Source organism: Centroberyx gerrardi, chromosome 5 (assembly GCF_048128805.1).
Source record: "Centroberyx gerrardi isolate f3 chromosome 5, fCenGer3.hap1.cur.20231027, whole genome shotgun sequence".
NCBI classification, from domain to species: Eukaryota; Metazoa; Chordata; class Actinopteri; order Beryciformes; family Berycidae; genus Centroberyx; species Centroberyx gerrardi.
In genome coordinates, this window is record NC_136001.1 from 17,643,831 (window position 1) to 17,920,091 (window position 276,261).

The 276,261-nt window shown below is 40.3% G+C and overlaps 16 protein-coding genes and 1 long non-coding RNA gene across 21 annotated transcripts in view; 8 read left to right on the forward strand and 9 right to left on the reverse strand.

The window, feature by feature from the left end:
* The window catches only part of LOC139908513 (macrophage-stimulating protein receptor-like), a 12,560-nt gene extending 11,313 nt beyond the window's left edge, over positions 1–1,247 (reverse strand). The window contains exons 1-2 of the mRNA XM_071895237.2: positions 1,227–1,247; positions 1–276 (exon numbers count right to left, since the gene is read on the reverse strand). The exon at positions 1–276 is cut by the window's left edge and continues 1,002 nt beyond it. Of these exons, the coding sequence (XP_071751338.1) occupies positions 1–195 (195 nt within the window). The 5' untranslated portion in view covers positions 196–276; positions 1,227–1,247. The remainder of the gene's footprint in view (positions 277–1,226) is intronic.
* A 3,395-nt stretch (positions 1,248–4,642) lies between these two features.
* Positions 4,643–42,432, forward strand: uba7 (ubiquitin-like modifier activating enzyme 7). The gene is made up of 24 exons (XM_071895190.2): positions 4,643–4,841; positions 4,930–5,098; positions 6,211–6,345; positions 6,567–6,673; positions 6,771–6,861; positions 7,040–7,166; positions 7,413–7,510; positions 7,611–7,760; positions 8,072–8,236; positions 8,419–8,535; positions 8,651–8,731; positions 9,338–9,493; positions 10,317–10,482; positions 11,051–11,247; positions 11,540–11,604; positions 13,417–13,627; positions 16,071–16,145; positions 17,883–18,084; positions 18,186–18,277; positions 21,088–21,180; positions 21,749–21,940; positions 38,620–38,721; positions 39,379–39,470; positions 40,918–42,432. The coding sequence occupies exons 1-24, from the start codon at positions 4,795–4,797 to the stop codon at positions 41,048–41,050; spliced, it is 3,063 nt and encodes a 1,020-aa protein (XP_071751291.2). The 5' UTR covers positions 4,643–4,794; the 3' UTR covers positions 41,051–42,432.
* A 389-nt stretch (positions 42,433–42,821) lies between these two features.
* On the reverse strand, positions 42,822–45,621 carry inka1b (inka box actin regulator 1b). The gene is made up of 3 exons (XM_071895273.2): positions 45,525–45,621; positions 45,340–45,394; positions 42,822–43,930 (listed from the first exon to the last, which is right to left on the reverse strand). Exons 2-3 carry the CDS (start codon positions 45,340–45,342, stop codon positions 42,998–43,000), a joined length of 936 nt encoding a protein of 311 aa, XP_071751374.1. The 5' UTR covers positions 45,343–45,394; positions 45,525–45,621; the 3' UTR covers positions 42,822–42,997.
* Positions 45,622–48,202: 2,581 nt separating this feature from the next.
* gnai2b (guanine nucleotide binding protein (G protein), alpha inhibiting activity polypeptide 2b) lies at positions 48,203–94,748 on the reverse strand. The gene is made up of 9 exons (XM_071895324.2): positions 94,263–94,748; positions 62,424–62,466; positions 60,495–60,636; positions 55,218–55,378; positions 52,635–52,763; positions 50,722–50,851; positions 50,062–50,215; positions 49,332–49,524; positions 48,203–48,659 (listed from the first exon to the last, which is right to left on the reverse strand). Exons 1-8 carry the CDS (start codon positions 94,378–94,380, stop codon positions 49,334–49,336), a joined length of 1,068 nt encoding a protein of 355 aa, XP_071751425.1. The 5' UTR covers positions 94,381–94,748; the 3' UTR covers positions 48,203–48,659; positions 49,332–49,333.
* A 1,798-nt stretch (positions 94,749–96,546) lies between these two features.
* Positions 96,547–124,189, reverse strand: slc38a3b (solute carrier family 38 member 3b). 3 transcript variants are annotated; one of them, XM_071895192.2, is made up of 17 exons: positions 123,982–124,189; positions 112,971–113,125; positions 112,227–112,329; positions 111,990–112,105; positions 108,661–108,734; positions 108,183–108,275; positions 107,300–107,381; positions 104,175–104,257; positions 103,148–103,206; positions 102,607–102,780; positions 102,313–102,392; positions 102,108–102,208; positions 100,696–100,820; positions 100,425–100,569; positions 99,408–99,511; positions 97,848–99,251; positions 96,547–97,784 (listed from the first exon to the last, which is right to left on the reverse strand). In XM_071895192.2, the coding sequence occupies exons 2-16, from the start codon at positions 113,063–113,065 to the stop codon at positions 99,147–99,149; spliced, it is 1,539 nt and encodes a 512-aa protein (XP_071751293.1). In that variant the 5' UTR covers positions 113,066–113,125; positions 123,982–124,189; the 3' UTR covers positions 96,547–97,784; positions 97,848–99,146. The 3 variants fall into 3 exon arrangements, with proteins under 3 accessions (XP_071751293.1, XP_071751294.1, XP_071751296.1); XM_071895193.2 differs by lacking the exon at positions 123,982–124,189 and adding an exon at positions 113,939–114,071; XM_071895195.2 differs by lacking the exons at positions 112,227–112,329; positions 112,971–113,125; positions 123,982–124,189 and having other exon boundaries at positions 108,665–108,734; positions 111,990–112,003.
* Positions 124,190–133,686: 9,497 nt separating this feature from the next.
* Positions 133,687–144,844, reverse strand: rbm5 (RNA binding motif protein 5). The gene is made up of 25 exons (XM_071895205.2): positions 144,718–144,844; positions 144,415–144,459; positions 143,849–144,026; positions 143,575–143,730; positions 143,276–143,345; positions 142,769–142,842; positions 141,919–142,002; positions 141,576–141,636; positions 141,111–141,176; positions 140,830–140,990; positions 140,507–140,604; positions 139,471–139,558; positions 139,317–139,385; positions 138,419–138,485; positions 137,864–137,964; positions 137,590–137,737; positions 136,762–136,853; positions 136,468–136,650; positions 135,735–135,875; positions 135,518–135,604; positions 135,178–135,363; positions 134,976–135,050; positions 134,772–134,872; positions 134,499–134,628; positions 133,687–134,392 (listed from the first exon to the last, which is right to left on the reverse strand). The coding sequence occupies exons 2-25, from the start codon at positions 144,429–144,431 to the stop codon at positions 134,267–134,269; spliced, it is 2,559 nt and encodes an 852-aa protein (XP_071751306.1). The 5' UTR covers positions 144,432–144,459; positions 144,718–144,844; the 3' UTR covers positions 133,687–134,266.
* An 814-nt stretch (positions 144,845–145,658) lies between these two features.
* On the reverse strand, positions 145,659–147,096 carry brk1 (BRICK1 subunit of SCAR/WAVE actin nucleating complex). Its single transcript, XM_071895322.2, has 3 exons — positions 146,936–147,096; positions 146,289–146,371; positions 145,659–146,171 (listed from the first exon to the last, which is right to left on the reverse strand). Exons 1-3 carry the CDS (start codon positions 147,051–147,053, stop codon positions 146,145–146,147), a joined length of 228 nt encoding a protein of 75 aa, XP_071751423.1. The 5' UTR covers positions 147,054–147,096; the 3' UTR covers positions 145,659–146,144.
* Positions 147,097–147,098: 2 nt separating this feature from the next.
* LOC144539337 (uncharacterized) lies at positions 147,099–150,097 on the forward strand. The gene is made up of 3 exons (XR_013504867.1): positions 147,099–147,157; positions 149,375–149,457; positions 149,616–150,097. It is a non-coding gene; the product is annotated as an uncharacterized LOC144539337 (long non-coding RNA).
* Positions 150,098–150,276: 179 nt separating this feature from the next.
* On the reverse strand, positions 150,277–151,865 carry gpx1a (glutathione peroxidase 1a). Its single transcript, XM_071895177.2, has 2 exons — positions 151,511–151,865; positions 150,277–150,995 (listed from the first exon to the last, which is right to left on the reverse strand). The coding sequence occupies exons 1-2, from the start codon at positions 151,733–151,735 to the stop codon at positions 150,645–150,647; spliced, it is 576 nt and encodes a 191-aa protein (XP_071751278.1). The 5' UTR covers positions 151,736–151,865; the 3' UTR covers positions 150,277–150,644.
* A 1,405-nt stretch (positions 151,866–153,270) lies between these two features.
* tex264b (testis expressed 264, ER-phagy receptor b) lies at positions 153,271–190,343 on the forward strand. Its single transcript, XM_071895175.2, has 4 exons — positions 153,271–153,656; positions 160,292–160,513; positions 183,602–183,767; positions 189,758–190,343. Exons 1-4 carry the CDS (start codon positions 153,402–153,404, stop codon positions 190,036–190,038), a joined length of 924 nt encoding a protein of 307 aa, XP_071751276.2. The 5' UTR covers positions 153,271–153,401; the 3' UTR covers positions 190,039–190,343.
* An 11,467-nt stretch (positions 190,344–201,810) lies between these two features.
* On the forward strand, positions 201,811–220,979 carry grm2b (glutamate receptor, metabotropic 2b). The gene is made up of 5 exons (XM_071895197.2): positions 201,811–202,266; positions 214,171–215,008; positions 215,813–216,876; positions 219,322–219,514; positions 220,906–220,979. The coding sequence occupies exons 1-5, from the start codon at positions 201,820–201,822 to the stop codon at positions 220,977–220,979; spliced, it is 2,616 nt and encodes an 871-aa protein (XP_071751298.2). The 5' UTR covers positions 201,811–201,819.
* A 2,562-nt stretch (positions 220,980–223,541) lies between these two features.
* Positions 223,542–229,299, reverse strand: rrp9 (ribosomal RNA processing 9, U3 small nucleolar RNA binding protein). 2 transcript variants are annotated; one of them, XM_071895199.2, is made up of 15 exons: positions 229,116–229,299; positions 228,758–228,852; positions 228,493–228,605; positions 228,303–228,370; positions 228,130–228,171; positions 227,863–227,989; positions 227,601–227,725; positions 227,303–227,395; positions 227,093–227,193; positions 226,869–227,003; positions 225,992–226,054; positions 225,717–225,862; positions 225,350–225,429; positions 225,007–225,080; positions 223,542–223,706 (listed from the first exon to the last, which is right to left on the reverse strand). In XM_071895199.2, exons 1-15 carry the CDS (start codon positions 229,197–229,199, stop codon positions 223,604–223,606), a joined length of 1,449 nt encoding a protein of 482 aa, XP_071751300.2. In that variant the 5' UTR covers positions 229,200–229,299; the 3' UTR covers positions 223,542–223,603. The 2 variants fall into 2 exon arrangements, with proteins under 2 accessions (XP_071751300.2, XP_071751299.2); XM_071895198.2 differs by having other exon boundaries at positions 225,705–225,862.
* A 425-nt stretch (positions 229,300–229,724) lies between these two features.
* Positions 229,725–232,707, forward strand: LOC139908544 (uncharacterized). The gene is made up of 6 exons (XM_071895276.2): positions 229,725–229,848; positions 230,151–230,319; positions 230,449–230,605; positions 230,853–231,028; positions 231,246–231,474; positions 231,602–232,707. Exons 2-6 carry the CDS (start codon positions 230,164–230,166, stop codon positions 231,805–231,807), a joined length of 924 nt encoding a protein of 307 aa, XP_071751377.1. The 5' UTR covers positions 229,725–229,848; positions 230,151–230,163; the 3' UTR covers positions 231,808–232,707.
* A 3,743-nt stretch (positions 232,708–236,450) lies between these two features.
* On the forward strand, positions 236,451–237,731 carry LOC139908568 (putative G-protein coupled receptor). The gene has a single exon (XM_071895319.1). The coding sequence runs from the start codon at positions 236,451–236,453 to the stop codon at positions 237,729–237,731; it is 1,281 nt and encodes a 426-aa protein (XP_071751420.1).
* Positions 237,732–245,324: 7,593 nt separating this feature from the next.
* On the forward strand, positions 245,325–246,356 carry cav4a (caveolin 4a). Its single transcript, XM_071895323.2, has 3 exons — positions 245,325–245,543; positions 245,904–246,091; positions 246,206–246,356. The coding sequence occupies exons 1-3, from the start codon at positions 245,325–245,327 to the stop codon at positions 246,354–246,356; spliced, it is 558 nt and encodes a 185-aa protein (XP_071751424.1).
* A 2,233-nt stretch (positions 246,357–248,589) lies between these two features.
* Positions 248,590–250,448, forward strand: LOC139908491 (caveolin-3-like). Of its 2 annotated transcripts, XM_071895209.2 has the most exons (3): positions 248,590–248,606; positions 248,930–249,020; positions 249,879–250,448. In XM_071895209.2, the coding sequence occupies exons 1-3, from the start codon at positions 248,590–248,592 to the stop codon at positions 250,218–250,220; spliced, it is 450 nt and encodes a 149-aa protein (XP_071751310.1). In that variant the 3' UTR covers positions 250,221–250,448. The 2 variants fall into 2 exon arrangements, with proteins under 2 accessions (XP_071751310.1, XP_071751308.1); XM_071895207.2 differs by lacking the exon at positions 248,590–248,606 and having other exon boundaries at positions 248,910–249,020.
* Positions 250,449–251,039: 591 nt separating this feature from the next.
* On the reverse strand, positions 251,040–257,862 carry oxtrb (oxytocin receptor b). Its single transcript, XM_071895164.2, has 2 exons — positions 256,823–257,862; positions 251,040–252,786 (listed from the first exon to the last, which is right to left on the reverse strand). Exons 1-2 carry the CDS (start codon positions 257,742–257,744, stop codon positions 252,518–252,520), a joined length of 1,191 nt encoding a protein of 396 aa, XP_071751265.2. The 5' UTR covers positions 257,745–257,862; the 3' UTR covers positions 251,040–252,517.
* Between the last annotated feature and the right edge of the window lie 18,399 nt (positions 257,863–276,261).

Consider the following 276,261-nt stretch of genomic DNA (forward strand, 5'->3'; position numbering starts at 1 on the left):
TGCAACATACACCTCTTGCGTTTCCGCGTTCACCTCTATGTTCTGTATAGGTCTTTCTGTTTGGAAGTGGGGGAGGGAGTAATTTACGGTGAAATCCACCCGCCTGCGAGGAGTGGTGGGACATTTGTGCAGTCCTGAGGCAGTGTGTGTTTGTATCCATATGCATACTGTCAGCAAGGTGGCCCACGTGACCATCTCCACGCCACACTCCGCCGTGATTGTGCGCTACCTATAGGATACTTTTCTCAGCCATAACATTGTGGAGACCAGCAGGAGCTCTGTGTGGGAAGACAGAGAAGGAATGTTGAGATATAATGGACTGAGCAGTTACAAATGATTCTCATTTTCAACAAAGAGACTCTGTGCCTTTGAAGTTGACATGTGTACTGTAAACAGTTTAGCTTGTTAAACTGAGAAAAGACAAAGAGAGCATGAGGGACTTAGGAAAGAGAAAAGAAAATAAGTTTATATAGCCACTTTTTTATTTGCTTTCTGAGCCTTATGACAAAGTAGTTGCTGTTTTTTTTATGTAGCACACGCAATTTGATATAGAGCTGATATGAGCTGTCAAGCTGTTAAAGCCAGTGGAAAAATATCAAGATAGTAGAGTCATGATAAAATCTACTATGGGCAAGACACGACATGCTGCATCATGTGGCGCAACTAAGAAATGTACAGGGGCTCCAGAGCCACACACTGAGTAATTACTACACTTAAGCCCCATTTTGTCAAAAAGTAAAAATACCGCAAATATCTAATTAATTTCTAGTCAAAATAACCAATTTTCTTTATCATGGTATGTGCAAATTATCCAGCATGGTGAAGTTTGTACCCTTGCAGTGAATTCCTGTGACCCAAGCATTAAAAATCACTGGGCAATAGGTAACTTTTTCAACAGTTCAAAAGGTTACAAAATGAGAAGAACATGTCTACGCTGCTCTATAAGATGAGAACATTCATGAAGTCAAGAGTGTGAAGGTAATTATTATTGATGATGATTTTTAGTAATATTAGTGGTAATAGTAATAGTACTAGTAGGCTAGTATTACTTTGCAGGACTGTAGGCTAGTAGTAGTAATAGTGGTTGAGTTAGTGCTAAAAGTGCTAAAAGCTGATGAGCTGTCTGTCTCTCTCAGTCATATATACACGTAGACTTTACAAGCTTCCCTTGTTTAATCAACAAGATATCTTTTGTCTCCACCTAAAATTATGTCAAATGACCATACCTTGTTTTTTTTGGGGAAAAAATCGAATATGCTGCTGTGGATTATCTCGTAGTGTCAAAAGTTGAAGTCTGTACAAATCAAATATCCACTGTGAATGTATTCCAGTAGACTGTCCTGGAACAGCGCTCTCACCTGAAGGCTGGCACTGTCTGGTATTCCTCTGGACTGCGTCAAGCTAGCGACATTTCCCAGAATGAAACCGGAGCGAATTTGCCTTCAAAATAAAAGCGCACTGTGACGAGTCCTAGCAGTTCAGAAAAAGCTGTCAAAAGTCTGTGGTCAGGGTCAGGGAATGGGATTCCAGCAGCTCTGATGGGAATTGAGCAGTATACAGGGATGTTTCTGTGTGTACCACCCCCCACCCTCCTTCAAATACCCTATCTTTATATAACTTGGATCTATTGGATACTATACTTACTATGATGTTTATTATGGTTTATATCATAAAGATGCATGTCAGCCTGAGGTGGGTAAACTATAGGCCTATTCCACAAATACAAAAACTAAAACAGTAAGGAGAATGTCCAAAGTTTATATAACTTAAGGGACGTTGCAACACATTCTTAGATAAAAGTTTTTTTTTTTTAAGTTATGACCGGAAATGGTCATATGGTTCATATTGTGGCTGACTTGACGCTGGTGATCCTCCGCGGCTGGTCCCCTCCTGTCATGCCGCGCCCGCAACAAGGAAGTGTGTATGTTACGAAATCTCACCACCTTAAAAATATCCTCATGATTTCCTGGCCAAGAGTCGCACTTGATCACTACTCTTTTCCACCGGTTGTTATTCTCTGAAATGAAATGGAAAAAACGCCCTCAGGCTCAGCATGTTAAATAACCTTGTCTTGTCTGTAGGACTTTTGCCAAAAATGCATTGCTTTCAGATGAGGAAAGAAACTATCCTACTCCTCAAATATACCCCAGCCAAGAAGGTATGAGAGGAATGCAGCCACTCTCTAATCAGACTACCTCCTTTTAAAGTAATAAAATGACCAAGGTGACCTTTAAGATATGGATATAAAAATGTAAGGCTATTCACACAAAGGAAAATGAATGAAATGAAATGACAAATTAACTTTATATTGGCAACCAATCATATCAAACTAGGCTAGTTCACCATCATATGAAGCAAATATGTATTCAAATACAAATTATTATACTATCATTGACATAATGAGGCAATATCGGGCCAAAAGTTAAACATCTACCACTGAATCCAAAGTCCAGCAATCAGGAGCTGTTTGAAAAGTTTGTGTTACCGTATCCTGCTAAAGGTAATGCACTGTAGAGTATCATTCTTCTCACTTCACCAGTTGGCCTAATGCTATAGGACATAGTTAGGTTCTATAGTATCCTGATGTTTTGGTGATTAATTGGTTTCTTATAAAAGCACAAGGCTGCATGACATAAACAAGCCTGTTTTTAGTAGAGTTCTGTTTCACAAGCACTGACTCAGATATCTGTTCGAGGACATGGATATCCAAGAATGGGCTAGAGTAATCAAACAAATTCTGTCAAAACATCAGTGTTAAGGACACTACACTTCACCCACTCTTCATGTTTACATCCATCCCTATCTAGTTCACTGGCTTCCTGGTACAGATGGTCTAAGGCAGTCTCTCACTGTCCTTACAGCAAGGATTTATAACCATATGAGAGAAAACCAGTGCTCAGAGCAGTGTTAGATTTCTGATGAAATAGACACAAATGTGGAGACAACATCTACATGCTGAATAAATACTGTTGGCCTACTATAAATATGTGGAGCATAATCTCTTCCCTGAGTTCAGAGACCAGAACTCTATCAGTTTTGTTCTAAAATGAGATATCCACTAATTGAAAACAGAATGATTGATGGCATGAAAGTTAAACTCACCATTTAATATTGTTCTAGTTCAGCTATCTTGTTCAAGTTAAACTATCTAATGGATATAGCACTTTGAAATGAATCCTTCTTGTAAAATACCATAAGTTATAGATGATATACCAGTAAGTATCACAATGAACAAGAGAGCAAGAAACAGCCAATTTCCTACCTCAAAGAGAACATCAGTGTTTGCTGGTCTGTCACCATAGAGACAAAGTGTCTCAACAGATGATTAATCGATCACTCATTTTGTCTATAAAATGTAAAAAAAAAAAAAAGTTGACAAATGCCCATCACAAGTTACCAGAGCCCAACATGATTCTTAATATTGCTTATTTACCCTGAACAGCAGTCAAAAAACCCCCATAGTATTTATTTTAGAATGATGTGGAATGGAGAAAAGCAAGCAAATGTTAGCATTTGAGAAGCTGTAATCAACAAATGTTTGGTGTTTTTACTTGATTTAATGATTAATCAATTACCAAAATCATAATCTATTATGATTATTACTATTCTGTTGATCAATCCACTAATTGATTAATCAACTAATCATTTCAGCACTAAGAAGAAGAATTAACAGTAACCACAATAAGAGCTTGTGTGGAAATTGTAGAGAGCTTATTATATGTTATTAAGTATGGTTTGAGAGCAATACAGTTCATCATTTGGATGTTTAATCTGTTTTTTTTAGATTCTGTAGTTTTCTGTTCCTCACACACACACCACAATGGGCTTAGTGGTTTGCTGCCTTAAAACTTCCTCTGCTTATGAGGGGAATGATGTCATGATGAATCACTTCTCGTCACTTCCTGAGCATACAGCACTTTCTTTTGGATACATATTCCTTTGATTACATTGTAATATTCATCAGACAAATTATGATGCATGAGTATGTTTCATAATATGAATGTGGTTTTAGCAAGTTCACTGCACCTTTTACACACCTTGGCTTTTAAGAGGCACTCCGTTTTTTTCTTTTATTGTGGTTCAAAGGGCCACTTTTGGTGTATATCACATTATGTTTGGGTGTACCATCAGGGACATGCTAAATTATATTGATACCTAAAACATTAGGACAGTGGTTTCCAAAGTGGAGGCTGTGGACCTCTAGGGCTCCTTGAAGAGGCTCAATGGGGTCTCCAAGTAAAATATGGAATAGCTAAATTTCATTTTATTTCATTTACTGAAATTTACCACAATGAGAGAATGAATAATAATCTATTCTGATCAGAGGTTTCACTCTCCCCACTGTTCTCCCCGCCTACAGTAAAGATCCTGGACTAAATAATGTCTAACATTAAAAATCTCCTTAGATAGGGGTCCCTGGAATAAAATCTTATCCAAAAGGGGTCTGCAGCTAAATGTACAGTAGACCTTCATGGGGTTCCTTGACATGAAACACAAATGGGAAGACTTGCATCAGAGTACAATGAGCAGTCCTGCCTCGCCCTCTAGTGGCCAGTAGGAAAGCTTTCCTGGGACGGTTGCAAAGTATTTGGAGAGAAACGAAAGTGAAAATATTTATTTTACTATTAACGGGTTTGACAGGTTGTCACACAGGGCAGAGTACATTCTGTCAGCTGGACATAATCATAAGTAGGGTGAGATAGGGTTTGATCACAGCTGGACCCTTCAGTTCTCTCACACAGGACAGTGCAGTAGATATTATCAACAGGCATTTATTCACTGTAATTGCACAACATGTCAGAAATCGGTGAAATCGACGAGGGATTTTACTCTCGACAGCTGTAAGTATTATAATAATCATGCATATTACTGAGTGATTAATTTGACTGTAGCCACTGACCACAGGCCTCCTGGTCCTTTTACCTGCAGGTATGTTCTGGGTCATGAGGCGATGCGCCGGATGGGGACAGCCAGCGTCCTCATTGCGGGGATGCGCGGTCTTGGCGTGGAAATAGCCAAGAATGTGATCCTGTCTGGAGTGAAGTCTGTCACTATCCAGGATGAGGGCCTCGCATTGTGGACTGACCTGTGTTCCCAGGTAGCCAACAACGTAACATCGGATATAATAGCATTACTATTATATCTGATGTTAAGTTGTTAAAAAATACACTAATAGTGTATGTTTTATAGTGGTTTTCAGATTTTACTCATAGACGATGTTTCAGTTTCAGTTTCAAGTTTATTTGACATTTACATAAAAATGCATTGGGATTATTTATCTTAGAACGTTAGAATAACTTCCCATTGAGGTAATGAACCTTTAATTTACAGTTAACAGGGTAATAACCCTGTTTTTTTCTTTTAGTTAACAGTGTAATAACCCTGTTACCTAGCCTAATACATTTCACATTGATGTAATAAAAGTTACAAAATAACTAATTCCTGTCAGCGACTAATAAAACCTTATTACATTGCTGAGAGGGCTGAAATTTTCAGTTTTCAAAAATGAAATAAATTAACTGATAATAGGCTACTTGTAGTGAAAGTACAGTAGATGAACTGTATTGCTCTCACACCAAACGCACAACTGTCGACATTCATACATTTGCTTAACAATGATTTACATTACAAAAAATTCAACCTTCCTGTCAATGGAATAAAACCCAAGAGCCTAATGTAATCATTCTATGTTGTGCCTTCGTGTGCAACGGCTTTTCCAATGCGCACTGCTTTGGGGTATTATGGTATGCACTGGTTAGAGCCCCAAGTTACCCTGCACATGGGAAATACAGTGTGCGCTCATACACCAGGCAGTACGGTAGATGTCAAACAGGCATCAACCTCTCTAGATAATACTTTCATAGGCTGCTGCGAGGAACATTCACATACCAGGAAGTAGCTTGGTGATTTCTCAACTGTAGTGGCTGAGTAAAGGCGTGAATCAAATGCTTTGTTCAGCGATTCTCTTAGTTCCAGCAACACTGTGCTACAGCACTTTGAGTGTGTATAAGTCAACATATAGTTTCACTCACTCCAATCATACCCCCCACCCCCCCTACCTGCACTTGTTACATAAATGGGAAATGTATTACATTAACAGGATTATTACACAGTTAGCTGTAAATTGTTAGTACGTTAATGGTTCATTACACTAATGGGAAGTTATTACATGAACATTTCTAACACACAACTCACGCTTTTCCCCTGCAGTTTTTCCTGAGTGAGTCCCATCTTGGGCAGAACCGAGCCACAAGCTCCCTGGCCCAGCTGTCTGCCTTAAACCCCCATGTCCGTGTGTCTGTCCACACTGGACCAGTGGATGAGAACCTGCTGCTACAGTTCCAGGTAGAGACAATATGCTCAGACAGCTAATAGTGCATAACAGTTTGCAGAAGATACCCACCAGGGTTGAGATTACAGAATCCATTTGGCCTTTATCCAAAGTGCCTTACAGTACCAGAAATGGTCATGTGTAATAGAGAAGTGCTTGGTAAAGAATCAAGAGCCAGACAGAAAGCTTGTGGCTTAGATTCATGTGATTGAGATGCTTGACTTTGCTGTGTCAGGTGGTGGTCCTCACAGATTCTTCACTGGATGATCAGAAGTGTTTTGGAGATTACTGCCACTTGCATGGAATCAAGTTGATTGTGGCAGACACCAAAGGACTCTGTGGGTAAGGAGGCGAGGCACACTATCTGAAATTGATCAGATGTTCTTTTTTAACAATGGTGCATTAAGTAAAGAGGCAAAACATTGTGGCTCCTTTGCAGTCAGTTATTCTGTGACTTTGGGGAGGCGTTTGAGGTCTTGGACAGTGATGGGGAGACGCCTGTGTCAGCCATGATAGATTACATCACCAAGGTAAAAACTTCTATTTTGGTCTATGTTATTTGTAAGAGAGACCTTTCTGATTAAAATTGTTGCAGAAATAATAATTCCAAACCAAATCATCTTTGTTCTAACAATCAAATTGTTAAATGTGTAGGGGATAAGGTCACTTGAACATTACCACTAGAACATTTCTATCACGAATCCTTAGGCGAATCCTGGAGTGGTGACTTGTGACCAGGAGCATGGCTTTGAACATGGCTGCAAAGTTTTCTTCTCTGAAGTCCATGGCATGACAGAGCTCAACAGCATTAGTCCTGTGGAGATCAAAGTCATCAGTTAGTAATCAATTTTTAAACTGTTACCTTAAGGCTTTTTTTCCTTCTGTAGATTGAACTCAGAAGAAAGTGACAGGAAAGATGGGAAATAGATACAACATAGTCATGAGTTAGACTCAAAGCCACAAAATATAATTCAACTTTGTCCACTTGTCCAAGGAGCATCCCTAATTTAAGTGGAATAGTTATAATGAGGATGATTCCACTTCTCACTATTTGTGTCTAAATGTTTACTTCTATCACCAGGCCCTTATTCTTTCAGCATTGCTGATACCTCAGGCTTTTCTGAGTATAAACGGGGTGGCATAGCTACTGAGGTTAAACAGCCTTGCATGCTCAACTTTGTAAGTATCAACCTTTTTGTTGTTTTGAGATGAAATATTTTACCTGTTGAAAGACTGTACCCACTGGTGATTAATATAAATACAACATAATACATTATAGAAACCACTGGATGAGGCTTTATTGGACCATCAGCTGCTGGCAATGACTGATTTTGGAAAAACAGCAAGGCATCAGACCCTGCACTTGGCTTTCCAAGCCCTCCACAGCTTTGTGAAGAAAGAACGACGACTTCCTAAGCCCAGGTCTCAGGTCAGTGGAGATACACAAGATGTAATGGTTGATATTCCATTAATATTCCAAAAACACATAGCATAAATTAATTTTGTCAGGTATTGATGTTATTGTATGATCATTTAAGCGATCAATAACAGAGTTGTGTTTCTTTTATGTCTCCCTTCAAATTCACTTTGCTGGTTAATTAATTTTGCCTGTGTTACTCGTGCCTGACGAAGATCTCTGTGAGATTGAAACGTTGCCTTGCCATTAAAATTATTGGGAGCTATCAATACAGTGTGCGGATTCTATCTCTTTCTCTCTATCGGTGATTAATCCCCATACAGTCAGATGCAGAAGTACTGCTTGAGATGGTGAGAGAGCTGAATGCAGCTGCCCAGCTGGAACAGCTGGATGAGGCTGTGGTGCGAAGCCTATCCTACACAGCTCAGGGAGACTTGGCTCCTATCAGTGCTTTCATTGGAGGACTGGCTGCACAGGAAGTTATTAAGGTGAGGTGAAAGGTCAATGCCTGTAAAATTAGTTTCATCTTTCTTTTGATAAAGCATTTTAACACTGCTGTTATAACGTTGTATACTATTACTTGTAACATACTGCCAGTGGTGTGTAGCAGACTGTATTTTGTTTTGTGTGCTTTTTCTTACCCTTTCTTATCCTTCTTATGTCCCTGAAGGCATGCAGTGGAAAATTTATGCCTCTTCAGCAATGGCTGTATTTTGATGCACTGGAGTGCCTCCCTGAAGATGTTGATGAAGAGGAGGACCAACTGACAGAGGAGTCCTTTTCACCAGTAAGTTGCGGCATTTGATTAGGAGATTGCATAATTTAGACTGTAAAAACAGTCCATCAAACAAATATGTGCCATCTTTGGATGGAATTTAACCAGTTTATTGTCTCTGTGGCAGAGAGGCACAAAATACGATGGACAGATTGCTGTGTTTGGGTCGACATTCCAGGAGAGGCTCGGGAGGCAGAAGTATTTCCTGGTGAGGGCAGGTCTGCTATTTGTCCAGCAGGGGGAACACTCTGCATGGGAAAGCAGGAGCTCCATCTGTGTTTTCCTTTGATCTCTGCTAGTGTTGATAACGGCACATGCAGGAAACAGTTGTGATTCAGGTGGCATTTCCTGTCAGCGTTGAGCTCTGGGTGTGCAGAGACCAGTCAGCCGTGCCAAGCCCTTTCCCTGTTTCCTCTGCTAGTGTTATTCTTGCCGTTGTTTGCTTGCTTTAGTTTCTCTCTCTCTCTCTCTCTCTCTCTCCTCTCTCTCTCTCTCTCTCTCTCTCTCTCTCTGTGTGTTTGTGTGCGCGTGTGTGTGTGTGCATGTGTGCATGTCTGTTGTTTCAATTGAAGAAAGTGTATGAAAAGCATCAGAGAGTGAAAGTTGTAATGTGCAAAGCTGGCTCATTATATTTCTGTAAGATACATTATAAACAACAAATTCAGTATCAGTTTCAAATAACAACAAATACAACAAATAATAACTTGCAATTCCCAGCTATTTTAAGAACCTAATTTAGTGGCCTTCACTTGCAATGCATGAACTGGTGCTGTATGTTTTTATGTTAATGCATCCTTTCTTGTCATATTTCTAGGTCGGAGCGGGTGCTATTGGTAGTGAGCTTCTTAAAAACTTTGCCCTCATTGGTCTTGGTGCTGGAGAAGGAGGGCACATCACTGTGACAGACATGGACTCCATAGAAAGATCCAACTTGCACCGCCAGTTCCTGTTCAGGTCTCAAGACATTGGGGTATGCTCGGTGCTTTATTAGATCCACAGTGTATCACCTCCTCCAACATTCATCATATTAAGTCTTTCTCATCCAATTATTATGTCAATATATCAATTGGGAATGTCTTAAGCCCTCTCATCCTTTAGGTAGCTAAGAATCGTACATATGTTTCTAGTTCACTGGTTGTTGCTTGACCTGGTGAAGTGGAAGGGTCAAAGGGCATTGCTAATGGGACAGGTTGGGGGTTCACATATTCTGCCTATCTCAGATTCCACATAGCGACCATGTTCATATTCTGTCTCATGCTTAGTAGACGATTTCCATCTAACATGAGTCTTTCGTTTTGCAGTTGTTTATGTTTGGATTATATCAGACAGTTGATACGCCATGAGTAAACAACTAACAACCTTTGTGAATTAGCTCACTCTTAAGTCATCTAACTCATAACTGAGTGTAGATCTAACTAGCAGTCTGGGTATGTTGACAAAACTCTTCCGTACTGAAATACAGAAGAAAAATGTGCTCACTGTACTGTTATATAACAGAAGAGCAGTGAGCCACTCTAAATATGGTGGCTCTGCAGTAAAAGTAAGGAACAATAAAGACCAAGTATAATTTCCCTTGAATCTGTTTATTACTATTGTATCAAAATCTGAACAACTGGAATGAAGAATACCCTTCCTGTTGCATAAATATTGGATTGTCCTTATCCCATTATCATGTATTTATTCTTGAAATCAATCTTGTCTCCATTCCACATTACTCCATGTCTTTGATTTTGCCTACTTTGTATACATACTTTCCAGACACATTTCCCATTTGTTCACTCATCCATCAACAGAAACAGAAATCTGAAGTTGCAGCAAGGGCAGTCCGAGCGATGAACCCACAGATGAACATCACAGCTCACCAGAACCGCCTGGACCCAGACAGTGAACAAGTGTATAGTTACGGCTTCTTCTTGGGTCTCGATGGAGTGGTTGCAGCCTTAGATAATGTGGAAGCCAGTGAGTATCTCATATACACAACACCAGTGAAAACAATTGCTTTTAGCAATGACATTTTATTTGCACCACAACCACTCATTCATTGCCAGCAGCTCCTGATTGTATCATACTATCACCATTACCAATGTTGCTTTTGTTCTCATCACCACCAATGATTATACCATAGCACTGACTGTGCCTATGTAAGTACAAATAAGTACGTAAAGTCACTTTTTCACCTTTCTTCGTGACAGGATCATGCGGTGCATATATTAGTACAAATGGCAACAGTATCAGTGCAAATGAAGTTCCAGTCCATTAACAGCTAACTAGTGAGAAGCTCAGATGCAATTATGTAACAGATCTTTCATAGATAGTTAAATATATAAATATTCAGTAGGTTGGTGGAATGAAGAATGCATCAGGCAATACCACAATACCACAGTTTGCATAAGTAGTTTATATCTCCTGATGAAGGGTGAATTCTATGATTGCAATTTGAATATCACTGTTTAATCATTATCAACCAGCACCTCAGCATTTTTTCTCATGTTACTGTTAGCCAAATGAAAGATTCTTTGCTGCACAGGAGTCTATCTGGATGGGCGCTGCGTTCAGCACCAGAAGCCCTTGCTGGAGGGAGGGACCCTTGGAAGCAAGGGCCATACTCTGGTGGTGGTGCCTCACCTGACGGAGTCCTATGGACCGGACAAATCAGGCTCTAAAAATGCCATCCCACTGTGCACGCTCAAGAACTTCCCTCACCGCATTGAGCATACTCTGCAGGTGAGGCTTTGGCGAGCAGTGTAACTGTGTTCTCCAGTTTTCTGTTCATCTTGGCAGTAGAGGGACGGGGATGTAAATATAGATTTATTTTATTTTACTTCATTAACCACATATCTTGTTACTAGGCAATACTTTACTTAATGTATGGCTGTGATGAAAATGTAATTAATGTTATAATAACTAATAATCACTACCATTTGGTGGATCCTATTATCCATAGCACTTTGTAATAACATGTATACATATTTAATTGTGTTCGCTTAAGACTAACATAGTATTTCCATTCTTTTAGTGGGCCAGAGACCACTTTGAAGGACTGTTTAAACAAACTCCGGAAAATGTGAATCTCTACATGAGGTAATGTTACATGATACCCTTCTCTTCATATCAATGATATCCTCATGTGACTTAGCCTTTTACTCCGTAAGCGTTGCCTCCAACAAATGTGAGAAACAACATGTGCCAGTCTGCTGTTGTCACACGACGACCGGTCCTTGCTCCCTTTGCAATGCTTCTCCCGTCTCACAAAGCATTCCACCAGCCCCGCAAAAGGTAATGAAGTGGTTAAAGCTCATTATTTCGTTTTTATAAACAGTCAAGCATGCAGTTGGCTCATAGCAGTAAACTGACATAAAAACAGGTAAAGATAAAGTCAGACAGATAAACTCTCTCAGCTAATTAGAGGGACTTCTGGCTCATAAAACAAGCAAATTAGATTACTGCTGAAAAAGTAGTATTTCATGTTAAAGGGCTTCTTCAGTGACATAAATGTAGACTTAACTCAAAGATCTGGAATACTTTACTGGACATATTTAATTCTTATGTTAATATAGTATAATTTATACATTTTTTTTTTTTTGGAACACCTAACACACCTAAAAACACCTAGAAAACACCTAGAAAACACCTAGAAAAACACACAAAAAATTCAGGGAGATTCCAAAACATTGAGCTAACTACAAAGCAATGACCTCATTATAATGTAACAAGATGTCGGTGACAGATGCAAGTTTCCAGGCACAACCTTTGTCTGAGCTTTGAGTCTCGGAGCCCTCCTAATCCAGCCCTGTTTTGAGATGTCTCTTAGACACTCTGTTTGTCTTGGTGAGATTTGATATAATCCCCCTAAATGGCAAAGTGTTTACTCGCTTTCTTGTGTCTTCAGAGAATAGCTACAACCCTAACTAGAGTAGAAATGATGCTTTCCCGTCCACACAACCACCCAAATCTCTCTTACTTGTACAACATTACAATGATGTTTAGGAGTAAGAACATCTATTATGCATTTAGGGATGCTCTGTTAACCAGAGCCCTATCTCCACACTTTCTCCAAAAGCCTAATGGAAGTCATGGAAAGCATGGATGTGAGCTTTTATGTGGCAGATAGACAAGAAAGTCTGGAAAACAAAAATCACAATATATAACAATAAGGTCCTTCATTATTCAAGAGTAAACAATTTCCTTTATTGTCAATGCCATCTCTGTCTTAAGTTTAGTTACCAGTCAAATTTTGTGTCACAGTTGATTGGGTCAGAGTTACAATTTGTTTCGTTATCCTTACACCCAGCCATATACAGAATTATGCTTGTAAATGTTCCTGTACTTTCTGTTTAGCCTCCAAACTCAACACGTCCTTCCCCTTGCTATGAGCCCTCTGCCAAGTTTCAAAGGAAGCCTCCTGACCCACTCACCTTCTCGCCAGCAAGACTACACCCTGACTGACAAAGATCTGTTTTAGTCATTCTCCTCCATGCCTGATAATATCTAAGAGCAACCAAATGTTTAGCCCCTAAAGAATCTCTTCATTTTCTCTGTCCAAGTCATTTGCGAGCAGGGCTGCATTGGTTTTGCACAGTTCAATTGTCAGCCAGTTACCGTTGGAATTTAAAACAAGCCCTGCTCGAACAATAAAAGTCAATCCTTTCATGCTGGAGGTCAAAACTAGGAAGGAGAGAATGTATGATGTTGTTATACCAGGAGACTTTCAGATGATGACTCATCCTGTCCACCCACCTTACATCATTCTTCTTTATGTTATTGTTTTGTTTTCATATTTTTCTTTTTTCTTCGTCTCTCTGCCCAGTCAATAAGCATTATATACATGCCCATTAGGTCCTCTTTAACTAATGGGGAGTCATTAAATGGAATTTGCTGTGCTGCTTCCTGCAGGGACGCAGGGTTTGTAGAGCGGACGCTGGGCCATGGAGAGGCCGAGGCCCTGGACGTCCTGGAGGGGGTGTGGAGCAGCCTGGAGGGCGCAGGAGCTGGAGGGAAGCGTCCAGCATACTGGGAGGACTGTGTGGCGTGGGCACGCTGCAAGTGGGAGACTCTGTATAACAACGATATCCAACAGCTTCTGCACTGTTTCCCTCCTGAACAGGTAACATAACACTGGTGTAAAAATCATCAATCACTTTCTCTGGAATCAAGTAACATAGACCTGTAGTTATATTTATGGACACACGGGGTCACTGTTGTGTATGTAACTTCTTTTTGTTCAGAGATATGTTTTCTTATGTCTATAATATACCAATCAAATAAACACTGTTTTATCACATTAGCAAGCACAGTTAAAAGACTCACTGTTGCATTTTGTCACATTTCTAAGGCTTCATGCAGTAATGCAGCACATCAGTGAAGACCGTTTCCCCAGTCTCACACTGAACCACTATGAGCCTAGATTGAAATTTGAACCACTGAAAGCTATTGCTGATAAATATCTCTGAGGGTTTGTAATCTGGTGAAGCATGCAGACAGAGTGATGTCACATGTCGCTGTCACACCTGGGGGGACGAGGCAGAGATTAGTTTCAACCCAAACAGACCCTCACTAACCCCCAGTCCCAGCCCAGCAACTGGCCCTGTCTAGCATGATTATCCCTGTTAGGGTAATAGAAATTCCTCTGACTGAGACTGATTTCATTCCATTCATGTCTGGTTAAATCTTTATTGTAGGGAGTGTGGCGCTGTGTTAAATGCAGCAGGGTTTTTCCCTCTATGTCTGTGAGGAGAAAGATGACTTTTGGTCAACCCACAAAATGTCACAATAATTTTGTTTAGCCTAACAATCAAAACAGAAAACAAAACCAAAATACTCCATGGCAGTTGCTGTTATAGTTTTTGGTTCCTTCTTTTTTCTTTCTCCTTAGTTCTCTTTCACCTAGTAATCTTTGTGGGAGAGTTTATGGTTTCAGACTGCTCTCTCTTGGAGAGTCACTTTCGACCGCAGACTTTCTGAGGAAGTATGATAAGGCTGCTAAAGGCCAGTTAACGCAAATTGACAGTTAACAGACAAATACCTGACCATGTTACAGACAGACCACCACATGTTTGACATATAGGTGCTGTGCTGGATGTAAGCCTCCCCTTAGACATGAGTGGTATTGCATGTGTATTTTGGCTTTTAAACATAGAACATGTCGGTGACATAGTCAGACAAGGATATTGAGAAACAACATGAAATCTTGTAAGACAGAGAATGTGTTGGTGAACTGGCCATTGATTATTTTATTTTTTGGCGTTTTCTGCTTTATTGAATAGTTTAACAGCGGAGAGAGACAGGAAAGAGGGGTGAGAGAAAAAGAGATGACAAAGGTCCTAGGCCAGATTTGAACCCAGGACATCATTTGTACACGGTGACTCAGTTGGCCATAGCCAGCTGAGTCACCATGATGCCCTAGTCTAGTGATTCTACTGTAAAGAAACTTGCAGTCTGTTGTCTGTTGTGGAGACTCAGACCAGTGTAGGACATGGATGCAGCTAAAATTTAGGGATTAAAGGCCTCATATTGTAGATGCTAGAAATAATCTTTATATACAGTATATCTGTTGTATTTTTCTCCGGGCCCATTTGTAATAAACTGTAAACTGTGTCAGTGGCTCCCTGCCTGGTCATGAAATGACAGAGAATTAAGATAACAGAGGTAAGTGCAGGTACTCTATCCTGGATGGTATTTTTGGGGATTGTAGTACATTTTCTAATCCAAAACATATAGCACTGCTGTGCTGTGCAGCTCATTTAGTTAAATTCAGTCAAACATTGTATGAACTCATAAAGTCAATCTATGACTCACTGACACAAAATTAAAGTCTTGGTTCTCTAGTTCTAGCTTTGGGAGAGTCGTCCATGTTCACAATACTGATTAGACTGCTCTAGGCCATAAGAATAGCATGCAAATTCTTAAATTGACTGGTTTTCCGCTTTAAGGCTGAAGTGTTAAGATATTTTATTCATGGCTTTCTTGACAATGACCCTGTGTTCCACCCCTGAGCCAACAGAAGCCTGATTTTGAAAGGGAGAGTGCTGTAGATGCCCTTTGGCTGCTGTAGAAAGCCTCCCTGTAGTGAAGACTGATGTTGAGACAGACAGACAGACACCGCCAGTGAGGAGACTCCCTCTCTTTCCCAGCATATGGACCATTTGGCAACATCAAAGCTCTCAGCCCCTTTGTTCCTTTATCAGACATACAAATTGTGTAGTCAACACACACCTGATAACAATATTAGCCCTGCTGTCCCGTGGGAATGTTGGAGGCCTCCTCGTATGTCAGATGGCTGTTAAGGGGTATTTCAGTGGATTTATTGACCTGGCGTACTAACTGTATCTGAAATATGATGTAAGATCACTGTGTACTGCCACTACAATCACATTCAGTGTTTATGTTTATAATATAAGAATGGTCACATGTTTTTTTGTGAGGGAAAAAGTCTTTTGTCTAGGACAGATTAGATGGGGAAGTTCCATGTGAGTTTGAATCACGCTTATAGGGCACTTTTCCAGCTGTTGATCATTGTGATGAAGGGGTTTTCTTCTGCTTCTCCTCAGGTGACCAGCTCTGGTCTGCCATTCTGGTCTGGATCCAAGAGATGCCCTCACCCACTGACCTTTGACCCTAACAACGTGAGTTTTACACAACTAGTCTCTGTTCCAATCCGGTTCTCTGTCTGTCCTGTGCAGTGGTAATCCTGGCAAGGACACTAAAACAGTTAAGAGGAATGATTGAAAATGCCCAAATTTTTGGTGACGACTGCTCACATTCTGTCATTATCTAGTCTGATAGTGGCTCCTCCTCACTGTGGCCATATACTGGATTCTTATCTGAGCTGTGAATGCCACTTACATTATGGACAAAGAGAGGCAGATAATTATCTGCCCCCATCACCACCTCCCTGCACACATTCACATCCCCCATACCCAACCACTTTTATACATATACTCACATGGAGTAACAATAGAGCCATTACAGTGACAATGACTGTAACCAAGAGGTTATAATGGTGATAGTAGTGTGAAATTGACAATTCCCAATGGCCCATCACCTCTCAAAAGTTTTGAAGCAATCTCTGCTCTCCTTTCTCCCTCAATCATCTTTTCTATCTTCTCTGCAATTACTCTCTTCACAATTCTTATTTCCTCTCTCATTTTCTGTCTTTTCTTTGCTCTTGAATGATCTTCTTCTTTCCCCCCTCTATTTGTGTAAAGTGTTGTCACCTTGCCTCTCTTTGTCTAAGCTTCCACCTCTTACAGACAATGATAAAATTACAAATGCCAGGAATTTAGCTATCTGTAGGCTCAATGCACCTCAGTAGTTTCCTTCTAGAGCAAATAGTTATCAATTTTTTCATACCAACCACAAATCAGTTCAGCAACTTTTCTGAAACTGTCATGGTGCTCTTATACATTCAATTAGAGAGAGCATCTTTTGAGTTCTGCATGATGAATCAAAACAGATTTAAGTCACTTTAAAGTAACAGACTGCTCACAAAACCTGAGGTTGTTGTTCCATGTTGAATATGTACTCCAAAAAAAAATACTTGGTGAAAAATGGGTTATTTCTGCCCAGCACAGTTGGGTTGCCTAAATGTTTTTTAGACAACTCTCAGGCTAAAGGGCCAACTGAAAATCACATGAAAGTAGCAGGAATTATCCTTCAACTCTGAAATATGGTAGTATATCAGAAAATATTTGAATCACGCATGTCTAGCATTTGCCCTACAGGTTGCCATGTACCCTAGCAGTTTGACTACATTTCAAACGCTTAACACATTATATGTTGAAATTAAATAATAATTTGATATTGGTTGCAGTTAGAAATTCAGTTATCAAACTAAAAGGTCCAGTGTTATACTGGTTGATCTCACTATGGCACCTGTATCGAGAAATATTGGCAAAAGTAATTGAAAAACATTTGTTAACAATTTTAACATGTAATTGATTTGTTTTGGAAATGGAAGACTGGAGGTGGAAAAAGTCCGGATATAAAAAAATACACAGATAACAATAACCCAGCAAACGATTAGAAAGCAACACACTGCTAGTCAAAATTATCTTTTTGGGTAGTACAGATAAAACATGTCTTTCACACAGCACAACTGTGCTGTTTAGATGCTATATGGACCCACTGTTGGGTCAATATTTACCAAGCTTTTTTTTTTTGTCTGTGTGCTCAATGTTGTGTTAACAGTCTTTCTACAGCCTCTGTCTTCTGTATGCATGTGGCAAGAAATACCCTGCAACTTGTGGTGTCATGACAGTGGATTTAATGTCTTTGTTTGTTTTGTTGTGTTTATACAGTAGTTATGTATTTAAGTCCAACCTTGATAGATGAGTGGTCATTATTTATTAATTGTCTTGTAGACTACCCATATGGACTATGTGGTGGCAGCAGCGAATCTGTTTGGGCAAATCTATGGGATCAATGGGACAAGAGACTGTGCTTCTATCAGGCAAGCATTAGAGAGGGTCCAAGTACCTTCTTTCATCCCCAAGTCCTCTGTGAAGATCTATGTCACTGACAAGGAGATGGAGGATGACAAAGAAAAGGGAAGTGACGATGCCAGTGAGTTATTTTAATCGACTGTTACCTCTTCGTTATTCTCTCACTTTCTTCTAGCATGTCTTTTGCCATTTATTTTGACCATTTCTCTGTCTCTGCACCAGGCAAAGCCCGACTGGAGGAGTTGAAAGAAAAGTTGGCCTCACTCTCACTGAATAACTTAGCCATGCAGTTGCACCCCATCGACTTTGAGAAGGTAAGGTAGGAGTGCAGTGATACCTCTACTACACACACTGCAAATGCTATAAGCCACAGACAGAGTGGCGGCTGGGTCTTAGCAGGGAACCACGCTCAAATCTGTGGGTGCCTCAGAATGTTTTTTCTCATCCTCAGTGACCCAAATCTGTGCTGGTCCCCAACAGACTCATGAAACAAAGCTTGCTTGTATTCTGTCATCTCTGTTACAATGTCTTGGGCCTGGAAGGTATATTTTAGAAGTGCTCATCCTGTCTGAAAAAGTAGTGAAAAGAACAGAACAGAAAGTGAACAGTGTGGCTAGGCCTAAAGACTACCATGATTGCTTATCTTGATTTACACAATTTTGACACTGGGAAAATAGTAGTGGCGACCAGCTTCCCAGCCCTCATGGCCCGCAACAGTGATGTGAAATACGGAGGCCGTTGTGCACTCCCTGATTAAGTCTCAAGACCCTCTGTAAACTTCAATATCCAAATTTTGGAAGAGTTAATTGTCAGTCTACTTTATTCAGTTTTAGTCCCTTTGTGTATTGTTTGATTCCTAGTAAAAATGGAGAAGAAAATGGCTTTTCAGAGTGTTTCCAAGCACTGGTTTATTTCTGGTGAGGCCTTCCATTTGGGAGTGACACTAGCACACATTTGGTGAAATGCAATTTTACCCTACAACTAGGGACACTCTGATTACTGCTGTGTGTTTTGCACACTGTCCCTAACCATGACAACCACATCTTTGAAGTGGCACACTCTGAGCCCTGAAGGCAGATGCTCCTCCATAACACCTCCATTGTGCATCCAGTCACTGTCACACACTCTCGCCTCCCACTCTTTCACACCCCCTCTCAACAATTTATCACTCTCTGTCTGGACATTAAATCAGGTTTAGAGCTTTGTTGACATCTTGACATTGTGTGTGTGGCTAAGAGAGGTAGGCAAGTAATGAAAGTACATCCATCCATCCATTTTGTAGCCGATTATCTGGTTCGGGGTTGCATCGGCAACAGAGCAGTCCAGCATTATTTTCCCCAGCATCTTCCTCTAGCTCCTCATGAGGCATCTCCAGGCGCTCCCAGGCCAGCTGGAAGATGTAGTCCCTCAGTCATGCCTGGTAAATCTCCAAAGGGAGGCATGCAGGGGACATCATTACCACCTCAACTGGCTCCTCTCGGTGTGGAGGAGCAGCGGCTCGACACCGAGGATTTCTGAGCTTCTCACTCTGTTACAAAGAGCAAGGCCAGCCACCCTGCAGAGAAACCTCCTTTTGGCCACTTGCATCCGCAATCTCATTCTTTCAGTCACTACACAGTGTACGTGGTCATAGGTGAGAGTTGGAATGAAGATCTTCTGGTAAATAGTGAGCTTTGCTTTGTGGCTCAGCTCTCTCTTGAGCACTACAGTCCGATACAAAGCCAGCATTACTGTAGCCAATGCATCTAACCAGCACAATTCTTTTTACCCTCACTTGTGAATAAAACCCCAAGATAACTGCACTTCTCCACTTGGGGCAACTGCTCACCTCTCACCTGGATGCAACAGGCCACCTTTTGCTGGGAGAGAACCATGGCCTCAGAATTGGGGGTGCTGATCCTCATCCCGGCCTCGTCACACTCATCTGCAAATCACTCCAGAAATCACAGTCCAATGAAGTCAGGACGACATCATCTGCAAACAGCGGAGACGCTACCCTAATGTCCTCGAACCAGACAATATGAAATTATTACTGTTGCAAAACACCTGAAAACAATCACACAATCGTGTTCTATATTTCAAGTCACAGAGCGTCCCCATTTGAAGTTGTTATTGGACTTATGTGATAGTCATGGATTGTCCATCTTGAACACCATATTCGAACACAAGGTAAGTGTACATGGTACCAGAGCACCTTGGGTCAAAGGTTGATTGACTTTGTAATTGTTGTGGAAGTGGCTTCAAGAAGCTGTGGTAGAAGGTGGTTGGTGCTTGTCATGGCAGCAACCCAAGAACCCATTGGTGGACAGAAAAAGACTGAAGAAGGAGGCCCTCTGGGCCTGGTTGGCATGGGGGCTCCTGACTTAGCAGAGAGGTACTGGCAGGCCAGAAAGGCTGCAGCTGCAGTAGATGTACAAGCAAAGGAACATTTTTTTCGGGCAGCCTCAAGGAGGTTCTGGAAAACCATTCGGTGACTGAGGAAGGGATGTAATGAAGGTGTATGAGGTAAGTCAGGTACATATCAAATATCATCTTGGATAAGAATGAGACCCTCAAACTACCAAGCTCCCCCTTCTCTTCATTCTTATTCCTACGTGCCCAGGTCATGCTGCGGATAGATGGAATGTGTGTAGGTGGATTCCACAGGCATCAGGTTGCCAGCATGGAGCTACCTCACAACCCCTGAAGCCAGCCCTGAGTGACAGTCGCCTTGCTAGCCTTTGTAGAGCCGCAGTAGCAGAGGCATGACCTCACTGGCCATGTCGATCACAGCAGAAATCTGATTTTCACTGCATTCTAATGGGGTGAACAAGTCATGTATTAGAGTGATTAAAGTGACACAACAACAAAGGCTTCAAAGCTCAACGCAGGCAAGCTGAGCATCACATCATTGGGCATGTCTCTCATATGGCTGTACACATGGGTCTTGCCTCTCAGTAATTTGTTCAATAATGCAGTTGATCATGAATGTGGAGTTTCAAACCTCTTTGTTTATGAGGCTTACTAACCTTGTAATTGCGTATTCATTTAGTTTTTCATTTGTGATAAGGTGTTACTAGCCTTTGAGCCTTTGTAGCATGTCATCAGAATAACTAATGTATGTTTATCATCCCACCTGGTACAGGATGACGACAATAACTTCCACATGGACTACATTGTTGCTGCTTCTAACCTGAGGGCGGAGAACTACGACATCCCTGCAGCTGATCGGCACCAGGTCAAGATTCTCGTCATGTGCATCATCTAAACAATTATTTGAAAACGGAAAAACATATAGAGGGGAAAAAAACAGAGGTGGGGGGTGGGTGAATTAACAAGAGGGAAAGCAAGAAAATAGCTCAGACCTTCCTCCTCCCTTGGGGTAGTGCTTTTAGTTGGTGCTGCACACACCTGCCCTAAAGCCACAGAAACAGCCTCCTCACCTTTTGTTCCCGAGGCAGAACTAATCACGGCACTTTACCTGTCGCCTGGGAGGTGACACCTGAGCCAGGCCTTGTACCAGGCCCTGCTGCAGACAGGCTCAGCCAAGACAGATGGAGGGTGGGGGGATGGGTGTTGGAAGGGGAGACAAAGGGGGTTCCACTTGTGTACTCATACTGAGATTTTGTACATGTTGCATCTTGTTTGTGGATGACGTTACCCTTACTTCCCATTTAACCCATGTTGTCATACAGATCTTTCACAGACATACAGTACTCAAAAGCACAAACAATATATCTACCATACAAACCCTAGGTAACTTGCACTCCTTTTTAAAAGTTATCTTTCCCCTGTCTCCTTTACAGAGTAAGCGCATCGCTGGGAGGATCATCCCAGCCATAGCTACCACAACAGCCGCAGTGGCAGGCATGATGTGCCTGGAGCTGTATAAGTTAGTGCAGGGTCACAAGAAGATCAGCTCTTACCGCTCAGCCTACATCAACCTGGCTGTCCAGCTCTTTGTCCTGTCCCAGCCGTGCAGGCCCCAGCACTTTACTGTGAGTAACAGCTCTGTGCACCCACAGCCATTTTTAATTACACTCAATGATTGTGTCAAGTTTAGAGGGAAGTTCTATCTAGCAGTCAGTCACACAAGGCACTTTATACAGCCTGACAGACTCTTACTGTATATACATCCGTAACTTAAGCATGTCTACTTTGGGGATAAATCTATTCAGTCTTCTGTAGAATTACATCCTTCCTCTCTGGGGAGCATTAAATCATGAATGAGTGCCCTCAGAGTAAGAGACCACAGCTAAATTGTCAATCCCTTGCATATAAGCCAAGTCTTTAGTCAGCTCAGTATAATCCACAGGGTTTTGCAGCCCAGGTAAGGCAGTGTGTAAATGTACACGTCCACAAACAGACCATGTCTGCAGCTGTGTTTGCACAAATCAAGTGAATTCAATGCACAAAGGCAAATATAATTCAAAGCAAAAAGAAAGAGGCTTGTTCTCTAAAGACAGAGCCCCTTTAGGCCCAAATCTACCCTAGCTTTTGAAGTAATACCAGGTTAATGGTCCACAAACTGTTATACTGGCAAAGCTTTAAAACATAAATGTGAAATGGCTACCAGCCAGATTTGAAAGCCAAACAATTCATGGGGTCATGTTTTGGGTGAAAGCTTGAGAGCGTACCCAGTGCAGTAATGTTGCTACCTCCTTACAGGCCTGACTGCTTGTCCCTTGATAGTTCACCTCTGGAAGGGGTCAGACTTTAGAGCTGCCTTTGCCAGCTCTCTCACTCGGGGCACCGAACCCCTGACAGACAAGGGTCATAGGGGGTCACGTAGTGGGGTAACTATGCCCCCCGGGACGTGAGGGTGCAGCGACAGGGGCTCTGAGACAGTACAGGTCTGGTTTCAGCTATGGTTACAAGCAAAAATGCTGCAGCTGCATAAGAGGGTACTGTGATGATAGAGGCAGCTGTGACTTTGTGCTCAATGCTGAGGCCCCAGGCCGCCTCTCAAAACGGCAGAAGTGCACTCCTCACCCACACAGACCCTGGGATTCTCACAGTCTTCGTAAACCTTTAACAACTATGGGATAACTATGAGAATCATCACAGGAATATGGCAGATCACTTTGTCAATCAAAGCGTTTGCACATACTTCTTCTTTTCATTTATTTCTGCCTTCTCAAAAGCTTCTACAGTTTCCTGGCCTAAACACTTACAACTTTGTCCAAGCAGCATGGAAAGTTTGATACACTCAGTGACTGCAAACAGTCATACTGACAGAGCACCTGACATCATCACAGCCTGAGGATATATAATGTGAATGTTGAATCTTTTGGCCAGAGGGAAGGGGAGACATTAGATTTTCCAAACCCAAACTGTTTCAGTAGGGCTTTACTTTTTGCAGCTTCAGCATTTAAGCTCAACTCTATTGAGCAGAGGAGCCAGAGCAAAGACAGGAGGCCACCAGATGGAAAAGGCTTGGCTGAGGTTCTGGGTGGGCGCTTTGGGGGTGAGGGGAAAAATCTTGGAGGGTTCAATATGGGCACTGATGACTGAGGAACACACACATGTAGTTACAAACACACAGAGAGAGAGAGAGAGAGAGAGAGAGAGAGAGAGAGAGAGAGAGAGAGAGAGAGAGAGAGAGAGAACACAAAGAATGGTTGGGTGCCAAACATATCCAGACATCTGAGTGGGAGATCCTCTAATGTCTCTGCCAAGGAAAATATTACTGTCAACAATCTTCACGATTAAATTACTTTTATCTGTGATCCTTCTAGAAAAGTCAGTCCTTCAACACAAATGGCGAGAGACATAGTCTGTTTCTCAAACATATTCCCCTTCCCCCATACAAATGTTCAAGTATGAGTCTCATTCTAGAAACACATTGCAGAGAGAAAGGAAAACGGAGGGAGGGATCAAATGGCATCAATTATTTCAGTACATATGGTAACTCACAAACTGTATGTTATATAGTACAATGAATTTCTTGAATATCCAAGTTGAAATTCTATATCTGGTATCTAAAATATAACCAGATGGACCCTGCTAGTCCTTTGATTCCACAAGTGCAACATATGCATGTGTGAAAAGTTTGAGACTGAAAAAGCAATCAAGGGTCAAAAGTCAGAGTTTGCTACACCTTCCTGGAGGACGTTGCTGCTGGTATTGATGTTTTGAAGCATGAATGTCTCCCATGCTCCAAAGGTCCCCTGTGTTAGAATGGTCTAGACACTATCATACCAGGGCAGATAGAGGGAAAACATAATGTTAGAGAACTATTGGAGAGGTCCTATTTGTGATCCTTGATGCATCCTTGATTCCTGTGCTTACAGTACGCCTACCACTTTTTCTACTCCACTGGAATTTATACTTTAACATTAGAAGTGCAAAGATAAGTCATTTAAATAGGTAACAAAAATGAGTCCAAAACGATAAAGTAACATTCTATCACAGCAACTGTGAAAGGCCATGATTATTTTTAGTACATGTCTATGAATATGCTCTAATATGCTTATCTGTGCTTGCCAGACTAAATATCCTTGAAGATTAGTGGAGGTTTTATTAAGCTGCTTTTGAAGCGACTGCAGACGTGCAGCTGTTAAATATCACTGTGATCTGACATGCAGTATCAAGGGCTCAGCTTACTTCTGCAGTTAGACTGCTCCCCTCATGAGATCAGTCTCAGTTCATTAATATCAAATAACCAGACTCACGTCTCACTGGTAATACTGGTGGGCCACCCACTGTTAGTCCGAAGTGTAATGTATTTTAACCACATCACACCATTGCCAGGTGGTTGGCATTCATTGTACATCATCATGCCCTGGAAAAGGGCAGGGTGTGTATGAAAGGGCCCTGATGTAACCTTCACTGTCCCAACGCAGAAGATGAAACAAGTACAAATGAGATGATCCTCATGATTAAAGACAAGCCCTGGTGTTTTAGGAAAGGTGTTTCAGATGTTGCTGTGTATCTCTCTGCTATCTTCATACATGGCTGTTTTACTCGCACGCTACATAATACAATCATTCTCCCACTATCCTAACCCTTTTTTTGTCGCTTTAAAACAGCTGTTTTCCAAAATAGGAAGTTCCCCTGGCTTTCCCCTGCTGTTGTTATCCTCTCTATGGAGGCAGAAATATGTAAACAAATGGAAGTTGTCCTTGTCTGCTCAACATTGCAATTCTTAGTATCGCTTTCCTCCCTGTGTTTATGTTTTTCAGTTGGGGGCCAAGGCACAGGTCATAAAAGAAGGCACAACTTTGGCAGGCAGTTAGAGATGACTCTATAACACTGATGAAAATCTCTGAAATGGCTTGTAGAAATGCTAGTACAAAAATGCATATAGGCATTATTTCATATTCATGAAAAGTATGTAGTTATTATCATTGATTCAGGTGTTTATGCCAGTCTTAGAGCTGCAGTTGGAGTCTTCCAGTTTTACAGTAAGAGTATGGTCTAGTTGATTAAATTGGTTAAACTTTTCAACCTATTGAAGTAAGTGCAAAATCCAGCATGACAGACATTTTCAAGATAACAATTACACACCTACATTTGACATGGCCCTGCAATGAAAAACAGAGCTTGTATGCAAGTTTCCATTCAATTAAATAGGATCTTGCAAACAATTTTGCATTTGCTTTCAGATGCGCTGTCTATTGTTGGTTTGGAGGAATAAAACATCAGTCTAGCCTATTACAGTATTGAGGTTGAAATCAGCAGGTTATGATTTGTCAGACTCAAAGATTCCATAATGAATTGTCATTCCATTCCATTAATGACATGCAGTTTGTCCAATTGTTCAACGTGGTGTGCCCACTTTTAGAATAGGTTACATGTGAGTTTCTTAGCAAGACAGTCAAGTCCAAATTAGTAAATTTTTTTTTTTCAGGAAAACAAATATTTTCATTTTGAGCATAGATTAGTTTATATCCTCACTTTGCAAATAAGGGCCACATCTGAACCACAGATGTAAGTAGGCCTGAGGTCCGCTTCACATCATAGATGCAGTATTGTCTTGTTACTGCAATACAATCACACAAGATCTTAAAGGATATTTAGAGGGCAAAAAAGACAATAATGAGTGTTGTGCTAGTGCAACTCCAACTGAGCTACAGCCTCAGTAAAACCACGGACCCCCCCTCCCCATCCCCTTCAGCAGCTTGGCCAATACTCTGCCAGTGTACGCAGTCTAGAGGTGGTCTTTATTAGTCTGCAGTAGGCTGCCATGGACATACTCTCCCTTCCGTGTCTCCTCGCTCATCACCCTTACACACCCTGGTCTTAACTCATTGCCCCTTCACGCTCCCTTGCTGCCCCTCTTCCCACCCTTGCCCTTTCAGTCTCTCATTTTCTCCCTAATTGAATTAGCAGTGTTAGAGGCAGGCTCCTGATCCCAAGGAAGCTACTCCAAGGTCAACGCTCACACTGTTGCTTTGTTAGTTGCCTGCAGAAATGACGGTTATTTCCTGCCTTCACAGGAAGCAATGTATTGAAACCAGATTTCCCAGAGAGCACTATGTGATCTTGCTGTATTTTGTAATCCCTTATGGTCTGGAGAGCACCAGGAACAGACAAGGATTTTGAGTTTATCTGTCCTGGCCTCTGTTTCTAAAAGCTTTTCATTCACAACTCCCTTAGGGAAAAATGTAATCCCTTATTGCCTGAATGTGTATTGAGAAATCAGGAATTAACAAGAATGTTTGCAGCTTGGTTGACTGGTCATTCCATGCAAGATGACTGCAGGTTGTTTTACATGTAGAGGAACATCTGTGGCTACCTGATTCGTGATTTGAGCACTTTTGTAATTGCAGGGCACACATCTGTCACACAAATAACAGGGACTAGGCTGAAAGAGAGAAAGAGAAGAACAAAGGGGGGAGATTTACTTCACATGTGGTAAAATTTGTGCGTCGGCCTCCTTGGGCTGTGCCAGTAAGAAACAGGGTGAACATGATCCAAGGCCCTCAGTACTCCTCGGGAAGCCCAGTATGGAGCTGCATTGTGGAGATTGTAACTCAAGACCCAGACATGAATAGTGCTCACAGGATAATGAGTAATCTGTGATCAACACAGACGGCTTGTGCCTTCTGTTGTTTTTCACTTTTTTGTTGGTGGTGGCATTGTATGGTTGGCCTTACGTTGTTAAGTCATTCGTTGGTCCGGGGTGCATTGTTCCATTATTGCTGTTCTTTAGTTCCCCTTGGTGAGGACTCAGATCATTCTCTTCCCATTTGTTGTCCTTTATCAGGCAATATTACCTCTGCACCCTTCACAGGTTGTTTATTTACTTGGATAAGAGCAGATGATTAAACAAACGTGGTGATGTTAAACACATACAGACTATAACATATAGGAGATAACCGTTGAATATACCACCCCCTTCAAAATAGCTGTATTCCATATGTTTAATAACTTCACAACTCCAATTAGTTTATCCAGTAACATATGTGCTTCGGCCCATAAACCCAGCATGCATGCTGCCCATTCTGCCAAATTATAAAGCCATATGGGGTTTTTGGTTGGCAGCGCTTTTAAATCATCCTCAGTCCATACATCTCCTCGCTGGGCACACACAGTAAACATATGGGCCAGGGTCTTGAAATCAAAAGAGAATGACAGGCTGGCCTAGTGGTTAGAGAGACTGTCTTTCACCCAGAGGGAACAGGGTTCAAGCCCCTGTGTTGGCAAGCATCCGCCCTGCTGGAGTGTCCTTGAGCAAGACACTGAATCCCCCTCCAGCTCCAGGGTTTCTGCTCTGAGCCTGACCTCTGACCTCCCTGGACGGGGGCATGTGGAAATGAAGTTTCCTCACAGGAATCAATAAAGTATGACAATTTCTGAAAGAGCAACAATTACAAACTATTCGGTCCAAGGCAAGCCCAGTTAAAGAACTACTTTGTCAACTGATTTGTTTTTGTTCACTAATTGAATAGCTAATTTAATCAAGAAATCTGCAAAACTGCTTTTTCATCATTGCTGTTCTCCTCCTCAGCCCCTTCTTCCACTTGGTTTTCAGCCCACCATAAGCGCCGCAGACACCACAGAATGAACTATTTTTACAACGTGCATTAATGAATGTGGGAAACAGCTTTTAATCACGTAACAAGAGTTTTCCCATGATTTTACTGTGGTTTTTCATCCAGGAGGAAATAATAAAGTTGGCTTTGTGTGATACTTCCTAATTCAATAAATGCTAGTCTGTTATAGTCTGTTTTTATACTAGTCTGTTTAAATAGCATCAGAGCAGAGCTTTTACTATTAATCTTATATTGGTTTTGACATTGGTTTCGATCAGCTGTGTGCTCTGATAACAAGCTGGTTGTGTTGAGCGTTGTGTGTGTACCTCATCTTGTGTGTGTGTACCTCATCTGGTAGATTCAGTGGAATGTTACATAAACCTCAAAACAGATGAAAACGATTATGTCATTAAGTTGATTTTCATGCAGTCCCATCCTTGAAAACTGGTGCAGCCTCTCAAAACCACAGCTGCTTCAGAAATATAGCTGATCTGTTCTTTCCAATTTGAATCAGTGGAAAAGCATCCACTTCATATTGGGGAACACTGTCTTACATTTAACATCTGTTTTCTGCAAGGGATTTTTTATTGTAAGAAAAAATAGTACTTATTTTTCAGGATTCAGGAAAAATTTGCTGTGTATTTTTTCTTAGACACAGACACACATAGTTGCATAACTGTGGCACCCACTGTGTGACATAGCGCCTGAATCCACATTCATGCCTTGTGGGTGATAATAACATACAACAGCAGTCATGTGTTTTTTTTATGATAAATCAGTGAGCTAAAGGCACAAACATGAAACAGCAGTGATCTGCTTTGTATAATGCCTGACCTCTGTTTCCCTGTTATCGATCAACTCATCCACCCAGCCTGAAGCATCAATGTATGGCTTTCCATCTTTCCGTCTGTCTGTTTCTCTCATCCACTGTTTTTCCCACATTGTCCCCCCTTCCTCTCTTATGACTTTCGGCCTGTTGGACTCTGAGTGGAAGTGCCATGTGGAAGTTATTAGAGATCGCTGTCCTCCTGCCTCATGCTCTCATTAAAGTGCCAGTGCAGGCAGGAGACAGGCAGCAGGTTTCTTATTAGTAACATACATTTCTAGCTTATCCATTGCTGCTTCTGGTTTCTCTGCTGCCCCAGATGTTATGAGCTTACTAAATTACTCATTTACTCTGTAAAGGCATTCTCTCTCTCTGTCTTTCTCTCTCTCTGTCTTTCTTTCTTTCTTGCTTTCTTTCTTTCTCTCTGACTGTATTCACACACATCCACACATAAAGACACAAACACACACTCTGAAACTGTTACCTCATACATATACGCAAAGGGTCCCAGCTTGGCTCACTGTATGTAATAATGTCACAGGTGGTCCGTGACGCCTACAGATAAGACTGACTCATCACAGTATCAGGCATCCTCTGCCTTTTAACAAGCCTGGCAGACAAGCCATGAGGACAGAAGGTGCAGTAGAAAATACAGACTGCAAATGGGATTGCTATGCTGCATATGTGAAATGTGTCTGATTGGGTACTGATTAACCACAAATGCATGTGTTGGTTCTGTAATGGAAATAGAAATAAAATAATGCTCTTAAATGCCACATGAATGCGCTCATAAAGGAAGTGGAAAAGCTTGTGTAGGTCCACTAGCTGTGGTTGCTGGGGGTATTAATGGCTCCTAATGAGTATTTCTTGTGCATTTTATGTGGCGTCTTAGAAAACTGTTTAACCAACTGTTTAAAGTAGTGATGTTGCCTCAATTTCCAGAGAATGAGGCATGGACTTGTGTCTCAATGATTGATTTATGATGTAAAAACAAAAATGTCAAGGGAGACATGAGAAACATGTTATAACGTCCATCTAGAGGCATTCTGTTTTATCCTGATCAACTTGAGAACATGCCTTAGTCTGACCAAGTGTGTTTGTTTCTTGTTTTGACCATGAACAGACATTTTGGGGTCATTAAGCTCAATCACAGCCACTAAAATATTTTTGGGGGGAGGGCAGGGTGCCCTGAGTTTCCTGTATTTATGTAGGAATGTGGTCAAAAATGTTTAATGAAGACACTTCCAAATCAAAATGAGATTTTATTGCGTGGTTAGATTTAAAGTTATAAGTGAATGCATTGTCCAAAAAATTCAGTTAACTTGATTCCGCTCACATTTACAGCTCCAGATGATGCACCATAAATGGACTTGGTCTCAATTGGCACTCGTCCCTAAACAACTTCTTAAATCCATCCACGAAGCAGCTTTGCCCGAAATTATCACTACACAAAAATACAGTGATGAGCTTCTAGATGGGAATTATGTCAGTGGGAAAACAAAGTGGCATTGGAGACAACACACAATACACTTTGGAAATTGTTTCTACTGAGCAAAACAGTTGCAAGACATTATATAATGCAGGAAATCATTTTGTTGCTTTGAGACTTAAACGGATACAAAGACACACAGTAAACACTCACAGAATTCTTGCACAGGTGTGTGTGTCTAGAAAAGAAAATAACATAAAAAAAAAGAAATACCTTGTTCTATTTATTGACGGTGACGTTTCCCTTTGTATATAATTGATTTCTCCTCAGTGTCGTTACAATGTGATTTTCATGATACAATTTCTGTTGTTTTGGGGCGACCTGACCCCGACACAGACTTCAGTGATCCCCCAGGTTCCTTGTTAATAGAGCAGGGAGGCAGGCACCACCTCTCAGGTCAGGAGTTTTCCCAAAGTCGACTTCCTGTGTTGTGTCACCCGGGTCTCAGTGGATTCCCTCATTTCCTGCCTGGTCTGGTTTGGTATGGTGTGGCTTGACCTGCCACAGGGAAGGAATTTAAATAGTAAGATTTAAGATAAGTTGGTTTCAGCTCACCGTAAAACAGCCTTGTGGTCATATTGTTTCTCTTTTTTTCCCCCCCAAAATTCCAACATTTTGTTTTGCATCATCTGCCTCTTTTTACTCCCTCTTTCTTTTCACCATTTTCCTCTCCCTTTCCTTCATGTCTTGTCAACAGTCTTGACGCCTCGAACCCCAAACCCTGGCTGGTGGTTACATGGCTATTTCACTTGCCACTCTGAAGTGGCAACCAGAGCAATCAGACATGGGTGATTAACGTTTCCTCTCCTTACCTCATGGACTCCTGGGTATTTATACCAACACACTGCTCACTGTCGCTCCAACCCAGTCATTTCCTCCTTATTAAAGTAATTGCAATGTTTCAATACAATTCCTTGCTATTGCTATTTCTAAAGCAATGAATATTTCTTCTGGTGTATTTGGGTAGATGCAGTTCAAAATCCAACCCCCCTCCTTGTGCCATGAGACAGCCAACATTGTTAGCTGTCTCATGTTTCTCAGTCTCAGGAATCAATGTACCGACCAATCGGATTATTGTACTGTATTATTTGAGTGTGCGTCCAACATCAGATATGCTTGCAGTGCACAACTATTTACAAGAATTGAACATCATATTGAGCTGCAGATATCAATAACAGTCAGGCTCCGGTGCCAATACATGAATGGGTTACATCATTCCGTCATGCATTACATGATGCATCCAAAGAGTGTGACCTTTGGTTGTTACAGGAGCTGATCAATGCTACAAACTGGGTTGTAGCAACAAAGGCTACTGTGTACAGTTTAAGCTGCTGTTCAGTTGATACCATTGAATGAGGCATTTGCAGAGATTATCTCTTTATTGTGACTGCATTATCATATTGCATTTACAAATAAAATTTAGTGACATTAACGACACTTTTATCCAAAGAGCCTTCCACTACCACATGAACACATTTTTAGCGTGGGTGGCTCCAGTGGGAATCGAACCACAAACTCTTGCAGTATCTGGGTCATGCTCATACCTCATGCTATACAGGATCTCACTTTCTGTGTTATATCAGTGTGTCATTCTATTCTAAAATATGGACTAGCCTCTCAACCATTTTGCATAAATAAAGTGTAACTGCATACATTATAAATGTGGGTGATGAATATAGAGATAACACTGCACCACTGATTATCATAATTAAAGGCCTTTCGTTGTGATCATCAGGGTAAATCACTTTGAAGCATTTTGATGATAATTCATTGCTTTATAACAGTGAGTCTGTCTCAGCCATTTGCTCTGAGTGTCTCTACAGGCTCCAACCTGTCAGTGGCCCATTTGTAAGGGGAGGGTTTTATTGACTCAGTCCTTCTGCCCCAGGTCATTTCAGTCAGGTGGAGTGCTGTTATCTTCTCATTTGAAAGACAATCACTTTGAGATTCTGTTTGCTGTTTTACACGTCAATGGAGGCCTTTCAAAAGGAACGGGCTGCTTTTAGTCTGTGTGTCAAACTCGGCACTGTCTTGAGAAGTGCCTGCTTACGGCTCAGCTGCCACTCCCTCTGTGGTTCCTCCTCTACCCAGAGCCAGTATAATTTAACAATTTATTGTGGATAATCTAAAATCCTGAGCATCTTTACTACCTTTTAATATCTCTCTTGCATTGGCAGTATGTAAGACTAGTATCCCGTCTAGTCCCTTGGGTGCCAGGCCGGCTCATTGATAATTACAGTAGACAGGGTTGAGCAGTTGGAGGTGGAGGGTTTTAGGCCCAGCCATCTGTCTCTTCACAGCAATCTAAAGAATGATGATCAATAGTGATCAGGTAGCAGATGACTTTCCCAATACAGACAAAGGGCGCATTTTACATGACAGTACTGTTGTCCCTGTGTGAAAAGGCCATACAGTCAACAACATTAACAAAAATACACCAGAAGATGTAGGTTTACTGCTTTTTGGGTAATGGATTAAAGGGTAAATCCACTTCACATATGATATTACTATGATCTTGGGTGGTTTAGTCTAGATGTCTCAAATCTAGAAACAAGCGAGCCAAGACGATTGATTTCAGTGAGGCTGAAAATCAAAAAAGACCATTGACAGTGAATGGTGGACAGAATTTTTATACAGGGAGACAGCACCCATGGACATTTCATGGGGATATGGGAATATTGTCTGAATTATTACTCTAAGCACTGAAATTGCTTAATTGAATGTAAAAGTTCTTCAATTCATTTTCTAACAAGCAGTTCCAGTTTTAGTCATGTTCCAATGTCCAGAAGCAATCTGGTGACCTCGCTGACCGTTTACAGCCACGGCCTGTCAGTGATGTCGAGCGGTTATTGGCTGCATCACTGACATATCACCACTGGCTCTGTGCTGTAGGAGTGACGTCAGTGGAGGCTTTTTAATACTGCAATGATATAGTCAATAGGGAAAAGAGGAAATTGATCGTCCACTTATGTTTGCCAGTCAATGCAGTGGTCAGTGGAAAGACGAAAGGTATTTCCTGGATTTTGTGAGAATACTGTGAGAATATTGTTTATCTAAATGTTATCTAAGACTTTATGTAATGTAAATTCTGTTGGAAACACCTGTCCCTTGTAAGTATGGTTTAGTAAAACCATCTGAATCACACAATAGATATACACATATTACAGAATGAAGATAAAGGACCAATACTGATTTTTTTACATATCATTAGTGTAGCATTATATAAGGAACATTGTTTCTTAGACTACTTTCCACCCAGTAAAAAAAAAATCACAAACTAAGTGCTTTAAAAATATTTCTATATTGTATCACCATTTTGCATTCCACCAATACACTTAAAATAACTAGCCATGGTGCTTTGCCTGCATAATAATAACTTTGCAGCTCTGCATGCATTTCAGTACACTGTATGTACAGTAGTCAGCAAAGTCACTGCCATAGGTTAATAGTTAATAAATGCCGCTTGACTTTTAAGCACAGTGTAGGACTAAACTAAGAAATGAGACCTCAGCGAAAAGTTACCAGATGGATTGTCTGCATAAAGAAAAGAGAAGTTGAAGCTGAGGAATTAAGATCAAAATATGATCTAAAAGACCACACAGATCCCGCTCCATCTGCCTCTCTTTGAGGCCCTCCAAAGGAAAAGGGTTGCCTTTGAAGAAACAGCCCTCTAGCCACTGTGGGTTATAAAAATGTTTCCACTGTTGGGATTCTGGCCAGATTATGTAGCTGAGGCAGGAGTGTGAAATCGCCATTTCTTGTAGCATGCTGCAGGGAGGAGGACTTATCAGGGTTTGCCCTCTGATCCCAGCTTCCTGTCTCCCAGAATGCTCCATTGTGTTAAAGGGCAAGATCGCACCCTTGCATCATGATTACACCCCAGCTACAGTGGTCTGGGCAAAATGGCCAGCACGACTGTGCTCCCTGACAGAGAATGAGACTGGGATTCGTTCTACCTCCTTATCAGCCGGGGAGCCAGGTTCACTGGACTCAATGGCTGAACTTCCTCAGGCTTCCCGTACGTTCCCATGCCCTCTCAACGTCCTGTGTGGCCTATGTTCAGTTAACATTTATATCTGCGGTCAGAGGCATCTATTTTTGGGTTCCATTAATCAGTAGGCCTTGTCATCATAAGAGTGTGTTGTTTATCAGGTCCTGTGATGATGAAGAGTTGTTAACAGTCCTGGTAATGCCTCCTAATTCTCTTGAATACAGAAAAAAAATAATAATAATAATGATACATTTTAGTTGTAAAGCACTTTTAATAACATTACAAATCTCTTAACAATAAACAATAAATATCCTTTGGGGGATTGATTAGCTAGGTGACAATAATCTAGAATAAAAATAAATAAATAAATACAACTCCATTATTTGTGTGTATGTGTGGGTGTGTGTGTATCTTTAGACAATAATGGCTGATTTTATGATGGGTTAGTTATTTTTTCCTGGAAGCAACTACTGCCGAAGCTCTGCCTTTTTCAGGAAGAGCAGGAGAGTCTGAGCGCCCGGCTTCCTGTCAGCAGAGAGGAAGCAGCCTGAAGTGCGTATTGGCAGCACATGTCAGCTGTGGGGAACTGCAGCTCTGAGAGACGGCTCGGTAGAGACACCTTTTAATGTTCCACGCACACAAGGCCAGTTCTCATTAGTGGAAACAATGAAAGAAGACGTGGATGTGTTGACCTATTTGAAACTATAATGAAGAATATGGTCTCTTGTTCAAATATGTACAAAACAAAGTTTGTAAATTGACATATATCCAAGAAGTGGCTTGTTAGCACCGTTAGCAATCCTTATGAGTAAAGAAATAGAACTATTTATTATTTGTTTCTAGCTGTAACTTTACAGCTACTTGCTACAGATCGTTTTCCATTAGGATTGCTATTCAGAAGAACCAGGTCCAGATTATCTGAAGTGTCAATGAATAAGACTGAGAGTTTAACAGCCCGGCGACATTGAATTTTCTGGAAGCGTCCCTGCCGGGAATCGAACTCGGGTCTCCCAATTCTGCAATCTAACTCCCTGCGGCACACTTTCACCCACGTGAACAAAAGTGGTGAACAGAGCGGCCGACCAACTGACCGACATTGCGATCCTTAGAGCGCCTGCTGTCACGGGGCTAAAAATATGACAGGTGCAGTGGTGAAGAGAACAGCAGACCAAATTTATAAATGTCATGGTATTTCTTTATTGTTTTGGCAAGCCCAATTGGATTATGTTTTAGGAGAAGTTCAGAGCCCCATTTATAATGCCTACTATCATATGTGGACAGCAGATGAGAGTTTTGGCTGTCCTCCAACAACAGAGTAGACAGAATATAAACTTGTATGTCCGCCACTGCGACTTTATCCCTCTCAGGCCCATGAAGTGGCAGTTTGTCTGATCCTCATCCTTTTAAGTCAAACACAGCTCAGTTCAGCAGGATCCTTTGGTTCTCAGCAACCCTGGTCTTGATTCCCAGTGCTGCTTTATGTCCAAACAGGCCTCTGGATCTCTGGACACCCCAGTGGGACAGTATAGTATTTGACAACAGCACACTCTTGTCCAACATTAAGTAACTAAATAAATAAGGCTTCCTCAAGCCAGAATGGCAGGAGAGACTATCTTGTGTTTCTCTAGTCTAGTTTTAGGCAGCTTCTCATCCATATATTACAGGATTTTACCAGTAACTAGTCTTTTTTGATGCTCAGTGCCAACCTCAGGACATCCTTACCCAATATTAATCACTGGGTACGGATGTCATACATTACTATCCATACAACAACTTGTCCTACTTAGTGCTCTTTGGGTGGTAAAGCAGTGTCCACCTGCAGCACAATGGTCTTACAAATGCAGGGTTTGTTAAAATATTGGTCCCAGAGTGGATAAAGCATAAAAATACTGATTCAAAGATTCTGTGATGGTTTCAACACTGGTAATTTGCTCAGATGTAGCGCTGAGATAAAAAAAAAACAAAAAAAAAACGATTATCTTTTTTCAGAGATAATGGTTTAGCTGGGAGATTTTTGTTTTCTATTATGGAAGTTCCATAACAAAAAGATAGTTGGGGATGTGGGAAACTTCAAAAGCTTTGTAATTGTTTCCAGCAGCCAGCTCGGTTTCCAGCAATCTTATTTTTCTGCCCTGCCAGAGCGGTGAACGGATGACGTCGCTCTGGTCTGCATACAGACTGATGGGGTAGTTGATTGGCTTTAGGTTCCTGCTGGAGTTGTGCGACAGATATGAGAGGGAGAGGAAGGGAGGGGAGAGAGTAAAAATAGCCTGCCTGCCTGGTTTACATTGTGTCAAATCTACATCTACACACAAAAGCCCTAATGAAAAACACTGGCATGGGACCATGGGACCATTCTCTGGAAAAGCTCAAGAAGGCAGTCCATTTTATAGTCTTTTTACTGATGTTTCTATTGCTTCACATAATGCTCTTTTGTGCCATAAGTATTTCAAGCTCGAGTCTTGGTTCTGGTCTGCCAATGAAAGTATGAGCCTGCACTGATAATTCGCTCTGCGCAAACTTAAATGAAGCTAACTTGGCCTTGGAGTAAGACGTGCATCTTGCAGACAAGACGTGCATTGTCTGGGAAACGGGACATGGGACCTAGACACCCAGCAAGGCTTGAGGAGAAGCATGCGAGTGTGTCTCCATAACCCCAAGCCCTATAAGTGGTGGGAGTAGTGTGGGCTAGTCGGACTGTTCCCCTTGGCTGCTGGAGCAGAGATAATTGGACCCAGGTTTAGCAGGAGTTTTGGTATTCACATCTCAGGCCAAGTTTTGATCTGTCACAACCTCCCTCACTCTGGACAGCGGCTGTGCAAGCAAGGCCGTCTAACTAGGTGACATATTTTGACATATCATCTGCATGTAAGGAATCCTGGCCCATTTCTGGTCAGGTGATGCATTCCCCCTAAGACCTACACAGTGGATTATGATGTTATGGTAAACACATGGTGTCATGTGATGCTCTGCAACTGCAATATCTGGCCAACGACAGCAGAAACAGCAGTGTTTATGTTTGCAGAGGTTTTAATGGATCAGTGTGGGGTTTAGGACTCTGCATTCTGTCTTTGTGTTTAGAGATCAGAGGTAGATCCTATAGGAACAGTGATTTAGAGGAAGCTGATCCACTGTGGGGTCACCAGTCCCAAAATCTGATCTTATGAGATCCGAGGAGTCTAAGGCAGTATTGCGGTAGGGTGACAGTGGGCCCAGTGCAGGCAGGAGAAAGAAATGGATTAACTGTTTGTAGAGTTACTATTGTTTTCACAATGAATGTCCATGTTTGTTAAGCTCCTTTTAGATTCACAAGGCCCTCTCATCACTATGTTCTTGATAGGTAAAAAGCACTCAAGCTATTGATGGAAAAACACAAGTCATTGATATCAGCAGAGCCCCCTTTTTGATTGTGTTCCTATTGCAGTCTGGCTGATTTAATGTGCATTAACTATTCATGGAAAACAACATACAAACTGCTGCTTTTGGTTTACTTTAGCATGTTGCAGTCTTGGTCGAAGTCTTATCTCTCTTGAATATTCAGACCATTGATGCATCCATAGCAGTTAAAGGGGATGTGGTAGTAGGGCTACAGACTGGGCATGTTAAAGAACAGCCATACATGTGTTTCCACTCTCATCCCCTGGTCTGAGTCAACTGTTCAAGTCTAACGGTCGGATTTACAGTGTGACTGTATAAAATGGAGGATTCAAACTGCTACAGGAAACGCTGAAGGAAAAATCGCCCCTACAGCTCTCACTAAAAGCTTATAACTGCAGCCATTTGATGTGCAATCTGGCAAGGTGTCTGGAAAAATTCCTACGTTGTTATTTCACAGCCTAGAGCAGCACATTTATATTCGCAGAGTTGCAGGTTTTATTAGCTACACTCTTCAACTTTTCTCAGGTTGTACTTGTATCACCTGCCCCAACAGCACGCTGACACTAGATTGACTTGGCCAGCTAAATTACTTCTGCAGGATGATTGCGCGATAGCTGTCACAAGTAAGGATATTTTTGGAGAGGAATTCAAACGCAGTATGGAAGCAAACTTGAGCAAAGCAAGAGACTCATCCATATATTAGATGCTCCCAGAGGAAGCAGCTTCTTGACCTTGCAGCCTGTGTTTGGGCCTGTACTCCAGCTTTCTAGAGGGCTGCTGATTGGCCTCAGCTGCTCTCTAACACGATCGTGAAAAACAAAACATTCTCTCTCTCTCCCGGTGATCCAATGAACATTTGCTGCCCATCTCTCATAGCAAGTGCCTTCTAGGTACTTTATCTCTCAACACTGTGTGCGTGTGTGTGTGTGTGTGTGTCTGTGTGTGTGTGTGTGTGTGTGTGTTTGTGTGCGTGCGTGCGGATGTGGCGGTGTATGCATTGTGTCTATCGGCAGGTTGCAGGAAAGGAGTACACCCCGTGGGATGACTTCCTGGTTGAAGGCAGACGTGGCGGTCAGCAGGAAATGACCTTGGGAGATCTGCTCCAGTATATGAAGGTGAAGCCTCACTCCCCACTCAGCACGAACACACACACATGCACGCACACATACACACATACAGACTACTCTCAGCTCTGTGGATATGATTGAAGCCAGCACTACTGAGTGCTCATTTTTGGGCATTGTTTGCTGTGCATGAAACCTGTCCTGCTTCCTCCTGTGCACACAATGCCCATTATTTACAATGACTGGCCACTTCACACTTACCATTCACACCTATAGGGCACTACACACTCACACACACCATATACAGTATCCTCTCTAGGACATTGTCTTTATATTTATAGTCCATACAATGCAGGTCAGTTGCAACAGAAATGTCTCAACACATCACTCATAGTCTGTTTTATGCATGGACCTTATCGCCCTGAACAAGAGTTTTTGGCAAATTGGCAAGTGGAGTCATTTGCTCCAGGTTTCTTGTAACCTGGCCAGGATCTACCGGTTTGTTTGTAGAGACACTGCAGAGCTTCCTGAGCTGCTGAGGTTGTTCGAGGCCACAGGTCGTCTTCACACATGAGCTGCCTGAACTGCTGTCTCTGTAGAAACAACCTCTGCATAATGTGTACAGACAATACTCCATCCTCATCTCATTTCATGCTTTGTTATGTTGTGTTATATGGCAGATTTAATGCAATTCTTCTCTTTGTGCAGGACAAATATAGCTTGGAGGTCACCTGTCTCTTTTACGGGACTGCTCTCTTGTACGATGCTGGCTATGATCATAAGGAGAGGCTTAAGCAGAGGTATGCCTGGTCAAACAAAGATATAATTTTCTTGCTTTTTTACAATGTCTGTGTTTGAGAAAACTATTCTGGTGCGAAAACAACTGGGCAAAAAAGGTAAACGTGAGGGCACATTGACACACACGCACGCACACATGCACAAATAAACAATCGTGTTATAAACACACAATAAGCAGCATCCCTTTGTTTATTTAGAGGCTAATGGCAGGATGAGGTGTTTCCTCTGAGTCTGTGAGGAGAGAGCTTGTTGACACATCCACATGCTTCACTGAACACTGGTGATTGAGACTCAGGCTACTCCTCCTCAAGTTTCCTTTTGTTTGTTGAGGACAAGAGCAGAAAGAGTTAAAGTAGTTTTTCGCTCAGCGTCTTAGAGGCCATGCTGTTTGGGCTTGCCCCCTGTTTAATACTGCAGCACATTAAAGCAACATTTCATAACCCCAAGGGTGTTTGAAATGAATCACTTGTCTCGTGCTATGAATTATCCCCATCAGTCAAAGTCAGTAAGAGCATAAATATGGATCCTCAGGGGATGTTTTAGTTTCATGAGGAAGGGCAGAATTGTAAGAATCAGACTAAACTCAACAAGGTTACCCACTAGATTTAAATATGTTTTCTCTCCTGAATCTATGATTATTATTCATTCTTTTCTTTATTCTCGCTGTGAGGCTTTTCATCCCTTATCTCCTTCATGTTCATCTTTAGACTGTTTGTGAGTATGTCTTTCTTGACTGTTTTTTGATGCTCAAGTCTATGAGGAGCTGGTGTTGATGTTCTGGTTAGATGAAGCTATAGGGGGAGAGGATAGCAGGCAGAGGGCTGGCCATGTGGACAGCAGGCCCCACATGACAAATGCCCTCTGCAGTAGTCACATCCTGAGCAGTTGTGCCTTGCCCCAAGCTTCCTGTGTTGGGCCTGTGCAGAGGAACTGGTGGTAAAAACTTTCCAAGAAGAGCAGACATGGACATTTCAGTGCGTTGTACTGTGGCACGGGTAATAACGTCAAACCAGACCGCCGTCTTTATGCTTCTAGTTGATGAAAGGATATTTGGTTCCATTAGCATAAATAACTAGAAGGGCACTCAGAGAGTGCAGACCTCCGCCAAGGTTCGTACTATTATTGCTTGTTCGTGAGTCGGATCCGGATCCGCTCCAAAATTCCTTGGCCCATGCTACACCCTTCCACGAGGTTTCATGAAAATTGGGCCAGTAGTTTTTTCGTAATCCTGCTAACAGACAAACAAACAAACAAACAGACAAACAGACAAACAAACAAACGGCACCAAAAACATAACCTCCTTGGCGGAGGTAATAAGCTTATAAGTTATACTTTTTACTGAGTAAAGTCGATATTGATGCTTTTTCCCATACTTTCCCCCCTTGTTATGTAATAATTGAACATGTGTGCCAAGACAGACAAAGAATGTATTGGTTTGTTTTTTTTCAGTGTGTCTGATGTGGTGAGGTTGGTGACCAAGGCAGAGATTCCTCAACACAAGCAGATGCTGGAAATCTTCCCCTCGTTTGTTGAAGATGAGGACTGTGAGAAAGTCCCACCGATCAGGTACCTGCTGTGGTGATGTCATCAGCAGCAGGTTTCACATGCAACTGCTTCAACCTGACAAAGCCAACCCAACACTCCCGGAACGTCAGATCAATTAAAAAAACAACCCAATTTTGATGTTTTCATTCATGTTTACCAAGCTTGATATTTACATTATCTTCTCCAGCACCAATCTACTGCAGCTATTCCTTTTCTTTCATTCCACAAATATTTTAAAATCATTGTACTGGCATAATGAAATAGGTTTTAACATTTACCGCACTGATAATGTAAAATGAAGAGTTCCATGGCATGATATGTTGTTTAATCATCCACTATCCACTGCTGTGCTGCCAAATGCCTTGTGAGGACCTGTGATCTGCTATCTGCAACCTGTGAGCACCATCCTGGTTCACACAGTCTAGTCTGTTATTCACACCATACCATACCATTCTAGACTAATATGGTGATGTGAATCCTATCCTTGGCAAACCATAATCACTTCAGTATTTTTTTTTTTCGTATCAGTTTTGCCAGATGTGGCAAATGCTGAAGTTGTGTTTGCAAACTTTCCTTTTGATTTGCATATAGGTCGTCTCTGCTTTTGGGAGGTCAGGCTAAGAGGTTGTGGAGATGTGTGCCAAGGCATATGGATTAGACGAGCTGGCGCTGCCGGGGCAGTGCTGGACTGGTTTCATGGTCTAATTCAGGTCAGGCTGAGCATGATGATGAGGGGGTGCAGGGAGAACAGGCAGTTGGCACAGTGGGTACAGTGTTTTGATGATTTGGGGTGCTCTTGCCATCTGGACGCAGCTGTCTTGTCCAAATCCCGCTCCAAACACGCACACACACACGTCCCCCATCCCTCCCTGAAGGATCCATCCAGGCATGAGCTCATTGGGCTGAAGAAGCAGAGTAATCACCATGGCCTCAGTCTGTCCTCAGATGGCTTTCGTATCTGTTCTGCCTCGTTTCTGAGGGACTGTAACTTCACTATGAGTTTCACTTTGGACCCTCGCATTAACATGCTGTCATCTCTTAAATATCCCAGTCCTCCCCCATTTGACTCTTCATGCAGAATCCTCAGTTAACATCTGCACAAGGGTTTTGAAATGATCACTGCTATTACTTATAGATTTCTTTTATAATTACTTCGTGATTGGGCATGTGATTGAATGATGTCATTTGTGATTGAATTCTGTTTGGACAACAATGCAATAAATGTGTTTCTTTCAATGAGGAACCACGTTAAATCTGTGTGTGTACTAATTTTAGACTTCACTTCCCTCTGGGTATAAGAACAGAAGCTGCAAATGGCACAAACTTTGAAATAGTTCCATTTAAGTACATGCTTGACAATGATGACTATACCCAACCTCCCGTTTATATCTATTAGCATACAATATTCAAGTAAAAATTCATTCCATTTCCAGTTTTAATGTTACACAGCTTTAGGGCATTCATTGTGTTTCTGCTATGCAACATACCATTAACAAACCTTGTAAGCGGTATTGGACTGAGATGTTGATGACCATTATTCTTGTATATAATATCCATCACTAACATCTGCACTTTAACAGCTTATAAAAACAGTACTTGTAATGAAGTGTTTTGTCATGTGATCTCACTTGCTAATCACTGTCACTCTCAACAGATGACTGATTGAACTCAAACGATGACACAAAATATTACACTGGTAACTTTGGTAGACATTCCTGTCCCTGCAGCACTACATATCATGAAGGACTTGATTATGAAGCTTGAAATATGAATATACACACAAACAAAATGACAGACAGCCGCTTGAATAATTTGTTTTTTATGGCTTTTATCGCAGTCCAAATTTTGGCAGGAAGACATTCATTAAACACAAAAACTTTTATTGTAACAGCATTAACATTGTGGACACATAAGCCAATTATGTAATTAGAATAGCCGTATATAAATTTGTGAAAAAAAGGTCAGTCCGTAGTTATAGCATCACTCAGATGTATCCAATGATGTCATTGCATATGATGGGTTGTCGGCTGCCCGACTTCATGAGAGCAGTGAACTGGTAGAAGTCAGTGTCCATTTCGTTTAGGCCTGTGTGGGACTGATGAAAGAAAGGCTTCAGAGCCTGGAAACCCACAGGACAGGACATGCGTTTGGGAGCCTCTGCAGCCCTGCTGACCCTGGTGGGATCTGCTGGCCTTGGCCTCACCTCCACACTTTTCGACATCCCTGCCAGTTTCCTGCGCATGTTGACCAAAAGGTCCTTGGCAAGGCGCCGGCCCGCACTGGGCTTCAGTTCTGCTGGCTCTGCAGGACACTCGGGAAGGTCCATCCAGTTCTTTATAAGGTCAGCAAAGCTGTTGTCCCCCAGAACCAGAGGCTGTCTGTTCCTGCTGCGGCTCAGCAGTGATGTTGTCCAGTCCTCTGGGTCACTGGCCTCAAATGAGGTCCAGCGCTCCAGACAAGCGTCTGAGGTGGATTTGGGCCGGATGCGGCCAGAAGGTCCCCTGTTAGTGCGGAGGCAGGCGGAAGAAGAGACCCGCACATTTCTGGTTCTCCTGAGCACCACACCTTCGTCCTGCCAAGAGGCCTCAGAGTAGCCGGAGTCAAAGTCCAGGCTCTTTTCACTGCTGGGGGAGCACTGTGCCAACCGCTCATGCCCTTGCTCCTCTTCCTCCTCCTCCAGGGGGCTGGCCAGGCAGCAGGCAGAGTCATAGGTGCTGGCCTCACTGGCCTCAGAAATGCGTAGACGTGTGAGCCGCTCTTGCTGCATCTTCTGTTGGCAGAGTCGTGTCCTGGCGAAGGAGCGAGAGCACGGTTCACTCAGTGGCCTCGGTCTGCTCATCTGCTTCAGGTCCTGTAGGGATCTCATCATGTAGTGCATATGGTCTCGAAGGCAGTCATTAGAATCCCCCAGACACAGCTACACAATGAGAAAGAGACACAAAGAGTTAGAGATATAGCCAGGCTTTCTGCAAGGTCTATTTTAAAATTGCATTTCTGTCAAAACAACTTACAGTAAAAAACGTATGGTTGACTACTGAAAATAGCAGCAGTTAGGCCCTCTTCCAACACATCCCATCAAGCCCTGTCTGGTTCTATCTGAGGCTTGAACAGTTCCCTATGTTATTTCCAGAACTGGGCCAATAAGATTTTTACCAGCTGAGATCACTCTGCTGTTCGGCCATATAACAAGTCAGGCATTCCTGACAAACCTCAGAGCAGCTTTATGGAGAGGATTCCTTGCAGTATGCTCTATGAAAAGCTCACAGCTCTGAGAACAGGATGCAGATTTAATACAGGGAAACTCTCCTCGCTTCCTAAAGCTAGAGAGGATGTTTGAACAAAGTAGAGCTGAATCTTAGAGGAATGCAGAAGCACATCCTCTCTGGGATTGGCCCATATTATGAACCCGGAAATGACAACACCATTTTGGAATTATACAACGGGAAATCGTGTGTTACTAATTGTGAATCATACCATCATCCAAGCCTGAGATGCAATCCACTTTCTGTATGCTCCATCTTTTTGTACCATTTTTCATCAGCGCTACACAATCTTTGTGAAAATGAAACAATACTAAACCCTTTCCTGTAACAAGTTCCTTAAAAAGTAGACTCTTAAAAAATAAACAACTTTCCCACAATAAAAAAACAGCTCAACATATATTTTACTTTCACCTCTAACACTTTTTCAGTTTCTCCAATTTATTATAGCATGTTAGTTAAGCTCATGCAATGCGTGTCTCTGCCAGCCTTCAGGTTGGAGTAGTAAGGACACCAGTCACAATGCGGTGATGTTATCACAGCTGTGGGTGCTGAACCATTTGGCCCCTAAGGGAGACTTATCTGAGGGACTCCGCAGTCATATGCACCATTCACAATGCCCTGATCTTCTTGGTCTGCTGCACACAACACCAGGGAGATGTGATTCACCCAGTTGTATACATGCATTTGGCCTGCATAGGTCAGTTTAACAAACGGATTAAAGCACTTCCAACAACTTTTACAAAAACTATCAACGACCAGGATTCCAATAACAGTCAAGAAAGGTAGAAAATCAACAAGAACAGAACCACAACTAAGATTACAACAATTGCTCACTGCTTTTGTCTGGCTTCAAAAAAAGCAGCAATAAACGTGCATAACGTGCCTTTCGGTTCAAAACTTTACCTTGTGCGTAAAACCAAAAATACAAAATATTTCTGTTGAGGGTCCTAAGCAATGATTTGCACACTCAATTAGCTGGCCATGGATGTGGTAGGCTCACAGCGCCTTGAACAATACATTTACAAAGATTTTCGATTATATGGAAGTACAAAAAAAGACTTACCATTGCTCCTGAGTGTCTGTGTCTTTGGTGAATTTGAAGATTCGGTTAATATTACCTGCAAATAAAAAAAGAAAGAAATTGGCATCAGGTAAGTGATGGGCTTTATTCGTCCGTTATTACACTTCCTAATATGTAGGCTAATAATAGTAGCTAATAATAATAGCTATAATAATAATGACATTCACCTTTGCATTTGTTTTAACATTAATCCCGAGCAGAACGCTAATTCCAAAGATTCACAACTTTTCAGAGTCGATGTGTCTGCTCAGCCTGCTCTCCTCCCTCTCGGAGCAGCAGCTCATCTGGCCGAGCTGCGGTCTGACAGCCGCTTTGACGAGGCAGAGCTTTTCTCCGCAGCAAATCAGCGCCGCGCATCACCAAATCAACCAATAGAAAGCCGCCTGAAACAAGATACCTCCTAGTTTAATTACAGCGGTTTCTACTGTAACATTGTTGCATTGTACTACTGCGACGCCACATCTGGAGTTTGACGAAGCACTGGCCGTGAGAGGGAATGGACAATTTTTACAACAACTTTAACAATAGTCTAAACAGACATGATTGATGAAGTTGTACCAGACATGTTTTCCAAACATGTTTTTCCATGGTCAAGTCATAATGAACATTTAATATCCAGTCAATATATTGCAGATCACAGACTACATAATAAATAATTGCATTACTCGGAAGACCAAAACTTCTTCATAGTTTAATTTGGCTGGATAAATCAATCATAATGCATGGTTTAAAATGCGACTGCTTTTATTGTTAACTGAGTCTTGTAACAAAGTGTGGACTGCTTTGTAAGAGATGCCTTGCATTGTATTAGCAGATTTACAGCAGTCATACTGGTGTTTACATGTCGCCACCTTGTGGAGCCCTTCAGTCTGAGAGCCAGGACCTCCCATGTCACCACAGTTCATTCTTCAGCCCCTAGTTCACGTCTTTTCACACTTCTTGAGCTATCTGAGCATGGTCTGCTGATCCTTAATGTATTGTTGTGCCAATGCATACAGTCCATTCACAGACATTCTTTTCTTAATGAGCGTTTTGCAATGCAAATATGGTATTGGACTCTTGTAAAGTTGTCATTTCATTTGCAGATGAGCAAACCATTCAAGAGACTCACTTGTGTCTGTGGGTCTGATTTTCACCTGAATTCCACCACTCCACCTCTTTGGGTGCCAATAGCACCCTGCATTTTAATCCATTCAAGTATACAGTATATGCCTGTCACCCATATAGCTTACTTAAAGTTGGAAAAATGTGAACCCCCACCATTTTTTGTGTGTAAGCTGCAGTGAGGAATGAACCACAGCTCTCTATTGGTGCATAGTGAGGTTTTTAGTGCAACGCAAGTGCTGCATCCATCTCTCTCAAACCATTTCCCATAAACTAGTCCACCACTCTCAAAAGATTTAAAAAATAAAGAACTTAAGTATGTGTGTGTACTGGAAGAAATGCTATTCTTTTACATTTATTTAGAGGATAAGTGCACACTTGTAGGAACAGAATGGAGAGGGTTTTGTTCAAAGTGCGAGTAGCAGCAGCATCTTTTGACAAACCACACTGCAGAATAAAAGATCAAGTGACCAAAACTTTATTTACATTTAACAAGTGAATGACTTTAATGCATCTTAATATTTATGAACGACTATCATCTATCTGCCTCATTGTTGTGGTGAGTCTTAAATCACGGGTCGTGTGAACTGAATTGGAGTAGAAATAGCCCTAATTCACACTATGAAGATAGCATGTCTAAAGAACAAGTGTAAACAGATATCAAGGCACAAACATACATAAAAAGACTTGGAATGAAACAACAGAATAGAACAATTCATGTTACGAACAGACATAATCACTTAAAAATCTTGCAGATATCTTTAAAGTGACACATACCATTTTTTGTTTGTTTTGTTTCTTAAGGAATGTTATTCAGTTTGTGAGGAATACAGGCTAATCTATGGACAGTCATGCAGAACAATGCAGTATAGTACAGCTGTGGATATTGGTTCTGTGTAAACATCGTACAAAAAACAATTTTCCCTTAATCCATTGTCATTCTCCATGCTTGTTTGTTTCTTCTAAAAATAAGCTCTGTGCAATCAAAAGTTTCATAAAATGCCAACATTAGTTAACATAAAGGTAATGCATTTTTATAAAAAGTTATTTTTTCTGTTCTCTAACCTCAATTTCATAACCAAAGGGACAAAAAAAAAAACTGAAATTAAAAAAACAAAAAAACAAAATTCAAACCGAATTTGAGAACTCTGAATACAAAAATGAGACTCTCATCAAATGAAATATCTACCATCTAGAGCAGTGGTTCTCAAACTATGGTATGGGGAAATCCAGGGGTCCTTGGCACACTAAGGACGAACAGCAAATTAATTTTGCTGTATTTTCATTTACCAATTGGCATGATGAGAGAATGGGTTATTGTTCTCATAAGTTTTACTTTTTCATCAATTATTTCCCACTTCTAGCCAGTCGGCTAGTATAGCTTTTTTTTTTTACAAATCTAATTTTAAAACAACAATTCTCAGATGAGTGTCACAAATTATTTAGGGATACCAGCAGCACAAGATTCAAGATTTTGCAGTACAAGTGGGTTATGCGAACACATATAACTCCTTCTTTATTATACCGCTTTCAGCGCAACAATTCAGATGACTGTGTAAGATGCAGCTCAGTGAGGTACATTGATTCACTGTCTTTGGGACTGTCCAGGGATCCAGAAATTCTGGCAAAATGTAACAAATGTGTTATCTACAATTGTTTTGGTTGAAATACTGCTTCCTGAGGAACCCAGACTTACTAGTGCCAAGTTGAAAATGGTTACTCTTAACCTTCTCAAGGCCATACAATGGAAATATACAGAACTACCAACAGTTACTCAGTGGTTGAACAACCTTTCCTGTTGCTTGGCCATGGGAAAACTGACATTTGCTAAAAGGAAAAATGGAGATTCTTTTTTAAAAATATGGGGACAGTTTGTTCAATTTCTAGAGAATAATCTATTGATAAGAAGTCTGTTTGCCTAATAGTGAGATACAAATTATTTAAGGGTTCTTGTCCTAACAACTAACTATTTGGAGGCCCTCAGTTTGACAAAGTTTGAGAACCCCTGATCTAGAGCATTAAGAAATACATAAAAAGAACACATTAAACAGAGAACGTGATGGTTGGGGATCAGTGATTGTTCTGCCAGGCTTCCCCTCTAGGAATTCAGTCTGTTATGGTTTTCATTATGAAAAGCAGTAATCATCACATGGCTGTTGCAGTCTCTCATGCAGTCTCTATGTGCATTGGGCATTGTCCTGCATGAGAAGGAAAGACGGGTCTTAGATAACAAACAGAGCAAATACAAATGTATTGACGATAGAGAGCAGGGCTATTGTTCCACGTTTCCAATGTAACAGGGAATAACTTCATGTTTCCTACTTTATCATGCTCAAACTGATCCTCAACCATTATATCACTTAGAAGTTTACACTATACTTGCTAAACACAAAATGGAATGTTAAATGTTGTTAAATGGCATGGAAACAATTAAATAAAGTGTCCTCATTTCAAATATGTTTATTGAATTGTGATGCTTCACATGTTTTTAAGTATGGAAGAAAATAAAGTAAATGGAAAAAAATAAATAAATAAAAAAGGAGAAAAAGAAAAAGGGGAATCTCCATACCAATCACCCTAAAACCCTCACTCTCACCCTTTAATAACGTACCCAATTCTTTCTAGGTGTAATGTGTTGGTTAGTTCATTGAACACATTTTAACAGAGGGTACTTCTTTCTTTTCGACAATTAACCTGTGAGCAATAAAGATTTGTTGAAGCACACTCCCATTCCATCCCATCCCGTCTGATGTACACAACACAATGAGGATTGGATCTGGCTCAACTGTATCTTTCACTCTAGCGGAAAAACAGCTCAATAAAGTTTCCGATTAAGCTTCACACAAGATTTCAACCCACCTCTAGCCTACCTTTAGAAAAGACCACAGTCTTTCAGGTTGTTCTTAATGATGACGTCAGTGACAGCGTCAAAGACAAACTGCACGTTTTTAGTGTCAGTGGCACAGGTGAAGTGGGTGTAGATCTCCTTGGTGTCCTTCTTCTTGTTCAGGTCCTCGAACTTGGTCTGAATGTAACTGGCTGCCTCATCGTACTTGTTCGCTCCTAGGCAGCAAAAGTTTGGAAAGATGAGAAAGTAGTCTGCCATTGGTATTAGGGATGGGACGCATTCGTGAAAGATTAACCCCTAAGCCACAACATAAAAGCATCAGATGTACAATTTATGTCCACTTCTTATACAGCATGGGACTGAGTGGGATATTCCATCTTTTAGGGATGGGTCAATATATATAAAAAAAAAAAAAAATGAATTGCAATATTAGCTACATTTTATTCTGCTTAAGTAATGACAAATGAGACGGCTTGCCCATCACAATTTCACAAGTTCTCAAAATTATATTATTTGCACTTTGTAATGACATTTTTAAGTCGCTGCAAGTCGCTGTTGTGGCTCGAAAATAAACATAATTCTGCGCAGTCATACCTTGTTGTCATTGAACTTTTATTTATTACATCGTATCGTGGTTGTATCAAATCGTATTGTGAGATAAGCATATCGTCCCATCCCTAATAGGTATTATCAAAAATTTTAGGACAGGTGAGTTTTTCCTATGTTGTGACTTGTTAGTCAACCTGTACTACCTGAGTACTCTGGGAAGCAGATGGACAGGGGGCTGCGAGTAATCTTCTCCTCAAACAGATCCTTCTTGTTGAGGAACAGGATGATGGAGGTCTCGGTGAACCACTTGTTGTTGCAGATGGAGTCAAACAGCTTCATGCTCTCATGCATCCGGTTCTAGAGAGAGGAAAGCTTGGTTATGACTTAGGTCTCCACTGAAGGAGAACAATACACAAGAACGGCCACCAGGGGACAATGCTGTTTAATATTTGAAATTTGAAGGATAATAGTGCAGAGGAGGGTCTTTACAGCATCTTTAAACCACATCTCTCCTGGGTCCCGCCTCTACATTCACACAACAGTTCAAGAAATTGGGGTCAAATGGTTCAAGTCACTTGAAAAATTTGCTTTCAGGACATTTCCCTTTCATTGCATAATTATACTCCATTGATTCCACTGTATATGGACCATTTATGCCTAATGAGCCAATTGTACCACCTGGAATGCACTATTATTACAGCCATAATAAGAGTTTGTGCAATGTTTAATGCGTTTTAACAACTTACAATCTAGACCACCTCATGCTTAAAATGTGCAGGAGCAGATTTATGAAAGCAGTTAAGTTATATTTTCCACGCAGTAGCATGTTGACAATGATATACGAGATGGTGGTTCTTCCTCACCATCTCCTCATCCTCAGCCAGCACCAGGTCATATGCACTCAGCGCAACACAAAAGATAATGGCTGTGACTCCTTCAAAACAGTGGATCCACTTCTTCCTCTCCGAGCGCTGGCCACCCACATCAAACATTCTGCAGGGGAGAGGAAGCAAAGGAGAAAGATGGGGTGTGTGTGTGTGTGTGTGTGTGTGTGTGTGTGTGATAGAGGAGAACAAAGGCATTGAAGAAGAAAGATGGTGGAGAAGGAGGGAAGGAGAAAGTGAGGGTGACATTCCATCCCTAGATGTACATTAAGTTTTCATGAGGTTGCTTTGAGAACAAAAGTGGTGAGGAGGAGGTGGAGAGTCATCCATTAGAGGCACCAGGATCTGATAAAAGACTGCAGGGTCAATGCGGGCTACAGGAGGCAGGCAGGTTACTGCCAAAACACTGGCTAATGGGGAATCTGAGGACCATGATTGAAGCTGTCACAGGTGAGCAATACCCTACAGACAGGTGAAGTGATAAAGTTAGAGGTAGCACACAGTACCCCACACTCATGCTTTGAAGACACAGAGGACTAATGTGATGTTTCAGCTAACCCACAGTGTGTGTTTTGGTTGTTGCTCACCAGCTGAGCAGGTGCTAAAGAAGTACCATCTTAATCTAAATGAAGCTTTTGTCAAAAGACGAGACTTTTCTGTATGTAGGTATTGTTTTGTTTTTTTCCCATGGTTGTTATGGCAAGCAGGACAGAATTATAAAAACGTGACTTTCTTCTTATTGATTGTCTCCATGTATTATTCAGGCCAAATATTGAGGCTGTGACAGAAGGTAAATATCAGAGAGTTTATCTGGAAACAGGTCACAGCAGAGCCATGTGACTGCCTTCAGACAGACAGAAGGACAGCTTTATTTGTCAGCCAGATCTGTTCAGCTGGTTAAAGCCTGCAGACCCCCTCACCAAAGCTCAGAGCATTTTATACACTTGCTCTTCCCAGTTAACAGGAGACCTATCAGGTATATGGTGACAGTGATAATCAATCCAAATAGAATACAACTCTAATGCACCACTCTACTGTTTCAGTCCTAAATTCTGTTATCAAAGGTATAAACACTTAAGAGTTCAGGGTTCATGTCAGAGTCAATTGCAGATAGCAGTAAAAAAATAAACCTAGCAGAGTAAAAACACACATCCCAATCTTAAACAGCTGTCTGATAGAATACTAACATGGAACAAAACTACTCCACAGGTGTGTAGATCTATTATAAAATATGGAAATCTATCCCATGACTAAGACAGGAGTTGTATATAATTTGATGGCATGGCTTGGATAGTGGGAGTGAGTAGTCATACACCATTTTCAGCTCTTGGAATAATTGTCATAATCAAGCTTACAGTTTGCTGATACAATTTGGCTTCTAAACTGCTGGGTGGGCCATTTCATGCCAGCAGTGTCAGCTGTAACTTCACCTTTTCCTCTAACATCCAAGTTAGGTTTCTATATAGGTGCTCTCCCAAAACATCACCGGGAAACGTTACATTATATTCTGAGTGTTGGTAAAAACAACTAGACAGGTGATGCTTCTTGTGTTTTTGTGTGTCTTGCGCTCATTATTTGACATAGTTGTTATGGCAAGCAGTCTCTCAACATATACACTGCCAGTCGGCATCAGAGGTCAGTAAACACTTGGGGTCACATTACCATTATCACATGACTGAATGGTCAAATACACTAACAGTTCATACACATTGACCTGCCCCCTGAATGTGGGTGAATCACTCAGCCGTGCCATGAACTCTCACATCGGAAGCAAAATGGCTGATGCACTTTGTTTCAGGGAAAGGGAGACAGAGGGTCTTTGTTGTGTGTGGATTTTCCAAAAATGATACTTGGATAAAATCAGACTTATGGTTGATGCTATGTGCTCTTACTTGAAGTGCAGTTCCTTGAAAGTGAAGTGAGTCTCCACGATGCCAGTAGTCTTGACTCGAGTCCGCAGCACGTCTTGCTGGGTGGGGATGTAGTCTGCCTTGGCTATCCTTTCCAGGTCATTCAGGTAGCTGCAAGAGCAAAAAAAAAAAGGAAAACACATAAGTTGTACATGCACACATACACACTGGCCTGACTCACCATGCAACACAATAAGTGTCTCTTTTGCTGGACCGTAGCAATTTTGGGACGTATCTTCATGTCTGACTTACTGCATGGAGTGAGTCATATACTACTTTTCTGAGTTGCTGCACTGAATAATAGACTGCCAATCTCCACTTGGTGGCTTTTCATCAGACACAATGACTGTACTGAGTAAGGTCTTGTAATAATTAAGTTATGGCAAAACCCGGTACAGCAGTTTTGACTGCAGCATAATATTGTAATGCAGTCAAAACTGCTGTACCAGGTTTTGCCATAACTGAGTAAGGTCTTGTAATAATTAAGTTATGGCAAAACCAGGTACAGCAGTTTTGACTGCAGCATAATATTGTGCCAGTATCTTGACCATAAATGTCTGCTAGTTAGACCACTGAGGCATTGTCCCCAGACCCATTTGTACTATGCACTACCTTCAGTGGGGAGATTTCTATGGCAACATGCATATTCCTTACTGCTTTGCTCCACTTCAGTGGATTTTATGTATGGTACTGGAGTAGGGAAAACAAATGGATAATTTGAACATCCTACTGTGATCTATTTCGGTACAAAATCCCAGGGCAGTGAACAGGCTTAAAGTGAGATCAAGCTTACAACATCATTTGCATCCCAGAAAGTAAGATAGCAGGCCTTAGGTTACATGGTGCCTGTGAGAGCGATGTTGAAAGTACATGCAAAATTGTTCGGATCTGTGAAAGAAAAATTAGACAGGGCCTCTGCAACACAGACATGACAGTTTTGTCAATGATGAAAGCATTCACACAAAGGAAGAAGAAAGTGGGTGGTATTCCTTCTCTCCCGCTATCGATTTCAGCTGCATTTCTTTCACTTTCCCTCCCTTTCTCCTCTCCTCGTTTCCCACTTCCCTTCCCACTTCTCCAACCCTTCCTGCCTTTCCCTGTTCCCTTAAGACAGGCTGTTGGTCAGTAGGGGAGAGTGGAGGTGTCTGCTCCATGCTTGATACATCCTGCTCCACTTACACAAGCATTACATCATCATCCAAGGCCAGCTGGGAGCTTTAGTGGCCCAGCCAGCCTACGCTTCACGAACACAGAACAGACACACAGAGAGAGATGTGTACAGCATTTCAATTACACAGATCTAGCCATTCATGCATGTCACATCAGTACAATGATAATAATTAATGAACAGACAAAACCTGTCAGATTTAGTGAGCTGTTAAAAAAGATAGTGCCAGAAGGAAATCAAATATTTGCATCCATTAAAAACATATCTCTTTTTGGCTCTTTACAGTCTTAATAGAGACCGTTTTAAGTATCATATGATAGGAGCCATTTCAAATGCATGGGCCAGATTTGGACATTTCCACTTAGACAAATGGTATCATAGGTAGACTGAGTAACCGTGAATATATGGCATGACGCAACAGTTGTGACTCAGCTAGGATAACTATTCTATAGCACTGCCACGTAAAACAGTGGGTATCAATATTTTCAGCTTGTTCCACAATCGTCTCTATGAATAGTTCATTCAGGAGTCACCCTGGGGTTTTATTACCACAAATATCAATTCTCATAGTTTATTTAGAAGCATGTGTTCATTGTCCTTGAGAGAAAGCTATTTTTGAGTCTAATGTTTTCATCCCCAAAGACAGAGACTATTCTATGCTCTGCCTATCGGGTTAGAATATCAGAGAATCAAACCCAGAGAGGAAGAAATAATCACTGAGTGGATGTTATTGGACTATATTTCCAGAGTAGACTCTATAGCTCCCTAGAAGTGTAGGACAGGTTTTCCACTGCAGCAGCATGTGAAAAAGGCATGTAGCTGAAAGGGCTGCACCATTAGATCAGTCACAACACAATCCAACAAGTACAGCCTGCCTAGTGGCAACGTTGTCAGGGATATTAAACAGCACTCATTAAAGCTGATATGAGACCGACAGGCAACTAATTGGCGCAACCACCAACCCGAAGTAAACAAATACGAAACTCCCTCTCGCAATCTCAGTTGATACATTTTCTCAGTGCCGTTTTAAATTCTTATTAAAACAATATTTTCAAGAAAGTGTGTGAATTGCTGAACTGTAAGGGACTGCCATCTTATTTTCTAATTTGAATGACAAATAGATGTGCAGGATGGGGAGAAGAGTAGATTTTACGGGTGGCTAAGTGGTTTCTCACTTGGCTACATTTACATTTATAGTGGTGAAACAGAGTGGGGTGTGTGCAGGAGCAGATTGCATATTGATTGATGTGCAGGTAGAGGTGGAAGTGAAGGGAGCGCCTTAACAGTCAGAGACCTGTACATTTCTACAGTGTATGAAAGAATTGAAGGAAAAAAAAACACTATTCAATTCTTATGAAGCATCACAATACAGAATATACACACGCATTCACACTCACTATGCTGCTGAGTCGTTGAGCTGGTACTCTCGCGACCGTGCAAAGCAGCTCTGTATGCCGCTGTCAGCCCACAATCGCCTAATCACATTGGCCAGGTCGTCAGGCAGAATGCCCTGCTCCTCAGCAGCTGCAGACAGGGCAAAGAGCTGGCGGGCGTCATCCTGCAGGGGGCGATAAGGACACAGGACAGGGTTGTGGATAGAAAGTCACAATAAGGGGATTACTGTCAAAACTAATTTTAAAAATAAGTCGAACTTTTTGAAAACCATTTCCTTGGACACGGCATCAATGGGTTGAAGAAAGTAGCCTGCACACCGACAAAAAACAACAGAAGAGGCTCCTCAGATGCGAAAAAAGGTAAAATATTTATTTACATAGTGCCCAACAACAAAGTGGCACAAGTGCAGTGAACGTTTCGGTCTTAAGACCAGAAGACAGACTAAGGTCAGAATGTAAATGGATTTTCTACATGAAAACTCTATATCCGGATGGTCTGAATCAAGAATGATCTCTTGCCTGTTTCTTGTAATATTTTTGTAACCTTTTTGTAACTCTCATGTCCCTTCTTGCAGAGTCCTGTCTGGACATCCCGCAATGTATTTCCATAGTCTCATGCCAAATTACACCTGAAAATTGTCTGTACCCATGCAATTGTATGGACTTCCAATGGCCTCAGCTGCCTTGTTGATGAACTGATTGTTGGCACTCCCTGTTTGCCACTAGTTTTTCTGATTGGCTCACACTGATTTTGGAGGAGTTTATAAATCGGTCAGTGAGTCTTTGTATGGTGCTGAGGATCTTATGACCGAAACATTCACCTGTTGTTTGTTCACTGCACTTTTGCCACGTTTTTGTTGGGCACTATGTAAATAAATATTTTCCCTTTTTTTCGCATCTGAGGAGCCTCTTCTGTATTTCTTGTCAGTGTGCGGGCTGCTTTCTTCAACCCATTGATCATTTGCTTGTCCTGCGCACCTGACTTACATTTTCGGTAAACCTTTTTGTTAAGAGTGCAAACACTAGGTCTACTGTAAAGTTCTGTGTGTGTATTAGAAATAATAATGCAGTTTTGGTGGTTGTGTCTTTTTGGTGGCTGTTGAACTCCAAAAAGCACTCAAAAAGTGAAAACATTCTACCAAAGTGAAATATGGCATATAAAGAGAATGCTTCACTCTCAGGGAAAGAGAAAACTCATTTCCTAACATAACAAACGGAATATACAGAATAAGTGCATAATGTTTGTGATCTACAGTAGAGCTAACAGTAGAGCTCTCAGCCAAGGATGTACTGCATGATCTATAATAAGTGGATGTGACACAGCAAATAGAAACCACCTGCAAGAATGCTCCATAGGCAGTCAAAGATCTTTTTAGCCATTAGTAGCTCTGCTTATTTGGATACATTAAGCTAAATAAATAATAGTTAGTCATAGGAGCTGTGGCTGTGAACTATTGCCAAGGATGCAAAGGTTAAGACAACAGTAATATAATGTTATGATATCACTGACACCTATAATAAGCCGAAGCCAGCCAATCTGGGCTGTGCAAATGTCAGATATGTGAGGCATATTGGTGTTACTCAGGGCAAAGGTGTCTGCCTGTTCAATGGTTTTAGTAATAAATTACGGCAGTGACAGTGGATTTCCTGGTGATTGCTCCCTAGCTTTCTTTCCTCAATTCTCTTTGTTTTCACTGGCATGAATGTTAAAAATTAACAATATTCCCAGGCTTCAATTACAGTGAGTGATGATAAAAGGCATTACAATAAAAAGTAATAATTAATCGCTGCCCTGTATTAGTGTGCATTTGTATTAGTGAGTGTACGTGTGTGTAAATGTGTGTGTGTGTGTGTGTGCGTGTGTGAAAGCGCACGTGTGTCAGTATTTCTTTGGTAGTGGAGTAACAGTAACACTATCTAAAGTGTATGCAACTAGCGATTGTGTATAAGGAAAATCAAAATGATGGGTAGATTCAGTAATTTATAACCAATTAAAAAGAGAAAAACAAATAGATAAACGAGTTAAAACAAAAGTAAGAAATCAGTATAAAGGACACTCAGGTCAGATGTAGTCACTCAGTATCTCCTCTCATTTTGTGACATACTGTATATCTGGCTACAAGAGGGGCTGTTCTCCATCCTTAAAGTGAAGAAATTCTAGCATTCATTTCTCAATTTTATCATGGAAAGACTCTATTACTGTGTATTTTTCACATTTGAGGAGCAAGTGCATCTCTATCTCAACGTCAGACAGTGACCATATACACTCCTCTATGGGTAGCCATGTCTTTTTTATATATTTTTCTATCATTTTTCTATTGCCAATTGGTGGTCACTGAGCCACTTAGTGAGGATCAGTCCATCAGATAACAATTCATTTCTAGTTTTTGTCTCTTCATACCAATGTTTCAAATAGGAGTCTTTTTCTTGTTTTATAATTTGGTTTATTCCAGTGCTACTTTGTTTAGAAGCAGTAGAGGTGTGATTTTGACTGGTGGGCTACACACCAACTTAGGGGACTGTTCTCCGAGTTCAGCTGTTGGGTTACAACTCATTTATATTGGAGTGAGTCTTTGGGGCATCCAGAACCTGAATGCTTTCTTTCCATTTCTCCGTCTTTCTTTTTCTCTCCGGTTGTCTTGCTCCCTCTACCAAACTAAAGTAAACAGCAAATAGCAGATAGGGTAGATGGTTGTGTATGTGCGAGTGTGCAAGTTACATGCATGTACTTAATGAGACACTCTCTCTGTGTGTGCATTTATACTGTGCGAAAATGTGGGCAGGCCAGTACACTAATTGGCATGTGTGGGAGGCTGTGAGAGTATCATTATGTACACAGCCATTTGACAGATCTGTTATAGAGAGACCGGAAAGACTGTGTCTATCCATCCTGCTCTAATGACCACAGCAGAGTCCTCAGTCCTTCTATTACAGCCTCGGTTACAGTACACACACTCCAGCTACACACTAAAATCACATTGACAAGTTCTCAGACTCCACCGCAGGACTGAGTTCACAAACTCTTGGACTTCACTGACAGCTTGTTCAGAGGCTGATAAATGTTCAGCAGACTGGATCTCTGTCTAATGCACTGACTGTTGGTAGTGTTGATGGGGTGTGTGTGTGTGTGTGTGTGTGTGTGTGTGTGTGTGCAGGGGTGTGTTTCTGACTGTATGTCCATGTATATTTGTGTGTGTGTGTATGTGTGTCTGTATGTATCTTTGAGAGTGTTTGATGAACGTGCATGCGCCTATGAGCGTGTGTGTGTGTGTGTGTGTATGAATGTGTTCCAGATTCCAGATGAGATGTAGAAGGAGGCTGGGGATGTATGGTAGACCTAAGTCTCTAGACAAATAGGAGGAGCAAATACTGAAATTATAGAAGACATAAAAATGATAAACGACAATGGTTTAAGAAAACTGAAACAAGCCAAGTCTAGGCCACCTTTGCAGGTGACGGCTCAAAGGGCCTTCGAAACAAGGAATTAATTTGCGGTGCTCCTGACGCTGCAGAAAGCATCTGGCAGAGTAAACGTGCTGTTAAAATGTGTCCTGCCAGCAGTTTTAAATAAATCTGATCCCAAAACAGCACACAGTGGCCTGTCCTTTTCTTCCACACTTCTTTGTTGTTGCTGCTGGCCCTTATGGCTGTAAGTACACTTAGATCCTCTTCTCTTTCTAGAGAAAAGAGAAAGATGAGAAAGATGGGCATAGCTTGCAGTTGCCTGATTGACCAAGAATAGAGAGAAGGCATGAAGGCAGAGATCAGAGATCACATCAAAGCCTTGAGATAATCTTTTTTCACTGGTTTAGTGCATCAGTAAAATGTTTTTTTTTTTAAGGATGATAGTAGTCCAACTAGCTTAGTTTTTTTTCTATCTTGAGTGTAGGAAAGCTGAAAGGGACACAGAGTAGTGGAGACAAAGGAAGGAAAGTTCTGGTGGGATTCAATCCTGGGTGAGCCTGGGTCTTAATGACTGCAGCATGTCTGTGCACAGCTGTAAGATGCTGCTGATAACACCGGCTTTGTTTTGTTGTAGCCAGAGTGAGAGCGTGATCTGTCCACAGATGGCAGATAAACAGAACCTTGATTTATCTGCAATCTCAGACGCTGATGACAAAGCTTTCAGTCTGGTCGGCTCTCTCTCTCGTACATTCACATTTAATAGCTGTTTTACTCAGAGCCTGCCGGCCAGTGACCCTTCAGTGGTTCCATCAATCTCAGTGCTTCACTGAGGGAAGCGCTGAGTTGTGTGTGTGTGTGTGTGTGTGTGTTTGTGTGTGTGTGTGTATGTGTGTGTTGGGGCTGTGGGTGTGGGTGTGGGTGGAGGGGCCATGGAGGGTTTGCGGTTTGTGTGCTTGTGGTGGGTGCATGTGCATGTGTGTTTGTAATTTACAGTCACACTCAAAGTATGCACCCTCTTTTAGTTTTTGTTGTGCTATAAAAACATTTCAAAATACATTTATTTGTTTGTTTGTTTTTTGCCTGAGAACCATGCAAAGTACAAAGAACCATGCTACAATTTAAAATTACATTTTAAAAGTGTTCACGTTGTGTCATTTGAGCTAATTTCTTCATATAATTGCTCAACATTTAACATCATATATTACTCAGACTTTCTCTTTAAGTTGCACTTTTTTTGTGCTTGGCAGCAGTGCTAGGTCTACAAACCAAGACCTAGCACTGCTGCCAAGCACAAAAAAAGTGACTATTGGTTAAAGTCAATGTTGAACTGTCCATGTCTTAATTGACTGTGGTAGTAAGTGTTATGTTTGTTCTTTCAATAATGACAAATTGTGCATAGGTTTATAACCTTTAATAAGAAGGCCACACTAGCTAACTACTTCTCAGCAACAAGTAGCATGCTGTCTGCATCTACTGCAATGCATGCTGGGAACCAAGAGTCTTTTGTTATTAGTACATAACAACATAGCAAGCTTTACAGGCTTTACTGTTTGATTAGTTTAACGCTCATGTACTCATGAAAGTTCCATGGATACTTGAGGCACCCTGCATTTCCGCCAGTCAAATTTATCATTTAAAATCAAAATATCTCCTTTTTTTAAAACTTTTATAGTTAATAGCATTGGATCGATCTGGAACATATCCACAGGGCATGGCAAACAGCGTCTCAGTTTTCCATAGGATGTTTGGAAGTTTGTAATTTGCTTCCACTCACTTTTAGGGTGAAGTTTAGTAGTTGCAAATTAATACAAGTCAAGGGAAACTCTTCAAAGTTATAGTGGTGTGTGTGTGTGTGTGTGTGTGTGTGTGTCTTACCGTTCTGCTAGAGTTGCTGTAGTCTATCTTGAGATTGGCCATAGCTTTAACAATGGCCATAATGGACTGGATGGTATTACTGTAAACCACTGCTCGGTACTGCTTACACTCATCTTCTGAGTAGCCATCTTCATGGATGATCCTGAGAATGGCAAGAAAAAATGCAACATTTCTTAAATAAGAGTGTGTATTAGAGTATGTAATAAAATGGTAATTATTATGGTGACAAATGTTTGCTGCTAACTACTTGTGGAAAATTAAAGCATTCAATCAAATGCAGTTTCAAAGCAATCTGGAATGACTGAATAATAAACGATAAGGTTATTTTAGTAGCATCCTTCAATAAATCAAACATTAGGGTGAATAAAATTATAGCAAATGAAACTGCTTTAAATGAATTAATACATCAACAGGAATGATTTAAGTGGTGTGATTAAGAAACAGAAATTCTTCAAGAACGATATTTGGGTTGGCTGTTGGGAAGGCTAAAAATGTTAAAATTCAAAATGTACTGCTTTTTTGTGTGCGTCTAGCTACTTTAGCTACTTTATCTGCAAAGACGCATGTGTAAGTCTGTATCATGTTTATCGTGTCAGCATGCAGGATGCCATGCAGCAGTGGGTCTGCCATACAGTGGAACTGCCTCAACTCTTCAGCAGCTAGTAGGTCCTAAAAAATCCCTGCTGCTTGCCTCATGTACCGTTAATACTCTAAACCTGAGATTGTAATGCACAGAGAGGCAAACTGTATTTAATGCGTGTTTGTGCACAAATGTGTGTGTTTGTGTGTGTGTGTGTGTGTGTGTGTGTGTGTGTGTGTGTGTGTGTGTTATCTTGTGATGCTAGCATCCAGACTTCATCAGGATGCAGAAGGCAGTACGGAGAGAGCACAAATGAATTCTAAAGCAAAACTGCCTGCTGCTTTTAACAGTGTGTTGATGCAAATGATTATGAACAGAAATAATATTTTAGCAAACACATAGTTTCCTGATTTCATAAGGAAATCAATGATTGTTTTCCTAACTCCTGGTTGCCATTTCATGTTAACACAGGATATCTGCATCTGTAAAGGTAATAGGCAAACGTGCGTGTTTTTGTCTTGCGGCATTGATTTTTCACTACGCCTGTGTTAATAACCTGGCTTTAAAAAGCGCCAGACTGTTCTTGCTCTAAGCTCATAAAAAATGGATTCAATGCCTGGCTAGCCCAGAGGAATGTGAATAATTAAGCCATTTAGGGCCCTGCGACTGTGTGTGTATGTGTGTGTGTGTGTGTGTGTGTGTGTGCACCGATTGGTGCACAGGCATTACAACATCCTCTCTGTTCACAAACTCTTAACACTATTCTTGTGCTATAAGCAGCCAAAGACAATAACAAGCAGGAAAGGCCAGGCTTCCCCCTTGGAACTGCACACAAGGAAAAGGAAGACAGAATTATCTTATCTAGTCATGACATGGTTAATGCAAACTCTACTGAGCTATAACATCTTGCTGGGATTTGATAAGCTTCATGGTTAGTGCCTGATTGTCTGAGCCATACGTGGGAGATAAGATCAGTGAAGTATGGGAAGTTTGACTGGGAACATAGAATCAAACGTCTCCATTAGCTGTGTTTAACCCGGCCAAGGTTAGGCATGGTAGCGTATGGTTCTGTTTGTAGCTCTACTGTTTAGCCGGCTAGCACATCAATGAGCACATCTTCCACACCTGAAACATTTCCTTTCAGCCCGGGACTAAGAGAACAGCAAAACACAGAAAGACACTTGACTGCTTCATTATTCTTCTACCCATAGTTTATTGTGTGAAACAGTGAAAAAACTTTTGTAAAATTAAAGTTCTTCTTAGAATCCATGGCCGTGCCACAGCTAAACCAGAGGGGTCAAGGCATAAGAAAGAAATGAACTAAGATAAAGATTGTTTCTGTGACTTACTTCATCTGCTTTACAATGGTGCTCTTCCCTGACTCCCCGGCACCTGTTGGAAACATAAAAGATCAGTTATATAGGAGGTGAAACTTGACAGTCACTATCGACATTGTCTTTCTTTGCGTGTGCGTGTATTGAGCGGAATAAAGTTGAACTTTGGCTACAGTCGTTTCTCCTTTTTAAAAACACGAGTGACCCGGTGATGACCTGACAATAACATCACATTTTGTCCTCTGGGTTGTCTGGTTTATTTTTGTTTCCATTTGTGCGGACATGATGTACAGAGATGCATGAAGAATTCCCCTCCTCATTCCAAAGTTTATTTTCATTCTGACAGAAGAAGTGTCCAGGGGCAGAGAGATGCACTGGGATTCATGGCCAAGTAGGACATCTCATCCCAATCCATACTATGTATATAATGAGAATTTTTTTTTTAACTATACAAGGAAGACACACAGATAAAAACTAAACTCAAGAAAGCTGCAAGTTCTGTGGATTAGGAATCATCTGTGTGCATTTGTGTGTCGTGTTTTATATGCGGTAGTATGCAGCACTATGTGGTATTATGCAGTATTATGTGGTAGTATGCGGTAGTATGCAGCACTATGTGGTAGTATGCAGTATTATGTGGTAGTATGCGGTAGTATGCAGTAGTATGCAGTCTTATGCGGTGTTTACTTGGACCCTCCTGTTGAAATGAATGAGACCAGGTCCTTTTTGGCGTTACCCCTTGTGCTGTCAGGACCGTGCCACCATGCGACTGTCCCTGAACACACCACCACCTGACCCGGCCCTGCCAGCCAGCATTAGGCCTGCCCCGGTCTGATGGAGCAAGTGGGACCAGCAGCACTCCCCCTCATCCTGTCAACACTCATCATATTCACACACTCATCCAACACTTTTCTGAGAGGGATGAAGGCGGCGCAAGGAGAGGGGTGTAAAAGCAGTGTTTGGGTGTGTGGGTGCATGTGTGGGAAGGAGTGTGTGTGTGTGTGTGTGTGTGTTCGGGTGGGTGGGTAGGTGGGTAGGTGGGTAGGTGGTAGGGGGGGGCGTATTGCTGCTGCATCAGAAATCTTTCATGTCATGTTGTCAGACAGATACAGACACCTAGATTCTCCAGGTAACGTTTTTTTTTTGTTTTTTTGTTTTTCTCCAGGTAATGTTTTTTTTGTTGTTGTTTTTCTCCAGGTAATGTTTTTTTCTCTCCATGACAGTCAGAGAGTATGAGACAACCCAGCAGCGCACACAAAAGAAAACACAAATACATATTCAGCACAAATAACACGATAATGTAGGATTGATTTTCCTTTCTGTTAATAGATACCGGTTCTTTTTTTCCTCTTCTTTTCCCTTTGGTCCTATTTTGCTCCCAACGTACGTCTGTATGATATTTTTTCTTTCTTCCTCAGAGGTAATCGTGAGGAGATTAATTTAGTGTTATGTAACTAGGCTGCTTCTCCTATTCAATCTCTGTCCTGTCTCTAGGAACAGAACATTTTATCATAAGGTTTGAAAAGTATGTTATCCCTCTTCTACTACATTGGGACATCAAAGGTTGCCTTCAGTGAGATAAACATAAATGAACAATAATACAAATATAGCATCGGATTCATTGGGGCTTGTGTTCAAATGTCCTTTCAAAGAATAAAAGGGAGATGAGGGCATCTGGAATATCAATCTCTCTGTGGACATGCAATGCATGAAGGTCACCTTCCTGACTAAAACTCATCCATTAATATTTCAAGCCCACAGGGAGGTGAAAGAAAAAAAAGAACGCATTCTCTCTCTCTCTCTCTCTCTCTCTCTCTCTCTCTCTCTCTCTCTCTCTCTGAGCCTAAACTGGTTTTGGGAAATGGGCAGTAGTGTTGTTGTGGTGCTATAGGGGCTGACTTTTGAACTGCATTTTGATTATATCAGGTCATCTTATCACTGTGACCAGAGGGGAGTAAGCAGGGGAATATAAACATGATTCTATTTGTTCATCTCCAGATTGGACTGAACCATGACCAAAATAAATGGTCAACACACTCTCTCTCTCCTCTCTCTCTCTCTCTCTGTATGTGTGTGTGTGTGTGTGTGTGTGTTTTAGAAATCTAATGGCCAGAAAGTATGGTATTGGTTATGACATGAATTAAATAAGCTGACTAAAATGAGGAATAAGCCGGTATAGAAAATGGATGGATGGCTAAAATGATAGCAGTTGATCTGTCAAATGCATATCCACCCAAAGCCATGAATTCAAATATTTCATGAACCAAGCCAAAAAAAAAGAAAAGAAAAAAAAACCTGTTAAAAAAAATGCAGTCATACCTAACTTAAATAGACACTAAAGATACTGTAGTGAACCAGTAAGACTCACAGAGAAGTGATTATGAGAGAATCATGCATCTACTATGTGGCCCTCTGAACACAAAACATTTACCACCAAAAGAAAGAACTGTTTCATACTGCCTTGCTTACCTAATTATTTATAACGACAAACCAGGCAGGACCTTAACTGATCCCCATGGGACGCCACAAAACAACTATCCGATCGCTCATTCAGGTATACAGCTTGCTGAAAGTCAAAACAAAGCTTAATCATCAGGAGGCAGAGGGCTGTCCTCATTAGGGTGTACACAGTATTGATCGGTTGCCACTGAGCAGGTTATTAACACAGTTCTATGAGCAGATAAAACGACTGGATGCATTAATTGATTTCATTGACTCTGTTCCAAGTCTTCTATCAGCGTGTGGAGTTCAAATATTTACATGAGTGCATCAAAGTTGAATGTCTACCCAGCAGAGCACATCAAAGAATATTGCTGAAAACATTCAGCTTTGCTTGTTGGATACATTTATGGTATATTTTCACTGCACACATGTCTATCTACATGAAGCCCCATGGAGCAGCGATGAGCATTGATCAGTCACGTTACAAAGACCCCTCTGTGTGCTGTGCCAGCAGAGAGGACAGGCTCTTTCTGTTTAGTGTCATTTAGGCCATTACAATAGCCTCTGACACAGACCCAGAATCACTTTCTGGCGATTAGAAGAGGAGGCAGAGCGCTTGTTCAACCCCGTAGTCACTGTCAGGGCCCAGTTAGCGCTCAGTGAGAAACAGAACACACAACAAAGATGACAAAATGATTTGTAGGTTTAGGATCACAAGTGCCCGGGCTGCATCAACAACACCATCTCTCTGAACACAAATCCAATATTCTGACAGGCCCACTCACATCGATGACAACTTGGCCGCAATCTCAGTCACCCGCTGCTGCTGACACAAAGTGCACTTTCATGGACTGATGAGATGCCCTGATCTGTGCAAACACACACGCACACAACACACATACATACACACACACACACATAATCCAGCAGTAGCCAAGGTCAATCATCCCACTCCCACACCGCTCCCCCTCATCCATCTACATGTGAGCCATTCTGAAGGGCTAAAACTGTTTGTTGTGTGTTTCAATGAAATCTGTTGCATACTGGATCTGTGGAAGAGGATGGTATGTCATCAAACAATTAACAGTGATATCTCATAGGTTTGGTGGCATGGTGCGGCACGGTATTGAAGCCGTAATGGAGATGGATGGGTGGGTGGCTTTTTACACTCACTCCCTAATCTCTAAGGTTTCATGCATGCGGGCAAGTTTGAAAAGATGTTATTTCAGAAACATTTTATAGTGTTTTTTGTAACTATCCAATTAGTAATATTCACAAGGTATGAAAAACACAATAATGAGGCATACAATTATAAAATGTTTTGCCTAAGCTTAATGGGAGCGTAATTGAGTGTGGAGGTCTTGTTATTTTGGAAGTAAAACGTTGGCACAAGTTCTGGAAGTGTAGATTTGAAGGAACTGGAAGGAAATCGTCTTCAAAACATTTCCTAGTGTGAAGTGTGAGCACAAAGCCTCAGTGACACCTGACTTCCCATGGACTGTGTTTGATCAGTGTGCTTTAATTACAGAGGAGCCTGGGGTCAGGATAAGTCGCACTAGAGATTGGCTGAGGGACTTGCTGTGTACAACAGGGAGGAGGTAATAACCGCTCTGGTGTAGCTCACAGGGCACAGATTCCCTTTGAAGAAGCCTGCTCAGCTCCACATTAACCCTATATGGTGCAGAGATACTGAGCAGAGAGGAACCAGCCTCCATCCAACACTAACTCAAAAGACCATGGGCCAATTCATCACCGTGTAACGTGGAATGAGATGGACGTTGGAGAGGATAAGGAGGAGAGCTGGAGAAAAGAAAGCAATGTACTTCTATGGCAATCAAAGGAGAAGAGGATGAGGAGGAGGAAGCCAGGGAGTAAAGGTGAGAGTGAGTGACAAATGAGCAGGAGATGGAGGAGGAATGAAGTGGAATGAAGGAAATGGAAAAAGACGGAGCAGTTGGTAAATTCATAACTGGTACTCACCTGCGATTTTGCAGAAGATTTACAGCTATAATCCTAAATTACTAAATAATATTTAAATCCATACCAGAGTACCATACAGTAAGGAGGCATGAAGGATTGATTATAAGTAACATGCTAGTGTTAATGGAATGCACTTGCTTCCATCAAGCAGGAAATAGAGGAGTGATGCAGTGATTATTATAAATTTGCTAGACATGTGAAAACAGGTAATTGAAATTTCTGCATGCCTGTGTGCACACACACACACACACACACTGACACACACATAGCCAAGATACTATTTCATTCAACTGCAGAAATCAGACTGCGTCAGCACTGCAAAACCTATAGAGTCCTATAAGTCCGAGTTCCTTCAAATTCCCTTTGGCAGTTTGATGGTACCTGTAGATGTGAGACCAAATACTCTTGAGTGCCCAGCACAAAGTGGACCTGCTAATCACTAAACTGTAGCCCCAGTTCCTTGGACCACTATGTGAGGACTGCCAACAACAAAACCTGCTCACACAGGCACCGATAACACTGTTACTGTCTTAGACAAGAGTGCAATTTAACCTGCAATTTGATTTCAACATCAATCTACACTTTGAAAATAAGATAGAGGAGCTTACACTTCTGTCCTCTGAGCCCACTGACTTATATAACTGATCTCCACAAAACATACGATGTTATCTTGTCTTGGGAGAGAGAACATAAACAGAAGTGCTGCAAAACATTTGATTCCTATTCCCTTTCTCTACACTCACAGAAACGTATACGTTTTTGCCAGATTATAGAAGGCTATTGGTTTTAATTAAATTGTAAGGAATGTTTACCAATTCATTCCAACACAATCCCAGTTCCTGCATGGATAGTTGTGGCTGGTCTTACAAGCTCATCCCTGAGCAGGCTCATGCAGACCATGGTAAACTAATCTGTGTGGATGGAGAGACACGCTTCCCTTAAGGCTCCAAGATGAGCAAATGTGACAGTTCTCATTGTGCAGTCAGCAGAGACAAAGCTGTCCACTCATCTCCCATAGGCCTAGAGGGAACTATCCAGAAAAGGCCAATTTAAAAAAGCAGCTGTCTCAGAAAAACAAAGCCCATCTTGGCACATTTGACTTATTGGAGAAGTTAGTGAGGGCCTGCACTGGCTGCAGGCAAAACACCCTGTGGAGCTAAAATCTAGTTAGCAAGCAGCTCTGACTCCGTATAAAGAACTCTTCTTTGGTCAACCAACTATTTGCAGTGACTTATTTCAGCTCAAGTGGACAAATAACTCAGTAGAGGATTTCAGGCTGCTCTCTCTCTGTGACAAGTACACACACACACACACACACACACACGCATACACACACATTCTACATTTTCTACATCAGAATAACAAGCACAGCGTCGAGGCCACAAATCCATCCTACCATTTCAACACAGTGTCCCAGCATCCTTAGGAGGCCTATAATCACAAACACTGTGGTCCAAATCTGTCACAAAGCCCACTGCCATGGCATTTGCCAACATCATAAGCCGTCTATTGGCTAAGCGATTGCCATGAGAGAGTGAGTCACCGGCCTGGCTGTGACACGATTCCTCTGCCCCCCCTTCTTCTTCGGTCTCATCCCGGCCGAGCCCGGCTCTGCCTGCTGCCCCCACCATCATCGTCACGACTGCTCGCATCCAACTAGCTTTTACAGCCATTTAAAGGTTAACCTCCCCTGGGCCTTTATGACATTGAGCAGAAAACACAACAATGATGCCATAGCTATTTACAGCCCTGTGCCAGTTCACCGGGGAGGACTGAGTGACACAAGTAGACGTTAATCTGGACACATTTGACGTATACAGAGACCTTCTTTTGCAGGGAAAAACAACCAGTTTTCTCCTGAAATGTCAAATGCCCATTTTTTCTGAAAGCAGTGATAGGTCACGGTTAAGTCAATATGCGCCGAAATGTTCTTCACAGCAAATAAGCCATCAGTCCAGTCAGAGAAAAAAAAGAAGGAATCCAATTTATAGCGTTAAACATTTTTTTGGTTACGCTAGCTCACTGTGTACAACCCTTCTTCCAACAACTCTCCCTCTCTCCATCGCTCTCTATCTCTCTCTCTATGTCCTACAAAGGTATTGGTCTGGCATCGTTGAGCAGGATGCACTCTCCCTTGCCGACCACCATCCATCCAGAGCACCTGACAAAACAGGGATGTCAAGTGCAGGGCGCTCTGTGTTTTAGGAGGCTGAGGCGGGTGCCATGTGCTCACAATGTTGAAGGCTCAAGGTTCGAGGAAAGGCTCATAACCTCAGGCATGTCATCCCCTGTCTAATGCACTATCCAACAAACTCCTCCAAAAATAATAAAAACAAAATATTAGGTGTGCGTGTGCGTGTGTGTGTGTGTCTGTGCAAAATGTATATGTATTATGTATGAGAATGTGTCTGTCTGTGTATATGTGTGTGCATTTGTGTGTCTATGGAGGTGTATGCAGGTGTGTGTGTGTGTGTGTGTGAGAGAGAGAGAGAGAGAGAGAGAGAGATGCATTTCATTGAACGCACTGACTCTTTAGTGCAGTAGATTTTTCCAGCACACTTGGTGCTAGTGCATTGCCCTCTGTGGGGCGTTTGTCCCAAACAGCCTCCTCTGTTTTCACTCAGTCTGAGATCCAGCCTTTCTCTAACCTTCTCTTATTGACCTGCAGATAGCGGCAGTCTTTGAATTATTCCATGCAGCCACTCCACCGCTTAGGATAGATAGGGGGGAAGAAAGGTCAAAATTGTCTTACTTTCATTGTATCAATACATGCTGGTTCTAGTAGGTAACTGTTCAGTCGACAAAGTAGCATCAGCAGCACAGATGTGTTTCAGCCAGCCAGCTGATCGTCCCCTTTCTCACATGCGGAGGGCCGCTGTGGGAGGGGAGTGAGAGCGACGCAGGAATTTTACATGGCTGGGTACAGTACGTTATAGCCTGGAGTGGAAAAGTAGGTCATCAGCCTCACAGGGAGCACTACAGCTTCACTGCTTCGCTCTGGAGAATGGGATGCTCACTGCACTCTCTTGACTGTACAAACCCATGTTAACATTATACTTAAAGGAAATCCAATTGACAGTTAAATCAAAATGTCAAAAATCATAGGTTAGGGCTGAAAATACTATTTGATAGAGCTACCCAGGCACATTAATACCTGTGACCTTGCAGTACCAACACAAATTTCCTGACATGGACGCTAAACATACTCCTTTTACATACTGTGTATTTTACATTCAAAAATAGTTAGGGAATTAATAATTTACTCATGCAAGAGTATCTTACAACCTCTGCTGGAATCATCACCATAAAAAAATCAATACAGCACTACAAGCAGAGAGAACATTATGTGTCAAGACAGTGAAGAGAAAAAGAAAGGAAAAGTGAAATAGGCTAAACAGTCAATGAGCAAACAGCTTTTTATATCTGGCTAACTCATCTCTAACTCAACCGATTCACTGACAAGTTGTAGAGGTGAAAGCAGAGCAGCGAAGCAGAGGAGAGAGAAATTGAGGTGCAGAATTTAGAGAACCAACACAAAGCTTGAGACACATGTAAGAAGACAAGTGAGACATGTAGCACTCTTTGCTGAATTGAATTATGTTTTACAGTTGTGTATTCCACTTAAATTCCGGTGGTACATCCGGTGGTCACCAAGGCAACTTGCATAGTTTTCCAACTGACTGACGGGAGCGTAGGCTGACTGCTGTCTCACTGAGTGGCTTTTTGGATGAGTATTCTTCTTCTTCTTTGACTATGACCACCTCTTAATAATAAGCATATTAATGAAAATAAATAAATCAATAAATAGATAAAATAATAATACTTGGCATTGGTCGGTTTTAGTATAATTTTATATTGTAGTTAATTTCCTATAGTAGCCTATTTCCATACTCCAGGTTAAATTCATTATTTGTTCAAAATGTTACAGCCAACTCTTAATTTCCATTTTCCAAGTTAAATGTGTTCTTCATTCAAAACATTCTAGCCTAATCCAACAGCTTAATAATAATTTTAAAAAAAAAGCAGCAGGCTGAATGACAATAGGAAAACAATATGTAAAATGTAGATACATACGGCAACAACAATGCTGTATTTCAATGGTGATTTTTTAAGTTTAAAAAAGGTTGAAAACATGACAAAGACAATTAAGGTTAAATCATGCTAAAACAAATCACACTCGAAGAAGTGGCCAAGGCTATCATCTCTGGTTATCTTCATGCTGGAAGATCACATTGATGTGGCAGCACCCATGGCAACACTATCACTGTTTCACCATGCTGCTGCAAATACTAAAAAACAGATTTATATTTCTGTTCTACCCAAATCTCACTTGGGATCCATCAATTTCAACCTATTGACTGTGAGATCCCCAACGAACAAGTCCTTCATCTGTCATTATTTTATCATCTCAAACTAATTAAAGTGTTTTATGATTACAGTCTTGGCTTAAGTCAAGGCCACTTTCCTCTTAACTGAGGCAGATTTCTCTCGTCTCCACCCTCCCCTGACACATGCTGTCCTTCATGCTCTTACTGACATTTTAAATGCTGATTCTTTTCATCTTGTCCAGTCTGTTAAGGGGTGCACACATATAAAAGGACACACCCTTTATTTGGTGCTATCTTTTACTGTGGACAATGTTGAACTGATTGAAGTATGTCCAACAATATGACCATTGATTTTAACCTCCAACTGTTTTATCCTTCCTCTTGTCTGTCTGTCCCTGCTCACTGAGGCCTTTCAGTCTTTATCAGACACTGCTACTGAAACTGAAATTCCTCTGCATGATTAGTAAACATCTCGCACAGCCCTTGCTCAGCTATACTGGATGCTGCAGCATTTCAAGTAATAAAATCCAAGCCCAAAGCCTTACCTTGGCTCACTGAGCATATTAAAGCCCTAAACAAAGACTGCAGAAGGGCGGAACGTAAATGAAAGGCCAACAGTCTGCAAATATTTTACACTAAGAAAGATCTAATAGTGAAATACCAGAAAGCAGTTAAAGCTGCAAGAGCAGCATTTGTTCTCTGAGCTCATATCTAAAAACTGTCACAATTCTAGGATACCGTTTAATGTAATCGACTGTGCAATCAAGATTCCCGCTAGCTATGCCATTGAAGCTTCCCTAGAGAAATGTGAGCATATGTTATTCTTTACTAAAAAAAAAAAGGTTGAGAGCATTTAAATCTCATCTCCTGTGCACTACTTATCTGTTTCCTCTGAAAAATACTGCTGTTTTAAACTGTTTTAAACCCATTTCCCTAGTGTTTTTAAAGGAGACTGAATTCTAGTACTTTCCTTTCCAGCTGTTTCAAAAATGCAATAGTTGAACCACTCCTTAAGAAATCCAGCCTTGATCTGATAGTCCCCTGTCACTATAGACCAGTCTCTACACTGTTTGAACACGCTAAACTCTGAACCGTTTTTATAAAAAGTTTGCCAATAAAAAGTTCTTGAGAAAGTAGTTTTAAGCCAACTGATATCATTTCTGGACTTTTTTTTTTACAACTTTTTTGAGAAATTTCAGTCTGGTTTTAGAGCTGTACATAGCACGGAGACTGCCCTTCTTAATGACTGTCTTCTAACAGCGGCTGCAAGAGATTGTTAAATTTTAATCCTAGACTTCAGTGCGTCCTTCAGCACCATTGACCATCCAATTTTAATTGAGCGCCTTAAGCACTGGATAAGTGTCACCGGCCCTACTCTTGTCTGGTCCATACCTTTCCACTAGAAACTTCTCAGTCACCACTGGCAAGTCATCCTCCTCTTCAGCAAACACAATACATGGGGTGCCACAAGGCGCCATTCTTGGTCTAATCCTTTTCTCACTGTACATGCTCCCCCTACGCCATATAATGCCTGAGCAAAATGTTTAATTTCACTGCTACGCCGATGATGCCCAGCTATATCTGCTGTTAAAACCCAATGATCCAACCAGCCTTGACACTCCAAGCAAACTGCCTCCGCAATATCAAGTGCTGAATGTCTCAGAACTTATTACAACTCTATGATATCAAGCCTGAAATAATTTTCTTTGGTCCTCCCAGCTCCAGAGGTATGATTCAGAGCGAAATGAAGTCTGGTAGTCTGTCTGCCAACATTAAATCAGTGGCCAGAAACATGTGGGTGGTTTTTGACAGTAATCTTTTGAGGCTCAGGTTAAGAATGTAGCACAGCCCTGCTTGAGAAATATATAAGAAATTAGAGTGTTTTTATCCTCATCCAACTTGGAGAAGGTCTCTCATGCTTTTATATCATCTTGTTTAGACTACCTCCCTATACACCTCCCGCAGTCGAAAGCCAATCTCTCATCTTCAGCTTGTACAGAACGCAGTGGCTAGAATTGTAACTGGTGCTAAACAAACAGACCATACCACCCCAGTTTTATGGGAAAATGTTAGTTTAGTTTTAGAATTGATTTTGAGATTTTATTAATTATTTTTCATGCTCAGCAGGGTTTGGCACCCAGCTAAATTGCCAACCTTTTAACCCCTACTGAGTGCAGCTTGAGATCCTCTGGGAGACTTCTGACAGTTCCAGTCTAGATTCAAGATTAAAGCCGACTGGGTATTTGCCATCAGATTGTGGAACGACCTGCCTGAGAAATTCAGGCTTGCTAAATCCATATCATCTTTTAAAAGTTCACTAAGACTCATTTCTATAGAGTGGCTTTTGTATAATGATTTATCTTTTAATCATTTTTGTTTCCTTTTTTTTTATTTCATGTGTTATTTTTTCAGTTTTTATGAGAAGCACATTGTAAACTTTGTTTTTAGATAAGTGCTATATAAATAATGTTTACAATAATAATAATAATATTCTTATTATTATTATAATTTGTTATGTACCACACCATGCAAGAACTCAACTGCAGCCTCAATTCAGTTACACCCTCAAAAAGGTTGCGGCATTGGTCAATTTAAAAATGTAAATTAAGTAATTAATTTCCAAAACCTTAACATCAATCAGTTCCCAGTTGGCTTGAGCCAGAGGACGTCAATTCATTAATCCCTCAGGTATGCCAAAGTAAACTAATTTAATTTGCCACCAAAACTTCCAAAACACCAAAACTTGTATTGCATGCTCCAGAAAAAAGTGTAGGATACAAGGATAATTTGAAATGGAAATAGTGGCAGGGATTTCTCCTTGGACAGCATTTTAACACTGACCTAGTCATCAACTAAATCCTTGGCTCAGACACACTGGCAGCTCCAGCGCAGGGAGGTACAAGTTGTGCTCACATCACTGATATTAATGCAGAGGAGCCTGCGCACAAATTCACACACTAGTGCACACACACACACACACACACACACACACACACACACACACACACACACACACACAATACAGTTCTGGTTCAAGTCAAAGAGGCACCAAACCATTTATCTCAAAATCACAAGATGCTCAACTCCAAAATAAGTCATTGATCTGTTTGGAAGGACTTGAAGTAAAAGAGAAATGGATTGGTTTCTCATAGACTTGCTCTAGAATCCCTAACAAACCCCAACAGGAAGCTTTTACCAGTTCTTAAAAAATCTATAAAACTGGCATAACTTTTTGTCCCAAAGGGATCTTATCAGTGATTGATGAAATAGGCCTCTCAAAACCCCAAATAAAGTGGACAGTCTTTAGGTAATAAATCTCCAGGACATTATCGATCAAACTGCACAAGGTTATACTTCACTGGAAACTTTTCTCACCATTGCATTTTGCAGGCAGTGGCACCAACAAAATATAATAATGTGAAGATATTATGCCAAAGATATAATTACTAAAGGTATTACTAAATATTTATGAAATAAAACAGGAAAGTCATTAGCACTAAAGGATGTGCCTCTCCAGTGTGAGTGTGTGTGTGTGTGTGTGTGTGTGTGTGTGTTTTTATGACTGGAAAAGCGATCTTTTCATTTCCATGATTTCCAATTGACACAGGAACCAAGCCAATGGTGGTCTTAGGCGGCACATTTCTCCTTTTGACGTCAAATTACCTGTGATGACACTGATAACTGGGTCTTTTTTTCTCCCTTTGCCATAACGGCCTCAGCCTATGTTTTCACAAATGTAACGAGGAGGGGCTGTGCTGCAGGGTTTATGCTGCGGGCTACTCTGTGTTGCTGCTGTAAAACATGGGGGGGGGGGAGAAACACACTCTGCTGGGCAGGAAACAATGGGGTGCGGAGGGAGGGACGAGAAGGAAAGGTGAGGAAACTAGGAACAACAGGAAGGGCAGGAGGGAGGGAGGGGGGTGCAGGAGTGGAAGGAGAGGTGAGGGAGAAGAGGTGGGGTGTGCGGGGCAGGGGGGGAGAGTCCTGCTGAGACAACATTGATTCACAGCACAGAGACGAGCGAGGAAGCACTCTGGGTTAATTTTCAATTCTGGATTATGTCCACAGGATGGGTGTAGCTGCAGTATTCAATAAAAGGATTAAGGTTCTGGAAGTGAGGAGGATCTCCCAGTTTCAGCCCACTGGGTTTGTGAGTACTGGGTGATGCTAAGCCCACAAATTCATCTTCTCACCACAGGAACTGATTGCAGGCTATGCATGTGGTGGGTTGTCGGAAGTATCAAATATCGAGCGCAACAGACAACAACCACATAGGTAATTTATGAAATCAATATGCACTCAGCCCAGCTAGCATCTCTCTTAATTATACTAATCAAGTGAATGTGTATTGATCACCAACAACAACACTTGACATACAGAGCCTCTTTAAGAGTAACTGAAAAACTGTTATTCTTACACCAGTTCGATATAGAGTAGGAACAAGACAATTTAAGAGAAACATGTTCCTGTTGACTTTGTAGCATCAAAATTACAGTTTCCAGAGTTTTCAAGATCAATGTGCTCTGAGAACCAGTGGGAACAATTAGCACACAAGATTTTCACACAAAATTATAAAATTCTCAAAGATGCATAACAGAGCCTAAATTTTGTCAAATCAAGAGTTTGAGCGCAGATTCAGTTCCATTTAGTCAGCCCCAATTTTAGCCCCAAATTTAATTATTTCAAGAAATCTTATACTGCCACCAGCTTAAATCATCAGATAATTTGCCCTCTACAAATCTTAGATACAAAAAGCAGATCAGAGGCATATCCATATCATCAGAGGGAGAGTCTGCAGTACTGTGTGGCCAGATATGTATATACAATGCAGCAGGTTTGAACACAATCACAGGGCAATACTCTCACTTTATTGTATTTGGTACAGAATACATCAAGACAAGACCATCTCTTTACTGTCAACTATCAAATAAAGGAGAAATGCTAAAAAAAAAAGTTCAAGGATAAGAGCATCATGAAAGAAATCCATGCTTCAAGAGTGGATACTTCAATCCATCCTTTATTTGAGGAGTTTCTGACCGATCTCTCCTTGCTACAGAATATGTCTTCCCTCACATACAAACCTATATCCTGATGACAACCACAGAGAAAGTCCCTCTCTCTTGCAGTATCACCGGCAAGCTGTCCCTAAAAATAGTCCACCTCGTGTGATGTGTCTCATTTCTGCACATCGATGCACTGTGGAGATGCATGCTGTATGTTCATCTAATCACCTATATCAAATCTTGCTTTTCTGTTTCTATCTTACACGCCATTACCGTGCCCAAATGTTTTGAATTTATTGCCTTAAAGATAAATATTGGGTCTAATAACTCCATTGTTGTAATTGGGATTTATAGACCTCCTTCAGCTGATGCTGGGTCTATTGATTATTTGGCAGAGTTACTCTCCCGGTATACCAACTTGGAAATGATAGTCTTGGGAGATTTTAACATTGACTGGTTGACTTTTGCTTCTGATTATTTAAAGGTTTCTTCTAGCCTCAATTTATCTCAATTGATCAATGAACCCACCAGGCCTAATCTGAAGAACCCTTTAAGATCTACACTAATTGATTTAATTTTTTCTAACAGGAGTAACAATATCATTGCAAGTGGTGTTTTCGACTTAGGAATTAGTGATCATTATTGTATGTATTAAGAACATACACTTGAAGAGAACTTCATCACCAATTATAGTTAAGAGAAATGTAAGAAATTTTAATGAACAAGCTTTTGTAAACAATCTCTATGATAGCGACATTAATCTTACATCTGGAATTCCTGATGTTGAATTAGCTTTAGATTTTTTTACAAATACGTTCCTCTCTGTCATAAATAAGCATGCACCTTTTAAAAAGATGAAAAATAGATCTAGTCCATGGTTTTCCCCTGAACTATCAACCTTATTTATGGCAAGAAACAAAGCTTGGTCTCTCGCAAGACGCACTAAAGAGGAATCCCACTGGGCTTCATTTAGAAAGATTAGAAATAAATGCACGTCCCTTGTGAGAAAGGCTAAATCTGATTATTATTTGAACTTGGTCTCCAGCTCTTATTCAAACCCTGCAAAATTTCGGAAAGTGGTAAAATCTAATAATAGCAATTCTGCTGCCTCTCTACCTACTCATGTCAAGTTTGATGATTGCTTAGTACATGATCATAGTGAGATCTGCTCTGCCTTTAATAGACACTTTGCAGCAGCTGGCCACATTTTTGAGGATGAGAATAGGGAATCCCCTTCTACTAATATTGACCATCTTTTCATTAATCATGATTATGTACCTACTACAAATTATGCCTCTCAGTTTATTCTAGATCCATTATTGAGAGAGTTACAGAATATAAATACCTTGGTATTTGGATAGATGACAAATTTACATTCAAATTTCATATAGACAATCTTGTCAACAAATTACGACAGAAAATAGTTTTTTTGTATAGAAATAGAACTAACTATGTTTTGTAGGAAAAGGATTGTTGAAGCTGTTTTTCTCTCTGTCATGGATTATGGTGATGTAATTTGTAGGCATGCCTCTGCCTCTACTCTTAAGCCCTTGGATGCTGTTTACCATTCTGCTCTTAGGTTTATTACTGGTGATGTTTATAGCACTCATCATTGCATCCTGTATGAAAAAGTTGGGTGGTCTTCTCTGTCTGAGAGACGTGATAAGCATATGTATTTATTTATCTACAAGGCCCTTATTGGGAAGCTGCCATCTTATATCACATCTATGCTAGACTGGTCCTTTGGACCACATCACACTCGGTCTAATGACAGGCTTTCATTGCAAGTCCCTAGAGTTTGTACTGAGCTTGGGAGATCTACTTTTTGTTTTTATGCTCCGACTGCCTGGAACTCTCTGCAGAGCACCCTGAAAATTGATACTTTAGTAACCCTTGGTCAATTTAAATCTATGATCACTAACCACTTAACTTCTGTTTGCACCTGTTTTAATTGATTTGTTTTATATCTTGTATCCTGTATCTTTTATTATCTATACATACATACTTGTTTTAATTTATTGTTTTTGTATCTTGTATCTTTTATTAACTGTACTTATATACATGTTTGAATTGATCTTTTATTGTATTTTTATTATTTTATATCTTTTATACTCGACATCATTGTGGGGGGGGCCAGCCCTCAATGATTTTCTCGAGTTTAAATAAAGGTAATATATAATCCAATGACATTCACACTGCTGAAAAGTGCATATAGGATTATATATAGCTTTCTATACAATATGGTGTAAATTCATGGCCCGGTTGCCCACGGAAATCAAGATTGTGCTCATCACAATTAATTAGCCTTTGAATTAAATCTGTCAGGTCCACTATCCCTAACAGTATTGTGGAAAATGTCAGATGTAACTGGTGATTCATTGAATGCAAACAGAAGCTTTCCACATGCTGGTCTGCTGTTCCGGAGCATCACAGGGGGAACTATGGGGACCGGAATAAAGCAAGAACCAACATAACTCACAAACCTGGGAAACTAAGAACTAGATTGGACAACGATGAGCATATAAGCTGGTGTGTGGATAAGAAGAACAGAGGGCACAGGAAGGTAAGGGAGGCTAGGGTGAATGCACAGATGCAGACTGAGGCAGAATGCAAAGCAACATGGACTGGAGCCTGGCATGTGAGATGGATAGGCCTTTCCTCCCCTCTCCTCTGCTCTCCTCTGTACCAGTGCTTCTGGGAAGTGGTTCCTAGCATAACAAATCATCACAGCAGGGAGGTTGCCTGCTAGTCAAACTGCTTACCCTCCCACTTATACATGCAGATATAAACACACATGTACACAGACACATGAAGACTTCAGCAAACAGGTGAGACATCAGGAGTGTTAGGCAGTTGCTGCAGTGTTAGAAGAACCCCATGAAACCATCAAGCATTTGTCAAGGTAGTCATCATGACTTCAAAGTAGGAATCAATTTGCCGATATAGTAATTTCTCGCACCCCTTAAAATGTGATCATTCTAAATAGAGTCGATGCCGCACCTTCAATGAGACCAACACAGCAAAAAGGTTTATCGACTTTATCCTGCCAAATAAATTCACACATTACGCTGCAGCGTCTGATACTGACTAGACAAATTCCAGCATGTGGAACATAAACACATAACCAGCAATAATGAAATGGTCACGGGACGATGAAACATAATTCGATTGATGACTTATGCAGTACGCTTTCAAATGTGCATTAAATTAATTCAACAATCAATAGACACCCATGTCATGTCTGTTTGAATTAACTTAAGTCTGACTCATTCCCTGCAAATAAAATTAAGACTTGATTAAAATGCGGTCCCTGTATAAAGATCACGATGCAACAAGTTGAGTGAGTGAGAATGACTGATGGGTCATTTTAAGAGGGAGGGCTAGTTACTGCATTGTGCTCCAACTCCTCTCCTCTTTGGCAGCCTGAACCCAGCAATTAGGAAACAAAGACATGAGCCAAACTGCAGAAAAAAGCGTGAACAGGAATAAAAACGGAATTGTTAAATATACTTAATACTCTACAGGGCAACACATGATGGGCTAGTTGTAAAGTGCTTCCACTCTAAGCCAAGCTCTGCTTATGAAAGCAGCTATTGCGGCTCAGAAATAGCAAGTTGGGTTGAACAGAATGCATCATCTCATTAGCCTCTACTGAATATTGGTGTAAAGACTCATCCTTATGATAGTGGCATGACTTCAGATTTCTCTGGAGGGCTTTGTTTAAAGGTCAAAACCAGGAAGCCATTTCAAACTGACATTTACAGATGCAGGAGGGGGAAGTACAACATCTGAGAAGATATGACATCAGCACAGTGAAAGCATGGCGTCCCATGTGGTTTCCACACAGCTGTCACATATAACAGCGCAACGGTCAGTGTAGTTCAGTAAACTCACCTTTGTGTACATATGTGTTTCTGTCTATTTGTGCGGTTTGGATGGAGCCTGGCTATACACACCTGACAGTCCATCAGTTGGTTAAATACAACACCATGCGTCATAAAATTCCCACTAGACCATCAAGTGCTCACTGTCTATCATAATCATACCACCTTTCTCATTACTGTTCACCTGATGGCTTCCTATTCTTTCTATTCTCTGAGAAATGGGATGAGTTTCTCTTTCCTTATCTACATGCTGCTATGTGTCGGTCTGACCTGGCAGAGCTGGTAGTGGAATGGGGGCTGGCCTCAGCTCAACTGCACTTCACTGTTAGAGTAGTATGCTGTAACAGCCTCACTTGCACATGCATGCACTGCACTTGTTTCCATGGCTACAGTACCACACTGCCTCACCAAAATACTTCAAACCAAATTAAGGACATCAACACTTTTGCTTAGGCCTATAAAATAAGAAATATAATACTCATAAAACAAAGACTCACTCACCATTACAACAATTACTTTGTTCTCTTCTCCTGCCTCATGTCTAGCTGCATGTAGCATCACCTTTCTGTCTGCTTGATGGGGCTTGAACTTGAACAGTAAAGAGAAAGGACTGTGATTGATGGAGGACAATATTGATAGTATCTCCTTGCTTGCATTTGTCATGGGTCATTTTCATTATGATGAATTTGTATTTGCAGACAGCATTCTTAACATAAAGACAGCCTGTTTGAAATATTGTTGTCAGGAGGACTGTTGTGTTTCACAGAATTTGTTCTGGATTCTCTATTCAGAGCAGCAAGGCCCAGTTAGCTTAAGAATATTGTGTTGCATTTTGAGACACAGAAAACCTCATCCCAAGTAGAACTCAATCTCAGCTACAGGATAAAAACTATGGTCAATGCTGAACAAAGTATAAAGAGAACCAAAGTGGGATTTTCCCATTAACATATAGCTGTGAAATTAGTTGTGATGACTCATTGCGCTGGTAGCAAAACATGATTGTCACATTCACAAATAGCCCTAATGGCCTGCTTCATGCTGTGACTCGGTCCACTTCAAAGTTGACAGGCTTGATTCCCTGTGAAATATAAGATAACCCTACAAGCAGACTGATAAGTTACCCAACAAAAGCATCAAACAAAGGGAATAATGGAATATGCAGAAAACTATGCAGATAAGAGAAGATAGCGCCAATGGCTGCTAATACAAATCGTTTGGTAATGGCAATACAAAAGACAATTTGAAACTTTTTTTAATGAATTTTCTTTCTTTTTATGCAAATCTATTAGGCATGTCTTACAAGACGCAAAGTGTGAGGTTTTGCTCAGCATTTCAAGCATTTTCCATTGCATATCTTTCTCATGCTGTGCAAAATGACAAGAGACAAGGCCATAAATATGAGAGGTGTAGGCCATCACACATGCTGATGAACCTTGCCTGATTGCTTCAGCATCATCAACCTACACAGACAGCATGTGGGCTTTACTGCTAACATCCGGGCACAGCTTGACTGAAACTCTTATCCTAACCAGTAATCTAGAAAGGAGGGCTTCTGTGTGTATTAAATCTTGCCTGAATTACATCCGTTGACATTGGGAATCAATAAACTATTAACTGGATGCTCGAGTTGCTTAGAGGGGAGAACTGAAGCACTCACGTCACTGACTAGTCTCAAGTCTCGCGAAAAAGATAATAAACCACCAACATGTCACAGAATACTAATACATGAACAAACATCAGAAAAAACCTGACAGCCAATAAGATCTATGATATGGACATAATTTAATAATTTACAATACCTTTATCTGCATTCACACCATCTCAAATGATTTGCAGTGTGATGCTGCCTATGCAATAATTCAACATCACTAACTATGAGTTTTCTCCACACAAGTCAGAATCATTGTTACTAATTACTGATATACCCATAGAGCTTTCCTAGACAAGGATGAATTGTAATAGAGGTGGGGAGAGTATAAAAATGTGCTATTGCAAAGGTATATCGGTGTGATGAAGCTTCCGCATCCAGCCACAGAAAAAATACAGCCATAGAGCTCTCGAGCAAAATTAACAGCATTACTCTGCAGGAAAAAGACCAGTCTGGATACCACTGTACTCTACACAGCCAATATGTAGAGAGAGACAGGCAGAAATGATGGGACACATTTTCCTGAACCATGTAAATCCAACCAAGCTGAATCTTTAAAAACCCTCTCTGGTGGAAATTCTACTCAAAACCATAAAAGACGGCACTTCCCTGATGTGAACCAAGAAAATCTATTTCTAACCACCCTACATAAATCCTTTTCTGTCTCACAATTATAGATAAATTAAGCTAAGAATAGTTAATTATCTGGAGGTGAAGTCTTGTTAATGACATTCAGATCTGTTACAGCCCGTCTACCGCAGTGAACAGTTCTGAATTACTGCCAAATTAATGACATTAGTTCAGATTGGGTCCAACCAAATTACGTCTCTCACATGAGCTTGTAATAATACAAATGAGAGTAATCACCATCTCTGCATAGGCTTTTTATTTTTATACTATCTGTGAGTGAAAGAAGCGAAGTGAGAGAGAGAGAGAGAGAGAGAGAGAGAGAGAGAGAGAGAGAGAGAGAGAGAGAGAGAGAAAGACATACAGAGAGGCATCCTAGCTTTCTTTCTCACCTTTGAACTATGCTAGAGACATAGGTATGTGACATATGTGATAGCATCATATCAAGATTTAGGATTTAGATTTCCCAGACATTCATGCATTTTAACCAGCCAGAAATTGGCATTTACAACTAACATGACCTCTGATGTCATCCCTCTTTCACACAGAGTCAATATATTCTGTTGATGAGTCCCATTCTACGGAAGCCGAGAACGGCCGTGCTTGCAATTATTTTTTTTAATGCCGTTTCTTGAGATCACGAGTTAATTATCTCGTTATCTCGAGAAAACAAGCTTTGTTATCTCGAGATAACAAGATAATCAACCCGTTATCACGAGAAAACAAAATGTCGTTTCCTCTTATAATGTTTATCAGAGATCAGGAGTGCCATGCCAGCATGCATAGATGGCATCTTGACAACTGTAGCAAGATAGATATAACATTCAGATCAGTCCTCGTCATTTAAGGAGAAGATGTTATGAATCCTCCCCGACAGTCATGACAGTGATCTTGAAGGCTGAAATCAGGTGTGATCAAGTGAACCAGACACTCATTTTCGAGTTCTCCATAATTATCCAGTGATCTCGAGAAAACAAGTCGTTTTCTCGTGATAAATTATCTCGTTATTTCGAGATAACAAAGCTCGTTTTCTCGAGATAACGAGATAATTAACTCATGATCTCGAGATAACGGCATTAAAAAAAGAATTGCAAGCACAGCCGTTCTCGGCTTCCGTACCATTCAACTAATATCTCATGATATGCATTTAGGAAACATCTTGACAGGCCACACTGAAGGTGCAGTAAGGTGCAATAGAGACTCAAGAAATCTTTTGCGTGCATCACTCTCAGGAAACACAGTGTAACCTAAGGAAAACTATTTAGCTACTAACAGTGAGGCACTCAATGAATGGTTGCAATTTCAGCAGGTCCAACACTACCTACAAACAAAGCACACACTATATATCAGGCTTAGCTTTTTCATGTCTTGCCCAATGTCGATTCACCTTAACTTTCTGTAGTCTTATATGTTTTGGCTTAGGTTTATTTGATTCAGCACTTTGTAAAAGGCAGTTTTAGCCATGCTATACCTTTTTTCTCATTTAGACTGGTTCTAATTTGGTTACATTCAATGCAGTATATTGCAGAATAGTTTGTGGAATTGATATAGTATTAGACTGCATTTGACATATATTAGAGTTCTGCATTGAGTTCTGCTGCATCAGCAGCATTAAGGCTCACATATTAAAAAGTAAAAATTAAGTGGTCAAACTATTTTATAATTAATGAGTTGATGATGGTGTGGCAGGTTGACAACCATGCCAGGGATCAGGTGGGGGCCAAATCTGTGGGCAGCCTTGGACGTTGGAGCAGGAGGCTTTAACCTGAGGCGCTGTATTGGCCAACCCTCATGGCTAATGACCAGAATGCAGTTGAATTTGCATTGCTGAGCAGGCACTTCAAATGGCAAGGCTGCAGAATCCCATTTAAACACTCCACTGGATAGGTTTTTCAACCCTGCAGGGGTTGGCTCCAGTAGATGATGTAATCGCTCCTCCAGAAATGTTAACAGGACAGAGGAGAGGAAAGTGTTGGTAGGGGGTATTCCCAAAGCCCTAGGAACATTCCCATAGAGATATTATCAGAGATGGAGAAAAATGTCCCTTATTTTCTATTATTTGTGAGTTGTGGTGGGAACAGTGGTGCACAGGATAGAAGCTGGACTCAATGTTTTGGTGTCAACATCTAATATACTGTTGCAAATTACCTGTTCAAGGCATACACTGATATTTTGATAAATAAGCTTGTTGATAAACTTAATATTTTGTGAAGAAGATTGATTACAATTTCACCTCTGTGTCCAGTATTTTCTCACTTGGCTTATGTGAGTGATAACACAGTTTATGTCTGAAGAACAAAAGTTTGGACCATCTCAAAAAGTTGAAACTCATGCTGAACTTCTTCTTGCATGACAACTAAATCAAAAAGCATATTTGCCAGAAAGTGCATTATTCAAACAGTAACCAAGGTTTATCTGGGCAAATTTTCAATTAAGCGGAAAGTATTGTGAGATTTCTAAGTTTTTTTGCAAAACAACTTTTTGAGGTCTGCAACAGACCAGTCACTGTAGTAATGGCCAATTAGGGAAAGTCTGAACAGCATTTGAGAGATATTCATGAGGGTAATTGGTCACTTGTGCAGATGTTTGAATAACATTTTACAACTGAGAATATAGTGAGCGATTCATCTTCCTATATAAAGAAAATATTTGCTATTATATTATGACACATCTTGAACAAGGAAGAGTGATTTAGAACCAAAACTGTTGTTCAATCTTCATCACACACACACACACACACACGCACACGCACACACACACACACACACACACACACACACAACTGTAACCTTTCATTCTAATCATTCTCTTCCAAAGTTGTAGAATAATGCTACCCATCTCTTCCTCCATCTCACAAGACAATTAAAATCTGATTCAACCCCAGGTGCCTCAAATGTTCTTGACTGTCATTGACTGTTCAATTAAATAATTAGCTGTGTTTGAGATGAGTCGGATCTGTGCAGTTCTGACCAGCACCTTGCCAAGAGCATTGCATGATGGTCCGACTTGCTCTGGAAACGTGACTGCACAAATCTCATGGGACAGAGGCACTCTGTCAACTGCAGAACTTCATGCATGATGGGAAACAACTTGAGCTGAGTGCTCATTGGCTCATCAAAGTTTTATGTCACCACCCACAATGGAACTTCAGTTTTAATCTAGAATTGTCTGACAGTCTGCGATGTTAACTTTCTTCATCATTATTCCATGATGTTACTCCATCAACTGTCTGACTGATTTTGACAGTACATTTCAGACACATAATGCCTTTTCCATAAACGCTGTCTTAGTCATCCACGTCTCTGTAATGTCAGTAACAAAATAAAATGGATAAAATTGATTGGGAAGTAACGTGATGGTCCCGGTGCTCAACCCCTTTGTATCCATCTATTGAAAAAATGAAGACATACTGCCCCTGAAGGTGTTACTCTCGCCTATTTTCAAGGCAAGCAGAAAAACATGTCAAGAGGGAAATTAGGTCCCTTGAACACTGAAGTCAGGAAACTAGCTAGAAAATTCCTGTTTCACTGTGTTGTTTGCAAGTGCAGGGCCTACTGTTTGTTACATAGCCTATTTTCAGTGCAAAGAAGCATCTTGAAGGCTTAAAGTGAGAGTGTATTGCCTCAAATACATTTATTTTTACATGTGATGACCTAAGATAGAATAACTCTAAGATTTCTCAAATAGTTGCTCTGAGTTTTTTTCTTCCCAAAGTTGCACAGTGCAGCTTTTAATGTTGTTATTTTTGATATGTCAAATGTGCAACTAAAGTTGGAAAACAATAACCAGACTGTTCTATCTAATGGCGAGGACTTCTTTGCATCCTTTTTGCATTTTAGTGCATCTCTGTGAGAATTTAATTCTGATTATGCATACCTTTAACAATCATTAGATATGGGTTCTAGTTGCATTATGGTTTACTTTTAACACTCAAACTCTTTTTTGTAGTGATGGTCCTTGAGCGCCCCATAGAAATCCTGGCCATCCCCCAAACTGTCACAGCATGCCAGGTTTTAATGTCCTCCACTTCTTCAAATTTCAATATCCTCGACTTCTTTGTCAGAAGTCACAAAATGTATCTTTTCAGTCTGAATTGTAAAGAGAATCTTCAATGTGTCCCTTTCATTTAGCCTGGGATTTTGTCTACACCTTTGCATGTATTTATGAATGACTTAGACCCAGAGCAAAGCCTTGTTTCTCCATAACTCTCTGCCTCCACCACTCTCTCATCTCAACCTCCCACCCTTTATCATTCTCAATCCTACAACAAACTGACAAATTTTCTCATTCTAAGTTTACAAAAACCCATTAGGAAGTCAATATGACTTCTTAATGGTTTTTTTATAAACAGAGTTTGTTTATACATACCATGTTCGTTTCAGTACATCAAGCTCCTTTGTCAACTGACTGTGAAGGCCAGTGTGACTAATGTCAAATGGTTAGATGTTGTGAATGAAACAGGTAATATCTCAACTTGGACCCTGTGACACTAACTGTTCCCCCTATGACAGAAGCCAAGACCGGTGGAACGCATGAGACAAGATGAGGAAGGAAAGAGAGCTTTGCAGAAGTTTAAATTATGAATGGGGATGATAATGAAAATATGATTGGAAAATGAAAGATGGGGAAGAGTTTGTCTTCTGCAGCGAATGGGAGAGAAGGCATGAGAATAGACTTTGTAACAGACTCTGTAATAGTGTGTAGGTTTGTGAGCTGGTGGAAGTAGGTCAGTTCATTAAACAGAGCTCTCCTCTCAAAATCACATTACAACTTTGAGTCTGTGCCACTGCTGGACAATCATTACAGAAATCGAAAAGTCAAAAGATTTTGTCACCACATCGCATCTTCTTGTCAGAACTGTTAAGAGATCAACAGAGCATGGGAACTCTATAGGCAACAGTAACTTCATTTCAGTTCAGTGACAGTGAAAGCAGAGTATATTGGGTTTTATCCTAATTCACTCTCTCCCATACAGAGATAATCCATTGCTATAGGGACAAACTATGGAGAAGTTGCACTGAAAAAGCAGAAAAGCAAGCATCACTGCAGAAACTGCAGCCAAAGCAAAATCATTTCAAAATGACAGTCACGCTGCCAGAGGAGAGGTGTTTTTATTGTAGGTGTATGTGATAATTCAAAACACAGTTGAAGCCACAACACTCTTGTAGGAATGGATTAGCATTCAGTAAACTGGCTATAGCATCATTTGAAAATGGACAACTCAAAGAGGTAGAGTCATTTGATAAATTAGATTTGATAGGACAACTTATGATACTACCATTAATATATTTTTACAAATTGAAATGTGGTTGTTTCTTTCCTTCAATGTCCCTGTTTGAAAAACATACACACACAAGTGCATGCATGAAACCCTGTATGCCTTCAGATGATAAATGATGTAAGAAGCATCACTGACTGACTATGTAACCATGATGTTCAACCTTGTGGAGCAGATGAAGAAGGCTGGGCTGAATATCATGGTTATATTCAGTGATTAACCTCAGGTAACGCTGCCTCTTAGGTAATTTGTGATTTGAGAGCTTTAACTAAAGGTGGCTTGGCTCATTGGCACAGTGCACTAAGCAGTAGGTGGATGGCCTATCTTTCAGGCCCTAATGTACTGTATGTGCGTGTGCGTGCAAAAAAAAACACTCATAAAATGATTTACAAAGTGGCCTTGTTGCAACTGTAATGTCTAAGAGCGGCACAGAGGCTCAGTGTTTAGCACAGCAAAAAGGTCCCGGTTTCGGTTCCCCGGCTCTTTGCATGTTCTCCTCGAGTTCGCCTGGGTTTCTTCAGGGTTTCCAGTTTCCTCCCACATTCCAAAAACATGCAAATCAGGTGGATTGGAGAATCTAAATTGCCTATAGGTGTGAATGTGAGCGTGACTGTCTGTCTGTGTTAGTCCTGCGATGGACTAGCAGGAATAAGCAGGTGAAGACAATGAATGAATAAATGTATAATGTCTAATGTAAGATATACATCGATCTGAATGGGATTACTTGTGGAACAAAGATTTTAATTTCTTTCATTCCAAAGATTTAAAAGTCATTTTCTAGATGCGTGAGGCCACTCTAAACTCTGTCGATGAGCTTTTCGAGGGATAATAAGGAGGAAGCCTGAGGGAGGACAAGTCTGCACAGTGATGCTAAGTAACAACCGTCATCAACACATAACCCTGAATATAACTGGTATTCTCACTTCCACAAGCACCAAACTTCACACTCTTATTAGGTGTCATAAGCCGCCTTCCTGCTTCAGGCAATATTTAGAACCAACTTCCCACTATGGCGACCACAGCAGACATATGCACGCTCAGCCTCATATACTGTAAGTGCACATTATCTCATTCACACGCCCAAGTGCGCACACTCACTTATACCTGCACACACACACACCCCCCCAAGGCCTGAAAGATACTGTGGGCCTGCTCCTTAATCCACTGTGACCCCAAACCGAGCCACCTCATTAAACAAAATTCCTTGAATCTCCCCTGATACTCTCTGAGGAGAGGTCACTCTTTCATGCTATGAAAGAAAATCTTTATCGGGGGATTTATTTGACATTGTTCATTTTCGGCACACACACAAAACTCTGAAGTTAGTCTCAGGTATATCATCAGTACAGTAAGCAATTTCTTGTTAGCTCAGCAGAAAATGCATACACATCTATTGAAGACTTAGTGGTATTGACCAGAGACATGACTAACAGTACATAAGTATATTCTTTCAGTTTGTGGTTAGTTGTGAAGTTGTCATCTGTGGATTGACAGTCTCACCCTGGTGAGCCCTTCTCTCTGAGTCACGTCTGGGCACCAAGCTATTATTAGCTGCCGTTATCTGCATTGCTGATTTAACATTTTAAACAGGAAATTAGAAATCTGTAATGGATTACAGCAACTTCCAAAGCAGTAACAGCCTCATTATAACCAGAGATTAAAGGACTCTGTTGGTTTACACTGTTCAAAAAGCCGGTAAACTGGTCTAAAGAAAATGAGTGCATAAATGATTTTGCCTCTTTGGGCATTAACACAAAGGCGCAAATTGGCAGGAAGTCTGGGTCCCCAGAAAAATCAGACATTTTTTAATCACATTTCCTGCAATTTCACACAATATTCTATCACTATGTAGTGCTCTTGAACACAAACTTGTGGACACAATTAAGAATTAATTTAGAGAATCAGTGTATATGTACTTCTGAGTTATGTAATTTACATACATATGTCATTTATACATATGCCATATTCTAAAATGAAATAAAGGTTGAGAAATCATTGCACAAATTAAGACATTTACATTGCTTTTTTTTTTACCACAAGGGCATGCTACTCAAATTAAAATGCAAATTAAAAGTAGAAACTGCAAGAGATTCAATCAGAAAATAAATTAATGTAGCAACATTGTGCTAGTAGTGCAGACAGGATCTGAAACTGTACAAGCTAAACTAGCTAGCAATCTTGTAAAATAATTCATGCTCCTCCCTTTTGGTAACTAGTAAATAAGGCTGTGATGGCTATGATGTCAATCTTGTACCAAATTCACCCTACAGCACACATTGTAACAGCTCTATTTAGTTTGTTTAACTAGCTAATTAGACTTGCAAATTCAAATCATAGGCTCTTCTTACACATCATTACATTTTCAATGCAACCTACATGACCATGGTATTTTATCTGATACCATGACACTGTTCTTTACAGGAAGTTTACAGCCAATCACATAAGCGCATGAAACGGAGGCAGAGCAAAGGAAATAAGGACCAATAGAAATTATTGTTTTGCTCCTAGACAGGTTGGAAGGTGAATGAGTTAACCCATAGTAGAGCAGATGAAACTACTTTGCAAGAAACACATACAGAATTAATATCAAATTTGTGATGGATACAATTTTGACTCATCTGACAAGTGGTAGGGACACGACTCCTCCATCAACTAATACACTAACTAATACACTAGAACCCCTACAGACTGTTCACTAACTCAAAATTGAGTTGTTTGTGATTGGATTGGATTTTATTGATTCCAATGCTAATTCCGATTTAATGAGCAAATACTTATAGAATAGATTGTAATTTACAACAACAAAGAATCCTACTCAAACATCAATTATTTAATGCAAGCAATTGGGCAATATTGATGTTTTGAAACGATTCATCAGTAGATATAGATCTGAAGCACTGATGATCCTCACTTCCTGACTGGTTGCAGCATGGGTTTTTGTTCCTGGTTCGCGCTCTGATAAGCACGTGCCAAGCTGTTAGTGGTTTGCACAGTGAGCTCTCGTATGGCGCAACATGCCGCAATCAAGGTTTTCTGAGAACTGCTGCTGTTTATGAACACTGAAACTGGTAAGAAAAGAGTTTCTGTGGGAAACTGTCCCCTTAACAGAGACCAGCGTCGGCCATTTTGCTAAAATATACACAGTTATATTTAATGTATCAGAGGGCGTGTGAAAGCTCTTTTGCCACTGGCAACAGCTTGGCAAAATGTTCAACAACATGGCCTCTTTGTTCTCCTCCCCATATTTGTTTCCGAGTGTCCGTCCCCAGTCCTCACTGAGACTTAACATGAGCTGTTTGATACATTAACACCTCGAGTATGGACACACAGGGAGCAGTCTGGTCGATATCTCACTGTGTGTTCTGGACTATATAGTTGGCAATGACTCAATTTACTCATTCTGCAAGGAAAAAGGGAACAGGCCTTTAGTTCCCCTGACAACCCGTGATGAGAAACAGCAGACTCGGCCGAATGCTGCAAAGCCATTAAAAAAGTTTGACATACCCCCTTCATGCCTCAGTGGCCACCATCAAGTGATTGGTCTTATTCTTTGCCAGAACAAGTTGGTATCTTCTCACACACAAACAAAACAAATGCAGCCATTATGCTCTAGTCTACAATATCTCCTCAGGTCAACCTTAAAGTAAAAAGTCAACAGAGAGGAGCCTCCTGAGCTCCCTGCAGTTCATCCTTCAGAGTTTCCAGCACCCTCATTAAATGGGCGCTTTGGACTAGCCTGAGGATGTTGTCATATTTTGTCCATTTTAGTGATTATATTATTTGTTGTCCTTCAGTGTTATGCTGGAATTGTTGGTTACATTATTGTGTACAATATCACCATTAGAAATAAATATTAGCGTGGCAGTGCAGAGCTGAAATGATTGTGTGGTGTTATCAAGTGACTTACTGAACATCTCAAGATGATCACAATATTTACAGATTACCATATTGCTTGATCAATTGTAGGAATTTCTAAACCTTAAGCCAACAGAAAAAACCTAGATCCCTGAGGGAAAAACAACAACAAAACAACTTCACCCAACAACACCAAAATTAGTGTTGATGAGATGCTTTATCCCATTTTGTTTAATCAATACATTCTTTTCAAGATCTGTGATTTAATCCCTCTGACACCTTGTAGGATATACTTGTTATGCAAGTGCACCAGGGCGAGTCTGGTGTTAGCTTAATGGAATAACACACACTGAAACTTTGTTAATCCATAGCTCTCTCAAAGGACTGCAGACAAGCTGTCTGTGTTTGTTGTTTGTGCTTTTTGCTCATATGCTCATCATGCCCATTTGTTACACTGGTCAGTTTGGATGTCTGATGTTCAGATAAAAGAGGTTCTATTGTGCATAATAGACATAGAGTTTAATTGTACCACTGAGATGTCAGATCATATTAATAAATCGTGTCTGATGGATTCAGGGTTGAAGAAAACACGCATGCCTGGGGAGAGATATGACCAGACAGATACAGTCTGAGATACGACAGACGGCATCTATCTTGCTATAATGTCACAATGTCATAATTTTAAACAGGGTCGCTTCCCTAGAGATAGCCTACAGATATACACAAAGAAATGAAAAAAATAAATAAATAAACACATTAGCGGTGTGCACACTCATAGACTACCATCCAAAGCATTTATTTTTTGATTGTTGTACACCAAATCTTAATATCTTGAACAACATTTTGTTTATTTGTTATGTTGTTGGACATAACTGTTTTTACATATTTGGCTGGGCTGGTCCCCAATGTCACCAGAAAAGAAAGTAAAATGGTAGGAATTAACTTTGTAATGCTAACAGGCGACTGGGAGCATTGAGGGAGTTAGCTGTATCTGCATGATGTCTCTACAAAATAAAATGTTCATTCATTCTATTTGAGTGTTAAACATGTTACACTATAATAGTTTATGAATAACCTCTGTGTAACTCAACTAAACGCTGAATATTGCTCGCTCCAAGCCCCGCAACTCTGGTGACAGGGTTCTTTTTTCTAGATTTTGTAAAGCAGTCAAAGTGATGTTTTACTGAACTAGCTGCTGTCCCTTTTGCTATGCTAACCCACTGAGCTGTCACTCCTGTCACCAGAGTCTCTTTATATTATAACATACACTGCCATGCCATTACACAGAGGGAGAGAGAGAGAGAGAGAGAGAGAGAGAGAGAGAGAGAGAGAGAGAGAGAGAGAGAGAGAGAGAGAGAGAGAGAGAGACTGATGGTTGAAATGAGAAATCAAACAGGACAAAACCATCAGTCAAGATTGAGAATGCATTGCATATAGGCCAAGGTCTGAAATAGAAAAAATGAGATGCTATCAAACCCACAAGATTACAGCTTTAACCAACAGAGCTTCTTTTTTTTTGCTACTGCAGCCTCACTCAGCACATTACAGGAGAAGGAGAGAGTGTATTTTATGACAAGGCATTTGACATCTATAGTGTAGAGTCAAAATATGAGCTTACAACAATGTTGGCCTTCATAAAACAGACACTGGTTGACTTTCCATCCATATTGTTGGGGACAACAATACACACACACACACACACACACACACACACACACACAAAATCAGCATTCTGAATTTTGCACACCAAATCAGTTTAGTTCAGTTACTTGCACATTTAAATCATAAAAAAAGAAAGACATAACAAAAAAAGAGGGGAAGTGAGAATGTGGTAGTGAGTGGGAGTGTGTGTGTGTGTGTGTGTGTGTGTGTGTGTGTGTTCAAAGGGAGAAAGGCAAAAAGAGGGAGGGAGATTGTGTGTTTTTCCAGCTCAAAGTTTCATCAATCATGGTTCCGAGGAATCTATTTGATAAAACATGTTGTTTTCATTCTTTCCAATAGAAAAAAGGTGTTTCCTGTATATCTTTTCTGCTGTGATAACAGCCTGGCGTTTATTTAAGAGTTGTATAAAGAGTTATATGCCATGCAATATTCAGTCAGAGGCCACAGGTTTTATATACTCTACTGACTTAAGCTTTCTGAGCAAAACGCCAGCTCAGAGCATTGACAAGCTATGTGAATTCCCTTAAAGTCTATGGACACTTATGTTTTTCTGGAGGTGAATTCACCCCAACATTGCACCACTGGTCTCAGTCAATATATTTACACCAGCGCTTGTTGATGATGTGAGATGGGTGAATTAAACCTGGGATTGATTCCCAGCAGTCTCAGTTAATGGAATATGCACTATAAACCCTGGATTATTAATAACATAGTTGTAGGATTGTGTTTTGTTGTGAGGGCTATTGAACCGGTCTGTGATTTGCAGGCCCGTTTCTACCCCATGGGGAAACCTCATAATGTGGTTTGTTGGAACCATTCCTGCCAATGCGGTAATCTGTGGCTTGTTTGGGTGCTAGATGTGGCCCTTGGTCAAGTGCGTAAGAACGATAAAGTCTAATCTCTATAGGCTACAGTGATTTAATGCTTGCACCCAAAAATGTTTGTTCTTTATTTTTTCACCTCAGCATCAATAGTCGTCGGCAGTGAAATGCGCGCTATGGGTGCTGAGCTGATTGTCTGGACATTTTAGAATAAGATGATCATTGGATTTACATCATTTATAGAGGAATTTCTTTTTTGCAACATCAAACAGACCTGATTAGTTTCCACAACCACTCGGAAGCATCAGCAGCACATTGTGACCTACCTAATAAAAGCAATTTCACTTCTCTGGCTGCCTTTTCTCCGTCCTCTCGCAGGTTTTTGTCAATCATCTTTGACCTCTCCGCGGCCGCTTTATCCTCGGCGCTCACCGTACAACCCATGGCTCCGAAAGCAGGGGCGCACCGACCACTTGCGCAAAAAAGGCTTCAATGTTGATGGTTTCAGTGTGACAGCCAATGCCAAGAATAACGTGCAGTCCTGTTTCCAATAACCCTGCCCTTGAGAGAAAACTGCTCTTGCCGACCCGATTATGAGTAGAAACAGTAATTGAATTACAGAGTTTTTCACGCACGCTTGAAAAGTCAATTGTCTTGCTCTCCTGTTCAAGTTAAAGCTCGAGGCTGAAGACGGTGCCTCCGAGTCATTTGATTTTAACACCGGATCTCAGGCTGCACTGGTAGGCTACCGTTTGTTACCGGCGGTCCATTTCGATTCAATTAGAGCCCTCTGTCCTGCATCCATTCAAAGACTGATGTGTTTCTTGTCGGTCCTCCTCTCCAGACTGTCTCACTTGGTGAACACGTCCCTTGATCGCACAGATCGACTGCAGTCCTTTCCGGAGCTCAATTAGGCACGCATGAAAATCCTTTGGTATGCGTATTCCTTGTCAATTGGAACCAGTTGGCCAGTCGCATTTGACGTCACTTGGACAACTTGTCGCGATAGTCCAATTAAACAGGTGAGCTCTGCTAGACTTGTGTCTGTCAAAATCCAAATAGACTGTGTGGAACCAATTACGGAGAAGCCGCTGAGGCGTGATTTTTTAAGAGTAGTGTGCAGACTGCAGTGGGCGCTGTGCCAGCCTCATTCCTCTGCATCACGGGGATGGAGGCTTGAGATGGCAAACACAATACTGCACTGCTATAGGCTGCTCTAAACACTTGCTGATGGAGCTGTGGACTGTTAATTCCACAGGGGTTTCGTTTATCTGTGCAATTACACAACACAGGCCGTTTGCTGTTGAAATGGCTAATAAATGTCACATGTTAATGAAATGTCTTGGTACCTGCTTATCATAGTTGGTGAACAGCGCCCCCAAATGGAAATAGAAATAAAAAGAAAATCTCCCACGAATGGAAATGCTGAGTGTTTAATCCGTGTTCAAATGCAAAATGTTAAAAGTAGAACAATTACTGGGCCTTGTTTGCAAAGCAAAACACAATACTGATAAATTAAAAAAAACTGTTGAACTATATGCCATGTGCAACGAACAAACATTTTAGCTTCAAATGAACAGTCTTTAAAAAAAACATTTAGCATAATGTTTATTTCATCAGAAATGCTTCTCTTCTACACATGGGAATATTAGTTAATATTATAATGTTTAACCATGAGCTGCACTGGCTCAAAGTAACTTTTAGTAGGCCTATTCAAGAACATGTGCTTGATCTGCACTAATTAATGACATGCATAGCTCTTCCTTATTTACTTAAAATGTTATTGTAAAATATAAAAGCCTATTTTTCCATATTTGTAAAAGCTTGGCAGATGCTGATCTGAAGGCTAAGCTGAAATATGCATGCAACATATTTTCTAGTATCGTTTCAGTTCTGATTTGCCATTTGTTATTGATTCAGTGCCAATTTGCAGCTACAATTGAGACACAAGTATGTGTTTACATCATGATGGTATGTTTGTTCTTATATCAGACCAATTAAGATTAGGATGCTTAACAATGAAGGTGTCAGGAATGAAATATGTGCCCTTCCTGTATTTGACCATAAACAAATCTGTGTGAATGAGTGCTGATGTGTTAAAAACAGGCTGTAGGTTGACATAACATATGCAGCAGTGAGGGGGCATGACAGCTTTGAGCTCAAGTTCAGGTTTAGTGTATATTGTGTAAACACAGCTTAGCCTTGACAGATCAGACAAGTAGACTGACCAGCTGTAGATAAGTGTGACATGAGGATACTCTTCTTTAAAAAGATGTGTGTGTGTGTGTGTGTGTGTGTGTGTGTGTGCGTGTGTGTGTGTGTGTGTGTGTGTGTGTGTGTGTGTGTGTGTGTGTTTGGGGCTGAGGGTGAGGGGAATTCACATACATCGATCTCGATGCGAGTGTCTTTTGAATTTATGAACATTAAAGTGTCTATTAAATGGCATAGAAAATAATAACAGGAGCATCATTAAAAAACACTAGGAAGTAAGGGAAGGCTGCTTTGTCTATTTGTGTTCTTGCATTAACCAGAAAACAATATGTGCTGCTTAAATATGTATGAGTTTGAGAAAAGAGGAAAATGAAGACACAGGGGCAGTGGAGACACAGGTGTAAAAACATCTACAATTGTTTTATTGCCAAACTAAAACTGTCCCTGCTATTTACACTTTACAAGCTAAATATGCATCACAAATATAAATGGTTTACATTTATATACATTATTTATATAAAGCCACCTCTTACCCACCAAAATTCATATACCTTGTTATTTACTCATAGTCCTGTCATTTCCATAGATATAATTCTTAAATGTAGAACAAGAGCTATAATAAAATATATCACATAGATTGGTTTAGGTACATGAAAAATGCATACTTGATATCATTGCTTCTGGTATTAAAACTGTGGTACCTGTTAAAGTTAAAGGCATTTCAAAGCAGTAGGTAGTAAGTTGTTATTTTGGCATGATCCCAGAAAGTGAAGGATAACACTTTTCTCTAAACAGGACAAGACAAAACCTTCCTTTACACCACAACCACTGCCAAGATATGTGGAAAAGCAAGGGACAGAGGTTGATACATGCGCTAAATATTTTTCTCATTGTTGTTCGTAACTGATCAGTAAAATAACTTGATTATGAATCTAAATCATTAAATGAACATCAAATAGACAGATAATTACTGTAATGTATAAATAAACAAAGAAGTAATGGTTTACACAGGACTTTTCTGAAGTTTGAGAGTAGTGATGCAAATAACCGCCATCTGAGACAAGTAACCTGTATTTGTTATAACATTCCTCTGAGTCCCTATCTGAACTAACACCACGGTCTATAACATTGTGCTGTTATTTAAGGCTGTAACTTTGTGGTCTATATTTCTACACAATGAAATGCTCTCGGCAGTCTGACAGTTGTTCTATCGTTCTATTGTGAGTCTCAAAACAAAATAAATTTGAGGACATGCAGGTAGTGGTGGCATTAGTCCACATTCCTAAATTAATTTTTGGATTATAATGTCATCACTGCCTGAAAAGCACAACAGTAATGTCTGAAAAATGATTTCATGTGGCATTATTTTGGGGGAAGGTTGTCTGATAGTAAATAACTACAGCACAAAACTTCAATACACTGCACTATCAGGTGGCAATTGTACAGTATTACAACAACAATCATGTAGTTATAAGTGTTTCAATCTTTAGAACTAAACTATGACAGTGCTGGAAGGAAAATCTCCAGCCTTGCACCAACTATTAGACAGACTGGACTAAAACAACAGGGAAACTGTCATCTCTAAAACATTAAGCTCAGGTCTAAACATTCAACATGTGTGAAAAGAGATCAAAATACTACAAAACAATACAGCAAAGACCTTATGGCAGGTTCATAAACCAAAGCATTATATATTTTACAATCAAATCAATAAGCTGCACTCATGGATGAACTGTGAGGGCAAACGGGAACTGTACTTGATTTATATTCAAGATCACAGGTTGGCAAAGATGTACTAATAGTTTTACAAAGGGAAGTACCAAATCCTAAAATCAAGGTCTTTATATTCTATGAAGGATTTCAGATTCATATAAACTATCAGCCCCTAACGCTTTCTATCATCGATATACTGTCAGCTAAAACAAAAGAGCAAAATCATACATAATATACTAGGCGTACCAACCATTAATAAATGATCATAAACTTGATCATATGCAGTAGTTAAATACTGTCCATAAGCACATTTGCTTATCTTGTGAAATTAAAAACATAGATATCGTAGTTAAATAAATATACACTTCTGTTTTACTGTATCTGTTATGTTTGTTCCACATGCTTAAAGGCACCAGGGATGCTGAAGAAAATTGGATAATCCATGTATATGGAACTAAAGCTTAGACTATTTCGTACCACACTACGTTCCAACTATGGCAAATAAAACACCTTATGTCAGTCGCATCTTATACAAACATGACCGCTAAGCAATTATCTTGTGTTACACAATGATAGTTCGACAATTACGAGTGCTGCTGGTTCAGGGTGAGACGGTTGTAGCAGCTAGTCACACTCTGACTGTCCCTCCCTCTTTTCCCACTCTGCACTGTCCTCTACTTGTGCTTCTCAATGCCAGATAATTGATATTTGTGTATAAATAACTTATGAGTTACTATTTATCATGTAGTATCTTGATGCATTCCTGTCCTTAGCCGAATATAGAATCTTGCCAAGTTTCTATACAGTACCAGCTGCAGTTTTCTGTGTGTACATGGGTCATGGTTTCCAAATTAAGGATTTGGGTAAATATAAATAAAGAGGAAGCGGTCAGCAAGTGGTCAGCCGCTGATAAAGGTCTCTACCATATAATATATTATAATATTTGGACGTCGTGGACGGTCTTGTACGCACCATCCGACTCAAACGGTAATCAAAAAGACCCTGTTTAGTCCTGATTATTCATAAAACACAAGTCCATTGCATTAGTTTAGACTTAATTATAAAAAGTTATTATGAAAAGTATTTTGTTCAGATATGTGTTAAGTTACAGTCAAGCAGTACATTCAGCATGATCAAGACCACATACTTTTTGTACTGTTACCCAACCCCAGGCTCTGTGCTGCGCAGCCCTGCAGTTTGCTCCCACAGAGGTGACAGCTAGCGCACCCTTTCCTTTGAACAGTTCTTATTCCCCATTCCTAAGCCCCGATACACAGCAGCAGGATCTAATGGCCTCCTGCGGCATGGCTGCTCCCCATTGTCCAGTCGATGACTATGAAGCTCAAACTCATTACCATGAAGGAGACGCCCAAAGCAGCAAAACAAGCGGCCTGATAATGAGAAAAACAGAAAACACCAGTGGCACAGAAACTTAATTATCAAGAACTCGAGTATGCATAATATACCATGTGAAAATGAAAAAAAGGCTGATCACCAACTAAGTATAATGAAGGGCTGAAATCTACAGAAGGGTTATTATTGCTCACCAGTATCTTAGGAGTGGAGTTCATGGGCTCTTCATCCTTGGGAACTATGCGGATATAGAAGACAGCAGGGAAGATGAAAATGAGGCAGGGAGCCGACGTGGCACCTGGAAAGAGAGAGAGAGAGGAGAGGAGAGAAGGACAGAGGGCAGCGGGTCTGGTTAAAAACACAACATACTACACAGAAACTTTAACTGAACACAGACATGAACACATAGAGAACATATTCAGAGGCTAACAGCCCTACATCTGTCTCATCTGACTGTGTGTATTTGCGTGTGTATTTGCATGCATATGTATTTGAGTGTGTATGCATGTGTACGTACACACCTGTGTGTGTGTGTGTGTGTGTGTGTGTGTGTTTGCGGCAGAGACTGTTGCTTTGAAGATGTCCTTGGAGGTCCTTGAACTTAAATGCTTTGAACTTTCACTTCTAACCCGTAAAACATGGCCTCCAATCTAAGGACAGAGTATGACGATAGTAGTGACGATAATATTGACTCAGGCCATCAGTTTGTCAGTGTGTAAACACACACTGATCACGTTTTTTAGTTTAGCTTTTAAGACAAGGCCAGATAGAGTGATTTCAGGAACTAAAAAGGCTGAAACATAACAGGCACTGCCATGTCAAACAGGTCGACTCAGTCTGGGAACCAAGACAGAAAAAGTAACCTATAATCACATGATGCCAGAATCTAACATCTAGTCTAACTAATCCTCGAGGAAACCTGAAGGGAACATCAAATGCTCTTTTCAAGAATTGTCTTTTGTTTGTAATGATGATGCTTTTTCTTCCTCAAAAAGAGATTTTTTTTTTAATATCAACTGGCCGACCAAATCACATAAAAGGTCTGTGATTCAATACTTGAATCTATGAGAGAGGCGGAACATGTAGTTTCAGGGACAGGCATCACAACCTCTTAACCATCTCTGGAAACGAATACTTAATTGATAACTTGCTGTTAGTTTGATAGCTATTTAGGCTTTCTGGCTCTAGAAGAAGTTCGGCTCTGTACTAACCAATGATGCCGAAGATGCCCAGAATGTTGGGGGCAAATATCACCAGCAAGTTGATGAGGGTGAGCAGAACGAGGGCAATGGCAATGTGACGCAACCAGTTGAAGGTCTTGTTAGGGAATAACATGTGCTGGATGGCTCTACGCACCTGTGGACAGAGTTGTAGAGACACAGACATATGGGGACAGCAGATTAAATTAAGAAATAATACCAAAGTATGACAATGTAGTGTACATCTGTTATAGTAAATCATAGAAGGAAGGCGCTAACTTACAGGGAACAGCACAATAGGGACGGTCAATGTGACAGCGGTAAGGACAGCCACTCGCACGCACAGGATCAAAGTGTCGTAGGGATCGATCCGACTATAGGTGTGCAGCAGTTCAGGCTCTACGTTATCTGTAGGAATATAAAGAGAAAACATGTTACTGCTGCAGTGTTTCTATGTGAACCACACTCAGTAACACCTTGTATCATTGGACAAGCAACGTATAATCACCACAAGAGGGAGCTTGGACCCTATCTCTAGGTAGCACATCAAGTACATCTCTTAATCATTTGTTTCTATTCAAAACAGAAAAAAATAGAAATGTTTGGGTATAAATATTTGTACTCAAAATAAATTTGGAGACAAATCTGCTACATCAGACCATTCACTTTTAGCCACAGGATAGTTACTGCATGGATCCACACTTCTTTTTCAGATATTTATCACTTTTTTCTAGCCCAGTTGTTACACATTTAGCTGTTCAGCCTACATTATCTGTAGGAATATAAAAAGCATTTTACAGTTTTAGTGTTTCTCTCTCAACATCACCCAGTAATACCTTAATAATACCTACTATCATTGGACAGTACTATTAAACAACAAACAATTACCACAACAGGGAGCATAGGCCCCATCTCTGAGCAGACACATTTCTTCATCAAACCTTGAATAAAAAAAAAATCCAAGGCGACTCTCTCCTCTGAAAATATTAAAAAGCTTTTATTTATTTGGCTATTGTATCTGCAAGGCCACAACACGCTGCATTTTTAAAGCTGCACTTGGCAAGATTTTTATATAAAAAGGGTTAGCCTTTTTCAGCCTATAATAGAGAAGAGTGTTCCGTCCCCCCTAATTGAGACCCTGTAGATTCTCCCTATTGGCCTACATTTATTACAGGTGTCACTGGTGGTGGGAAATTGTGTCAGCGTACACAAAGTGACAAATACCTACCAGCTAAGAAGAAGAGATTCATGTCTGAGGAGTTAGTTTACTGATGTCACGTCATATGATTTCTGGATAATGAAGCACTTCAAACTTTAAAAAATCTATCCCTCGCTGCCACTTGGGGTCACTAAAGTACGAAGTTGCCTAGTGCAGCTTTAACCTTGCAAGATGCAATAACCAATTTAGAAAAAGTATTTTTAATATTTTCAGAAGAAAAAGTATTTTTAATATTTTCAGAAGAAAAAGTTATCTTTGTTTTTTTTTTATCCTTGTTTTGACAGAGTTGCCCCATTTTTCCAAAAAGCACCACTCATTTTGACACCCTCTAAGCCAAAGCAGCATTCCTTTTGCTTTACTACATATTTTTTTACATCAAGAAATACCTATGAATGCTCATTTGGGTATAAACTTTTGTATTCATCCCTTAATAAATATAAACTTCAGGAAAAATGCCAGAGGGGAATTGCTCTCACCATAAAACGTTAGGTAGCCAAAGAGAGCTGCCAGAAAGTACATGGTGTACATGACAAGGATGGAGATGTTGGACACCTGCTGCATCTTCTTCTTAGAGGGGCTGAAATGACACAGTGGAGGGTGAGGTGAATGTCACATCCTACACATCCTGCATTATCAAATAGAGCAGGTTACACAGTGTGGACTGATGAAGGGCTGACTCACTTGCGGAGCTCAGTGTAGATAGGCAGGACCTCAGGGTGGCACACAAAGGCAAAAGCCAGGATGGGGATGGTGTAAGCTGTCTGTGAGGAAACACATGACCACATACCTTGTTATGATGAGCGGTGCAACCAAGCATCCCAATCAGATCACACTACCTTGTATGGGAACTTTTATTAAACACTGACAGGCTTGTGTGTACATTTGCAAACTTGGACGCTTGTGACCTGTGCCATTAACTTTCAAAGGGATCCAAATTTGCAGACTGCATCCTCACCTGCAGCAGTGCGGGCCTACCTGTGAGTTCATGGTGAACATGCGTGGGGAGCAGTGGGAGTCGTCCGCCTCGTGAACCAGACCGTTGTCGTAGTTGTGGCTGTGGGCGGAGGCATTCAGGCTGAGGTGGGCAGCAGTGCTGTTGGCTGTGAACTCCTCAAACGGGCAGGGAATCTGGAACTTCTTAAAGATAACCTAAAGGGAAATATAAAAGGAAGGAGGAAAGGCAGAGGTAGTTAAAGGAGAGACATAAGGATGAGGGGAGAGTCAGAGTCAGTAAACAACAGCTCTTAGAGATCAGTGCCAAGCTCAGAAAAGCCATTTCACAGCAGATTAGGGTGAGTCAGCCTCTAAGCTCACTCTCTCCCTTTGAAGTCTCTCAGCAGCTCTTATTTCCACCTATCAAATGGAGCCCAAATATCACATACCACTGAAAATAGAGATGAGGGTGGGAAACTGATTAAGAGATGTGCCAAGTTGACATACCAGCACAAATAAAGCTTATTGTAAAGAGTGCAAGCCGCTGTGATGATGTGACACTATGTGAAGTGAACCAACTTACTGCGGTGAGAAAGAACACCATGCAGCTGAGAGAGAAGCCGCTGGTGTAGCCAAGGTAACCTGTAAAAAGAGAAAAAAATGACAGTCCTTAACGTTACAGGTCCTTGGTTGAAAACTGAACGTGTCCAGTGGGCCTTCATGTGTCGTTTAAGACAAGTGGAGTGACTACACACATAAAGTTTGTTTACAGTTAAAAGGTTCCTCCTGCTCTACAAATGAGGCGTCTGATATGTAAATAAAGGCCCCCAAGAGGCCACATTTAAATGTCCCCTCAGCACTTAATGACTGAGCAGATGCAGCATGCTCATGTTAGTGTAGTAATGAGTACGTTTGGCTGTCAGTGGGTGAGAGGGTGTGATCATCTCTGGGCCAAGGATGGCTAATTGGGCACTTGCTGTTTCCACAGCAGTGGTGGGAGAAGTGCAGAAACCCTTTACATGAAAGGAAGAAAAGTACTCCATCAAAATGTCTGTAAATGTACTGAAGTATTAAACCATTACTTCTTCCTCAAAGTCAAAATAATACATCATTTTAATGAAATTGTCCAGTTTTAAAGTTACAAAACTTTTTGAAAAGAATCTAGTAACTGCATGTGTGAGATAAATTGAGTAAAATGGAGAATGCTTTGAAATAGAAAAGTGTAAAAGTAGTTCCATAAAATAGAGATAATTAACTAAAGCATGAGCATCTAAAACTTGTAGTTGAATACAAGTGCTTGAGTGAAAAAGGTTAAGTGCATTCCACTGTTGTCTTTGTCAGCAACAATGCAAAGACATAAAATCCGGAGGAGTGCAAGGGACCTGATTGGCTAATAATCAATAGTCAATTCCCTGCTTGCTGCTTGAAGCCAGAGGTATAGTCAGATAGGCAGGTTATAAGCAGCTCATTCACACCATGATTCATGATGGAGAACATAAATACAGGGTAACAGTCATTTTGGGCAGATAAAAGTGGTTCACAATCAATTTGGGCAGACAAAACAGGCAGAGGTATCGGACAAGAGGTCAGTCTATATCAGTATTACTCACCAAGCTGCTTCATTAGAGCCAGGGGCAAGATGACACTGGCAGAGACCATGATGACCAGGTAGTTTCCATTCAAATACCACAGACTGTTTGGAGAAAAATACAGTTTATTTTGAGCTCAATATTCAAAACATCAGCATAGAGATTCATTAGACACAGAGAGAGAGACAGAGAGACAGAGAGAGGAGAGAGAACAGAGAGGCAGAGACAAAATGAAGATGTGAGAGAAACTGGATTACAAGGGGTCCAGGTGGTCTATTCTACAGGGCCGATAGAAACCAGTGAGGAACACCGTTGTGGAAAAACGTCTGTGTTGCTGCAGACTGGACTGGAACAGACTTGAGTGAGGCACTGTTACATAAGTCTGATGATTTGTGTGACAGTTCACAGTTGCAGAAAGAAAGGCATAGGGCAGCCTAAACAACATGGCATGTCAGTGAATATTATGTCACCCTGTTGCGGCACACCCTTGCCTTCTCTCTCCCTCGCTCTTGCTCCCTCACCAACCCAAACAACATCAAATGGCTGGCTACCCCCCTACCCCTCCTCACCCCATACCAACCCAAATAGACTTTCATATCACCCTACACCCACCCAAGAATACTTTCCCTCTTGAGGGCATTACCTCGGAGGTTTTGGACTGAGGCTACCGAGCACGTGACGTGAGAACCAGATCTGGGCTGGAACGAACGCTCCATTCTTAGCCCAGCTTCCCCTTCAAGCCAATGACAGGCCATGCTGCCATATCAGCATCTGCTATATGAGGGAACCACACATGTCCTCTCATTAAACAAACATCCTGTGCCTGACCGTCATAAAACATTCTCCCTCATGTAACCTAAATAGCCCCAAGGCATGTATATGTGCGTTCTTAACACATGTGCAAATTGTGCATGTTGTGTAGGTGCTGAGATTGCAGAGAGTGTCTGCCACAGTGCAGCTCTATGGTCATGGTGTTGTGGCGACCTAGTCTAACATTTCACTTGCTTTTAATGAGTCGCAACAAAACTGTTTATAGTAAACATATGTGGCTGAACGGGCCAGATCATGTTGGTGTCTGTCTAGACTCGTTTCAGGCCTTGAGGTGGATCAACACCAGGTTACTTAATGGAGAGGAAAGAGATGGACTGTCCTGCAGTAGCTCTCTTGAGAGAGCAAATAATCTGGGGGCAAGGAAAAGAAGGAACGTCAGTCGCTGTAGAACTGGAGGCAGAATTGACAACAGGAGGCTTATAGACAAGTGTGAAACCATAACACAATTACTGTCTGACTGGCTTACGACAAGAGAGGGACTTTATAGCGCATTGTCTCCCAAATCCTGTGTATAGGAGGCTCTTAGTGACCTGCAGCCCCTTGGTTAAGCTGCTAAGCCTGTTATTCTTAACCGTCTCAATGAGACACAGCCACAGAGATAATTTGTCTACTACTACAGCCCTACAGGCTGCAGCATAGTGCACTGTACTGTGTGTGGTGGAGGAGGACGAGTCCCTTGAAAGCAGAGGAAGTCACATGAACCACAGGTCGTGTCCTTTACAGACCTTTAGTCAGTGGGTCATTCCAGATGATCAGCTTTCATTAGAGATGTGCCTGTGGGGAATCCCTGCCACTTCCAAATATCTGACCTTCTCTCTCTCTTACTACACTAGGTCTCTGGTAATCCTCATACATACTCCATCTATGCTATTAAGATAAAGAGATAATGATAATAAGATTATGTAGATGTGTCTACGTAATGCCTATGCATTGCTAGAATCTATGTTTCCTTTCTCCTAAAGTCTTGAGTGAAAGGTACTAATCTGTCCGTCAGCCACACTACATTACTATCTATTTAAAGAGCCATAGGTCATGAATACAGTAACTCCACCACCACCCCCATCTCATTCCACTCTGTGCTCCTGACACCATGGGTTTGAAAAGCAAGAGCCATGTCCAGTGGAAGTGCACAGTGGGTGGCTGAGTTGTTGAGGGCTGGTCCTGAACTGACCTGTCCTTATGCCTGACCTCTGAATTTGGCACCCATGTCACACCAGCTGCTGCTGTCATTCTTGTGTGTGTGTGTGTGTGTGTGTGTGTGTGTGTGTGTGTGTGTGTGTGTGTGTGAGAGAGAGAGAGAGAGAGAGAGAGAGAGAGAGAGAGAGAGAATGAGGAAACGGAGAGAGAAAGATTCCTGTCATAATACTTAATACTTCAACTTCGATTCAGCACATTAGTAGTTCAGCTTCTGGCCTTCACACACACACACACACATACACACACACACACACACACATACACACAGATCAGAGTATGAGCCTATCCCACCCCACCTCATCAACAGTAAAAGGTAACAACGTGCCCTTTAGAGAACTCTTAGACCTGCATGTTGAAGCAACTGCACAAAACTGAAAAGCACAAAGAACTGGTACACATAAACACCATATAAAAGACAGGTCAGACTAAATGCTGCAATGGAAATCTAGTATAGAAGTTGCTTTAACACAACTTGATTTTGAATTTCTGACACTATTGTGTTGAATAACTCAGTTCCCTGAGTTGACTGTCTGGAACAACATTCTTGTTTCGCTCCTCCATGTAAACCAGAGGCGGGGAGCTTTGATGGTTTGCTGAGATCTTTGACAGGCATAAGAGACTGGAGAAGTGTTTGCTAAATGTTGCTGGCCTGATAGGCTATACTAGGGAAGGGTAATGATGCACTCGCAGCTCTCCCTTTTCAGCACAGGGTTTGTTTTTAGATTTGAACAGGGGAGGCAGGAATCCACTTCAGCCCTCCAAGGCCATATGCAGAGTGTCACAGCATGACTCTGACGTGTACAGTGGTTGCCACCACAACCTGACAGCAGTGTGTGTTTAAGCTGTGCAGTGTGTGTGTGTGTGTGTGTGTGTGTGTGTGCCTGAAACATATCCAACCTTGGCCCCCTGTTGCTCAGCCAATAACAAACTGACAACCTAGTCACACCCCACACTGGATCAATGAGTGGTGCAAACTGAATAATCACTGCCCACACACTCTGCACCCACTGTCAGCTGAGCCCTTGGCCAACTACAGCAGGCAGGAGTCATATGGCTTTCACCAGCGCCCCAGGGCTGTTATTATTAATACTGCAGTGGACACAAATGACAATACTCACTCAGAGTTGGGATCTGCCTTCAAGAAAGCTTGGATGACCAGTGGTAACTCAGATTTGACAATATACAGGTAGCTGGACATGGCTATAATAGATAGACACAGAAAATACATGTGTTAATGTGAGGCCAAATATGTTTGAGTGCAAATACCAAGGCTGATGTATTCAACAAAAAGACATCAGTGTACCTACAAAGCCCTGTCATGAAAATACTCATCATTATGTAAGTGACTTAATGGCAACAGTGGGCGAATCATAACACTGGTCTGAGATTGCGTCAGCCTCAATTCATTTGTAAACATTAGACTCACTTAGGTCAAGACTGTCATGTGAAACAGGCTGAAAAAGTGAGGAAAACTTATACCTTGTCCACACTAAGCCGGGTAAATTTGAAAACGCATCTTTATTTCTCCGTTTTGGCCTTCCATCCACAGGATTTGTGCTCACAGTCTCTGAGCATTACCCAGATACATTTCACCTGTCGTGCAGCTGAGCTAACTGAATGATTAGTGAGGCCTTGGTAACAGAGAGCCACCCACACATGCTCTGACCAGTGAGTGGGAGGAACTGTTGCTAATGCCAATACCACTGAGAACGCAACTGTTTGCCAACTGGTCTAATGGTCTTAGCTCTTAATACACCTCCATATTACATTCTCAAACAGAAAGAGATGTAGAGCCAAGATCAACATGCTGAAATCATTAACACAAAGCCAAAGTAATATAGTCCTGAATTTAAGTGAATATGGATTTAAGTGTGTGTGTGGGCCAGGTAAAGGCGGATAATTTCTGTTTTCTGCTACAGGGAGTTTGCAGAGAGTCAACATATTGAATGATTGAAAACACATGGAGTCTGAACTTCTCCACCTGCCACAATGGCTCCTCACCTCCAATATTCTGCAGGGTGATTGCAATACCGGCGGCCATTTTGCCCGGAGTGCCAAAGGCCCTGTATCCCAGCTGTTCATATGCTCGAATTCCTGGAAGAAGATTACAAAACACTAACATCATCAAATTCCTTACATATGCCGAGATGTGGCTGTTAGACATTATGATAAAGGTTTTTTTCATCTCCACAAAAGGTAGTACCTTGGTGTTTGCGTTTTCCAATTTTTCATTTTTTCACGTTTTTATACATGCAGATTTTATAGCCAAATCTATAAATCTATCTATAATATTGTACAGTATGTAAATATTCTAGCTATGACAGACTGCAATACACAAGATTATAGAATTAAGTAACTTTTCAAACTGACTGGAAATCAAAGCCCTTTAGTACTAATCTGTATGTAAACAACATATATTTTTTTCTATTTACAAAATACATGATCTGTCACTGTTGAAATGAGACATGTACCGGCTTACCCACAATGCCAGAGGATTTGAGCAGCAGGTGAATGGAGTAGGATGAGAGAGCTGCCACTGCAGTCAGAAGAAACCTGTGACAGAATACAGAAAAAGTCTTGATTCTATACTTTATTGCACACCATACCTGTGGCACCACTATTTCTGTGTGTGCAAAGTATTACCTCTTATATCACCCACTCTACTTTTTTCTCCTCTTTTTTCTATTTCCTTTTACATAACCCATTTGCATAAAATCCTGCTTTATGTACTGTGCATATGGATATTTCTCAGAGATTGGGGCGGTAAAAGTGAGCGGTCTTAGAAGCTGTATTAATTAAGGTATAGCGAGGAATCTCCTTGGTGACATGACTAATCCTTGAGAATTTATGTTTCAAGTAACATGCATTAATGAGGGGATTACTTCTTCATAAAGCCTGAAACGTTTCACTACTGTACAGAGGCATCAATGGCTGGGTTTACACTAACTCAATGTCCAGCTATAGGGGGGGGGACTTCAAAGCTTTCTCAGCATGAAAAAGGAGAGGCAATCTTGAGATAATAAGTCCCTTTTATAACAGGATATAAATTTCTTTCATTTATGAAGGTCAGTAATCCTACTCATGGGTGAAAAGATTATTTCCCACAACCCCTTTCCCCCCCAAGTGGAGCAGTGGTCCTCCTACAGAGGCACTGAGCACTGGGCAAGGCAGCACAGGACTCTCTGCTCAGCATTCCTAACGGGTCAGATTGTGATCCCAACTCCTTCACCTTTCCCAGACCTCTCCGCCCAGCTCCTCTGGGCAGGCTAAGGCCTTGTAACCACAACTGAGGTGAGGATCTTCACATCTGGCCCCTGTCCCAGATGTGGACAGAGGCTGAGCCCTGAAATTCCACTGAGCAGTCGTAGCAGCATTACTATGGCTATGTAACCCTTCCAACCTACCTCAACTCATAAACAAGTGTTTGTGATCCCTAGTCTAAATAGAGAACTATCATCCTGTGGATCTTGACTCCCTGGTGATATATTCAGCAAGGCACCGGGCTTCTCATTAATATTCTATTCTTGTGTCTCACTGGAAATATGCTGACTTGGACCAAGAAGATCTATTTGTATCTCCTCTGAAACCATGAGAACCATGAGAACTGCTGCTGGGTTCAGGGTTTTCTTGACACTACAGGCTATAATCTCCACCAGTGCCGCAATGAGACAAAATTGATAGTCCAAAGAGATGTGACTGAGGCACCAAGGACTGTTTTTTTTGAAAGACATAGATAAGAAAAAACTGAATGTTTGAATGACTGTACTGGTGAACACTTGTAGCCATCATGTATTGTATATGTCAGCCCAAATTCCCCAAAATGTTGTTGGTGACACCAATGTGGCCCCTATAAGTTAAAAGTATAGAATTAAGACCAAGTTGCATGTGTACAAATTTGGAAAAATGCACAAACAATTTTTGATTAAAACATATACACCATCTGTATCTGTAAGGTGAAATATTTAACAATTGCACAGCCTTTATCTTTTCACATTCTGTCAACTACCACAATTAGACACAGGTAGCTGTTGGAATTCAAAGTTAAACCTATTCAGAAAATGGCAAAAGCAATTAGCAGTACACCTCGATCCCTGTGATTCTGTGATCATCCAGTTTTATCATCACAAATACAATGGGGTTGCAGGGGGATATTGGGCTGTTCTTCAAGAAGGAAAACTTCCAGTTCTTAGAGTGATGAAAAGGGTGGAAATCTACTCCAGAGCTCCAGAGCTTCCTATAAAGGTTCCATGATGTTTAGATTTGGTAATTGGGGAGGTCTGGTGTTCACAAAACCACTTTTGAATTTGTTTAGAAGCGTTTATGGGGGTATTATCATCTTGGAATATGGGAACATCATGATGGAAAAGTATTTGCACGATAGGGTGCATCTGGGAATAAAGGTGAAAGACGACAGACCCTATTACTTGTTTCTGTCGTCTAGGGGTCAACGTTTTGTGCTCCTTACACCAGGTTATGCATCTTTGTGCATTGGCCTTGGATACAAGCACTTTCTGAATGACAGCCGTGTTTTGTGAAGTTCATAATGTGCAGTTTTTGTTGAGATTGTCACAGAGGTGTTGATTAAATTATTTTTGACACCACAGTGACTATGTCTTGCAGTCACTGCTCCTCTTTGCCAAATGTAGTTTATCCGTGTTTGGTATATGTTGTCACTGTTAACCTTGCCTCAATAATAATTAGCAGTTTTTGTGACCAACACACTTGCTGCTTTGAAAATTCATATAAAAGTGGTAATTGGCAAGCCGACATCTGCTACTAATTGGCATTCAACTTAATATAAATTATATATATAGCTGCATTTGTAATTGTGATTTAGCTACTTCAAACCTTAAGTCAACATATATATATATATATATATATATAGATATAGATATAGTTTTTATACCGCTGACCCAGATGACAGGTATTTCATGGGAGATGGCCTGTAGCCTCTCTTTTTAGACAAGCTACTCCTTGGAATCCCTAGTATGAAACTAACTTGTTCCTGTTCCCAGGGCTGGGGCTGAAACTGAGGGTGTCCTCTGTCCCAGTCCCGCCACCTGCTCTTTGCAGCTACACAAACCCAGACTGGATCACAGAGACTACCAGGGTCATGGAGAGACAGGAGCAGTCTGCTTGTATGGAGCAGAGGGAGGAGAGTGAGCAAACCAAATGCCACATAGGGGGGCTGGAGGCGGGGTTATTCTGGGCTTTGGCCTTTCTGAGGCCTGTATGTGGCAAGGAGGGCAGGGACAGGAGCCTGAGAAAGAGGGTCGGGATAGGGGTGGGTATATCATCATGGGACACAATGTGTCATGTCATTACAGACACTAAACCAGTCCTATGAGCACCTAACCCCGCCCTGGCCCTTAATCACACCACCTAAGCCCCTCGCTCCAGAGCTGCAGCCCTGGGAAACCAAGAATTCTTGGAATATCATAGTGCTTTCAACAAAGGTTGTTTCTGTTTCGACACTTTCACCCATTGCATTCAACCAATTAATATATCCCACCCTTTACATATACTGAAGTAGCACAGCTATTGTTTATAGCTACAGCTCCAAAGAAACATATTCAGATGTTAGGAAACTGACATCAGGGCAGCACTGCAACCATCAACAGAGTCTCAGCCGTGTTGTATTGTGTATAAACTAAGTAGGTTTCTTTACATGTGTGAACCATACACACTTCAGCTGTGCTAAAGTACAAACTATTACGAGGATGTGTTCGATGAGTAACAAGGCTCTAGCAAAGACTTTGTAAATGGTTGGATTGCCCACATATTGATAAGCATGCATGTTTGACTTACAAGAAGAGGAGTATGCCAGTATTGGCCATGGCATAGGCCAATCCCAGGATTCCACTGCCCATAATAGCATTACCCAGGTTGAACACAGACATACCAAAAGAGGTCTTTCCTTCAAACTGAGAAAATACATAAATAAAACATGCATTAATCTCAAATTCACGTCAGTCAAAAACATCATTCTATTTCTGTTGCTGATGTTTTAGCTGTTGTATGTCTACTAAGGGCCATTACACTTACATCTGTGAAGCGCATAGGTTTCTTTCCATCTCCGTTGGGCAAAAATTCCTCACTCTCCAATATTCCATCTGGTTCATCGAATCTAGGAGACACATAAAAATGTCTGTTAAGTTGATGGTCTCTTTAACTATCTCTGAAAATTGGGGACAAATGGTTTAGGCGAGAGTTTAAATTACATGCGTAAACTTTTGGATGATTACATGCATAAAAAACAATATGCAGTTGAACAATCCTTCATACAGATCTGTATAAACATACCTCACTGTTTGAGTGCCATTTCTGTATGGCAAGAAAGGATCCATCAGGTGAGGCGAGCACAAAAACAAGGTAAACATGCAGTTAGAATAGGTCATACAGTACATCACTCACCACATCTGTTATCCTGGTCATTAGTAATGGAAAACTCTTAGCACAAGGGAGATGCAACACGATCTTTGCGGCAGGAATAAATCAAGAAATCCAAAATTTTCCTCACAGTCCTCAAGGACTGTTTCTGCTTTATGCGCTGATATTTGTGTGTAAATATCCATCAGGTGACTAATGTTGATGGGTGTGCTGTAAATACCAAGCAGATGTGACTTTGACCAGGCTGTGGTTTCCACACAAGTATAATACAAAATGACACAAGGACTCAGTATAAAAATGGTTTCACCCATGCTGTGCTAAATTGTCATTCCCCATATCTAAAGCAACAACAGGGCAGCCATTCATCTCTATGTGGAATAAAGGGAGAAGAATACTCACTGATCCTCCTCTGGAAAGGTCTTCATCGGCACACACATGTCATCTCCTCGGTCATGGCCTTTCCCATTGGATAAGATGTTCATCTCTGATGCCATGATCCAAGCTGTCACAGATTATGGATTCAATGGATGTGATCCTTTCAAGTCACGCAGTATCTACAGGGCAGAGTGGGGAAGGACATGTCACTGCCACATAGACTTACAGATACATGGGTTTGCTTGTTTATTGTTGATACACATACCATGAGCTCAATATGCTTACATCACTGCAGAGTAGTGCTACAGTCTGAAAGCCCACGTGGAAATACAGTACTTGTGTGAATGTACTGAATGTAATGAATTTCTGAGAGAAATCAATTTATGAAGTGACTATTTGTCTGTGCAGCAATGACTGAAAGTTGAATGAAAGTTGTAGTATTTAACACAGTGACTTCCAACACCCAAGACCTGACCTCTTTCACTCCCTCACTTCCTTCACTGAAACATGTGCAATATATACACAAACTTGAATAGCACATGGCAGTGAATGATCATAATCTGAGATAAAACGCAGGATGAAGTGAAAATGTTTGTGCTTTCCGGAACTTCAGTACTGAGTAAGGCAAACAAGTCCAGCGCACAAGGTCAAAGGTCAAGGTCTATTTGAGGTTTTTGAGCACCGCATCATGACTTTTGTTTGTTCTTGGTGTTTTCCGTGGTTAATGTCACAAGCCTGCAGATTCTCAGAGCCTGTCTCTGTTCGGATCCCACATAATGACATGTCTATATATCAAACACAAGCGCAGTGTGATAAAACAAAAAGCTAATCACTCATAACAAGGAACCCTCAAATTACTGGGAAAGCAGTCTGTTATTACTGTAATATTATAATTATACATCTCAATAGTACTTTCCCTGTTCAAAAAACAAAAAACAAAAATATGTTTATTTTTGTTATACTATTACAATCTGGCCATAGCCTCTCATAACCTCAGTGACAATGATGGATTCTCTTCACCATTTCCCAGTGCTGAACTCAGGGTTTTACTGAGTGACAATGGTGTGTATTGTGAGCTGCTTCCGGGGTGAGGACCAGTATACAGCAGCTCAATTGTGTCCAAAGTGTCCTCTCTGCCAGAAGATTATTGTTGCCACTTTGACACTTTGTTGCTAAAGAAGGTAATGGATACCCTGCTACCGTAGCTACAAAAGAAACCTGAGAGGCATCAAACAAACCCACAAAAAATCATTAATGAACGTGGAATATGAATTGGTATTGAGTTCCTCATACTGTTCCATCTTTTCATCTGCAGTGCTGAACTATTGAAGATACGTGCTGAACAGACTCGCTGGTACAATCATATCAAGAAAATCCTTCAAGTGTCTTTCAAGTGTAAACAAATGACTTTACAATTTCAAGTGGAATACCACTGAGTTTAAGGATTTATATGTTAATCCACTGGCCTAGGACCATCCAATCCATATTTTTGCACATGAACACTCACTCCTAAAACTAGACAACAGAGAATCAAGGCTTATTCATGTCATCGATAAGTACAGCCACTCCATTGACAATAAATGGGAGGCTTATTTTGGAGGCTTGTCCAAATGAGCACTGTGCTGTAACCTGAAAATATATCCTTGTCCCTAAAAAAATCACCTTGAGCACTCTTGTCTGTCTATGGTGGTGAATGTTTGTTAACACAAACTAAACTGTCCTTGGCATAGCAATAACATATTTCAAAGCTAAATTTAATGAGTGACATTTGTAAAGCAGTAAAAAAAAAATGCTTAAGTAATACAAGAATGATTGCACGAATGTACAGTATATACTGCATATTTTACACCTTCTGTAACTTAAGGGCCAGACTTTTATTTTATTAGGCGGTGAGAGATAGCTCCAGCATTTTGTCAAGGGTCATCAAAGACCAATTGAGCAAGCAAACGCCTGGCTTGTAATATTCATATGTATATTTAGCACCTATACTATAGGTCACAGTCTATACTTTTGATATGATCAAAGAAATCGAGGAAAAAAGACTTAACAGAGCTGGACAAAGCATATAGAGACGTTGAGAGAGACACACAGTTTGAAGAGTAAGAACAAGAACACTCAAAACCAATATTAAGTAAGGACAATGTTTGTTTTTTTACCTTAAAAAGTATATTAGTGTGGGGCCCATGCCCATTTCCTTTCCAAATGTATGGTCTATTTGATTCACTTTTTAACTGCTCTGAGTCAGATCCAGTGTAAATATTTTCTTATGTTTCAAATAAACATTGTATGAGGTTAGAATAGGCTTTCCAAGTGGAAAAAGCATAGGGAAGGCCAAAATCCCAGCATATGAGATTCTGCCTGAAAATAACTGCAACCATGGAAAAGGTAAGAGACTCTTGTTGTAGGAATCATATTAATGAGCCATTCCTTATGGACTCTGACAAATGCCCACTGAAACATGTGGCCCTACCAGACTATTCCGTATCAGAATAAATAGTATTCTGTGGGGTTTTGTGAATAGCTCCAAAAGAAGAAGAGACAGTAAAAGTGACAGTAAAACCTGGCCATGTTATTCACTCACAGTTCTCTATGGAAGTAAAAAGGTAACATCCATCAAGGTAACATTGATACAACAGCCATAGGTAAAGCCAGGCCAACTATCACTTGAGTCTCACCAGAATCTCACCATGCCAACTATGACGGACATGCAAACACATGCATGTTGTGGTATGAATAGTGATCTGGGGTAGCTTTCTATTTTTACTCATTACTGAAAACATAGTTCATCAGCAGTGTTGATATAAACTACTGACACAACTGAAACAGTTTCACAGATATTTTAGAGGCAATCCTGTTTTTTAGGACAGACCTGTCAGGGAGCTTTATGCAAAATCAGGTCTTAAAACAGTCAAATTTGAGGTTCTGTTTCTCCTGTGAATGTGGTATCTAGTGATGGGCAAATGGCAGCCTATGGGCCACTATCAATTTAGCCTTGTGTCCATCAACAAGACTCACTCAACAATGTCTTCCTGTCCAGTTGGGTATTTCTGTTTTGTTTTTTCTGTATCTTTCTTTGCCTCTGATTTAACCAATGCATCCAATATGCTGTATATGTATGACAATGAAGATTACAGCTTTGAACTTTGGACCTAGATATTAATTTTTTGAGGATTGATCTATAGAGATCTGTGTTGGGTAGGTGGGGGTGGGGGGCAGAGTCGGTTGCTATGAGGGAGGGGTGGTGGAAGAGGGATGAGGGGATGAGATGTAAGGGGGTTTGGGGGAAAGTGTGCACATATTGTGATTGTATCTGCTTCTGTTGCTGTACAGATGTGTACCAACTTATTCTTTAAAATAAAATTTAAAAAAGTTGAACCCAAAAAAAACAAGACTCGCCCAAAGGTAGAAGAAACAAGAGAGCCAAGTCTCTAGTCTGTCATGCCATCAGACAGCACTTTCTGGAGCTGTTCCACTGACAGCAAACACTGACATTCTCCACAAATGGGTTTGTGGAGAATGTAACTGTGCCAGGGGTTATTTGACAAAATGTGGCTTAAAGTGTTAAAGCCATAACACCTACTTTATACATCATTTATTTGATATTATTTGATTTTTTGATAGCATTTCTGCTTTTTGAGTCGGTGATATTTCTAAAAAATAAATGACTATGGGCTAAGAATACTGATCCAAGCTTTCCTAAGGCTGGCATGCCTATTAAGAACACAATGTTTAATGTTCATACATTTTGTTTTACCTTATGTGCATATCCTCTTCTACTGAGGACGCTGAGGGTCACCTTACACTCTACTTACTGGAGTCCATGGTTCTGTTATGTAACAAATTTGGCATGCAGGCATATGGGAGTGATATGTCCCATTCTGAGTCACTGGACTTACATGACATTTTAAATGTTTGACCAGGTGGGGGGCGGGGAGGGGGCTAAAAATGTGTGAGTGGAGATAATTTACTGTCTGAGTTTTCTGAGTTTTTCCTTCTGTTACAATGTTAATGTAACAGAATTGTAAAATATTTTACAACTCAAAAAAAAGTAACAGCATTTTCCAGAATTATTTCCCAACACTTCGTCTGTCAGTCAGACATAAGACAGGACAGGCACGGGGCAGTGGGTGAGCACATGTAGATGAGGAGATGCCCATGTGGTGGTGTGTCAGGAACACGAGGTTCAGCCAAGAGCGCCTGGCAGCACCAGCTCATCCTCAGCCACGTGCCTGCTGGGGACAGAGGAACACATGCTCATGTCCTACAATAGTGGCAACCACCTGAACCAGGCACTCTCCACTTTGGCAACGACAGCTACATGGATTACTTGCACTGTGGCAAATTCTCATGAACCAAATCCCTTTTTCAATGTCAGTTAAAATGAACAAATTTGCACATTTTTAACCATTGATTTTTTTTTTATAGTAGTATTATAGTATATTCTTAGTGGATGTGCAGTCAAAAATGAGGGATACGTAGCTCAAGAATCAACTACTTCTATAACCTCTGTTTTAGGATTTGTATCCAAACCGTCTTGAATAAGACAGTGCTGAACACATATGGATACAGGATTTATAATCTGAAGAACAGCTGTTCTTCACAAATACAAGTCACATAAGGTCAAAACACCATAACCACCAAGTGAAGCCACCATTATAATAGCTTAGCCAGGCGGCCATGCCTACATGGCATAATATTCAAATAGACTATAATATGTAATACAATAAAATGCACAAGGTATGCAGTTTATGAGTCCATGAATGAGGAATGTAAGTGATCTGGGTGGTTACTTCATTTGAAGTACTGAAGTATTGTATTTAAAATGATCCTAATGTACAATGTACTATAAAATGATTCATTCTGACAGATAGATCATTTAGTACACTTTAGTTCACAATGCAGTACACAAATCAGATAATTACAACAACATTTCCGGAAATTATAAAACATAACAAAACATATAGAATGGTTTAAAATCCCTTTCTAACTTGTAATGCTATCATGGCACAATCCTCCTTGACAACACTACCCCTTGCTTTTCGCGTAGTATTAAGCCAAGATCAATTTTGGTTTCCAAATGCCATAATAATTAGATGGTAACAGCTTCAGGCATTCGAACATTGATCAAATAATTTCTACACAGAAGACATGCTGAGAGATCATAAGCTGAGTACAATCACAACCCTATAATGTGATTATAGAACTGAATAAGAAACCTGGAGCAATGAGGCGAAAAAAGCTCTGAACAATGGAGGGTAAATGCCTTCTTTCACTGAGTGACCAAGGTCTGCTAATATCTGTATAATTTACCATTAGATACCATAAAATTGCACTCACAGTCTTTGGCACCATTTTGGGTCAAAATACTCATCCCGCTTCAAGAGATAATAATCAACATCCAACATAAAAATGTGTACTGGAAAATATATATGAAAAACGGTAGAATGGCATCTCTATACAGCCTCTATATTTAACAGAGCCACACTGAAAGTCATGCTGGGATTGCTAATTGATGAACTGAAAGAACTATAATGTATCTTCTTACTGATTCAGTCTTTAAAAAAAATCAATTAATACTACACTCACACTACCTTCCTTGTAAGGATATCCTCTCATGCAAGTTTTCCAGAAAAGCTGTGTAATATCATACACAACAAATGCTACAGGTGTTGCTCATGCTAGCAAGGACATTAGCTTACTCCATCATCTCCCAGTTTGAAATCCAAGTCTTGTGACAGAGCATGACAGAACGGAAACACTACTGACTGACCTAATTCAAAAGCCAGCTCTTGAGTTGGACAAAGGATAGCCTTTTCACCAGAGCCATTAGTTTAAGCAATTCCTTGTATTCAGTTACACCTATATGCTTCATAAGAAATGTTGGCGAATGTTACTTATTAAGCCTCCTGTTATAAGTGTTGGCTATGTTAAAAGTAAGTTGTTGCATTACTTTACGTTGCAAAGGACGCACTCTCAGGGGCGTATTGCACAGGTGCAAGTATTGTTGGTATTATGTTGGTATTACAGAAATGCAATTCAAAGAAAATGCATTTATGTATTTAAAGCTGTAGCCACTGCATGTTATTGACAGTAACCTAACTCATAGGACAGCCCATTCAAATAAAGCATGACATTAATGATAGAGTGAGAAAAATTCCACTTGGCACATGACTAAGTGATACTATAGCCGTGCATCAGAGAAGTTGTTCATATCCCATGAAGTTGTTCATATCCCATGACTTGTCAAGGCCTACATGCATAGAAATTGCAAATATACAATGCAAACTAGGGAGCAAAGAGGATTTACCTAAGTAAATCTTCCTCATGTACCCTCTCAATGACATGATTAGCAAGGAAAGAGAAGGCAAGAGTAGGATTTTGAGAGGAAAAATGAAAACCTGAAATATTGGAAGAAAAAAATCCATGCATTACATGCATCATGCTTTAAGTCTGTGTTTCTTAACTGGTAGGTTGGAACCTAAAAGTTATATATTCTGACAGCGGCATGAACAAAAGACAGCTTAAATAGGGAAACATTATGTCATACAATATATTGCCACGCACTACACTACTTTGAGAGAGCAGTCCTTCATCAACAGCAAGCTGAAAAGTTTGTGCTAGGCAGCCCAGAATCCTGCACTGCCTTTGTTAGGTTTCTTGCTTTCTTGCACAATATCACCTGCACTGCTGCTTTTGGTATATTCTGGATCAGGGATTTCCACCATGACGTGATTATCGTTTTTTTGTTTTTTTTTAGCAGTAACTAAAAACACAAACGGAGATAGAGACTTGATTCCAAATCCTAAGAATATGTCCGCAGGGTCAATCAATTTCACTTAAAATCTAAGTGATAGGAATGTCTTTGGATGTAACAGCAAGTTGGACAGCATTAGTGGAGGTTTGTGCTCTCCAAGTGCCTTCTAGTTTATTATATTTAATATAAGGGCAAGTTTCCAATTACTTGTTGTTGGAAACTTCATCCTAAAGAAAGCTGAATTGAAGGCAAACAAAGCTGTATTTAAACTCATTGCCTCAGCAGAAAGACATGACAAGGAGAAACGTTTATGGCTCGATTTTCCACCATATCAATGGGAAGGACAAAGAAGCCAAGGTTTTGAATTATGGCCAAGTTATACTTCTGTGTCTAAGTGCCGCCGGACCAACAGCGTAGGTGTCTACGGCGGTGCGAGCATTTATAGTTCTGTGTTGGTGATTCTGCGCATAAAAAGCGGGGTGATTTGCACCAAATAGAGATGTTTGCTTATCAGTATCACCCGTAAAATGGAATATCACTTGGAGAACACCATTGGTATTATTAGATTGTTTCTTCCTTACTCAGGAGCGAAAGCACAGCCAAAACCTGGGGAATTATTATTGTATATTGATCGGTAGCAGTCTTTGAAACAGTATTTGCAAGCTATAACACCTACTTTATACATCATTTAGATTTAAATCCTTGCAACTGATACACGGATTTAATTGACTTTCATTATTTACATGTTGACAGGCTCAGAGCATTTCTGTAAGTAATACCTTGGTAACCAAGTGCTAACTACAGGAGGTACTTGGCAATTACACTCCAATATTTCAGGCAGCTCTGACACTTGTAACACAACTCTTAGCACAGGCCTGTCTTATACTGCTGGTTCAGCTTAAAAGCAAAACAAAACAAAATATTAAATAGATTTCAGATGATTCCAAATTATTTCCATTTTCCAAATTATTTCCATTTTCCAAATTATTTCCATTATAGTTTTGTTACTTTATTTAATACCGTCACTGTTTTCATTATAGTTCATATAATACTGATAATAGCCTCAAGAGTGATAAGTTTATGTCTGCATGTGTATTCCATTAGTGCAAATACTTTTGTTGTCAACATTGTATAGCATGGTGTTTACAGAAGAAACAGATCACATGGAGAGGGGAAAAGGTTGCTAGCAGTCAAGGGTGACTTGGGACCAGCTTACTTCCATCCACTGTATTGTCGGAAATTGCAAACTAACCCCATATCAGAGTTTAGTTTCACTTTGGCTATGTTCAAATTACATTTTTGAAAACAATAGCAGGTTTCCAAAAGTTCCATGTCTATTAGACTACAGTACATTCTTAATTCAAGTCATTAACACTGCAATTTAATGTACTTGTTTCATCAACAACAAGCCAAACCAGCGATTTGGAGACATAACATCAACAAAGGAAGGTGACTTTCCTATAACTTAAACATAAATAGACTGAGGCACATGGTAAGGTCACGTTCAACCTCATGGCTTATGAGGAGCCCAATGACAAAGATAATAATAACCTCTGGAGAGCTCGACACTTAACATTGGGCTGACTCAAGCATAGATATTCACAGGTCTCTGCAGTGACAGAACAGCACAGCTGGCTGCTTCCCAAATGGATAAAACACAAGCCTCCACACCAATCCACCTGTCCAAGTCCTGGTCAGCCACTCAGCTACTTTGATCACTGCACAAGTTGGGGTCACTGACCGCAGCCTTGCTTATCTGCTCATTCTCCACTGTGATGAACCCAGCATGCTTCCCCATGTAGGGTGTTGGTGTTTAGATAGGGGCCAAAGTCAAAAACATAGCCCCCTCGCCCACACCACCTCAAATACTCAGAAACCTTCTAAGTTCTCTGGACACAGCAGTATAGGCCACATACTGTCTATATCCCTGAAACTGTTAAACATTTTCACCACTGTTCAATAAATAATACACTTGGGATTTCAACAAAATCTTTTTTTAAAACTTAATTTATCCTGGAAAAAGGTTTTGCTGACCATTCAGGCTCTTTTCAGCTCCACCATGCTTCAGTTGGGCAACTGGGCGGGTTAAGCACCTCAACAGTTGTCTCAACATTTACACACCTAAATCTTCCCAGCCAGTACAGGATTCAAACTGGCAACCTTCCATTTCCACGCCGACTTTTCTAACCTTTAGCATATTAACAGGACCATGGCTACCTATTCACAAGGCATGCACTGTTTCTCTCCAGGGAGCCCACAACCAGCTTGACCTCTCCTTAGCTTTCTGAATTGTGAGTTGGACAAAATTCAAGCTTTGTAAACACTTTCCAGATATTTCAAATGCAATTTTAACATTTCTGCCTCTCTTTAGGCTAATTTAGTTCCAATGTGGGTGCATAAGACACTATGTGTTTTTGACAGTGTCAGTTGTGACCAAATTATGCAGTAACTACAAAATATTAAAGGGATGGTTCCCTATGAACCACATAATGTCCATGGACATAAATATCAATAATCCACTGATTGATTAACTATTGAAATACACATGCTGTTTTGCTACTGCAAGCATATAAGTAATACTATTGCTCATATCCCTGAACAGCATTAAACGAATCAATAGTATTGATGTAACAATACCATATGGCAATTAATATGACTAATGAGGCTTGAGGCAGACCAGCATTTAAAATACATAAGATCACCGGCACACATTCAATATAATATAGCCTACTGTATATCATGAAAACTGCTCAAAAGAAAACTAAATGTGTTCAGTGATATTGCACCAAGTACACACACACACACACACACACACACACACACACACACAGAGAGAGAGAGAGAGAGAGAGACAAACGACACTCATGTACATTAAGAGTTAAGCACAGATGCCAAAACGCTATTTTGACAAGAGCAACAGGTTTATAACAGAACAACAGGGTCGTAACATTGTAGACATGCAAATCTCTCGGTGGATAAGAATTAAAATATTCCTTTCTGCCTACAAACCCATAAGGCTACAATAAACAACCCTCTTCAACTTTTTTTTAGCACAAATTGTCAGCCACACAATTACATAATGCAATATAATATTTGATAGGTTCAATTAGTGAAGTGTGATGATGTTATGATGTGGAAAAGTAGGCTAACTATCCCATTCCCATGCAGGACACTCCTTCACCACATGGGGATATTTACAACAAAAACGCACGGGCTTTAAATGGTGTTTAAGCCACTAGTGTGGAAATTACGCACGTCTTCTTTTTCCTTTAGCATTACAGTATCTTATTGCTGACTGGTAGCAGCTTATAAGTAGAAGCCGTTAGTAAATTGTTGGTTTCGGATGGATATAATTATCGTTTTGATTGTAGGAGGAAAGGGAAACGATTGACTTTTCGTTCACAAAGCCATGTGGCGCATAGACCGACGCCAACACATTCAAGTGTGGGCTAGATAAACTAAGCAGGCAAATATTGTCCCACAGGCAATTCAATAAAATAATAGGCTTCAGAAAAAAACAGGCGATTTCACACAGGCTGTGTAGACTGTGACTTTTGAGACTTCTGACTTTTCTGAGTGATTAAACGCAAGCAACGTTGCCTTGCTGCTTGTAAAATAAAACATACAAAGCCCATAGGGAACATAGAAATTTGTCAGTTTTAATATTTGCGCATGATCACCAAACGAGCAATCTGCTTCCTGTAGGCTATGGGCTACATATGGATTAATGATTATATAAATATAGGTAGGCTATGTATTCATCCAACTGTTGGTCTAAACTGTTTACTTTGCCTCTGGACAGGCCGATATAAAGTGTATGTTAAAGGCATATCAGTGTGAGATTGACTATAATTCAACATGAATCGAACAAGAGGTGAACAACAATGCCAATATGTGACAAGCGACTCCTGGGAAGGCACATGGTGGTGACATCTGGGCTTGGCGCTCACTGCGGGGAGGCCAAGCATGCTATTCTTCCTGCATTGATTAGTATCCCCAAAAGGAAACAACGACATATGTCGAAATAGTTTGGCATTTTAAAATATAAGGACAATCATTCACGTTAAACATCGGTTTTCCTATACTTTTTTCCTACAATATAATTGTGCGGTTGAAAACGCACGCATCCAGTTTCTAAGACACTATTCACAAGCCTCAGCCTTACAATGAAACCTATTCAATACAAAAATCATGACAAAACCAAAACATATAATTTGCAGTTACGGTCGGTCCGTTTCCCCTTTAGAACAAAAAGAATGTAACAGATTTGTTCAGTCTTACCAAAGGCTCTTGTGGCACGCAGCTTTCAGGTTAATTCCACTGATCAGTGGGAATAACTTGATATTATAAAAAAAAAAAAAAAAAAAACGTCCTTGCACTTCTCCTTTAGTGTTTTCTCTTCCACTTTCTCCTTTAGTAGTATCTAAATTCTTGGGTATTTACGCACATTCAGATCCTCGCTCTCCAAGCCGCACAAAAAAGTGCGGTTTCAGAAATGGTCGGCATTTGTAAAGCCGCTGAAGCTCAATAGTGGGGGTCGCTTTAGGTCCGCCTCCTTTCCAAGCCTGCTGTGTTATTCGGTAGCGCTTCCACACTTTATCTTGGCGCTTACTGGGGAGAAATAAAGCCTACAGATAGACAGGTTGTATTTATGATTGAGCATCGTGTTCTTGCAAGTCACACAGGGAATTAAGTCTCTTTCCTCATGGCATTAAGCACTGCATGCGCTTAAATGGCATTATCGACGGTTATCCAACAAATTACGCACGAGAGTCGTTTGGAGCGCATATCGTGGCCAAAGATATTGGCTATAGGCTGTGGGAGGCATGAGGCATCGATACCGAGTACATAGGCAGATCCAATCCGTTTATTGTAAATATACGGAAACTGTCAAAAATAACAGAGGGCCTTGGTATCATGACACATTTTTCTTTGGTTGTGATATTAGAATTTAAAAAGATTTGAATTTGAGAAATAGCCTATAGCCCAATATACCCCCCTACACACACACACACACACACACACACACAGAGAGAGACAGACACACACACACACACACACACACCATTGGCTAATTTAGGTGCTAATTTATGCAATTCCATATACCATTTGGCTTTGGAGTTCATTGCCCCTCCAGCTCTACAGCCTGCTGTATAGGACTATCCATTAGATCCAGCAGCTAATAGCACAGTACATCCTGAAATTTGGCACCTGTTAAGATAATGTGCCTCTGGAATGCAGAGAGCCGCAGCTGACTCCGGCTCACACATGAGGGAACAACAGCTTGTTCAGTTAATACAGAGGAGGGGAGGTCAGCATCAGATGTGAGAGACAAATAGACAGTGATACACTGATTCACTAATTTACTTAATTGAATAGTTCCACAGCAAGCTAGCAGGGAGCACGACCTGTTCACATTTCTGTATGTAATAGGTCATATTTTGGGAAAATGGGCGTGCCAATATAGCTGTCCGGAGAAAGAATTTGGTGGTATTTGGAATACATGAAACTGATTTTTTGAGGCATGTTAATTGGAATTAGATTAACATGCCAAAGTGGAAGGGAATACTGCCACTGCCACTGCCCTTCTTGTGAAGCTGATATGCAAACGAGGACAACCTTAGGCCCTTCTCTAGGAAGCCCACTGAAGCAAGGAAGCTATGATGTAGGATGATTGAAGAATTTTCCCCCAAATACTGACAAACCTCACTTACGCTGACCTCAGTTCATTGTATTTCACATTGCAAACCACAACCATATAGCAATTAATCCCTAAAATTCACTAAAAATAGCCACTACATATTTTTTACCACGAATCACTATTAGTTGTTATAGAATGCTAGTTTATTAGGTACTAGTGACAAATGTTTTACTAGTCACTTTATTATTACTGCCTTTATTAGGCTAAATTGAGTAAATACTAGTTGAGATTTCAGCATATTCCCTGACAATACAGAAGCACATATCTCTATTCCTACACAGCTCTTTTACATACGCTCCCCCGGACGTCATCCCACTGGCTTCATGAGCTTAGTGAAGGTACTGATGTTCGACTACCTGTGGTGATCCTCATTTACACCTCCATCTGCCTGAATGGTGACCACAGAGACAGGCTTTTTTTTTTTTTTTTAGAGTGGAGTCATCAGGGGCAGAATAGTTGGTGGAGTGGTATACTAAAGGGGAGTTTAAAAATAATCTGTATTAATTCTTAAAAAATGGAAAGAAGAACATACATATTGTATGCCAAACTGGCTTGAGGTGTTGGAAATAGCAACAATCAGCTGCCTTCCTAGATTTGCTTGCTCGGCATACAGTGTATTGCTGCTTTAATTTGTATTTATATTGTGTATACTACCCCTACATCATTTTCTTTTCTTTTTTTTTTTTCTGTATTTTTGTTCAATTTAATTTTACAGGGTAATAACTCAAAACAGTGATTCCCATGGATCCTCAGCTAGGATTCCAATCAGCTTCATCGTCAGGTTTAAAAATATTTCTGTATAGAATTGATCCATTTCAAAGAAATGTGGTAATATTTGATAAATAATATAACAAAAAAAGAAATTTATATATATATATATACTTTTTTCAAACTTTACTTCTACATGAAAGCTGCAATTGTATATATGAAACTATATGAATAAGAAAAGCACATCAACTGATTGTATGGATTAGTTCAGGTAGTGGTTGAAGGCAGACATACATCACCTCCAGTCATATCTGTTTCCCTCTGCAGTCATTTATCTGCAGTGTAGTAACTGTGTCCAGGTTCTTACATTATGTTACATTATGAATCAATGAAACTCCAAGGGCAGATAGCATAGGATCCCCTACTGGTGGGATATGTAGTGTATAACTTTTAGCCAGCACAGTCCCACAACTTTCCTTTTGCCATCATTTCTCACACTCAAAACTTGTAAAACAAGGTTTTTCGTAACTGTGACGATACGAGACAAGTGAGCTACAGATATACATCAAACATTCCACACGCCAACATTCCATACATACGAATCTCCCATTCTATACACACAGCATGAGGACAGTAAGACACACTTAAAACATATCGTCCTGGTCTTATACTTTCTCACTTTTGTCCACTTCATTTTTAACTTTGTATAAGACTAGGTAGAATCTAGTTTTGGCATCATTGTTTCAAAAAGTATTTTATTCATCTGAGAATCTACTAATACTACTAATACATGTAGTATTCTGAAATGTATTGTCCCCTGTGATTTCTTGGAAAGACTATAAGCTCCTCCCATTTGATGGTCTGGTCTTCTGCCATCGGGATGCTAAGCTCATTGCTCAATAACCAGCTTTTCCACCTCAGTCAGTATGCACTGCCTACAGCACCACTGTTTCCCAGAACATATAAACGCAGAGATCAGATCAACGTGAGCAAGCTCACAAGTGGCCATGGGTTTGTTTCATGGGTTCATTCCAGGAGACAACTTGAGTGGTACTTGGCAGCCCATAAGACAATTTACAAGAAAAGGATACAGAGCCCTCACAGAGCAATAGGGGGTAGGTGGTAGGATGTTGGGAGACTTGTAACCAAACTCTGCCTCACTCTGGTTCAAGATCCTTAGGAAAATAGACACTCCTAGGCCCGTCTGATGGGATCCCAGTCCCTTGTGCAAACCAAAATGTTGAACAGAGAGGCCCTTTGTCCGTGCGAACCCCAGGACACTCCAGCTCCCTGCTCTCTCACATGGACCTTGTGCCATACACACCTCAGTCAAAATCTGCTTAAAGCATGGAGTAGAGCTTGACCACTGCCCAGTGCTTTTTCAATATCACAGTTTATTTAGAGGAGTAAGGTAATGTAATAAGGCTCTTTTTTTTTTATAGAGAGAGATTAAACAAGTTCCTACTACGGCTCATCTTTCTCGAGCTGAAGATGGATGTTTGATTCTTGCGATGTTTCTGAGAACTGAGAGTGTAGAACTAGAGAATGGAAAGGTTCGATAACAGCAGTGATTCGACTGGGATACTTCAGACCCCAGGAGCTAACTAATTATATAACAGAGGTAATATGTGAGGTTCAGAACATTTCTCCCTGAGAGGTGGCAATTTCAAAGGAATAGATGGGGCACAACGAGGTCCATGAAGCAAATACCAAAGGGGATGTATTATGTTTTGTTATATAACCCTTTTTGTTTTTATAAGTACTGTTAGCACAGACATAGGCAACCTTCTTGGAACTACAGTAGATACAATATAACTAGCCTTCAAGCCCAGAGGCATATGCCCTTTACTGATCTAGTTGACCGATATGGAAAGTATTTCCAATAAATGCCTGCTTTGCTTATTGTCACCCTTTCACTCTCCATTTACAGTATGTTTTAATCTTAATGACATGAATAGTCATCTCTCTCCACTCACAAACAGATACACAAACAAAGACCTTGATCTCAGAAACCCAGAGAGCAATGATCTCTTTGAACACTTCCTCCAAAAGGTACATAGGAGCAAAGCAAACAGATGTTTTCCCAACCTCCTTGTCGACTCATAAGCAAAGGGCTCTCCAAACACGGACAGGGTCTTTGACGCTAATATGTCATATGAGTAAAGATTAGCTCCAGTGTGTTTGAGAACTTGCCCAAATATCCCTTTTAACTATCTTCGAAAAGTATGGCAATTAAACAGAAGGCTCCTGTGTAACTGCCGTATTAGTGGTTCTTGGAAAAAAACAGAAACACCTTTTCTTTATATCACTGTCAACAGAAATGTCCAATACATAACTTTATTTACAGAACAAAAACCAGCAACTTTGCGCTGCATGACAGCACTGAACAGAAAACATCCAATTTCTTCCTCCTCAGAACATGAGCCCAAAATGTATTGCTTACTCTTCATATACACATAATCAAACAAACAGTATTTACAGTATATATACATATCTGTTGCTACTGTTTCCAGCTAAATCTATTTACCAGCCTTTCTTCACAAGCTCAAAGATGGCTTAATTCTCTGGATTCAAACTGATGATTTGGCAAATCTCTCAAAAACCACATACACTCAAGAAGGATAGAGAAAACTATTGTAAGATGGATGAAACAAGTTTTTCCCCCTTGTGGTCCAGATTTAAACATTTTTCTATCCTGTAACTTGTAATGAAAAGATGGGATCTGAGTCACATTGTCATATGAGTGTTTTATCAGAGCCCGAGAAACCTCTCATACACTGACAACACAAAAAATGCCCCCGCACACACACACACACACACACACACACACACACACACACACACACACATACTGTATATACGTACTTGCAACGATCAGCGTAAACAAACAATGAAAGATTCCAGTGGATTCCTTCTCTTAGAATTCAAAATTAATTCAAATATGTATTGAATGGTGTTATGGATCCACTCCTCAATACAGTTGCCATAATAGGAGAGGTCACATAAAATTAAAAAAAAAAAAAAGTTATGCAGTTCACCCAAATGTTGATCTTGTGCATCATGTATTTGTAATGTTATCTGATAACTGCCTTGCATTTTGGACAATCGCATAATGGCTTTACAGTAAAATAATTAGGAATAATTAGGAATCAAAATGAGCCAATAAAGAATTCATAAATAATAGGAATAAGAATATTTAGTCTAAAACTAATGTTACCCTTCACATTATCACAGATAGCTAGCCTCAGTGTGATCTGTGTTTACACCACATAGCTATTGACTCTTCTGTTGGCCTGTTAAAATCAGATTCCCATTATCTTTGTGAACATTACATTATAGGAATAGTAACATAAGCTCAGTTCACTTGTTCTCTCTCTTACCTATCGGGGATAAACTGCAAAAATAAAGACATGACTGATGAAATGTAAGAAAAACACATGCACACAGATATGAGTTCAATGGATTCAAAGATAACACAAATATATTGTAGTAAATTGAATTGCACAAGCTTGACAGGAAACAGGAAGTCACTGCAAAATGTATGGGAATTTTACAAAACTGGCAAAGCCAAATTGCCTTATCAAGGGAACATCAAAGAGAGCAATGCTGGAAGAGCAGGTCTGCCTTTTTTGGTGGCATTGACTGGAAGTTAACTCAGGAGTCAAAGTGAGATGCCAAAGTCAACAATAGTGACTCAGGAAAAAAAAGCAGCATCAGGAAAAAAAAGCAGCAATGCACACTAAAATGTCCAGACTGAGGGAAGCACCACATGGGACATGATCTACTCAAGTTGATTCATTTTAGTACTTGACCTTGATTAAACCTCAACCTGCAATGACAATAAATACATAAGCTGAATGCTGGACATTTTATTGACATTCAATATCCTGACATTGTTCATGACGCACGAGAGGACAAGACAACAACATTAGGATTACATAACAGCGTAACATGTCACCACGGTTATGATATTGCGTTAATAGCACAATGAAATACTGTTATTGTCATTTGTCAGATTCTGTGGCTCTATTTAATATGTAACAAGAACATGTAAGACTACAGAGGATAGTACTCAAATTCATGTTTACAGTTTATATCAACTGAAAAAAAAATTCAAAAACTGAACAGAAATTGAAAATAGCAACTACATGAAAAAAAAACATCTCTGGAACAGTAAACAGAACATTTTTGAAGTATCCCCAAAACAAACAAGCCATTAAGCAAAATCCATATTACCTTGTGGTCATGTCTACAAAACCTTTTCCCTGCGATTTTCAGGGAATACCACTGCCTCCCTGTGGTATCTGTGTCATCTTTGCACACATCTATCAGTCAGGATAGTAGCCATTATCAAAATAAAATAATAGAAGAAGACAGTTTCCATAAGACAGATCACAACGTCAGCTATACTGTATGTCTGAAATTGTCAATAAAGTTTCTATCACACAAAGGCTGTAACTGGGGGTTCATCTATTCTGCTGTTCTCTTTGCTGGCTCCAAAGGGTCCACGGGGTACAGAGCACCCGATAGATGCAAGGCTGACACCCTGTGTTGGTGGAAACAGTCAGGACAAAATAAGATGTAGAGGGTGCCAATGAACACTAGGTAAACATGGTGACAGTTGGACAGGGTTGGCAGACAGAGCCAGGTCCAGCAGGGTCTGGAGGGAGCTGGAACACATGCAGGTTGATGCTGAATGCAGGTAGGGGGTGGCGAGGCACGGAGTAGTCAACAGTCCAGTAGAGCAGTGATTCTCAACCTTTTTCATATCAAGAACCCCTCATTTAGTACACATTAGCACCATGGATGCCCATTTGATGAGATTTTGTCTCTCTGACCCAAATCTGAGAATATTTGTATTGTTAGATATGATTTTGTCCAGATTTCCATGACTATCTGTATTGTAGGAAGTGAAGTTGTAACAGTGAAGCTATGACCAAAAACGTAATTCTTCTACATTCTCTAATTGTGTTAACTTCTTGTAAATGAAATAATGGTGAAGTTTAATAATTCATCAATTTGCTGGGGACCCCCTGGAATACCCTGGTGGTCCCTGGACCCCACGTTGAGAACCACTGCAGTAGAGGAAGGAGACAGTCAGGGAGAGGGGGTCCTGAAATGCTCAGGCAGCCAGAGAGTGAACCTGCAGGGAGAACAGGCTACTAAAACCAAGACAGAGAATTATAGATGATTAAATTTCCCATTTCATCATTTATTTCTTGTTTATTATTTTACTTTGATCTTATATTAAAGTCACACTGAAATGAAAAATTACTTTTTTGCCTTTTAGGTCATTCTATCTATCACGCCATACAGCTATTTGACAATTTATGCCAAAAACATAGTCAACAATTTTATTTTATTGGATTTTTATATTAAAATCTCATTACTTTTACTTCACGGAAAATGGAATATCTTTAGTGGCGACTTCATCATGTACCAGGAGGCATACATAAAAATTCCAACCAATAAAACCTCACAAATTATTGAACAATCCCGGTCCTCCACCTTTCCCATCAAATAAAGCCTTTCCCTCCCTAACTGATAGGAGGAGGCTAGATGCTGTCAAAATGTGGTTTCACTGAGACTTTGACTTCTATTACATCTTACCTGGACCCTGCTGTGTCTCACAGTGGTACCTGATGACTGTGAAAGCTACAGCCAGGTGAAAGAAGGCAACCAGGTAGTAAAGGGCCATCAGGTGGTAGATGAGGTGGCTGAGGAAAAGGAGCCGCAAGGAGTGCTGAAGAACAGGTTTGTATATACACACCAGCTGAGAGGACAGAGCAGTGTAAGGACCTGAACAGCACCCAGGCCCAATGTGGGATACTCCACTAAGACACATTCATCTAGTCAGTGTGTGCTCAAATCTGTATAAATTATCATTGCAGTTACCTATGATGACTGGCAGTGTAACATTTGTCGGTTAAGGAATGTGGTACTTTATTGATCCCTGTAGAGAAATTCACTTTTTGCTTGCCCATCCACAGGAAGGTCAGAGTGCAATGTCAGTGCAGTACAGAACAGTGCTGTTTGAGATGGTAGGGATTCAGCGTTTTGCTCAAGGACACTTCAGCTGGGTTGATGCTTGCTGTCGCGGGGGCTTGAAGCCTGGGTCCTCCAGTTGAAGGACGTCTCCCTGCAGCCCAACTGAAATTGCATCAAATGTAGTTCTACACAAGACATGTAGACAGTAACCGCTACCGATGTTTCTGACTGCTCTATACCAAAAGGCAACATTATTAGGTGAAGAAAAATATGCAATTTCAGTTCACTGCAGAGATGCACCCAGTCCAATGGGAAAATTCAGCACCATTTCTATCAGCCAAGAGAAATTCATTACTGTGGGTGAGTCACTGCAGCACCACATGGTTTCTACCTGGCTGCTCACCTGTGATTGGAGCAGAGTGTTATGAGGTAATCTCCACTCTCAAGTTGTGCGACCATCTTTTCCCCATCTTTCTCTCTCTCTAACACATAAAACCTGCTCAAAACAAACCACAAAACAACATCCCTTTAGAAAGGCATGCTATATCTTCCAGCAAATAATCACACCCCCCAAAATCCAAAATCTTGGAGCTGGCACACCAGATAAGTCGTAATGCCTTTGCCTGTTTCCAATATTGCATTTGGCTATACTTCCTAATCTTTCCCACATCTAAGAGTTAGCCAGTCCTGTCTTCTTCAGATAATGGTTTAAAAGAAAAGCTGCAAGCTTAGTGAAAAAGTGGGAACTGATACAGTTCCGGCAGACAGCACAGCAAACACTTATACAAGTTTACAAAAGGAGAAGTGCCTTTGCTTGAGATAAAAATGGTTTCAAAATTCCATCTAATTCCTGTTCTTATCTACTGCCAAAATAAGGAAACTGGTAGCATTGTTCATTTCAGCATTGCTATCAATCTGAACAAAGAACACTCGTCTCTCCTCTAGTACCAGGTGTGTAAAGAATGGGACCAGTATAGTTTAATGCCAGAATAAAACAGCAGCATTACAACTATGCAGTCAATTTGACAGCAGTAAATATGTAAAAATAGATAAGAGCTGCACCCTACAACCACCTATTGTGAGGTCCCAATGGAGAATGGGACATAAAGCATCTGCTTCATTAGATTAGCTGTCCTGGTGAGTTGCTGTCTAAACCACCATTCATCATCACTTTAAGTGGGCGAGTATGATTTAGAAATACTTGAACATGAAGGGCGGCTTTAACTATGCAGTACTCTGCTGAGATCTATAGAATGGTTCATGTGATATGCTGCGAAATAGTGGCAGTCTGTAGTGGTCAGACTGCAGAAGCCAAGGGAGAAGGACTGCCGTTTCATAGATTCTGTTTTACTTAAATCAAAAAGAAGGGGCCCAATTCCAATATATTTTTGAGCCAAACATATTCAAGCTTTTTGATTTTCTGAATACGGCAACTGTGACTTGAAATTCACAGCTACCTGCATTGTAACTGTAAAGGTTCTATATTTTCAGTTTCAATCAGCTTGTAAAGGAAAAGGGAGATACAGTTTCCATAATTACACTGCTACCATAACTCAAGGTTATTAAATATGATCAAGTCCACCCAGTGATCACTTAATTTCATTTATTCATGTACAAACTGCGACAATATTTTCATAGAAACTGTACAACTCTTTCAACATGCTGAGACAAAAATGTTATTACCACAGGAGAAAAAAAATAAAGGAAATATGTAAACAAGGAAAGTAAATTCACTGTGCATATATACAAATCATAAATTATATTATCCACTATCTTAATATTCCTCCATTGCAGATTTTTTCTATTGTTTGGTTTAACCATTAATGACAAGAGAGGCATAATCTGTTCTTCATTGATCCAACATGGAGGAAAGTCAGTAAAGGGAAAGAACCTCTCTCTTCTCTTCTCTTTACATTGTCAATAAAAAATGTCAATTCAATTTCAATTCAATTCGCTCCTTCATGACATTTCACTGAGACGGCTGACGCAGGCATGGTGGAGCTCCACCTCATCAGCTGGTCTCACAATCTCTACAGAATTTGAATGTAATGAAGGGAAGGCGCTGGAGGACGTGTTCACCATGATGATAATGACTCCATCCAAAAAGGAGCACAGCACCTGCAGGATATGGCCATTTCTTGGGCTCGAGTGGATGAAACTAATAATCGCTCACTCCATTTCAGTGAAACGGGCAAACATGGCTTTGCGGACTGCATCCTTGTACGTGTCTGAGGCAGTGAGGTTGTAGTTGCTGCCTTTGGTGCCAAGACCAGCTCCCTTCGTTCTCAACTGTGCCTGAGAAGGAAAACCACAAACTTGAGTGAGGTTTACTAGGACCAAGAGGCATGTATATTCATTCTGATGGGTAAATTTAACATGAACAAATAACCGTTTTGTGTACCTCAATAGGTGCAGTGATGCCCTGCTGGTTGCGACCTAGACCTTTGCCCTCCTTCCAGCCCATCGCCTGCAGCATTTTGTTCCCAATATTGTCACTGTTAAGACCATCTTTAGTGGGCTGCTCATAGTTACTGCATGGGGAGAGGGGAAATATTAAAACATTATTGAAAAGACACCAAATGACCAGAAGCACCCTGCAAGGACAGCAAAATAAGCAATTTGCACAAATTAATTATTGGGGGGAAAAAAGGTCTATTCAGGCTTCAGAACTTACACGACTGGTGTTGGTTGGGCAAATTTCTTCTTTTTAGGCGCTGGGGGTTCAGGAATGCCATATTTCTCTCTCCTCTCAGCTGCTCTGTCTCTATATTTCAACTATTCACAAGAAAGAGGAAAAGCTTTTAATTTTAAACACAAACCCAGTAACACGGAAACAATGACACATTAGCAACTGGGTGGTTTTTGTATTGAGCCGAACCTCAGTCTCTTTTCTCTCCAACTCTTCCAGCTCCGCCTCGCTCAGTTTGGATCTGCGGAGAACCTCCAGGTTTTGCTGGGATAGACCAAGTGACAAGTTAGAACGGATGAATGGTCTTATACTTTGCTTGACCCAAAGTGTGCACTGTCCCTCTTTAGGATCAAAGAGAGTATGTTTACTTCCAAAGAGTGTGTGATAATACCTTGTGGAGGTCAGAGAGCTGCTGATGGCGGACTAGACCCTCCTTATTGGGGAACTGTCTCCTACACAACAAGCAAGCCATCTTCTTCCAGTCTGTCAGCTTGTCCAGGCCCTCCTCACTATACTCAAGCTCTGCTCCCCCCTCCTCAGGGTCACTGTCTCCACTGTAAGCCGCCACAAGACCACACTGACCATGGATAAAAACACTGTTAGTATAAATAATGGAAGAACGCAAATGGAGTGTAGATATGCACTTAAATCTGGCTAGTAATACAATCATTTCCACCATACTGCAAAAGCAGGTTTAGCCTCCCAAAACCAGGGATGTATGAACCTCTCACCTTGGTAGTGTTGACTGAGCTGGTTGGTGCCTCCTCTTCAGGGCCTTTTAGTGTCTCTGGCATGAGTCTCTCAAAACCGCCTGCCTGCTGGAAAAAACAAAACAAAAAAACAATCCATTCAGGCCACTTATTCCAAGAGCCGTTAAAGTCCATCTGTAGTTTACAGATGCAGTCTCAAGAGAACTTTGTGATACATTAATGAGCCCCGTTGGGATACCTTCTTTTCAAACAGTGTGAAGCCTGCATCAGCAGCTGCTGCCTCTTTCCTCTCCTCTTGACTGATGGGCTGAAAGCTACTCCTGAAGTTCTCCTTCTGCTTGTTTAAACTTTTAGCCCACCGTTCCATGTCTTTAGCGATCTGTAAGAACAAAAATATGATACCTTCAGTACAACCTCCAATATATTAGTTACTGTTGAAACATTGGGATGAAAGCTATCTATATATTTCCCCTTTACATTCATTTAGCTGTGGTGGTCCCCTACAACTGGAAAATTACTTCCACAACTTGAAAATTTTTATAAAATGAAGGGCCAAAAGACATTAAAATGCAAACGCTAAATGTCAAGTCAAATTTATAGCCATTAATCACTGTTACAGTCTCAAAGGGCTTCACAACGGCCACATTATAAAAACAACAAATGAAAATGCTTTATTATGCTTAATTTTTTACTGGTGTGCTAGGAATAATCATGCAACAATAAAATGTAAAAGAGGAAATTAAATTCTGAGGAGTAAAATTGAAATTCAAAAAGACAAATAGAAAACATGAAACAGCAATTTTAAAATAAAAAGTTAAATGTAAAACTTGAAATTAAAAAGCAAAAATAGGAAAATACTAAAGATAAAAAAAGGCTAAATAAAATATATGATGATACAAATATCCAAAGTATCTTGTTTCTACAATGTATAATGCACAATATGTGCGGCAGTAGGATTTATGTCAGCGTACCTGCTGGGCAGTCTTGCTCTTGGGCTTGTCTTTTTTATCCTTAGCTTCTTTGCCGCCTGCTGCTGCAGAGCTAGCGGCCATGTTGGCACTTTGTCCAGCAATTGCGTCAGCTGTGGCAGGGACATATGTCTGCTTCTCACTGTCCCAGTACAGATACTGCTGAGTCTGCGAATTGTAGTAATACTGAAAGGAGATAAACACCAATGTTAATAAACAACACAATGAACTCATATGGCCCTCACCAACATAACTGAAAACCAAGTAACTTACACATGTTGGTTGTGCACTACTTACATGTGAGACTGCGTCATAGTAGAGGCCGGTTTGAGGGTCGTAATAGTAGCCAGAGGACTCATCGTACTGATAGGTGGATGTGTCAGGAACAACTGTCAATTATACAACGCAACATAATTATCAAACAGTACAGCAGACCTTTTTTATGCTAGTTACAAGAAAATCCACCCCAAAACACAATTCACGCTATTCCTACTGCCTTTCAAGTCCAGTGAGTACTTGTGAATATTAACACCTCTTCCCAAAATCTAAAATCCAGACAATTAAGACTCTAATGTGTGATACCATTTGCAGTTTATTGAGCTTCTTTAGTGAAGTCAGTCTACATGCAGTGTACGGCTGACACTTCAAACTCATGAGTTTTGGGTACTGTCACATGGTCCACAGATTTGGTTTCCTATTCAGAGCAACAGATCTGTAAAGTGTCACTCAACATCAAAGACTAGTCGTGGCTGTCTTGCTTGTAGCTTTAACAGAAACCCTTGTACGCCCAAATCTTTAATAAACTGTCTGAGATAATAATTAAGTGTTTCCACTACATTTACTAAGCAGTAATGGCATCCCACTGCTGTAGATCCCCTCAAAATCAAAGTAGCATCAGATTCAGGACAGTGCTTTGAATCAGTCGTTCACCATAGTATAATCATCTAAACAAGAATTATTTTGGAACCGCACGTGGCTCTCGAGTTGGAACTGGGACAGGTATCCTGCTATAAAACATCCCAGAGAAAACACTATAACACAAATATGGTTTTTGGTGGGTTTTCTCTTTAAGCATCTCAAACATCAACAGAGCATGTTTTTGAAAGGGCTCTTGTGCACTCGTACCAGTGCTGGTGTCAGCTGTCTGTCCAGAGGCTGCTGATGTAGTGGTAGCAGTAGCAGTTGAAGGGGAAACTGGCGCAGACACTGTTGCAGCACCTGACGGAAGTCCGGTCTGGGGTTTTGCTTCCAGTTGCTGCACAACTGGCAATGCCTGCAATTAATGTCATGGTTATTTTAGGATAGTTTGGGAAGGAGTATATTGAGATTGTTTTAGTCTGCATTTTAATAATGGTGCCAAATAATGTAATGAAAAAAATACCAATATGCTGTATGTTACCTGGATGGTAGGCTGACTAGTTATGTGGGGCTGGTAGACTTGCGCACTCTGTGAAATTACTACTCCAGCTGCAGTTGGAACAATCTTCACACCTGGGGCCGCTTAGAGTGGAAAAGTAAAGCTCTATGACTATTTTTACAACACTCAGTCGCTGTGCAGAACAGGTCAGACTAATGCCTAGCTCTGCAGAGATGACGCAGAGCTCTTTTGTCTGTTTGTTGCTTGCAGAAGCATGGTTCACCAAACAACAATAACTAACAGTCATTACTATCATTGCTTATGCTTTTGTTAATCATGGAGGTTTCATGTATACACAGACTTTGACCACACAACACATAGGCTGATGAAATGTAATCAAAGTGTCATTATAACAGACGCCAACTTCACTCTCAAACTCATAGCGGTTCTTTACTCTCCCAATTCATTTTTCAGCATTTCAAACATCATCATTTCCACATGCTCCTTGTACTGGGTATGTTCTTTTCCCAAACATCCATTTATATTATAGTATGAATGGCCAGTAACTCTTCACATAATCGTTTTAGCATCTCTTACCTCCTAGAATTCCATTACCCTGGGAGGTGTTGGCCCCTGCTCCTTGCTGGTAGTATGCCTGGTAGTCCTAGTAACACACGCCACACAGTAAAAACATTACTATGAAGCAGTTGCATACACAATCCAGTTATCATTATCATGAACATAAACAAGTTTCCCCCGAAGACAGAAACCTGAAAACCGAGATTAAAATCTATGCCAACAAACTGCAGACAGACCAAAGATGCTTCACTGCTAATCAGGAGATTTTGTGGGTTTGTACGTTTGCTGTTTTTTTTTTTTTTTTAAACAAATCCATCCAAGGTAGGCTGAATGGGAGCATTTTGATCAATTAGAAGTGTCAATACCTCAATGTAGTATCATGTTAGATACTTTTTCTGAGACTGATGGTCTCTGATTTAAAGCAACTAAATTCCAGAACACCAGAAATAGTCTGCTCTAGGGTTGGGCTGGTATAAAAACATTTAAAACCGGTTTGATATATGGCCAAATACCGGCTTACACCGTAATACTGACTTTGACCACTGGGTGGTGGACGCAAGCTGCTCCTGAGCAACAGCAGTTTGTTTCAAATTAATGGAAAAACTCAGTAGCCATTATAGCTTGTGAAAGTTTTTCATGCTCAGACAAAACTTGAAGCTCTGTTTATAAAAAAACATGTTATATTTATCACGTTTTCATGTTGCATATAAACAGTACAATACGATTTAATACAATTGGTTTTTGATTTGCCAGATCATCTTATAATGACAAATGCCGGTGCAGTCAGTGTGCAGAAATCAAATCGGTGTAAGCTGTTACACCATATCACACCGGTGAAACTGGAAACCGGCCCAACCCTATTCTGCTCTCAAATATTTCACTCTGTAGAATGTTTCCTCTTTTTTGTTCTACTCACTTGTGATGATGGTGTATAGCCGTCTTGCAGGTAGCTATACTCCGACACTCCCTCTGAGCCCTGCTGTGGCTGGAAAGGAGAAGAGTGCATTAACAGTCTGTTATAATATTGGGAGATAACATCAAACAGGTTGGTGAGAGGAACTAGGACCTACCTGACTTGAGGACCACTGGGCTGCAGCAATGGCAGTGCTGGCCACAGAGAAGGCACTGACACGATTCCCGTCGGGTAGTAAAAGGTCCCTAAAGAGACAAAGGGAAGATAATGGATGCGAGTTTATTCTCAGCTTGAATTTCAGTCTGGTTCAATCCTCTCCTCTCTTTAACACGCATCAAACAAGGTGATTGACGGAAAGGACACTTCACCATGCCATCTCAACCAATGAGATTTGAGAAGGAGATTAAAGAGTTAAGGAATATAGGTAACAGTATGGTAATATGGCCTGAATTTTATACCACAATATATTTTTAAATGGTGGACAGTAACGGTATAGGCTTTATCAGGGTATACTAATTTTTCTGGTAATGTAATTTGAACAATATTAAGTACAAGAACCCTCTGGAAATGTCTGTTTTTTGCCTCAGGTTTCAATAATGCAGTTACTTAAATATTTGACTTTTGAGTATTTGGAACACACGTGCAAACTTTTGTGATAAAACTGATGCAACATTTTTTTTTTTACAATACTTATACTTGCATGTTTTGTCTGCAGGGGGTAAAATAGGTTGCTTACCCTGGCAATGACAGTCACGCAAGTCATAGCTTCCTGTAATTTTCTGTTTTTATAAGCTAACCATGTCCACGGGATGGAGGATGCCCTCTTTTTGTTTTACACAATCTCTTCTTTATTGTTGGCTTTCGTTTGGTCGTAGACTAGGAGCTGTGCTCGCTTCACTTTCACTTCCCTGAGGCTTTGTGTCTCCACTTACATAAACACATGGGTACTACTCATAAAGCAGCCTTATCCAGCGTTCTTTCTGCAATTTTGCAACAAACTGCTTGATGTCCGTGTAACTAATGTTCAACCAAAGATTCCTCACTTCCATCTGGACTTTACCAAAAATGTCTACCGGTGTATTGTCTCTAATGTCATACCGCCCACTGCTAAGAGGCAACACTTGGAATTCACTCCTGCGCTCTGGTAAAAACTGTCATGCATCACAACACCAAGCAACACTGATAACACTCACTTCCTGGCACTCTTAGCATAATCCACCCCGATTGTTTTCCCATCCAGCTTTAGGGGAGGCTGCAGTCCCTGTAGGATGGTTAGCAGCTGAGAAGCCTCCTATGAAAATTGCGAAAGGACAGATATGAGTTCAAATAGTGAAGTTTGTGACATGCAAACAGGGTAATAGCAATTTCATCAAAGAGAGAAGTAGAGGCCAGTTAATAAGTAATATCACTAGAAAAGCCAAATGGAAGCCACTGAGAGAATAATAGAGGAAGTGTTGGTTGTTGAGTAACAGTAAAAAATCAAAGTTCATGTGCAGATGTTAAAAAAATCCTGTACCAGAGGGGAGGACAGCTGTACAAAGGCAAAGCCTCTGTTCTGGCCCGTCTGCTTATCCTTGATGAGGCGAATGTTGTTAGATGAGAGATTGGCATATGGTGCCAGGACTGTCATGATGGCCTCAACTGTGGTCAGGGGGGCAATGTTCCTCAAGATGATCGCTGCACAGGACAAAAATATTAATTAAAAAACATCCTACCTTGGCTTGTGATCTACTAAGCCTTTTGTTGTGAAGAGAATGGTGCATAAAGTCTGTAAAAAAAAAAAAATCAAGTCCTTACTGTCACCGTAGAAATCTCCACTGGGATGAGTTTCTGCGACTCCAGTAGTATTGCTGGTCTCACTCTCTGTTGAGAGAATGACAGAAAGTAAGGGGTGCATTAACATAACCTCCAGGACTGTGTGATCATGAAAGAACTGGAAACGAGGAACTGTGCCCTGTGCTACAAAAGGACTCACAGTATTTAGCATGTGACATGGCCTATTTCATACAGCCCATTATGTATTGTGCTTTATCCCCATTTTATTTTGTCCTTAGGGTAGCAAGGAAAAAATATGCATGCTGTATCCTGTCTATGTTCTTCGCCTAGATCTAACATAGTGACAACACTGAAGAATGCAAATCAATTGGTTCAATAGGCCTCTACAGCTCCAAAAACACAAACTTGTGTGCTGCATCCCAGCACTGTGCCTCAGGCTGTCTGGATGTCTGCAGTCAGTGGCCTCTTGGTTGATGAACTACTTACCAGCTTTGGCTGCTCCACACCTGAAGCACTTCAGCCTCCTCCGGAAATTGTACAGGCCACACTGCAAGCAACCGTTCACATCATTTTTATTTATCATACAGCTACTAAGGCCCTGAACAGTGCTGCCTCAGAGAACACGCAATCTAAACTGGTGCAGCGTACCATACTTACCTGAGACAAAACCTCAACCTTTACCACTTATTGTCCAAACGTAGATGTACCACAAAATAAGCTGACAGCACAGCATACAATAGTAACTGGGAGGCCTAACATTTGAGGGGATTTCTGTAGAATCTTTGTGTGGATAATGTGGCCATAAAATCAAGCCAGATCATTAACTTACAGTGTTGCAGAGCCAGTCTTCATACTTGTTTCGGGGATGGCTGTAGTGCATGTCCACGCTTTTGCCTTGGATGGTCAGATGTTTCTGCAAGAGGAGGTCAAAATCACTCAAGTTTTCCTGGCTAGTGTTCATCTCATCAATAGAGCAAGCAGTGTTGGAAGGGAGAGAAGGGGGAGAGGGACCCCCCACAGATAGCCTTTGTGTTAAAGACAGGCACATGATGTATATGTGAGCATGATGTACAGAGGGTTCTTAAAGTGTTTGGGACCCGAGTGCCCAGACTGAGCTGGAGCAGAGTGTACAATGTGACCCTAACAGATAATTTTGACTGCTTTCTGTAAAACCAGGGATGGGCTTTCCACAACAAATATCAGAGGGGAAAAAGAGATTTTCTAAGAAAAGCAAGATTTTAAAACAAAAAACGAAAAAGACCCTCTAACTAGGGGTCAGATTTGAGAAAAAAAAATGTTTGAATTAAAGTTTACATTCACCTCTAAAATGTCATTGACAATTCCTCTATCAGCCATATTGCAAGGTAAAGATAAAATGTGTTCCTTGGCTGAATAATGTGCAGATTCCTTAGGGAGATGACATCGCAATGCAAGTCATATCTGCAGCTTTGTTGCTACTACCATTACAGGGTGGTATATACACCAACACTTATATATCTTGAATATAATTAATTCTATTGTCCTACAAATTGTATATTGCTCTTTGGAATACAATCCATGTGTTTTTCAAACAGACTTGTACAATTTCCACACTGCTTATTCAATACATTTTGGTTGCCTTTTTGGTTATCTTTCAAGATCCCCAAGATAAAAACTAGACTTGGCGATTGTGAAGCAACCTGATTGGTCTCCATCCATCGGGTAGCATCTTGCAAGTGATAAAAGTCCACGAAGGCGAAACCACGGCTTATACCTAGAGACAGCATTCAAATATAGACGGGAGGCGTGTTAGTCAGAGTCCATGGGCATATTATTCAAACTCTGTCACAAACTGCTTCACGACCCAGGCCCTGTTTGGTAAACAATAGGCCATTCCTTAGGAGTTTTACCATAGCAAGAATTCCTGTTGAATGCCAATGTTTGAACCGCACTCAACAACAAAGTGTGCCTGTGGCAGCTGACTTTCTCCAACAAAAAATGTTACTGCTGCTCTTACTTACCTTACAGATCCATGAATTAAACGAATGAATGAATTAAAATGTTATGGCTCTATCTTTTATTGAACAATTTGTCACAAAAACTATTGTTCTAAGCTGCTATGGCAAAACGGGTCTAAATGGAAGCAGATTGGCCCTATGGTCAAAGACTGGGGGAAGGAAGGGCTCCATGGTACACCTGGTTCTCACCTGTCTTCTTTTTCATCAGCCTGATATCCACTGGCTGCGGGCCCTCCAACTCATCGATGGCAGTACGAATCTGCAAAACAAGAGGTAGACACCCCATTATCATCTTATACAGACACCACATTTAACAGTATAATCCAAAAACTCACTCCTGTCCACTGTGAGTCAGGTTACATAATGACAAGTATGTGTGTCCATGTGTCTACTTTTTATTGCAGTGGTAGTACCATACATGCAAGCAAACGTAAAGCCAAAATGGTTGCATATCTACAGAAGAAAACTTCTGTAAGTGAAGGACTTACATCATCTTCACTGACGTGAGGAGACAGACCCCAGAGCATGATGGTCTTGCTCTTCTTCTCCTCCCCTGGCTCCCTTCTGTAGTCCTGCTCTGGGTAGTCTCCATCAGAGTGATAACCATCTTCTGATCTATCACTGTTGCGTCGTTTCCTCTCTCTCTGAAGACAGATAAATCAGTGCATCAGTGAAGTGTGGGTATATCACAGAACATGAAAATAGTCTATTTAAGCGCACTAAAAGCTAATGACGTGAAATCACTGAAATCTGAATTACTACCTCTGGACTGTCTCGGGTTCCTCGGCGATCTCCTTCATAACGGTCGGTACGTCTCTCTTCCCCCCAGCGACGCATGTTGTGCTCACGCTCTTGGTCCCTGTCTCGTCTCTCACGCCATTCTGACTCATCACGGGACTGGTCAGAGCCATATCTGCCACTGCGTTCAGTGCGACTGATCCTGTTCAGAAGGACATTGAAAGAAAGGGTAAAACAAAATTGCTATGAGACACATGTAGCATCTTACAGATCTGAAGTCAATGCCCTATTCATTGTTTATGCAGCAGTGCCAGATTTTACATCTCAGTGACTTCACAAATTCAAGGCTGAGTTCTCCAGTTTCTAGCTTTAGGAAAGAGTGGTGCATGTTCACAAGTATTGACTGAACTGCCCTGTTTCAATGGGTGGTATTGCCCTTTAAGTTACAGAGTAGCGTCTTAGATGGAGTTTGACCTGATATTCTCTCCAATTCAAGAGAGAACAGCACATATCGGGTCTTAGGATAAAAAAGCAAACTGCCATTAGCCATAACAACCGTGGCGACGAACCTAGCACCAAACATTACTCACCGCTTATCAGCTCCCATGTCTTTCTAGCTGCAGCACACACACGACCTTATGAAAGGAAAAGAAGGAAAGGGTTCCGTGTTATTAAAAACCTCTGATCTATATCTCAATACAGTCGATGAAACGTTAAGCGGCAGGACGACTCCCGTACAGTCCAATGATCTGGGTGACGCACAGCAAAACAAAATGCTTGAAAATGGTAAATGGATCCGGTCCAACAAACAGCCATAACTGACACCAATGACGCCAAAGACTAGGTAAAAACTGTTTCGATGTGTAACTTAGTATCAAAGTACAGTAACTCACCCGTGTAGTTTGTTACGACAGTTACTTCCACTAATAGTTTTTCAAAATGATATGTGCTATTTTTTTATCGAGAACTCTCATCTCAGCTGCAAAGACTTGCTCAAAACACTGCAACGACAGCAGCACCTTCTTTGTCCCAAGATGCACTGGTGTATGTCCGGGTGCATGATGGGTAGTGTACGTTGGGAATGCCGCCATCTTACCTGGGTATACATTTAAGAAAGTAATTTATGTTGATGTATTTATTTTTTTATTATGAATTCTTTATGGGAAGCACTTTGTATTATGCTCTAAAAGTGAAAAGCGCATTATTAGTTTTAAACATTTTAAACGTCAAGTCAGAGGCAGAGACAGTCTTGGATGATCTTAGGTTCAAGCCCTGTGTTGACAAACATCCTGCCCTGCTCCAGGGTTTCTGTCCTGTAGCTGACCCTGCTGGAGGGGGGGGGAGAAAAGGGAAATTTCCTATGGTAATAAATGAGATATCACATTATTATGTTTTATTATGTTCCTCTTGGTGGGGGTATTTAATGCCTGGTCTCCAAACCATATTTATTGTCTCAGACTCAAGCCTACTGTATTATGACTTTGCCTAACTACTGGTGGGTGTCAATTTATTCTTATATTTATTGTGTGCCCAGTCTATTAAGCTGTCATCCAAATTAACATGATTGAAACACAATCATATATTTATGATTAAGCCCACCAGTTCAATGCTGTGGTTGTAATACATTTTGGCTCACTCCAACCTTGGTCTCGACTTGAACCAAACTACCCAGGCACCTCTTTCTATAAACTGGATTAGAAATAATTCAGTCTTTTTAATGCGTCTATGTGTCATCATGGCCTATCACTGTTGTGCACAACATGAGGTGCATATATAGGTAGGGCAAATGATTGTGAAAACATAACCTGGCTTAATGTCACAACATGAAACATGGTCATTATTTTCCCTTTATTACAGTATTTAAATCCTGAAACATCATCACCAAACAGTTCACTGTACAAGCAGGTCCTTAATAAAGATGAATACACACAGTTACTTGTTCAACTTGGCACACAGGAATGTTACCCTTTCATAACCCTTTGTGTTAATGACACTGTAGACAACACAGATGGTCAATAAATTGTGCTGATGCCAGATCCATAATTCAGCTTCACAATATTATTTTAAAACCAACAAGGAATATGGAGGTTTTTCTTGTTTTGTAACATTGGTGATGTCTGAGTCACTGACACCCGAGACAGACAGAAGTTCTTGAATAGAAGTGTGTCATGGGATCAAATAACACAAAAAACTCAGCCATATAATATCAAAATTATCCACATGGTCCCAAAAAGGAAGGGTGAAATCCATCACACTTTATCCACAAAATCAGGGGGGTGGGCAGGTGGCTTCATGATGCTGTGAATTTCCATGACAGGTTCTAGGTCAAGGTCTCTCCTTTTGTCACCTGTATTGATAGACAGATGCATGTTTATGTAATGAAGACTGATCATATTTCACTTTGTAACATTCACATACAAAAGAGGGCCAGTAGACTCCATTCATTATAATGTAATATACTTACTCTGGCCTCAATATATTCAATCCTCCTCTCCAACGCTGTCAGCTTCTCATTGAGGGTGGCTAAGCGGGACCGACACGACATATCTGTGAGGGTGAGAAAATGTAGGACATCAAGTAAATGTAATGGGAATAGCCATGATCCCTTTTATATGGTGTATATGATGCTGACAATTGTGACTAAATTCACAGACGAAAGACTGCAAAATGATGTTGTTGACAAATAATTATAAGAGAACTCAATTTTATTTAAAAGATGTAGTGACTGCAAAACTGACAGTGGAGCAGATAGGAGTTGCGGTGGAGGCCATAGTCATTATGTTTAGTTATCTTCATCCATCGGGCCTACAATAACAGGCCTAGCCGTTGGCTGTATCAAATACTCAAATCCAGTGCTACATATGCGTTAGTCAGTTTGTAAACAACGAAGTCAACATGGGAGGTAATTCGACACCAACATGTCATAATAATCACACATGGAAATAATAACACAAACTCTAAGCTACGACAGCTACAGCTGGCTAACTGGGAGTGGCCGTAGACATCGACATCATAAACATTAGCTAACGTTAGCTAGCTTGCTACAACAGGATAGCTAGCTTAACTGATGTCTGTGTCGTGTAATGTGATTGATCTGAAGTAGTTTCTTACCAAACGAATTCAGAAAGTCGGCGATTTTCTTGATGCTGCTCGTAATTACTTCTATGTACTCTCGATTCGCCCAATCTTGGTGAATCTCTCTTTGCACTGGATCTTCCTGACCAGCCATGTTGGTTTAGTTAAGACGAGTCGCGGATGGGCGTTCAGCCAGGAAGCAAAACGTAGGAGGGCGACGTTATAATCGGTGGTTCGGAGAGAAGCTTGACGTTAACGGTAATAGCTCTCATCACCTCAGGCTCAGTGAAAGATTTACTGTTATAAGAAAATGTGCACATTTTGCTTGTACCTTACGTTAAATATAATCAACATGCCCAGATGTTTATAACTATTTCCAAGGAAGCTTGTGTTAAGTATGAAGTACTATATATTCATTATATGGTTCCATCTGACATTTGTTATCAAATATGAACGTAACGTTATCCCTGATTATTTTGACATGTATTAACATGTGTTTATAACATTTATAAAATGTTTGAGTTAGTAAAGCAAATTAAAAGCTGATTACTTTTGCTCCATTGGGTATGAAAAGTTAGGCGAAACACTCAACATCTCAAAGCTACATTAACTGTAGACATAATTTTATAAAATAAAACATTCCTCACGAGACCCCGAACATAACTAGGCCGGTTGCCTAGCAACTGTTGTATTTGCCAAACGACGTAAACAGACACAATACTAACGTAATACAGTAACTACTCCCGGTTGCAGATAGCCTACTAATCAATTGAATGGTGAGGTCATTTTTTCTCTTTTCTGGATTGTCCAAGGCACACTGAACAGTGTTGTGTCTCTTAAACAGTTCTGGACAGCCAAGCAGAAAATCAGTCTGTAGTTAAATATGCAAGCAGAGTTAGCAAAGAAGTAGTGTTAGCTAATAGGGCTGTAGCTAACTTTAATATAATCTGCTTGATGCAAGACACTAGGTATTTGATAAGAATTGGTAGGTAATTGATACAAGACACTTGTTAATTTTAACGGTAACATTATCTCCAGGCAAACAATAAGACTCAGTCACATACTCTGTTTCCCATTTTTCTTTTTTAAACTATTTTTTAAGGATTCATCCAATGGCAGTCAGGTTGTGTCACATAATGACACACAAACAAAATACCAGTGTGAAGAGCTCAGGTAGGTCTTAAAAGGAGGAAACAACTTTTTCATACTGTTATTAAAGGAAAAATCCACCCCAAAACACTTGAACACTATTTACAAATAGCTATTGGTGATGTATACCTTGCATATCTGGGCCCAGTTTGTTGTTTGGTGTATTTATTTATTTATTTTTTTCGTGGATAACTGGCCAAACAAAGACAACATAGACAATTTCCAGCGCAGCTAATGGAGTCTGACAGCAAAAATTATTTCAGCTGTCTAAAACATCGAAGGTAAACGTCAGGTTTTTGTGTCAGACCCTCAGAATCAAAGAGCAAGGGCTTTTTTCTTGGGTCGCCATTTTGCAAGACGTTCAACAATCAAAAAGGGAGAAATCTATCGTACAAGAGGCAGAGATACCAACGTCTGACTGACAGCAGCCTCGATAAACCATAATGCAATGCAGCCACAAGACATGTCTATGGTTTTGAGTAAGGGGCACGGCCGCGATCATACACGCCCCAGTGTTCACAAACTAGTTGGTTAGCTTGCTATATTTATATTCCCAAACAGACAGTGACGTGATAGGTCTCACTTCTGTTTTCACCGAAAACACTGCAGACTAGACTGCTTCTTTCTGGCTTGGAGTCAGTGACAGTTTCTCACATTCAGACCACTATCTTCTTTTCTGCGAGGCGCTTATTTCATTTAGGAAAAACAGGATCATATTTAAGGTCTTGGTAAGCTATAGCTAGAGACGTGGGATCCACACGTGTCTTAAAATTTGTAAAAAAAAAACCAAAACAACTTTGTTTGGCAGGTGCTCCTGTTTCATGCATGCTAGTATGGTGAAATGTGATATCAGTGGTGATATTCTTCATTAATTATACTATGATAATTATTATAAATATTACAATATATAATCAGTTTTAATCATTGTGTAATTTTAGACAGTTGTACAAATGTGCAAGATGGTTTTCCCGCCCCTCCGCATTTCCACTTTGGCTGACAAAAGTTTCTATATAGGCTGGAATAGCATGTGTAGTATCTTTCCTCCTCCAGTATCTTTGGCCCAACTTTGAAAGCACCCACTTATTCTCTGAGGGTTGTTGAAAATCATCCTGGTAAATGTAGGAATTCACTTTCTGATGTAGAAAACAAGGCAGGTTGAGAGAAATGGGGTACACCAAAAATGTAAATTACAGCACTTCATCACAAAGTAATGCTGAAATTCATTGAACATCACAAATTGGTGATATCTAACAGTGTGAGAGTATCCTAGGGTGGACTTTTCCTTTAAAATGCTCTGTATTTGAACTGTTTTCCTTTCTTCTAAAGGCAACAATCGATGAGTGAAGATGACTGTTCTTTCCTCACAATATCTGAAGTCCTTTTCCCAAAAGATTCTCTAGAAGCTCTAGGTTAGTTTGAAAACACTTTACTTTTTTTCCTTCTATGATGTGGGAGTTTATGGCGAATGATGGAACTCTAAGTTACAATAGGCAATTGCTCTAAATCACAAAACAGATTGCACATAGGCCTAACTATGGTCTTCCATTCATTTTTTTCTTATGTGAAGAAAGTGCTGACATGCAGCCTCTGGAGGACCTGTTGGCCAAACTGGAGTTTGAGAATGAGCTGAACCGTGTGTGCTGCCGTCAAGACTCAGAAATGGAGTTTGAGTCCCCATCAACACTTGCCAAGGCAGACAGAATGGAGAGCTTAACCGAGGAGAGTTTTGACACAGGAGTTTATTCTAGAAGTGGGGAACATGTGGTAATAGAGATTGTTTTACAGATGGAGCAGGAATATGATCTTTCCATCTATTTTGACTAATATGCCACTCCACATTCCAAGTGGAGAAAACAAAGTCATGCTAACAGAGTGAGCAGCAGCCTTGGTAAGGCAAGAATATTAGTCATCATCTAACTGAATGCAAAAATAGCATTATAATCTTGAATATTTTAAGAAGAATATTATATATTTAAGAATATGTATTAGCCTTATCTGCAGTAGTTTTACTGTTTGCAGATGGCCTATGCTGCAGCCTGTCCCTCTCATGTTTTGTTCACATAATAAAAATCTTTAAGAGTTATACTGTGTAAATTGTTTTTGTTCAGCTCTCAAGTACAATTGAATGTTCCAATTATGGTTTTGCATGGTTAAGAGAGTGTGTTATGAAACAATAGCTTTGGCATCTATTGAATTGCTATCATTAATGTAGACAAAAGACAGTGACATTAAATGTCAGAAAAACTTTATTTCTTCTCTTGCAGTGTACCCCACCAATATATTTGTGATACAAGTAATACACAGTGTTAGGGTCAGTCTTTTACATTTTCATCAGAAACTCCCCTCACAAAAAGGTTTCAAGGAGTGTCTTCATTGAGTAAATAGGCTGAACAACCACAGTGTATTGCAATGGAAATCCTGGTCTAACTATTTAGGAGACCTTGAATGGACTTTGATACTGAGAAGAGGGAAAACATGGTAAAATACCCAGAGCAAATGTGTGACTAGTGATTAACATAAGAAAGGCCCTGACTGGCTACAGGCTCTTCATAATTCTTATCTTCTAGAACCACTCAGGGTGGCGTTGTAGGACACTTTACTTGACCCTGTTGAGCAGCTCTTTAATATCTGCCTCAATGTCACTGGTGAGGAACTTCCTGCTGTAACGCTTGTACGGCTCCCCATCAGGACTGACCAGGAACTTCTCAAAGTTCCAGGAGATGTCGTTCCTACTGACAGGACTCCACATGATGAACTTGGGATCGCTCATGAGAGCCATGGCATCATCAGAGGGGAATGGCAGCTTCTCCTTCAGATAGACAAACAAGGGGTGGGCATCCTTTCCGTTCACATCCACCTTTTCAAGGAGCTGGAACTTTGGTTCAAAGCCGTTCCCTGGACGGATGTACTTCAGGGACTTCAGGATTTCATCATTCTTGCAATTCTCCTGTTCTCAAAGAAATCAGTCAATGAACAGAAGCATTTAAATGCATTAAGGGGCTGGCAATAGTTGACATCACAGGTTATGAGGTGTTTTTATATAAACTCACAAAATTAGGTTTATAGCCTGCCATAATAGCCTGGTCTGTTCTTCACAAAACCGAAAATACAGTTTAGCATATAGGCCTCCTTCAAATTAATGTAATAATGTATTTGTATAATGTTGATTAGACTCATCCCAAACATAGAATGAATGAAATTAGAAATGGGTATTTTCCATATAGGTATTTCCCTATGTGGTGTTGAAAACATACAGTAGCCTATATCTGAATATAGCCTCTATCACAGATGAATGTCACCAACATGCACAAATACATTTTTGGCTATTTTTTTTTTTTATATTTTGAATAATAGTTACTGAATATTCTGAATATGTACAATGTAACTTTTCGCATAGGGAAATAGGCCACAGTATGCCAGCCAGTTTTGAGCATGGGCATATAACTAAGAGGTTAGGCCTACCTGATGTCCAAACTGATTGCAGGGCACACCCAGAATAACAAGTCCTTGCCCGGAGTAGCGGGAGTGCAGCTCGTTCATCTGGGTGTAATCCCTTGTTGTTGTTCCTCAGAGTGACGCCACATTCTCAATGAGAACTACCTTTCCCTGCAGGGCAGAGAACCTGAGCGGCTCTCCGGACAGCAGCTTAGCGGACAGCTCGTAAAACCTTTTCACATTCCCAGCCATTGCGACGAGTGCGAGCTGAATTTGACCAACTTTTATTCAGACTGTAATAGTTTGTCTTATCTGTACTCAACCAGTCCCGTGTCGGCAAACCAACAAGTCCAACCCTCACTTTATCTATGGGGCGGGCCAGAGGTAAAGCGACAACCCAAGTGTTTATTTTTTTTTTTAGAAGATGTTATAAATTGTGAATTAAAAAAAATGTACACGCAAATTTTTAGCATATCTATAAGATTCCAATCACAAAGAGGATTTATCAGACTTCACTGTATTCTCTGTGACAACTGTGACCCCAGAAATATAAGAGCCGAGCATGAAATCATATTCCACTATTTCATAATCAAGGAAGTAGTCACCATAACCGTCTACCTTTCATAAGCCATTTGCCACAATATGTTGAAATAAAACAGTTACAAACGATTACATAATACTGTAATCAATATATATATATATTTTTTTATACCAATTGTAGCAATTTGGATAGCTTGACACATACGTACAAGTCTCACGGAGCTGTCTCTAGGTCTATAAGGAAGCGCTGTCAGTTTATTTTTAAAAAAATTTTTTTTTTAATAAACTTTATTGCCACTTCTATTTATCACAGTACAATGGAGCATGAAACTTTAACACAGTGAGGCAAGATTATTTGCAAGCAGTTGTTCAGCTACAGTGTAAAAATACAAAATACCATAAAACAATAAAATAAGCAAAGGGCATGAATATAGCAGGTTAGTCTACCTTTGTAAATTCATCAATAGATTCAAAAAGTTTAACATTTTAACAGCTTTTCTGCTCTACACATATTTCACAGAGCCAATATAATATTTACAAGCAAACAACGTGTGTAAGACTAGGCTCCAAAATTGCATGTAATTTTGAATATGTAGAATAGTAAATACGTAGCCTACTATAGTTATATGCATAGCCATAGCCTAATAATAAGGCAGAGCACCTTTTACTTCCTATCTCTATTGTCTTCCAGTTGAGCAATATGAAGCCCAGTGCCATCTATTGTAGTTCCTTTAAAACATGAACTTTATTGTCTCACATCACTGACAAACATGTCATCAGCTAAAATGTACAGTCTTGGGCTAAAAGGACAGCCTTGACCTTGCTGTACAGCTAACTCAGTTATCTCGTGGTTTAACCCAACTGTAAGATGACTTTATAGCAGGAAGCGCTGAAGGTGCGTTTGATTTGTGTCAACCAGAAGCAATGCTGAGCTCAAAGAAGCAGAAAATGCCGGCATGAGAGCTCGATGGTGAACATGTTTAACCTCACCACGACCTCTACACTACAGTAATACTATATTATTAAAAAGCAAAATGTTTAATATTGATTGCTGCCGAAGAGCTAATGTTTTATTTGTTTACTTGAAATAAAATGCACCGATATGCCTCGCTGCATCTATGCTGCCGCACACCGCAACTTCGAGAAGAAGAAGAAGAGTGCACCCCCTTGGCCGGCACAGATGGTATCTTCCAGGAAGTGCTTGTAAAAGTTCACAATGTAAACCCTCCAAAAGCCAAGTCCAAACAATCACGGATAAATGCCAACTGAGGAAGCAACAACAACACTTTAAATCCACTTTAGACTGCTAGCTTGCTAAAAAACAAGGTAGCCCGTAGCCTGCCTGACCCACCAGTCAGTCACAGACAGCCAGTCAGTCATGCCAGACTGGGTATGTTTGTGTGTAATCATTATCCTGCTGTTGAGTCTTCTTATAATAGCTGTCTTTATTGTGTACTCGGGACTCCTGTCAGAGATTAACATACAGACTGGCTCTCCTCCCATCAAGAACGTCACATTCGCCTACAAATTCAAAGAGGAACCATACAGAAACTGCGGGCAACTTTTTAAGGAGTGTCGCAGTGTTGGACCCAAGCTTTCATGCATTGGGGTGTTTTATGATGATCCTAAAAAGGTAAAACATCCATGGCACACCCTCTCACTGTTAGTCTTATTTTACTCGTGTATTTTTTCAGCTTGATCCACTATTTGGCCCAGGTCTGCTGATGTACGTTATGTAATCGACCGCTAGATGGAGACAACGCCATGCGCTCAAAACGAGTCAAGTGGTTTAAGATTGATTTCTCACATCTCATCAGGTTCTTAGTTGACATTTATTATTACATTATTCGGTTTTAGAATTTTGTGTTCATTCAGATGAAATATTTTTTTCTCATAGTGAATGGTAAGGTATGGCATTCCCTATGGTCCCATTTCTGCTCCCTCTACATTTAGGCTACACTATTTTGGGGTCACTTTTGTCATAGATTGTGTTTGTTTTCCCTCGAGCAATAGCGCATCTGGAGAGGGTGTGGTGTGTTTTCTGGATCCAGATGTCAGGGAACACTATCCAACTGAATGATGGGGTTAAGGTCTTGAGATGTATTCCCACACCAAAGCACAAGAACTTGAGGTCAAGGGTCATTGGGCAAGCTTCCAACACTGACCTTTCTCTGGGAATATGACTGAAGCCGTTGTGGTCCCCCATGTTGCCCCACCCATGCTACTGAAAACATGATCAGTATTGCTGGATCTCTCTGTGAGGTGTTTTCTTGAATTCCCAACTGCTCGCCGTGTGAACCCCTCAGTCCCAAAATCTTGTTATCTGCTAGCAGCAGGAACAAATCTCCTCTGTTTGATCTGTCTTCCTGATACCTAATCCTGCACACTCTCTGGGGTCTCCAAAACCATGTGGTGCAAGTTCCCATATTTTAAAGGGAATCCAACATGAGTTGTTTTTCCATAGCTATCATGGCTCTACCTAAACAAAACAAGAAGGAATGGAACAGGGAAAGGCACCTTGAAACAGTTAAGCAGTATAGTTGTAGCACTGTAGAGGTCTAGAGGTTCAGGTGACAAGGGTGGAAAGTGGGGGCCAGAAAGATTTGATCTTTAGAAACATGCATCCACTACAGTAGATGAGCTAATATTGAATCCAAACTATTTAGCTGACTGCCATGCCCGCAACAAACTGTGTCCGTCTAGCTTCAAGGCATAGCTTACATATCAGACACACTATAAAATACAACCATTTGCAATAATTCACTATGAATTGCGCTGATGTCTACCACATCCAGAGCTGGCGTTCAATTGCATTGTCCTCGGTGGCACTGCTTAAGCCTGCCATAGCCTGGCGCATAACAACCTGATGGAATGTAACCAGAGTTCAATGATGAACTATTCCAGCTCTTCTTCAAAACCCTTTTGTTACGCCCATCCTCTTTTTCCCAAGCCTGCAATTAGGCTAGCTGTGGGTCCTAGTTCTTCAGCGCACAGTCACAGCCAAGTCCTGATCTAAGTTAAAATAATTGGCGTAATGATCTCAGCTCATTAGTGTCCAAGCCTCAGGATGCCATCCAGTCCCCAAGTCAGAAGCCCCAGAGAGCGCTCTGAGATAGAGGAACTGGTATTTGGTGTCTATATAGTGAGGCAATGTCCATTGATATTTGTAGTGAGAAGGATTTTCAAAAGCACAACTGTCAGAGGATAAGCGTCAGTGTGGCTAGCCTCATCCTCTGTCCTCAGATTTCTCACTTTAATCACTTCCTCTGGAGAAACAAAAGACCTCAACAAGGACTTTAGTTGGTCCTGAGATGGTTGCCATGGATACAGGGCTGGAGCAGCTCTGCCTTTTCCTTCAAACAGCTAACATATATTCTGGGCCCCACTCACTAAACCCTCCTCCTCCACAGCCTCTTTACAGTTTCAAAGGCTGGGGGTTTCTCTCACCTAATGTGCCCACTCCACCTCTGCTCCCCGGCCCTCCTCCTCTCCCCCTCTTCCCTCTGCCTCCCGCTTTGACTTTCATCAGAGGGAGGGAGAATCAGGATGATCATCACGGATGAATCAGATAGGATGTGAACATCAAGTTTGTCAGAAAACTAACTGTCTCACTATCTCGAAGCTTAGTGATCAGGGTCAGTGTTTGTGGTCCTTGAGACATGGATTGTCAAAATGAAAATCTCACTGACAAGTGGAATGGTGGAGGAGATGGAATGACACATCTGTCTGTCCATCTCCAGGGACTGCATGTTTGGGTCATAGTCATACACCGAAAGCTGTGGAAATAGCAGCTGGAGGAAGGGCAGGTCAGGGTATATCAGTCCAACTTGCAGTCTTTGTGGTGACGGATGAAATGGAGAGAAAATCCGTCTAATACTTCCCCTTTCCGAAAGTCATAGCAAAACATTTGTAATATAGCCCTCACTGAATCTGAGCACAGATGGAAAGTACTTTGTATGCTGGTGAAGATATGTCTCTCACTATTCCCTCACCCAGGCCAATTCAACAGACCCCTCAAAAGACGATTCCAAGAAGAGGCTCCCTCCCGTTGAATTTCTGAACTTTTTAGCTGCAGATGAGCTGTCAGTGTATTGAAGAGACATTAAAAGACAGCATACTGTGACAGGTATCCTGAAGAGTGAGGAGAGGCAAAACAAAGAGTGTGGATAGTGGGCAGAGGGCCGTGCTGTTGGCTGTGGCTCTTTGTTCTGGACTCCCTACTCAGAACCCTGTGATAATTAATAAATCCACTTGGCAGAGACTTCCCACTGTGAAAACCCCCCCAAAAAATGTGACAAAAATATCCTCATGTCAAGTCATTCCAAAACTGATTTCGTAGTTCTGAAGACGTGACTCTTCTCTTGGCTCCGGTGACAATCGCTATTCATTTTGAGTGGTAAGTAGATGTAAGGCTTGTTTAGGGAATCGTGCACAATTGAGCAAGAGTGTCTCTCTGCGGGGCTTCATATTCATATTCCCCTATCAGGATCCAGAACATTTTGGCAATCAGGCTTACTGAAGACTGGGTGTGGTTCCTGTCTCATTACTGCGAAAGATCCGAGTGATGACACCATCTGCATCTAAGAAGTGTACAGCCAGGAGGGAAGCAGGACTGTTTGTCGCCTCATGCTGTGTAAACAACTACATACACCCCCTGTTGATGAAGAGCCTTGGAACAGCAGAGAACTAGAATCCATTAGAAGAGGCTTGTCAACAATGTCACCACATGGCCGGAAAGTCAGTGTCCAGAAGATTATTATTGGGACCAGAATTATTTTTTTCAGAGCTGCCTCCATTCAAGCATCAAGGAGACAGAATAGAAAAAGAAATCAATGTACATGAGTTCAACTTGTAAACTAGGGAAGTGCTGTGGCCTAGAATGCTGGTCCCAAGTCAGCCCAATGAGTTGTTTACTTCCCCAAAACCTGATTCAATCTGAGAATGGTCTACCTGGGGATAGAACAGGAATCTGAAAGTAGAGAGAAAAAACAGAAAAGTCAAAAAAAAGAGCAGAAAGTCTAGTCTATAGAGTATTGTTTTCCCGTGTGGCAGAGACAACTAATGCAACGGTCCTGATCCCGACCCTGAAAACGAGCCTGTGTCTAACAGTACATGTCGGCTGTGGATAGAGCATCACTCAGAGTTGGGGATTGTTTCCGTCCCACTTAGCTTTGGATAACTTGCTGAATGTTGCAGATTGGACGGTGCCTTGTCTCTTTGGGATGTTTTCTTTTAGTCTTCTGGGACAGACAAAACAGAGACACATAAGCTAGTAATTAGAGCAGAGATGCAACAGAAATGTATACTGAAGAGGTAATATATCTGGGTGCAAAATACTTTAATAATAATACTGAGTTGTTTTTTGGGGTTGAGAATCAGGCTTTTTAGACTTTGTGGCTGAAATGTTTTGCGATGCCGGCTGCTTGCTCGATGCACTGTCCTCCATTATTGAGCAGTTGAAAATGCATGTGTGTTGCCAACACTCTTCCAAGCAGATTAGGTGATGGTTGCTCAAAAAGCCGCTAGAAGTTGCCAGACGATGTCATAAGCTAAATTGCATATGATTATTTGCTACACCAATCCTGCTCTCCCTCTGCTCTTAGTTGGGGCGGGGGGGGGGGGGGGGGGGGCTACACTGTGTCTGGAAGTGCTTTGAATTGGACAAGCAGGTAGCACAAATGTCCGTGCATCGGCCTCAGCTGTGTCGATTCCCTGCCAAATGTTTTAGGAGTCAACATATCACCATTTTCCCCAATGGTATGGAAAAAGTAGTCAGATTTGTTGTTAGTTGCTTTTGAGCAATAAAGTCACTGGGGAGTGTCTTGAAATTCCAATGGGTGGGGAACTTTTTTTTTTCCCAAAACAGAGTACAGGTCAGCTAGTGAGTTTTGAAAGCTGGAAATCTAAATATGTGGCAGCGTCATTTTTGAGCCATTGGTATTGATCAACCACTCTGTCGTTCCCACTATATGCATTATAGTCATTTGGTGCTATGGGGCAGTAAAAACATTACTTATTTCCCCCACGCTATTTGAGTTGCATTTTTGTTGACAAATTTACTAAAATAACCTTGAAACCACCTTTTATGGCATGGGATATCAACCAACATAAAGTAACACAAAGCTTAGAGATAAGGCTTAAGGCTATAACCAACGGTAAATTATTTAAATGAAGCAAAATATCTTTCTCTTTCAAGTAGTGCGTTGAACATGAATCAACTTAATTATTTGAGAAATTAGGCTAAAGCAAAAGATAGAAAATTAACATTACTTACATTACTTACATTTTAATAGAATAATTGAATTGAATTGAATATTTGACAGTAAACAAAACCCCAACCCCAAAATCTTGAAAATGATTTTTTTTTAATTTTCATTCATCAAGGTAAGAATTGCTGAACACACATGCAATGCCTTGCTTTGCATTCATACAATTATGTAGGCTACTGTATGTATGTATGTATGTATGAGCTGCCCTGTGCAACCACAGTCTTTTAATGTTGGCTGCTAAGAACAACAGTTGGGAGTTAAGTGCCTTGCACAATGGCACAATAGTTGCTTAGGGAGAGTTTTACTAATTCACTTGACCTGCTGAGATCTTACCAACAACCTCCCTGTCACAAGCCTGCTTGAAAATGCACTTTATGGACAATTGAAGCATGCATTCTCTCAATAAATGTGCCCATCCTAGGCTCATCACAAAATTGTTATGTATGTAGTTTACTAGCCAACGCTCACACTCACCTCATTATTCTTTCCCAACCAACTTTTGTTGCTTAACTGTCATAGACTCTCAATAGGGAACCTCAAGAGGCTTTTCTTGAGAGATTAGTTGTGTGTTAAGCAATTCATCTGCCATCACCAGACAAAGCTTAGGTCTGAAAATTATGCAGATTGCCCACCTCTCGCAGGATATGTGTGTGTGTGTGGTTGTATGACTCCCGGTGATGAAAAATTGCTCCGCATTGCACTGTGACCTCCACACCGCTACCCTTTGTGCTGGCCTTGAGCGATGAGGAAGAGAGAGAAAGCAGGCATTCCCAGAGGCCTTGGCTGTGTCTGAAGCACGGCATCGATAGACTTATGAACACGCTGGGCCATTCCAGCTTATTTACAATATGAGCCTTCATTTGCCAAACAGCTGAAAAACAATAAGAGAGCATGCTGTGGAAAACTAACCCTGAATATGACCCCTGTCTTCCCTGAAGACGCGCTAAGGGGAGGATATGAGAGCAGACTACAGCAGGAAATAGAGATTTGCTGCTCAGCTCAGCACAGTGCGGAGAAAGTATTGAAAGTCCCATGAGCATTCATTTGTATGAAGTGTCTCCGTTTTCTTCTTTTTAATGGGCACCAGGACACCCAGAATGGAGGAAGGAGCAATAATTGCTGTGCTGCCAAATGCTCCAATTAGTGCTCAGATTAATGAGAATATTTTTCTTTAACTCTGGCACCTACCTGATCGCAAAAGATATCTTCTTTTGCTTATCATTCCATTGTTTTTGTACGCACTACTCATTAAATTGCCTTGCATTACACACCCCAGTCTTTATGACTCATCAGTCTTTAGAGACAGGTACTTTGGAAATGCAGTTGATGGTAGTTTTTTTTTCAGAGGTTGGTATTTTTGTTTTGTTCTTCAGGGAGATTGAGCGGCATAAGGAAAGAGGATAGATAAGGCTTGTGTTTCTGAGCAGCTAATTGCTGCAGTGAACATTAGGAGTTGGTCTGGAATGGCTGCAGAGCATTGTAATAGAGAGTTTGTCTGTCAGCACTGCAGTTGTCATGGAGGGAACTCTGTATCATTATGGCAGTTGGAATCACTATAATGAGACGGAAAAGGGGAGGGTCAGAAATGCTGGAAAGACAGTTGAGTGTGAGCACATGATAAGGTAGTGCATTTAGTTAGAGGATTTTCATTAAAGTGGCAGACAACATAACACTAATGGCGCTGAGGAAGCTGAGCGAAAGGAGAAAATATGCAAAAAAAAATCTGTCACGTTCTCACATCGCTTCAGAAGTTAATTTGCACACTTAAACATAGCCAGCAGTCTCAGTGCAACTGCAATTTCAAAACAGACTCAACATACAGGTTTTCTGTGCTCTTCTCTCTCTCTCTCTCTCTCTCTCTCTCTCTCTCTGTCTCTGTCTCTGTGTCTCTATCTATCCCTCTCTCTCTCTCTCTCTCTCTCTCTCTCTCTCTCTCTCTCTCTCTCTCTCTCTCTCTCTCTCTCTCTCTCTCTCTCTGTCTCTCTGTCTATCTGTCTAGGTGCCGGGGCAACGGTGCCGCTGTGCTGTGGGCAGTATTCTGGGCGAGGGAGAAAGCAAGCCCAGTGAGGAGCTGCTAAAGCGCTATGAGAAGTCTGGCTTTAATGTCTTCTCCTTTCCAGAAGTCACACATGTGGTCACCGCCTCCTTCCCCCACAGGACGCTTCTCTCCGTCCTCCTGGGAGTAAGAAGAGTCTACCCACGGTTAAATCACTACATCAAGGTATTATACTCTTTGGACTCCTTGTTACCAATCTCAGTCTCTTGACTTCAATTGTATCTCACTACACATAATTCCCAAAGTCTAGAATTCCCAAAGTGTCTTAATCCCAATCAAACAAATACAAGGGGAAATGAACAAGGAATGAATCACTTGTCCCATGACCTTAGAGTCGTTTCAGAAAGCATCTTGGCTGCACTGTCATCCAGCATACAAAGTACCACTAAAACACTTTATAGGACACAGTGTACAGGAGAGAGGGGATATGGTGAGTTTGCAACATGATTCTGATTTGTTTTTGATTCATTCTGTTCCTGGCCATCTCCAAAACGTTTTCCATTTTAAAATAAGTGCTTCTGAATATATTTTCAAGAACTCAACAGATTGATCTTTATGCTGGAAATAGGAATAGGGGGAATGAATAACCATCATGAGCCACAGCCTATATGCTTATTTTAGTGGACGATGAAAGGGAGGAAGGCAGGAAAGGGAATGTGTGAGTGTGAGTGAATCATTGCTAAATTTGAAGTGGGCTTACGTCAAGGAGTAACAAAGACGTGATCAATATCTAACCTTGTGATCTTCACATGCATAGTCATACGCAGACGGTATGAAAGTTAAAATTTCTTTTGTGAAAAGCTGAAGTCAAATCCCTTCTTTACACCTCTCTATGCCTTCTTTATCCAACCCTCGGAAGGTGGGGAGGTGGTGTCGAGGGTGTGTGTGTGTCTGTGTGTGGGGAGTGGGGGGGTGGGGTGGAGTAGTACAGCAGGAAGAGAGATAAGGATGGGAAGGAGATGGAGACATTGAGGGAACTGGAAGAGGAAAGGCAAAGTGAACAAAAAGGACTTGGACTGAGAGAGAGAAAGAGAACGACCCGAGCTCCTTTTAGCACTCTGTGATAAATGTTCTCACTGAGTGCTGCTCGAGGGATGCTGGGAAAGTGAGTCATTGTGGTGAGCAGAGAGTTTTGTTGATATAGTTTAATTATGCAGCGTGATAGCACAGGTGGCAACACCATGGGTAGTCTCAGACGCTCTGCTTCTGCTGGAGGAAAATGTGTGTGCTTGATCTGTGGATGGGACAACCATCTGCTTAGACACTGCTTAAAGCTGGCTCCGCTCCAGTGGCACTTAACCTATCTGAGAGGTCGGCTTAAATAGTCGTCAAACCAGACATCAGTCTCCTTCACTTACAATATTTAGTCTGCCTTTGGCCTTTCTTTTTGTACTCGCTACAGATATTTTACTGTTTTTCTCAGTCTCAATGCTTATCAGCTGTAGTAAAAAATGACACATAAGTATTTATCAAGGGGGTTTCTAGTCTTCATGATTGTAAAGGTCCATATTATGAGATGTACATTTTCATTATATAATTACCGAACTTTCACTCAAAATATGTAACAAAGATGGGAATATTTGTAGAATCAGGCAATGAACAACAAATACAGTTTAATATTTGATGCACTGGTGCATTAGTCCACACTTGATATATGGGATTTAACTGTTAAGGTAAGGTAACCCATATAGGATTTTCTTAAAATATATAGTCATTATGTTAATTGTAATAATTGCCATTGCTGCTATATTTTATAGTTCATGTGCGTTGCTTTCTTTTGGCATCCATTATTGCCCCTCTCAGCCATATTTGATATGTAACTACTGAGGTCTACCAAAAGCATATCTTTGGGGCTTCTGTTCTTGGTGGTGCCAGTCATTTTTTGTGTGTGCTGACATTACAATCAACAAATTTTAACATGATATTGATGATAAGATCCTACACATAACCTCTTTTACAGAGACAAAATTCTCTCTTTGTTGGCAGCGTGTTCCAAGTCATTTTGATTCTGTGATTTTATCTATAAAATACATTGTTGGAGTGATTTGTTGTGCAGATAAGCAGGCTAAATTGCCACAGTGATTTGGATGATTATTTCCCTGTAGTACATCCACATTCAAACAAGTGTTTTGCAGACTGTTGACCTGACATTAAAATCTCTCCTTTGTACTACAAATTCCAAATTTCTGTCTCATGTCCACACTGACCTCCTCTGGCAGAAGACAGGCCTAGAAGGCAGAATGTATTTGTTTCCTCCGCCAAGGAGGTTATGTTTTCCTGTCTGTCAGCAGGATATCTCAAAAACGTACAAATGCATATCCATGAAATTTGGTGGATAGATAGGCCTTCAGCCAAGGAACAATTGATTAGGTTTTGGTGGTGATTCGGATCTGGGATTTCTGCCATCAGACGATACTTGTTTTTTAGCCACAACTATGAAACTAACGGAGTTGATTCCACATTCTATGGGTGTGCCTGCAGGGTCGAGAAATCAATTCCACTTAAAATCTAAGTGATAGGAATGATGTCTGTGGGTGTAACAACAAGTTTGAAAGTTGTTCTGCGTTGGCTGAGGTTCTGCAGCTGTTTTTCCTCTGACTCTTTAGTATATTTGCAAAATCCAGTGGTACTGTAATGTGGTATTTCATTATTGGAAGAGAGCCATTAAATTGTTTAATACAGCTGTGTGTTCTTGAAGATCTGTGCAATAGGGACATTGTTGAGCCAACTTTGTCCTGAAAATCTCACTCACATTGAGTCCTTACTGTTGCTTGCAATATCAAATAATTCTGTAACTTCCTGGAGATTAATGCATCACAGCATTCAAGCATAATTTACCTTTACAGGAATAACCTGCTCCTCTCTGAGAGGCAGCATTGCCCTCTGAAGGAAGAGAATGGAATCCTAATATCAGTCATTGGATTCACATCAAATTTTCAAATAAAATAGTGACAAGCACAATATTCTCTCAAGCAATTCGAGCCAGGCTTAATAGAGTGACCTAAAAATAAATTGTGTAGTCTATAAAAATAACCTGGAGCTTGATTTTCCTTTGATGCATTTCACACAATTTGCTGGAGTCATACATGAATAAAACTTTGCATACATCCATAGTGAGTTATTAGATTAGATGTTTGTTATTAGTGGCAGAATGCACAATGACATCAACCCTTGTGTTCTGCATCCCTTCATATGCACACTGGTAAGATTATCATTGTGTTAAAGACACGAGGGGATCCCCATGGAAACAGTTTAAATCAAAACTCCCCACTCCTTGAGGGTGAGCATGCATCAACTCTAAAGCTGTTTTACTGGTGCTCAATGAATGTGTAATATACTGTGCAAGGCCTTGTCGTGTTTGATCATCTCACTGCCCATTTGTATGAAATGCTTAGAGCATTTTAAACAGTCACATTTATTACCTGACCCAGAGAAATTGTCCTCATTTCATGCTCTCCCATATCTCTTTATACTGTGCACATTGGGTTCAATTCAATATCCACATGGCATGGGTCTCGGTTTGTCACCAAGAGACTGCAACATTTTCAGGGGGCCTTTTTGAACTACGCATGTCTGACTTGCAGCTGATGTCACAGTCTGACTGTGGCTGGACACTAGTAGAAACCCGTCTTTTCAGAGAGCATTTTGTGTCAGGTGAGCCTCTTGCTGTAGATAGCTTACCACTGAGCCGGCTAGCTGGCACGTTTTTGCTGTTTTCTAATAGTGAATGTTAAATGTACCAAAATGTCTAATTGCCAGGCTGGTTGAAATTATGCGAATGAGTTTGCTAGATGCTGTTATTTCTGGCTCTGTCAGTGCTTCAAATATCAAATATTACCCCCCTGTTGTCAGATTCATGTTTTACAGTTACACTTGTTTAGCTGCCTTGGAACCTCTATACTAAAGTTTTCTACTTGCTTTCTTCACACTTGAAGAAGTTACCTACACTCAAAAAAATATTTTGGTTTGTTTTCTTGAATTAAGTAATTCTAACTGAAGTTAATTATCTTTTATGAAATTGACTCAAAGCTGTGCTGTTTTATTATTGTCAAATGACAAATCATCAAAGTGAAATGATCAAACTCTACATTATCTGGTTCCAGTCAGACACTTCAAACTATTTTAGTTCATTGTTGTTTCGGTCTTGCTGATATTAAACCAAACTAATTTGGATTGGTTTTATTTTTTTTAATAAATATTTTATTGAAACTTTGTTTATTTGGATAAAATCAACTTAATGTTTGTTTTTAATACATTTAATTTATCATTTTTTGAGGGTATATAGGTATTTAACTCTTTTCATTGTGGAAATTATTTGACTAAACCTATGTATCCTAATCATCAAATGATCTTGACGTTCTCTTCTAAATGCTTTGTCTAATTATAACAGTGCATTGATCTATTGGTGCCTCTCTAAGGAAAGGAGCAGCCATGTCAGGAAATTATTTCACGGATGGAGTGAGTTTAAAAAGGCATTGAACTTAAAGACCTGTTACCTCTGGTAACAAGTTAGACAAAAGTTTAAGCTGGCTTCAAGGAACAGAAAATCTCGGGTTTATGTCAAATTGTCTATAAACCTATCCAGCTAACTCAGTTATCCACATACGAGGAACAGGGCCCAGGTATTGTCAGATTTTACTCGATGTCTCGTAAATTAGGGTCCTAAGGCTTCTCTTGGCCAATCATCTGCCCTCTGTGGAAAATCCAAGCTAATCATATGCAACCTTTCACACTGAAACTGTTGTCATTGGCTGGACTTACGATCAGTCAGTCAAAGGAACAAAGATGGCCGCCACGATGCAAACAAAACTGACTTTTGTATTGCAATGCAACTTTAAATTTTATAATTTTCCTTGGTAAAACACCATTTCTGTGTGAAATTTTGTATCAGAATTTGTTAGCAGCAGGTACTTAGTTATTTACTATCGTGCAAACTGATACTTGACAATTCTAGGGGAGGAAAAGTAGTGCAGGGCTAACATTAGCTGAACTAAAAGTATCTTCTAAAATAAAATAAAAAATACTTCTAAAATGCTTTTAGTTTTTGTCTCTTTGTTAATGTTCAGGGTTAAAAAGAATGAATTTTGGACAGTGATTTTTTTTTGGTTATTTTTACTGAACACTAATTGAAAAATTATTGTAAAAATCTTTTTACAAATATTTTAAAATATTTATGAAAATGTATGATTCATTGTTTTTATTATAGAATACCTGTTGCAAACACATACAAAATCCCTGTTCTGAACTTCTGTCATATTATCATTCCAACCAAAAATACTAAAAGAACTGAAACTAAATAAAAACTAAAAAATAAATACTGAACTAAAGCTACTGAACCCACACTGAAAACTAAGTAAAACTACACTAAAATTGAATAAAAAATTGAAAATGATATAAAAAGAAAAACTACAATACAACTTACCTTTTAATTTTTTATGATTCTTCTATGATCTATCTATCTTTCTAAATGCCAAATATATAAAAAAATAAATATATATTCTATATTTATTTTTTTATAATTCATCTTTCTGGATGTCAAAATGTAAAAAATATTCTAACTAATTAATAACCGCAGCTGTATGGATATCAACCTAATGATACAAACAGTTCCAAATGGTTTCCTCATAGTGAATACAAAGCATGTCGGTGATGGCTGACACTTAGACTGTCCCATGTGGTGAGACCTTTTCAGACAAGCTCATCAGCATTTAGCATGCCTGGCTTGTCATGGCAGAATGATTTCTGTCTGTCAGGCACTTTGAGTGGCTGCCCCATGGTCGGGCCTGATATTTGCCTGCTCAGACCATCGACCGGCCCCGGTGTTTTTCTTCTGTGTTTCGGTTTTTAGTGGTGGGCTACATCACAGATGCCTTGGCATCTTGAGATTTGATTCTAGCGAGGTGGCCAGCACTGTGGACCGAATTGGGAACTGGGGCGGGAGGATAGTATTGCTGACATTCACAGAGATCTAAAGGTTTGTGAAAGGCAGACGATGGAACATTTGTTTGCTTGGGGGCACTGAAGTTTCTTGCCAGCACAGAGGTTCTGGGCTGAATATAAAGCAAGTTTTCCTTTGTTCCTTAGAAATGGCTTTTTTGAGCAACTGCCGCTTACGTTAAGGTGATCATGAAGTATTTCTCAGCACGATACGGATTAGAAAGGGTTCATTTTTAGGGACATAAGGTGTTGCCTCTTGCAATGCTCATTAGCCTTGGCTACATGTGTAAGAGTGAAGCAAAGCATGCACAGCTGCTAGTCCGCGGGGCCTGTTAAACATGCAGACTTTAGTGAACTGTGACGCACATTCGGAAAGGTCAGAAAAGGTCATGGGGGATATGTGCTGAAAAAGGTAATAGAGGCATAATCTTATGGTGGAAAATTTAGAAGGAAAGCTTTGGGTCAATTTTCATACAGGGGGTTTTCAATTTAGATATGAATCTAATTGATTCCTGTCAAGAAAGAGTTGGGCCTATATAGTCACTCAAGTAGTTTTTCTACCATCACAAGAGTTAAGCTACAATTTTGAGTCTCTTTTTATGATTGTTGATAATGTGGGGATTGGCCCGATATCTTCCCTTTGGATAAAAAGTCATGAGATTTTCTAACGGTGTAGAATAGTAAATTACATTTCAGTTATTAAGTGTTTGCTCTATCAATCTTAAAACATACCCAATTTCTCCCCAGGGACCAATAAAGTTCAACAAATCTAAATAACAGTCAGTGTGACTCATCTCTCAAGAGTAAGTAGTATGGAGGAATATTGCAATCTTCCATCTGAAGTAGGAACCAGATATCTTGTCTATTTGTGAATTATTGTTAAGGGCTCTATTTCCATCAAGATAAAACACATTTGTGCTGTTTTCTTTCTTTATCCCCTCAATTTAGCTATCATTTCTGTGATGTTGTATGAACCACTCATGCGTAGCAAGCCTGTGAAATATCCCCATTATCCTTCCTAATCCCATTTTCTGACTCCCTCCTGTTGTTTTGTAATCATCAACAACAGGCACTGTTGTTTAGTGGCAGCATTTGATGAACCAATTTAGAAAGAGCTTTATAAATGAAAATAAAGGCTTAATTCCTCTTTATTTGAGCAATTCAATAAAAATGGTGAGATATGCTCATTTTTTTAAATTATATTTGTTTATCCTAAGGCGTGACATCATAGATTTTGTTGGCAGCCACTGTTTTTCTGATGTTGAGAAAAGTTTAGTTTAATGCAGTGGCATCCAATCAATATCACTGGTATATGATTTTATATTTAACCAATAAATTATAATAATTTACACATTCACTGGGCCTCCTTTATCAAGTATGTTGCATCAAATTTATGAAATCTTCCTTCCAGGGAAAAGCATTGATATGCAATCAAAAAACATTTTAACTCTACATTGGGGAGTACTTAGGTTTTGCAAACATTTTACTTGCAAATTTCATGATTTGATCATGGCTTTGCCCCATATATCACTGTCTTTCAATGTTTAAAATTGCCTATCCTATGGGTCATATCTGACCCTGCAAGCTAACTCTACCCAGGAGGCTCTGTGGAGTTTGCCTGTCGAATGCTCAAACATGACTTTAATCCTCCAGCAGCTGGGAATCTACATTTGTTTGTGATAAATGTCACATCTACATATAATTGATCTGACCTAAAATGTATTCTCTGTTACACTGTTGCTGTGAATCAAGATCAGGCAGTGGGGGTGTGATAACAATTAAAGAAGGCTTGTTATTTTTGGATTTGAGAGAGATTTTTTTGTGCCAGTGGCCATCTTATCAATCATTTAGGATGTAAAGTAATTCCCCTTGCATTGAGCAGGTGCATAAAAGATGTATGCTGTTTAATTGAGATATATGCTGTCTAGTTTGAGATGTATGCTGTCTAGCTTGATGTAATCAGTCTGTGGTGCCTATCACAGTTCATTGTGCATGATGGAATCAGCTAGGTAGTGGCAAATGACTGGAATACTCCCTAATGTCCCTAATAACCATTGTGATGCTAGTCTAGTGACTTCACAAAGCTTCCTCAAAATGAGATATAGAATGGAAATGCAACCATTATCCAACAACTAGCAGTGAGACATCCATTATTGGACATGTCCCTGTCTGACATGCTTCCTACTTTTTCCAGCAAAATTTAGATGGTGACCTACGACAAACAGTATTTTAACCAATGCAGATGCCATTTTTTGTAACAATGCAGACATATTTTGGAGTACAAAGTGAGTTTCATCTCTGCTTACGGCAGTCAGACAGCTAGCAGTAGATTCAAGTTTTGTATGTTTTTAAAGATCTGTGTTTTAATCACTTCTGTTTTCCCAGGTCTTACGACTTATTAGTGGGCAATGCTATACCTCATATTTTTTGTGTTGAATAATGGACATAAGGGTTTGACTCAAAGATTTTATGTGCCGCATCAGTAATTGTCCATCACATGAAAAAGCACATCACATCACATTTTTGCCAAATTGCTGAGCGGGCCGGCTGACTGAAACATTGTTGAAACGCGCATGCGCAACTCTGTTTCCCTAAATGACTCCCCATTGTTGAAACGTGCAAGTGCGTAAGTCCCCTTGTGTAGGCCATCGATATAAATAATCTACATTTACTCTTTAGCTGTTGTTTGTTTATTTGGAAATAGCTAACTGCAGACACTTCCATCTCTTCCACCAAAGCTCAGCGCTTCTGCATCCCTTTTTAGGCTACGGGTGCTGTCATTTAACCACAGGGATGTTGTAACAGGTTTCAGCCTGGCTTTGAAAGGGACGACAGCATCTAAGATAGAAGAACATTGGTGGTTAAATCACTTTAACAAATCATCTGTATTGGAACACTTAGGCATGTTATTGCTTAGTTGTCAAACAGGGAGGAAAATTTCCCTAGCACTGTGTTCAGTAAAGATGGGAGAATATACAATGTGCTTCTGTGATTTAGCAGCAGTCTGTAATATGCCATTAAATGATGACAGAATAAAATGTCTTCTAAAGCCAGGGAAATTAAACTCAAACCAAAGGTAAAAACTCAATGTATGAGTTGGACCTGTCGCATGTTGTGTGTCACTCTGTGATATTTAAAAACTCAGCAGCAAAACACTTTGAGAAGTTATCAATACCGATATTAAAATCACTTGCTATAATGACTTTATCGTAGTTCAGCAACACCGAAGATAAAAACTCGGAGAACTCTGACAGGAAACAGGCATTCAGTTTGGAGGGCAATACACATTCGCACAGATGACAGGTTCGGAGTACATAATCTTAAACATGAGCACTTCAGAGATAGAAAAATCATTAACAGTGATGGGACAACATTTAAAAAGGTTTTTTAAAGCAGCCACAAGACCCTGCCACAGCCACTAGCCTGAAAAAAATTATACCCAGGGGGCTATACTACCAGGCCTCAACCAGGTTGAAATAAAATATCAGAAATAAAATATCCAAGTTTGCAGATGTAATAAAATCAGAAGAATAAAACTCTGTTTGAAAGTGAACTTAATTTAATAGTAAGGCCTCTCCACACTGAAAACAGAAATTTCTTCAGGTGTCATATTTCAAGTGACTGCTGAAATTGTTGTAAGATTAGTTTTTACGGCACATATGGCATTGTCTCATTAGCTGTTGGCTGCAGTTGGACCACACTGATCCAAATCCCTTAGGAATAGTGAAATGTTTGGATGACGGAAATGCGTGGAAAAACTGGCTCAAGGCTAGATCAAAATAGATGCATTCCAAAACACTCTGGAACTACAGTTTGAAATCACCCTGTAGTGTCGAACGTGCTGCTGACATATATTTGTGATTGCATGGATTAACAAGGAAAGTCCAGCAATCTTCCACAAATAATAGAAAAATGAGCACCATTACATTTTTTGTTCATAATACCTGCTCCGTCAACTAGTCATTTTGGATATACGATATGTGTAATTTTGGTTCTGCTGTAGAGGTAGAACCACATACACACAGACACACACACACACACACACACACACACACAGAGCTTCATCTCAATTGTTGGCCAAAATAGTCCAACAATTTAGTATCGTCTTTGTTGAGATAGAAATGCAAATTAAAGGGATTTGCCCCAGTGTCCTCTTGAGGGATTTTGTGAAAAGCAATCCAAGAGGCAATTTTGAACCATTCAAGTATGAGTCCAACTACCGGGTGGGGGCACCTAACCAAGGTGCAGGGGTCTGGGACCTCTGTGATTTAGCTAAAGAAAATGGGAAAGATAAAAAAGAGGCTTAAGACTTAACTGCTTTATTCAGCTCAGTGACTTTCAAAAACTTTGGCAGGCCTCCTTGTTCATTTGTCAGGGCTGAATAAATCTGTGTAAAGAGTGTTGTTGCTTAAATGACACCTTGATTGTGCATACTGGCAGCAACTGCTGGTCACTGTTTTGTATGGGATTGTCAATCATTATGCCCTTAGCCCCCTGGGACCTCTCTCTGCTCCACAGGACTTTGAAAAGAACAGCAGACTAGAAGAGCTGTAGAGATATTGGAGTACCTCCAACACCTCCAAGTGAAGGAATGTGTGACCCATGAACTGAAAAGCCCATTGTGCTGTTGATGAAACATGATTATAGTTTTACTATTGTGACTTTCAAAGGGAACGTGTGACAAAAGCCATAACAGGGAAGTAGAAATGCAACATTAACTTGAGGGGTTCGCTGGATTCGGCTAGAGCAATAAGAAAAGGAACAGAAGGGAAATGGAGTTGGTGGGGAGAGAAGACGATATTCCTTAGATAGAGTGGTCCCCTCTATAATCTTACAGATTACTGTCATTAGGACATAGGCTACAGGAAGCAGTTGAATGTCACTAGCCTGTGAATTACACGTTGTGTGTTGCTGCTGAGGGCTTCAGTGTGGGCTTGGCAGTGCCCCTTCATTCACACATTTAGGCAGTTTTAGAGCAGGTAAAGATGGCGCAACCTACATTTCTTTCCGGAGACAGTTCAGTCCCGTTTTTTTTATTTCTATTTCCCTCTGTGTTCAAAATATCACTGCAATATTCTTTGGTAGTGAGATATAGTGCATAGTCTTATGGCCACTTTATCTGTAACAGTGACGGCCTCCTTGCTCTGTTGAAGGCCAGCCGTGGTAATTGGGCATCAGCCATCGAGTGAACATTCCCTTTGAAGTCATTTTAACTTACTACAGTCGAAGAAGTTGGGTTGCGTTCAGTGGCAGTGCCCCTGGAGCATTTAGCATCAAAATTTGGCTTGGTTAAATTCTCGAACACTTAAGTGGATGGCAAATGATGGATGTGCGCTGTGTAACTTCCCCATTAGATTCCCTACCACTTTCCTCCTCTCCTGCAAGTATTATGCAAGAGAAACCTTCATGTCTGCTTCAAATTCAGTGAGCCATCCGGGCGGCATTCTGAACTCAAACATGCCTCAGCAAATATGACCAGACTGACCCTAAAAAGAGAACTGAACTGAAAATACTGTACCCTCATATTTCTATCAGCACTTGATCTGCAGGGTCGGCCATGTCTGTCCTATGAATCTCCCTAGTACAGACATGCAGAGACAAAAAGCCACTTGTCTGGTTAAGGTTCATCACACACAGTGACATAAACATCTCAACGTTTCGAGTCCCATGCAGTGTGTCTATTATAGAAGCCTCAAGCCTCCAATTTAATAATGCTTGTGTGGTTGTGTTTTGTTGGCGGGTCATAGAAATGGATATCTTTCATCTGTGAAACCAGACAATAGATGGCTTAAAAATGGCCTTGTTTTTTGAGTCTTCACCTGCATTGGTATGAGAATAAGCCTTGCATTTGGTTTTGACCACACATTGTACAACCCGCATCAGGGTTGACACCATGTAGTTACCATAAAGGAATACAAGGTTTTGGGAGATTGGCTGGTTGGTCAAATTACCTGTTAAATGATGAGAACAAAGACACTAAAATCATCCATGTGTCCAGTAGATTGTTCGCTCTCTAAGACTGTTGTGCTGAGCATGAGTTGCATCATCAGTAACAAAATGCACCTGGAGATGATGACGTAACAACGTAACCTGCAGCTGTGAACCCTGGTCTCTCACTAAAAAATAGCCCCTGAGTAAAGGGTTGCCTCTAGAGTAAAACTTTTCTTTTGCTCAGCCTCATATGACAATATAGATTAGTGGACATTTGTAAAAGAAAACAACTAAAGAAGAGCTCTACCACTGTCCAAATGCAAAAGGCAGTGTTAACCTAGTAAACTGTATGGTTGTGGTTACAGACAAATGCACAAACTGTGATTTTATAGTACCTTACTGTGAATTGACACTAGGGTGGCATAGTGAATAGGGAGGCCGCCCTTCAACTGAAGGTCCCTGCTAAATATTCCTTCAGAAAGACGCTGAATCTCTGCCAGCTTCAAGGGGGCTGTTCTGCAGCTGCACCTGTGTTCTGACCTCCCTACGGAGGGGGGCAAGCAATAAGAGAGGGATCTCTATGGGATCAAGAAATATAACATTAATATGCATTATTATTATTATCATTATTATTATTATTATTATTAAAGTGTCATTAGTATGGGTGGCTCCAGTGATTAGCGTTAGTGCCATACTCCAACCACTGCACAGGGCCAGATACGGCTAATTTAAATATATAATTCAGAACAAGACAATGATGCACAACTAAGTAACTAATACTGTAGATAACTCAGTGGGTAGTGTCAACCTCCAGTCCTCCACACAAACTAAAAAATATACAGTATATATTATATACTATGTATTCATACTGTGCCCACTAGTTCTATAACCTTTGTGTACCTTATAATAGACCTATCCTTTTTCATTTATATGCAAATGAGAGTAGTAACGATAATGACTGTAATGTTTGCTGTTGCACGTTAATCAGATTTGGTGGTGTACAGAGTTTCTAGTGGTAGGTGTGTGCCAACTGGGGAATAATTATTCCTCTATGTTCTTTATCTGTAGATGGTTGAATCAAGCTGGTTGGTGATCCTGGCTTAGTGTTCCTACCCTTTCCACGCTTGGTAACAAGGGCACTGTAGGGACAGACAGGTGTAGGCCTTCGAACAAGTAATGACAAGTCCAGTGTAATAATTTGAACGTCTGTGGTTTTTCCTCTATTGTATTTTCTCTATTATATTTCCTCTGCTTTTTCCCACGGCGCAGCATCACAAGGCAAATTCAGGTCAGTCAGGTAGGCAGTCAGCTGACCCTTCATGAGTTGGCCTCTAGAGGGCGTCTTTGACTAAGAGTTGCAGTGTTTCCCATACGTTGGCACAAAATAAAAGTTGGTCAATGTAGAGAAATTAATCTAAATCGATCTCTAATCCGCCTGATGTCACATCACGTTTGTCATTTGGAGATACACTGACCAGCAGCATTTTACTCTCCCCAGTCTCCCAGTGTGAAAACGGAAGAGAAACTTAACATTCCACACTTTGCTCCAAACCTGTGCTAGTAACGGGATTTGTACACGGTAACCCGGTAACACGTCTTCTGCTGCCCTAAAGACTTTAACGGTTGGTGACGTTATTACCTTGTGGTATTTAAGTAATGTTAGTGGAATTATTTAACCGATAACCGTGTCGCAATGCTTCGCAATGCTTCGCAATGCATTGAATTTAATTGAATTTAATTGAATTTAATTGAATTTAATTGAATTTAATTTAATTGAATTGAACATGCACCGTGGGTCTGTACAGGATCTGTGCTTGTTCTTGTCTCATTGCTTTCATTTTTATCAGCATTTTCAGTCATTCCCATCTGTATATATATATAATTTAAAAAAGACATTTTTATTCCTGTATGCCTATTTTCTTTATTTTTTTTACATTTTTTTTCACAGTTTGATCTGTGGTAGGGTGGTTATGGTATTTGATGTTATAAAGTGTTTCTCTATGTTATTTGTTGGTGGGAAGTTGGGGGCATGTGTGTCACTGGTGTAGTTTGTCTGCTTTTATGTTTTGTTATGCAGATGGTTGAAAAGAAAGGGTTTGAGTGGTGGGTATAATTTTAATATTTTTCTTGCCCACCAGGAAATGGAAAATCTTTGTAAATACATGTTGAAAAAAGAACTAACACAGCCCTGTTTGCAGAGTATCTGAATCCATTAAAATGGCTGTAAGTATGAACAGTTATCTTCCACTTTCTCTGTTGTCTTTTCTTCCATCAGCTGGCCTCTTCATCGCTGTCAGTTGTGCTCAGTTCCTTCTGCCTGTCACCTCAGGGGACAAGGGCCATTGTTGAGGCTGATGGCTGTCTTTTGCATCCATGTCAGTACTCAAAATGATCATTTGTCAGATGTTTTGCTCTGACAACCCCCCCCCCCCCCCCAACTTCCCCTCTCTCCTCCCACCATAGGCAGTGGTTTCTCTTTTCACTTTCCTCATCTCACCTGCTTTGCTTCTTTCCTCTCTTCAATGGCCACAATGCCTGCTGGGGTTTGGAGTCATTCTGAACTTTGCTGATTTCTCAGACAAATAGTATAAAAATATTAATAGTTTGAATTTCTTCACTGAGGTCACTATTTAGGCATTATCATATTATTATAGCCACATGCATGAGCTGACATACAACTCAACTGGCCAATACAGTGGATAAAGCCCACAGTAGCAATGCACAAGACCATTAAAGGCCATGATAATGAATCTCAAATATTAGTAAAATGAGGGGTTGTGCGTAACTGTATGTACTTTAGGTTTATCACCTAACAAATAATGTTTTGAAAATTATAAACAAAACTTTATTTGATCATCTGTGTTATCCCACCAAGCTCATCATGTCCCACAGTTGACCTGGAATGCAAATTTCCATCAGGTAGTGATTTACTGTGAGCTCTGATGAGGGCTTCGAGCCACTGGAAATGTACTTTGTTCCAGCTCAGCTTTTCGGAATCTGTAGATAACGGCTGATTATCAGATTATAAGGGCTGTGACCTTGTGAAGAAAGTTCTTCTCATGAAAGTAAGCACAGAGGAGCTTCCTTACAGTTTGAGATGGACTGTGTGCTTCACGTTGCGCGCACGATTAATTAAGACACACAGCTGTTCATTTTCCCACCTGTTTCGACTGCCTCTGATCTGTAGACTACAGCGCTGCGCGTCGTTCTTACAATGAATCTTGGGGCTTTCCATTTGTTCACAAGTCACCATCCGATGCTTTCTCGGCTGGCAAGTAAACTTCAGAGATCTTTATCCATCCTCCGTCCTCTCGTTCTTCTGTTTTGGAATCGTGTTTCGGCGGTTAGAAAGAACGCATAACAACACATATTAAGAAAGAGTCGAGGTGGATGTATGGTGGAATTCAAGGTGTTCAGGCTGAGAGCAGTTTATTAATTGGAAGCGATTGCTTGGTTCAACATGTCCTCATTAGCCCTGTGCAAAACCTAGCAATTGATTGCCCATTAGGAATACAACAACGTTTTTATAATTAAAAACACATAATGTGACCAGTGCTGTGCCAAACAAAAGCAGTACACTCATTAAAATGTGTAAAATAGGTATACTGTATATATTTGTATATTTATGTGCCGATTTATATCAGTGACGTTGAACTGTTACTAGTAAGTGTAGATCTTTCATGACTTTCCAGGAAGAGTAACTTATCAAGCCAGAATGTAGGCTAAGTGTGTAGCTGTGTTTCACCAGGGGGGACCAGAAGTCTTGTTTTAGAGCTCTAAAAATACCCTGTACAGTTTAATTTATTTATCTAAGGGCACATGTGATGTATTTGCACAGGGGCTCCGTGCAGATGTTCCTCCCCAGGCTAGGAACCTGGAAAGAGAGGACACCGGCACGTCCTCATCTTCATGTAGTCTATCTATCCCCCACCATTTCCCTCAGGACCTGCTGCAGAGTGGCTAGAAATACTGCCAGCCTCAGAAAGTGTGTGAGAGGTGATTGAAGGGCTGTATGTGCGCTCATGCGTGTGTGTGTGTGTGTGTGTGTGTGTGTGTGTGTGTGTGTGCGTGTTTGCATTTGTTTGGTAATCCCCTACATTAAAAACTAATATCATCCATTTGAATCCATTGTTGATGCAGAATTTCCCTCACAACATTTCAGTATAACAAAGGGCCATAATAAGAAGGTTTATTTAACTATGACAGTGTGTCTATCTGCCTGAATTAAACGTCCTAAACCCGTTAACTGTACTCCCACGGTACCTTTGCATGTCCCCGTCCATATCAGCTTCAGCATGGGCTGATATTGATGTGTGAGGCTTGTAAAGGCAAGCATCGACTCCCGGTGGAGATGCCTCCGTGAGAGAAGCAAGAGATGGATTACTGCAGTTCTCTGCCATATTTGGTCTCATTTAAGGGAAGTATTGATGGTGATGGTCAATGTCATCTCAGTTAGCCGTTTGGTTAATTTACACTGCATCTCCACTCATGGTCGGCAAGGATGGACTTCAGTGACGCATGATGTCTCTAAAGACTGGAAAACAGCATAGCATCATGAAGTGCAAGGTTGATATATTCAGTTCTGCTTTTTGCTTACTCTGTTGTTTTTTAATTCTGAAACCGTTTTGATCAAAGTAAGGAAAGGTCGTGTTCTGTTGACGCTTGTGCAATTGCCCATGATTCCCTTGTAATGTTTGAATGCCAGAGAGACAAAATAACAGAGATATCCTGCTGTCCGAAATATTGCCATTTCTATGCTGTGGAGGATGTGGAGAGGAAACGACCTTACTGTGACCCCGTTACTTTGGACCGCCTTTAAGTGCTCTGTTGGGCCCCAACACTCTGATACTGCAGGAGGAGACTATGAAAAAAGGCAAACAAAAATCGATAAGTACCCTATCCACAATCCCCTACCCAATTACAAAAACCCACTGTGCACAGGTTGTGTCAGCGATTCCACTACTGGTCTAATTACTTGCCTGCCCTCTGTCCCAGGTCTTCTGTTTAGAGAGACACAGAGAAACTAACCTCGCCTTGTAGCCAGGCTCAGGTTTTTATTTCACTCACCTGGCAGTGAGGTTTTGCAATATAGGTGAGCTTGTGTGAGAGCATGCATGCATGTAGCAGGGTGTCTGCAGGTCCTACAAAAAATCTTAATTGAATAATTAAAAATCCAGGCCTTAAAAGGGCTTAAATGCAGATAATTGCATTGCAGTCTTTAAGTCTTAATTACAGTTTGAGAAGTCTTAGAATTTTGTGTTTTTATAGCAAGAAATCAGCCGAGTTCTGCAGAAATATATTGACAGGTCTTGTGTTTTTTTTACGTTCCAGCTGTATTTTTGTTGTGAAATTGTTTTAAGATTATTCTAACTGCCTTTACAAAGGTCTTAAAATGGATTGAATTTAACTTGCTGAAACCTGCAGATACCCTGATGTATGTTGGACTATATAAGATAACTTGAACTAAAACTAAGCATGAAAAACAATTTAGTAAACTGAAATTAAAAATTAAAACTATGTGAAAACTGAAACTAACCTGAAACTAACTTGTCTCCGAAAATGAATTGTATTTACAACCATAGGCGCTACATTCAATGGCCCTATATAAAGTACTCTCTATTATCATATTCACATATTTCCTTGTCTGTTGTTTCTAATACAGAACCAGTCTACTGGAAGGGATTTTTGCAGAGTTCAGTTGACCTTGACAACTCACATATTGAACCATTCTGTCCAACCCACTCAGTATTTCGACCCTATGCACTGGACTTCTTCACTAGCTGACACTCACTGCTGTTACCAGCTATACCAAAGCTGTTGCACTGGAATCATTCTTTGGCTTTGAACGTATACTTGCAATGTGTTTATATTTAGTCTGGTCTCAATCAGTACGTCTTGTTTGCACTACATGTGAGGTGAGGTCCTGTTATATCTTGTGCCTGCCTAGTGTGTCAATCCTGCAATGTGCCAGCACCAATTAACCAAGTCAAATTCCTTCTGCGCCTGTTGTAGCCTACTTGACGAACAGAAACGATTCTGATTCTGAAGAATTAGAATAAATTTATGAGTGAAATATGAATTGGAAACCCACTGTACCCAATGTACTTTGTGTGCATTTCTTTTCAAATTTGACTTATAAAATGAATACGTTGGACATGTATGGCTCTGAATATCAAACTTAAAATAATATGATTGTGTGTGAGAGTGAGTGAGGGAGTGACAGAGCGCGCGCATGTGTGAGCTGGCGGTTTCCAAGACAGAGCGAAGCCTTGAGCCATGCAGTAGGCATCCTGCAGTAGGTGTTTAATCTCCGACGCGGCAGTCTCTCTGTTGTGACTGGAGACCTAGATACTCCATGTCTCTGTTGCACTATTTTCTCAGCATACCATTCTTGGTATGTCTTTAAGCCCAACTAAGCCCACCTACAGGTATTGGCAGATATTAGGAAAGCAGAGATTGTCCTATTGGTGTAGCATTGTCACGATAACCAAAATTTCAATACTGTTGTGAAAGATTGAATCCAATATTGAATTTGATAAACCTTCAATACTTGCTGCACAACACCAAATGTGTTGTGCAAGCTTAAATTCCATTCCCATAGTTTAAAGAATAAGAAGTAGAGGAATTGGAATAGATGAAGCTACATTCTGGCTCTTAACAGTGGAGTGTAGCTACATCAACTGAGTCAAACAGCTGAAAACATGACAACAGCATCAAACCACGTCTTAAACTGAATTCCAGCCAACTGGTTGGCAAAACTGTTGCCAAGAGTGAAATGTGGAATTATTTAATTTACACAGCAGACAAAGACGGACAACCAACCACCATATCAAAATCCCTGTGCTGCTAAAAAGCCACGCAAGTCAGTGTGGTAACGCATTGGCTGATTGGTTTTTCTTGTTTGCTGTGATATAGTAGTAGTATTAAAGCCCTGGGAAACTGGATGTGAGTAATTATTTTCCTCTGATGTCACAGTTTCCTGTTCCTCAGTTTCCTGTGGCTGCACGTTTTTAGATATTAAACATGGAAACACTATATTGGTGATTGGGCTATTCTGATAGGCATTTTGTCAAGAAAATAGGTCATTTCCTACCTATTAATCACCAATCACTATGGCAGTGCATTCCATTTGTTTCTATACATAATTGTTGTTTTTACCATCTGTATGGGCAGGACCTAATTCATTTATTTGTACATCATTAAAAAGTAAATATGAAATGTCTAGTGTATGTCTAAGAATAGCAAAGCTGTTTCGGGGTCGACACCAATTTACGTGAAGATATGGGTTAAAAACCTGTCTTGGGTGCCTTTGCTTGGTGTGAAAGTTCTCGCTTACGATAGTCTCGCTTACATTGCTCCACCTCAGAAACTATCAACATTCAACATTTCCAATTTCAACTTTGACTTTACTTATAACAAACAGACCCATTTATCAGGGCTCATCGCTTCCAGTTGACCCTCAAAATGTTGATTGATATTGGAGTATTAGAGTATTGCTATGACATTTTTTAACCATAAGTTTTATATGGCCCTTATTATTATCTTTCTGGAGAACTTCCTACTCGGGTAGCAAAACAGCCAATTATATTGAGAGCACACACAGGGAGAGTGGAGCCTCTCTCTGAATACTAATTGATTCAGAGCGTTAGCATTTAGCATTCCTCTCTTCTTCACTCAGTTGTCTGGCCATCCTCGTGGGTCTGGATGAGTCGCCACTCCTCCCTCCGACTGCTGAAGAGCAGTTTTGCACTTCTGTTAATGAAAAGGATAGTAGGAACTTTAATGTGCTAATGTCACTTCTACAGTCTGTTAGCTGGGGATTCATTTTAACTGTTGTACACAAGGAGATGCAGGGGACAGACAAAACAACGGAAACACCACATGAAAAAGGACCTTAACTTTGAAGTAACTAAATCACAATTACAAAGGCAGCTACACAGGCGAGTCATATTAATTTGAATGCCAATTTGCAGACTGTCAGCTTTAAAAGAGACTTGACAATTACCATTTCTATATGAGTTTTCACAGCAACACGAGGCAAATAACAGACTTTTAAAGAGGCCAAGTCAGTGCCCAAATTGCAGGTGCATCAAGTACAAAACCTTCAAAATGACTTAATGTGGCAAGGGAAACGGTCTCAAAAATCATGACAAACATGAACAAATTGCATTGGCAAAGAGAAACAGGATTGTAAGCTGAAATTCACCAACAAGGATGGAGGGATAATTAACAGGATAATCACTAGGAAACACCACCAAATTGAATTGAATAAATACCTCTGTGACACAGTCTCATTATTAAAAACTGTATCCCGTTAGATTCACAAAGCTGGTATTTATGGAAGCGCTGCCATTCACAAACTGCTTGTACCCAAGGCCAATGCACAAAGATGCATTACCTGGTGTAAGAAGCACAAAACATGGACTCTTCCAGACAGGTTTACATTTGGAGAAACCCAAAGGATTCCTTCACCCCACAATGTCTGCTGCCAACTGTTCAACATGGCGGTGGATCTGTATGGGCAGCCACCTCGTGAGAGTCATTAGGTATGAATGATGATTGCTCTGCACAATCGCATAACGGCTAAAGATTATGAGGCCATTTTGCAGGACCAGATGCACCCTATTCCCTATTGTACTATTCCCTCATCATGATGTTCCCATATTCCCAGATGATGCCTCCATAATAAAAACTGTTAAACAAAGAAAACCAAGAGTGGTTTCATGAATACCAGGATGAAGTCAAACATCTTCCATGGCCTCTGAAATCTCCAGATCTAAACATCTCTGAATGTTTACGGGAAATTGTGAAACAGTGAAGTAGATTTCCTCCTCCCTCAAAGAACTGGAGATTTTCCAGTTCCAGGACGGTTCAATATCCCACTGCAAACAGTTCAGGACTTGACTGCATTTCAAGGAGGACTGAACCTGTTCTGAAGACAAAAGATGGCCCTACTCCTTATTAGGCACTTCATATTAATTTGTAGTTGGATTTCTGTTATTTTGTCCACACCCTCTAGGGGTAAATGCAAGACTTCTAAAATGAGGACCCCCCCCCCACTCAACTCCCTAGGTGTATAATGGTTTTGTGTTTGGAGTTAAACAATCTTTCACATGCCATTAGGTGATTTAGTGTGTCCTTATTCAGTATGTCTTGTCTGCACTATTTGTGAGGTCAAAACCAAGTCAGACTCCTTGTGCCCCCGTTGATCAGAATGAATTAGAAACCCCTACATGTTGACATTTTTCCTGCAGTGTGTATAGCCTACTTCTGCATTTCTTTTTACACGTTTGACTTGAATACTTTCAATGAATACTTGGTACATTTATTGCTTGGCTCTGAATATCAAAATTAAAATTGTTAGCATGTATTTGTGCATGCATGCATGCGCGCACATCAATATGCATTGCATGCATTGCAGCAGTCAATTTCTGACTCCAGCCAATGAGCCAAGCTGGTGAGCAAAAGCAGATGTTTTTGAAGGCAAAACGCATCAATAATTGATGTTGTTGTAATCACTGAAACTGACAGTGCAGACAGCCACGAAAGAAACCTTGCTCTTGTCATAACTGGGTTGAGAGACAGATGGTGGGAGAGATAATAAGATCGAGTTTGAAAAGAAGTCAGCTGCTTCCTATAAAGAACCCATCCTTACTCTGTGTGTGTGTGTGTGTGTGAGAGTGTTTGCAGTTTGCATGTCTGTCTGCTTATCAGATGTTTTGGTAAAAGTGTGTGTAACATTCCTATTGTTCCACTAAACAGTAGCCTACCTGTCATCACATCCACTTTGTTTGCTTTGTCTACCTTTTTCACTTTCTCTGTCTTTTCACTTTCACTTTCTCTGTTATATACTCAGAATGTAATTGGAAAGTCAGCAAGGGGCACAAGTGCTCTCTGTAGCCAGGATCTGTCAGGAAATAATAATATTCTAAACTGTTTCATGAACAAAAATGTCATTTCTTGGAGAGATTTCATGAGTTCGCCATAGTGTGAGAAATAAATTGTGGGCTCAAATGATCAGGCTAATACAATTGAAGTTGGCTTTGATGCACAGTCATGGGACATAGGGGAAATGAGTGCAATATGTGTGAATAGCCTCCAAAGGTGCTCATTTCCATAATTTATTAGGCTAGGCTCTCTATTTAATCTGCCTGTGACGCACCCACTTTTAAGTAAAATGATAGTTTGACTCTAAACCTGGCCAGACGGTGCGGTCTGTGTGTCAGGAGTCAACCTCAAGTACACGTTCACCTATTCACCATGAGGAAATGAAATCAGCTGTGGTTAAGTCTAATGTAGATTCGCACATCACATATAAATTTAACAGTTTACTTGTATCCACCAACAGAAAAGGTTGATCAAGGTTGCCAGCATAAAAATGAACCACTGCTGCTTCAAGGTTGAAATGAAAAAAATATCAATATCAATAATCAAAGAAATGAGTAGTGAAAGCTAACAGTTTTGAGAATGAACAGTCACATGAATTCCAGTCAATTAAAACAAATGTATTTTTGAATTAAATAATGGATCAGATTGAGAACTCCAGTGTAGCTGAAGTGTATGTAGTGTCAGTAGGCATTAGGCATACTGTATGTCAGTAGGGTGAAAGTGACAGACATTGGCTGTCTGTGAGTAGAATAGCAAAACATTGTGTATGAAAGGTTAATGAGCACGGAGAAGTGTAATGGTCTCTTGTCATGGGAGACTCTTGTTCTGGAGGAGTGAGGCGAGTAACGGAGGAAGAACAAGGCAGTTTTAATTCAGCCGGCTACAACCAGCGAGGTAACTCATACATAAAAGACAGATTGCAGGGATCAAAGGCGTGCTGTGTGTGGGGGTGTGAGGAGGGAGTTCATTGTAGTGCCAGAGTGGAGGAGAGAGGTTCCCACATCTGAAATCAAATAATTCTCTCATGGCCAGACTGTAAGCAGACTAGTGAGATCATCGTCATGCCTGCTTTTGTATCCTGGTTTCGTGTTTATTCTGTTCACGTTCGTGCATGTGTGCGCGCAAACACACATACACAGCAGATTTCCCAGTGTTAATAAGAGTTCATTGGACTCATAAAACATTGGCAGTTTTGATTTTAACACTTTCAGAGTTTAATCGACACTGACAGTTTTACTCTGTACACACACTATACTTGCATAGTTTTGATCAACAGCCTTAGACAACAGGTGTATTCTAAAGATCTTTAAAGTAGATTTTGTTTAATTACGCACATTTACATTGATCTTACTTAAGAAATGCATAAAATAAACAGTATGGAAGTCATCCCTCTATTGGACTTCAACTAAACACAAATGTTCAACTATTACTCATCGTGCCAGCTCTTGTAAGTCCTGTTCATGGCCTTTATTCTCTCCACCTTTAAACCTCTCCCAGGAAAGGAGGCTGTGTGCACACCCATTCCTGGAGATCTACAGAGGGGGTCAGATCCACTACATGGCCCCGTTGGCTCGCCAGGGAGATTTCTATGTACCTGAGGTCCGCCAGGTAGAAAGGAGGCTGCCGGCAGGAGAGGAGTCCCACAGCGACACAGAGCTCTCAGGTAGGCATACTTCATTCTGTCCGGTGGAAGCGTTTATCCAAAGCACCTTACAGTACCATAAGTGCATACATTTTTCTTTTAATTATGGGTGCACCTAGTGGGAGTCAAATCTCAGTTGAGCTATGCAGGATCACAGGCTTTGCCAATCTTACCACTTAGATATTGCTGTTGTGTAGCAACCCTAAATAATACATATTAGAATTTAATGATGATTCCAAAACCTTAACATAGACCTCATGTACCTTGGTTCACCACTCCCCCCACTTAAGTTGAACCCCTCACTGAAGTAGTCATGAGCTGGCCAACAAATACCAGTTTAATTTTTGCTTAATGCTTTCCTAATCATTAAGCAAATTTGCTCAATGATTTCCCTGTCCATAATAACAAGTGTAGACAACAGTCATGGAAAAGGATATTTATGTGGCAGAATGTTATGTGGTTATTGATTTTGCCTCAAATTTATGAGGTAATCCGTGAATTCTAACTAATTACTTTACCTGCAGTGTGCTGGAAGACCTCATATTTTGGAGCGATAATGAAAAGTGCTCACTCCTTATTAATATTTGCAGAAAGTCTCTGATCTAATGTCAGATTTTAGAATCATTACATAATGCTTTGAGTATCCATCTGGTGGGACCCATGGGATTTGGACCTTGTTTCTACTGCTGTTTTGTTTATGAGCAGCCCCTGCAGAAGCAGGCTGTGATTGACACCTTCTCAGGTGTTAATGAAAAGTCCAGACACTAAAGCCTCTGGTGGGAGTGTGCTGCCACTCACCAGGGGGCCTGTCCACAGCTATGGACACCATATGGAGGGTCTGTTTTTGTCTGATTCTGCATACTGGACAGGATCAGATTCTACAGGTCTCAAGATGTACAGGCATTTTAACAGTGTCACAATTCGACTGTTGAGTCTTGACCCTAATTCAGAATTACGAGACATAAAAGCTTGTGAAGAGGTGTTTGCAGAAGTAATGAAGCCAATGAAGCAGGAGTAATCATTGAGTAGACATGGAGTGAGAAAATAAGCCAGTTTGAAGATAATAGCATTATAACACCTAAGTGCTCATTTAGTTCAATACAAGTTTATTTATCCCACATGGGGAAATTTACAGGATGCAATTAAAAGTACAGTCATTAAAAAGAAGACAGAATACACACAACACAATGTCTATTACAGCATAGACCTAATTTTGACCATGTAAAGGATAACAAGGCTCGTTTACCAATACAAAGGATATGACGCAGCTATGGTATATCATTGGGGTTATAAAGTAGGCATTTCCCAACACATATGTTTTGTTGAATTAGGTCCAAGAAACAACCAGAAGGCTCAACAATAAGTTCTGGCGTCCAGGAACCACGGCCCTCCGCACTCACTCTCAACAATAATCAGAAGTAGACTCATCTACTCTATTTTGCATGTTCACATAGGCACCTAGTTCACAACATTACACCCAGTAATTCATAATCTCACTATTGGTCTCAACAACAATGGGACAGCTGTTGATAGCTTTATTATGGCTCAACAGAGTACATTTCAGAAAACTAATTGATTTTTGTATGGCTGCTATGGAGGTTTTTACAGTCCATTTTAGATACAATAGATGTCCATGTCAATGTCCAATCAAATTGGATGGAAAATATCTCAAGTATTGGAAATAAAATGCAGAAAAACAGTCTGAAGTATTTAATTCACTTATCTGGGCCAGTGAGCCTCCACCTGTTTTGGTGCATTGGTGTATGCAACTATGCATAGAGGAGCACAGCGCACAGTGGTTGATTTATTCAAGGGGCATGTTTGGGTGAGCACACCTATCAATTTGAGTCCACATTCTGTTTGATGATTTTGGAAAGTCTACCTACCGCTTTCTTTTCATTGTTGTTATATGAAGACCAATTTATGGCGCTTTTATTTTATCATCAATCTGCCACAAGTTTGATGCATCTTGACTGCCTCACTGATAATGCGATACCTGCTGCCGGACACTTGGGAGTTGGCTTTGTTTTAAATTTTGTTGACCAGAAACATGAACAGCTACTTCTTGTTTTTATCATTTCAGAAATACTGTCTATGTGTTAAACAAAAAAATGCCATTTTGTTATTTGTTTGTGTGTTGGTTTGTCCGTCTGACCGTCTCTCCCACTCTCACAGGCACATGTCTGCATCTGCGTAAAAGAGAGAACCGAGTTTCTTTATACCATTCATTGACCACTGGGATGAGGGCAGACTAATTTGTGCTGATGGAAACTATTAGAAAGTGTCACATCTCTCTTCCACTGTGGCACCCACACTTTGTAACACAACAACATTACAATACAGAATATCCCACCTCGCCTGTCTCCACAGAGGCCTTCTGTCCCCTCTGGAATTCCACACTTGGCTGAGTGAAATTGAGTGACACTGACAAATTCAGTGCTTTTCCAAAGCCAGTGTCATAGGCATGCTGCAGAGTTGAAGTGACATTTGGGTCCATGACTGGGAATGATAATGTGACAGGTACCCATGCTCCTGTCACACTGGGCTCTGCACTGGAGACTTCTCGGACCATCGCCGCCGCCCCCCTACCCCCCCACCCACCGCCCCGTCTCAGTGACAGCATCCGACCCCGAACCTCACCGCACATGCCTCCTCACTCTGTCAGCCACCCATCTCCAAGTCACCCTGTCACTCACTAACACGCTGCACTATGCTGCATAATTGGCTTTGTCTCATGCACTTGTCTTTGAATGGGTCTGGTGAAGCATTTTGTATCGCATAAACAAGTTTACTATTAGCCTATGCCGATTGCCGCCATTTACAGTATGTCGCTCCTCAGTGACTATGACCCATCAAAATTATTTGCTGAAGATTATCCAACTGACGCATCCCAAGTAAGCCGAAGAAAGCCCATTAAATCATAACACGCTGAAATCCTGCAGCATCTTTCACTGGCTCACTGCAATAATGGATCAATTGTTGCTCTGACGGCTGGAGAGACGGATGCCTGAAGGCACCACTAAACCTCTCCTATCAAATCCGGAGACAATTTCGCAGCCAAAATATGAGGATATCATGCCTAATGTGTATTTTCCAAACCAAATGGGATTTTTCCCCCATTGACTGATTAAATTTTGAGAGTTGCTTCAGGCATTCGACCAATGGAGGAAAAGTACTTCAGCCAAACCACCATGAGACCAAACCCATTGCTTTTGTTAGAGTTCTGTATGCATATTTTTATTTGTATTATTTCAGTTTTCTCTTGCCCCTATCAATCATATGCAAATGAGTTGGGCGTAAATTAATCAGTGAGAGCTGTTGGCTAGATTTAAATTTGACTGCATTTTTATGAAGATAAATATGAGTTCATTCTACCTACTGTACATTGGGGTATATTTCCTACATATTTTCTCTTGTAGCCAACTGGAAGGCCAGTTCAACCTGGTGTACACAGTCATAGCCCAATGACTATGGCATTGTTATTATCAGAAATAAATATTTTATGATGCAATTGGCTATGCTGTTTACATGCAGTTAGTTTCAAATCAGATGGTCTAGCTCTTGTTCAAACTCGTTTGTGTGTTTGATTCTGGCCCCAGTCTGATATTCTCTATCAACATGAACTCATTTTATCCCTCTCTCTCTCTTTCACTCCCATCTGTTCTCATATGATGTATTAGAGATGTGTGACAAAATCATATAAACATTAGGCTTATATGAGTGTGGCTAAATGAGATGCAGGGCTACTGACAAACCACCACTCTGAAAATTTTACAAAAAATTACAGTAGGCTTACATAAACATATTTTCCTTGTTAAACTATTGCTGAGTTTGAAGTTGCACTTGGGTCAAAATATTGTGTAGAACTTTTAAGGTAATTCATGTTTTGAATAGTCTGCATGATTAAAACCCCCTTCTCTTATTGATAGAGAACCCCTTTCTTAGTCATACACCACAATTTCCTCTTATTTCAGTTGTTAATTGTGATGCTCCCAGTGTTGAAAGTCAATTCAGTTGTGCTCAGAACTGCCTCTTGGTGTAATTTTAATTGCCATTTGCCACCATTGGAGTTTAACAAGCAACGAGATAAATATGGTTTTCCTTTGCTGTTAAGTGTCTAGAGAGCCTGTCACAGCTAGAATTATTCAGTAAGTCAGCAGCTGCTCTCTCGCTGTGATTGCAGTCTTTTACTTCACCTCTCTCTGTCTTCCTGAAGTGTATGTATGTATGTTTGTGTTGTAGATGGCTCTCACTCATCTTCATCGAAGAGTGGTTCGATTGAAACGTAAAACCTACATTCAGAGAAGATGTATTTCTTGAAAACTTGTGACTTACACAGTTGTAACACTTTGTCTTTACATGATTCCTCATCGTTTTCACATGCTCTTCCTCAATCCAAATCCACTGCCATGAGTAGACCTATGATTTGTCAGCCTGTCATTCTGTTAACGTGCTAAACTCTGCTGCCTTTGAGGTTTTTACCCCTGCCATATTCATCATATTACCGGTGATGGTAATATGATGATTAGCCACCTACTGGCTATAGTCCATTTTTTCATATTAAAGCTCAATTATAGCCCCGTACATCATCATCAGGTCTGCTATTAATGGCAGGCTGGCTTAGCTGTAAGTGGGTATAGATTTGAGAGGGACTTTTCATTGCAGTTACATGGAAACACACACAGCCACACACCCACACACACACACAGGTATGAAACTGAGCCTATTTACCTGCCAACAACAAACTAAAAAATACTGAGGAGTCGAGTGTTGGACTGCTAATATTAACCAACCATCCAATTAAAAAGAAGTAGCCCTTGAGCCTACAGGAGTTTTTAATTAACAACATTTCACTACTTATTCTGAGTTCCAACTTCAAAACCAAGTCACGAGTGACAGCACAAGGTGTCACTGCTGGTGTCCCATATTTAATTAGCAACTAGAAAAATCAAAAGAAAAAAGCCTAACAAGCAAAAAAAAAAGTTAAGATATTATTTTCTTGCTTCCACACTTTCTGAGTTGAGTGTCTATAGTTTTTTCTTTTTTTGGTCCCTTATTCATCCCTTAATTAATTAATAAATAATAATAATAATAATAATAATAATTAACCCATCCCTCTACTAACTCCAACAACAATGGAATTTCCACATTGCTATACATCTAAAAAAAATATTTTTAAAATGAAATCCAGCGTTAGAAGAAATGAGTTGGGTGAATAAGAAACGGCAAAACAAGAAAGGACAAAAAAAGATCAATAACTGTAAAGAAAATTTAATTAGATGCTGTCACCAGCAGGAAACAGTAGCTCACATGATCTGCTTTGTGCTCCAATTTGATAGCTCTTGGGCTTGTTTCACCATGAAAAATCCAGTCCAGTAAACAGTAAAAGATATGCATCAGAAGTAGAAGAGAAGGGAAATAATGAAATGAGCCAATAGAAAAGTGTTTGTTATCGAAGCTAACTGGACAATGTTATCTTTAGAGACAGTCCAGCACCGGTTACCTTTAATTTACATTGCTCAGTTTTTTTACTCGGCCTTTACTGCTGGTTAAATGCATGTCTGGGGTTACTTTGTGCCAAGAGACTGGTGAAGATATTTTATACTTTTTACTCTCTTTAAACATTACTTTTCCTCTTCTTTTATGATGTTGGCTATTTGGTTTATGTTATTGGCTTTCTTTATCATGGCCTTGAACTGTATGTAACCATGTTTGTAAAGCACTTTGGGTTACATTGTGGTGTGAAATGTCAAATTTTTATTTGAAGCTAAATTGTCAGGAAGAAGATTCAGATATTTGCCTCCATGCTTATGATTCACAGAGGATTCATGTGAGTTTGGAGTTAACTAGAGTAAGAATTGTGAATGTGGAAATATCTCATCCGAAGCCACAGTTCAGTTCAAATACAACAATGTGGATTTTGATTCAATTCTCACGTGGTCTCTGTTTGTAAAAGTGTTCTCACCATCTCTCCGTCTGTCCCTTTTGCTTTGTCGCCGCTTCAAGCACAGACTCTAACAGTGAATACAGCTCAGGGAGCGGGATTCTCCTGTCAGACAGCAGAGAGACGTCCCGGGCCCCGTCCTCCGTCCACTCGGTGCTTTCCCCCGATGAAGGGGGTGTGGATTACGGAGAGGGAAGCTCCGCAGCGTCCGCATCGAAGCAGCTGGACTGGGAGCTCAGTGATGGACAGCAGGGAACGGGACAGGAGCAGAACCATGGAGCCTCCGACCAGAAGAGCCTGGACATGGCCAGTCAAGAGTGGGGGGTTGCGGTCGGGGGGGAGGAGTGAACAAAGTGAGGCACAGTTGAAGAAATAAAGAAAATAAAGGACTGAAGCTCTGAGGGTTGAGCGGTGCAAATGAAAAGAAAGAATTCCAATATCTGTTCATATCTTAGGGGAAATATTCACCCATGTTTGGTGTTGATCTTTTAATCACACTGTGTGTATTTTTTAAAGGGACAGTGTCAACGTTGGCCAGGTTTGTACTGACAGAAAATAGCCCACTTGAAATCTACGGAAATGTTTTCGGTAACCTGAATTTCTTGAAAAGATTTTTTTTTACATAAGTTATGTTATTGTGAAAATGATACAGAATGACTGAGTTGAGTATTTGTATATGGTCAAAGATTTTTACTTGATTGTTGTTCACTGTTCATGTTTTATCTCTCTAGTTAAAATTATTGTATAGCTGTTTGAGAATGATCGAGATGTTTGAGAATGATCCTTGCTGTATTCATGTGTGTGTGTGTGTGTGTGTGTGTGAACCACAGCCAGTGTTTTTAACAGTGTTAAAGGATTATCGCACAAGCAAACAGGGAATTACAGATGGTAGTTTCAGTGATACTTACTAAATTGTTTACAGGGGGCCTTAATTCCGTTAATTGAAAATTGACATTGGGTATCTAAATTTGCATAAACACATAGACATCACACAGTGATCGGTGCTGTTTTTCAAAAATTCATGTTGTGTTTCAGTGAATATTCGTGCGCCTAGTTATGACTGTTAACATAATGTGTATTTTTGACCAGGCATTTTATTGGTATAGCTTTGCTACTGATGCACACGTTTTGATGTAAAGCTTTTATTCCAGTACCAAAGAGCAAAGTCTTGATTGTCTGAATGAATGTGCAATTCCTTTCTGCCCGGCAGTCTTCCTGCCCAGAAAACATGATTATAGTGAGTGTGCTGCCTGCTGCCATGACCAGTCAGGGAGCAAGATGACAAGACAGGTGGGCTGACCATTAATATTCATTTAGCTATGATAGAAAGCAAAGCTCTGTGACTACCTTGCATTCACAATCTCTATATCTGCATCCTACAATTCTCCAATTTTCCTCACACAGTCATTTCCCCCCTCCCACCTCTCTTTTTTTCTGTTTTGCTACTTTCCTCAACCTTTCTCCCATCTGCCTTCTCTTTACACAGGCTAATTTCTCTCTCACCTGTTCTCTTTTTTTGTTCTCTCTTCTCTCACTCTCTGTGAAATAAATATGGCAGCTGCAGCCTGAAAGACCACCTGGTGACCCACAGCTTATAATGTATGTACAGTCATATCCATATCCTTTATCTTCTGACACACACAGGATTACACCAGGCTTCTCACAGCAAGCCACACTCAGTTGGAGGGTGCAGACATCACAAAGGGATGAACATGTTTGTAATTATGTGAGAGGCAGACCATATATACAAGTAGCAATAGCCTTTGTATATTCTGAGCTCAAGCATGTATATTTATAATTCTCAAGATCAGTGTAGACAGAGAAGTGTGCGTTTGCTATGACTGTAAGAAACACTTTATGCTTAAATTAGACTCTGTCATTACACTGTCATCAGACAAATCAATGCCATACCCAATCATCAACATGCAATACTGAACAACTGTTACTGTAACATTTATATATTTGCATTTCTTTGAGTTATGATTTGCTCTAACATCATAGCCGCAGCCTGACGTCTTCCCCGCCTTGTTTTTAAGCCGACTTTTGACAATACAAAGCAATGACAGCACTGCAAGAGGCTGAAGACATACCCATGGGTGAACTATCGTTTTTTTGTTGTTGTTGTTGTTGTTGTTTCCTATTCTTAGAGGGAGAAACTGAAATGCATGAATATCCCTCCCGCAGCATCGTTAAAAGATTATCAATCACAAATCCCACTGCTTACACCGTTGTTTCACCCATTCTAAATTTCCTCCAGGATGAAAACAGTCGTATTTCTGCTCAGAAAAGTCGAGACATTTTGTGTAGGTGTATTTGTTCAGCTTCACAATGCCACAACTACCCGCTCTGATTGAAGCTCTTGTTTACTCACCCAGACAAGGAAGATATACATTGTTAACGTCTATATGCTGCAGTTGGTTTTTGTCTCTGTGTCTGAGCTGTGTGTATTTTCAGACATTCTTTGCTTCATTCTGGAGTGGTAATAATGCCGTTCAAGGTGATCTTTTGCTGCGTAAAATACTCATTGAAGTGATTTCGTTGACAACTGTACTATCGACTATACCAGTGATTCTCAACCTTTTTCATATCAAGGACCCCTAATTTAGTCCACATTAAGGCCATGGACCCCCATTTGATGAGATTTTATCTCTCGGACCCAAATATTTTTATTGTCAGATATGATTTTGTCCATAATTCCATGACTATCTGTATTGTAGGTAGAGAGATAACAGTGAAACTACGATCAAAGTAGTCATTCTTCTACGTTCTCTAATTGTGTTAACTTCTTGTAAATGAAATAATGGTGAAGTTTAACAATTCATCAATTTGCTGGGGACCCCCTGGAGCCCCCTCAAGGACCCCTGGTGGTCCCCGGACCCCACGTTGAGAACCACTGGAGTATACAGTATGTTTTTACTCCGCTGGAACATGGGAATAAGAAAAAAAAAAGCTGAGCTGTCTGTCTTGCAGCTTCACCCATTCATTAATTTAGTTTATAGTTGCCTTAAAGACCTACAAGGAGCAGAGACTTTAATCCAACAGACATTCTACAAATAAAATGATCTATAGCGTGTGTTTACATTTTTAATCTAAATGCTAATAATTACTCTCAAGATCAGGGTGATTCCCAAGAGGATGAAGGTAAATGAAATAGATGAGCATGAAGAGCACAGGAGCAGCCCTGGGATGCTTTCTCTCTGTGTATAATTACACCATGAAACCACTCATATGCTATATCCTTCCCTGTTTCTTGCGTTCACCCAGAAGTTGCCAAATTTGTGCTGATCTGTGAATGATTTATTAACTGTCACATTTTTTTTTGCACACACACAGTTTATAAGTGGGGGTGGGGGAAGGAAACTTAATTGATGCTTAACAGGAATTTGTTTTATAAGGCTATGCATCATCATTGGGGCATCGTATTGATCCCAGAGGGCCCGTTTGTAAAAAGCACAGGGCCAACCACATAACAGCACCTGTGGAGCTGGTAGAGCTTCAAGTGTCTTGTTCCAGGACACTTAAGCAAGGGATTATGGGAGGTTGAACCTGGGACCTCCCAGTTACAGGATTTGTGGTTTGTGGTAGTTGTGGTTACCTGACGACACTGAGGTGAGGCGACACACCCTGACCAGAGGAGACTTGTCTACTGCCTCTCTGTGGCTGAGGTTAGGTACTGATATTGGCAACTCAAACTGCTTACCAGACAATGGCCTAACAAGAAATTAACCAATATTGCCTGATGAATGAGTGGGTGAATAGAATGTTTTCAATAGGAGTATACTGTATGGTCCCATACTTATCCATATCAGCTAAAAGAGAAACACCACAGAAAGAAAGTTCCTCCTTTTTTTGATGATCGAATCATTATGATGATCCCAGATTAATGGACAAATGACAAAATAATGATTTGATCATTAAAAAAAAGGGGGGAACTACAATCTTTGTGGTTAATTTATTTCTGTGGTGTTTCTTTTAGACTGCTGGACACCGGCTAGGAACACTGTTTCTGTTCTCTGTAATTTCAGTCGGCATTAATTGACATGTTCCTATCTAAACTCTGTATTCCGCCCACATGCCCCCTACTATTGTAATGTAAACTACAATTCTATTTCAGGAGAAAATTGGTCCCTTTGTGTTAGCTGAGGGAATTATGCAACAAGCAGGACCTGCTCGTCATTTTAATTGCCACTGTACACAGGAAAAGTTCTTCTTTCCTCTCCCCCTAACTAGCTATTGTTAGTCCGAAAATGAAACATTGGAAAACAGTGAGGGGAAAAAGTGTGTGTATTTGTGTTTGTTTGCCTGGGTGAGAGAGAGGTGTGTGTGTGTGTTTGTGTGTGTGTGTGCGTGTGTTTGTGTGTGTGTTGGGGGGTTGCCTGTAAGTATCTGAATGTGACAGAGATGGGTGAGAAATTAAGTTTAATTCAGATGGAGTGATCTTTGTGTCACATGTTGCTTCCTGTCCTCCTTTCCGGATTTAATCTTAATTGGTTGTGCAGGGAAGGCCTGTTCGGTTGGAAACAAAAAAACAAACGCAATAGAGGGGCATTTCATTTCTGCACACACCCCTCCTGACTAATTATGCAACAGGAATGTTGCTGATGTAATACTGTTTTCTGGAGTTGGAGTGTAAATCACTGAGGATAAAAAAAACAAAAACCTAAGTGCTAAAGTGGTCTGTCTATGTAATGCATTACCACGGAATAACATGGAGTGGTATAGAGTTAACCTTAATTACCGCTGAGACATTACTTTGAAGTTGTACACCGCAACCCTTTAACAGTTAATAGGCTGAATCAACACGATTTTTTCTTTTGGCCAGAGAATACCAAAAACGATTACCTTTTTGTAGCATGGAGAAAGTGATCAACCCGACAGTCTGATATCATTAACATGGAGACAGACTGGTCTATCTGCATTTCATCCAACCTAGAATAGCCTATACCCAAATATGGTTGAAATGCAGATCCAAGGAACTCTGTGCTTGTTATGCGAAATCTCTGTGGGACGTTCCCTCAGTGTCACCTGTTAAGTGAAAAAACAAACCGGTGCCACTTGCCACAATTTGTGAAGTCTAATGTCACCAAAATGGAGCGTGATTCTGTTTTAATGAGGTGAATGAATCTTTCACACATTTGTGCCATTGGGTACGCTATGATGTCGCCTGAGAGCCGTCTTGACGTATCATAGCGGGTAGCAGAAAGTTGATGATGCTCCTTATTATAGAGTCTTTCTAAATTTAGCTTGAAAACGAGAGAGCGCTCCATACAATTGGAAAGCTATTTCACATTTGTTTTTTAAGCTTATCATGCATTAGCCTACCGACAGAAGTTAAACAGACTGACACCATCCCAGCCCAGGTCCACAGGGAATATAGGTCTACTCTGCATGAGCAAGTTCCTGAAAAGACCTGTGAGAGGTTGGAAAAAAAGAATTTGAGGTTTTGATTAATGCAACCACCTTCAGGGCGCATCACTATGCAATGTCAAATAGCACATACTTTTTTTGTAAGTGAAGTAAAATAGTAGAATTTTTGAGTTACTTTAATTTCATTACTGTAACTCACCACGTTGCCTTGCAAGGCAAAGCTGTGAAGCGCAGTCAGGTTACTGCAAGACGAGAGCAGAGCGTCGGCTCATTGCACAAATAGCAGCGGTGCTGGAGAGAGTGGCTGCATGTGTCTGATCTGACAATAGGATTTCTCAAGACCTCTCGTTTTGAAGTTGATTTGATGAACTTTCCGGAGAGACGCGTCTAAAATAGGAAATGTGCTGCACGAATTTTATAACTGCAATTTAATTTAGATTCACCTGTCTCTCAATCTAACTGGCAATAACATAGGAGTTTTTCGAGCACCAGTAATATCGATGCATATGGACATTTGAGCACTTGGGCGTTATATTGCTCCGGTGCGTGAGCCTATGGACAAGGTAGTTGGCAGGCAGAACTATAACTTGCAAAGCGCTAAGAAAGAGGAGTTTGTCAGACTTCATGCCAATGTGAACAACAGTTCAGAACCACGGACAGATCCCGACCTCTGCGTGGCAAACATGTTCAAAGTTAACCTCATCTGGACTCGGCTCATCACGTGAAGCGCTCTTTCTACACTGCCTAAGCAAATTTCAAATTGTTTGTATATGCTAATATATTTTCCCACAGCGTGTGGAAAAGAAGCCCTCACATTTTTACGCGGAGACCTGCACATATATCAAGCCAGATACATCTATACAGTTACAACCAGGTAAGAAATGAACCCCTTTTGAGTTGGATTTTAACCCAGCATTATGTTCTTGCACGTTATATCTTCATATGTAGCCTATATTGGAGTAATTTCATAGAAATTACACAGTCTATCTGCATTCTCCTGGCAGTAGACGAGGCTACAACATAAATGTATAACTTGACATATTTGTAATTATTGTAATCGTGCTACATTTAAATTTGATCATGTTTCCCACAACCTCATCATCACCCATTAAAATCATTCGCCTATTTATTACGATCAGTCGTGCGGCAGATAAGTGTTGTGGTTACAACCTCTGGAAAAAACACTTCACTTTATTCCACTTAAATCTCACAAGGCAACTCACAAACTCACAATAGTCACCAATGTTTGACGGACTGACATGTTACAAAGCATGTAGCCTAAATTGCAACAGCAGTTGAACTTGACCTGTAGTTTACTTTATCATCAAACCATTTGCCATCGGACTGTTAGCCTACTATTCATTTTTTATGGAAATTACATAGCTAATACAAAAACGCATTGGCTCGTGCATCATAACAGCAAATGGAACCAATAAGTTCGATGTTTGTTTTTCAGATTGTGTCATAAACGAAATGATAGTATTGTGAAACTCCTTCGGGTTTGCTTTCAGTCTACAAGCGTCATGAAATCGTTTGCTGGTGAAGACTATAAACAACTGATTTGGTTAGGCATGATATGAAAATTATCATCCGCGTGTAAAATACCCTAAAATGCGCCATATAGCCTAATAGCATTGAGTTTAAATTGCCTCTTGTTATTATGAAGAATAAACGATTAAAAACAATTAGATATTTAGCTGCTAAAGCTGGGAAGTGTTTGGCAATTAAATGATTCATCATAAAACATTTAGGTGCGCAATTGTAGGCTACTGTCTGTAAACGAAGAGACTGGACTTGTAGAAACACAAACTATTTGATTTTTCTGTAATAAACACATTATCACGTATAGTTATATCTAATGACAGATCCGATATAGAGTGATAGTTCCTAATGTGCACACACTGATGCACAACAGCCCGTTGGAGAGCAGCACTACATCATCAGTCTACAGTAGATCCTCCAGTCTGCTCTTGACTCTCCCACTCTGCACCTTCACTCTGAATAAAAAAAGTGCAGCCAAACACCTTTAGGGGTTCTTCCTCTTGTCTTTGTAGGAGAACCCCAATGAACAATACAGAACCCTTTTTGATGTACAATACCTTTGTTCAGAACTTCCTGTTTGTATTGTTCTACTCCCATTCGTGCTAAAGAAAATATAAATGAAAACAATAATAAAATGATACAAGTTGCAAATGTATGCTGACTCTATGCTTCGGATCACATTCTTTTTTGCATTTGTTTTTTTGCACTTGCAAGTTTAATAATTGCATGATTTTGAATTTTACCTTTGTTCCACTCTAGTTTGACTCTAGACCTTTCTGATTACGTCTTTGGCGACTAACCAGACAGGATGTTGTAGCAACAAGATGTTCTTTCAGATGTAAGGGGAATGATAATGGTGGTTAGTGCTGAATTGCCACCTCCATGTCTTGAGGTAATTTTTTCTTGTTGGATGTTGTCATCATGACACCTTATCAAATGGTCAAGAATGACAAAACAGTCATACCTGATGCAGCCAAACCATCTCTGTCTGCAAGTTTGCAATACGCCAAATAAAGTTGAATGCACATGTGATTTAGGCAACCTATACTTTTGCTTATGTGAGTAAACATTGTGCTGGGACACTAGCACGTTCAAATCATTAGAAAACGTGTTTGAGACATTAACAGGCTGACACTCAGACTTTCCCTCCGCTTTTTTTGATGCACACTGCGATGATGCGCTGATTCATGTGTGTGTTCAAATTCACCATCTTGCAGCACATTACCCATCCAATTCACCATCAGCTGGCTGCTGGCCACGAGAGCAGTCCTAATTCCTTCATCTGACAAGTCCAGGTGGGGGGATTAACTGTGTCCCCACTGGAGATGATATGATGATGGAAATCATAAGCAGTTTTGGTTTGAGTTTTGGTTGCGGTGGTTTTTGCTTCATTTTGTATTTAATTTGTTGTAAAATAATGGGTCTTGCCTAGAACAACTTGAAAAATAGAAATTTGATTATTCATCCAGAGAATCATCTAGAAATGCGTTGTAATGGATATGGACTTCTTTTATTTGCATACCAACAGAGGCTAATGCTTGGCAATGACAAGTGGTATTTAGTGATTTGACTTGTGCGGTCTGACCATTGCTCAAAATCTCCCAGAATAATGAGAAAACCTGTTGTTGTGTAGTGTCATATTGCATGAAAAATTGGGACTTGTATATTACTTGGGAATAGCAAGGTATGGTAGTCACAATAACTTAGTCTAAAATCCAAGGTTGATCCTGCAGATTTTGTCATAATAATGAAAACTAATATTCTGCTATAATTTTATGCCAAGTGTTAGTCACATAAATATTTGAAAGCAATATTTTAAATAAATCTCTATAGGGAAATATGTGGGACCAATGTTGTGTTTAGGCTGTAATTAGTATTTAACAACAGTGCATATAGGCAAAACTGATAGGATCGTCTACATGCTAATGTAGTTACTGGAAATATTAAAGAGTTGAAATGGTCGTTACATTTTTTTCTTTAAAAATAAATTATCCAATGATTGTTTTTTCAACATAATCCATGATGTACGGAGTTGAATGAAAGCATTACTACCTGATCATAGTGGACCTCGTCAACAGGGCTAAGCTGGTTTATAGGACCTGGACATACACTCAGTACCAAACCATCTCTTCAGCTCATATTTTTCGACTTGAAAAGGATTGCGTTTCTCCATAGACACTAGTGCACAGTAGGATTCTACTTACCAATTATTATCACTGCTGAAAGCGACTCTGCAGTGAGTCATACATTACACATTAGCTATATTTGGATAAGACAATAAGGAATGGTGTTTTCAAAGCATCTTTATGTTGCCGATGTTGGAGAAATTCTCTCTCTACTGGGCCGGAGTGGCAATGCAATAGCTGATGGTTCAAAGCTGAGTAAAGCACACTGCCTTCTCTTTTTGAACTTGCCTTTCAGAGGGAATATTGTACAGAAACAGCTGGGGAGCGAGTGACTCTCTTGGCTGCCGTGTGTCAGAGTGACAGCCGTTTCTACCACAAGACAGGTTGAATGATGTGATCGAGGTCTGATAGAAGCTATTTTACAGCTAAGTGTGTGGCTAAGCATTAAGAGCCATACTGCTCATGCACATTGATAATACTCCTCCCTTTTAACTATTGTTTCAAAGAATTGGTAGGAAATGCGGTCCTACTTTTGCCAGTTGTAGGCTATTTGATGTCCACTTCAAACTCTCCAGCATTTGTTTTCACTTCTTAGCATTTTTAGGGGCTCTTCTGGACCTTCGACCTTACTTTGGCCTAGTTTGCATGGGCCTGCTTAATTGGCTGTCCCTTATTGCACCATTAATTCACACCGTGACCCAGTCTTTGCATCCAGATAGCCCCCATCTGCTCCAAGAGACAGCACAGACAGTTAGATTCTTAATGTTGAACTCTTCAGATTCTCACCTTGGTTTCCTGTCGCCACAGTATTTTAGGCTGAAGGACGTTTGAGGATATGACCCGTCTAATAATAGGGCAAATGACTCGGCACATAGCGTATTCAAGACAAATTTTACATTGATCTAAGGAGATTCGTTTATCTTCTATTCTCTAACCTTAATTTACCTCTATATAATGTGTTATCGTCTCCACTGAATAGACAGCAGTGGATTCACCATATGGTTTCCCACCCACAACACTTACCTGAGGGAGATTCAGCAATCATTACACTTGTTCCTCCTCGTTTTCTCTGTTGTTTCTTGCTGGGTCTGCTCCTGGGACGTCACAGAATATTCTTCAGTCTCCCCTGCAAAAGTATGCGTGCACACCACACACACACACACACACACACACACACACACACATAAACACACACATGATAGTGGTGTTTGCAGTCTACCCCTGCATGTGGGGATTTTCTGCCTGTGAGGAGAGGAAATGTGATATACTAAGCGAGAATAAGATGACAGATGTGATGAAGACGTGATAACAATAAAACATACTGATAATGCATTCAGTCTACAAACAAAAGATTTTCATGTAATATTACAATGGCAGTAAGATCATTGCATGACAAAGTAGGAAAACAAGAGTTTTATAGCTGGCACAGCAAAAGTCAGTGTTAAGCTTCTCCGCACTCCTTAATGGAGAAGGGAGAGGTAATACATTGAACTGCAAAAGCCATGTAGGCCAAGCTATGTGGGTTTATCAGTATTAAAACCCTCTAGACCTGAACTTATAACCTCAGACAATTTCTATTGGTGATGTTCTCTAGTTATGGTATGGCATATTTGCGTCCCTCTGACTGTTAGATAAAGTGACTGATACATCATTACAAAACTGATTAATACTATGGTGATTATGAAGATAAGTTGATACTAGCCATAATGAGACTGGCTGCTATGAGTCATCAACAGTCCATCATCACCATGTTTGTTGAATTTCCATTATCACATCAAGATTGGTTCCTTCCCTTTCCCATAGAAGACTGTTTGACCAGCCCACCTGTCTAATCAGACATCATAATAAGATGTAATGAGATCTAAACCTGTGACCTCAACATGATATGAATCTATATCAGCATACTTCTCTCACTGCCCACTACCCCGCAGCCCAACCCTAGTTTTCTTTACCTACCATGTTTCCATGGCAACCCCAGTCATTGAGGAGAACCACCATCTATGTGATGTCTCATTGTAAGCTTGAAAATTATATTTCATTTGAGAGGTTCACACCCTAAATATTTATAAATATTTGATATGGTCACTCAGCAGCAGTAATTCAGTGTACATATTCCAGATACAACTGCCATGCATATATTTTACATAGGAACCATAAGACATAAGAGCCATGCTGAAATCATTTTTTAATTCTCTTTCACTTCAAGAAGTAACTGTAGCTCACCTTAGTATGTTTTATGGCCCCAAATCAGCTTCCTGACATGAACCAAAACCTTGGGTTCTTGAGAGTATCCAACCATGGCATTATTTGTTTCTAGAGGTCACATTAACCTCAGAAAAACATTCGGTTTAGACAAGAACACTGTAAAAATAGGTAAGGAAATTGTGAAGAACCACTTGCAAGAGCTTCAGGGACATTTGTCATTATCTGGAAGAATGGATGTAATTGTAAATTAGATACAAGGTGATTGCCTTCATACTTAAACCAGATTTATGCCTTGGCCTTGACTATTTCAGAACTTTAAATAAACCCCGTGGCAAGTAATTGAAACCAAGTAAAGATGCTAATTAGACTTAATGAGTGGGGGCAAAATATATAATTTTCCAACTATCATTGTTTGCCAATCTTTTTGTCTCCAATCAATGGAGACAAAAATGCACTCTACATGAAGTAAAATGGTTGTTTGACTTGAGTGTGAGTTAATAATGATTATCATTATTTACTTGCACCATAAGTGACAATATATTATATTGCTTTTTGGTAAGTGAAGCACGCTTATACAGAACAGGATCTATATGTGAAAGTGTGGCAGTCATTGGATTCTAAAAAATTAGAAAGATAGATAGACGAGAATAGAATAAGCTTCAACATAACTGATTGGGTAATTCATTTCTCCTTCTCTCAACCAATCAGGAAATATCAAAGATGCTCCACCTGTTGAGAGACGACTTAAAAGTCATCCGCTCCCAGAGCCTGTAAACCTTTGACCCTCACTACTTCAATCAACTGAACCCTGTCATCTGATCTGGCCATGCTGATCGTAGGCCTCTGCCCCAGGTTGTCGGCCACTGCTGCCCATTGGTGGCCTCTCCACATGCTCCTGCTGGAGCTCCTGGTCCCAGGCGTCCTGCCCAGCATCTCCCGAACCCCCCCTGCGGCCAAACGCGAGATCACCATTGATGGAGACTTGGTGATCGGAGGCCTGTTCCCGGTGCATGAAAAAGGTGATGGGACAGAGGATTGTGGAAAGATCAATGAGGAAAGAGGGATCCAAAGACTGGAAGCCATGCTGCTGGCACTTGATGAGATTAACTCCAGTGACCGCATCCTGCCTGGACTCCAGCTGGGGGCCCACATCCTGGACACCTGCTCTAAAGACACCTATGCTCTGGAGCAGTCCCTCGAGTTTGTCAGGGCCTCCATCACCAAGGTGCATGAGCCGGGCTTCATCTGCCCCGATGGCTCCAACCCCATCCAAAACGATGTCCCGCTGGCTATCTCCGGGGTCATTGGAGGATCCTACAGTGATGTTTCCATTCAGGTACGTGTGCATCGTTATACCTCTCACATGTTCACAGATAATACACTACTAATACTAAGAAAACTATTTAATTTATTAAATATGCATTACTATAACCACACCACCATATCACCTTAACCAGGAAATGCAACATATGAAATTTTTGTTTCATATGTTTTTATCCACTTATCTCAATGTACATGTATATGGTACTAAGATAAGAATATAGAAAGTACTGACATCAGCATTCAAGTTTTGCAAGTGATAATGTTGCTGATGACTCAGAGATTCCAGTTTTGATAGGGTTCAAACTCAGTGTCATGTTATATTCAGTCCCTACAGTAAACTGCAATTTTGTGATTGCTACATTTTTTTGTATATCAAACAATTCTTGCAAATATCGTGAGGACTTTTTTTTTTTTAACCTTTTCTAGCACTTTTATACCACATAGAAAACCCCACACATTTTACAAGAACATTCATTCATTCATTCTTTCATTGAATAAACGTTGTGAGCTTCGGGGATGGGTTTATGTATATTTGCACACAGACACACACAGACAGATGATACAGATATACCTTGCATCCCCACCTTTATCGAGCCAAAGGACTGTGCCTGTGCCTTCAGTTCTAGCATGAGTTTCTGCTTTGGCTGGAATAATTATCCACCTGGGATGGTGCTGTTTGAAGCATCGGCATTCACAGGGACGTCCGTCACTTTGTCAGCGACTTCATTTCCGCCACGCAAAGAAAACTGACCTTTCACACACGTATGAAGAGTTGCCAAAGGCAATGCATCTGAGCATACTTAATTAATGCTGATTCCCCTCACACACCATAATTACCATGATGCACTGGGTGTTAGGGAGACAAGGCGTGTGTGAATAATTTGGTAACACTTTCCATTAACTCTGGTTTATAACACATTTATAACACATGCACACACAAACACACAAAAAGAGCTCCACATAAGCTATATGGCATGTTCTTGAATACTGATTGTGTTAGTTTTTATTCATTTAATACTTATTTCATTTGTGATATAGCAGTGGAACAGTGTGTTAATTTATTGAGCAAAATTGTCAAATTAAAGTCCTCCTGAAACCATGCCTCTGGAGAAGTAGTTTTTCAGGCATGGCATGCTGCTTGTTATATTAACCATTCCTTGTATTACCCATCTTCCCATGTTTTTAACTCTGCTCTGGGCTTGTGCTGGCTATCTACTCTACTCTTCTTTAGCCAAGCTAAATATTGTTCAGAGAACTCATAAATTATACAAACAGAGCACAACGGTGCCTAACAGTTGCCAATCACAGAGACCTAATTTGCTTTCAGTTAATAAAAGTTTCCAGTCCAGTGTACACCAAATAGTTCCTTCTTGCACCTGTTTGCTGCTGGTTGGCTAGTTGTTAACTATACTAGCTAATGTTAGTTCACTAGCTCGCAAAACATCTTACTAGCTATAGTTAGTGAAAAGATATTTTTGCTGATGCTAGCTTACTAGCTCATGCAAAAGCACCATTAATAACTTACCTGGATAGCTAAAGCGGAGCATTAAAAATGAAAGGATACAAAGTTGTTCAGTGTGGCTAAGAATTCCCCATACAATATCAAAGAATTGGGATGGGATGAAACAACCCTACAGCCTAAATAGCCCATAGTTCAGAATCCATTGAAAAGGGTAGTACTAATAAAAACAGGTGGTGCGTATTAAAATCATTACACTATAGATTTTATGAGATGAAGATTTTATGACTAATGCCAGGAGGATTTTAATTTTGAAAATAAATTTCACTAAATTTTCAATTTTCACTGCTTTCACAAATGACATACAGTAAGCATTACATGAACACCTAAAACTGATATAACAAGTGAAAAACTGATCACTGTATTCATGAATGTGCCATGTACGTAGCTGCTGAAGATGTTCACTTGAGTTAGTGTTACAAATAATTTAATGTCAATATCAGTATTAGACTGGTTACTGTTAGGTGAGGATTATGTCAGCAGAGTTGATAGTGAAGATGTAATGATGCTGATGAATTGACTCTTTGAATGTGTTGAGTGTTGCAGCCACTTTGACTGGGATTCCTTTGTTCACGTCTTCTAAAACATGATCAGAATATGATCCAACCTTAGACAAGTTCTTGCCAGCGCTACAGAGCTGAATGCTTCATTTAAGTGTGTTATGATTGTAAAGCTGAATGGAGGGTGTCTGCCCACATTGAGAGACAGACCAACAGACAGACAGACAGACAGACAGACAGGACCATGGGTGTCCAGTAAACGCATGCCATTTTCACTGAGAATGAGCAGGATAATATAGATCCACTTCCCCTTTAATGTCAATGATAGCTTTGACAAAAGAGCTGCATGTTTTCAAGATGTATGAAAAGGATTGTGTGCCTCCCTGTGAGCGAGTCTTCAGAGACCACACAGTCACAAAGATTTAAGAAGGGACTCAATGCTTTTGAGTGTTTTTGTATGGATTTGAATACATACTTTTACTGTCACCGGGCTCAATGGTCTCTCTGTTAGTGGCCCTCAGTTTCTGGACACTACAATGACTCAAGCCTTGAGAGCGGTGAGAAGCCCATGGTGGGATTTTTTTAGAGGGGTCGCTGGCTTACGCAGTGTCTGTTTATCCCAGAGAACCACTTTATGGAGATGAAGGGCGCTATCAAACTGAAGAGCACAAGTGCCAGGGAAGGTCCTGGGGAACTTCGGAGGAGCTGCTTTTCCCATCTGTGGGGTGCAACTCCATTGGTTGGCAGCGGCCTGTCGCTGTCCACCTGGCTGGGGAGAGGAAGCAGGGGCCAAGGATGGGATGTGGGAAAGGTGGTGGGAGATGCAATAGCTTCTCCTAAGCCTCAAATGGATTCTTTCACAACTAGTCCAGAACTATTCAGGGGGCTCATCATGTTATGCTTCTTGTCCTGTTATGTTTTGTCATCCTTGTTATGTCTTCCCACTGTTTAATTTTTGAAAATAGTCTTTATTGCCATCTGGGATGTTAGTTATATGGGATCAACTATTAATGATGACTAAATCATAATTGTTCCAAATGGCAATGCAGCCTACACATTTCACAGTTTTGATTTAACTTTGGATTAAGCACAAGCAGAAGTGAAGAAATTGTATAATGAAAAGTTTTCTATTCCCACACTTTTACTGCAGAAAAAAAACATGCTTTTAAAAAGACTGTGACTGCAATTTGCATAATTCATTGCAATTTCACAGCCTCACAATAAAAAACTGAAAGCTGCTTCCAACAGTGAAATCATCACAACTTTTTTCATCAACATGGAATTCTTGCAAATAACTTTTACTGCAAATCAACACTGAAAATGCACACAGCCATGAAATCGCCATTGCAAAATCAAGCATTTCTGTGCCAATAATCAGTGGAAAAACCATGAAATCCTGGCAGGCCAGTTCAGTAGCCTATCTTCAGTAAATGAAAAGCATGTAATATGGTAATATGAACTGCACTCCCATCACACAATAGTTATGTTGACCAAGAGAGACTGGTGACAACACTAATCAGTAATTTGTATTCAAAGAAATCTCTCTCTCTCTCTCTCTCGCTCTCTCTCTCTCTCTCTCTCTCTCTCACTCTCCCTATATATATATATACATATATACATACTGTATATATATACAATACATATATATATATACAGTACATATATATACATCTTCCTATCCTAAAATTCCTTCTTATCTTCCTATCCTAAACTTGATACTCCAGAAACACTCGGCTACCCATTGCATCCTGTATGACCATTAGACAAACTCACCAGCACTGACGCTGTTGGCTTTGGGGAAGGTCCCCAATCATTTTAGGTTTGTGGACTGCTAGAGTTAATTTCTGTCCGGCCGTACATTGATGCTTCATTGGTTTGCAGTGGTTTATTAAGTCTGTTGATGTGTTGCACAGAGGAACTGGAGAAGGCTCTGTCTTATTGTGTGTCCTTCTCACAGTGTGCTGGGTAAAAAAAAATAATCCTCCTTTAGTTTGAACTTCAAAAGGGTCTTGTTTATCATGTGATATAATAGCTAAACCCCCACCCCCTCCCACCCTCCCCTCCTTGAACCTGTTATTTTGAACTGGAAATTTTAGCACATTCAGAGAACACTGAACACACTCAGCTCCCTAATTAGCACAGCAGAATGTCGTAGTGAGGGGAAGCGTTGTGACGACTGGAAGGTCGAGGAGAGTCAGAACCCACGTACAGTCAATAATAATGCTAGCCAATCGATTTCCAGCCGTACCCCTTTTCATCTTTGAGCAGCTCTTTCGTCTTAGAGCTGTTGTTTTCTCCCTTTTTTCACAGCGTAGCACAAGAATAAATTAGCATTTTTTGTTCAGAACCTGTGGCTGTTATTTAGACGGGTGAATCTGTATGCTTAAGAATGTGTGACAGGGGTACATCCTTCAGTCTCAATAACAGTGAAAATTACTCGACTTATTAGGGTTATTTCACAAATGCTGGAGACTCGGGAGTTGTATTTCAAAGCTTTAAGAAGCAGGCAATGAAGAGCAACATTTTTCACAGATGTATCCTCGCACTTCAAAGAGGCTCTAAAGGTCGCTTGTGTGGTGAGCGTTGTTTTGGTGGTAGGAGGAAATGTTGATAGATGTATGTTTAATGTGGAGAATTGTCTCTTCCTGAAATAGAGCATGCAAGCAGATCAACAAACATGGCTTTGTGCTGCTGCATATCCATCTCTACGAACACTAACATTAACTCTATCTCGTACACATCTCTGGCCCAAATCATATTTGGCCTCTTGTATGCAACATACCTGTGTACATGTGCTTTTGCTGAGCATGTTATAATTTGTTTAGGTCTTCACTAAACAATACTTTGAATTAGACCAAAGGAAACCTATTATAATCAAAAGAATCATGTCAATGATACAAGTGAAAATGTAGTGGACCTCTGGATTGAACAGGGAGCAATGCCCCTCATCTTTTTTCCTTACAGGAAAAATAAAACCTAAATGATAGTGCGCCTAGAATCAGGCCAAATGCTACCCCTGCTGAGGACAGTTACATGGACAACCTGATAAGCATTTTTGAGATAGCAGCTTGCATGGCGTGACACCTGAGGTGGTTGGATGAGCTGGTGGCTTCGACAAAAATGAAAAACAAACCAAGTCACACATCATGTCCCTCCATAAAGGAATCAGACGTGACCACACATTCTTCATCGTTGGTGGTGAGAGAACACCAGTGTAAGCAGAGCAACCCATCCAAAGCCTAGGGAGGCATTATTCAACAGAAATCTTTCACCAGCAGACAGTCTGACAAGAGCAGATCAAAGTCAGTTATCTGGGAAGCACAAGGTGTGGCACTACCACTTTACCCTGTACTAGCAGATTATGTGGCCTCTGAAAATGTGTGAAGTCACTTCATCAGCTGTAGGAAAGAGAGATGCCTGATCCAACAGATACATGCTGAAATGGCTCAGGCTTCTGAGATGTCTCTCAGAAGCAGGCCCCGTTAGGAGGAATACTCCTGGCTGATCTTGGAGTTGAGAGAATCCTCGGATCAGCCGGTGAGAACAACGAATGTCCAGGTACACAAAGGCCACAAGTGGAACGCAGGAGAGGAGGTGGACCTGGCCATCAGAGGACTGCAACACCGGGAGGTTGCCGGTCAATCCCAAGTTGGAAGAATAAGACTCAGAGAGAAGCAGCATGACTGTGGTCAAAGGCCACCAAAAAAAAAGGAAGGAGCTGGTAGTAGAAGATGGAACAGGAATGATATAGGGTAAAGGTAGTTGATCGAGGAAGACAGGCAGGCTGAAAAACGTGGGAAAGCATCAGGCAACAGATCCATCAGTTGATCAGACGTGCAAGATACCACAAGGCAGGATCTACCACTAATTTAGAATCTCTACAGCCTACCCAGTGGAAGTGGGAGGCCGAGGTTTTGTCGAACAGTCAACCTTCTCAGAGACATGGAAGTGGTGGGAGCGAAGCTAAGGAAGGCAGCTAGAGAGCTGGCTGAGGAAGCAGAGAAGAGGAGGTTTTGGTTGTGGTTGGGGAAGAAGGACAAGAGTTGAAGCAGCAACACTTCACACCTGTATCCCAACTTCAGCTACTGGGGTTGGGAGGGAGACAACCCTGTCACTGCTCTGCCACCAGGAGATGTATGGTGTAAAGGAGCAAAACATCCAGGATTAGTAGTTCCTGGCTGATTGCAGTTGACCAGTGGGCAGTCAGCAGGATAACATCTACCTATGACAACTGGCACATATTTCTGGTTATTTGGTTTGTTAAATCACATAATATCACTATTGTGCATACATTGGAGCCCTCGTTTATTCAATGAAATTACACTCATTTTTTGGAGAAACTTTGCAAACACAACTACTTTCTGATTGAGACAAAAAGCCTGCTGATCTGTATGCAGTATGAGAATTCCATCAGGGCCACAGAGGTGTGGCAGAAAACTATACTCATAAGGGGATTATCGAATTTGAAAATGTAAGTCAATACTTTTGCCCCAAATTGTCTTGGAGAAAACAAACTTCTCAAGACCAGGAGCACAGAGAACTCATCTTTACACTTTGAGACGGGCTGTTTGATGTTGCACCCAGCTGTTTCAACCATCTCTGTACAATTGACTACAGCACTGTTTAGATGTGATGCTTTGTTCTCGCAATGAATCTTTGGATCAAAGATCACAGAGCCAAATGCATCACAGTAATACAGTCTGCCACTGTATTTAGCATCCATCTCTCTCACATGCTGCACAAGCCACTGAATGTATTCAAATAACCTAGAGCAGATAGAGGTTCTCCATATGGCTTGGCCAGTCAACAGTCTTGATGCCACTTTGACTAGAAAGCTAGGTTTCCAGTTACTTTTGTAAATTTGGATGTGTTTTGTCATAGCCTAAAATAGAAAAGAGTCCAGGGTTCGGTTTATCAGCATATTTCATTATTTCCCCTCCTTGCTACTTTTGATGTAATTTATCAGTCTGCCTGAGCAATTTCTCATATCTGCAGACTTCCCAAATTGGATGAAAACATTTGGACAACTGTTTTATAACTATATCTGTGTTTCTTTCTTTTTTTTTTATTTTTTTTTTTTTAGCAAGAATGGTGTTTTAAAAGCAATATAATGAGAAAAATACACTGTTAAGTTAACTCTAGCTAACAGAGGATTCAATTTGTTAACCTTTATGTTTTGTGGGAAAAGTCTTGATGTATAATTTAACCAATGCTGTCAGTCTATTCCTTTATCATTGACAACGACATTAATAAAGCTCAACAGAGAGATACGACCCACGCGTTGGTCAATGTAACCAGTGTGCATATCATTAAACATTTGTGTGTATTTGATGTAATGATTTGGGACACATAAAAAAGAATGGAATATAATGATATATATTGTTGAATGAAGACACCTCTGTGGTTCCCACTGAACATTTATTTTTGGTATGCTGTGCATACAACAAGTTCTTGCCACCAATTGCGACAGCAATATTTTAGCCTTAGAATTCCAATATGTTAAATCCACATCCAATCGCAACAAACATTTCATCTATTATGCATAAAATGCATTCCTGGTCCTTTGGTAAGTGAGTGGGTGGACTGAGAGAGGCAAGTATACAATCTGAAGTTTCTCTCTGCATGTCATTTACTGTATCTACAGTATGGCTCAGCTTGACAGGGACCTCAGGGACATACAGATGGACTTTCCATGTTGAAAGAATCATGACAGACTCATCAGTGAGAGACTGCCTGTGTTGCAGCTGCCTCATATCTGTTCTCACAGCTCCTGCTCTTTTGAGGGAAAACTAGCCTGATCTCCCACAATACTGCTCCTGATGATGCATCTTACTCACATCATCAACGGCAAACTCACAAATGACTCCTCTACAGCTTATGGATTCATTACTCCAGAGACTTTAATCGGATGAGCTTAAAGGTATCTGCATAGCATCTTATTTTCCATTTTGGCTTACACCAAATCATGAGATATAACTAAACAAATAAATTGTTTTGATTTAACCCAAACCCAAATCAGCTACAGACAGAACATGTCAACCAGCTATGTGTGAAATAGTTAATTGTGAACTTGTACTGTACAGAGAATTCAAGTTAGACAACCTCATAACAGGATCACACCTATGTTCCCTGAGACTTGTGTGTGTTCCCTCTAACCTTGGATCAGTAACACCCACTGCAGTCCACCCGCTTTTACTATTTGAACTGTTAAACTATCTTAATAGCTCGTCTACAGTGAAGAGAAACGTGTGACAGCATAGTATGAGCTGGACATGGACTTGGTTGTAAACACTGCACATTGTAAACATTGAACATAAAGCTGATCTATTGTTCATGGGCCATTTGTCATGTCATATAGCTGTTGAAGGGTCACAGAGCTACGGGAACACAGGGATGAGTGAAAACCAGAACTAAAATTAGAGAAAAACGTCCTGCAGGAGAATTCTTAGGGAACCCAGAATTTGCTGTAAATGGCATCCTCCTTTGTTGGAGGATACCTCACTCCTTGTTAGCACAAACTATGAAATGCATCTCCTTTCAACTATAGATTTTATGGAAAGATATGAGGGGAAAACAACGTTTTTATTTCCTTCCATTGGCCTCGTTAACGAAATGTCTCTGCAAAATGCCTCACAAATACTCGTGAACGATAGCTTTATGTGTTTTGACAGAAGACAGATGCAATCTATAATAGATTAGTACAATCTAAATGAATATTCCGCCCATTTACAATTTGGGCAAAACTACTATATTGGTTATTTTGTGTCTTAGGACAAAAAAAAATAACAAAGGGGAAATCAGCAAAATGGTTTTGCTGAAGGGATGGTGAATGTCTGTGGTCCTACTGTATTATTCAATCCCTGCAATGTATAGAATACAGCATGTTCCCCAGTGCTGCTGCCCACACTGTAAAGACACTGGACTGGTTTGGGGTTAAAGGAGGCATACGTAACTGCTACTTTATTTAGAAAGAGTACTGAAAAAGCACACATTACTCTTTCACCATAACATGACAATGAACCTCCTGAATAATTTAACCAAGAGACACTTGAGCTGCCTAATGTCCTGCCATAATCACCATGATATATTAAATATAACAGGTTATGCTAAAGAGGTCATTCATTAAGCTCATTATTGCAGTAATTAGCTATTTCTATACTTCATACTTGAAGAATGAACTCAGCATGTTAGAGCATTAAGGAGTTTAGGAGTTACAAATGCTACTACTATGCAAAGTGCTACATCTACTCTATAGGGGGAATCTGTGGTGTAAGTATGACATTTAAGTATGACATTTCTATCATGTATTGTTCTTGAGTTATTGTGTTCACAAGAATGCGTCACAAACACACACACACAAACACGCACACACACACAGACACCACCATGACCATGTAACATGGTGGCAGGGCATAATCAATCAAATGAACACAAGTTGATCAACAAAATGTGTGGTTAAAGTTATTGAGTCTCATGCACTGAGAGCAAATTTACAGTATGATACTGAGCCAGTACTGCAGGAGTGTTTTTATTTGACTCGTTGACACAAACACACACACACAGAAATACTGTGTGAGGAACAACACACCGCTACTGTCACACACTCCAGTGCTATCCTGAAAGATAAACTGTCAAGCTTCTCCAAGATGACGGCCAACTGACAGTCAGTCCACTGCCTGTCTGAAAACTGGAACTATTACCATGCATGTGTGACTGACTCAGTTTAGTTGGTCATAACATTACCCTGCTGCATACAAAATACTGTATATCCCAGGCAACACAAATTAATCAGTAAATGCAGAAATTCAAGCAGGCCTCCCCATTCACTGCCAAGAAGTAAGAAAACATGTCTCTCAGTGGATATACATTTGATGAGACCTCTGCCCTATATTCAGCCAGAAATATCGGAAAGGACTACTGCCGGGTGCATTGCGCTTGTCTGAATACATCATATTTACTCCATTTTTCCCCTCCAGACCTTGTAGTGTGCCTGAGTTTTCTACTGGCTCTTGTCTTTGGGCCGTTTTAAATGGACCTGTCAGAGGGGGTTAAGCACATGACCGTTCTGAGATCAGGGTTAATGTCAGTAATCTCTAAGGCAAAACAGAGTCCGTTTGCATTGCAGTCACCATGCTAACTAGTCCTTCTTCTTCGCCTTACTCTCTATCTACAAATGCTTCACTTGTGAAGTGAATGTGAAGTGCTGGCTAATGCATGAAAAGGTCAAGATGTCTGGAAGAGAGAACTGTGTGATCAGTTTGAGTGATAAATGAAAAACTCTTCAAAAATGTAAATGTTACTCAGGTTGTTGATAGACTCTTAGCCATCCTCTGCTATAAACTTACTATCACCATATGTAGGGCATCTAACACACGCAGAACATGGAATCTTTTAACATGTTTAGTCGACCACACATCCTGGTGCACATGTAAAATACTTGAAAATGATATTATAATATCACCAAATGGATTGATAGCTCTCTTTAAATTCTCATGGGTTGGAATGTGTGGGATGGAAAAACAAATGGTACTTTTAATAGGATTTAGTGTGAAACTGGAAGGTTCCAATTAGATCCATAGGGATGCCATTGTTTGAGAAGCCTCCAGGCATACAACGATGCCTGAGGGAGGAGGTAGTCATATTGAAGCAATGTGCACTCATGGGTATTCACTGATCCCCAGAACGTCTCCTGAGAAATACTGAAAAAATGACTAGTTTTCACCAGCTTTCTGTTGTCGTTAATTTTGTAATGCTGAGTGTGAAAATAATTGCCATGAGTTTATACTTCAAGCCAATCAGATCAACAAGCTTGTGTCAAATGCCCAACATGAACATCTTACTGAGTTTAAGTCACTGATTATCATCCACCCCCGCTGCACTCAGCAGCACCAGCTATCATTCTCACAAGGAAATCAATATATTTGTCTGGGTTAGGTGGTCATAATAGCTTTCTGGTAGAAAATATCAATTAGGGCTTCTCAGGCACACTCCAATCTGTCCTGGGGCTTGAATAGCTGGACAGAACAGCTTTAACCCGAGATAACAGCCAAACACATTGATAAAATTCATATCTGTATGCTATTGTTGCTGTTGTTGTTATCTGGCACTATCTGTGAGGGGATTTGTGGAACTAGCTGCTGGTGATGTGGATGCCTGACAGGGTAAACAGTTTGAGATATGGGGACATGGAAGTGGCTCCTGTCTCCAATGCCACAGTCTCTGCCACAGACCTGAAGCACATGGACAGCAGCTCTGTGCTTGAGCAGCTCTACCTCAAGTACAGGCCAGATGGATATCTACAAGTAGAAGTTGAAAAGTGATTAACAACTTTAAATGCACTTTGTTATTCAAGCACAATCTCTGACCTTACTTAATCTTCACACCTAATATCAGTTAAAAGTAAAAATACAAAAAAACAAACAAAAAAACAAAAATACTACTTATTTATAATGAATATTGGCTCATGCAACTACTCAAGCATACTTTATTATTACACATTCACTCACTTTTTTATTAAACTTATTTGCAATAATCATTACATTCCAATTGCAATATAATAAATGATTATTATTATCAGTACATTTTGTTTTTCTCTATGCCCAGTCTATGAATCATGTCACTTTGTAGTCATGATGTTATCCAAGACAGCAAACAAATGACCTGTAACACCTTTCTACTACAAACTCTTTGTCGTCTCAATAAGTAGGGCTGCTAAAAGATTGAAGGTCTTGTCTGTATGTATGACTGTCATAGAAAAATGCTTACAAATGTTACTTTACATTTCAGGATGATCACAGCTGGAACGCAAGATAGTTTCCCCTTTTGATACAGAAGCTGAGATGAAGCTTTAGGACTTTGGGAATGGTTGTGACCTGATGTCTTCCATCTCTTTCTATAGGTGGCCAACCTACTCCGCCTATTCCAGATCCCTCAGATCAGCTACGCCTCCACCAGTGCCAAGCTCAGCGATAAGACCCGCTATGACTACTTCGCCCGCACCGTGCCCCCTGACTTCTACCAGGCCAAGGCCATGGCTGAGATCCTGCGTTACTTCAACTGGACCTACGTATCGACAGTAGCATCAGAGGGTGACTATGGTGAGACTGGTATTGATGCCTTCCAGCAGGAGGCCCGCACTCGCCAAATCTGTATCGCAACATCCGCCAAGGTGAGCCGCTCCATGAACCGCCAGGGCTATGAGAATGTGATCCGCTCCCTGCAGCAGAAGTCAAATGCCAAGGTGGTCATCCTGTTCACCCGCAGCGAGGACGCCCGGGAGCTGCTGGTGGCTGCTGCTCGAATGAACGTCACTTTCATCTGGGTGGCCAGCGACGGCTGGGGGGCGCAGGAGAGTGTGGTGAGGGGCAGCGAGCTGGCAGCAGACGGGGCTTTCACCATCGAGCTGGCCTCCTATACTATCAGAGAGTTTGAAGACTACTTCACCAAGCTGAACCCGTACACTAACACAAGGAACCCGTGGTTCAAGGAGTTTTGGGAGCACAAGTTTAGCTGCAGCCTCCAGGAGCCTGGTTGTAGTGACCGCAGCCTACGGGATGGAACATTTGAGCAGGAGTCCAAGATCATGTTTGTGGTGAATGCAGTCTATGCCATGGCTTATGCCCTGCACAACATGCGGCAAGCTGTATGCTCCAATGCATCCAAAGTCTGTGATGCCATGAAGCCAGGTAACGGCAAGAGGTTCTACAAGGAGTTCATCCTGAAGACCAGGTTTGAAGGTCAGCAAAGCAATGACAACAAACAGAGTGTTTGTCACTGTGGCGTGTCACAGAACAAAATGCAGTTTCAGTTCATTTACAGTTCATTTAAGTGTTATGGTCTCGGACCCTTTTTCAATCAGATGAGATAAATTTATATGCTTATGCTATATGTAGCTACTCCTGAGAGCTAGTCTTAAAAAGCTGAGAATGGGATTACCAATTTCATCGTGAACGTTGGTAAACTGGACTAATATAAAGCAAACATGGGTTTCTAATAAGCATGGGATTGGATTTAGGCTTCAAATTATTTTCCCTGTAGAGTTGAAAAAGGCTTTGTAATTATTCAATTAGCAGCAATAATACATAAATTGGCATAGCAAAATCAGTGGGAAGAATTACACCACTGAAACCTATCTAGAATATTTATTCTGGGAGCCTGTTTGATGAATGAATATTCTCATTTAGAGAAAATGAAATGGCATGAAACCAGTCTTTATTGAGTATTTACAGCTTTTTAGAACATTACGTGTTGGGACTGTCTGTCTGTCTGTCTGTTATTTACTAATTTTAACAAACTTACTAAAATGTTTTGTTGTTAAATGCATTTGGTACTTCTCATAACTCGTTTAGATAATGTGCTGTTTCTAGAGATTATTGTTATTGGCTATTTGTTCCACAGCAGAAAAGTTATGTTACCAACAAAATGTGCCCTTACAGTATTGTTCATTTACAAACTTATCCTAATGGATGTGTTTTTTTTTAATATTTATATTATTGACAGTAACTTTAAGTCAACATTGCTGTATTTCTGCTTCCTACCAGCTCCATTCAGACCTGCAGAAACTGAGAACATGGTGCGCTTCGACTCGCTTGGCGACAGCATTGGCCGCTACAACATCTTTCATTACCACAAAGAGGAGGGGAAGTTTGTCTACAAGAAGGTTGGCTACTGGGCCCAAAACCTGACCCTGAACACCACCATTGTCCCCTGGCGTGGCCTTGTACCACCCACCTCCCAGTGTAGCGACCCCTGCAGGAAGAATGAGGTGAAGAGTATGCAGCCTGGAGACGTGTGTTGCTGGATCTGTATTCCCTGTCAGTCCTACCAGTACCTGCAGGATGAGTTCACCTGTGCTGACTGCAGCTTCGGTCAGTGGCCCCTGGCTAACTTGACAGGCTGCTATGATCTGCCTGAAGAGTACATCCGGTGGGAGGATGCCTGGGCCATCGGGCCTGTTACCATCTCCTGCCTTGGTATATTGTGTACCCTGTCAGTAGTGGGCCTGTTTTTCAAGAACAATGAGACACCCGTAGTTAAGGCCAGTGGACGTGAACTCTCCTACATCCTCCTGCTGGGGGTGCTGATGTGCTACAGCATGACCTTCATCTACATCGCCAAGCCTTCCACTGCTGTATGTACACTACGCCGACTCGGCCTGGGCACCTCTTTTGCTGTGTGCTACTCAGCCCTGCTAACCAAGACCAACCGCATTGCTCGTATCTTCAGCGGGGTGAAGGATGGAGCGCAGCGGCCTCGCTTCATCAGCCCAGCCTCCCAGGTCGCCATCTGCGGTGCTCTGATCTCCTGCCAGCTGCTAGTGGCTGTGATCTGGCTATTGGTGGAGTTGCCAGGGGTTAGGAAGGAGGTGAGCCCCGAGAGGAGAGACGTGGTCACCCTCAAGTGTAACAGCAAGGACTCCAGCATGCTCATGTCACTCACCTACAACTGCATCCTCATCATCCTCTGCACTGTCTATGCCTTCAAGACCCGAAAGTGCCCCGAGAACTTCAATGAGGCCAAGTTCATTGGGTTCACCATGTACACCACCTGCATCATCTGGCTGGCCTTCCAGCCCATCTTCTACGTCACCGCCAGTGACTATAGGGTAAGTATGAAAATGGTTCTGTTTGGAGTAGCTGGAATTTGTATTTCTAGAAAACTCTCAAAAAATTCACATGATCACTGTTGTCAAATAATGTAAACATAGTCTATAAATGACTATTCCTTGTGTGTTTACCATTCCCGAAGAAGTAGGTGTCACTTTCTCATTCCATTTGATCACCTTCACCCAGTCTCATGAAAGAGCTAGCTTTCTTTTCATGTGGGTTGAAGAATCTTTCAAGGAAAGAACAAAGACTAAAACAGACCCGAATATACAGATAGAAATAATTACCGACAGTCAAATGGATTCATGGAACCACGGCATTACTGTAAGTAAGTGCTCAATGAGACATTTAATGTGCAAAAGACAAATTCTGGAGATACAATATCAGATACAGAGTATCTGATATTAGTTCCTACCAAGAAAGGATCACAACTATCCTAGCTATTGTTATCTCACCAAGCTATGACCTATATTAAAAAGAAATAAATTGCTGGAATAAAAACAGGGACACTGAGAGTTGGCTTGTCGCAATCTTAGTGGCACTGCCTCCCTAAAAGTCTGAAGAAATGCACCATTTTTGCCACAGAGCGTGTCACACAGGCATATACTGCACATAAAGACTATGAATAAATGGGCTGAATATGCATAACTATTATCTCACATGTTTGTAATGCCACAGTAGGGCAGAAATTAGAATATACATTTTGTTTTGCCCAAGTGGAAAATGTATAGCTTAGAGGCCAAATTCCTGTATATTTGCCAATGCGCTGTAAAGTAATACAAATAAGGCAAAACAATGGGTATAAAACTGACAGACCATGTAAGTTGTGAGTACTGGTGCCTTAGGCAGACTCAAGGCTACTGCCACACCATTTGGTCAGGGTGTGCAACAAGGCCTTTGTTGTGCAAACAGATGGGGGGAGGTCTAGTATCACACAAGCTTTGTATCATCATGAGGTACCTCAGGCTTTTCATGTCTGTAGTGATCAGTCTCCCTGGCACCAGACCCACAAACAGAACACCTTTACCTTTACTGATCCCAAGTGGGATTTAAGGAGATATGAGACTGGTTGAACAGTGTTGATTATTAGGTTTCATACTGGAGTGACAGCAGACATAGTAATTGAAAGAATACAAGGTTTGGCTCTGCAACAAAAACATTGCTGCTTTGGCTCTATGTGACACCAATAATAATTGTTGTGGGCTCAGTTTCCACATTGCAAATAAGGTTTGGGTAACACATGGGAGGAATATTCTAATGAGAGACCAGCCTTGTTGTCCATTGAATCATGATGAACCTTGGGTCCCACGGATAGAATAGGAATATATCTTCTAAATATTAGAATAGATACTATATCTTAATAAATAGATATTATAAAATCTGTATAAAAACAATAAGATGTGTATACAAACAATAAGATTAATTAGATAATAAAGACAATAAAAGATTACAAAGAGCAATAAGGATTAATAAAAACAAAGATTAGTGGAAACCTCATTCTCTTTGTCTCTTAGTCGAGTGTTAGAGTAGGAGGACAGTAGAGTTCACCGTGCCACAGCATGTCTATTGGTGCTTTGTTATCATTAGTGTGAAAAGCTATTAAATGGAAATAGTTGCTAGAAAGACATGTGAGTGAAAGAGAGAAGGGGCTGTAAGACAGAGGACAAATGAAATAATATTATCCAGTTTTGGTGTTGTTTTCAGCAGTTGTTTTGTAAGCTAAAGTTTATATGTGTGAAGGCTTCTCTCGTATTTCTGCATTGTTGTTGTGCAATATGCTTAGGAGGGATTTCACATCGTGCTGTGGTTCTGCAAATAGAAGTTCCTGGACTGCAGGGGTAACCAGTGGGGTGGGAAGAGATGGTGCTCAGGAAGATGACCCCAGCAGTCAGCTCACATTAGCAGCTGAAATATGACTAACAAGGCCCTGACTTGCCAGAACAGCCAGCAGTGCTTAGCCTAAATCCGACATTCTTCCTGCCCTCATATTCATGGATATGCAAATACATAACTATAACTGCACAAATACATAATTGGACGAGGAGATGTGACTACTAATGCTACTAAAATAACTTAATATGAAACGCAAAGTGGTGAAAAGGACACAAGCAATTTTGGTTCTTGTTTTTGGTGGGTCTTTGCTGCAATAGACTAACTGAAGCATGGTCTTTCTGAGCATAATCTCTGTAGATTATTCTAATATTTGTACAAAAAATACTGTTAACATATCATCAGTGCTAATTTTAAAACATGCAGAGTTTAGAAAAACATCCTTATTTTCAGATTGAGGACCATGCATTTTTAAAATGTTATGTGTTTTGAATGGGTTTCACGGACCCAAGTGCTCATTCAAGGAAAAACGAATCAAAATTGCAGTTACAAAGCGTCTCCACAACAGCAGCGATATGTCAATCATCAAACCATCTCTCATTCTCTCCTCTCAGGTGCAGACCACCACCATGTGTATCTCTGTCAGTCTGAGCGGGTCTGTGGTGCTGGGCTGCCTCTTCGCCCCCAAGATCCACATCATCCTGTTCCAGCCCCAGAAGAACGTGACCACACTCCGGGTCACAGCCAACCGCTTCAGTGCCACAGTGTCCGCTTCCGCCTCTGCTCCGAGCTCCAGCTACTCAAAAGGTACAACCACCCATTCCCTTTTGCTCGTTGTAAGATGTCCTATCAAATATGTAGCATATCTCTAAATTACTATTAAAGCACCAGCATGAGGGCTTCAGTGGTAATTAATAGGGATGTAATTTGTTACATCCCCAGTTCACACGATATAGATTACCTTCCTCGTACTTCACTGTTTTTTTGTTTACTGTTTTTACTCTTCAGGCATATTTGGGGATAAAATTGGTCTTAAATTGGCATTAAAAATGTCTTAACAAGTTTTAAATTTAACATAGGCTACATTAACTTGTAAACACCCTGTTTATGGTTTGTACTTTTGTTTGAGGTTTGTTTTCCCTCAGAGATAAAAAGGGATTTTTTCACTCATAGTCAAAATCTTCATTTAGAAACCGCAAACTCAGTTTCGTGTATTGAAGCGAACCTTGAGCTGAAGGTATCGTTACATCCCTAGTAATGGATCTGTGTTGGTGTGGGTTGCCTTTTCTTTTCACCCACTCATTTCCTGGAGGGTTAAGTCAATCGATATTCTGACAATAATTTTGATGGATCATCTACTGCTATCTCTGTGATGGTAGTGAAAAGCCACTATCACGTTGCCAGGTCGCCATTGTAAATAAGAATTTGTTTTTAATGACTTGCCTGGTTAAATAAAGGTTAAATTAAAAAAAAAAAAAAAAGTGTACTATTGAAGAATCTCCCATATCTGCACAGTTGTTTATATGTTGTTATTGAGAACACCTTTGCATATGACCAACATCTTTATTATGCTAATCAGTCCGCTGGTGATCGATTCATACTGCAGCTGTAAACCCATCCTGCAATCCTCAGTTCACCAGTCGTAAGACAGTTTTACCAATATAATAGCAATCATCAAAGAAAGTAATGCACTGAAATTCACAAGGTATAATCAAGAAAAGACCAGCTATGGTTTTAATGAAAAAATTCTAAACTGTTGGTTTATTAATCTAAGCTCCAGTGCACAGTTTCAGAAAAGTTTTGCATTATTTTATGAAAGCTAGGGTCTCTATAAACCTTTCAGAATTAAAAGACCAGTCAGTAATTGTGTGTTTAAAGACTGTTGTCTTAACACTGGCTTTGTTTACCTGTACTTCGGGACTGAGGAGATTTTTGTCATGCTGAAATTCATTGTACGAGCTTCTGGTATAAGGACTGAGAGCTACTTATAGGCACATATATTGAGGTTTTTGGAAATAAACAATACCAAGAAATGCACCCTCACCAGCACAAACTGCCAGACCCCATCACCGAGGGTGACAATATGTTAAATAATATTACCATTATTCTGTACATAGCTGGTATCCCTGGTTTAGAATTGTGTGTAATATCGGTGGAAAACTTTTAACTGGTCAATGTAACTATTGTTATTTTCTCAGGATCAGCCTCCAACTATGTGCCAGCGGTTTGTAACGGTCGTGAGGTGGTGGACTCTACAACATCTTCATTGTGAAAAACATCCCTCTCCAAGCACAAGATACCATCCCATCATCAATCATCCCTTCGTCAAAAAAAAGGCGGCCCATGACAGAACCCCCATGCCATCAAACATGCTGCAGAGAGATAACTCTCTGGGTAGACTGACAGTGGCAAGGGTACTTCTAACTGTGAAAGTTAAATGATGCTCCTAAGGCAAACAGTATGTATGAATTGTAAAGCCTTTTTTGTATAGATTTAACATGCTGTGATCTCCTCGGTTTACAGATAGACGTGGTTGAATGCACTGCGCCTTGTCATAAGAAGTCGTGTCAACTGGGTGGTTGTGAAACAATCATTGTGTTATACAAAATAAAAGGTTGTTCTTATCTTGTCCTTACAGTGCTGTGAATAATATCCAAATGTTTCTTTAGACTGACTAAAAAAAAAAATCCTACTGAATAAATTTACCCCTTCCTTTAAACAAAATATGCGATTAACCATAGTGAAAGTGATGAAAACTAGGCAACTACACAATATAAAGGACAGTGTTTTAATGTAGACTATGGTGAACCAGTTTGTGCTTTCCTGTAATTTATGTAAATATGTTTTTTTTAATATTAAAATATTAAATACCATTGTGTTTTGGTTCGCACTTGCAATGTCTTGGCATTATTCAAACAGTCAAACAGCAGCTGTTCACAAGAGACAACTACAGTGAGCCTTGTAAGTATTTGGACGGCAACACAGGGTTTGATGTTTTGGCTCCATACTTCCCCCCCCATTTCAAATCCGATTTTATTGGCTTTTATATGCCTGCTTATTTTAATTCTATGCCCAACTTAACTGGTTGCTTTTCCTAATTTCACCATAGAGTTCAATAGAAAAAAAAGGGACAACAGCAATAGCCAATCATAAAGTTGTCTACTACTTCATACCAATGCAAGTCAAATATTGCAGCCAAATCCTGATAATATCCACTAAAATGCAGAAAGGCTGAAAAGAGAAGTAAACTCTGCACAAGTGATCTAACTGGTTTGAGCTCCCATCATGAAATGTTAAACACACATGTAAATTCACCATGAGAAACAATTCAAGCTCCCACATTTGATTTATCAGAAATAAAATAAGTAAATATAATAGTCCCTAATTATCCCAAGGATGCTTACTGTAGGACTTAAATATTTGTATCAATTGCAGAGTTGTATGTGCTTTTAAGTGTTGATATGCAAATACACATTACAAATGGAGTATTTCCAGCTGTCATGCATCCTTGCATATTGCCGTTTAAAAGTAGTAAAGTATTTGCAATTATGCATGTGAACACCAAAAAACACTTTTTTGAGATCACAGCAGGCATTTACAACTCATTATACACATTTTCCACTTCTTTGATCTTTCATGTACAGCTTTTTAAAAAGGATTTCAGCTCCATAGCCTTGTCACTGCTACATCCAAGTGTAGTGGTACACAGATGTACAGCTCCATAGAAAACTGGAATAAATGGACAAGGTATGTGAGTAACCATTATTTTCTGGGGACGAGGCCATATTATCTAATCTCTACTAAAACATTAAACTCAGTATTGTGAATCATCCTCCAATCCACTGTCTAAGTCCAATCTACATCAGTGTTCCATCACAGAGCTTTGTTTCTTGATTTGGCATCGTCTTTGGCCTTGTCCTTAATTGAAATAAGTGGAATTCCCCTTTAAATACAAACAGCTTATCTTCTTCTTGGGTCAAGTGAAATTATGTCACCGTTTCCCTTTTCCCAATGTGTGATGTGTGTGCCCTGACACCATAGCAGTCCATCCATACATGAGTTTAATTTCAAAATGAGATTTCCACCCTAGGAAACAAAATGCTACCGACAACATCAACACGTTAAGTATTGGAAAGAAATGGATTACTAACACTTATGTTCCATCAAGAAGAATAAACTATTATAGTGAATAAATGAGAAAAAAATAGGCTACAAAAAATATATCAGAAAAGTAACACAATTGCTTCTGCCAAGGCTATTGCTGGAGGAAAAAATGTGCAAGTAAATAGGCTCATCACTGCCCCATCATGAAGCCACAGTTTAAAATATAAAAAGCCAGGGTTAAATCCAAACTTAAGCCCAGTAGCCCACTAATCTTGCCTCAGGAGACAGGCCCCTGGTAATTTTAGGAAAATGTTCACTTCTCAGCACAATCAGTGCAGGTTGCACAGTTTCAGCAAAATTCCCTAAAAATAAATGACAAAACACAAAACCTCTAGTTTGGTTCAAAATCATCTGAAAAAGAGCGTAGGAAAGCTTGGATATGGAGAGTTTGGATAGGAGTTGACTGCATCAACTCCTAAGAGACTGGGCTCTTCTCACCAAATATTATGGGCCAGTCCAGTCACAGCCCACCCCACCACACTGGTCTGATGCCTTCATTGAGGCACAAGCTGTTAAAAGCACTTTTCAATCACTAAATCACATGGGAACCCCATAGCAAACGCCTGTAGGATGAAATCACCGCACAAAGATGGTTTTAAAATAGGATACAAGCTGCATTTTTCCTCTCAATGAAGCTGTTAAGTAGGATAAACAAACATGATAAACAGGCAATTGTTAAAGAACTTTAATTTACAAAAAAGAAAAAACAATATGGAAACATTTAACAATCCACTATTCAGCAGTCTTGTCTTCTTCTTGCTGAGGACTTTTTCTTTTGAGAGGAATAACATACAGCCCATTCTTTGCCTCTTTTAGTCTCCACCATCGGCCCAATCTTGCAGAAATACAAAGAGAAACCAAGAATCATGAAAAATGAACAGACTCTGTATAATTGGTAGAATTTGAAATATTGATATTCTAAGGCTAGAGCTTAGCCATTTTTGATTCTCAAGATTTAAGTACAAAATATGCCAATTCACTTGACTAAATACAATTTAAACAAAGGAAACTGAAAGAATACCAGGGCGACATCGACACCAAGAGTTCAGAAACCCCCAAAATCTCTAAATAGCGACAAAAACGTTTAGATATTTTCTCTAACTGTTAAGTCCCTCAAACTTCTGGGTGAAAGTCATCATTGCAGATTTATTTCAACCTGGTATTATCATGCATTGCTCACACCAAGTTCCCAAAATGCATCACAATGGGCTTTTGCCTGCTACAGACTAGTGTGAAGGTGCGTTGAGGAACATCTATTTGTGATGGTTCCCTACATGCCCATATTTTACGCTATCAAACATGCACCGTTACTCCCACTTTTCCTTCAGAGCATCATACCACACCACTAAAGTAACTGGCTATACTCAGTGCAAAGATAATTTAGAAAATGATGTTCGTTTAAGCAAAGTCAATTGTTTAGAATTTTTCTCATCTCCAGTGAGCAATAATCTGTACCCCAGCAAAAACGGATGTTACAATTACTGGTACACTTGATTGCTACACTAATTAAATTCCTCCTAGGTTTACTGTTTGGTAATTTTCCTTTTATTCAGTATGACTGCCTCAAATATGACCCATCTAGATCATGAGTCTCATGGCGAATTCCTTTGAGGTGCTCTGTCAAGCCGACAGCAGGCTCTGCATTTCAAATGGTACAGGCCAGGTTCACCCATTATCCACTAGTGTACACTGCAAAAAATATCCATCTTTTTCATCTGTCATTTTTTGTTAGTATTGAGTCTTAAAACCTTATTTTTCTTAAAACAATTAAATAAATCTGCCAATGGGGTGAAGTAATTTAACTTCTTTCCAATGTAAATTGCTGCATTTCAAGAGTTTTCTTCAATCAAGTGACATTATCTTGACACTAGCGGTGTGATCCACCTTATTTCAAGATATTGTCACTTGTTTCAAGAAAACTGAAAACAGGTGAGGGTGAACTGGAAACAATGTGAAACATTGAAATGTGTTTTCACTGCTTTGGGAATATTAACTGAATCAGAATGGATTAACAGTGCCATCTAGTGGCCTTTTTTCCCACCCAATCATTGGAATCTGAATCTGCGCTACCAGTCATTAGTCAATATGACCCACACAGACAGTTTCTATGGGAACATGACCATTAGTCCAGTTACCTGTGCTCTTGTCCAACTCCTGCCACCAAGAACTGGCCAGAGCTTGAAAACTTCAGACTGTTGACAAACCCCGTCTGAGAGAGAAAGTAGGGACAGAGAGAAAATAAAGGTCTTCAGGGTCAAAAATACAAGTCCCATTCTAGATGACAAGTGTGGCTGAAGACCCCAAATCCAATCAAGATCCTGACCCAGTGGTCCAAGAAACCCCCACCCTCCTTCCATAATACCCAGATATTGAGAAAAGTTAGCTGGGGAAGCATTGTGTAATTTATTCAAGAAGTCTGTCTAATTAGTTGAAGAAATACAATTTCAAACAAAAAGAGACAAGCAGGTCTGAGCTTACCACTGGCACACTGAAAAGAGGCTGCAGCCCACGAAATCCCTGGCCACACTTCCACAGCTGCACCTTCGAGTTGTGGGAACCTGTAAAGAAACAACCATTGTTGTTTCATACTGTTACAGATTGCCAAACATCTTCAGTGCAGTTAAGCCAAACATAAATGTGACAGCTGTTGTACTTATGGGTATTTTGAATGTGTATGATGCTTTATCAGGTCCAAATCTTATTAATTTCATTGATGTAATTAGCATTTTACACAACAGGACACATTCCACTGTGCAAAGTTTTAATGAAAGTCTTTTGCACAGTGTGTGTACGTGTAAGTGTGTTTTGAAAAGCTTGTGAAGAGGATTCTCACAGCCAGAGGCACCTGAGGCGACGGTATCGGAGTTCTGAAGTGCTGCTACTGATGCTACCCAATGAGGTTGCTCCAGCCCCGCATCGCCATGGCAACCATGAGCCTGCTTCACCGTGCTCAGGGGCTTCTTCTTGTTGACACTCCAAAGAGACACGGAGCTGAGGCGTTCCGAAAATTGAGAGAGGGCACAAAAAGAGAAATGTGAATGAAAAGGATAAGCAAGTTACATCCTGTAAAAAACTGTAATTCACACAATGTGACTGAAAATCTACCAGCTGATGTCTTACCCATCGTCAGCGCCTGTTATCATGTGCTCCTCATTTATAAGCTGGATGCAGTCGATTGAACCCCTGGAGGTGACCCAAGCAGAAGCAGTTACAATAGAGAAAGGCCAAGACACAGATGTGTTAGTCAAACTGTACTTTCTTCAGAGCAGTGCGACATTCTGTCCATCAATGGACCTGTACTAACCCTTTAGCAGATAATGGAAAAAAAATACTCCACTGGATTCACCAAGGTTCTGATTATTAGAGGACAATATTGATCCCTGCATAAGGAACCTGCAAACTGGGCACTAAAGGATGATCTTGTGAAACAGTTAACTTATTTTAATTTGCTATGGTTTATTATAACTAAATTACTGTCACAAAAATAATGCAAAAATACCATTCCAAATGGAAAATAATAATCACTATCTGCTGGGTTGCTATTAAGAATAATTTATGGTAAACCGCAGCCTTGTCCTAAAACTGAACCCCAAACTCGCATGCTAAATTCAGCTGTATCAACTAATACATATCCGAAACAGAAAAAAAAAATTGCCGTTATTTTTTACCCCACTACCTCTTGGATAGCATCTTCCATTTTACCTACTCACTTAAATGCAAAAAATAAGTAAAATCTTTTACGTTACATAAAAATTTAACGTTGAAAGAAATATTTTCCCACAATTTTAAAATTCAGAATACTGTGCCTGTTATCAGTCGGCACCACTGAGTTTTTATACTGGCCTTATGGAGTGGCTCAGTGACAGGATGAGCCCCTTAGGAACTGGAAGAAAGCCCACGAGTGAGACCAGACCAAAAAAAAACTCACTTGTGACAATATGCGAGATACAACAGCGGGAGGTGATAACACAGGAAACTGACAGAAAGAGAGACTCACTCGTGGCCATGGAACACCAGCTGAGATTCCTCGGCTATCTTCCACACCCTCACGGTGCGGTCCCTCCCGCCTGCGGACACACAGCGCTCACGGCTCAGACTGTCCAGTCCTGTGATGACATCCTGATGCCCAAAGCTACGGAGATTCACAATGACAGCAACATTCAGAGATGCAAATGTTGGGCAATAAAGATAAATGAGCTTTCAGTCTAATCCGTTACTCACAGAGTTTCCACGTAGGCGTTCTCATCCACATTCCACACCTTGACTGAGCGATCGTGAGAGGCGCTGTACAGATCATGAGTTCCCTTCCTGAAGGAAAGACCCTGAGAAGGAAAGAGGTTTGATATGATTCACGAGAAAACCTCAGGGAGGTTATTTTATGCATAGGGTTATACATAAGGATATATTGTGAGAGAGAGAGTGAGAGCTTACCGACACAGGGCCTCTATGTCCTGTGAATTTATATAGGTGTGTACATGTTTCTGCCTCCCAAATCATGATCAGTTTGTTCATGTCTCCAGTGGCCTGAAAAGGTATTGAGAAAGTTGATTCTGTTACAATTTTGATATGTCACACTTTGGCAAGTCTAACTGAACTGAACATTCAGAAATGATAGATTGTAATACTTAAACATACATAATTAACATAATTCAGTAGATAGGCCTATATTTCAAATCAAGTTTACCAAGACTGAGATTATGAGCAGATTTGCTAGGAGTGGACTACTCACCAAGTACTTCCCATCTGATGATATGGCCATACACAGGACATGGGCGGTATGTCCAACATGGCGATCCTCTGTACCTTTCCTTCCACCAGCTATTGTGTGCAGTTTCTTACCACTCTCAACATCCCCTGAAAATATAAGGAAACAACTAATTGGACTGGGAATACCAAATCAGGCCATTGAGGCAATAACCTTCTAGCCTCCTCAGCTGTAAGACCATTTTCATTCAGACATTTTCATTCAGACCATTTCAGTGTATACGCACATTTAATGATGGAGCAGTCTTTAGCAGCAGAAAAGATGCACTTGTCATCAGGGGTGATGACCAGACAGGTAACTGGCAGTTTGTGCCCTCTTAACAACCGGATCTCAGAGGCATCTGGTGGCATCAGCTAGAAGCCAGGACAAAAAACAGACAAATTAAATGCATATCATGTCACTTTGTTAATATATGGCTTTTTCCAAGATACTGAGCATGCAATGGAAACACAAGAGATTAACATAGGAGTTGACAGAAAATTCACACACTTACATCTTTGGCAATAAGTCGCTGGAGCTTTCCTTTCTGTTCAAGCTGTGGGAAATAAAGTACACAGCAAGATGAACATCATAAATATCATTTATCTTTAATATAAACTCCAAAAACAAGCAAGAGAAGTATGTTGTATCCAACATACAGACTTATTAAAAAAATAAATATCTTACCACTTCGTCTTGAAGCCTTCCAGCAACCAGGTCCGTCTCAAAGGCTTCCTCTTCTGCTTTCTTTTCCTCTGATGAAAGCAGACACAAAAAGTCATACATGTATGCTCAGACTACAATCTTAAGTCTTGATGTTGTAGTCTTGCTGTGGCTAATCATGAAGGCTCAACAGCTCATAGGCCAAAAGACTTACCTTCATCCCTTAACTGATCAAGGTAATGTTTAGCTAATCTGAGCTTCTTCTCCTGTGGCGTTTCGTCATATTCATGCTCTTCATTGGCCTGCCTTTTCTTGTGCACTGCAGGGCTGTGTAACAGAAACAGTAGCGACTAGATAAATTAGTTCTGTGCTCTTGCCCCAGGACGCAGAAAGTAGGTAGTTATCAACATAGATATAAAAACTTTTTTACATCTATGGCTATCAATGCATAACCATCACTCAGCACATCAGAAGTTCACCTTTCTGCCTCTGAGTCACTGGAAATCTCCTCGTTGTATTTGGAGTTGGGTTTCTTTGCTCGTCCTTTACTATTTCCTCCAGAGACCCCATCGCTCTGCGCCAGTAGAAAACAAGAGGTTAGCAAAGGGAAAGTTTGACTACAACTTATAGACAGCTGCTAACACACATTAAGGTTAACTTAGTGTCTTAAATAGCGTAATTCAGTTAGTGCTAAGACCGCAGGTTAGGTAAATTAACTTAAGCAAGTCAACATGCTAGGAAAGCGCATAACCTGGTAAGATGTAGCTAGTGTAAGGTCTACAGCTAAGGTAAGTTAGTGTGCATTAGCTACCCTGCTAACAAGTTTTGCTCCGTTACCTTTCGTTTTGACACTGTTGAATTATTTCCTTTTTTGGAAAACTTTGGGTTTTCTTTTTTCTTTATGAAGAAATTAGAAGACATGGTGAAACACGGCAGACGGTGTTTCAAAGTAAATGATAATTATGGATAGCGCTGCTACCCAACTAGTCTAGGCAAGTCAACATTGATCCCACATGGGTACACACTTCAACCAAACTATGAGGTTGAGCGGCTGTTGAAATGGAGACGCTGATTGGCTGATCTTCACAGCTGCTTTCGCCCCGCCCACTAAAATGTCTAACATGTCCCGCCTTCTATTAAAACGCAGACATCTAAATGGCCAAGCAGGCTGACGGCAATACAAATCTGAATTTTCATTGGCTAGATAACCAAGTTTAGATGAGCAGGAAACTTGTACTGAGGCGAAATACTTCCCTCGAGGAAGAAGTTTTCTCAGATTTGTTCCGCACATAATTGGAAAAATTAAAATTACACTACACAATAACCTTACATACATTTCTCACATATATAGTGAAAGATAAACAGAGGAACCGTATTTCACAAACATTTTGCCGGGAACATTTTGCGCAGCTTCCAATATTCACCTGTAATTGTATCAGGATCTATGTACTGCACTACTGCAGTAGTACTACTACTTCCTCTACTACGCAGTATTTCCATTTACTGCGCTGTCTTTTGTCCTCAATGCGTATCGTTACATAGCATTCCCGAAACCGAACTGAACAGCCAGGTGAGGCTCTTATGAACTAGCAAAATGTGAAAAGCTGTTTTTTTGATGTGATTGTTGTTAAAGACAGTTTCTATCGTTCAGTGGTTCCAGCTGTAGGCAAGCTGAGGGCTAGGAGGAGGGGTGATGGGCAGGGGGTGGAGGATGCAATATTAACTAACTTTTTTCACATGAACGCGTTTAAAATGGACCAATTCATCATTCGGAACGAGTGAAAAAGTTTGACTCAAAGTTTTACTCCATGCTATGCCAAAAAAGTAAGGCTCGGCGTGTTTTATACATTTAACAACCCCTACTCTTTCCAGATTTTTTATACCCATGCCACCCAAGAGACGGGCTGTGGCGGCACCAACACAACCACCAGTCAAAATGATAAAGATTGGCTCAGACACACAGGACTTTGGCTGTGATCCCGTGGAGGATAAGTACAGATTCTCTGAAGCTCCCAGCTACTCTCCTTTTCCCAATCAAGAGGTGAACGATTTAACTAGCCTACTTATTGCTTTTTTTTTATTTTTTATTTTTTTTTTAATAAATGTTTGCCTAATTGTTTTAGCTTACTAAACATGCCAACGTGTTTAACTTTAACTTTGTACTTTGCAGGCTGAACCTATTGACTTTGAAGAAGAAAATGATGCCAGTCCAGGGATCAGAACAGACACAATAAGTCTTCTTATGAAAATAGAGCAACTGCAAGCACAACTCAAATATGAACGCAGATGTAGGATTTTGGCCGAGAGAGAATTGAGGGAGCTGAAAGGTGGGTTGAAGGACTGATGGATTTGATTAATTTGATAAATGAAATAACAATATACTAACAGAAATACAGCATGATATCTGTCAAGATGAAACAATACAGTTGCATGACTTATTTTGATTGTGGTCCTGTGGGTTTTGAACACATCCCAACCCAAAATAATTATAGGAAGCTATGATGGATACTGAATAAAGTTGCTCGGCCATGTCATTTCTTAAGTGATTTTCATCTATTTGATACCCTTTGGCAGAGATGAACAGCCTCATGGTGCAGATGAGACACACGGCACAGGAACTGCGAGCGACTCTGGACCATGTCCAGCAAGGAAGCGAGGCAGCAGTTGCGCCGCAAAACACAGAAGACGAAGCCATCTCTTTTCTCACTGAGCCTGAGGCGGACATGAGGATGCTGCATCACATCCCAGAGGTCAGCGCCCATATGCTCGATGTTTCTCACAGCAGTACTGTTTTTAGGAACATCGGTCAGTTCACTTGAATGTGGTTGGAGGCGAACATGCATTTGAGCCCAGGTCTCACCCCATAGGAAACCACTTCAATAAGGGAAGATTGTTTACATGAAGAATATTTTCCATAGCTGTTTTTTGTTAATGCATCTTCACAGATTTGTTTGTTTTCGCCCTCAGGACGATGAAAACTATCTTTATCTCTCCGAGGGTCTGAGAGTCCCTAAGAATCTTTATGAGCGCGTCTCGGAGATCACAGACTTCAAAAAGTATACCTCGGCCCTGCTGATGATGCTTTTTGACAGAGAAACCCTGGCCACGCACTCTCTGCAAGGCCGAAGGACCAACGTTACTGGAGAAGATTGCCAAAAGCCTCAACTCCCACCTGAAATCTTGAGGAATATTATTGGTATTGTATAGAAGATCTTAATATCTTTGAATTTTAAGCACACAAGCCTTATCAGTCACTGGACATTTTTTTTTTATGTGTATTTGATAATGAAAACTTTGATAATGTGTTTCTTACCCTTTTCCAGACCACGTGGGAAACAAGTTCGGTGTTGATAGCAGCCAAATAAAAACGGCAATCCGGACGAAACTGAATAATGAGGACAAATTATTGAAGAAAAGACTGGGATTGGGTAAAGCTGAACACAAACTTCTTGTTGATCAAATCTCTTCCCGAGACGCTTCAATCCTGTCTGAAAATTCTCTGATGAAAAATGATGGGTGTCACTTATAGTTGATGGGGGTCAGGAGAATATTTTTTATTTTTTTGTCTCCTTTTGTTCACCAGTATTTCATGGCAGGTAGCTATGCTTGACACGTTGCCTTTTTCAATCAATATGTCTAGTACATTTGGTATTGAAATCTAGTCCTTTAGCTGATATTAAAATTAGTGTTCATTATATCTTTTAATGCTGTTTACAATCCTAGGTTTTGTTTTACTGTAATTGACAACTGCCATTGTCCCTATGCGTGTAAAACAGTGTAAGGTCTGACCTGGGGACCGAACCAAGCCATTGAACAGCAATGTAAAATGTCAAAAATGCATGAATGTCAATGGTAAAATCAACCAGGTTTTCTTATTTTATGAAATTTTTACTTATTTGAGGTAGTATTTGTGGCTGATGATCTTTGGTGATTGACAAATAACAAGTTTGTCAAGTTGGTCTTTGTGAAGTCGTTATACTGTATATCTACTGGATAAAGCCGGTTTATGTAAGTGGAGGTAGGACATATGAAATGTCATTTTAATTAATAGAGATGCGGTGTCTTCCCTGTACTTCACGACAATTTCTGCGTTGCATCTACACCAAGTGGTACTGTATTTCTAGAATAGTTTTTATGCAGTTGCAGAGTATGCTGTACGTGGTTGTCGACCTTCCTGCTTCCACAATATCTGTCACATCACATCATTGTTTGTTGTGCTTTACTGAGGGCCAATAAACTTTCACGGTTGATATCATTCTGTTATCTTCACTTCTGTACATCAGCACAGAACTGTACTGTATGTTCTCATGGGAATGTACTTTTCTTGTTTTCCCAACAACCAACAGATGTCAGTGCTGAGCTCCATTTCATGCTCTTCTTCAAGCATTGACCCAGTTCATAAAGGGTGCAACTGTTCTGATACATGGGCTTGTATTATTTGATGGAGTCAAGACATAAGTGCAACCCCAAGCAGATGCAAAGGTTTTTATGATTAATCAGGAAGACTTGCATCACTAATTTCTGTGATCACATACAGTATAAAAAGTGTATTCCAGATTTCCAGCTGTGTGTAAGATGGCGAATGAGCTGAGTGAATCCAACCTATATTTCAGTGTCTGTTTATTTTCCTGGGGCCCAGGAGAAGCCTGCAGAGGAGAATAGAGGAGCATGTGTGAAGGCAGAGTAGTGTACAATGTGTGACAGTCACTGCCACATACTGACAGATGAAAGGCAGTGTGTGTGTGTGTGTGTGGGGGGTGGGGGGGGGTGGGACATGGTTGGTGGGTGCGGTTTCATAGAGTCATCCTCTCTTGAAAGATGTGATTTGAACAATGACCAGTTGCTGGCTCCTCCCCCCCCTCTGAGCCAGCTGTGCTGTCTCAGTGGACTCACAACACATCACCTCTCTCTCTGCTGATACCATACTGCCCCGAGGTCCTTCCAAGGTTCATCCGTCTGTTCATCAGAGGAACTATGGTCTTCATTAGAGGTTGCAAGGCAGCATAGCTCCATAGTGTAGTACTGATCCTGATAAGAGCGCTGTGCGGTCCACCTGCAGTCTCCACACCAGGAAACAATAACACCTGACTTGACTTTGGCACTTTGAAGGATTCTTGTGGAGAGACAAGTTGTCAGCGGGCTTTGGAAATTTGGATACAATTTGGAAAAAGACTTTTTGGAGGAGCTACGGCAAAATTGAAAAACATGACAAAAGTTGTTTGGTAAGTTTTTGTATTGCTCAATCAGCAGGTTTAAGTAAGTGCTTATGGAGACACAAGACTAACCTAACTTTCTTTGGTTAATTCCAGCTTTGACGCTATTTGTCTTTGTCATTGGAGAAGATAATATCAAAAAGGAAGATAAAGATAATGCACCAATAATGCAAGTCTATATGCTATCTAATGTATGTTGTATGTTGTAATGTATGTATCTAATGTAGTATGTTTGATATTGAAAGGAAAAAACGATGGTATGTTTTTTTGTGTAATTCTGTATATAGAGTTATCCACTGCAGATTCATAAGAGCTTTACTTCACAAGCACTTTCATTTCTGTGTCACAAAGAGGATGTCTGACACTGAAAAATTGAGCACCATACTTGGTTTTGGGTGTGTGTGGGGGAGTGATAGATGATGTTTGAATAGGAACTTATTATTCATTCAACATGCTGTTTAACAATGTGTAATTGTCCCTTATGTACAAAGGCAATCTGGTCAACTTTTGACCATGCAATAATTTATAATAATGGTGGAAAGTTACTCTATAAGGCTAACACAAGACTCTCAAGATATTTAAGAACACTTCGGCTGGAAAAGCTCAAACAATGAGTTGGTATCAGTAACCGTTGGTATCTGAAAGGTCATCAAGATTGGTGTTGGACAGCAAACACTTGAGCATCCACAGACAAACATTACATCTTCTGAATGGTCCAGATCTCTAGTTTCTGGGCATGATATTTCATAAAGTTTAGACAGTCCTTAAATTCATAGTTTGTTTTTTCAACAATGAGGCATAACAGCAAAAATGTTGCTATATCATCGCACATAGACTGTCTTGCAGCAGAAAGTCATATGGTTCAAGCTATGTCATGCTGATGCTGTACCAGGACAGTACAGGGCCTACAGCATATGGTCTTCTCAATTTCACAAGTGTATCTGCAGAAATGTATGCCATGCTGCACATTTTATAAGAGCCTATTTTCACCAATTCAACCAATTGTTTTTTTCTGGCCTTTTTTCCTTCAAAGGTAATATAACTAAATGTATCCTAAATTAATGTAATTTTGCCAATCCTCACATTTGAGCTAGAGTTTGCCTATTGAAACAAATTATATATATACTTTATATATAGGTTTTTTTTTTCAAGGTTATAGCTAGTTTGACCCATTCAAACTTGTGACATCTATATCCCTAAATACTACTAATATTCTTTTGATGTGGCATAAAATGGGTGGTATCAGTGGAATGCTTGGAATATTAACTTCAGTTCATTCTAGAATTAAAATTGGTTCTTAAAATAATTAAGAAGCTGATCACACTGGTGGGATTACAAGTTGTTCCACTGCATGCTATGATTAACAGCTTTAAAGGGGATTAAAAGACCTGCATAATTCCCTCATCCTAATGATAATTTAGAAAAATGATGTGATGATTTGTGTCTACTTAAAAATGTGCCAACGAGGCAGAACTACAACAAAGGCGTTTTCTCCCTTATTGCTGGTCTTTGTGCTGAAACAACAATTAAAAAGTATTAGTGAATTAAATTAAGTGGAAAAGACTAGTGGCTGAAAATGATCATCCGTTTTAGAAGTGAAGCGTGGACCTTAAGGATTGTAGCATATGCTGCATGTGCTGCAACTGGAACATGATGAAAACGAGGACACCCTTACATAATATGCATGAGAATGTACATGTACTAGTCCTTCCTGGGGATAAATCTCATTACAAACGTGGCATGCCAATAGCTGTCCACCAGAGAAGATTACAGCGGGGGAGAGCATCAGTAGATCACTGGCAGTGAGCAGGCACATGTATTTAGGACACAGCAGCCTCCACAGTCATACATTAGAAACCTGATTATGATATCAGCAGAAGTTCAACAGATTCATGCATGAGAGGCACACATTGTTATAGGGATGCAGTTGCCATGCAGTTGAAGTTTAATGGCTCATAGCGTTGCAGCACTGCCATTTGACGCAGCATACTTGTTTTAATGTCCAGTAACTACATCCTCATTTGCAGTGAATTCAAGCACACAGCAAAAGAGGAATATTCACCCAGTAGTTGTTGGTTATTTTTAATTTCTGGTAAGAATTTGCCCCGCGATTCTGGATCAGACCTCTCCTGGTAAGAGGTTGTGGCTTTGATGGCGTTATGCAGGGTGACACTGAGCACATACTAATCAATGCAGCCTGCTCCCTGCAGCTGGGCTAAAACAAGCACACTCATTATCTTTCATTTCAAAAGGATGGGGACGGATGGAGGAGAGACAGGGTGTCCTCCATGAATTATTCCTATTGATCATGTCCCTACCTCACCAAGCGGGAGAGCACCCCTTCTTAAATATTCCCACAAATGAGTTATGGGAACAGTTATTGATTCACTTTGCCATACCTTTAAGGGGAAACGGCAGGTACCAGATATGTGCTCTTGAAGGCCATGATGCTGCAGTAAGGATTGTAACTCTGAATGTTTATATGTTGCACATTTGATTACCAGTCACTATGGGGAATGCTACAGTATGTAGTCTATAAAATGATAATAAGTATTACATTTAATGAAGGCAAACCGCTTAATGTTTTGATATATTGGTAGTCGCTCCGGACAGTATTATGTTTGCCTGTCCCAGATGGATATACCAATCATTAAACAGGACAGGGCTTAACAGTGCTTATGCAGATGAAATCTAACTTTCAACATCTGTCCTGCTGACTATTTTAGAATTGGAACATGATGTACCTAAACTATGTTGTTTTCAGCAAGATACAATCCAAGCTTTAATTTACAAGATTTGCCATAAATGCCATAAATGACCTGTTATAATGACCTTTATTTTCTCCCCAATAGGAATGAAGAGAATTTCATTTGACCTGTGGAGGATTCTTCTGTCGCATTACTGAAAGATGGGGGAGTCTGGAATACAGTTGTGTACTTTGAAACCTTTACTTTGAATCATGGAGGAGACTGGTTCACTTCCGACCCCTGAGTTCAATGACAGCACCACCTTTTGGCCACCTATGCCCTCGGCCCCCAGCAGACAGCTGGGCACCCTCCCCAACTCCCAGACACGCTTTAAGGACCTGTCAGGGATTTTTTTCATGGTGACCCTGAATGTTCTGGCACTTCTGGCCAACACTGCTGTTCTGGTGGTTGTCATAAAAGCCCCTCACCTTAGGAAATTTGCCTTTGTGTGCCACCTGTGTGCAGTGGACCTGTTGTGTGCCATATTGCTTATGCCTCTGGGAATTGTGTCCAGCTCCCCTTACTTTGCTGGTGTGGTGTTCACTGTGCTGGAATGCCAAGTCTATGTCTTCCTCAATGTATTCCTCATAGCTGCCTCTATCTTCACCATCACGGCCATCAGCGTGGAGCGCTACTACTACATCGTCCACCCCATGCGTTATGAAGTCAAGATGACACTGAAGCTGACCGCGGCTGTCATGGTGATGGTGTGGGTGGCCTCTGCCGTGCTGGGATTGTCCACTGTGTTTGGGTGGCCGTCGTATGGCAGCCTGAGCTCCATTAGTGCTGCACACTGCTCGCTGCACTGGAGCCACAGCGGCCACAGACGGGCCTTCTCTGTGTTCTTCTGTGTCGCCTGCTTCTGCCTACCTGCGGTTGTTATTTTTGCTGTGTACTGTAACGTCTACAAGGTGGCGCGTGTGGCTGCCCGCCAGCATGGGCCCCTGCCCTCATGGACAGCCAGCCAAATGAAGCATCGCTCAGACTCAATCAACAGCCAGACGACCATCATCACCACCCGCAACGCCCCCCGCAGGATTGCTCGCGATCGGCCTTTTGGAGGCGGTAAAGCGGCGCTCACTCTGGTGGTTATAGTTGGCCAGTTTCTGATCTGCTGGCTGCCTTACTTTGCCTTCCACCTCCATCTGACACTAGACGCTTCACCCAAGATTCCCGCTGACCTGGAGGAAGTGGTCACCTGGCTGGCATATTCCTCCTTTGCTATGAATCCATTCTTCTATGGGCTTCTCAACCGGCAGATCAGGGAGGAGCTTTGTAAGTTGAGGCGCTGCTACTCAGCCCGGCCAGTGGAGCTGGCTGTCTCCAGCCACGAGGGCTCCGGACACGAGAACTTCCTGCAGTTCCTCCACAGGACGAGCTGCACAGTGGAGACCCGTGCAAGCTTTGCCACATCCAGCCCTAGGAACACTCTAGATCAAACCGGGCAGAGCGGCTTTAGGATACCAGGGCAGATCCCAGAGGAGTTCAGTTAGACATACCTCACTGTTGTGCCACAGGATGATTAGCCTGCAGGACTACTACAGCAGCAAGATAACTAGCAACAGTCCTTAACAGTACTTACACAACTGTCTAACTGCAATATGCATACAGTAAGAGATGAGATACAGCGTCAAGAGATAAATATCCATGTGTTGTTTCTTTGCAAATTGACATACTTTCATTTTTTTCTTTTATCTAAGGATAAGTGAAGAATGAGGGTGAGAGGTGTACATTCACTTTTCCACAAAAAAAGATATTGCAAGTGTGTTACATTTCATTATATTATTATTATTCGAAAAACTATCAGTGATACAGTTACTAATCTTAGGAACACTTTTACCTTTACTACCTAGCTACTAAAGCAATGTTACTGTTTGGCTGCAATCAGTACTACTCTTTTATTAAAAAGGTAATGGACATAAATATCACAATATACTTGAATAGAAAATTACACTATATCACAGTACATCCAGTAAACCACTTGACTGTTATCTGAGAGAGAGGGGGGGGTTTCAATTTACTGAGGATGAGAGTGAGTAGTAATTTATATTATACAATATCCCTAAGTGCTGGAGACTGTTTGGTTTTTATGAAATATAAACATCATATCATTAACAGCAATATTCTTTGTACAAATAATTATCACACAATTCAATGTTGTAATGTTGTATTTATGTTGAAGCAAATTATGTAAACTTTATTTATTGTATTGAGACATCACTTTTTGTTCAAGAATTGGTTGTATGTTTTTGCTTTAAATGTGCAAATAAACTCTAGACTTAATTTTTTTTTTTTTTTTATCATGTAAATCAGAGGAAAATAATTCAGGTCTACATCATTAGCAAGCCGTGTGTACTAAATATTTGGTTAATAGCACACTGTGCTTGATATGATCTACTGAACAGATTTGTTGTATGCTTTGGGCAAGAAAGTTCAAGAAATTGTATAACGGCCAGACAAATAGTTCTCTTTCCTCACCAGTCAATTTTGTTATTTTGGGAGCAGAGAATAACGTACTACTCTCTATTCAGTTGTGATCAGGAATGTTACAGGGACAACCTCTGAAATTGAGAGGCGATCAGGTGGCCTAGTGTTTAAAGAGACTGTCCCATAACCATGAGGTGTAAGCTTCAATCCAAGTAACAGCCAATGGATCCATCAAAAATCCATCACGTCCTGTTGAAGTGTCCTTGAGCAAGACACTGAAACCGTATGAACTCACTCAATGAAAGTCGATGTGGAAAAGAATGTCTGCTAAATGCTGTAAAAAGTGAATTTGAAGCACCTATCACTTCCCAACCACTATCTAGTGAAGAAACATTTTGTGTTTAACTAAAAGGAGCCATCTGTGCAAGCATGACGTTGTATGAACTGATGCTTTTCCTGTAGGTTTTTTGCTCTCTGCAGATGAGCTGTGATTCTCTGAGTCCTGACCTCCGTGTCGTCCATGTGCCCATTTATGAAAAGCCTATGGCTGAGACTGAGCCCAGTTAACACATGATTATATAAGGAGAAAATGCCATTTCATAACAGCTCAAAGTGGTTGTCTCTAATACCCTCTTAAGTGTATAGTGGCAGATTAAAAACAAAGAATTTATATTTTCATACATTTATTTATGGACATGACATACTTAAATCATGAGATAAAATCATGGGACATGCAGTTCTTTTTCATTAAACTATGTTAATCATAAATATTTGTCTGTGTAGGAACATTTTCCGCACAGATCAATGTGTGTGAAGACAGTTTGATGCTAAAATGTCGATAAGATGTTTTTTTTTGAGGGAATGTGCAGCCCTCCCACACAGACAGATTAGATTTAAGGGATAATGCTGGATAGACATGCTGATCACTGGTGACAAATGAAAAGAACATGCTGAGCTACATTTTCAAAGCCCTGTAAACACTATGTAGAGATCCAAACACAAAGGTGAATCAGTAAACAAACAAATAGATTAAATGGAGAGATATATTAGAAATAGCTCCTGTTTTGCCCACTCATACCATCTGCTTTGGTGAGGAAGATAGGAAGAGAGAAAAAACAAAGGGAGGAGGGAGAATTTCAGAACAAGGCTGCCTACTGACAGGCAGAGAAGAGGCATCCTACAAGGGTCCACACACACAAACGCAGACACACACACACACTCGCACATGCACTTGCACACACACACTTACAGACACACACACACACACACTGAAATCCAAAAGCACAAGGTAAAGTAATTTATAGAGGTCCGGATGTATTGTAAAATTTTAAAAGCAAGATAACACGGTGACTCTTTATGGTCTGTGGCTGTAAACACATTCACATAACTATTATCTGCTGCAGAGTATTTACAGAGGCAGAACATATGGTGGAGCAAACTCTACCAGCTCAACTTTGAAAACAATGAGTAGAATATTAATGCTACATTTTAGGATTACAGTATGCTAATATCTAATGAGACACAACTCCTGTAAGCCATGACAAGTCGTCTGTTTGTACACAGTCAAACACATATACATATACACACACACACATACACACACACTCACATACATCCACACACAGAAATACATATACACTCTCTCTCTATCGAAACAGGACATATCAAATGCTGTCCAGAATTTACATGAGATGAAAATATCGTCATTTATATCATAAATGTATGTCTTTATGGCTTATTTTTTTGTGTTTGTTAATTTATTTCTTGTTTATTTCATGTTTAATCTGGTTTTAATTTTAACCTGTTTTAGTATTACCCCAAATAATATCTTATTATGGAAAAATACAAAGCATATTTTATAAAATGTGAAATGGGCTCAAATGACGAAACCACATACAGTACACATGCCAAATTCTTGCCCCATTTTTTCCTCTCCACTCTGGGAATAGAAACGTTGTACCTGAAAATGAAGACATTTTAGGTATCTATCTATATACTGTAGGTATGATTTATGAAACAAAATGATATTAAAGAGGGGCAACAAGGATGATGAAAATACAGTTCAAAGAGGTGACTGCCCGTTTCATCACCCTGCTTCCATAGTGTGTGATTCAGTTTAATGAATATTTGAGCCTGGGCAGTCTTCATAAGTTGCTAATTAAAGTGAAGGACCTCCCATGTCAATGGCAGCTTTATTAAATCAAGACAATCACATCAATTGTCCATTCCTGTTGCAAAGGAGATTCATTGTAGATCAAACACAAGCCCACTCTCTAGAAAATGAGAATTCATGGCTTGAGCTCAGTTGAGAGTGGTTTGTTATTCAGCTGTACTTAATGGTAAACCTGTTGAAAAGGCCCAATATTTTCCTCTGTGCCGTACCTTCTGCTGTCTGTTCACTTTAAGCTTGATGATATTTCTCTGTTGTTGCAGAGACAGTGATAATGAGTGAACCAGTCCTGAGGAATCAAAGAGAGAAGGTGTGATTGATGGTCCTGTCCAACGGAGAGGAACACATTATTTCATTAAACTGTCCTTGAAACAGTGGCTGGATGAGTTGGCCCAGAACTGCACGCACACATATGACACGGATGCTTTTCAACCGTCTCCACAGAGCTCTCAAAAAGCAACCTGATGTCCACTACAGTCAGGAACCTCAAACTAATTAATACCAGGATGAGTAAATGCACACTGAGCGAATCACAGGCCCTCCAAAACCAAAACGTGCCCCCTAGCCTTCAGATATCAACTGATGAGTTTGTTCAAGTTTTGTGGAAAAAAGTGTCTTTATAAGCCAAACTCCAACTATGTATGGCATGTTTTTTGTCATTGAATCAACATACAATTATTATCATCTAACTTAATTGCAAAAACATTGAATAAATGCAATTTATTAATAAATGTACAACGTCAGTAGATAATCATGATTTGATTTTTTTCACCATGATGTAGCACTGAGAATGGGCAGAGGTACAAGAAGGGTAGCAGAAGTGTGCATATCCAACCTATATTTATATTTATTTGCTGGGTAAAAAGTCATGAGAAGTGATTAAAAAAAAGAGGATTATCCACACACTAGACTAAATCTCCTTTCTAAATACTTTATTAATTACAGTACAATGTTTCAACCCTCAGGTCTTCGTCAGGCAAACACACCACCCTTCATATTCTGTGTATTTATTGTGTAGGTTACTACAGCCTTTGGATCATAATCTTTACTGCCTGTAACATGGTTTGAGTACTATAGGTATGTGATTACCTGTGACCCTGTTGTTATTGATTGCAATTGTGACGTTACCGGTTGGCCGTCTATTCATAGTAATCTAATGATGTCACATGCATTTCCTTCCAATATGGTGGTTTACCGCATACACAGCTCATTGGCTGTGGCTGTCATTTGATTATAATCACCTGTTATTTTCCTACCAAGATGGCCGTGTGGTGATGTAACACAATACTATGAATACCCTTTTGTTCCACACAATGGTGTTCGCCTGACGAAGACCTTAGGGTTGAAACATGGTACTTTTTACAGAAACTGTATTATGTATAATACAGAAACTGTATTTTGTTAATGTTAGTGCTACTGCCAGCCAGTTTGCTATCTAACTATACAGCTAGCTGATGTTACTTTTCTCCCTCGTCCATCCATGCAATACAAGTGTATCTGGACATAAGATATTTGATGCTTTCTTACAACAAATCATGCTACATATAATTCACTCCATATCAGTCCTGACTCTTTATCAGAGGGGATCTGAAAAGTGCTGCTGAATTAATGGATGGTTGGTAGCCATTTTATGAAAGGAAAAGTGTGTGTAGCAAGTGGATCTCTGTGTTTGTGCACGGAAAGAGGCGTATACTATACTGTTTTGCACTGGATAGCGTAATACTATAAAAAATTGGTACTCATTATTCACAAAATTCAATTGCACTGAGTCGATTTCATGAGGGTGGCAGGTTGGGGGACGGTGGATGTGCTGGGGTAGGAAGGGCCAATAGCAACTCTTGCACCTGAATATGAATATATGAATATGAATATGATTATCCCATGTGATTCTCCTGTTTTGAGATGTTCGATGGGACAACCAGTGAGACCGACGATTGCACTGCAAAACACCATGAAACTAAAGATAATGAATTGTTAGTCTGACCTGTTGTGCTGAAAGCATGAAAACAGCTGGAACAGCAGGTGCTGGACAGGATGACATCACTCATGTCCTACATAAGCTGCTGCTGTTGGGACTAGCGGGTGTGAGCTTTGGGGTTATCAGAGTTTAATTAAAGCACTGGTTAAAACAAACATGCCAATAAGCCAGACTCATGTGCTCCCCCCTCAGTGATATGAATTTGATTAACATCTATCCAGTTTATGATTATTCACCATCCTAAATGAGGCGCTACAGGGAGAGATGAGGTATACTCTCTTTCTCTCTCACACCTACTACCCCCCCCCACCCCTCTCTCTCTCTCTCACACACACACACACACACACCCTCTCCACTGGTCTGTCTCCTCACCTGTCTAGTCATGGACACAAACAAACCCCATCTGGCGAGGTGTGCAGTCCATTAGCATACCGTTGTCTCCTGCTAGCCTGCACAACACAGGAAACTCTCAGTCATCAATACACTGTGTTCCCACTCTGTCTTCATCCAGCGAGCAGAAATTCATTACCATGGAGACCAATCAGTGGTCATCGTAGAGTAGCTCGCTTGTGTTCAACACTGTACAGTTGTACAGTTAGTTATATTCTTGATGGTAGTTTGTTATGTATTTAGCAGTAGATTACGATCAGGATAAATATTCACCTTTTTGGAATGGAAAACATTTATATTTTGCTTGCTTCACTTAATTTCTCAATAGTGCATAGGTAAAACACTATGGATGCACAGCTATCAAAGATGTATTCATGTAATTGGTTGTGGTTTACTGTTTTTTTAAAAAGCACACCTCCACTGACTTCACAAACAATTTGAAAAATAAAAAAGTAAAGTTCAGCACAGTAATCATTGGTTTACAAGGAAATGTAGGAGTAACATCTCTTTCCTGCCAATTGAAAAAAAACATCATATCTATATATTCCCTGCCCTGATTCACCAGAACACACCTACATTTCATTTTGTTTGGAATTTTATTGCTAATTATACATTGCTTTTGGAGATGGAGCCTTTTCAGAGAAGCTGGGAAGTTTGAATGGGGTGAGGACATCACTGAAAGGGGGCTTTGTTATTTTCAAATCCTTTTATCAGATTATGCCATCCCGGCTGTAGCATTGGCTCATCATTATGAGGATGATGATGAGAGCAAGGTGAGACGGCACACAAGGGTCTGGCAGGTCACAGGGGAAACTCTTTTGTTAAAGCCTACCACTGTGGACTCATAGCTGACCTATTAATAGCAGTGAGGATGATTTGTTAATGGGTCCAAAGGTTGACAGAGGAGAAAGGGTTTTCCTTAAAAGCATATTGTGAAACATACCTAAAGTAGTAAATCAGACTCTGCACCCTCACAGCTGAATGATTAGCTGCTTCCTGTAAAGCATCATCCTTTCTTTACCAAGAATTCATAGTCAGTGTTTCCTGTTTAAATTAAGAGACATTTTCCAAGATGAGCATTAATAACAGATCCGGACAGTGTGTGGGAATCATTATACCTGATTCTTGAAGAACCTCCAGGCAGTCGAATGATTAACATCACTTGCCAGACAAGCAGGAACATATTTCTAGTTAACGATACATATATTTTTAGTTAACGATACACACCATAGTAGGTAGTTTTTCTGCTATACGCCACAACATAGATATTTCACACATATAATATTCTTAACGTCTCCCAGTTGTATATTTAAGGCTATAATGAGAGAAAAGCTATACTGTAACTAATGGTTACTAGGTCAATGTTTAGCACAAAAATGGTGATACATCCACATCAGATTACATTTTATCTGCACTGAAGAGAGGTGAAGTGAGGTGCTAATAAAAGGAGACGTAACTGTTGTTACAGGCCAGAGGGAGGCAGTATTGTGTTGTCGTCTTGCAACTCTTGACCCCTTTTCTGTTCTGGACTCAAAACATTTCCCTGCAGTTAAATAAGACCTGGTAATAAAATGGTCCTGCAGCCTTATTCTGCTACTTTATATACCCCTTAGTATTTTAACTTTGCCCAATGAAACCCTAGAAACTATAATATCAATATGGCCTTCTCACCTGTTTGACTTTACAATCCTCTAATCTACTCTAGGTTATATATACCATTGAATTTACATGATGTGTGCACTCCATTCAGTTCTTTTACTCTATCTTTGCTGCCATGCCATGTTGTCTCTAGTAGACCTGCAGAGCAGAGGCGTGTATGTGTTTGTAAAAGGGTGTATCAGTGCACACAGAGAAAGTCGTCTCCCTGGTACAGTATTTATATCCTGGGAGGTAGGCGGCACTCCCTAAGCATAGGAAAGTGATCTACACATGAAAGACCATCTGGAAATGCCATCCAGGGCACCGTAACGTTCCCAATATAACCTCACTGCAGTGCCAGCTGAGGGGTCTGATTGGCTGGCCTTGGTCTGAGAATGAGCCTGACAGAGCTGCTGGGGGAGTGAGAGAGACACCCACTCGGCTCTCTGGATTGGGTTTTCTTCTCTTGTTTGGACTGACACCATGATGAAAGGGGAAGATTCTGAGGAAATAGAGATTGACTTGGGGGAGTCTGATGACTCCGATGACTTTGATGACCGGGAGGAACCGCAGCCGCTGTGGAGGGCTCCTCCTGCGTTGGAAGAAGAGGAGAACATTCATACATCTACGTTAGTGGAAATCAGTGATACCAAGCCTCTGCTCAATATCAGAGACCCCCGAGGCATCAATGACTGCCTCAAGGTATTTCATGTTTATGCAGTAGCTCTGTTAGAGTTTGTAAACACTTCCTAGGGGTTATTTTTTTTCTTTATGGACCATCAGTGTATCTTCACATAAACAATACGTCAAATGCATTGAACTTGTCAATAAAAATGCAATCACACAAAACTAATGGCATGCAGAAAGAAGAAGCTGCTTGATTGGTTGCACTGCCCTCCAGTGGATATAAGGTTGACAATTTAGATGTGTTGAAACTGAATGAAGATGTAGGAAAGACGGAGAACATGACAATAGTAACATGACATTAGAGAATAGCAACATGACATTATAGTTATAGACATTATAGTAGCATCACCACCAGTTTCTCTTTGTCTCCTCCAGGTGACCTTTGAGGATGTGATAGCTGAGCCGGTGTCGGTGCGCAGCGGGGACAGAGTGTGGATCTGGAGCAACGCTCTGTTTGAGGTGTCCAGGGTGTGGATCTACAGGATAGTCACAGTGCTTCTGGCCATTCCCATGTCAATTATCTCTGGTCTCCTCTTTGCCATTCTCAGCTGCCTCCACATCTGGTGGGTTAATGCAGTCCTCCATGTTTTAATATCATTGGAATGATATCTGTGGACTATCTTTTCAGTCCTATATTCTGTTATCTGTGAATTTTTGTCTGTTTCTTACTATAACAGGATGGTTGGTCCATGTATCCAGTGCGTCCTTGTCGGCACACGCTGGCTGCAGAGCCTATGGAGCATTGTGCTGGACATCATTGTGCGTCCCTTCCTCACGAGTGCTGGGAGGTGCTGTGGAGGCTTCAGCATTCACCTGGCAAGGGAATGAAACAGTTTCATGGGAGACATCAAGATTGGGATTATTCCCTACATCATGTGCAAAGGTGCACTGGTGTATAGACTGAGCCCAGCTGGGCATTGATATTTGATTCTTTATTAATTTTCACTTTGAAATGCTTACATTATTATCAAATGTTTTCCACAGTTAAGGCAATTTTGGTCAAAGTCCAACAGCTCATTGTATCCGATTGCCCTTTTAAATCATCATACGAGGCTTGTGACATTTTCAAACAATAATTTGATGTGCCTTGGACTTGACACAGCGACAAAAGAAGGCGATGTACTTCATAACCTCATCAACCGCTCTCTGAAATCTGTGTGAAACGGCCTTGGCAAGACCCAAAAGAGGATCAGAGTGGATCAGAGGACTTTACAATTGAGATCAGTGTGATTAAGTCTAATAACTGAAGACATTGTTTAATAACTTCCGTTAGGGTGACTGATTTCATTAATTATATAAGCTTAGTGATGAGAGTGATGAAAGTGACCCTTTTTGTTAAGCATCCAGTACAATTTCTCACACTGATATAATTGTAGCGTCATCACTGAGGGTGATTTTTATAGTAAGGTATGTAAGTAACTTTGCCATATTATCTGGTTTTGGTATGCAAATTACAGTTGAATGTCTTGTAATCTTTATTTATATCAAAATTTTGGGGTTCTGTTTCATATTTTCTTACTTTTTGAAACAATGCAATTCAGATTTTTAATCACATGGAGTTAGAAATACTGTATGTAAACATTGAAGTTTTAACAACACAAAAGATTGATTTCAAAAGCTAAGAATGTTTAGGTGAACTAGTTCTGTTGAATAGATGAACCAATCATGTTAGAGGTATTCTGTTTGGAGACAAATGGCAGGAAAAGACAATGCATTCAAGTTTTTTTTCTTTCTGTTTGTAATATGATTTGCTTTAAACACAAGATTTTACTATTCTATTTAATTAAGTCAAGGGTCTGTGGAAGGCAGAGGATGTAATAAAATTGCCTTGTAATTGTAATGATATTAGTACTAGTAATTAGTAGTGATATTGATATTAATAGTTATAGTAATAGCATTAGAGGGCTCAAAGAGAAAAGGGTTTTATCAGGTGTCTTTCTGCCCCTGGATTCTGAAACAGTTTTTGATAGGTGTGTAATGGCTGTATCTTTTTGAAAGTTTAGAGATTTCAAATTTGTCAAAACTTAATCAAGTAGATAATGTTTTGCATAACAATCCTACAGCTGAGGTGTTAACCAATAATTTAGTGTTTAAATCTTTAGCAAGTGGTGAGAGCATATTGAACCCCCTATCACTCCTGTTAGTTATGCTCTTAATTAAGCCTTAAGCCTTATGGCTGTAGATGCCACTCTACAATAACCCCGGCACAATCCTTACCTGCACGTTACAATATAATACGTTTTTATATGTTTTCAGGGAATAGGGTACATGCTACAAAATGTAATGTTATTTTTATAAAAAGTCTGAGACCTCACCCTCTTGTCCATGCAGAGCTTTCCATTGTGTCACTTACTTGGGTTTGAAGATAGGATCTGAATTTTTACAATACTCATTCATACATTTGTTTTGAAAGGATAAGTTTGGCGATTTTGGACCTATATATAATTTGTCTCTTACATGCCTGTAGTACTTGACAAACCCCGCTTGGATTGATTGTTAGCAGCAAGTGGCCTAACAACAGGAGCTCGCCCTTTCAACTAACAGCTGACTCAGGAGCTGATATTCTCTGCGGGTTCAAGTACTACAGGTATGTACGAGACAAAGTATATATAGTCCAAAATCACCAAAATTATCCTTTGAGCTTGCTCTGGAAGGCAAAGATTCTGGCTAAGTTGCATATTTGGTAACTCAAGTTTTATATAGGTTAGATTGGGAAACATTTCAGTGTTATTTCTGTGGATGGACATGAATGAAAAGTCCTACATGATCCTAGATCTCTAGATTCTCAGATATATTTGCATAATGCATGCCTTATCAATGGCAATTCTTGAAACATGTCACATATCATGTCACACAGTCTACACATAAATGAAGTATAGATGAGTATATGAAAGACACAAGACCATACATGTACAGCAAGAGGATGTTTGTGTCTGGTCAAATGGTTTGCTGAAGTATGTATGGTGACTTCTTAGGGAAGTGTAACATGCACCATGAGCCTGCTTTGCCCTTTAAGAAATGCTTAGGGTCCCAGTGTGAGTTATCACATTGGTACAAAAGAATGGACAACGTTACTGTGTGTGCGTGTTTGTGTGTGTGTGTGTGTGTATGTATCCATGTACTTAATGTGGTATGTCTGCAGTGCCTGCTGTATTTTTGACAGGTTGAGGTAGTCATCACTGGCAGCTGCCTGCTGGTATTCCTGGAGTGGCATAACACTGAGTGGAGGTTCAGCCTATGCACAGCCGCTCCCTGTCCTCATATTCCCTGTTGTGGCTCCGACCGCTGCAGCCGCAGACCAGGCCTCCCGCCGGGATTTCTCTTGCTTCATCATCTCAACCTTACCTCAACCTTCTCCTTCTTCAGTCAGAAACCAGGACCATGGCTGACATCAACCACAGCCAGGAGCAGACGCTCAAGAAGGACCGCCACACCAAAGAGATTGACCTCATCAACAGGGACCCCAAACAAATCAATGAGGATGTGGTCAAGGTGCGAATAATGTATTTTTATTTTGTTTTCACAGAAATGCATGAACTGAAACATGCTATTGCAGATAGGTTGGAGATAGATTAATCAGGCCTTGGTGGTGTGTCTGTTCTATCAAAAGTGTACCCTAAAATAGCCATTACCATGGTATCAACTATTTCTGTGAGAGATATTTCTGATGGGATAGGGCGTAACATTAAGTTGAAAGAAAAAAAGCTGAATAGGATATGAAGAGCAGACAATGTTAGTTTGGATCATTCTGATGCAAAAAATGTTTAAATCTTATGTACCTCATTATACAGTGTACTCTCAAAAATTGAGATAATATATCTTTACAGTGAAGATTTTACTTCAGTCAGTTTTTGTTAATGGGTACAATATTTATTCAATTCACAAAGCACAAAATAATTTTGGCTTCCTAACATTAGCTCATTAGCTGGTTGGCACGTTGAATTGACAAGTGTGTGTTGCCATGCACATCAGAGGGGAAATTAATAGGCTCATGCTCAAATTTAGGACAAGCACAAAAAACATTTTACATTAAGAAAAGATGAATGAAGAGTCTTGATTTCTTTTATCGTTGACAAGTGGCTTTGGTTTAAGCAGAACAATACCCTCTGAGGTGTGTGTTAAACAGTAATAGAGCACCATGCAACACTGAATTTTACAATAATGGAGAGGGAATCATTATCAAATCCTATCCTATAAGCAAAATCTTATATATCACTATCAAGTGTTTTATGACTTTACTGTAAATTTCTGGGATAAACCTAACAGTGATGTGAAAACCATTGGTTTTGTGACTGTTAACACAGAATCCTAAGCCTAACCAAATAAACGAATCCTGTCGGTCTGCTCTAGGTCGACTTCGAAGATGTGATTGCAGAGCCTGACGGCACGCACAGTCTGGATGGGGTGTGGAAAGCCAGCTATACCACCTTCACTGTGTCCAAGTACTGGTGCTACCGCATCCTGTCTGCCATCTTGGGCATTCCTGTGTCGCTGCTCTGGGGCTTCTTGTTTGCTTGTCTGTCATTTTGCCACATCTGGGCCGTAATGCCCTGCATCAAGAGCTGTCTGATTGAGTCCCAGTGTCTGAGTCGTATCTACTCACTGACTGTGCACACCTTCTGCGACCCGCTCTTTGAAGCAGTGGGGAAGATATTCAGCAGTGTGAGAGTGGTTCTACGCAAGGAGGTGTAACTACTGTCTGGCTGTTTCATAGTAACAAGGCTCATAGACCAGTTTGGACCGCTCTCTGTCCTTAACCGCTCTCTGTCCTTAAGGAACCCGATCCATGGAACATCAGCAAGGCCTACCAAACAACAACAAGATTATGCTGTCTTTTTTGTTTGTTAGGCCTCATATTGAGCTGATCCACACTACTGAGTTGAATTACTGTCTTTGTATTTGTGACAGAAAAATACTCAACCTGAAGACAATATGAAGGAGAAGGACTTCCCCAGAAACATTTACTCTGGATATTATTTTAATGGGATTTATGCAATAGTATAAATCAGTATTGAAAATTGGTTTTACCAAGAAATCCTCTCTTTTGATACTATGTTGGTCAAACCTCAAATAAATAATTTACTTATTTATCATGTAAATGGTTTCATTCCACCAAAAAGCTACTTCATATTTAGTAAATGAGTACAATTTCATCCTTATAAACGTTATTATTTTGTAAGCAAAGTTTTAAGGTAGCGAATTACGTCAATGATATTCACAAGGTATTTTACTTTCATCCCAGCAATAATTTCAGCAGAGTAACATACATTTTTTAAAGGGCGAATACCTAATTTTAGGAAAAAACAAACTTTTGACGCATACTCTCTCTCTCTCTCACCCTTAGGCATGACATAAATATATAGTCATCACTGTGTTAGATGTGAACATATCATTTTGTTGTGCCAAATGTAAGAGGTTGTTGACATTTGTCAAAGTGGCCTTGAGCAAGACACAGAACCTCAACTGCCCCAGTGGAGCTGCAAATATTTTATTAGTACTGGGTGGTAGTACTGTCAGGTGAGTGTGTGAATGTGTGTGACCCTCCTTCCCCCTGAAACTACTCAGTGTTGCTGTAAACTACAATGTTTTCTTCAACAACTTGTCCAGTTACATAGGGGTTAAGAAATTGTGAGACATAATCCAGGTATTGAAGTGAGCCAACAAAGAATAAAAAGAGAATGCCATGTAATCAGAGCCTTATACTGAAATTCTCTATATGTTAACTATGAACAGTTACCATATTGCCCCATATCCTACTGAAAAAAAGGCAGAGCAGAAAAAAAACAGATTATGTTTGAATAATCAGTTTGGCCACAAGGGGGAACCATGATTCTGGCTTGATTCAAACTAGACTACAACAGAGTGAAGTTACTCCAGTCAAGTAGTAGAAAACAACCTACCACGTAAATTGTAATGAAAACTGATTATCCATGCAACATTGGCATTGAAAAGCTCCAACATCCATCTCCCAAAAGGGATGTTATTGTAGAAATAGTAAACATACTCTATGTCTTTATTAGTACATATTATTTTCCAAAAAATGATATCATAGTTGATAAATATGGCCACTGGTGAAGTGCAGATACAAGTGAAGTGCAGTGAGAGTTATTTACAAAGTGATGCAGTATATAACGCAGTATTATATCATGAAGGACGAACACTATATTTATCTATTGCACAGTACACATAATGTTAAAGTCGAAGTCCACTCAAAACACTGAATCCCGTCTCCTTGAGGTAACATGCAGTCCAGTGGATTACCGGTTGAGCTCTGCTGTTAGAATGGAAATATTTGTAATAAGCCTAAGCTTAACAGTGGAGTCACATTCATGTACATTAATATTTTGAGTTAACCACCCATATAATACCACATACAGTATACTAACCTATGCTTGTACACAAAATAATGCTGACTTAAAAGCAGCTGAACTTGAATTGTGTCCCAGCTTTCCCCGACAGAACCTATATCTGCATTACTAATGTACATGTAGCCTATTGTGCTAATCACTCAACTGTTTGTAAAGTTCAAATCAGGACAACAATCTTGGGAACAATCTTGCAGGATTGAAGATTGAAGACTGAAACATTAAAGCGCATATCAGCAATAAAAAAAAAATGAAAATGAAAAATCTTGAAAATGAGCTGGTCTAAGAAATGAATGGCTATGTCTTACAAAGGGCAACAAATACGATGAAGCCTACACTAGGGAGACATATCTTTAGGACTGTAGGACCCCTGTGCAAATATAGGCATGTCCAAGCGACGCCAAAGTCAGAGAGTGTTCATACAGTTGAGAGAAGTGAACCACAGATGTAGCAAGGAATAGAAGCTCCACTTTTTACATCGCACGCTCTTTTCAGTCATCAGAAGGTGCAAGGAGTGGTCTGGGCAGGGGTTTGACATTGCAGTACTAGTGAAGATTAGATGCATGATAAGGGACTTGTATGATGGGTTAGGGTTCACTGGACTACAGGACGCCTGGCCGGCCTTCAGTTGATGTGTGCCGGCGCTCCGGTGCTGGAGGTCTGCGTGAGGCTCCGCTGGCTGCCGGTGTTCTTGATGACGCAGGTGGAGGAGTTGCTCTTGTGGCTGCACTGCCGCTCACAGCTGCAGGAGGAGGCTCTCATGTACTGTCCAGAGCAGCAGATGAAGTACTTCATCAGGTCGTGGAACAGGTGCCCAGCGAAGAACATGTAGATCCAGGGGTTACAGCAACTGTTGAGACTGGCCAACAGCATGGCGATGATGAAGGCCATGTCTAGAAGACAGACGGAGAAAGCAGATACCAAACTGGTGACATACAGCATGCTTGATATTTTGGTCAGTTGGGTACAAAATCCACATTCTTAAATTGTCCAAAAGGAAATCATGCATCTGAGTTGTCAAAGGTTGGTATGAGAAACATTTGACTGAACGTTTTACAAGGTTGAAAAAAAAACCCATCTTAATAAAGCCTCTTAAGTAGCATTTTAATCTTAACTGTCAAATATCGATTCATTTTTTTCTTCATTCCAGTAAGATATAATCACCCTGTTATTCAGTGTCTGTGTCTGTGTGTGTGTGTGCGTGCATGTGTGTTTTGTTTGAATAAGCAAGATCATAAATTCAGTTGGTTTGATTAATTCATATTTTTTGGACTTAGAGTCAAGGCAACATGTCAAGAAAATCTAAATCAAAATGTGTTTTCATCCATTATTCAACTATCTACTTTACACACACAAACACTCACACTCACGCTCACACATACGCTCACACACACACACACAAACTCACAGAGTGAGAGGGAAGGTTGTGTCTAATCACATTGAAAACATCACTGGACAGCTTTGAAAGGGGTGTGTGGAACGTTTCACAGCACATTACATTAATTCCTGACATTACTCTGCATTGACGTGAAAAACGCTCAGATCTTTGACTCACCGCTTTCCATTTCATTTGTACTCCTTCTGAATCTGTCCCTCTCCAAGGCAACTGATGTACTAACATACACTTATCACAGAGGAACATATGAACTGGCAAACTGTGTCATTTTACGAACACTGGAAACATTTGGGATTACAGTTTAGATGTACAGGAATGGTTGATGGACTTTGCACAAATAGTAATGGCACGAATATAATAGCTCCAATGAGAAGAGGCTGTCCTGGGAAGAAAAATAACACTATATTTTCTTATTAATTCAAATGATTAAACCTACAGTTCGAAGAGTGGAGCGCATTGAATAGACGTGCCGCTTGTACAGTGGAAAGTGGAAGAATTCCAAGTTCATTATCTCTGATGGGGTGAGAGAGATTGAGTGAGTGTCTTCTTCTTCCCTCCCTAAGTGAAACTGATGACCTGCTGATGGTGCTCTGACTCCCCACTGCCCTCTCCTTTACTGTGAGGGTGTGCAGTACGTCAACCAAAAGCCCTGTCAAAAGTAGGAGGAGTGTGTGGTACATATGTCAAGCAAACACTCTGCCCAAAGTATGGAAAATGTTCTGTCTTGGCCAAGGAGAATGGAGTCATTTTAAAGGGAAATGCCACAAAATTTCAAATCTGTTTTTTTTTTTTCTGTGCCTTGGTAGAGTTCACCTTGTATTAGGTAAGATTCACTACTAAAGCAAAAAGTCAATCTTGGCCCGTATTCTGCGATATCATACTGATATACAGCGCTTTTGAGAATGAAGCAGAAAAGATAACTGGAGTTATCTTTGGAAAAAATGTTTGTGAAATCAAAAGAATGACTGTGATGGATACGATAACCTTTTTTGGTTAAGAACAGTTCACACTACAACAAAGATAATCTTGAGGGTAAAAAGTTAAAGAAACATTCTATGAGTCTACAAAAGTCGGTTTCCCGCTCGTTGCCAGTAGATTCGCTCCAGGCTGTACATCTTGATGACATGATAGATTAGAGTTGCTTATCTATTTTCTAGTACTGGAAGAGAGTTTTTCATGTTTACAGACATTGACTGAACTGCCCTGGGCTACAGAACTCATATATGCGAATTATTAATTTGAGTGACATTCCCTTGTGAGAAAATATCCACTTTAGAAGGAATAAATCATTACCTTCCCGCCTCTCTACAAAAAATATTATGATGTATTTTCACTTGAGTGTCTCCTGTCTATAATTTTCCTGTAAAAATCAATGAGAAAGAGAGAAAAGTCATTCAAAGTGCACCATCTCTATCTTTACATATGGAGTCAGGAGGGGGACTTTTCTTTGAAACCTCAGGAACTGGACATGAATACCATCCATAGTGTGAGTGAACTACATATTCAATCTGTCAGTCTACCTTTCAGGAATCTCTACACTCTAAAAACCCTCTGAGATATTGCATATTGCATATTGATTGCATATCTTTCTTTCTCTCAGTCTCACTCTCAATCACTCTCTCTCTCTGTGTCCTTCTTTCTCTCATGCACACATACACATATATATTTTGCACATTTTGTTTTCGTTTTATATAAAATGTATTTGGTCTGCCTAATTTCGTTGCTCTGTTCAGCCCTTTTGTTCTTTTCTTTTACTTTTTTGAGGTCTGATGTAAAATTGTACTGATGTTCAATTCAGTAACTGTTTAGTATACTATCACTAATAAATGTGAATTAAACATTATTTAATATTGATTATCCTTTCATGTTAACTAACAACTATTTCATGAATATTTAATTTCCTACATTGTTTACTAATTAATAGTAAATGATATACTCTTAAGTTATTTAATCATTATTAATGCCATGTTAAGTAATGAAGTTAAAGGTTTTTTTTTTTGTTTTTTTTAATATATATGCATATTGTATATAACTGTTACATAAAATGCTTGCTTTTGATTGCTTTAGTTAACAATTTGTTAGTCATTAGTTGTTATCCAGGTATGTATTCAAAAATAATGAACAAAATTATTTGTAAAACATAAATAAGCATTATCTGTGCCCCAATTAAAAAGTTGCAACTAATGTTTATAATGCCTAGTAAATGGTTAATAAGTGGTTTGTAAAACATGACTGAATATTGTCTGCCTATATTGTAACATACACCTATTGAAGTCTGTAGTCTGACATACACAATCTGTATGTTATTCCTTTTTGTGTGTTTATTTGATCTGTTTTTGTGCAAAATAAAAACCTTGAACAGGAATAGGACTTATCTAAACATATCAGCTAAATCTCTGAATGCATCCCGCAGTGAATGCTCATATAACAACAAAACTTGAACGGTGGTGAGGAGCATATCCACTATCCCCTTTAAAGGCAATCTGGACAGATAAGAGGGGCGAATCTCCTAACAAACTATGCTGTCAAGCGGAAATTATACAAACCAACCGCTGGGAGCTCTTAAAAGATAAACTCTTTGATGTCCTGCTACATACGTATGTTCTCCCAGTGGCTCTGAGGACTTTCTAAAGGGCGCAGCAGCTTCTTTCTCCGACCTGATAACCACCAGACACTCCCACTCATCTGTTTTCACTCCGAGGGAAGTCTACAGTTAAACATAATTGTGTTATCTTAGAGGTGAAATGGATTGCTTATCCCTTCCCAGAGATATGTGTTGAGGCTCGTGAAAGTCTCTGAGACACATTGTACATATTGCAATAGCCTGCTGTAGTCGACAAGATGCAGAATACACAGACTAAGAAAATGTTAATTGAAATGTAAAATTACAAAACACATGTTCAAACCAACTGACAGATATGTATTTCCAAGAGCAAAGACCTTATATCGACCAGTGCAGTGTTGTCGGGTGAAAACCTTGTATGTCCAAAGTGTCAACTCTTCAGGTATTTTTAGCTTGGCCACCATGCATTTTGAGTAAAACTACTAACCTAAATAAAATAATCCATTCTTGATTAATGAGGATGTTTTGCTAACTTTCAAGATAGTTAGCATCACCCTTCCCTTTTCTACATTGTGCCAACTACATGGTGTATAAACTTTGATGGAGCGCACCAGGAGCAAAGCCTCATCTTCTTACAGCTCTTATTTTGGTACATTTATTGCCCATAAAACCTATAATAAAATATTGCTATTATTCTGCAACAGCATGTCATTATTAAGTTAGTTTTTGCTTTGCAATGACGGAATAATGTCATTTAAGGGTCCCAAAATGCCCAAAAAGACCATGTAACTCCAATTGTCTGATTCTGATTCTGATTCTGATTGTTGGCACACAAAGGGAGGGGTGATATCTTAATAAACAATAAAACATCCTCATTAATGAAGGCTGCATTTTTGATTTAGGGTTTGTATGTTCTTAATCAGACTGCATCTCAGCTTGTGCATGCGTAAAAACGTGGGGTGTGCATTACCTTCTCTTGGTGCAGCAGGATCCCATGCAGACCACATCTGGACGAAGAAAAACGGAGTCCAGCACACAATGTAGGCAAGGACTATTACAAAAGTCATTTTCACTGTGCGGATCTTGGCTTTTGAAATCAGCCTCACGCTGCTCACACGACAGAGCGCAGCGCCTTTGGATGTCCTTGGAGTGAGAGACAGGCAGTGTTCCCTTTTAGTTTTTAATTTAAAATTCTGCCATATTTTAAAACTAATCAAGCCATAGCAGATGCTCAAAATTGCCACTGGAATGATATAAATGGTAAGACTTATCCATGTGACGTATGCCTTGGCGCCCCATGGTTGTACAAAGTCCCCCCAACAGTCATAAACTCCGTTCCCAACCTCCTTCAGGGAAAATATGTACACTTGAGGAGTACTGAATACCAGACTAAGCATCCAAGAGGCAATTACATAGAAGCGATCCTTTCTCTTGTGCAAAGAGCGAAGTGGTTGACATATTGCTAAGCACCTGTCGATGGACATCAGGACAAGCATGTACGTAGATGCAAACATACCGACGACCTGTAGGTATTTGACCAACCTGCACAGCAAATCTGGCCCATAGAAGCGAAATGTGATATCCCAAATGAGTTGCGGTAGGACCTGAAAGATTGCAACGACGAGGTCTGCGATGCTCAGGTGCTTCATGAAGTAATACATCCGAGACTGGCTGTGCTTGGTAGTGTGGATAGCCAACAGGACGCAGAGGTTGCCGACCAGAGCGAGCAGCAGCACCAGGACCAGGACGGTAACTTCCACTTTGGCCACTTCTTCATTTCGTTTCAAAGGATTCACCGTGTTGTTCCCTAAATCGGTGTCGTTTACACGACTTGAGTTGCTCCATGAGACATTCAGCGCCCAAATATTTTGCTCCCGTAGAAGGCTCTCCATCGTGCGCAAAAGCGCCACTTTGGCGCAGCTAATGGTCACATCACAAAGGCAGATTCCGGACCAGTAGTAGCTGCCCTACGCAATTTGCTGGGCAGGCTATAGACACTTTGTCGGTCACTTATTTGGTGAGGTGATTTGCCCCAAGGCTACATGACTGGACGATGCAAAAGTCAGCCTGTCGTTTGTGGACGAAGCAATCTGAAAAAAACAACAAAATGTAATCACTTTTAACGGCAACTATCATCATTAGAATTATCAGCAACTTAACGGTTATAACCATATCAAGTGATTTTGTTCAAATTAAGATTACCTTTAAAGCGCAACAACTTAACTAAGGCGCACTGTTTGGGCGCATCAGGGTACCGCAGTCCTTATCACTTGCAGCGTCCATGCAGTCTGAGGGTCTGGTTTGCTCAAGCACTGTAGCCCACCAGTCTGAGCAGCCCCCTCCCCTCATCTTACTGAAAAAAGATCCTTATTATCCAGACACGTCTTTGTCTGGCTATGGATTGAACATCTGAAACAGTATATAACATGCACAATATATAGTGTGTGCAGTTAGTTACCATTTTCCCAGAGACGTTTTGGTGTGTTAGACTGACATGTGCTGTATAGCCTATTATTAAACCTGAAAGGGCCCATGTCACCTACTTCAGTTTTGACTAGGCCTGTGCATCAAGGCATTTTGTACACAGAAAAGCCAAAGATGCATGAATACTTTCTTTCTTTCTTTCTTTCTTTCTCTTCCTCTTTTGCCCATTTTCCTGATCTCTTTTACATTATGTTCAGGCTTGAATTTGTGGATTGCTTAGTGTCTCTGTCAAAAGAATGAAATTGAGTGTTCTTTAATGACATTTGGGCAATGCTATGTTGTACTGTGCGGTTCTGAGTCAATGCTTTTTTCTATTTGAGTGATGTCTTGTCTGATCCAAAAGAAGGACAATTCCACTCTGATCCTAACCAGAAACAGAGCCCAAGAGGGCACTGCCCTTCCAAAGAAACCAGAAGGTTAGATAGAAACTGATGATATCTGTGTAGCTGATATCATCGATTAGTATTCTTTTGTTGAATAAACTACATATAAAACTTTGAACTTCTGATGTAAATTGCTCTGAGATCTGGTAGTACTACATTCACGTGCACAAGATCAATTAGGGTTTGATGTCTGAAGAGCCAAAAAGCGCAACTTAAGCATGCCAGTATAGTAAGAGCTGTGTTGACTGTGTTGCCACAGGAGTCACACATCAGACAAACAAAAAGTGGTTTGATTATAAAAGTGAGTGATTGCGATATTTCTTGGTCTCCAAAGCGAGCTATGTGTTTCATATCATACCAAAATGTATAAGTAAGTAAACTAACTAACTAACTAACTAACTATTTCTGCACAACGTCTTCTGAAAGTAAACAAATAAACAAGATTATCTTTCCTGGATACCTTTCTGAAACAGGTTATATGAACAAATCATTAGTAGTTACAGCTGGATCATCTGTAATAAGGTCAGTCATTGTTGTGAACCTGAATATTCCCAGTCAGTTATTTTGTTCAGTCCCAAAGAGGGAGTAACATTTATAGTTTCTTGGACTGAATGCTTTATTGTTCTCAACCATAACATGCACATGTAAACACTACATGTACAGTGTGAACACTATTATTTACTTCACTGATTTGACACACTTATTTAAACACTTGCAGGTGCTTTATTGTTCATCTGAACAGCCCTCCTAAGAGGTGTCTTGTTGAATTTGTGCTACACACAATCTTACCAATCATTTTTTGTTGGCAGTTACGTGGGTCTGTTTTGGTTCACCAGCCTCAGTCCACATGACAGCCTTAGATATGTTTTTGTCAACAGCCCTCTGTATAACATTGAAAATATTGTATTGTTTTAGTGGATTCCACTGCAGATATGTGAGTGTTGCTGCATAATTGTATAAGGCTCTGATTATACCAATGACATTACTGCAGTGATGTGAAGCACTCAGAGACAGCCCTAATAGAAAATTAATTGCTGCAAACTCATACCAAAGTATAAAGAGACAGTTCCAACTATACAAAAGTCTGTGATTATAAGTGTTTTGTGCATTTAAGTCATGCAGGCTTTGTTCTCCTTGAAGGATTATTCTTATTCCTTCACTGGTGCACAGTGAGGAATTACTTAGAGTATGTGGGGGGGGGGTACTTAGTGTGGAGGAGGCCATAAAGTGTGCAAACAAGACTGCTAAAAGTGTGAGGGACTTGATGTCTACAGTGAATAATTGACCATATTATGCAGATGGACCTGCTGCTCTCCCGGGGGTTTAAAGAGGTTGTTGACATCACAAGGCCACCTGCAAGTTGGATCCATATCTCTCTCATATAAACATTCAGAGTTACAGCTTGTAGTTCATACCAGAGAATCCCAAGAAGAGGTCAAATGAAACAAATACGTCACATTTTTGTTCCTGTTCCTCAAATGAAACGAATACCTGTGATCAACAATAGGCATCCGTTTAAAGGTTAACTTCACTTATTCAATGTTACATTCCCAGGTGGATGAATTTGGACACTTACTTTGGAGGGATGCAAAATGACTGCCAACAATGGCTGCCGATAGATGCTGTGAGATCAAAGCATTTCTAATTTGATTCATCAAAGCAAGTAGATGCACTGCAAAATTACACCTTGTATGAAGCACTCTCTGTGATAAAAAAAAACCTAGCTTGTGGAATTTATCACAAATATTGAACACAATTAATTAATTATGCTAAAACACTGATAACTGTTTCAGGGTAGGAATGCACACAACTGCTCCAAATCAAACAATTCAGTAATACTGTTTGAAAAAAGGTTTTACATTCAGCAAAACACAATGCTAATTCTTAAAGATTTAATCTTACAAAATAGATACAGTATTCAGAAAACTAAGATTACAACCTTTGCAATCCAGTTTCCTTCTCTTTTTGCCTATGTCCGATATTGCTTGGTCACATCAGCTGAACAGGTTATTATGAGAGCATACAGAGAGATATACAAACTCAGTTTTAAAGAATAAACCTCGACTGTGCCAAAGTGTGAATGTGAATGTTCCAGATTGTTATTTTGTATGCATGTGTTGTTGAAGGAAATCATTTTCTATCCAGTGCCACATGCGAATTGACCATACATACCATCACAGACTGAATATTCTCCTAATGATGACAAGAAAGAAAGCTCATGTCTTACAGCAACCGAAGCCTGCAGTATATCTGAAATTTGCAAAGAAGTAATCAAAAGAACCAGACTGATACACATCCAATATTGAAGAGAAGAGGGTGCACAGTATCATGATGAATTCAAAGCTGTAGCCAACATATCCAAGCAGAGCAGTTCTGATGGAACTGAGGAAATACTATCTTGGGACGTTGCCCATATGATTTTGCTATGTGCATTTGGCCTCTTTCAAATTCACAATTTGCTCCACAAAGTCTTTAAAAATGGCCTATCCTATCCTAGCCATTTCCTGTGTGATACATTCTCCCATACTTTGTATGGGAGAATGGTATTGCAGTCTGGCCAGTAAAAATAATAAACATTTCCAGCAACAGAGCTTAGGTTGCCATGCAATTTACAAAGTAGCACAGTTACCTCAAAAAGCATCTAAAAATAGATACTGTTTTCTGGACATGATTCATTCACTCACAAGCTAGAAATGCAGCACTCTCTCTTTTTGGGAACCAACTGCCCTTGACAACAGAGCCGCATCTAGCTGTATGTGGTGTAGATGGTGAATGTTTGATAGCTACCTTTAGGCTGGTAGATATAGGGCCTAAAATGCTCTCAAGGTTTCGATTTGGGAAAACTCTAGAAATGGGTCTCACTAATTATACTGTCTTTATTGAAGCCCCATTTCCAAATGTGAGTAGTTTATCTTATTTCTTTGTTCATCATATTTCCAATAATTTCTCTCTCAGTTTGATAGATTGATATACAAATTGACTGCGTGAAAACATGAACTTTAAAAGTAATTTGATGTATATCAATGTAAATGTTTCATATATTGTGTTGTTTTTGTTCTCCTGGATGCCCAAGGGAAACTGGTCTCAGGTGAGCGGCCAGACAAACAGTGATTCATGAAGACGTCTTTGAGTGTCTCAAAAAACAACTGAGAGAACAACTCCTGGAACAGAAATACTGAGGCCCGCTCCTGGAGCCAGGCCTGGGAGTGGTGCCTGTTGGAAACCCCCATAGCTCAGCCAGACACGACCTGAAAAAGCAACATGGGTCCACTGCCTTGTGGGCTCAACAACCGCGAGGTGAAGGGTAGGAGGTCTCAATACCTGTCGGGCAAAGGGCAGGGGGGGTTGGGATGAAAGTGAACACCTCTGAGGCCATGCTTCTCTACCGCAAGGCCTGTGAATGCGATAACAGCATCTGAAATAAGATTTCTCCGCAAGGTGGTTGGTCTCACCCTCCTTGACAGGGTGAGTAGTAGTAGTATAGGGTGAGAGTCGAGCTGAGACAGTTGAGGTAGTTTGGGTACCTGGTAAGGACGCCCCAGCTGCCTCCCTGTGGAGGTGTACCAGGCACAACCGACTATAGGAGGAAACCCCAGGGCAAACCCAGGACACGCTGGAAGGACACCATCTCCCAGCTGACCTGACTGCACCTTGGGGTCCTCCAGGGGGAGCTGGAGGAAGCTGTTGGGGAAAAGGACATCAGAGCTGTTCTGTTTGCCCTGTTGCCACTGCAACCCTGGCCCAGATAAGTGGCAAGAAAATGGATGGATGGATAATTCCAAAGTACAAGACAAGAATACTCGAAGGGTCATTGCCAGAACCGGGGCTTCACCCTAAACTACCAAAAGATAAGGGACGAACCAAACTTAACCAAACAGCAGCTGTAAAAACAGGACAACTGGCACCCCCTTCCCCAACAGAACAAGACTGGGTGTCCTGATTACTGGACCATTCTGACTACGCCTCCAGAAATGTACTCTTCAAATTGTAAATATTTTAAACCCCAGGGCAATGTATGGTTCTGTGCCCAGCCCAAAAAGAGAAAGAAAAAGAAAAGATAAAATATTCAACAAGAGTCCAAAAAAAGGACTGTTGCAAGTGTGGTGAAGGTTTGCCCTTTACTGCTAGAGGTCCTTTTAAAAAGGCTGCCTCAAGTGCAAATAGGTAGCCAACTGATTAGGGGCACTGGAGAATGAAATGGGCGAAGAACAACAGGAAGGGGAGCATGCAACAGCATTTATGGCACCTTATAAGAATATTCATTAACGTTGCAACTACACACAGCTCCTTTTATGCAAATAGCTGGGTTTCTGAGGTGGGTGGACAGACGGAACAGGGCACACATGGCACATGCTCATGAATCATTGCCCCAAATGCAGATAAGGGGTGTGAACTGCATGAGATTCCATACACAGCAAAGTTTTAAACCTTAATAAGTGTTGATTGTACTCAACACTGCCGGTAAACACTGGCTTTAACACTTTCAGAGTTGAAGTCACAATGAAACTGCACCTTGCTTCCTTAATGTGATGTGTTTCCTGTTGAAACAGGATGTTGGGACGGGACAACCCGGAAGTCATTGGCTCCGATTGTAAGCTAAAAACCTTGAAATACAGCTCACAAAGTTTCAATTTTAAAAATTGCTAACTGTTACCACGAAAAGTCAGGCTGTTGTAGTTATTACCAAATCAAATTCAAATGGGAACAAATTCTTCATTACGCCGGGGACTATTTTCGGTGCTACGGAACTACTTTCCTGAGATCGCAAAGTGTTTACAGCCGGCTTATTAAGTTGTTTGAGGAAAAAGTCGGCTGGCTCGGTGCATCGTGATGATGAAATATGTTGCCCAGAGCAACGGCATGGCTCTCCGACGTGTTTTTAATCGTTTTTTTAATACAATGGAGTTCTATGGCTGCTGGGACATGGATTCATTGGGCACCGGCTACATGGACGAGACTTGTTGGCAAAACAAAATCATTGCTGATTTTGTTATGTTCATAGGATTTGTTGACGGTAAGCAATGCATTAAAAAACACCGGCCTTATCCTTTAAACATACTTTAGGAGAGCGCCTTGGATCCTATTCTTTGTTGGGAAAAGCCTCCAAATTTATGTTTATATCATTTCAGATATACTTTCACAGTATAAGTATATGATATAAGAATAAGAGGGATTTCAGTATAAGATAATATCCTAAGCGCGCCTCGATTTGCATTCAACAAACTTCCAGACTTCACCACTAGACATGTCCAAAACCTCCACTGTTTCGCTTGCTCAAAAGACTGTTCAAGAGTTTTTACCCTAAATTCAAAAGGATCTAAAATCTCTGAGATACAGTAGCTATAATGGCTATCTGCTTAAATACATTACACAGAAATGCATTTCGATGGAAAAACTGGGTGGCAAACATTATGGAATGCATTTCAAAAATAGATTTTGTGCTTTTGTGAAAAGGGCATACTATACACAACATGCATTGAACCCCCATAGTGTATTAAGCAGGAGCAGCTGGGCATACCCCCAAGCACTGGCAGTCAGAGCTGCTGTGTAGACATTTAAAGGGCAACACTTTATTTGTAGGAGCGTTGCACAGTGCAGTCATAAACAGGTTATGACATGTTATGTAAACTCCTTGCAAAGAAGGCGTTACTACTATGACACTTGAACAGGAGAACACTTGGGGAACACTTTTGTCTTTTAAATGCTGGATACTGACCTTAAGGTTGAATTCCAAGGGATATTTACTCAGGAGGAACTGTCAGTTTGGGAAAATTTTGAAAATCCTCTCCAAATAACATTATTTCTGGCTTGGATCCTGGCTGCTCTCACATTATGTTTAGTATTCATGCCGTGGAATGTGTGGACAAGAAGCCAGTCTCAAAACGCTGCGGTCAATAATTATTTGTTTCCAAGAATGACTCATTCTTACCTTAAAGGTATTGCATCTTAAAAAGTTGGCATGGGCATGTGAATGCTAATAATGAATATCTGACAGTCATTATTTTTATGGGTGGAATAAACACCAGAATATACTGTAAGGTTTGTTAATTATTTTATCTATCAAACTGCAATTGCTCAAATATTATATATGTACGATTTTCTTAATATTTAATTGTTCTTATGGTAGTAACGTTATGTTAGAACTAAGTCTACAATGATACATTTAGAAAATCTATCACAGGTTACTCTTAGTTAGCAATGTCTTATTTTTGAGGATTGAGGAGGATTGAGGTTTCCATCAGGCTGAATAACTACCTGGAAGGCAACTGAAAAAAACATTTAGTCAAACCATTGCATGCCAATGGCAAATATGAAAATCTCAAACTGTATGTGTTTTGCTGGAGGTGTTTGTTAATAATAGACACCATCCAGCCAATTATATTCAAAATGTCACTCGGGCGATGATATAAAAGCCTCAGACTGGCAGAGCAACTGAATGGCGTTGTGGTGATAAAGCAATTATTTCCCTAATCATGTAGACTTTTCAAAACAAAACATAAATACAATTAAATAAATACCAAGATTCTGTTTTAGTTCACCTATGCACATTGCCAGTTCACACTGTTTAATTGAATGACATTCTTTGCAAAGTTTTCCACCCTCAGATAAGATATATTACATAATGGGCAGAGAGCAAGTTTAAGTAATACCTGAGTCCCAGATATTCCTTGACTATCCTTGAGATGTTGTGTGTGTTTTGCCCTTGCTTTAAAGCTTGTGAAGAGAGATATCTGAATGACTTTTGACTTACAGTCTTTAGAAACAAATATTCTTGGCTTGGTGTGTTCATATACCTGGTCTCGGCACAGATGGATGAAAGCCAGTGAAGTGAATTGATATATTGGAAATATTGGAGAGAATTATTGTCATTAAATTCTGAACAAGCTTATAACTACAGTTGAGATGATTGCTATGCACAGACCAGAAAGCCCACGAGCTGCATAAGATACTGATCACATTTATCTTTCAGACGGTGTAGTCTACTGAATTTGTATCCCATGATATCTGCAATGCATGATGACAATGCAAGATGTTGTGTAGTGCTGATCAGTGGCGAGACACCTGAAACATACTGATTTTGTTTGTAAGAAAACTGCCAGGGTTACATGTATGTCCATGGACAAAACACGCTATTACCTTGTTTCAATATAATTTAAAGATATATTCACTTTATAATGTAAGACTTAAGACTTGAAATATTTTGTTTAATATCTAATAATATTTTGCCCCAGCCTGGAATATCAATCTAGAATCCACTGCGATTATAATGCACCGCAGCGTGGCAGTTTCACTGACAGCACCCAAACCAAAACTATCTGGCATGGATGGAATTTTTCAATCTTTTTGTCGTACACCCTCGGTTATCTGATCGTACCCCGATCAATAGCAGACATCAGCGCATCGGGTAGATACAGTATGTGACAGATCTGAAAAATATATAGTGAAAATATTTAGTTACACATAAATGCTATCACATGAAACAGCCAAGAGTTACAAAGAACTGCCTTTGTAACTCTTGAAACTGATTAGAAACTGACGTGAAAATACACATAGAGCTGGCCCAGTGGCAGAATCTTGACCACACAGACACTCAATCATTCAAGTCTGTTTTACATTCGCTCAAGCACACTTGGCATCTACTATATATGTCATCAGTCCCAGCTAACACAGCCTGATATATGTTATAATATCAAGCTGGCGTGTTGTGACAGTCTTTTGTCTCAGTGATGTAAGTGTGGAGGCATCCTGCTATGGGAATATGCACACAAGGGTCACTGCAATACAAGGATAACAAGCCTGTCTGTTGGTACAGCTGCCCTGTGGTTTGCAAGCACTCACATAGGTATAAACCAGCAGTCACTCTCTTGTTCTTAACCTGAAGCATGTGTGTGGTGGAAGGGTCAGAATCACATGCAGCACTGAATCACGTTAGCGTGACTAACACCAGGTTTGTGTCCAACCAAAACAAACGCTGTCTTTTTTCACTTAAAGTTCCTGTTGGGCACGTAATATGTTTAAGCATTGTTTCACTTTTGTACACCTTTTCTCTCCGGTGTATGTTTATTACATTTCATAAGATGTCTGCAGTCAATAAAAAAGACAATGTTTGTCGTCATAGGCAAGGATAAGGTTACTGTGTGTATGTTACTCAAGTCTGTTTCACAAAGGCTGGAATGTTAAAAAGTTGTAAACACAATATAATTACATAATCTCTACCAAAGTATCAGGAAATGGATGTTAAAATACAACATTACCTGACATGTGCTTATAATCATTCTTCTCACTTTGGTAGTTTACATTATAAATTCTTGAAACTGTGTCCAACTGCAGTATATTGTTACTCTGAATCATTAAAAAAACAAAAAAAAACTATTGAAATAAATAATCACACTATCTTAACTCATCTCATCTACAAAGTATTAACTAGAACATTTGCATAAAACCTATTATCACTTGTTTTCAGTGTTGTTCGGTGTTTTTTTTTGTAAACAGAATTACATAACGAGAGACTTTCGCTCAGAAAATCCACTCCTCCTGCTGTACAGCATCACTTTGAAGTGCAGAGTCTTGGTAGAAGGGAATGTTGTGGTTCTCTGTTACAGCTTAAAGAATTGTTCTCCTTGCACCATTTGCTAGCATGGGATCTATGCAGTAGATGAGACTGTGTGGCTTGTGAGAACCAAGAACAGGACATGAGCGCTGCCGGGAACTGGAGTGCAAATATTTTATCCCAGTGGGACCAAGCTGATTTTTGTCCAAAAATCTTTAAATTGATAACATTTTTGTCTGGCAGAGTTACTGAGGCTTATCTTTTCTTGAGTATCACAAAATGGAACTCTTTCTAAACTTGTACAACATAAGATCTATTAAAAGTTAAGTCAGGTATTTCCTATCTGATTTTTGCACTGTCACAGCTACTTGGTCAGGCTGAGTGAGAAATAACATCCAGGCTTTCAGAGCCAGTAGTTTCAGCTATTATTCCAGCATGTGCACACAATTTATAACTGTGGGGATAAAAGACAAGTCCCACATTAGAGAATGCATAAAAGTACATTCCAGTAGCCTCTGGCTGTTCTCCTCTGAGAAGATAGTGTACTATCTGCAGCATCAGTACCATCAGCAGCTGAGCCCGATTAATGGAAAAACAATAACATGCATCTAAGTAGAAGGTTTGCATGCAAACTGTTGCCAGCTAGGATGTGCCTTTGTAAAAGTGGACCTTATTTGTGGGCTCATAATTCCTGTGACCCAAATTAGAGGGATAATGCTTCCTTTACCAGGAAAAATACTGAAATGAAAAGGAGCTTGGACAGCATCAAATTAGGAGGGTTTTCCTATTAAAATACTTGGTTTACCTTGGATGGTTTACAAAATGTTCTAATTTAAACAGTTTCCCGTGCAGTGTCTGAAGTCACAAGAAGATCACAGCCCCAAACCATACCTCTTTGTTTATGCCAGGTGCATGTGACTTGACAAAGGACTACACACCCACTGAAGAATGAACTTCATTGTAAGGTTGTGCCTTGTCAAACTGAGTTGGATGGAGAATGAATAGTTTACTGCCTGATTTGATGATTTCATATAATGAGGCATTTCTGCCTGTAGTTATTCAATTTAAGGCCACACTACAGCATCTAATAGGAAAGGGTATTGGGTCAAAAACACCAAGCAGGGCATTCTCACAGTAGCTAGTTTCCCCTGAATGGGATTTTTCCACACATTCACATACAAATAAATAAGTAAAGCAAGGGCCTCATGTTTGGATTTCTTTCTGAGTTGCAGCAGTATGAAAAATACTTGACTAGCTCCAATTGACCTATATAATTCCTTATCGTCTTTAACAAAGCAAAATGGGTCTGAACTCCTGAACACAAAACCTCTGTTACATGGTTTACAATCAATGATCCTCTGAATCACTCTGTTCCTCTGTTACAAAGATACTAACATGAATAGATTGGCATGGAGAGTCAAACATCACAGCAAATTTGCAGTTTCATATTTGCTTCTCACTATTTGTTTCCCTCTCCAAGGTATTTAGCATGACCAAAATAATGTGTGCTTGGCTGTCCAACAAAATACTTAGCAGGATTTGGGTAAGCTCTTGTTGGAAGACAGGTTTGAGATAACCAATGATCTCTGTTCTGCTCAAAGTGATCCACTAGAAGTCTGTTGATGCATGGCATCTGTGTTGAGTTGGAAAAGCATGCTTTGGTTAGGAATATAATGTGCTGTAGAATTAGTCACAGCCAGTCACGGACTGACAGGATCAAGAAAGAGAAAATGTGGATATACTCAAACAGATCTCAGCAGCTCACAGCAGTTCGTGAAATAGTCACGTAATTTAATCTATCGATTCGTGTTCATGGACACGTTTTTTTTTTTTTTTTTCGTGACACTCAGCACGACTTTCAAACTAATGTATTTCAATTGGAAGTATCTTTCGTGCCTGCAGCACGTTTTTTTTCTGTCAGTCGGGACTCGGGAGCACAGAAGCCGTAACATAACCTTCGATTTTAATGATATCTTTAACATTTCTCAACACAAAAACACGAAAGTGTCCTTGATAACTCAACAATATGATAGGTTAATGTTATGGCCATCCGTTTTAATTATTTCACCTTCGATTCTGAGAAATCAAGTTTTTTTGTCAGTTTTGGACGATAGCGGAAGCGGCGACATTAGCCTACCCATGAGCCTCAGCGACCGTTACTGGAGTCGAATGCGCCAAGTCCGCCAAACAACAGCCCTTCCGTGAGCCACGTCATCCAACATGTGTGTGTGTGTGTGTGTGTGTGTGTGTGTGTGTGTTCGATCATCTAGATGCAGTGTAATTACTAGTTCGGCTGTACTAGATATTTCAGTAGATATATCTTTTTACAACCCTAGATTTACAACCCTACTTTGCAAATCGGAAGAACTACAACTGTGGGCTGATTTGTATCAAGCTGCTGCTCTAAGGAATTGTAGTTTTTAAAAAATATTAGTGTTTTTCCTAGAATTGGAAGTTGTAAATACTGAATTGAGAGTACACTGAGGAGTTTAAGGGGATGGTAAACACATTTGTGTAATCAGATTTTAAATATCTAATTGTTAAATGGGTGAAAATTAATTTTAACCATATTTTACCCATATTTGACAGCGCCCCTGGTTGTTGACTATACTCACATGATAGCTGAGGTCAAGAGCTCTCTATAACAGTTGGTCCCATGTCTGTAACCCCTTTTGTTGCTGAATTATAAGCCTTCAAATATGCACCGAGGTCAAGGTTCAAAGGTCAGTATTTCAAAGCAGGAGCCATGTAGAACTTTCATACTGACATATGTTACTCTCCAGGTTGAGACCTTTCCAACGATGTATTTGGTTTAGCTCTACGACAAAGAAACAAAAAGCTTCATTTTATATATTGGGCCTTCAAAGTGCTCTGTGAAACTAGGCCTGGGATGGCTTGTGTCCCGGAAAGGAGAAAGTTAAAACTTTGTCTCTGTGCTCCCGAGTCCCAACTGACAGAAAAAAAAATGTGCTGCAGGCACGAAAGATACTTCCAATTGAAATACATTAGTTTGAAAGTCGTGCTGAGTGTCACGAAAAAAATGGAGAAATCGTGTCCATGAATACGAATTGATAGATTAAATTACGTGACTATTTCACGAACTGCCGTGAGACCGGGTTGACAGATCAGAATCAAGATGTAATCGGTCTTTGAGAATTGCTTTTTCAAGAAACTCTGCTTGAAACTGTTTGTCTTTTTGTTTTTGCACTAATTAATGCCTGTGACAAAGAAAGACTTACTCTCCTTCCACTGCAAATACATGTTAAATTAAATCACTTTACATGTGAATCCCATGAGGTGTAATTTTGATAAATTGTGGTCATTTCAGTGGGCTTTGGAAATGTTTAAGGTACATTTTTGATGCACTGGAAGTATACTGGTGATGAATCATCACAAATCATTAGTGAATACCTCAACAATGGAAATTGGTGCTAGAGAATGAGATATTAACTGAGATTAACTTGGTCATTTACTCATACCAAAGCAAGAATAACACTGGACCCCAAAAATCAATAACATTAAAGCTACCACTTAACATACGCTGACATACATAGTCTTGATTAGAATACTTTAGACTGCTTCTCAGTGCCATTCGGGCCTTACCATTTAAGAAAACAACAACAACAACAACAAGAGGCACTTGATTTGCAAATATTTCTCTGTCAGCATACTTCAATCAATACATGGGTTTATTGATATGAACTCTGATATGACCTCATCATAGCACATAGGGCTCTGTATAGAACTTCAAAAATAGATTTACAAAGTGCTTCACATAAAACTGAAAAAGAAGAATAGTAAAAATATAATCAGTCAGAATAATAATAATAATAATAATATAACTGTTGAACAGTGTGATGGGGTTGAAATGTTAATGGAGGTTGAAGGGACAATCAATATTTCAGTGTTCACTATGATTGTAATCATTGCCTAATATATTGTTTATATAGACAATACAAAATAAAATGTCACTTGAAAAAATCTCAATTTTAACTGAATTAAATGTGAATGTAACTATGTCACAAAAAGAGAATAAACAAAAATGACACCCAATTGATGAGACACAGTAGGAAAGATAATACAAACTTTTTTACGTCACCATCTAAGAAACTGTATATCGCCACTAATGTGTGAATTTCATGACCTTAAGAATATCCACAGTGAGCTCTCTTCAAAGTAACCAGACTGTTGAGTGTTGGACCAAAGCAGCAGGTCTGGTCAGGTCTAAGTGTTGACTTCTTCTGGCAGGACTGTAAGTTGCTGGCCTATATTTGCTCACATTTCCCAAATAATAATTACCTTTGTCTAACTGCCCTACTTTGATGATAAATCTTTCCCGACTTATTAATCTTCCTGTACAAAAGCAATTTTATGCATAATTTTCTCTCTCTCCGAACAGTTAGAGAGACACTCGCTGAATCTCAGTTGCAGCTGCCAGGTACTTCAACACTTGGTTATGCCCTTTAATGTATCATCCTTAGGCAAAACTAACTTTAGTTTTACTAAAACTTAAGTTTTAACTAACTAACAAGGCCTGTGGACTTGTGCGTCATACAATACAGACTCTAACAGAGTGAAGGATGACCTGTCTGACCATATGACTCTTTTCCATCGCTTTAGTAGACCACTTTCTGTGTTCTTTGTACTACACTCTCAAAACTGAATCTTTAGGTGTTATCCTGGATTTATGCCATGGTATCCCTCTCTGTGAAGATCTCTGTTACAACAGTTCTTGTGAAACTGTCTGCTCAGGCCTTAAATTGACTTTTGCAGTCAACTGATTCAGAGTTACTCGTCTTTTTTTCCCTCCATCTCAAACCAATGCACAGGAAGAGGCTGTGCTTCAGTCCACAGTTGCCACTTGTTTGACCTCTTTCCCTCAGGCTATCATGCCAACATCACCAACATAACATACAACATAAACAAGTTGAGTAGTCTTCATCACTGAAGCTCCAGCCAAATGTCCTGCAACAGTCAGCCCTCTCTCAAAGCCTCTGAGATCTCTTTTCCTAGCCATGGTAGCCAAAAAAATGGCAATTTTTATATATGACCCTAAGCATGATGGGATCTTAGGGCCCATACCTGTGCAGAAGCATATACTTTGTATCCCACATACTCAAGTGTTTCCTTTATTTTGGACCTGATGACCTGATGGCATACTGTGGAGGAAAGTACCACCCTAGAATTATGTTGGTACTAGCAACTTGGTGTCCTTCATATCCTGAATCCATCTGTCTCCGTCAGTCAAAAATTTAATTATTTTCTTTTGCCCTGTCTCAATGTCCTGTTTCCATCTCTGGCACTCGCCGTTAAGTGACATAATTTTGACAAGCTTTTATCTTGCAATTGAACAGCTGTTGCAGTTGACTCCTCAGCCTCCGCTACTTTTTTTTTTTCATTTTGCCTTTATTGGACAGTACACAGTAGAAAGAGACATGAAAGACTGGGAGGGAGAGGGGGATGACATGCGACAAAGGTCCTGATTTGACCCAGGATGTCATGGTTACATGGTATATACATGCCTTGAATGCGCTTAAAAAAAAAAGAGACAATGATGTGACACACTACTGTCTAGAGTGTTATATGCAAACAATATCTATAATCTGAGTCGGAAAAAAAATAGACCACTGAGCCACCAAGGCGCCCCAACTTTTCCTTACTGCTTATACGGATATGATCATATTTCATGGTAAATATGATAAACATGAAACAATTGTTTACCATCTTGTAACAGAGTTGATCCATTGAGCTTGACATGCCCAATCTGACAACAATGAAATGGAGATATAAAAGAATTCTGAAACTTGCTGCTCTTTGCAGCATGTTCTGGTAAAGTAGGAGCATGTAAAATGAAAACAGGATGGGACCTAACATTGAACATTGCGTAAATGCACAGGTAATGTGTGTTGAAGAAGAGGTTTTTCCTACTGTGAACATTCTCTGTGAGAGGTATGATCTGAACCAATTAAATGCAGAATTTGAGGCAGTCAGTTGAATTTCTTGGTCTACAGTGTCAAAGGCTGCACTATAAGATCTAAAAAGGATTCAAATTAAACTTTCAAGTGAATCTGCTTCTAAAATAAGATCACTGGAGTCTCTGTACTACAGTATGTAGTGTTCTACACCAAAATGTTGTTTGATTCATAAAATATATTAAGTGGGTTGAAACAACTTTCTCTAAAACTCTAAAAATTCTCATCCCCTCTTCACCATCTGCCAAAGTTGCCTCGAGCAAGGTACTTAACCCACAACTGCTCCAATGCCCAAGAGTGGAAGCCTGTGGTGGAGACTTCACTTCGTACAGTACAGCCTTCCCTTCCCACTCCCTCCCAGCCATTCCTGTGCATTTTTGAGCCTTAAACTGTGATTTGGTATTGTAGGGAGTGGAACAAATTGACGGCTCCTCAGGATCACTATTATATTCCAGTATGTATCCAGTATATATTGGCTGTTTAAAAAAACAAAATGGATCTTTTTGTGTGTGTCTGTGGCTTTGTGTGTGTGTGTGTGTGTGTGTGTGTGTGTGAAGAGGGGAGAATGGTACCTGCAAGAAAAGTGAGAGAACAATAGCAAAACCTTCTACCAGATAAATACACTTGCCACCACATTTAGGTTACTACACAAATCCATTGTTATAAAGTTAGAGATCATTTATTTTAGCAGGATTTGAAGTTGGATACCTATGTTTATATATAATAGATACTAGTTATAATTTATTTAATTTAATACTACTAGTACTAGTGATTTGGTTTTTAATAGTCACTTCTCTATTAGTAACAATTCCATGAGTAGCCTACTGCTTATTTTATAGTTACTAGTTACGACTTTCATTTTTACTGTACCCTAAAAGACTCTAGTCACTCAAATTTAGGCACTAATACTTATTTTTTAGTTACTAGTCACTATTCTGCCAGTTAAAATGCACTAGTCACAAAAAATAGAATAGAATAGAATAGAATAGAACTTTATTCTCCAACTGGGACAATAAACACAAACAAACGCAAAAAAATACATGGATGGTACAAAAGTAAACGTTGCCCGCACAAGACAGTCACAAACCAATTAGCGCAGCGGTTGGTCTTGTCTTGCGGAGCGGGCCGACTGCAGGAGGAACAAAGGATCTCTTATAGAGGCTTTTTTTGCCCACAGGCATTCTAAAAAGTCGGCCAGAGGGGAGCATCTCAAACTCATTACGGAGGGGGTGACTGTGGTCATTATTGTCAGAGCCTTGTACGGCGAAGTTGTATAGGTCAAACAACTGCCTTTGCTGCTCGCCTATTATTTTCCCAGCAATGTTAACAATCCTGGCTAATTTATTCCTGCTCTTCACATTTAGGTTTCCGAACCAGACAGCGCCGTTAAACACAAAGATGCTCTCCACCGGGCCGACATAAACTCTCTCTAGAACCTGGCTACTGACACCAAACCCTTTCAGTTTCCCAATTAAAAATAGTTGTTGGCTTGCTTTCTTACAGATGAAATCACTGTTGCTTGTGAAGCTCAACTTAGCATCAATATATGTCCCTAAATTAGCATTATTTAAAATAAAATATGTGTCTTGTGTATGTTGAGCATTTGTGTGTGCATTTTATATCCATTTTGTGTGATAATACTACAAATACCATTGTTATCAACGCACTTAAAGACATAGCAATTTATTTAAATTACATATTTAGGACTTTTATGACATTGCAGTTTCCAATCCAAAGTTCCTCCAGAAAGCTTTCTTGTTTACAGCAAACTGAGAAAATTAATCTGTCAGTTGTTTCTGTTGAATTTGCTGCGCTCATTTTCACTGTCAATCATGTCACAGTTGTTCCACACTAAAAAGACCCTTGACTTCATGCAACGAGACAGCTTCAACAAATGACAGGCAGACAGAAAATTCATGTGTAATTTAATCTCATTTTAAAGCCCAGAATGAATTTAGAATAACATACAAACATAGAACAGAGGAAAACCGCAAAAGTTTTGGACTTAAGAGGATTTGGTAGCTTTTTATCATTTCCTGTGTCAAGAGCCCACTGGTGTCCCTCTCAAAGCCCGTGTGTTCCCATGACTGGAGCAAAGAATTGAGGATTGGTCGAGCATGGAAGCAGAATAATGGCTATTGCACAAGGGACAAAAGTCCCTGTCAACTTCATGACCCATTACAGAAATAAATGTAATTCAATAAACAAAAACTGCAGCTCCCATAAGGTTTAGAGAAGGACCTGGGGCAAATTCTACTAATAAACAATTAATGGAAAAGGCGCCATTAGAGGTGTTTGAGTTTTGATTTTTCTTTTCACACATGAGCTGATGGAAGGAAGGATAGGATGAGGCATTAGGTAGGAAGGGACTGGCAGATGTTGGAACAAGATGAAAGAAAACCGTATGTCCAGACATTCCTTTTAGGACCAAGGGTCCAGTGGGGATTGTTCCCACCAGAGGGACATCTGTCACGTGTTAAAAGTCAAGGCCTTCTGCCCTTACGTCTAGAAAGACTTGGTATTGGAGCTTGCTCCTCAATCATTGTTAAGGAAGAGCTACGTTTGAGAGAATCACTATGTTTCTGAACCCTGAAACGTCTTGTTTTTCTAGAGCAATCTGCGATCTCAGAGCAACTAGCTGTCACCTATTCAGGGAACTAAAGCCCACAGCCATCCCAGCAGAGTTAGGTGCCCACCAAGGACGGCACTAGTAGGACCTAAGGCAGCAGATGTTACCTGCTACCGACCGCTGTCCCGCATGCCATTGGAGTTTACAATGCATTCAGAATAAGATGGATGCGCCCACACACAGTCACTACATATTTACTGTTCTCTTTTTTTTTTGAATATATTATAGTGCCTGTAAAATGTGTACATTAAAGTAAATACACATTAATTCCATCTAGATAAACAAACCAATTTTAAAATATTATGAAATATCAGGTAATTGGCTATAATTATCACAGGTTAAGTGGTGGCATACTGGCACTGGCCGACACTATGCAAATGTAACTGACAT

What these genes read in the sequence shown, in the direction of transcription:
- uba7 (XM_071895190.2), top strand. Translation starts at nt 4,795, where the DNA reads ATGTCAGAAATCGGTGAAATCGACGAGGGATTTTACTCTCGACAGCT. An exon ending in TGACCTTTGACCCTAACAAC is followed by an intron (nt 16,146 to 17,882) that starts GTGAGTTTTACA and finishes ATTGTCTTGTAG; the next exon opens with ACTACCCATATGGACTATGT. An exon ending in GCAGGCCCCAGCACTTTACT is followed by an intron (nt 21,941 to 38,619) that starts GTGAGTAACAGC and finishes GTCTATCGGCAG; the next exon opens with GTTGCAGGAAAGGAGTACAC.
- gnai2b (XM_071895324.2), bottom strand. Translation starts at nt 94,380, where the DNA reads ATGGGTTGTACGGTGAGCGCCGAGGATAAAGCGGCCGCGGAGAGGTCA. An exon ending in ACAGCAACTCTAGCAGAACG is followed by an intron (nt 55,379 to 60,494) that starts GTAAGACACACA and finishes CGCCCCCTGCAG; the next exon opens with GATGACGCCCGCCAGCTCTT. An exon ending in CTGCTTCCCAGAGTACTCAG is followed by an intron (nt 49,525 to 50,061) that starts GTAGTACAGGTT and finishes TTTGCTGCCTAG; the next exon opens with GAGCGAACAAGTACGATGAG.
- slc38a3b (XM_071895192.2), bottom strand. Translation starts at nt 113,065, where the DNA reads ATGGCATCAGAGATGAACATCTTATCCAATGGGAAAGGCCATGACCGA. An exon ending in AACCTATGCGCTTCACAGAT is followed by an intron (nt 112,106 to 112,226) that starts GTAAGTGTAATG and finishes GTATTTTCTCAG; the next exon opens with TTTGAAGGAAAGACCTCTTT. An exon ending in ACTGGCATACTCCTCTTCTT is followed by an intron (nt 108,735 to 111,989) that starts GTAAGTCAAACA and finishes ATTCTGTCACAG; the next exon opens with GTTTCTTCTGACTGCAGTGG.
- rbm5 (XM_071895205.2), bottom strand. An exon ending in CTAGTCAGCCTACCATCCAG is followed by an intron (nt 137,738 to 137,863) that starts GTAACATACAGC and finishes CATTAATTGCAG; the next exon opens with GCATTGCCAGTTGTGCAGCA. An exon ending in TGGAGAGAAAAGAGACTGAG is followed by an intron (nt 134,873 to 134,975) that starts GTTCGGCTCAAT and finishes TCTTGTGAATAG; the next exon opens with TTGAAATATAGAGACAGAGC.
- brk1 (XM_071895322.2), bottom strand. Translation starts at nt 147,053, where the DNA reads ATGGCTGGTCAGGAAGATCCAGTGCAAAGAGAGATTCACCAAGATTGG. An exon ending in CGACTTTCTGAATTCGTTTG is followed by an intron (nt 146,372 to 146,935) that starts GTAAGAAACTAC and finishes TCACCCTCACAG; the next exon opens with ATATGTCGTGTCGGTCCCGC. An exon ending in TTGAATATATTGAGGCCAGA is followed by an intron (nt 146,172 to 146,288) that starts GTAAGTATATTA and finishes CTATCAATACAG; the next exon opens with GTGACAAAAGGAGAGACCTT.
- tex264b (XM_071895175.2), top strand. Translation starts at nt 153,402, where the DNA reads ATGCCAGACTGGGTATGTTTGTGTGTAATCATTATCCTGCTGTTGAGT. An exon ending in TTTATGATGATCCTAAAAAG is followed by an intron (nt 153,657 to 160,291) that starts GTAAAACATCCA and finishes CTATCTGTCTAG; the next exon opens with GTGCCGGGGCAACGGTGCCG. An exon ending in GGTTAAATCACTACATCAAG is followed by an intron (nt 160,514 to 183,601) that starts GTATTATACTCT and finishes AACCTCTCCCAG; the next exon opens with GAAAGGAGGCTGTGTGCACA.
- grm2b (XM_071895197.2), top strand. Translation starts at nt 201,820, where the DNA reads ATGCTCCTGCTGGAGCTCCTGGTCCCAGGCGTCCTGCCCAGCATCTCC. An exon ending in ACAGTGATGTTTCCATTCAG is followed by an intron (nt 202,267 to 214,170) that starts GTACGTGTGCAT and finishes CTCTTTCTATAG; the next exon opens with GTGGCCAACCTACTCCGCCT. An exon ending in CCTGAAGACCAGGTTTGAAG is followed by an intron (nt 215,009 to 215,812) that starts GTCAGCAAAGCA and finishes GCTTCCTACCAG; the next exon opens with CTCCATTCAGACCTGCAGAA.
- rrp9 (XM_071895198.2), bottom strand. Translation starts at nt 229,199, where the DNA reads ATGTCTTCTAATTTCTTCATAAAGAAAAAAGAAAACCCAAAGTTTTCC. An exon ending in CAACAGTGTCAAAACGAAAG is followed by an intron (nt 228,853 to 229,115) that starts GTAACGGAGCAA and finishes CTACTGGCGCAG; the next exon opens with AGCGATGGGGTCTCTGGAGG. An exon ending in GAAGGCTTCAAGACGAAGTG is followed by an intron (nt 228,172 to 228,302) that starts GTAAGATATTTA and finishes TATTTCCCACAG; the next exon opens with CTTGAACAGAAAGGAAAGCT.
- LOC139908544 (XM_071895276.2), top strand. Translation starts at nt 230,164, where the DNA reads ATGCCACCCAAGAGACGGGCTGTGGCGGCACCAACACAACCACCAGTC. An exon ending in CTCCTTTTCCCAATCAAGAG is followed by an intron (nt 230,320 to 230,448) that starts GTGAACGATTTA and finishes TGTACTTTGCAG; the next exon opens with GCTGAACCTATTGACTTTGA. An exon ending in AATCTTGAGGAATATTATTG is followed by an intron (nt 231,475 to 231,601) that starts GTATTGTATAGA and finishes ACCCTTTTCCAG; the next exon opens with ACCACGTGGGAAACAAGTTC.
- LOC139908568 (XM_071895319.1), top strand. Translation starts at nt 236,451, where the DNA reads ATGGAGGAGACTGGTTCACTTCCGACCCCTGAGTTCAATGACAGCACC.
- cav4a (XM_071895323.2), top strand. Translation starts at nt 245,325, where the DNA reads ATGATGAAAGGGGAAGATTCTGAGGAAATAGAGATTGACTTGGGGGAG. An exon ending in GCATCAATGACTGCCTCAAG is followed by an intron (nt 245,544 to 245,903) that starts GTATTTCATGTT and finishes TGTCTCCTCCAG; the next exon opens with GTGACCTTTGAGGATGTGAT. An exon ending in CTCAGCTGCCTCCACATCTG is followed by an intron (nt 246,092 to 246,205) that starts GTGGGTTAATGC and finishes TTACTATAACAG; the next exon opens with GATGGTTGGTCCATGTATCC.
- LOC139908491 (XM_071895207.2), top strand. Translation starts at nt 248,910, where the DNA reads ATGGCTGACATCAACCACAGCCAGGAGCAGACGCTCAAGAAGGACCGC. An exon ending in TCAATGAGGATGTGGTCAAG is followed by an intron (nt 249,021 to 249,878) that starts GTGCGAATAATG and finishes GGTCTGCTCTAG; the next exon opens with GTCGACTTCGAAGATGTGAT.
- oxtrb (XM_071895164.2), bottom strand. Translation starts at nt 257,744, where the DNA reads ATGGAGAGCCTTCTACGGGAGCAAAATATTTGGGCGCTGAATGTCTCA. An exon ending in TCCTGCTGCACCAAGAGAAG is followed by an intron (nt 252,787 to 256,822) that starts GTAATGCACACC and finishes TCTGTCTTCTAG; the next exon opens with ACATGGCCTTCATCATCGCC.